Source organism: Plectropomus leopardus, chromosome 17 (genome assembly GCF_026936395.1).
Source record: "Plectropomus leopardus strain MGB_pleo_1.0 chromosome 17, ASM2693639v1, whole genome shotgun sequence".
In the NCBI taxonomy this organism is placed as follows: Eukaryota; Metazoa; Chordata; class Actinopteri; order Perciformes; family Serranidae; genus Plectropomus; species Plectropomus leopardus.
The window spans coordinates 31,640,528-31,915,119 of NC_142192.1; the positions used below are offsets into that span (position 1 = coordinate 31,640,528).

Genomic DNA, 274,592 nt, shown 5'->3' on the forward strand with positions numbered 1-274,592 from the left:
TTTACCGTACCGCAGAACATTGACTGAAAGAAGACGCCAATCTTCGGAAATGAGTCTGACTCAACAATAACTGAACATCATGTACTGTGGGGCCTTTGTAATGTATTCTAAGTGTTTGTTATTTTGTCTGTCAGCTGCATCAATCTTCTGCAGACAGAATGAGGGAGAGCACTGGGAGAGGAGGCCCAGAGGCTGCTGAGCTGCTGGAGGAGAACGAGCCCAGAGGTGTGGAGACAGCAAAAACAGAACGAGGGACTGAAGTACTCACAGAATGAAGATGACGACACCAGGAGCCGATATCAAAAGATTCCCTCTGATGACGGAAGCCAGTTTAATCTCGGCGGGGTCCAGGATAGACGGATCGACGGATAGACGGATCGACGGATAGACGGATCGACGGATAGATGGATGGACGCTGGTGCTGAGTATACGATCCACAAGGAGGAGAGCTGGGAAAAAAAAGCTCTGGGGAGGATTTTAAAAAGAGGAAGTGAAGCTTTGGGGACGGTTGGCGGGAGCCTCAGGGCGTCTGGGACTGAAGAAATAAAGTCTCTGCTCAGTCCTCTCCAGATTCAGTCCCTTGCTGTCTCTCTCCTTTTTAAAAATTTCTAGCGTGTCTTGTCTTTTTTCTCACACTTGATATGGAGATCGTGGAGGCTGCGGGGAAACTTTTAGATGGGACATGTCCACATTGGAAAGACAAATATGGAAAGAGTTTGTTGTCGCTAAATAAGAGTGTGAAAAATGAATATTCGTGGCAGAGAAAAGGGGCTCTTTTTTCCGCACTTTCTTGCTTCAGAAGCTGCTTCGACAGGCCTCTCCGAGAAGACGGATCTGGTTTGTGGACGAGTCGGTGAAAACGCAGGACGGGGGCAGAAACAGACTCAATTACAGCCGGACTGAGATAATGGTGTGTATCGGTGGCACCTGCTCTGCCTCCTCTTTCTCTTCCTGTCTGCTTTTCCACCTGACTGCCAAGATTAAGGCATATAATCAAATCCTCTTAATTGGCCCTGATCGTGGCAACCAGCCAAGAGTCTCTCTCTCTTTCTCGCTGTACTTCCCTTCCTCGCTCGCCCACGCAGCAGCGCGAGGAATGACAATGAGTCCCGGACGGTCAAGACTCGGGGCTCCTACAGTCGACTCTACCTGCTGACTCACAACTAGTCGTTATCTTTGCTGTCGACTGCCGCCCCGATCTCGCCATATCCTCCCTCTGCCCCGCCCTCTGCTCCGCCCTCCAATCGATTTCCAAGAATAACTGACGGGATCTTTTTTTTCCGTCTCTCCTTTTGGCGCCTTTTTTTTCGATCCCTCGCCTCCTTTCTTTTTTTTTCTTTTTCTCTCTTTGTGTTTAATCTCTCCTGCTCTTCCTGCGTCTAATCCCCATCTAGATCTGCTGTTGCTAATTGGTTTCAGGTGTCTCTGGCGGCGGCGGCGGCGGCAGCAAGATGGAGAGCCAGGGAGGCAGGAGGGGGTGGCAAAGGGAAGATTTCACGCCGCCGTCGCCATTAATTAAAAAGATGATTACTCAGAATACAAAGATTAAAGACGAAAATAGGAAGTGCCGGGGCCGATAATAACCTGGTAGCACTTTATAACTCCTCGCTCAGCTTATCGAGTGTGTGTCTTCGGTTGAATGAATGTGTGTGTGCGTTCATGCATCCAGCTTGTTAAAAATGGCCGCGCTCAGAGGAAAAGTTTCTGGGAGGTTTCTGCAGGTCGGCGTGGCTACATGGCAGCCGCATGTCACCTCCTGTGGGCAGACATCTTGCAAAATCTTGTAAAAAAAAGAAAAAAGGTAAAAAGTCGTCTTTTTAGTTCAGTTTTTCCAGATTACATTACATCCACTGTGTCAAGGTTTGTTCCAGTTTTTGTTTTCAGGATCCAGGAAAAGAGAAATCCTTGTTTTTCAAAGTCAGACAGACTCCCACGCTCCTCTGTGACTCGCAAACCAAGTCCATTAAAAACACCCAGAATCCTTTTCTTCTCTTGTGTCTCGCTCCTTGGTGTCCCTCACTGCAGCAGCTGGGGACCGCAGAGGCTGTGAGCAGATGTGGTTGCCATGGCACCTCGAAGGAAGATGATTGGTTGCTTGGGTCAGCAGGCGTCTGATGGGTGGTTAAGGGGGTTGGTCAGCGAAGTCAACCCGAGGGCTCACACCTGTGGCATTATGGGATTGATGCACATCACAATGAGGAGGATCTGACGAGACCTGCAATGACAAGAAAACAGTTTTTGTTTGTTTCGGTGTAAATGTGATTAACACGACACTAATCTTCTGTAAAAACCTTGTAACTCTGACTGGAGAGATGTTTGAACTTTGAAGGAAAAATCTTTTGTTATTCCTTTTGTTACAAAGGCTTAAATAATGATATGTGATATTTGATGTGTTTAATAAGACAGAATGGAAGAAATTCAGAGAAGATGTCATTGCTATGAGTAGTTTTCTTTTCTTTTCTTTTTTGCAAAATCAAAATCAGGGTATTGCCAAATCATTGCATGGATACTGACATTAACTTGAAAAAAATATTCACAATATTGTGAGATAAAAAAAAGTCAAATGTGTCCAAAAGTAAATGCAGCAGTGTGATTGAACTTTTTTTAAATTGAAGATAAAGAAAAGAAATGTGTTTTTTTATTAATTGAAATTAAAAAAATATATATTTTTTTCTGATTTAAAAAAATATATACATATATTCAGTTTTTATCATTGCATGAGTTATGCAAAGAACCAAATAGATGTGAATTCATGATCGGGGGTGCAATGAATGCGATGCAATAGACATGCGTTTTGCCTTGAAATTTTCCAATCCTTTATTTTACAGTTTCATGTTCCTTTCAACTGTTCAGGAGTCCTGTCAACTTACTGCTTATGAAAACTTAACATTATTCTTATTTTACATTGCTGCAAGTTTGTGTTGTGGCTAATTTTATAACACATCTGTCCGGTTCACCGCTGGTTTAGCTTTATTTGTGACCATTAGCAGACGTTTCTCCCTAATCCTTTTATGAATATGTATTTTCAACTTTATCAGTGTCAAAAGTATTGTTGTGATCCATGTTATCGTTGGTCAACTCCTCATGTCACTTTGTCACACATGAATTCATCTAAAGGTTGCTTGAATGTCATTTTTCAGTTTGTGGAAACCAGATATTTAGGAGATACGAGGTTTCCATCTGACCTGATTCGGCTCTTTCTGTATTCATCAGCAGTCACTCTGCATAAAAGCCTGTTTAAAATGTTTGTTTCCACACAAGTGAAGAGATTAAAAAGTGATAAATTAGAGGGCAGAAAAAAAGCAGAGAGAGAGAAGTGATGCAGATAACTCAGTTATTCAGTCGAGATAAAGACGACAACAAAGAGGATTATGGAAATCACAACTTCTTCAAGCCAAAAAAACCCTACACATCAAAAAATGAAATTAAGTCGACAAGTGCCGACATGACTGGGGTTGATAAAAGCATCTAAATGACAAGAGGAAGAACATGGAGAGAGAGAAGGCGTGTAAATCCAAAATGAAGAGGAAGTCTCAGGAGGAGTGGGAGGAGAACAAGGGTTTTGTGGAAAAGAGCAACGTGGGAGAGCAAACACATGTTCGTGGTGTTGAATCGGGAAAATAACTGAAGAAAAGAAAATGAAGAGTGGGAGGAAAGATTCAAAAAACCATTTGTTTGTAACTGTGAGCTGCTTCCTGTAATGCAAACTAATGTGGGCTGCAGATGACGGTAATGTCTACATGAGGAATAACTCTGCTATTTTTTAAAATTTTTTCACCATAAGATTCAACTCATGTCATTCCCAGTGGCACTGATGTCTTTTCCACTGCATGGTACCGGCTCTACTCTCCCCTTCTTTACTCGCCTTTGGTATCGGGCACTTTGCTGGGGGGGGCATTTTCCATTAGAAGATAGCACCGCCTCAGTGTAGCTGGTCGTACAATGACTTGGCTGTTTAAAAATGGCGGGCGTGGGTTTGCGCTGTTCAGGGTATTCTGTTAGTGCCGTGCGTTGATGACGCAGTGCCGATTCTCTCTGACCAGTCCGTGGTCTGCAGTGTTTCCACATCACCTTTTACTACCTCATAGTAGCCGGTCATCTTTTTTGGAACCTCAGGAGAGCAGGTACCAAAAAAGGTGGCACCAGGTAGGTACTTTTTCCTCATGGAAAACCCGAAAAGGCGAGTAGAGTAGAGCTGTTGCCATGTAGAGGAAACGCGCCTTTTGTAGGATTTTTAAAAGGACGGGATATTTTATGATGTAGAAGATAAAATTAGATTTAGTTTCTGCTAAATCCTTGTGTCTTTAGACAAAGTTTGGGTTCAAGATCTGGACTTCCAAGATATTCAAATATAGTAAGTTAATGGCTGAAACAAAGGTTTGTGATGTAGATGTCGAGGTTGAGAAATGAGGTGAGGTCAATCCAGCTGCAATACAGCTGTAAGAGCCACTTAATCACAGATTTTTTACTTAATGTTGGTTTTGATATTAATACGTTTTTAAAACTGTTTCTGTACATTTGAATGTTGTACAGTAGTAGACTAAACTGAAGTTCTGTATAAATTTACATTACTTATTATAGTATTTAAGTGCTACAGCTGTGGCGCCCTTAGGCAGTTTGGTACGCTTTAAAAAAGAGATGAAGTCATGCTAGAATGTGTAAAGTATGTGTGGGTGTGGATCGCTAAAAGTTTGTTGACCATGCTTTATCCTATAGGAACGTGTTGTACTGTTTTTGCGTGATATACATCAAGTCAGTAGTGGACCAGACGAGATGTGATTTTTAAGGACCTTGCTTTATTTTTTTATATTCCAATATAAACCTTGTTTAAGTTTTTTTTTTGTCTTGCCTTACATGAGTACTTGGTTTTTACAAAATGGAGCTGGAACGCAGGTCAAAATCGAGGCACCTTGCAGACAGAGAGGCCTAGGAATGATGGTATGTTGAAACAGCCGATTTAACTGCGATGTGATAGGTAAAACAAACGTAGGCTGGGGGCGTAAAGTGGGTCGATCAGTGGCTCCTTCCCTACTTCCTGTCCCATACTTTCAGCCTACTTGCTCAGAACACACCCATGTTTGAACTCATGCGCACACAGACCCGAAAGGTGAAAGCAAAACCAGCCACCTCAATATTGTTGCAACTATCTAAGGAAAACCACTCAGTCCCTGCAGCCCATTTTTTCCCTGCTACTGACAGGACACCTCAAACTTTGAACATGACCAATAGGCGCCATCTTGACATCCAGTATCTAGGTATTTTCATAAATCTATGGTACATAGACACAAGTCTAAACTACAGATGGTTATTTTCCTTTTGCCTTTCCTCCTTTTAAAACTTTACCCTTAATTTGGTGTTTACTGTCAGCACAGAAGATCATTCCAATGTTACAATGTGAGATTTCCCTTGAATACGTTTTTTTTTCTTTAAATTTAGTGAGTGAATTTTGAAGAACAATGTCAGGGTTTCATTGCTATATAACAAAAGTGTAACATTATTTGTTGACTAATAACAGATTCATGGGTTACCATCCTCTATGAGTTTGACAGCAAGATCCAAATGTTGCTTTCTTAGCGAATAGACTTTGTTCATTTCGACTGCAGAAGTTCTGGTATGATACCTGAATTCCTAAATTCCATACAGTACCTTAAAAAATTACAATATCTGATACCATTTTCTAGAGGAGTGCAACACATAAACAAGCAAGCACAAAGTAAAGGTCCCTCAGGTCAGACATTTACAGTGCCAACTAAGGAGGCATAATTTGCGTGCGATATTTTAAATTATAATATTGAACCTATCAAACTTTTGACTCCCCAATATCAGCTGTCATTTCTCTCTTGGTAGTTTTTTTTTGAAAGTCACATCAATAAAGACTCGGCGCTGAGCTGAAAAGAAAAAGGACAAAATATTTCGGTCAATTTCAGAATCCTTTCAAGCCGCTCTTCAGGTTCACTTAACGGAGGAATTTGTCTTTCAGGGTGAGAATCAGCTCAAATGTTTTGCCCTTCAGTGATACAGCACATAGCAGTGGCAGTAAAATTTCTGTTATGTGTATAAAATCCATAAAGAATGTCTCACAGTCGTGACAGCAGAAGTCAATGACAGTAAAAGTCCACTGAACCAGACAAACACTGGTACATCACTCTGGCCTTGTTTAGTCCACATATCAGCATTTTTAAAAAAAAAAAAACCAAAAAAAAAAAAACAGCAGCTGTACAATATTGGAGTAAACACAGTGGACATACATTGAGACTCTGACTTTTTCTTTTTTTTTTTTTTTGACGCATGCAGGTGTATTTTCCATTTAGGCTGAACCAGTAAGTGATTTAAATGGGGATGCTAATTAATATGCATCTCCTTGTTTTACCAACTCATTCCATGTCCCCCTGGGATCAATATAAGGCTGACTGTGTCCCTGGTGCACCCCAAGACACCGTCAGATCTGGACCAACATGATCTCACAGAAATAAATTAAATAACCACAACTTCTTAAAAATTGCGTTGCTTAGTGGCAGCATGGTTGAATTAAGGCACCAAAACTACTTGGTTTGTTATGTACGGGATGGCACGGTTGGATTATGCATCAAAATTACTTAGGTTTGGGAACAGATCATACTTATAGCTAAAATAACTGCATTCAGCCACAGAAAGAGTAGTACAGTTGGGTTAAGGTACAAAAATTACTTGCTTATGATTAAAATAACTATGTTTGTCACATACAGGGTGGCACGATTGGGTTGAGCTACCAAAATTACATTGATAGGTTTAGAAAAAGATTGTGTACCCAATGAAAATGACTACATTTGTTGCATATAAGGAAAATTGAAGGGTAAAATCAAGGTTTGGGAGGTAATAAACATCAACTCATCAAATATTCATCTAAATATTGTGCTTTAGGTATCCTTATGCATCAGCACATGCTGTCCATGTTCGAGGATGCCGCAACCAATGAGAATGAATGTTAACAAAAGCGAATTGTTAGGATTAAGCAACGAAAGCACGTGGTTATGTTTAAGCAACAAAAGCACATGGCAATCAATGCCAGGACATCAACAAAAGCACACGGTTATAATTAGGCTAACAAGGCACAGGTGGTAAGGTTTAGAGGAAAAAAAATCAAGGTTCGTTTTTATTCATTGGGGGAGCAAACAGCAGACTCCCAGGTAAAAGTCCAAGGTTTGTTGGATGCATCCACCATCCCTCCTAAATGCCCCACAGGGACCTTGCAGCTTCTTATATTGCATAGTTACCGGCAGCGATTCAATCTGGCTTCGTTTAGCGGCGTATCATATGGCCGTAACAGGTTCTTATCTGCAGAGTTATCAACTGAAGCTGCCTGCCCATGTATCACACTGCCATGCCGTTTGTCTGACCTGTGGCATAACACAGTGAAATGCTCCATCCGACGCATTACAAACTGATGGCGCCTGGAGGCTGATCATATTGTCGCAAAAAGTGGCTTTTGCCATCAGATTCTTACAATCCTACAACAAAATCACAAGCAAAGTAGAGGTACTGGATGACTTTGCAATGAAAAAGGGCTTTGATAATGCGTACAGACTAACATGCACTGCATCAGAAAATCCATTCAAATATAAATAGAAACATTTCATCACTTGGTACGAAAGGAAAGCAGGTAGGCATGAAAAGAGGAGACTGAAGGTTGACTTTTGATTGTTACTACTTGAGCTGAAGCGCTCTACATAAAGAGGCACACAACATCTGATGGGCTCCAATCATATCCAGCCAATAGGTGGTGCTCGTATTGAGAGCCGAGCCCTCAAGGACAAAACAGTTTGTGTTTTGTGTACATTGTGCCAGCAGGCTGGTGTGCTGAAGAAGGACTCGCTTTCATGTCTCCATAAATATGATTGTTGCCATGACATTAAAACAACAGTGTCCTTCAACAAGCAAGTGCGCACTGGTGGGGGGTTACAGAGTGGGTGTTTTCTTAAAGAAAGATAGAGAGAGAGTGGATTTCGATGATTTTGTTCGTTCGATGCAACTCTGGAGACAAAAAAAAAGGCATTTGTAGTTCATTAACTGCAGTTTTTGCTCCCTTTGTTTACAGCTCTGTGGCATACTCACATGTCGGTACATTACAATGCATCACCAATTTCCAAAGCTGCTAGCAGTTCTTATTTGCACTGTAACATGTATTACTAATCTACTGTTTTAAGTAATTTCTAAATGTCTTCATAGACATAATTAAGTGACTTAACAGAATGTGAGCAAACCCAATTGTCAGAAAATATGTTGCCTTTTTATGTTTCTGCCTACGTTTCATTTGTATGCTTGTATTTCACGGATACATTGCAATGGTAAATATGCTGTTAGGTATAGGCACAAAAACCAATAAAAAAAACTATGTCTAATTAAAATGATCTTTTTGTGCCTCTTTCCAGGCAGGAAACATGGTGATAAAAAAACCTTTTCATAATAAAAAAAACCAAAACAAAGCAGTTTTGTTGTGTGTTGGTCTCAGCAGTGGTTTGCAGCTTTGCAGGTTTAGCCCAGGTGTCACACCATCCACCAAGTGTTTCCTAAATGTGATGTGATAGTTTAATGCACCATTTGGTTTGTAATACATACCAAACTGCAAGCCTTTCGCTGAACAGTTCAATAGGATACATATCATTTCATCCCTTGTAGGGATCACTGCCCTCCAAATAAAGGCTTGTTGGAGAAAGAGCTAAGATTCAGTGTTTAAAAAAAGGGAAAAGAATCTGCACACTGATTTTTGCAAAAATGTATTTAAACATAAATAGAACTTGTGTTTTCTAAAAGTGCACATAGACCTTTTGCATCATGATCACTGGAAGAAGATCCCTCTTGTGGGTTATATGGTCTAAGACACACATGGAAAACTATCTGCTGCAGCAACATAAAACCAGCTGATGTCTCGTCTTTAGTGGATAGTTTTAAGGGTAGGGTATGTGGCATAAATGACACCGAACAAAATTTTTTCTCTCGGTACAATAAATAACTGCAGAAATCATGAATAAAACTTCAAAATGTTATTGATTGAGGTGAATAGGTGAGTGTGAATTTTGTGTGTTGACATCCACCAGAGAAACTGAAGTATGAATGATAATTAGCGTACAATTTCAGCTTTGAAAACATTTAGTCATTGCACTGTTTGAAATGATTGTGATTACTGCGATGTAATATCAGAGCGCAAACTCTGCTCTGAAGTGCAACCTGCACTGGAATCATCATTAATACTCAAAGAGCAAGGCTGACGAGCTGAGCTGTTTAACAAAAAGGAAGCAAATACTTCTGTCTTAAAATCTGTATTACAGTGACGTGACTCACACAGGCAGCCCCGTGCACAGAAGCAAATGCGCTTTTTTTATTGCTGCAGAGTAACTTATTGCATAATATCACCTGTAGCGTTTGCTGTGCTGTATGACAGCTACAGGAAATAACTGGAAATGTCAAGCGGAGTGCTGCTTTTCAGGACGCAGCCTGCAGACACACTTCCATTTCAAAATGAAAGAACATTCCTCAACCTCGTCTAATATTTTGTGACTCGCATTGAAGGTTGTGGGGCTGAGAGCTCTGCAGATATGTGCAGAAAGTCAGCACTTAAGACTTGTGATGATGACTTCATAGTGAAGTTCACGTTTGCATTGAGAACACAGTTTTTCTGTGGGCTAAGTGTAAGTTAGCGTCGCCCTTGTCCCTTCTCAAAAAGTGTATGAGATTTTTCAGTTGGATTTTGGTAACTGTGGAAAATAAGGTCTATGGCAAACAAAGGTTTATGATAGCAACATAATCCTTACAAATTAATACTGCTTTTATGATTTTTCAAAACCTAAATGCAATTAGCAGAAGTTAAAAGCTAATGTTAGGCATGAATAAACTACACTATGGACTAAGGCTGTAAAGCCATGTTTGGTGTAACGACATTCTGAAGTCTTATTTAGCCACTTGTTATTAGCAACCACCTTTTTTAAGACACATAAAAGCTTCAAAGTTTGCAAGTATTTACGCTTGTATTAACCACAGACCTTTATTCAGATTTCTAACCAAACTGTATTTACCGTTGACATTGAGATGAGGGAACCAGAGGTGCTAAAATGCTAACCATATCCGGGGTTAGGACAAATAAAGTATAAATGGATAAATGGATAAATGGAGCACTCTATAAGCTCCTTTTCAAATTAAGTTATTGGAAGACCAAATCACAAAGGCACTTTAGTCTGGAGCCTTTCAGTTGCAATTCCTTCTTACTGACAATAAAACAAAATGCCGCTGGACTTAATTAAATCGTCCAACAACCAATCAGAGCACTGAAATATGACATAGAGCTTAGCAACAGACAAATTTAATTTATAACAACAGCATGCAGAGACTTCAACAGAAAGTTTCATATCAGCTTGATAGCAATAGCAAAGATTCATTCGTGTAGATTCATCAGCCTAATTGGACATCAGTCTCAGAGTCATCAGCCATCACCACCACCGGAGTCTGGACTCCATCGGGGATTTATCTCACCGCTGCTCAGATGCTGCTCGATTACAAATCTCCCTCGAGAGTCCAAGTGCTAAACACTTTCTGTCAAATCCTATTCATCACATCATATGTTAATCTGTACACCTGCAATACTGAATCTGAACACCCATTTTTATGTCATTCACCTTGATTTAAAATATTTTAGGAACTTTGCAAAAAATCTTACACCCCATGCAGTACTTCAAAGTACCCCTAGGGGTGCTACATCCCCATTTAAGAAACATTGCCAGAAGTACTGGACAAATCCAAAGTGTAACCTGATAAGTGGAGCTATATGCAAAGTTAAGGAATCACCAACGTATTAGGATATTTCATCAGGGAACCATGAATGTCAGTCCATCCAACAAATGTTGACATTTGTCAGTCTGAACTAAAGTGGTAGACAGACAAACAGATGCATGCTGCCTGCTGAAAGCCCCTTCAGCTTTAAATAATAAAAAAAGGTTTATCTTTGTTTCTTATATGAGCCACCAGTTCTCTGCTGCTGCTGCTGTTGCTGCATTATGTTTATGTGATGTAACAAACAGGCTGCCAAACGTATCAAGCAGCTCTCTGCAGTGTCTCAGCCCAAGGTCACCTGTCAACAACGTCCGGGGTACTGTAACACTTTCCACTAACACTGTCCCGGTTACATAATGCCATCAGAACACAAGAAGTGCTGCAGTGCCGCCATGACAGGTGGGGAGGACTTTGTTGGCTCGATGGTCAAGTAGAGCTCCTCTTTGGTTGCATATCATGAGGGCTTCAGGTAACTTTTAACTCTTTTAACACACAACACAGCAGCCTGTTTTCCTGACATTGTGGGGACATGCCCCTTTAGTCAGTGATATTTTGGCCTTGGATGTGAGGACAAAAGTCATGTCCCCACATTGCAATACAACGTCCTCAAGTTTTTCAAGTCTCAAAAACTTGTTTTTTGGATGTTTGTATCGAACATATGGACATGTTCACAGCGTCCTCATCAAAATATATGGTATTTGGTATTGGATGAGCTGGGAGTGAACCCCATTGTTCCTGCTGAATATACTAAGGCTACGTTTAGATAAGAACGGCCCGACTGAAAACAGAACTTTCCTTCGTGTTTTTTATAATAATCTGCCTTTATATAATAACATTGTGAAAACAACCGAAAAGCTATGGCATGCATGCCAGGCCAGAAGTTGGCTGTGCAACTTTCACAGGATTACAAGATTACACAATGAAACCCGATGTCAAAGGTTTGCGTTTTCAGGCCCCTAAAATGCCGTTGTCGTGTGAACTAAAGGCCGAACCACAACAAAAGTGAACATTTCATGCAAAAACGGTTGCTGTGTAGAAGGCCCATATGAATCTGTTTTTATTACAGATTTGACATTGATAATATGTACAATTAAAAAGAAATGATATAAACACTTCAATCAATGTATCAAACCGCTATTGACTTTTATGCCAGAGCAGCTAGAGTCTCTTTGTAGCCTGGCTGAAAGTGGCATGTCTTTAAAGTAAGCATCTTTAAAGCCAGCATTGCTGACCTGTGGTCTGTGCAGATGAATGCATGGAGTGAATATCTAATGCCATTGCAGGACTGTGTGTTCAAACTCCTCAGAGCTACTTGAGCCAGAGGGGCTCAGATAGCTGCTAAGAGTCCACTTTAGTCTCAGAAAGTCGCAGGTTTGCAGGGTGACTGACTCTAAGAGCTCAACCTCTTGGGTCTAAATGTTAGTTTTGCTCAAATACTCGTCTGTAGGAGTGCTGTGACGCATCATTAGAGCAGCAGCAATGAAAGGTGGATTGAACATTTTTCCGACATTCTTGAAATGTCACAGTTCTACAGATCTTTAAAAGCACTCTCGTCTAAATGTTATTATATTTAAAGCTCTGGCATGTGGGAGTGTTTTGACATATACAGCATGCATTAAATTAAATGGAGAGTGAACCGTGTACTTCTTGTTTAGACTCCTTGATATAGTACTTGCAGTCCCTGCAGTTATAAAATGCCACATGCTGTTGTTAAGTATCTTGGAGTACATTGTTTTATGTTCTGACCTGTTGAATTAGAAATGTTTCAGTGAGACTGAATAAGTTTGTTTCCAGTTTGAGCAAATCGACATTAGCAAACATTAAGCTCATGTTGTGCCCTATTTAAACTTTTCTGTTCTGCTCGTCCTGCTCCGTCTGGCTCTGATCATCTGAGACACGAACCATCTGTGACCGAAAACCTTCACTCTGAAATTTAATGTCCTGACCAAATGACGTCCCCTGTGAGTGTGATTTGTCACAGTTAGTGAACCGGAGTAAAATTTGGTTTCGCTCTAATTTTGTTGCGTTTTGCAGCGCTCACACAGACATGCTTCATACTTTAAACTCTTTGAGGTCTTTGGTTTGGCACTTCTTGGTACTGATTAAATTTTTTCTGGGTCACATTAAGGAAAGAAAGGAAATCTACACACATATTTAATCTCTCAGGAACTAGGTTTATATGAACACTAATATTCCACTATTGTGCTGAATATGACAATATTCTGAATTTGATGTCATGTAAACAGTATAATCTGTTTGCATATTCTGAATTTGGCTGAATTTGGCCTTTTCCTGTCTAATAAAGACATAAGATATGCTGATCTTCTGCTTTTCAGAGAATTATTTGGACTTGTTAACAGCTCCCTCAGCATTTCTGTGCTCCTCACCTCTATTTCTAAGGCTACAGAGGAAACCCATTTGGGTTGCTCATATCCGCAATTGTACTTTTTCGGTCCCTGCCCAAAGCTAATGGCCATAGGTGAGGGTTGGGACATAGCTGGATCTGTATATCTAGAGCTTAACCTTCTGGCTCAGCTCCCTCTTTACTACAACAGTCCACACCTGTATCACTTCAGATGCTGCATCGAACCGCCAATCGATCTCATGCTCTATTTTGCCCTCACTTGAACAAGACCCCAACATACTTGAACTCCTTTGCCTGGGGCATTAACCCTCTTCCAACCCAGAGGTGCCACTGTTTTCTGGCAAAGAACCATGGCCTCATACTTGGAGGTCCTGACTTTCATCCCAAACTCTCCACATTCGTCTGAAAACTGCCCCGGTGCATGCTGGAGTCAACAGAATCACATCATCTGCAAAGGGCAGAGATGCAATTCTGCATTCATTCCACCAATACCTATCTCAAAATGACAAACATGTTTGGGCATGTTAATTTGAGTATGCACAGCTGCACATAAACGGGGATATTAATGGAACTTTCATTTTCATTAGCCATGTAAATTTCAAAATTTAGTAAAAATGTTGTCTTTTTTAGAATATGGGCAAAACACTAATTATTTTGTTCAGTCATTGCCACATGAATGCCTTTGAAAGTCATGAAGCTCATCCAAGACTTGACATGTTTTCCACTGAGACACTTAAAGTTTTTTCCTACATCTAAGCATTGAGCATGTTCAGACAAATACTGAATCATTCCCCACGGCTACTAATGAGGATACACTTATTCTAATTTGACTGCAAACTGTGATTGCTGGCTTTACATTGTAGTTGTGAAAGCAAATAGAAACAGAGCCAAACTCCCGCTGCAGACGAAATGTGGTCAGAAAGTTTCTTTCAGTCTGAAGCAATAAATGTGGGCAAGAGTAACAGATAAGAAAAAAAATTCCACAGGCATTTTTCAGGCCACTAGGAATATGCCTATTCTAGTTTCAGATTTCTAAATTGCTGCCCACATTTCAGATCATTTCAGCACTGTCTGGCATCCTCTGCTACAGAGCAGAATGTCTTCTTTAGAGCCAGAAAGCAGCTGTACAAGTATGTTAAAGGTTGAATAATAATGGCATTTTGGAGAGTTAACAGCTGACACATAAATATTCCTGAAACATCTAAAGTAGACGCAGAGGGTCACTGACAGAGCGGCACCATGTGGCGAGTTGGGATGAGAACGTGTTGGTAAGCACTGCAGTATTGGCTCCGAGTGTAGAACTCAGATTTTTCAGTCAATATAGCACACAATTAGGAAATAATTGCCTCAATTGACTGCATTTATCATCAACTCTGACTGGACATCTGTATAAAAGGTGGAACATTTTCCATTCAAATATCACCTTTTTTTCCCCACCTGTTCTCCAGCTTTGTATGACAGCAGGAAGAGTCACCAGTGTTGAAATGATTTTCCTCCATTCAATAAAAAAAAAAACCATTGAACTCCAGACTCTTTGTTCAACTATTGGTCTTTGTGATTTCATTTCATCCATCCAGTTTCACTGAAAGCCTCTGATTAAAAGGGATCATTTTATCTCCCTCTGAGCCGTCAATCATCTCCCCCACATTTGCATCGTAAAAAGGCCGCCCACATGTGCTGTAATTTCTAACATTAAAGTGCATGGCCTGACACGCCTCCCTCCACCTTACATAAACGGCTCATTCTCAGCCGTCAACGGCAGCCATATCTGTTGTGCGAATGGCTTTTCAAACAGCAGTGATCGAGTTTCTAACTGATGTCATCTGGCGTGTGAGACATGATGAATGCCGCTCCCTATACAAGCCGAGCGGAGGATGGACTGAGGGGCGAGAGGTGATATATGGCTGCTGGCATCCTTTTGGTTAATAAACTCAAGTCACATGGAGACAAAAGGGGCGCGGGACAGAGTTCTGAGCTCCTGATATCATCTGACGCCATCTGGGGAGTATTTACAGCTCCATCAGTCAATGGCATTCTTTTTAAATCAGTTTTGTCTGTGTTTTATCACTTTCCTCTTCCGTTAGCTCTCTCTGTGTTGCAGGGATCCTTTCACTCGAGGACACACTCGTTATCATTCTCCATGTCCCTGGCCCTCCCTCCCTCTCAGCGCCTCTCTATTTGTCTCTTTCTCTCTGCCTTTGCGTCTCCTTCGCTCAGGTCATCAGTACATCCTCATACAAGAGAAGACAAAAGAGCTCGCTATGGATACGCTGAGTATGTAAATATGTGTGTTTGTGGGATGCACATTTTACATCTTTACTTTTGATCGATTACTGATTGTTAGGTAGCTTAGGTTTGATGTTACCTAATTGAATAAGTGCTGGCAAAAAAAAAAGATTTTTTGAGTTTGGTACATCCAGTTGCACAAGTACGTACAGCTTCCAGGAAAAAAGGATGACTCACCCTCTGAGCTTAATTTATCCTTGTACTTACATGTTTTTTCAGTTAATTCACACCCTTCGTCTATATGACCACATGCCTCCAAGTCAGTTTTAATTTTGTCGACAAAGACTATGATGAAAATCATTCGTCAACAACCTTTTTTTCCATGACCAAAATGAGACAACGTCAGGCTAAAAATACATCTTACTAATGAAAAATACTATGCAATCAATGTTTTCGTTTACAAGACAGGACAAAGCAAAAATGTTAATGGTGGACTAATTGAGCAACGTTGTTTTTCTGCTTCCTCACAGTGACATCCGTAAGTCAGAGTTTACAATGAACCTGGGTACAATTCTGTGCTTGTCTCAAATTAGTAATTTGTGGTTTTTGAGGCCATAATTAAAGAGATTTTGAGGTTTTTTGTTTTTTGTTTTTTTTTATTTTTTTTATATTAGACCTATTATTTACTATTTAAATAGATTAAAAAAAACATCTTGACTAAAATGTCCTGGATTTTCTTCAAATAAAATGTTTTGAGTTTCTGTCAACTTAAACTAGACTAAAATTAATGCTGCCTCCAGTGGACCACTTCAAATTTTGTTCTTGTCTACGTGACTTAAGCTCAAGTCAGACAGTTATTATGAGCGCACTCTCACTAGCTGCTCATTAGTCATGTTAACTGTTGTCTCAGTACAGTCAGAGATAGAATTTGGGTGGTCAGATAGGGCGACTAAAAAATCTTGGGTTGGTACACCAAAACTAAATTTTAGGGCATTGCTTTCACCATTGAAGGCTACAGGTTAGTTGAACACTGCAGATACAAGAGTTAAGCAACGACATACTGTAGAAGCGCCACTGCGACTCGGTGGTTGTTAACACTTGTATTTGCGTGCAGACTTGTGGTGGTTTCGTGTCTCTCTGTGGTGGTTTTGGTTATTTTGTACCTTTTTTGTGTGTCTTTGCAGTGATATCGTGGCTCCTTGTGCTGGTTCTGCAACTCTTTGAGGTGGTTTTATGTCTTTGGTTGTTTTATGCCTTTTTGTGTTTTGTGATTGTTCTGTGTCCTTTTGTGGTGGTTTTGCAACCCCTTGTGGTGGTTTTTGAGTCTTATTACAATAGTTTTGTGACTGTGCTGTGGTTTTATGTCTATTTTTTGGTTGTTTTTTGTCTTTGCTCTGGTTCTGTGACTCTTTGTTGTGAATTTGCAACTCTTTGTGGTGGTCTTGTGTATTTTTGTATTGGTTTTGCTAACTTTGTATCTTAACGGTGATTTTGCGATGTCTTGTGCTGGTTCTGCAACCTTTTGTGGTGGTTTTGTGACTTTGCACTGTTTTTATCGTTTTATCATTTCATGTCTTTTTCTGGTGGTTTTGCAACTCTGTGGTGGTTTTATGTCTGGTCTTAGTCGTCTCATGTCTGTTGTGGTTTTGGTTCTCTTTGTGGTGAGTTTGTGTCTGTTGTTGGTTGTCTTGTGTCTCTTTGTTGTGATTTTGTCATCCTTAGAGGTGACTTTGAGACTTGTTGTGGTGGGTTTGTGTCAGTTCTCAGTTGTTTTGTTTCTCTTTGTGGTTATTTTGAGTCTATTTGTGGTGGTTTTGTGTTTGTTCATGGTGATTGTATGTCTCTTTTTTTGGTAGTTTTGTGTCTCTCTGTAGGCGTATTGTGTGTCTTTGCATCTAATTGTGCTTTCCTCAAGTCAAATTCAAATGCTTTTGAAAGAGATTGGCATTGGATCAGTGGTGAGCATCATCCAAAGTAATCTGATGTTAAAAAATCTCATGTTGACTGTGAATACAGCTGGAGCTCCGCAGCCTTCGTCTCTTTTATATTCTTATTTTAAGCTATTTAGTTTTGTGCTGCCTGCCTGCTTTGAGACCTTTTTTGCTTGGCATGTACAAATCCCAGAAATTTGCAATCTTTCCCACCATATCACATCCTCATCACTTCCCACATCAATATTCCCCATGGGCTCAGGTAGAAAATCAAAGGCATGATTGTTTTGATGTGTGTCAAACACCATCAGTTAGCGTTTAAAGGAAATTATTGACATCAAAATGTGCACAATCAATCTTAGTGAAATTAACTAAAAAGTCGATGTGAAACATAACAGAGCACACTGCAGTATTTACACTTTGTCTTTGATCTCAGCAGTGGAGAGTTTCAATCATTCTGTTTTCTGTAAGAGTCAAATAAACCATAGGAGAATTGATCATTTTAATCATTAAACTTGATCTACATGAATGTGAGTGACGAATAATCGATCATCTCTTTACTGTGCACATCACTACTTCTCTCTGCTGCTCAGGTGAAACAAACAAACACGCTGCTGTACTTCTGTGTAACAGATTCCTGGTGGTTGAGTCATGGTGCATTTGGGTGTGAAAAGGTGCTGCAGGTGTGTGTGTGTGTGTGTGTGTGTGTGTGTGTGTGTGTGTGTGTAGGTTGCAGCAAACGTTTCTGTTTGAAGCATTACGAAATACACTGAACAGTTTTCTTTGCATTGCATCGCCTGCAGCGTGTCACTGAATACACACACACTCATAAATGCACACATTAAATATTACATACATGCACCTACAGATATGTAGGCAGGCACACACATGCACACAGCCACACACACACACACACAAACACTTATGCAACCAAACAGCCTGAATACACACAAGGATATACACATATGATCACTGCAAAACATACAAATGCAATCACACACACTCTCATGTTAAGGAAAGATTACACACACACCCCCACACCTGCAGCCTCTCTGCTGACGCCCGTGCAGAACAAACATCGACGCCATCAGCCGGCGCTGTCACCCGCAGTGACAACATCAGGCTAACGCTCCGGAGTAAAGCGTGCATACATTAAACCTGAAAAGACTGGCTCCAGCCACAGACTGATTATCTTTCCACCCACCGCTCCCCCATCTGATCGCTCTGATTCTCATAATAACACGCTCTGTCTCATCAATCACACACAGAAAGGATACACCGCTGTGCACCTGACACGCAACCGGAACGCTGTCAGAATTACACTTTCAGCGCTATCAAAGGTCAGAACAATGGTGGGTTTAAGTCTTCGCCGAAGATACATGTGCTCATCATTCAGTGGTGACTAAAAAAAATAACGAGTGTGAGAAGCAAACAAGTTCATTTCCCACCGCTGGCTGTGCTTGAGAAACCATTCAGCTCGGTGGTTTCAGCCCTCGTGGTTTTCCTAAAGTAAGTGCCAGTAAACGGCTGCTGTCTAAAATCTGAATTAGCCCGCCCCACGATGTGGTTTAGTGGCGGCACATCGCTGAGAGGCTATTTGTTAAAGATTGACTTAAGTACACATAATACACATAATCACAGCAAAGAACGTCCTCAAGGGGAGGCCCACTCCAGCTTTTATACACCACTTAAAGACACGTGTGCGGTGGTGGATTCAAACTCGAGGCATCAATGAAGAAGGAAAAGTAGAGAAAAGAAAATCTCTCGCTTTTGTTACTGAAACTCACCAACAAGCCCAGTCACCAGAATAAAATGTTGGCATCATCGGTTTCTGCAAACTTCGGATGAGTGATATTTTTACGTTTTATATGCATGGTATAAGAGGGGATGGTAGATGGTGTGACACCAAGGTGAGATAACTGCCAAACAGCAGACAGCAGCAAACCACTCTTCAAGATCAACAAAAGCAGGTCATTTCAATTGCCCTTTGAGACCTTTCCAGCCATGTTCTTTAGCGACAAAAGCAGCTATTTTTTAGGAAATTTGCATGCCTATTTGTGGCGACAAAAACAGCTTTTTCTTGTTCTTCAGGACATATTCAGGCTTGTATATGGAGACAGAAATGGGTATTTTTTAATGATGGGTCTGGACATTTCTCGCCATGTTTGTGGCAACAAAGGCGTGTATTTTTTAGCAAGAGGTCAGAATATTTCCAGGCATTTATAACAACGAAAGTGGGTATTGTTTAGTAAATTGTTGGGACATTTCCAGTCGAATTTGTAGAGACAAAAGCAAGGATATTTTAATGAGTGGTTGGGACATATTCATGCATTTCTGTAGACAAAAGCAAGTATTTTTTTAGCGAGAGGACGGGACAAGTCCCAGCCACATTTGTAGAAACAAAATAAGGTATTTGTTAGTGAAGGTCTGGGACGTTTCCAGGTGTGTTTGTGACTACAAAAGATGATTACTTTTAGTGAAGGGTAGGGACATTTCTGGCCATCTTTGAGGTGACAAAAGTGGGTATTTTTTAAGCAAGAGGTCAGAACATTTCCAGCCGGGTTTGTAGGACAGAAGCAGGTATTTGTTAATGAGATGTCAGGTCAGGGCTCTTCTTTTAGCTCTGTTTGGGGCGCCACCAGATCCTGAGAGAACACATCTGTCAGTTTAGCTATTGACTTATGTTAGCATGTAGCTACATGTAGCAGTGTATTTAATGTACGTGCCTGGAGCAGATGACCATATTCATCAGGGACAGCTTGTCTTTAAAACAATGTTGAAAGTATTTAAAACCGTCTGAATCTTAAAGCTTTTGCTCACAGGGGTTACTCTCACATACGTTTACATCATTATTTGAGACTTTTGTCATATTTAATATGAACACCAGGAACTGTAATATAACAGATATATGGCAGAAAAATGGGAAATCATACATTGGTAGTATTTGCAGACAGCCTGAAATGTTTCCCAATCATTTGAGCCAAGAAGTGTTATAACTTTACCTCTTAAGAGTGACTACATTCAATCCATTCAACCACACAATTGCCTCAAAAATCTGACATTTTCTATCCTCCTTTGCATGTAGCATTTTAAGTCCTCACATATTCCTTAATATTGAACACCTAAAATGTGAAAAGCTCCAAAGTTTGAGTGATTTTAGGCCACAGGTTGGTACGTGAGACCAGGCCTTCAGTCTTCAGTGGTTTGATTCAGCAACAGTATCCCTGCGACACACACCTCAGTCATTTCAGCAGCAGCTATCCGAGCGGACTCTATGGAGACGAACAGGAGCTGATGAAAGACTCGTTAACAATCCGGCTGCTGTTTCTAACTCAACCAAACAATTAATAAACATTTCAGCTGCAAATTGGACCACATGGGACGTTTTAGGATGTGAGCACTTTTCATCTGATGAATAATTTATCATGTGAATGAATCAACTTCCCGCCTGCTTTCTGCACGCTTGTGTGTGTATGCGTGTGTGTGTGTGTGTGAGTGTGTGTGTGACAGCAGCGATCTGGTTCACAGAGTACGCTGATGCTCGGCTGTTAATGCCAGGCTAACTGTAGCATGACTGGCGTTTATCAGGCTGATGCAAACAGGCTGCTGTGTGTGTGTGTGTGTGTGTGTGTGTGTGTTTGTGTGTTTCCATTTTTCGTTGAAAGAGTTGAAGGGGCGGATGATGGGTATGTTGGAGGTGGAGGTAGATGTGGAGGTGTGCTGAAGGGGAGGTGATGAGGCAGCGGAGTGATGGATGAAGAGAGGGATGGAGGGATTATCAGGGTTCAACCCCAGACTGTTGATTTTGTGTCAAGCCTGACGCCTCTCAGCTTCAGGCGCCGGAGTGTTGATGACTTCCAGGTTACGACGCACAGATGTGTGTGTGCATGTGTGTGTGTGTGTGTGTGTGTGTGTGTGTAGTGTCTTGCTTGGCTGCTTGGCTGATGGTGCAAATGAATGATGGTTGCAGGAAAGAAGGGCGAAGGAGGAACAAGAACATGCGAAATGTGGGGAAATAAGAACAGAAGCGAGGAAGGTGAGTGATGGAGGAAGGTGGCATGGAATAGCTGATGGATGGTCGTCTGAAAGCGATGGTAGAGGAGGTGGGAAGGAGAGAGGGGAGGAGGGTGACTGATGGTAGAAAATGAACAAATGAGCTCAGACACAGAGAGAGAGAAAAAGAACGAAAATGAGGTGAAAGGACAAGAAACGACATAGGAGAAAAAGGGGTAAAAAAGCAGCAGAAGAGAGCAGGAAAAGAGCAACCCCCCCCATACACACTCAAACACACACACACACACACACACACACACACACACACACACACACACACACACACACACACTATCACACTCACTCACCCATCTGCTTCTGCTCTCCGTGGGCGAGCCAGCGAACAGCAGTCGTAGCCCCGGCACAGTTACGGCAGAGCCGGCTGAAGGAGGAGAGGAGCGCGTCAGGAAAAGGAGAGAGAGGAGAGAGAGCGAGCAGAGCAGTAGTCCCTCGACCGAGCGGCGAGTGAGTGAGTGAGAGAGCAAGACGTCTGCACCGGAGGAGGAAAGAGAGGGAGCACAAAAAAAGGAGGTGCAACAGACAAAAAACACCAGCAAGCAACTCCTTGTGATCAAAAGCCAAGCTTTACTCCAAATCCACCTGGGAGACAAATTTTCAGCTGATGATGATTAAACACACACACACAAACACACCACTGCACACACACACTCTGCTGGTGCACGCTCCCTCGCCGAGCCCTGTCGCAATGACACCGTGGGCTGCGATGCTCCCCAGCCCGGTGGTGTTAGAGCAGAAATGAACACACGGACCTCCAACACCTCCTCTTCCTCCTGATTCTTTTTTCCTCCTGTTTTTTTTTTAAATCTCCTGCTGCTGTTTGTCCTCTTTTATCCACGCGGTCAGTGACACAAAGAAAGAGAGAGACAAAAGATCAAGGAAGAAGTGCTCTTCTTTTTATTCCTGATTTATTATCCTCCTCTCTGCTGTGAAGTCTCTCGGTGTCCTTCAGTGTCGGACTGGCTGCTGCTCCACAGCGCAGAGAGCCTGGACTGCATTCAGCTCACTCTCTCTCTCTCTTTCTCTCTCTCCCATCACCAACCCCCCTCCTACCTCTCTCACCCCTCTCTCTCAGCTGCTGGATGCACCTCCATACCTCCTCAGCTCCCTCCTTTCATTAAGTCTCTTTTATCTCTCTCTCTGTCACTCTCTAGAAATGCTTCCATCCACATGTTTTGTGTGCACATTTTATGCTTAAACAAGAGAAAAGTGCAACACACACCAGCTGCATCGTCACTCCACAGCCATCAGTCAAAGCCTGCAGCACACACACACACACACGTCATCCACACAGAAGAAGTCAGAAGCTGATCCAGAGGAGATAAAATTGTGTTTTTCTGATGCTGGGAGGACTCATTTCTGGTGACCGTGCTTCTGGACTAATTATTTAATTGACATTAGAGCTGCAAAAGCAGAGAAAGCAGTTGGTTCAAATTTGTTGATATTTTCAATGTAACTGAACGTAGGAGCACAGGAGTCTCCTGAATAATGTAATGATAATATAGTTATGGCCACCAGTTTGAATGATTTTAACTTGCAGTCTGCAGGCTGAAAATATTTCACAAGCCAGTAGGTGGGTTTCCATTAACTCTCAAACTGTGCAATTTGAAATTGCGAATATAAAATATGCCTAATGGGAACACGTCAGTTTAAAAAAACAACTCCCAAGGCCATCTGCTAGCGTACAGTAACAGCGCCACCAGTTCTGTCCGAGCACATTCTCATGCAACGCCTTAAAGCCGCATTCAGGTTGGACACGGAAGGTGGCTTTTGGCGTCACGCTCTTACGCCAAAACCACTGACAGAACGGACGTATTTGACATAACTGGATTCAGAAATGGAAACGAGAATTGCCCTTTTAAAAGCCTGATTATCCGAATTCAATTTGTATTTACATTACAACGGACCCTTTACTTTTCCTTCCTTTTCGCATACTTGTGCGTCAGTTGGGTCCAATGTGTCTCATAAAAACCTATAAAACAATCTGGATACCAACTGAGGGGTAAGCTACATCTCAGGACCGCTGCACTGAAAAGAGCGCTTGTTTTTTCCATCTTTGCGCCCCTGATAGCCGCTCAACTCAGATATGCACACATCTGTTACTGTAAACCACTAAACAGACAAATGGACAACTTAATGGCACAACCTGGTTCTGCACCGAGACCACACTACATTTTCTCACAGTTTACACTGCATGCACCTTATCATCTACGTCATCATTTATTATATTTTTGATGTTATATTTGAATGAAGATGGGAAAAAGAACCAAATATTGATTCATCATTTACGCCCTAAATTAAGAAAATAACTTAAAAGTTTAAGTTTGGCGAAAGATTGCATTTATCAAAAAACACAATCTTAAGCTTGAAGTGAGACTCTGAGTCAGGTTTGCTGTTTGTTCAGCAAAGATAAAACAAAAAAATCATTTATTATAATTTTCTTGACTGATAAGAAATTGTGCACACTGGTGTCTCTACACTGCGTTAGTGTATATATTTGTGTGCAGACACAGACACTAAGATAAACTCATGTATTATACAGCAAAATCAGCACGCCTGTAACATACACATTACAGAAACACTCACCGCTCAATATATGAGAGAGAAACTGCTTAAAGTATTCCCAAATGACACGAACCATCCAGTTCCAACACAAACACACACACACACACACACAAACACACACTCTCACACACACACACACACACACACACACACACACACACACGTACTTCCTCTAAAGTCCACAGTGTGTTCTGTAAAGGTAAACAGTCCAGTAGTGACAGTGGAAGAGCTTTAGGGAGAATTCACTCACCAGGGAGTCTGTGTGTGTGTGTGGGTGTGTGTGTGTGTGTGTGTGTGTGTGTGTGTGTGTGTGCGCACATGAGTCATCGCATAAAATCTCCATCTTAATTCAATTTCTCTATTTCTGAGAACAAAAATTGTATTTTCTGAGAGCTGCATTTTTATTGTTTTTGCTACCAGAACTCAAGTTTCTTCTCCACTAGTGAGAAAAGTCACTGACATTTGTAGTAACACAAATAAAGAAAAAAATCCAACATAAGCTTGCTCAGTAGCATGTATTTCAGTTGCCCAGACAGGCATTGCAGATTTTAGGCAATGTAAATTAATTGTTAATTTAATCATTCTACAGTTATTGCATTTTTTAAAAAAAACAACGTTAATATGATAACATTGTGAAAACAATCCTAGTGCACACAGATCTGCAAAAACAACTAAAAAACGCTGTAATATGAGCAGTAGTTGGTGGTGTAACCTTATAATGACACCCCACAGAAGAGCACCAAGCGCATCTGCAAAGTGCGGCTGTGATGTCACCGTTCTCACAGTTTACAGTTTACAGTTTACACGGCGACGGGGGAAGGGGTGACGTTTGCAAAAGATTACACTCTGGAACCCAAAAGTTTTCATTTTCCGGCCCCCAAAACAGTGTTAGCCAAACCGCAATAAAAATGTAACGTTTCGTGCAAGAACTGTTGCCATGTAAACGGCCCCTACAACTTCACACAATGTAATGCTCTTTAATACTTGGTAAAGATTTTGTTTAACACTGTTGTGTCCAGTTTTTCTCAACTCAGGGTTTGCCATGCAATTGAAACATCAGCTGCTATCTATCAATTTTCTATATTGTTTTGGAGGGTTCGTTAGGAGCACTATTGAAGAATTTACAGTTCCGTTATTTACTGAACCACACTCTAGCATACTCTGGGCACAGACGGAGCAGCAGAAAGTCACATGAAGTGAAAATGAAACTTCACCGGTTGTGGCTCTGGGTCTAAAAGTTTGTTTTTACTGGCCTCTGCAGCAGCTATTCCTCTCATTCACTGATCTCCTCAGCTCTGAATTAACAACCACAACAAATTAATTGTCCACCTGGGGAAAAATTTAACAGAATGATTACAAGAGAAAGACTAATAAATTCTGTTTCTATGGGGGACATTGCACCCTGTTTGGCTCTTTATTATGACCTTTTTGAAGACATTCTGGCCAATCTGCTAGCAAAATGCGAGCTGTGATGAAGAGAAGAAGAACAGCAGTTGGTCAATAAAGCCAAAAATAATTTAAAATGTGCAGGAGCATTGAACATCAGGGCAGTGAAGCGCCCATGTTTTATTGTTAGAGAGCGAGACATGTAGCAGCCATGTTCCACCTGTATGAAACTGCTCCAGCTGCATCCTGACATGCCGCTGCAGATGAAGATAAACGACTGCGGCTGCACAGTATCGACAAATAAAATCACATTTGGATGTTTTTGCTGAGTGCAGAGAATGTGATATGAATTATGATGCACCTGGACACTGTCATTTCTCTCCTGCTTCTTCTCATCGTCAACAGAATTAGATTCTCCAACGTGAATTGCTGACCACATGTCACACAACACAACAGCATAATTCCTCTCCATTCCTATCCATTTAAAATTTCTCTAATATAATTCCTGATCAGGACAGCAGGAAAGGTGGGTGCAGAGTGTGATGTAGCTCCCCCTATTGACTAGGAATGGACCAACACAGTCTGTAAATATTTTACCATTACTCATGAGCTAACTGAATATGTTTTAAATTTTGAACAGCATATGAAAAGATGCCTAACCATTTTGATTCCAACAAACAACATCAAGTCATCGCTTTGTTTTAGTCATCAAATGGTTGTTTTTTTGGTGGGGATATTGCCAGGAAAAGAGGCCGCTTTTTTAATGGGACATCGCAGCATTTCCAGTCAGGATTGTGTCACCAAAAGTGACTATTTTAAGCCAGATCATGATTCTTTACTAACATTAAAAAAGTGCTTTTTGTGCCTATACTTAACCTACCGTAACCACAGTATTGCTGAAATGTAAAATTGAAGTGTATTTCCTACATGATAATAAAAATGAATCAGTGGTTTGCAAAAACATACAATACCAACCTTTATTTTCTTAGAATTCATTTACAGGGGGCACCATTGTGGCTCAGTGGATCAAGGGCGCCCCCTATACAGAGGTAGTATCCTCTCTGCAGCGGCTGGGGGTTCAATTCCAGCCCTGACCTTTTGCTGCATGTCGCCCCCTCTCTCTAAGCCCAAAAAAATAATCAGAAAAAAAACCCATTTACAGTATATTTTAAGATTCTTTAAACTGTTTTTAAAGCCCTTCATGGTTTGGGACCGGCCTACATTGCAGACTCTCTGTCATTCTACAATCCTTCACGAGCACTCAGATCTTCTGCTGCTGGGTTTTTAATTACGAATAATTATTTGCACAAGAAAAGAAAATAGGCAGCACAGCTTTTATAAACTATGCTCCAAAATTATGGAAAACCCTTCAAAAAGCTATGAGAGAAGCAGGCTCTGTGAACATTTTTAAATGATGACTGAAAACCTGGTTATTTAGTCTGACTTTTAATCAATGCAATTCTTGTCTTGACTATTTTACATAAATTTGTTATTTTTACTGTTCTCACTGGTCCTTTTTACTTTGAATCTTCTGCTTTGTTTATCACCATGCCTTTTGATTGTCTTATCTTGTTTTTTTTGTGTTGCATTTTTTTTGTGACGCACTTTGAGCTGCATTTCTTGCAGCTCAAAGTGCTCGATAAATATGGTTTATTATTATTACTATTTAATCTTTATTTTGGTGATTGGGTTGGGAAGTTTAACAAATAATTTTAAAAAACTGCCATCCATGACAGAGCCAGTTGCTCTACAATGAAGAAGTGTTCATTGATCAACTCACGATAATGATTTTTCCCCTGTGATGGACTTCAGGCACGTTGCAAACAAGCTCACCCATGACTGCTGCTGGCAAATCTGCACTCACACGAGCCAAAAACTGTTTTTTTCCCCTCCAACTGTTTGTATAGCAGTCTGCAAACACGCCTTATCCCAGGATAAGTAGCGAGGGATGACAGCCGGGGGGGAAAGACAGGAGCTGAATCTGATGGGAGGTGACACCCGACTTCGAAAAAGGGAACCACGGGCAGCTAATGAATGGGAACAAATTGAGTGGGGCCATTTTAAAATGGGATCAATAGCAGTCAGGTGGTGAGGATGATGAGGTGTGACGAGGGGACAAAGAGGCCGGCTGATGTAGGACGGATCAGCACTGATTACAATGAAGAGCAGGATCTATTTATCCTGTAGCTAAAGCTCAAAGACTTAACTGCAAAAACCCAAACTCTGTCTTAATCCAGTTGGCTTGATTTCTTGTAAAAACACAGAGAGAATGCAAAAGGCAAAAAGTTACAAGAAAATTATCCCCGAAATTAGCAAAGATTAAAAAAGAAAAACAGGAAATTACCTGAAAAAGGGTAATTAAATAAAACAAAAAATAATAAATACTACTAATAAAAATAGATTTCTATATCCCAACTTTAAAACTTGAATTGTAATAATCATAACATTAGGGTTTTTTTATTTGATTATTCTCTCTCTCTTTTTAAAGATAATTTGTAGGTCAATTTCATTTTCAAAGAGTTAAAATATAATAGAGATCAGTTGCAGCTTGATCAGCATCTATTGTAATAATACCATTTCCTGTTAATACTAATGTTAAATACATATGATAGGAAGGTTCGAGAATATAGTATGAGCAGTGTTAGTATTAAGATTTCTTAAAAAAAAACAAACTATAATGCAGATGATTTCTTTGGTTAATCTTGTGTTTTTATTACATTTTGAGATAAAGTTAAAAAACTGCTTTGACTGTGATTCCCCCGTTTTGCACAAAGTTTATCAAACAAGTTAAAAACTATATTTTTCTGCAGCTGTATCCCACTGTGACGCTTCGGGGGAGTTTATTATTTGGTTTGCTTCCATTTTCCTCCGTCCCACTGAGCTGTCGCTAACACCGCGTGGAATAAATGTCCTTCGAATGACTTCAGTCACACAGACGCATTCAGACTCATTAATTTGACACATTTCAAATCAAACACATTTGTCCAGGACTGCAGATGAATTTGGAGATATAATAAGTCATATTTGTTGTGTTTTATTATTTTTTGTCCACAGTTTGAAAAGTTAAAAATCCTCAGCAGAAAAGCACAACAACAATAATTTATCTCCTTTAATGTTCACTTAACCCAAGAGTTTATGCATGAGTTGTTCTGTATTTGTAATACTTCCTGACTTTTGAATTTATATGAATCTAGTAAATAACACACTATGACAACAGTGGTTGACATGCTTTCCATGAAAATAGGAATCAAAGAGAGGAAACAAAATGATATGCAAATTGCTGTATTATTAACGCACTAACCCCACTGTGATTGTTGTTGAGGCAGGTGTGTAAACTACGAGACATATCAACATCCAAGGAGTTGGTTTGGTTTCCATTTTTCTTTCTAAAACCAAAAACAAAGAGTAAAGTTGTGAGAAATGCATTAAAATGAATATCTGTTTAATGTAAACCTCTAATGATAGCATGGCTTGCTATTCACCCAAACAGCTTTGCCAGGTGGGATATGTTAAATGATAGCACAAAACACGCATCATAAAGTCCCACTGAAGATTTGTGGTCAGACTTAGCTGGAGTTGGAGCTTCAACCAACTTGCACAGCACTGACCGGTCAATTTTTAAAGTAACAAGAAGCAACTCTTGTTTTCTTATTCCGAAAGAAAAAAAAAAAGAACAACCGTCCAAATTTTTAGCACTTCTGTCATCACTGTGAATACTGTACATGCAGTACAGTAGAAATGTTGTATGGATACTGGGAATTTCAATAAAACTTTAGGCTTTTTTGTGTGTCTTTTTTCCCTTTGAAGACTAAGAATTGATGTTTTAAACAGGATATGAAACACCTTTGCCAAATAAGTTGAAATCGACGTGAAATCGCAACGAGTGCACAGTCAGAAATTCGTCAACGGGGGTTTGAAATTTGACTCACACTGACACAGACAGATTCACACTCACTCCTGTGTAGCAAACCTCAGGCGGGGTTTGAACTTGCAGCTGGTTGATCTCTGCATTGGTGGTTGGCGTCCTTCCCCCCCGATCATCTCTGGCACTGATGGACTGAAGGAAGCAGAGAGACAAAGAAGATAAAACTGAAGCTGCAGAAAGTTGATCGTCAGCCTGCAAAGTAATAAAGTTTCCTGCACACTGAAAGCTGCTGTGTCCCAATCAGTCACACTGACAAGCTGAGAACATCTCATTACTCTGCGTGAACATGATCATGGCTCATAGGTTCTGACAAGTTTTGTGGTCAGAAGGTTGAGGGTACAAATCCCTCCTTGTTTTAGATTGTCCTTCTTCCACCCAGACTCTTATTGTGAAAGGACTGCTTGATAGAGACACTCAGAGCTGATCAGAGGTCAGACTGAGTCATGTATGAAATTCATTTTCACTTAAAGTGAAATTTTGTGCTGGTTTTGTCACTATTTAGTACTTTAGTATTTGAAGCTGTTTAAAAAAATCCTTGAAGCACAGAGATTATCCATTAAAAACCTTTAATAATTAAGGTGGGATGATAGTTAGCATAAAAAAAACAAAAAAAATGTTTGGAGGACTTTGAAACCCCTTAAACTGTAGCTATTTAACGTAGAAATCATGTATTATGGGCTGTCCTGGTGGCTCAGTGGTTATGAGGCAGATCTTGTAATTATGGTTTTAGTGGTTCAAGTCCAGCTGGCAACCGCTGTTGGACCCTTTTTAATTTGAGTGCAGAAATATTATCTCATTTTCAGCTTGTAGGACTCATTTCTTTGGAGTCTATTCACATCATGTTCATTGTTTAGTCTAAATTTAGCCCAGATTTGTTTGCTTGTGTGTTTGGAAAGTTGTCTAAAATAAAATAAAATCAATAAAGGGTGAACTTTTTGACACCAGACATGATGGATGAATGCTTCGTGTATGAGACCTTCATACTGAGTTTGAGTTATTTTCAGATTTCCAGAAATCCATAAAAGTAAAACTCAACACAGGATTCAAACCCTAACCTTTGATTTCAAAGGCTTATGAAGTAACTGCTTACCTACCACATAACTGCATGAAAGAAGGACATCAATATTATAATACACAGGTTTAATCGTGTAATATTATTACTTTGTTCCAAATTTAAAAGTTTTATTTCCTATTATAAGCACTTTTTCTCTCATTTATAACTTTATTTTCACTCTTTACATTGTTTTACTGCAAAAAAAAGGACTCAAATTCAGAGAAAACCCCCAAACACTATCAACACTATCAGATCCCAATCTTTACCTAGGTCATCGGGGCTCATACAAGTCAAGGCAGAAAAATGTCCTCAGGAAAATCACAAGACAAACAAAGTCCACAAATCCCAGCAGATTAAAAAAAACAGCAAATCAATGGGGAGAAAAAGCTGCAGAGCATCAACACATTGTAGCAACAAGAACAATCTGAATGGAGGAAACACTGAGCCTGAAATACACAAGGACTGATTACTGACTACACACAGGTGAGTGAAACAGGTGAAACATATGAGCTAATCAACACAGGCAGGAAACTCAGGAAGTAAAAGTAACACTGAACACTATGACAACACATTTCAAAATAAAACAGGAACTGAACACAAACACATGAACATAAACTCGAGAGAATCTCACAAAACATGATTTATCAGCTCTATCAGCTTTTATTGTGAAATGACTGCTGCATGAAAAGTAAGGTGATTAAAATAGCCTAAATAATGTCTTAGAAATGTAGTACCAAACATGAGACAACATGAGAACCCCAAACATCAAGGTTCAATGAATTAACCACTTAACAACCAACCACATCTGTATATGGTGATAAGAGATATGAATATGACTATATATAACTGTTTGACTTTGATCTGTGACTTTTTTTTTTGTGTAAATTTACATTTACATTAATCTAGTGATATTTTGACTTTTTTCTTGAATTTTACAAATTTTTGGTTTTTAACGTGGCTCAAATGCACTTTCAGTCATTAAAGTCTACTGACTTGAAATGTTATTTTTTTAAGTAACATGTAAATATATACATATATATATTTAGAAAATATGTTTCTTTTAATTTATATTTAATTTGTACCTATATTGTTATTTTGGGCATTTTAAGTGTTAATGAAAGACTAAAGGGGACACTAGAAAGCTGTGTCCCCTTCTTCTGCAGTTCAGCTGCGTTTTGGGTGCACTTAATCATTGTTGGAAAATGTACAAATCGTTTGTGAGAAAAGCATGATGAAACATAATTTATACTGCCAATTTTTTACCAAACTACACATCACATAGTTGAGTTTATTTACAAAAAACAACATGCCCCCACTTACCCCCGCTGTGCTTAAGTGAGGCTAAAATATCGAGATACGGGTTCTGCCATCTTGTGCTGATTATGTCATTGCGAGCCAAAGTCTGCGCAGTAGCAAAATCTGCGGTGAGGAAGTTTTCCGCCAAAACACCTAAACACCAATCGTGAACAGCCCCACTGAATGCAAGCGCACAGATTGCCTGTCACAGCTGTCAATCATGGCAGAAACGTCATGTTTTGTATAATTGAATAACTGATTAAAACCAAACTTATCATTAAAACAAACACTTGAACAAACATGAGGGTGATGAGAACTACCTTCAGTGACAGAAACCATGTTTGTGAAAAATTCATTTGGTGTGCACTTTGTGTTTTTAGTTTTGCCTTTGTCCTATTCACTAACATAGAGGGGCGGGCTTTATGGCCTATACTGCAGACAGACACCAGGGGGCGATCCAGATTGAAAAGTTACACTTTGTATATAAAGATGGACAACATGACAGTCCCCCCAGTCTATGCTCGAAACCAGCTGATGGAAATGCCCCTAATTCACATTTCATTCACAATTCACCTGAAATTGAATGGAAACACAACTACTGACATTGTTTGATGAACAACTTATTCATGTCCACAAGAATCAGAGAAAAATGTATGATGGGAGATATTAAAAGGGAGCTCCAGTACAAAACATTTATTTGCTTTTCCTCACTTTCATCTGCACACCCTGACTCTGTATTATCTCTGTCTGTGTGTTCGTTATCTCAGCGGTGGTCTGTTGTTGTTTTCATCATCCCGCTGTCGTCCTTTTACCACACCGTCCTACTGTTCACACAGGGAGGAGAGAGAGAGCGACAGAGACAGAGACAGAGAGAGAGATGGAGGTGAATTGACACTCCACCCTGACTCCTGCTGCTCGCAGGCAGAATAACGATTAGCCGCTCGGCATGCTGGTCACATCGCCTCCACTATCAATGAGTGAGTGAGCGAGCGAGTGAGCAGGGGAGTGACAGAGGAGAGAGAGAGAGAGGCAACAAGGTGAATAACAGACAGAGAGAGAGAGGGTGGAGTGGGAAAGAGGGAGAAAAAGAGGAATATGGAGGGGAGAAGAGGGGATGAGTAAAGAAGAGAATAAAAGAAAGATGAGAGGCTGAGGGATGTGAAGAAGAAAGAGCCAACAAGGTGAATAATGGGAAAGGAGGTGAAGGAAAGAGAGAAGGAGAGGTAACAAATGAATTGTGGAGAGAGGGAGAGGCAGAAAAGATGGGGAGAGGAGATGAAGGGCAGTGATGCTGATGAAGACGGAAGAGGAGGGGCATCTGTGAGGGAGATGAATGAAGATTTATGGCAATACAAACACATACATACAGAACATATAAACACACACCACTTGCAGGTTGTTTCATTGTGAATAAAACACAAAGATTTCTTTTTTGATTCACATAAGTAGATAAATGTGCAACAGGAGATATCAAAATTATTATAGAACCAGTGCCACCAATAATATGTTGTAATATTAATGTTGAAATTCTCAATGAGTTTAAAATCAAATCACAAAAATTGAAATGCATTCTTTTGCTGGCATGCAAGAACAGAATAATATATTTAATTTAAACCAGTATGCATCATTTATTTGGACATGAAGGTGTAATATCAATATATGCTGATTTCTTAGATGCAATAAATATCTTATAAAGTATAACAGAACATTCACATATGAGAAAGGTAGATGGAAACCACATGCATTTTGCACGATCCTGCTACAGTAATGCAGTCTCTTGTCAGGGTTTTTCACACATTCATTTATTTGTGGCAGGCTGCCATGATTAAAACACCTGCTGCCACAGATAGAGCTGGATCATTCATTGAAAGTGCTATTGAATGATAAATATACTCTTTAGTTATTAATTGCAATACACTCTTGGAGCGCAGAGCATAGTCTGGGTACAGATGGAGCAACAGAATGTCAGGTGGAGTGAAAGTAAAACTTAAAAGTTCATTAGGTGGATCTAAGTTTTCATTCATTCACCGCTGCAGTAGCTGCTCCTCTCATCCATCGATGTGATCAGCTCTGACTGAAAAGAGATTTATTAAACTATCAAACTTCACAAACTGCAGATTTTAGAGAGGATGATAGAATGATAAAAAAAGGAACACACACACACACACACACACACACACACACACACACACATAAAATTAAAAATATGAGAATTTTGCTGTTGACATGTGAGATTCTAATTCTGTAGGACACACTGCCCGAAACATGATCTCTTCCTAACCATGACCTCTTTTTCTGTGCCTCAATCTATCCACACAGTAACCACAGCATTGGTGAAACATTAGCTCACAACATGTACGCTTTGTAGTAACATACAAATGTAAAGTGTCTTGTTAGCAGAAATTTGTAATGCCAACATTTACTCTGACGACCGGGTTTCGCAAACCGCCAACTGCACCAACTGGACGTCAGCTGCATGCTAGTTTTGACTGCACCGACTGTGTGTGTAACAGTGTTTGTGTTCAGCCTCCGACTGATATCTGCAGAAACTCCTCCTCCTTCTGCTAATTCCCTCCAGTTTCCTTACTTCCTCTCCTCTCTGAACATTTACATAAATGACAGTAACATGTAACTGTAATTTAGATTCTTTCAAGGGTATCATCAGAAAAGTCAAGGACCTGGAGAGATTATAGATAAGTTACTGCAAAAAAAGAACATGATAGAGATTCACACACAAGCAGGTAAAGACACACACTTCATTGTTAATGTGTGACGTTTCCATTAAGCATTAAACACATCAGACGCTAATCATGTGATGTCAGTTGTTAAATGTCATCACACACAGAGTGTCATCGGTCCAACATAAAGGAGGAGGAAGTGTGTGAATCTAATATGAACTCAATGGGAGACTGACAATTAGCATAAATGAGAGACAAGTTGATTCTCGTTATTGCTTCAATGTGAAATGAGATGTGACGGTGGGAACCTGAACACTGCGGCTCCAGTAAAGTCATCTGCTCCAACATTGGGGAAGAAATGACACTTTTCACGTTTTTTTTATTACTGTAAAATATGGATAAACGCTTTTTATGCAATCGTTTAATTTATCTGATTTTGTCATCAGGAGGTGGAGGGGATGGCATGATACCTGTGAGACACCTGCCAAGCTGCAGACCACTGTTTGATATTAACAAACATCAAAACTGGTGGTGTTTAAGTGAGTCATTGCTGCATTTCTGGCATTTCTTAGTATCCACATATGGGTGGTTTTTTTTACCAAACCGTCACTGCATGTCCTACCAAGATAGGTATCCTTCTGCAACAGCTGTTTTAGCTCTGGGATGCAGTTACCTTGATGTCAACAAATGCACATGGTGGGATGACACTGCATGCTCCTTATGTTTATACAACAGCACATGGCAAAATTTGGCAAAAGAGGCTCATGGTAATGTGTAGAAAAAAAAAAATCATATTCACATCACAAGCAACCTCTGGACTCCTGCACCAAAGTAAGTTTTAGGTGAGAGCGTTTCACCTCCTGCCAGCCTCATAAGCGCTCCTAATATTTTGTTGTTACCAGCAGCGTTATTACCTGACGCTGTCCTTCAGCATTTCATTCGCATGTATAGTGTCGTATGCTGAATGCACTGACAGAGCAGACGTATTTGAGGAGTTTGGAGTGAGAACATAGTGGAAATGCTAAGTCCACTTAAAACACAGTTATTATTATCTGCTCAGATAACTTTTAAAGGCAGATAATAAGCATTAGAGCACATGCACTATCCTTGGAGATTGATTGGCATTCCCACCACAAGCACTGTCCCCAGGTGGAATAGTCATACTGCAGTCTGTTATTGTCTGACAAACACAAAATTTATAAAGACATAAAACAGCCATAGATTTTCTACCTAATCATCTAAGTGGTTAATATCTTCGGCGCTACATGTTTTTTTTTTTCTTTTCCCACATCCTCTGCACAGGTTAAAGACTGGCTGCACCTTAACATGCATATCGCTATATATCACACTCCGTTTAATTAAAACATGAGCATTTCTTTTCCTTTCGGGTGGTTGTCATCGATGTGCTGAAATACAGCAGCTCTCTGCTGTTTAAAAGCTGTGACAAAACATTAAATACGTCTTCAATATGTCCCTGCAGTTTTTATTTGGCCCTTGTAAACGTAAATCACACATTGCTCGGGATTATACAGCAGCATCTGATCAGTTAAACAGCTGCAGCATAATGCAAATGCGATGGCACAAAAGAACGATTACATTTCGCTTGCAAAATTCAATTTAATACAAGATAAAAGAGCCATTAATGCAGGTCATTTGGCAGCACTCGCCATCATAACCGTTACATGGAGGTTTTGGCCAAGAGTGAGCTGATTGTGTCATGTTACTGGTGAGGAGGGAATACAGGGAACAGCGACACTGACTCCAAAGGGATGCAAAAAAGAAGATAAAAAAGATGTTTCAAAAACAAGATGATGCAAAATAGGATTTTTTTTAACCTTGTGGTGTCCTCCATTCTGGGTCCAGTTGATGATGGTTACTTGTTTTATAGCTGTGGGTAATCACTTTGTAATTAAAGAGCTGGTGATTTACCATTTCATTAAGTTGGGGAGCTTGCCAGAGATGAAAAAAAAAGATTAAAAATCGTAGCACCAGGGGTTGAAATATCTTAGTTTTAGTCCTTTGTATGAGCTCCAAACACTGGACCCCACATTTATCATAATGCATCTTAAGCTTTCTTTTAATTCAATTCAATTTTATTTATAAAGCCTAATATCAAAAGTCACAATTTGCCTCAGAGAGCTTTATAACATAAGAAGTCTCTCTGTCCTTGGGCCCTTGCAGCAGATGAGGAAAATTCCCCCCAAAAGACATGCAATAATTCATTTTAGAAGTAAAAAATGCATTGAATCGGTTTTTTGTATTTTTTAAGACAGCGTATGCCTTTTTTAGCAATAGTTCATAGCTGGAAAGAATGAAGTCCTTGCATTTTATTTAAAATGGGATTTCTCATCTCAACTTGTTGCATTTTGCTGCTTTGTCAGTGGACTTCTGCATCTACATTTTACACTACAGATATCCTTCTGCGTCTGCTCTTTACATTTTGGTATGCCACTACCGTGATGTCAACAGTGTCATGGTGGGATGACCCTGCACTGCATGTTTGGGTAAACAACAGTACATGGTAACCAACGCTGGCACACGAATGTTTAGGATTAAGGGAAGCAGGCTAATGGTAAGGTGAAGAAAAAAAAATTGCATTCAGATGGGAAGCTAACTTCAAACTCCAACATAAAAGTCCATTGTCACTGGCAGTGTTTCAACCTGATGCCGTTGTGCCGAGTTTCATGCTCACACAACAGGCTTCGTCCAGCTGCATTCTCAAGTGTTTCTGACTGTGCACATATGTGTATGCAGCAGGTTTTGTTCGGCCCTCCATTGGCGCATAATAACACAGTGACCAGCTCTGTCCTGCTGCCCACATGTGTGTCATGTGCACATGAAAGGTGGCTTTTGGCATTGCGCACTTACGTCAAAAGCACCGTCAAAGCAGCGCTTATTTACAAGTTCTTCTAACTTGATCAATAGATATTATTGTAAATCATCTGCATAACAATGGGCGTCTCCAGAGCGATTTTTAATAGTATTGCCTAAGGTAAGGATACAAATGTGTGGTCTCCTTGTTCATGCTGAGCTAACTCTGATGACAGCACTCCTACATCACAACGACTTCCCCTTTTGAGCCACAGAAGACATTTTACAGCTTTTTTCCCGCCAGACTGAGCAGTCAGACACACTCTTTATGGCAACTGAATTGACCTTGACATGTGAAATTGTTGGGAGTGCCTCTTACGGGACTGACCTGCTGTCACAGGAGGACATTTTAGTTATTCATCTGTGTTTAATTGTGTCTACATCATCTTTTCTTCTTCATCACTCTTTTCCAGACATGAGCTGTCGATCAAACGTGCAGGCTGGACTGACAGTTTTCTCTGTAAGTGGCGCTCTTGTTCTCTCTTTTCTCTCTGCCCGATGCTGGTTAAGGTGCTGGCTGTAAAGATACCCAAGAGGGAAAAAAAATGATTCAGACAGGAGATGGGGGGGAAAGTGGCAGACAGAGTGAGAGATACTGAAAAAAGGAGAAAGAGGCCGACAGATAAACAGTCAGAGCAGATTTCCATGGAGAGAATATACACAGTCTCAGCTTGTATATGTGAGCTGCATTAATATTGGCTGACTTTAGGAGTCAGTCTGGACTACTTAAGCTGTTTTTATATTAGCTTAATACAAGTGGCAACCTCTGGGGCTGAGAAATGACAGCACGTTCTCATTCCAAACTTATCAAATACCTCTGCTTTATAAGTGCTTTCTGCGTAAGTACATAAGCCAAGAGGCACCTTGTGCATCCACCAGTGTCAGCTAAGAAAGGGGCCAGACAGAACCAGTAATGGTGTTAACATATGTGGTCAGACAGCTCCACATGATATGCATATGGGCTGCGTCACTTAAAAACGTGGCCTAATGGAACTAATCGCAGGCACTTGAAACACAGCAGTTGTCAGATTAAAATGCTGCTGGTAACGCAAAATAAGAGTAGCATAAGTGCACCTACAGGGCAAGCAATTGGGTGGTGGATGGGTGCCACTAACACGTGACTTTCATGTGGGAGTCTGGTGTTTGCTTCCTGTCTGGATGTGATGTTTTTTCTACACCTTACCATGTGCCTCTTACTCATAAACCTTACCACCTGTGCACCATGTGCATTTTTTGACATCACGGTAGGGCCATTCTGGAGCATAAACAGCTTACGCAGAAGGATACCTAAAATGTCGTAAGTAGATATTGATGACAGAGCGGCACCATTTGACTTGCCAAAATGACCAGCTCATCCAATGGCCATGGGTCAATACAGGGTCAATCCATATAAACCTTCATGTGAAAAAGCGCAACTTCACAGCAGAAATGTTCACAGCCTGGTACAAAAAAATGTTCCTGACAACTGTACAAGGAGCAAATTTTCATATGACTCACCAATTTCCATTTTATTATTGTAACAGGGTGTGGTAGGACCCAACTGGTAATGACCTTTATTTAATGTTTTGGCAAGTTGAATGGCGCAAAGGTGAGTATAATCAGGTTGCAGGCAAGTTGGGAAGTTATCAGTTCTGGGGTGGAGCAGAGTTTCTAGTTTAGACTTTGAGTGGGGAATTTGTGAATGGGTAGCAGACTAGCAGGTGAATGAATCAGTTAAGTTGAAGAAACACTTACAGCAGGGACCTTGTGGGAAAAGTGGAGACTCCAGAGAGGGGCAGGCAGGGCTCGTGGTCAAGGCAGAGGCAGAGTTGGTGTCAAGCAGGCAGGCAGGCAGCGGAGCAGACAAATCCAGTAGGAACAGACAGTGGGATCAACGAGGACAGGCGGGGAATCGATGTGCCATCAGAGCGATAAACACCAGTGGCACTCACACAGAAGAGAGATGTTTCAAAACCGAAGCAGTAGAACACCCGACAGCCACAGGCACACAAGAACCAGGAAGTGCACAGGCAAAACTCATGGTTGGAGACAGAAGGCTGTTAGGTTTACCAGGGCAGAGACGAAAAGAGGTGGTCAGAGGCGAGCCAAGTCGAAACCTACAAAGCGGTCCAAGAGTGAGTGCTGGAACATTTGGCATGGAAGCGAAGACAATCTGGAAAAGGGTGAGTGGAGTGAGGCTGCTGCCTAAATACTGGCTGGAGTAAGTGGGGAAAAAATCCCCCAGCAGCAGGAGAGAGGCAGAGCAAACTATGACAATTATAGCCCAAATTTATGCATATTTAAGGGCAGGGCTGTTTGAGTGACAGACAGTCTGCAAAGCATCGCTATGAGTAAAATTTAATCCTTGCTCCTCCACAACTCTAGCCTCTTGTTCAAAAATGGTCACATTTGGCCCCCCAAAAAACAAGATGGCCACATCTAAAATGATGAACCTCAAGGCTTGTAAACAGCAGTCCACAAACCAATGCATGATGTTACGGTAGTGATGTCAATTGTTTATACAGTCAAGGGGCACCACTCAGAAGTTAAGGGCTTTTGAATGTCCTTCTGCTCTCTCAAAGAAGAGTCGCAGAGAGTCCTCACAGGTAAAATATTTCTGTCCAGTCTTCCCCTGAAGGTGTATCTGTTAAACTGAAAAGCTGTGTGCGCAGTGGGCACCGAGTTACACAAATTCAAGGTGCACAGCTTATAGTGCTGGGCCAACTCTTGGAGCCTGGATGCAAAAGGAGTGATTACGCCATTTTCTGGCATGGAAAGCTCGTGCGGGAGCCACTTCGGCAAGCATTAATCAAGCTTTAGAGTGTGTGTGATCTCTGCGGGGTGTCTCAAACAGATGGCCCCAGTGTCCTCTTGTTATCAAAGGAAATCGGCCTCAGGGGGCCACTCTTCGGGTCATAAATTCATGAACAGACTTAGGTTTTCAGAGTGGAAGATCCAACTGTGGTGATTTCCCCTCATTTAGTTTTTCCAGGGAGGTTGTAACTCAGGGGCTGCTCACTTATCTTCCATTAGTGACCCAGAGGTCATGAAAGTATTTCTGGGATTAAAAGATTAAAATTCTTCATCGTCGTCTTTAGAAGGCGACGATATACAGTTTTCTATTCTCCAGTCATTTAGCCTCTGGTTATCCTAAAATATGTCTTTAATCCTTGGGTTCAATTTGACCCCAGCAATTTAAACTTCCAGAAAATGGTGGTAATTAAAATTATCATCCAACTTTGTCAGCTACTTTATGTCTCTCTGTTGACCTAATTACCCCTTTAGATAAAAATACAACTCCCAACATCCCTTAATTCATCCAGAATACTTATTGCTAAACTATGGAAAAATATGCAAATGACTATAAAATTGCTGACTGACCTAAAATTGGAAAGAAATGTCTTTTTGATATTTTAATGGCTTTACAGAGAAGCGTCGGATTGTTTTTTCTTCCTGTCCCCAACACATTACCCTTTCTTTGTAATAGTTCCTCACCCAAAGCATACAACTTGAAAAAAAGAAAAAAAAGACTGCATGTAATTTTATGACAGTTCAGTCCATCAGCCTTGTGTGTCTTTATACCCTGATTCTTTTCACAAGCTTCCCCAACAGATTTCTCAGTGTACACAAGCATATTCCAGGCATAGCTGGACTGTGCATCACATGCTGCCCATATTCTGATAATGTGTTTGTCAGCTATGTTTGGTATGCACTTTCTTAAGGGACATTGCCCACAATTGCAATCAGACATTCTTCCACAGTCATGTCAGGGTCACAGCCATGTCAGTTTGTCACAAAGTGTATGTAGCTGAAGAAAACATGGAATTTCTTCAGATTAATGGTGGCTGGAATCGATTCCCTTTCAGAGCTATTATTCCAAAGACTCAGTGTTGCTGCAGAGTACCAAACATGGGTTGCAAGAGATGCACATCTAAGTCTTTCCTCCTGTCGCCATGCAGTCCGGGGCAGAAAGTGACCATGATTGCTTTTTATTTCTGAAAGGGCGACATAGACCTTAAACTTGGGTGTGACTTCAAATTTGATGTATGCAGACGATTACATCATCTACTGAGTAACAGGCTAGGACCTGCATCCATTGATATCAGTATGCAAAAACAAAACGTCCTCGGCATGCATCATCTATCTATGCTGCTGTAGAGGTAAGAGAAAAATGTAAAATAACAAATCGAGCCCTCGCTGTAGTGGCATTAATGTAAAAAAAGGCTGAAGAGGAGAATGTGGACAGTGTCATGGCTGGGGAAAAGAGGCCATCTTCTCACGCCAATTTTGCAATGACAGCTTGGAGTAAGTAATAGTAAAGTAATAGTCTCTGATGGTCAGGAGCAGTCTCACAGCGTGATGGTCATCCCAAATTTCTGTCACTGTCAGATGTTTATCCTAGGCTGTCTTTGACCATGACATCTGTGAACCTCTCTCATCATGCATGTAGGACCATCGTCTTAAAACCACGTCCATTTCTTTCAACTTTCATCTAAGCCCAAAATCTCACATGTGTACCAGGCTTAACATGTCCACTCTTGGTGACTGATGAAGATAAAATAAGAAATGTGTCCGGAGAGGTCAAGAGTTTTGACCTAACGAAGATCCAAGAAGGATCGACACGTTGTCTTGAATAAACTTGTGTGGCATGGAGTCAGTGTGCAGGTAGTACCGTTTTTCCTCCAGGAGAGGTCAAGAAGCCAGAGGCCCATACAACCCCACAAATCCTGGAGAACAGAATCTTCTGATGACTGAAGACAGGAGATATGTTATGAGATAGACCATAACAGGCTCACTTCCAGAAGCGGAGGATATCTCATAATCAGGGTCCTCTTCAACATTTCCCTCAGTCTTAGACACATTCTCCTCTGTGTCAGTTTCACTGTGAGAGAACTGTGACAAAACCTCAGTGGCAGAAAACCTTGTTTAGAGGAATTTTTGAGACAGTTCCCCCCGAGAAGACATCCAAAAAACCAAAAATCCAAAAAACATCTGCTTGGTGTTTGAGGGAAGGGAGGTGGATGAGGCAAACCGGGCTTTTCTCATGCACAATTTGTCCATTTTCCTATGAAAGTAATACATAGGAAATTTGTGTATAACCCACATATTTGTGAAGACCGTGATCACGTGATCAAAGCACTGATGGAATTAAAGAAGACACTAACCCTAAACACTAAACAAATGTGTGTAAAATGTTAACATTTTGCATTTTTTATTGCACTAAGCAGCCTGGTGTAAAATGTCCCCCCAAAGAACACAGCAGCTAATGAAATACAGGACCTTGGAAATAGAAGATCATGATCATTTTATGTCCAGTTGTCCCCATTCTAGTAGAAAAAAGTCATTAAATATGGCAAAAGATGTCAAGCGGTTATTTAGAGATTATTAACACTGAATAAGGTCAAACTGGCCCCAAGGATAAAGCGAGGGTTAATGCACCACACAAGTTGTCAGTTTGTCTCCTAGCAACGGCTGCTCTCAGTTGTCAGTCAACCACTGCCATGGAAACGCCCACTCAGAGGCTTGAGGCTTAGATATTACTGTTTCCACAAAGACGTCCAAAAAGGTTTTATCCTCTTTTTGAAGGATGCACAATGTTTGACGAATGACATGTGAGTTTATATATTCAACTTTAACTTTCTGCAGCATCGTGTCATACTGTCACTGTCAGGTAAAGAAGCATATCTCCAGCTGTAAGGATTTTTCATGCTCTCAGATCAGTTGGAGGATTACAGGCCTCTCTAAAAACCTCTGCCTGAAACCCTTCAGATAAAAAAATGAAGTCAGAAAGTGGTTCAAACTGAAATGTTGACATTTGAGAGATAAACGATCGACAACATTGGCATTTTATTAAGCTCTTCTGACGCTTAATGTAAAATAAGATAAGGAAAAAGGAAATGTTGTTGCCTTCTGAAGTGTAGTGCAGAAAGTCAATAAGTCTAACACATATTAAATGTTTCTGGTTATGAATTTTTACCTTTTTTTATTTGTGCACATAAAAAAGGATCACACGCAGCAGCTGGTGTTTCTCTCCGAGCAGACAGGACCTGAATTGGAAATGTCCAAATTTAGTGTTCTACATATTCATGTCCCGCATGATTGAGAATTATGATCCAGATGGGGGAGAACAAAGTGACAAACTCAGGTGAAAACAAAAGGAACTAAACACCGCTGAGCCGACCGCTGCGCTTATTGTCTCTTATGCAAATCAGGTCTCCACATTCAGCTGAGATTGATGCCTGAACACTAGAGCGCCGTCTGAATGTGCACCAGCTTTTGGATTTAATTTGTCGAGACATGCTAAGCTGTTTGTGCTTTGCATGTGTGCGTGTGTGTAAATATAATTAGCTTTTTTTTATGTTCATACGTTGGCCCCAATAAACGTAATTAACCTTTAATCCGAGCTGAGCTGGACAGCATGTGGCTGTGTGTCATGCTGTAACAGGTTGACATGTGGTTACGTATTCAGCTGCCTGATGGTGTTGTGCAGCGCAGGAGGAGGTCGCAGCTCTCTGGATAAATACATTTAACATCATTTGGCTTCAGTTCAATGCAGCACTAACACCCACAGCAGCAGCATGTATGGATTTCTTTATTTATTTGCTTTTTTTCAAGCATCACCACATTTTTTTAATTAATGCTTAGGTTTATCACTTAAGAAAATGCGTTCACATCAGCCTGAGCTGTACTTTTTGTTTCAGCCAAATTGCCAGTACAAATGTTGGCATTTTACATTTCTGCAGTTATCATGTAACAGACACATTGAAACTTTATGTCTCAACAATGCTGTGGTCAACATGTTACGCTCTGGGTATCATCTGTGTGTGTTGTTTACATCCTGGGATGGCGCTACCGTGACGTCAATAAATGCACATGATGGGATTATGCTACACGTGGTTATGTTAAGGCAAAAAAAGCACATAGCAACCAACAGCAGGATGTCAACAAATCCACATACTTGAACAGAGGTAAAGTGTAGAACAGAGCATCACATCCTGACGGGAAGCAAACATCAGACTCACGCATTTGATCAAACCATCGACCACCCCTCCCACCACGTCCAGCGGCGTATCATGCAGACTTGAAAGGTGGTCTTTGCTGTTGGGATCTTATGCCAAAATCACTGCAAAACCAGCAGTATTTGACGACATTAAAATGAAAACACAGACACAAATGTATTACTTGAAACCTGACAAAATGGATTTTTGCGGGATCTCATAGTTTCATGAGAATCCAGCTGCCGTGCGAGATGGGCCAGCAGCAGGCAGACACCAAAGATTATGAAAAAATTTCTTAAACTTTAAACTTTATTCACATTATTCACTTTATTAAACTTTATTCACATTTATTCATGCATTTAATGATGATTCTATGCCATAGTAGCTGCAGCTGAGCCTCATGGGTATTGTAGTTTTAGAACTGTCCGCCATAATCGATAAAACATGATTTCTCAGAAATTAAAGTTGAAATAACTCAAATTGGTAGTCTTAATAACATAAAAATAACAAAATTGCCGAGAAATTAGCACAAAGTTTAACAAAATTACCTGAAAAGTATGTAAAAAAAAAAAAAATGAATAAAAAACGGAAAAAGAAAAAGTACATAAAAAACAGAAAAAAGACAAACAAAACAAACAAAAAAACAACACAGAAGCTACCTAGGAAAAATGCTCCAAAAATTATTACAGTTCTGTAACATAATTACAAATATATGGTTATACAATTAATGAATATAGTTTAGATTGAATTGAATTGAATTATTTTTTTCCCTAGCTTTTTAAAAAGCATGAACTAAAACTTCTAATATCTTGAAATTTGTGAAGCAGTTATGACCAAAATGCCTCTTTCCCATATTTTGGAAGACATCATACCAGTTATCTAAGGGTTCAGAGGTTTAAATACTTGTAAAAGGCGTCTGCTCGAGGTTTTAGAGAGTTAAGTAACATTGTGGATATTGTATAAAGAAAGTTTTCATCCACATTTGGCAGTAAATAAAAAATGACTGTTGCAGTGATGTCTGGCAAAAGAGAGAAAATGTGTTTCCTGATTCGATGTCACAAGTTTTTAAAATCTCTCCAAAAGCTGAGCATTACTCAGGGACTCTGCCTCACACCAGTGTGCACTTTTTTTCTCGGTGCTACTGTACCATCTGTGACACAGCGTGGACGGGAGCTGACAGGAATCGGCTGGGGGTTAAATAGTTCCTCCCCTCATCTGTCGTCTCCTCTCAGCCTCAGGTCCTCCGGGGACCGCGACCAGCGACGATTAATCGAGTTTGTCTCCCTCTCTGCCTCGGCTGTCACACGAATCACGCTCAGCAGACTGCACAACTGCAGGCCTCATCTCTGCGCTGCATAATTCACACACCCTCATGAACGCTTCTTTTTTGTTTTTCTTTCTTACAACAATGCCATTCTCACTGAGCGCCGGGGATCACCACTGAGACCAAATACAACCAAAACAAAGCACCGTTTTGAGGTGAAGACGCACGCAGACGATCCAAACACGATTACGTCACAGATTTTAACGTCTCAGGGCAAAGTCAGGTTTATGTAACATGATGAAATCAAAGAACAGGTCATTATTGGATAAGACACTCGCTGACTGATTCACTCTTTGATTAATGTAATGATTCATCATCTGACAGGTTGATTAGATCTGCGGCTCCTGAGGTAGGTTCAGGGGGCCTCTGAAGGCCCTCCAGAGGCTTCCTGGAGTTCACACACTAAATGAGGAAAAGTTTAATTTCACTTTAATTAAATCCACTTCAAATTATCCCACAAACAGAATGCATAATGACTTCAATAATCTCAGGCGTCACTCCGAGGGGCTCTGATTGCATCGTTGAGACGGTCTGCAGATACTGAGGTGAGTGATTCTCATTCTCTGCCTTCTCAACATGTTTTGAGCATGAAACACATGGCGGCTCAGACAGTTTTCAGTCTTAAAAGGAACATATTGTTCTCTTATTTTCCATCATACACAAATGCTACAATGATGGATTGTATCAAATGTGGCCCATTTATCCTCAGGAACTGTTTGGCACATTTTACGTGCTTTTAATTCTTCATTTTTTGATAACATTGGCTGTGTTCTTGCATATGGCATTCATTTTGGCAAAGTTGTGTATTTTTGTTTAATCTTGGAATTTGCAGCTGAGCTCCTACAATAATACTGTTAAGTCCAAAAAATGTACCATTAAAACCCATTCAAACTGCAATTTTTGATCCAACAGCAATCAAAGCAAACATGCACTTTATTTATCCGAGCGGCTGGGGCATAAATTACCATATTTCACAGTTTGGGGCTATGATTAAGTAAAGAAGATAAAGAAAACATACCTTTAAACCCCAGTTGTGAGTTTTGAATACAAAATACAACCAGTTAAAGTTCACTGTCCCTCCCTAAAGCCAAATAAAAAAAAACGTTACTCCCTTCCCAGTGTTTAAAAAATTATTTGAAGTCCCTCATCTGTTTTACATCCCCCTCTCATAAATAATGAACAGTCCCTAATGCAGCTCTCTCCCTCTACAAAAGTTTGACACAATTTTGGAGCGTAATTCTGCCAGATGTTGTCGGGGGTATCAGATGTCAAGCTGAAATGTGTTTTAATTTTTTTTATATATATATATTGTATATTGTATATAGTGATATTAATCAGTAAATAAATTGTTGTACTTGAGCCCATTTAATTGTTAACGGCAAACCGTTCATCTGTACCCTATCAGCGTCCCTGTCGGCGGGCCTGGATGGATAAAGGTGCTTTATCTGCAGCAGAGCTCAGAGTAAAAAAGGTAAAAAAAAAAAAAACGTTCCGTTTTTGTAGCAATGCAGCATGAATCACCTCTCTGGTGCTGTTTTTTTTGTACTGCGTGTTGAGGCCGTGTTCAGATGGATGTTAGCATTAGACCTTCAATTAAACGAAAAACAAAAGAGAAGCTGCTCCTTTATAACCGAGCCTCCTCCCCCTGCAGCAGCGACATGGCAGCAGTGCAGAAACCTAGAGTCACTTCTGATTCCAAGTGTTTGTAATGAGCGTCTGGCAGGACGGGATCAGGATGACACCATTTGGCCTTGGCAGGGTGTCTCCCGCTATAAAAAGTAATGCCCACTCCCATTAAAAAAGACACTGAGTCAACACTTTGGATGACAGTGTTTTATTACAAATCCTACAAAGTCTTGGACAAAAATCAAACACAGTGCTGTTTTGAAGAATCTCTGGTTCATATTTCATGAAGAGAGTCGAGCTTTACTCCATGTTGTTATTATTCATTTAAAACCGTAATGCATTAAATCTGCTTTTTGTGGTTTCGTTTCTTGCTTGTAGCTGAAAGGTTTCTCTTCAGGTTTAGTTGCTAATTCTGAGCACGTAGTGGGTCTTGAATAAAGCAGACACAATGACATTTAACGACCTAAAAACAGCATCACTTCTGTCAGTGTTGAAGCCCTCAGACACCTGCCAACCTGCTCGCCTGCCAACACCGGACAACAACCTCAGGTGTTGAAGGCGGTCAGTCCCAGAAGGCTTGTTAACAGTCTGTCTCTTCCTATTTTCTCTCCTCTACCTGATTTTTTGTTTTTTTTATTGCCGCGGTCTTCTTACATTTCTCGCTTCGTTTCTCTGTGAACAAAGTAAGCTGAGAAAGAGACAAAGTTTAATTCTCAGGGTGTAAATTTACTTTCACAGAAAGTTTCCTTGCAGGAGTTTCACTTTCATTTAATTTGTGTTTCACTTTGATACCAGAAGTGGCCACCTTGCAGGCACATGTAAGAGCAAAGAAACACGATCAAATCATTCATGAGTGATTTCACCCACACCTGAGGCCTGTGCTACGTGGCAGGATTTGGGGTAAATGATATAATGTCAGGGGTAACTCTGGGTTTCAGTTCAGTTTTTACCAGGAAAAAATTCTGTGGAAACTTTAGCTGAACTTTTGGTCTGGAAGCAGAAACAGGATGGCAGTGTTTCGTGTGACACAAATCAGAGGAAAATAATTCATAGCTATGCACATTTCTTTACATGCAGACAGTTTTCAGCATTTGGACCTTGAAGTTTAAGGGTCAGTTTCTGATTAGGATTTGGTTAACTTTTAAACCATTAAGCAAATTTGTGTGATTTCTATCAAAAACCGGGAAAAAAAAGGTAATAAGCAAATTTGCCTCACATATTGCAAAAAGCTGTAAAAGATTACCTATTTTATATATACATACATATATTTTTGCACTACCCTCCCCCTCCTATCCCGTTTTCTTATTGCAGTACTTTTTCCAGGTCATCTCCTGTTTTGTTTTCTTTTTACCTTTTCTTTTTAGTTAGCTAAACGGGTAATTTGCTTGTAAATTTTTTTAAATTTCCTGCAAAGAAATTTAGGTTTCAAGGTGTTAAACAGTTACTTTTACCCCCAAAAAACATTGCAGTTTTCTTTTTGGTGAGCAAAGTTACTGTGTGTAATTTGCTGAAGTAGGAAACCCTTTGAATTTTGGAAAATAATCACTTTAGTGTGTGATTTCTGTGAAAGCAGCCACAGTATTCGCCCATTTATCTCTTCTTCCTCCATCCTGAAACTCTCACAAAAAGCCTTCACTCATCAGTCTAGTCTGTAACTCACTCTGAGGAGGAAACAGGGGTCGGGTGGTTCATTGTGGACTTTAAACGTTGTACGTAAAAATGTATGGATTTACAGACAAATTATGTCAAGCTGAACTGCTCTGACAATTGTCCTCAGTTTATTGTGTTGCCAGTAAAATCCAGTGAATTGTTGAAGAGACAGATTACAGCCCGAGGCCTGAATTATTTTCTCTCCTGCAGAATAAAGGAAAGAGCGGCGAGATAAAGCTTTTTATTCCACATAATTACATCTGAATGCTGGACTTAAATTCAAAGGAGAGATTTAGGAAAACTGGCACGTAATAATTCAAAATGGATATTATTAATAATATCACAATAAGAACCTCTAACAGTTGTGTGCTTTTAAAAACAGACTGCTGAGTTTAGCGGGGTAAAATGTTTCTCTAATCTGTTTAAAAACAATTAGTTTTCCATGTCGAAATGGAATTAGAGAATTTACTTTTGCTGGAATAAAATTTGGAAACTTTAATGTGCAGTAACAGAATTAAGTGATTCTCTCTTCATGTCAGATATTTTAAGTTTAAATGCCTCCACACTGGCAACAGCCATGGCTGGATGCATCATATTTTCAGGTTGTCCATCCCTTTATCTAATTCTTAAGAATGCAATATCTCAATAACACCTTGAAGGAATTTCTTCAAAATTGGCACAAACATACACTTGGACTCAATTATGAACTGATGCGATACTAGTGGTCATATGTCAAAGCTCAGGGTCACTGTGACCTTGTCTGCCCCATTCTCCTGGACCTGGTATCTCAAGAGCGCTTTGAGTGATTTTTCTTTTTTTTCCACAAATTTGGCACAAACATTCACTTTGATTTAGTGATAAATCGATAAGATTTTGGTGGTCAAACATCAAGGTCACTATGACCTTGTCTGTCCACTGAATGCAACAGTCCAAGATCACCTTGAGGGATTTTTTATTTCTAAATTTGGCACAAATGTTCACTTGACTCAATGATCTCATTCTCCTGAATTGGATATCTCAAGAATGAGGAATTTTGTTTTTGGAATTTGGCACAAACGTCTACTTTGAGTCAATGATGAATTGACTAGATTTGATGTTCAACGGTCAAGGTTACTGTGACCCTGCATCTGTCTTATTACCTTCTTGTAACCATGTTATCTCAAGAACACCTTCAGGGAATTTCCTCAAATTTGGCAAAAACGTCCACTTAGACTCAAGAATGAAGTGATGGTCAAAGGTCAAGACCACTGTCACCATCTGTTGTACTGTTGTGAATGCAATATCTCAAGAACACCTTTAGGGAATTTCTTCAAATGTGGCACAAACATCTGCTTGGACTCAAGAATGAACTGATTAGAATTAAGTGGTCAAAAGTCGAGGTCACTATGACCTCACAAAATATGTTTTTTGGGCCATGACTCAAAAATGAATATGTTAGTTTTAAAAACGTTTCACTCAAATGTGACATAATGTTCTGTAAAATATATTTTCTGGCCCATATTCAAAGTCATTTCTCAGGAACAGAAGGGCAGACTTTTGGCAGATACTGATTTAATGACACTAATCTTGAAAATGTGTTGATTGTTTAGATATTCTGTGCCGTCGGGGGAAGATATGTGTTAAGCATCTATGTTTTCACAGATGTGAATGTAAACTGTAAGAGCACCTTTACTGGTTCACAGAGGCATACAGCCACGAGGCGGTAATTGTAGTAGTTGATGAAATACCTCATGGACAGTAATATGTGTCATTATAAAGAGGACCGCTCAGCGTTCCCCATTCATCTCTGTGGTGTAAACACAACAGCAGCAGCTCCAGTTTGATAAAATGCAGCCTCTGACAGCACTGTACATTAAGTCGTTTAATACTGAGTTATTTAGATACATGGGCAACGATAATTCAATTTATATAAGCAAATTTGAGTCTCTTAACACACACACACACACACACACACACACACACACACACACTGCCGCCTGTGGGATGAATGGGACGACGGAGTTAATGTCTCAGCTGTATGTGGCCATAAAATTGGATGAATCTTTACGGCTGTGTCATCCCATCACATAATAGTCCTTCAAGCTCCATTTTTCGCCTCTGAGCTGAACCGCAGCTTTTTCAATTTAGCCGATTCGGTCATTTCAATTCCCCCTTTGAGGCGATAGGGTGGTGAGAATGGGCGACCCCGACCCCTCACCTTCCTGTGCCGCTTATATTTGTGTTTATGATCAGCGGGGCTCAATTATCACAGCAGCTGAGACCAAAGAGTGAGTAAAAACAACCTTTCAATTAAAACCATATCAGCATGGAGGCGCTGAACTCCATGATGTGAATCAAAGAGCTCTCTGAGCACCAACAGTTGGAAACTACAGAGTGATCGCCTCTTTCTGGCATCTGTGTTTATAAAGCAAAGTTCAAATCACATTTTGCAGGGGCAGAGGGTGTCTAAAGGTGTTTCAAGCTGAACTGATGCATGTAAATTGATGCCTGTAGCACACACAATAAGAAGCGGTCATGCTACTGTAGCCTGAAGAGGACAAACAGGAGAACAAATGTGTTAAAACTGCTGTTTTTCTGGAGAGCGGATGTGTGTTGATGATCAAAAAAATGACAGCGACTCAGCCTGTTGGCTTCATCGCACACTGATGTGCAAAAAGATGTCATCTGTGTTCTTTACATGAAGTCTTCGGCCAAATATGACATGAGTGGATTATGCAGTAATTGCTTCAGATATCTTGTAACCAGTTTTTAAAATCAAGTTTCCGATTGGTGGAGTGGTATCCAGGAGGGTCGGATCAGAGGTTGCCGGGCAGCAGCTGCCTGGATGCACCTCAGAGGTCGAGTCTGAACTTCACATTTCATTGTGACATTTAAAAGTCGGTCAAACGCTGATTCATTGTGGTTCAAACTTAACGCCGTCCCTGATGTTAAAGTGCCTGTGAAGACATTGCATAAACAAGACATTTGAGAGTTCACATATCAACATGACGTTAGTGGTGGCGGCAGTAACTTGAAGGTCGGATGTTCGTGGTTTATTTCCTTATACGGGCCGAGTACAGAGTGGAGACTGTTGGCACCCAGGCCTTCCGAGTTTCCCTTGGACAAGGCACTAAACAAAAACTGCTAAAACGAACCTTAAGTACTTTGAAACATGAACAAAGTGGTTTGTTTTGTTTCAAACACATGGGAAGAAGGCAATGAGCAACTTAACACAACATGGCCTGAAAAAAAGCAAGAAATCTTTCAGATTTTTCTGTCACTACAGAAAAATTTCAGTCAATGATTAAAAAAAAAAAAAAAATGGATCATGCAACTTTTGTATCCAGCTCCAACAGTCCAGTCCAGCAGAAAGCAATGCAATAAAAAAGGAGCAGTCGATGGCAAAGTTGCTGTTAGAGTTAACTGCAGATGTTGTTCATGCTGTATAACTCTCAAAGACGCAGATGGACTTTAAGCATTATGCAGGGAAGCAGCCCCGGTGACCATCAGTGTCATTAGATTTTGAGTGTCAGATACTGATGCCATATGATGTTGATGTTTAGTTGGTTTTAAGTTGCGTTGTTTAATAAAAATCCAGCGTCTTCCAAACGTCGAATGCCAACATCATCTTGACTAATGACATTAGGTTTTGAGGTTTGCCAAACAAAACCCAAAGTCTGCACAAACGTGAAAATTCTGGAAATTAATTTTAACCAAAATGTAATATCCATCAGACATGAGAGTTACATGTGTAAATTTATGGAAACATTTATTTATTCCTGCATTTGAAAAACAAGACAAATCAACCCTTAGAGGCAGTTTGGTGCATTTGATATGCTTTTCATCTTCATTTTTTTGATGATTTTGGCTGTGTTTGTGCATATTTTTTATTTTCCACTTAATGACGTCATTTTTTTTTAACCATATGGCAAATGGAGAAAATGTATGCTATTGCCATTAGGTGCACTGTCACAATCAAAGTTGCTGCAAATCATATCTTTGATTAAAACTGATTTTGGTTTAAAAAAAAATAACTCAATTAAATGAAAAAAATAATAATATTGTTTTAAAGCTTGAATTTGAAAAGTGCATTTTGTGCGCAGAGTGATACGAGTGTGTGTAGCATTAAAGCGGGCCCTAACGGTTATAAGGTAGTGGTCATGTTAGCTGTTGGAGTGCATTTACTTTTCTGACTCAGCTGCTGAGTGAACGTAATTGTCCTCCAGATGGAGTCAAAGCAAGACAACAACCCTGTAAATGTGTGAGCAGAAGCTCTCAGTGCCTGCAGCTCCACTTCAGCTGCTGCTAACCTCATTCAGACAGGACCACTTCCACCTGAGCAAGTCAGTCAGTCTGGACTCGAGCGGTGATGATCCTCCACTCACACACATAGAGGAGCCAGGAGGATTTCATTTTGTGATATTTTTTACAGCGCAGGCTTTTTGACAAAGGCCCAGCACTTGCAGAGATTAATAGGATGATAATTTGCCATTAACAGCTTGATCCTGTGCACCAGCTGGTCTGGAGAAGCACCAAATAACCGCCGTCTCATCCTAAATATCCGGCTGGGCCGCGCACAACAAACTGTTGAGAGGACAGCGGCCAAGCGGCGCTTGACCAGGCGGCGTGCTGCTCAAATTATTCCACCACAAACACACACACACACACACTAATGATGGTGTGTTGTCATTCAGAGCTGCTTTCAGTTTCAGCATTTTTGTCCCACGTCTGCTGAATAATAAACAGAAACACATCTTATTATATACGTGTGGTCGAATCTGGACGCTAATGTGAAGGAAACTGTCAGTTTGCACTTCTGAACTGCTTTCAAGCTGTTTTTACTTGAAAACATGAAATGTTAAAGTGTTGAGCATTCATTTAAGCGGTCTGATCCTCAGGTCAGTGCTAGATGAATTGGAGAATTAAAACAGCACATTTTTGAATAAAATTCATTTGAATGAAATTGCTGTGAGCAAAAGAATTTTGATCTCAGAGTTCAGCTCTGGTTAATTTTGGCAATTTAAGCCATTGTCCAACACTAAACCTTCTTGACAGTGTTGACTTTGCAGCAAAAAGATTCAACTGCTAGACCGCAGCTAAAGAATGGTCTGATGAACAATGGAAATAAGGAGGACTTATTTAGGCTGGGACGCTCACTGAAACAGCAAAGACAAACGCAGCAGAGAAGGAAGCACAGGGACTAAATACACAGCAGCAGGTGATCCGAAACAGGTGAAACCAATCAGGGCGTGGCAGGCAATCAGCAAGGCGGGAAAACACAGAAAGGGCAGAAAGTAAAACAAGACATGACACGAGTATACAGAAATAAAACAAGAAACATTAACCCTTAGGGCCCTTTGATAAAATGCACACTTAAAAATCAAGTTTAAAAAAAAAAAAAACATTAATATCATGTTCTACTTTTATTGACAACAGCAGTCCTAATCATAAGTATCAAATATTTATTATTTTTCAGAATTTTAACCCTTTGAATGCCAGGTTTTTGATGATGCAACTTGTTTTTATTTTTAAAAAAAGAATAAAAAATGAATAATTTTCAATACAATACATGCTAGGCAAAGTTTTATTATTATTATCACAGCCAAGGATGTGTCAGTGATTGGCAGCAACATTGATTTTTATTATTTTTTATGCAGCGTCAAATACTTACAATCATACCACTCTGCGCACAAAATGTGCTTTTCAGAATCAGGCTATGAAAAAATATTATACCTTAATATGATTTTCTACTTTCATTGAGTTTATTTATTGATCCAACGTCAGTCCTAATCATAGATATAAAATATTGGAGAAGTCAGACATACTTCTGTCAATAAATGGATTCTCCCCTGGCACATGTACGCTGGGTCAAGGACAGTAATCCAATTAAATGTCCTAAGTGAGCTATGGCTCTAAAATAAGCTGTGCATGTAAACATACTCTTTGATAATTGGGGATTGCTACTGAAAGCTACAGAGTTGCATAATTGTAGAATAAGTTCCTTTGCGCTGTCAATCAAGGCTTTATTTTCCTAAAAGTTTGCACTGCATTGTGAAAACAAAGCTCATGGAAACAGATCTAAATGCTGTTGGTGCCATTACTCTATAACCATTACACTGTGCAATCAACATTTACTTCAAAATGATAAGTTAAAGTTTTCTATTCTCACATTAAATTAATGCACAGTTTCATCACAGATACAAACAGCAATGTTACACAATTACAATAACATCAGTGCAGAGAAATGATTAACTCTCCCAGTAAACATTCATTAGTGGGACAAAATGAGAAACGGAACGAAGAGGAAGTCAATGACAAAGGAGGAAGGAAGAAGAAATGAGTGCAATTATCTGAGGTTTTGTGGAAGATGAAAAAAAACTTTTACTCTCTTTTGGAAGTTTTCATGTTTAACAATTCTTAACTTATAGAGGGAAAATAATAATAATAATAATAATAATAACTTTATTTATGTGTACTGTATATTTATATATTTAGAAAATAACATAAAATGAAATAAAATAAAGAGCTGAAAAGGAAACAAAGTGGTGAATGTCGGAGCACGCCGAGCGACTGTCTCAGCTGCTTTTTGTAACAACAAGAGCCCCAACAAGAGCTCTTGTTACTGGTCCTCGTCCGGCTGTGATCAAATAACTGGGAGTTCGTAGATCTCATCAATCCACAGCTAATGGGCCATGGACGGTGCTGCAGAGACTCTGATCACATCAGAAATGGAACTTGAGGATTTCTGGGTTCTTGCCCAGCCAGGGAAGGCTATTTGGCTTCAATTTGCATCACCGTGTGCCCCCATTCCAATGATGGATCATATTTCACCCCAACAGGCTCAGAAATAGCTGGAAAAGTAGCTGAGACCGACAGTGACCGATTCCCCTGTGAGTGATTTACCAGAGAGACGAGAGATTTACCCAAGATCTCTGTCTGTTTCATCAAACTTCTAACTTCGAACTTCCGAAGAGCTGGGCTCCAAGCCCAGGAGTGACTAACATTTACTCTAATGGATTCTAGGCCAGATTTCAGCTACAGATTAGTCACCTCCGTGCTGAGCTATGAATTCAATTTTAGAAAATGAATCCGAAGCCAAATGGCAGAGAGTAACTAAGAGTTAAAATAAGGACACCTGAGAGGGAAGAAAAAATGATACAGAAGTGACAGAAGCTGAGGAGAAATGAAAGAAATGTTAATCTAAATGAAGGGTTGAAAGAACTTTTTCATTATGGGCTCATTCTACAATCAAAAATCAATCAAAAAATTCAATGTGTGGTTTAAGTTTCCTTCAAAATGATGAGTAATAGCTGCTGTCAGTGCCAAAGGACATTAACAGAAAATTTGATCATTTGATTTCCACCAGCAGGTCTTGGCAGCCCAGTTTTCTTTTCTCTGCTTTTGTTAATCAGCACAATTATGCAGAAAAGCTGCATTGTTCCTTTTTTTAGAGGATAAATAAAATGTTATGATTATATCCATTATAGATAAGCACTGGCATGAAATTTTAAAGATATAATTAAGGCATCTGTTGATAAATTTACTGTAACTGTTGCTGTTGTAGAGGCTGCCGTACTTGCTGTGTCACGATCCTCAACACTAGTTGTACTTGTTATTTTGCAGCCTCTTTTCACTCTAGATTCATCAAATACGTCTGCTTTGTGCTTTCGGTGTACGAGCATGATGCCAAAAGCCACATTCTGCAACCAGAACACGGCTAGAAACAGTCATGTGCAATAACGCTACCCATAACAACTTAATACAAGGTGCACGGATGTGGGTTGGAGAAATGTTTCTATTTTATTTGCATCAATATATGTTGTTGTCTTGTTTTTAAGTTATATTTCTATGCCGATGACACGTAGCTATACTTTACCGAAAAACAGCACACTGACTTACCTGTATTTTTCTGAAGACTTCAGCAATGATGAATATAACAAAAAACAAAGGAAAACATGACATACAAATTTCATGCCAGTTTCAAATAAATATCTGCATAATGTAAATGCACAAGATAAATGTGCATTTTTGCATATCTTTAGTGTATTTTGGTTTACCAGATGCAATGACATCAAACTGTCTCCAGCTGCTCAACTGCCAGTGAACAAAAAGTCACTTAATCAACATACACCTTTTGCTTGTGTATTTGCAGCCGATGATTTGGTAATATTGCATAAACAATCGGGGATGGACACTTTTTTGGGTTGTAGTATAATTAGGAAAAATGGCCTGAATTCTGATGGTGTTTCAAGATGTACATGTAAGATGTTCTGTAATCTGTAAACTGAGTAAATTGACCCCAATTTAGACAAAAAAAAACTTCAATGTCAAAGTTAACATTCGCTGCTCTGCTGAAATCCCCCTCAGTGACAGAGGTCAACAGGACCGCCAGCTCGTACATGATGGAACAAGTCCTCCACACTCTCTCACCCACGCCCTATCTGATCTTCTACCTCTTATCTGCTAATGAGGGCTTGTAGAGGACTGTGAAGTGAATAACTCATTAACACAATTATGCCAAAATAACGAACTGGTGACTGTGTGTGTGGGCAGCAGCGGCGCAGAGGGCAGACCGGACGCAGGCTGGCAGGGAACATATGGTTGACAGTGGTCGGGCTTATGGATACATATGCAAGGAAATGGGCAGCCTGCCAACAGCTGCAATAAAGAGACGAGCTGACAGCGGCAGGCTGCAGAGACGATGCTGCAAACAGAATGAGAGGCGCGCTCATAAACACACACAGATGTAATGCAGCGCAACCATACACATCGTGGAGAAAATGCACTTAAAGATAATTACTGGACAGAGATCCATCTGCACACTTTACATATATTAATAATGCAATGAATAAAGTCTGGGTTCTGTTCTATCCTCATAATGCCAGCCGAGGCTTACAGAAATACGTGCAATAACCAACGCTGCTGAAATTACAGGCAATAGAAAGTCTATTGTTTAGTCTATTGCTTTGTTGAGGTGGACACACATTCCCTGGTTAAATCACGTACTGCAATAGATGGCACTAAGTGTTACGACTCCATTGGTAATACTAGTATAAGATTAGATTTTTAAGTCTGATGGAAAAATCAAATGAAAAAAAAATATATATACATGGGTAAGAGATCAAAACAAGATTATCCAGCACATATATTCAGTAAACAACAAACATATTTTAAGTGCGTTCTCTTTCCGAAGTCGTCAAATACCGCCTCTTTTGCACTGCCTTCAACACAAGTCCCACTAATGGATAGTGTCAGCTGACAAAAACAAAACATAAGAAATATATATACATAAAAGAAATATTAAATGACATCTATTGTGTTCCTTCATTCAGGTTTGACTGGTGTTCTTTTAGTTACGTCATCTCCTTGTGGCCTCTTCTAAAGCTGAACCTGGCTGGAGCATATTAGAGCTACTTATCTATTTTTGGTAATGTGGCATAATAATGGAGTTTCCTTGCTCAGCCAGGTTATCTCGACCCAGACAAACAGCTTAATGTGGTATAATTATTGTCTGGGTCGAGATAACCATGTCTGAATAACAGGAAAAACAGTTCAAATAACATAAAGTCGCTTTTGAGTGTGTGTGTGTGTGTGTGTGTGTCTGTGTCTGTGTCTGTGTGTGCGGGAAGACGTTACATACTGTAAATTCAGACCAATCATAAAAATATAGATTTTTTTGCAGATTTTGAATCTGGTGTACCTTCTCTGCCAAACTGCCCGCCAGCAGCACAGTGAATCCCTGACCTCTGACCTCTGTATGAACCTCCAGAGTGAGATCTTAAAAGCAGTGACAAACATGTTGTGGATTCAATAAACAACAAGAACGAGTGACGTTTACAGCGGCGTCGGGTCGGGACCTGCAGTAAAACCTGGAATCGACCTGCAGCCACATAAAACCGCCAGCAAACACACACACACACACACACGTAACACACATGCTAGTAAAGCAGGTTGATGGGCATCAAATACACACACACACATAAAAGGTTCACAGGCTTTGTACATCTGACAAATAAACTAGTTCTGTTAGATTTTGACACGACCTCATAGAAACGATAAAACACGGTTAAACACGTCATTTATGGTCTCTGACAGGATGGAGAATGACTCGAGGCCAGTCAGTATAGATTGAAGCGAGTTTCCATCAGAACAGAAACACATCCATGCACAGAGCCATAGCAACATGTGAGCTTTGAAAGACAGCAAAGTGTTTCCGTTGCAGTTTTGCAAAATATGGCTTTTTTTGAATTGCCTGAAATACCACCTCATGCGAGCAAAAAAACTTTCCATTGCGATAAATGTTAGTTTGGCAATAATGTCCACATCCTGCATGTCTGCATCCTCTTGAGCTTCTGCAAAACAGCTAAAATAAGATCTGAGAGTCGTAATTTCAGCTTCAGTGTTGACATACTGAACATTATATTCACAGTGTCACTGTCACCTCCTCACTTTTCCTCAGAGCTCTAAACTTTGAATCAAACTATACGTCATAAGATGTAGAAAAAAAGCTTTTAAGTTAAAGTTTTCGGGATACATAATATGTGGATATGTCTATTTCAGCCACAGTGAGTTTGTTTCGTTGTGCATGTGTGTGTTTCCTAATTTGCTGAGTGGTGTTGGTGCATGTGTTAATGTGAGTGTGTGTGGAAGGAGGAAGGGACTAATAACAGTGATTCAAGTCATTACCTTTCATTGGGAGACCTCTGATGTTATTACTGTCTGAATGCATCGGCTCATTAATACACACACACACACATACACACTCCGCACACATGCTTTTCATTGTACCCAGGCAGTCTGATGGACAGCCACAGACTTTTTAAGGAGGATCTCATCATCATGCTGAGTGTGAACCAATCACACTAATGCTTGAGCAACAAAGCCTGCACGGGAGGTGGACGAAAAAACACCCCACACAATACAAGACCCCGACTCTAAACACATTGTTATTTGTACCTGATGCATCAAATCAGAAATCTCATCGTAATCAGAGCATCCAATTAAACCTACCAAAATTCACGCAGCATAATTCATCTGTCATATGATGGGAACGGAGGAGGAAATCAGCTGACGGAGTATCGCGGTCAAACAATAGACTGTTTATAAAGACGGACAATATGACAGCTCCCCCGAAGTGTAACTTTTCAATCTGGATCTCCTCCTAGAGTCTGACTGGTGTCATTCTCATGCACCCGATATCTCAAGAACATTTGGGCTTTTTTTTTTTTTTCAAATCAGCCATAAACGTCAACAATCAGCAATGTAATGCTTATTTTGGTAATGGTAATTGAACCACTTATGGAGGTCAGCAGCACCACCCGTGTTCTTTGGTAATTGGTGATTTTGGTAATCAAAGGGCTCTGTGACCCCTTTAATATCTCAAGTACTCCCTGAAGGAATTTCTTCAAATTTAGCACAAACATCCACTTGGACGCAATGATGAACTGATTAGAAGTTGGTGGTCAAAAGTCACTGTAACCTCACAAAGCATGTCTTTGGCCATATCCCAAGAATTAATACACTAAACCACAACTTGGTAACGGTAACGGTAAGACAGTAATTCTACTTTATAATCAAACAACAGCTTTCCTGCACATCACTGAGAGGCTGTATGGATCCTTTTTTATTTTGTGTTGTTTGTTCATCTTTAAGCATGTTGCAGCTGTTCTGTGCTGGTAAAAAAGTATTTTACTTTTTATTCCCCTTGCTGAATTGTATTAAGTTTGTGTTAAAGTTTTGCACACATTTGTTTTTTTTCCCTGTCAAAACATGTCTTTACCTTTTTGGAGTCATGTGCATTTGAAAGTAAAACCCAGATTGGCTGAGTTTCAGCAGGTGTGACTGTTTAAAAATGCAGCTTGTGGGTGATTTCACTTTTCGCTTCCTATCTGCGACACACTTCCTGTCATTGTAAGTCGCTCTGCCTCAGGAGTTTTTCTGCCTTTTTATCATAAAAACATTGGTTCTGTTCGTAAATCTGCAGGCTGGTAGTTTCATGTGGAACGAATGCAACAAGATTAAACTGGTCACACAACTTTTATCAGCGGTGTGTAATGGCCGTCACCTCTGCACCTCCTGGTTCTAATAGAAAGATGATCTTCAAAGGGAGAAATGTCATTACTGGTGCAGGTGCTGGCGAATCTGCAGCTGGATGCAGAGTCGCCACTTTCTACTTCTACAGCTTCAAATAAATATCTGAGGACAAAAAAATAATAATATCACATTTCTTTTTCTCCTTTTTGTCTCTTTTCTTCATTCAAACATCAAAGCTGTGACAGAAAATGAAAGCTCGAGTCGACACGAGTCAGAATGAGCGCCCATGCTTTGTCCCAGGTCAGCCTCATGTGCTAATTAGTTCATTACCTTTTGCTGCAGAGAGCTGACAGTTCAGAGGAGGACAGAGTTTATCTTTCATGTCATTTGGCAGAGATTGAAAATGAAATTGCTCTATTGTTCTCTTTAATGCTTCTTTATACGACTCTTAGAGCCGAGTGAGTTTTACAGGAAAATGACTGCTCTCTGGAAGGAGGGAGAAGTTTAAAATGTTCCATGTACTCTAAATATAACATGACGCACAGATGAGTCTTCAGTGCTCCTTAACTGAGTTATCCAGAAGTTAATGTCAATAATTTGACATAAGTTGTTTTCATTTTTGTTTTTTTTGTTCTTTGAATCTGATTTATTTTGAATCGTTGTCAGAGCAACAAGTCCTTAAGCAAACCTACAAAAGTGCACCTCTGAATGCCCGTTCCACATACAAGCTCATTCCAGCCATCGCCAACCCTTTCTTAGTCACCTCAAAATGTTCTCATCCCAGCTCGTCACATGGTGCCAATCTGTCAATGACCTTCTGTGTCTACGTATGATTTTTTGGGTATCCTTCTGAATCTGTTGTTTACGCTCCAGGATGTCAGGGGATGATACTGCACGGTCCTTATGTTTACACAAAAGCACATGGTAATCAACATGACTGTCATGATGGTTAGGATTAGACAACAAAGTAAGCTGCTTTTTGGGACCCATCCCCCTTTTCTCTCGTCTGCTCTATAAGCGCACTCGCACTCCCTATATTATGTTGTTACTGGCAGCGTCATTGCCTGACGCTGTCCTCCAGTGTTTCATGTGCACGCAACTGGTTGCCTTCTCAAGTGACGCCACCTGTGCGTGTTGCATGTGGACGCACTGCTGTCAGGCTGTCCATCGCCATATAATAACAACGCCAACACTTCTGTCCGGCCACGTCCTCAGCTGACGCTGTCCAGCTGTGTTTTGCTTGGAAGCAGAAGGCAGCTTTTGGCGTTCACCAGTAAGTACACCAAAAATACTGACAGAGCAGACGTATTTGACGAGTTTGGAGACAGAACGGGCTAACTGTTGCTGCATCCTGGTCCAGCTATAAAGAAGGTCCACCTGGTACGCCCTCCAACAGTGGCTGGTTGTAATTCTGCAGAAGTGAAGTCAGGGGCTGCTAGACCCCCACCTGTTTTTTCCCCTGTTCCTTTTGGCCATTTTGCAGAATAAACCAAATAAATAAGTTATCAAGCAAGCAGAACATGTAGCAGTTTATTTTATTAAACTCTGAGACCAAAAAGAGATCAGAACTCTGGTTTTAAGACATGCTGCTAATTGCCAGACTGACCTACACAGTCTATTAGACTTCTACACAGAGCTGAGAACCTCTTAGCTGCAGCTAATAAATAAAATCCAATCAGCCTTTAAAAACTGGGCCTCGGGCTCTGGAGCTGCTTTAAATAATGCTTCAGTGTTTAGGATGATTGATGGCCGTGTTAGGCCGAAGGATTTATTAAATCTATAATGGAGTTGATGTTGCGTCCATAATGAGCTTTCCCTGCTTTTAAAAAAATAACATCATCACAAGGAAGGGGGGGGGGGGCACATCAGCACACTGCCTTCATCTTTGCCATATGACCTTCTCCAGTTCTCTACCCCTCTCTAATATTTTCGTTTAACCTTTATTAGCTGCAGCTCTTGTCATGAAGTGTGTGTGTGTGTGTGTGTGTGTGTGTGTGTGTGTGTGTGTGTGTGTGCGTGCGTGATTGTAGCTGTGTGAGTGTGAGTGTGTGTGCATAAAAGCTTTTTGCCCTGCACATGCTGCTCAGGAGAATTATAATCAGCTGCAATAGACTGAGAGACAACAAACAGAAGTATTTCACTTAGTTTCTCTTCCGTCCAACAAGTCTGAGCTGCTGCTGTTTCCGGCTTTTTTTGCTGCCTTCACGTGTTCCTCTGTAATATATTCGATGATATGAAATTGTGACATTTGCATGACATTTCAGGGCAGCAAAAATTGGCAGAAGGCATGGAACAGTGTCAGCAACTGACTTTGTTATTTTTATCCTAGTATCCTATCATTTACTTTCAGTAGTTGCACATTTTAGGATAAGCACCTACTAACTTTAGCAAGCAAGCATTTTTTTAACCATTAAGCATGCCAGGAGAAGATACGATCACTGATAACATTATTCTAAGACACAAGTTGCCAACTTGCATAAACGTGGTGGTCAAAGTCAATGTTTGGTCAAGGGTAAGAAGACGCTGACAGTGGGAACAGCTGATCAGTCGTGTAAGTGAAACATGAGCTATCTCAAAACCAACTATTATATTAACTTTTTTTTTGGACAAAAACCAAAAATCACCTCAAACGAGCATTAAGACACTTTGACACAATTAAGGAAGTTTTGTCATATTTTGCCATTTCCATCAATCTTTTCTAATGTTATTCATTCAGAATGTGCATAAAAATATGTCCATATGTTGAGGAGCTCAACACAAACACACACACACATGCACACACAGTCAAGTGTCGACAACAGTCTGTGCTGTGCATAAGTGGTCACACAGACACATGCTGCACCACCTGAGTTTGTATGTGTGTATCTGCATTTATCTATATATCTGTGTTTATGTGTGTGTGTGTTTGTGTGTGTGTTGACCTCCATCGGTGGATTTCCTCCTGCAGCATCCAGTAACCTTGATGTGCCCAGACTCGTCCTGCAGCTCCTCTGCATCATCCTGAGCAACTAAACATCTGACAGAATCACACACAGAAAACCAGAACGAGCACAGCAGCACCACCCGGGGTGATGATGCTGGAGGGTGGAGGTGGTCCACCCCTCTGTCTCACCTTCTGACTGTCGAGGAAACGGGAATAAAAATGCAGGCAAAAACTAGAAATACCGCCTCGCAGTTGCATGCCTCCATGAACCTGTCAAGTTGCACTTACAGTTTATATCCATGTCTGTGAAAACATCGATGCTTTGTGCACATCTTTCCCTGGCAGCACAGAAGATCTATATAATCAGCAGTTTCAAGGTGGATGCCCAAGATTAGTGTCACTTAATCGGTATCCTATCAAACGTACCTTCTTTTGCGTCTGAGATATGATGTTGAATATTGGCCAGAAAAGTGTTTCTGCAGAACATTGTGATGTAAGTAAGTGAGCAAGTAAAGTTTTATATTGATATAGCACTTTATAAATCATGCAGTTCACAAGCACACACTTAAAATAAATGAGTAAATGCATTCATTACATGACTTTCAATACATTACAATAGTAACACGGTACAATGAGGGACAGACAAAACAAACAAATAACAACATAACCCATGGAGCTATAAAGGTGGGTTTTCAGGAGAAGCTTAAAATAGTCCAAGGACTCAACAAATCTGATGGACTGAGGAAGATTGTCTCAGAGGATAGAGGCTCAAAAAACAAATGCATGATCAGCTTTTGTTTTGCAGCTGGATGGATAAGAGGCCAACATTTGAGTCGTTGAGAAGTAAAATAAGGGAGAAGTAGATCACAGTGACGTTGAACTTTGAACTTTTAGATATACAATGTCATCACGTCATCATTTTATCCTGTGAGACATTTGTGTGAAATTTTGTCATGATTAGTGGATGAATTCTTGAGTTATGGCCAAAAACATGTTTTGTCAGGTCACAGTGACCTTTTGACCACCCAATTCTGATCACTTCATTCTTGAGTCCAAGTGGATGTTTGTGCCAAATCTGAGGAAATTCCTTCAAGGTGTTCTTGAGATACGGCATATCTGAGAACGTTACAGATGAGGTTACAGTGACCTTGACCTTTGAAAAAAATGTTCTAATCAGTTCATTCTTGAGTCCAGGTGAACTTTTGTGCCAAATTTGAGGAAACTCTCCCTAGGTCTTATTGAGATACTGTGCTCACGAAATGAGATGGACACAATGTCATAGTGGTCTTGAGCTTAAACCACCAAATTATAATAAATTTATCCATGACTCAAAGTGGATGTTTGTGCGAAATTTGAAGAAATTCCCTGAAAGTGTTCTTTAGATATTCACAATGAGACAGGTGTAAGTTCATGGTGACCCTGACCTTTGACCATCAAGTCCAAGTGAATGTTTGAGTTAAGTAAATTTAAAGACCAAAATCTAATCACTCAGTTGGAATGGATGTTTGTGCAATTTTATTTATTTTTTTAAAATATGACTCAAAGCATTCTTGAGATATTGCATTCATGAGAATAAGTCAGAGGTGGTCATAATGACCATGAAATTTGACCACCAATATCTAAACAGTTCATCCAAATAGGCATTTGTGCCAAATTTTAAGAATCAAGGCATTCTTGAAATATCGAGTTCCTGATATACAGATGTATGGATATCCCAAAAACATAATAATGCCTCCAGCCATGGCCATCAGTGATGGACATGGAGGCATAACAATGGAACTGTAACAGAAATACTCCTCGTTTTGAACTTTGCGTTCATTATACTGAAGATGAACCGGCTGTAGACTGAATGTTGTGCCTGCTGACAGTTAACATGTCAAAATGTCACTTTTCATTATGTAAAACTGGTTGTGATCCCCTCAGGTTCTGCAGCTTTCCTCTTACTGAAACTTCAACCTTCAACTCGTCTCAGGAGAACAAAGAAAACAAGAAAAAACATTCTTTGTTCTCTGAAGCTCACAGCGTTTCAACAGCAGATCGGTGTTTCCCAGCCTGCCGTCAACCCTGCGTGTAATTTCCTGTCCAGTCAGAGCGGCTGAGCGGCAGCAGGTGAAGCAGAGAAAACCCTCCGAGGAGATAACGGAGAGAGAGATCAGATCTGAGTCCTCTCCGGTCCACAGTGTGTTTGAACGCTTCACTGCTGCTGGCCTCTGCAGTCAGACATGTTGGTGTGTAGTTTCTGCCACTGTAACTGACAACGCAACTCATTAGAAATAACCTTGGCAAGGTTTGTGAGTGTACAGTATTTCTGCCTTTTTCATACCACAAAATCAAACGTCTTCATTGATTTGAATTAATTATGATCTTAACTGCCTTCCGCCTCCCTGCCAGCTCCAAACTCTCCTCTCTTTGGTGACAGGAAACATCAAAGCAGCCAGGCTTGATGATTTTCGTTTTTCTCTTAACTCGGCAGCGACAGAAGCAAAAAGACCTCAAAAGAAACAGGCCTGAAGCTGTTGGCACGGCAACCAACGGGCAAAGCAAACGTTAGGAGAAGGCGGCGAGATGAAGACCTCTTACTTCCAAGAGAGGAAAAAAAAACCTTTAAAAGCTGCAGGTTGGGTTGATTTTCACACTCAAGCAAGAATAAAAAGGAAGCAGAAAGGAGGAGAGACAGATAAGAAAAAATAAGTCAAGATAAAGAAGGATTTATCAAAGAGCTCAAAAGATGGAAAGATCAAGGTTTCTGAGGGAGGAAGATGATATTTGCTTTCTAGAAATTGAGAAACAGTTGTGATATTAAAGGCGTCAAAGCGCAACATGTAGAGTGGAGGCGGATGTCAGCAGGTTTCGGGTTCAGGTGGAAGGAAGTGCAAAAGGTAACGAGTGTTACGTCGCAGCTGTTTGTGGCTGGTTGTGTGAATAAAGCAGCAGCTGATGGAGGAGGCGGTGCAGCCCTGCAGTCTGACACTAAACAACCCTCTAATGTACAAACGGTGAGAGGATTTTCCATTTTGATCTTAATCCTCTAAAAGCTTCTGGAAGAGCGGCCAAGTTGGCTGCTCTCCCTCTCTCTCTCGCTCTCTCTCTCTCTCTCTCCTCCTCCTCGCCTCCTCTCTCTCTTCAGTTCACTAAAATCTTAAAGGTGTGACTCTTTGATCAAAACACATCTTGCTGTAGCATATTCTGCAGATAAACAGAGCAAATATAGGCTACATGTTATTGGCGAGTTTGGTGAACCTGAGACCCGGATAGGTTCTACATGCATGCAGCATCGCACACAGGAGGTTAAAGACGAGCAGTAAAGTCTGTTGCAGAGTTTCTGTGGTGTTGCGTCTAAATGTTTACATTTTGAGATTAGAAATCAACCGTCCAATCACCTCTGGTTAACATATTATGTGTTTATATATTAGATTAAAAAAAAAAAAGTATTTCACTGCTGGGAAGATTTTTTATATATATATATATATATATATATATATATATATATATATATATATATATATATATATATATATCATCTCCTACATATGAGACATTATCTCCTCAGTATGAGAAATCTCCAGTGAACAATATTTTATCTCCTGTGAACGAGACTTTTTCGCCTATGTACGAAATGTTATCTCTTATGTATGAGAAAATATCTCCTATGCAACATTATTTCCTACACACATGATGTTATTACCTACCTAAGCAATGTTATCTCCTACATACACAACCATCTCTCCTCCTCTCTCTGTTCAGTTCACTAAAATCTTAAAGATGTGACGTTTGGATCAAAGCATATCATGCCAAACTATATTCTGCACGCAAAACAGAGCGGACACGTCAATTATAGGCTATATGTTATAGTTACAAGAAAATTACCCAAAAATAAATTGTTGGGGTTTTTTTAAGTAAAATAAAGAAAGTGCCAAAAATATATATATAAATATTTCTTTTTTTTCTTTTACAAAATTTAAATATATAATCAAGAGAATTATAAATATAGTTATCTGGACATTTTTCCTTCATTTTTTTTTCATATCCAATAATTCCCTAATAATTATATATATATAATTATATATATATATATATATTTTTAAATGTACATAATGCATGTACCTCCTTTTGTACTCACAGGAAATAATACACAAGGCAGGCAATAAAGCACTTAAGTCGACGACCTTTAAAGTACACAGAAAATGTTTGTCCAAAGATTTGATCATCTTTTTAAATTTACTGAAGCTCAACACCGTCCACAATCACATAGCTGCGTAATGGGACAGCAGAAGTCAAGCAGATTTATTTTGCATCCTGACATTTTTGAGTGAATGCTGTTTTGTCACTTTTCCGTCTCCTCTGCTCCTCCTAACCAATCAGCGCTCCTCAATCGCTGACTGACGCCTCACTGGATCACAATTCATCAGACGAAGGGATGAAGACGGTCTCAGAGTGTCGTCTCACTTTGATTTGAAGTGCTCCTCAACAAGCAGCTCGGAAAATCATCCGAAGCCCACTCTGGCAAAAGACACGAGAGTCTCTTACGACACTTTTGTTTTTTCTTTAGTCCTGACAAGTTGACATTTGGGAGATTTCTATTCAGCTGCAGCTATAAATTATTTCTTTGTTCCATCACTTGTTCTTAAAAGAATCATGAAGCATGTGTGAGTAAAACACACAGAGCAGTCTGAGCGAGCTTTTGAAGTAAATGAATGGAGGCGTTGTTGCTCTACATGTGATCATCATAGAGTCAGTCTACACGGCGAGTTCTCAGTTTGACTTATTCTCATTCAATCTGAAGAAACTTTACAAGTAATTTATCAGATAAAAACAAACTTTTAACTTCAGGAATTTTTTTAGGGCTATTTCGATCCAAGCTATGATTTTTCTTTGTTTTTGTGCCTGAATCAAACCAAACTCTAATCATAGAAGCTTCAGATCATCACATGTTGTTCTGGAGGGCGATTATATTTTATGCATTTTATTGTTCGATCCAGTAGACGTGTTGTATGTTGAAATCTTATGAAATATAATCACACAGTGAAACTTTGCTCAGGGCTTGTAACAGGAAGTGTACACAACTTGTATTAAAACTTCTATTTGATTTACTATGGGCAGGATGATCTCACTGTTGGCACTTATTTATTCAGTTTTTCTTTTGCAATTGAAAGAAAATGGTTTCTTACCAACACAGACATGGTGATTACAGACCTTCAAATCCTGTTTACCCTGGATATGTATTCAAGGGTAAATACCACTCTGAAAGGGTGACAAGATGCAATGACTTTTGTGTCACAGCACCAACCTTTGTTTAGTCATTTTTGCCTGTTTTCCTTGTTTTATACAAAAACCCTGAGAGGTAGTTTGCAAAGATTTTTTTTGCAGGCAATATTAGCCACTTTGTCTCCTAGGTAATATCTCCAACATTGGAGATGTTAACCTATGGTCATTTAACAAAAGCTACAGCAGCCTGCCAAATAACAACAAGATTTCCAATAATTAATTTTTAAACAGCTCCACCTCTTCACTTATTCACACAGAGATTTCATTGACAAAAACACGGATAATTTATGCAGAGTGCGAAGCTGCTGCAGCAGAGTTCAGACATGCAGGGAACTCTGGGTAATGCTGCCCTCTGGTGTACTTGACATCAAACTACAGCTGATCAGTCATGTGACTCGTCCTGACTCATCAGGTTGTATTGTGCTGCTCAGACAGATGTGAGACCTGCAGACTGCATGAGGAGAATGTGTGTGATGGAAACTGAGGATCGCCTGCAGACAAACACTTTTTTTTATCAGTCATCACCTGCTGCTGATTTATTCTTCGTTTTATTTCCTTCAGATGAGCCTGTGAGCTGATCATTAATGCTGACAGCTGCTGTTATCGACACTAAACCACAGAGGATGACAGAGACTCCTCAGAGGTTACACTTAATGATCCCTGGTTTGTTTTCGTCTCAACATTTAAATAACGTTTGACAGATTCATGTTCACGGGAGCTGAGAGAGACGTCTGTCGCTGAAATGAAAAGTCTGAAACAGGGCCGTAGAGTCAATAGAGGGAGGCCCCCTTCTCCTCCAAATTTTATACTCATTACTGATTGTGTCATATTTGTCATTAGCAGGTGCAGCTATAAAGTGCTGTACATAAATGTAATAAATGAAAGTTGCTTGTCTATATAAATGACACCTGCAGTGCAACATCAATTATTGATCAATGCAAATAAAACAGATTATAAGCAAACATTGGAAAATCTGTGTGTGACTGAAGTCTGCAGCATTTATCATCCTCTAGACCTCGTTTTTGATTCAAGAGAGGCAGAGATATTATCAGCTCTATGAGTAAGGAACCTAGACCTGTATAATGTATTTCTTGACAACTAAAGTCAAGTCAAGTCAGTTTTATTTATTAAGCCCCTGTGATCTTCACATCAGCTAATGAATATTTTTATCCATCTGTCTCTTTCCCTCAACTAATTCTTTCCCTAAAAACATGTTTTTCTGGGAATAGTTCCTGAAGATACGTCCAGTATTTGTTGAGATATTTCACCAAAACATTGGAATAGCAAACTTTTTTCTTTTTTTTCTGAATGCAGTTAGTCTGTAAGTGCTGCTTTGTGTTGGTGTTTCTGTTATTGTGTCCACCCCTCTGTCAAACCCTGAAGACAAAGCCAGGGGGCAGCAGAGGACTGGGGTCACACATCCATCTACTTCCACATTATATAATTCTGCTTATAATCTGAATGAAATAAATTATATTCTACAAAGTGAACTTGAGTATGTGTTCAGCTGGGAAGAAAATAATGTTTTGGTAAATCTAAAATTCAATGTGTAATATTTGGTTTGCGTGTATTTGTTATTTGTTTCTCTCCTAAATCAACCAATCAGACTTTATTGATAAAGCACTTTTAAAACAAACAAAACTGTAACACAAAGTGCTACAGTTAATTAAAGTTATACAGTAAGAGTTCTCATTAAAACCAGGAACTGAGGAAACGCTACCATAAGTGAGGAAACACCAGCAGCAAGATTAAACCTAAATAAATAAATATTAATCATAACTTAAATAAATAATGGTTCATAAAATGGTAACTAAAAGGATGACATAACAAATAAAAGATGCAAATGTTAAAAAAATTAAAAAGTAGCATCTCGTAAAACAAAGTCAATAAATAAATAAATTCAATTAAAAGCCAAACTAAAAGTCGAGGAGAGACTGTTGTCATATGTGAACGGCGGCCACGCCTAAAAGCTTGTACAGATTTCATACATCAGTGACAGGCACAGTCATACCATCACAAACATAACTCAGTGTCATGCAGTTGTTCCTGTTCCCAGCTGGACAAAGAACTATTTTCTGTAGAGTTACGACACAGTGGAAAATCCCATGCACCCTAAAAAACCTAATAGCAAAACAAGTTTTTAAAATTAACTTAAAGAAAAAAATATAAAGTGAAGTATAGTTTGTACTGGTGGGTACTATTTTATGATAATTCATCAGATTTGTTTACTCTGGGATAGGTGAAGGATCATGTTCTGTGGGCACAATCACGTTCGTTTTCAAATAAAAACATTTTTTACCTCCAGTAGTGTTACTTCACTGTGTATTTGATCACTTTGTTTCTGTCGGTGAAGCCACCACTTGATTTTTTGACCTTTGTTAATAAACCAAAAACCCTGCCTGCTGTGGTGGAGCCCAGCAGTGTGAATGTGAAACTTATAGTGGAAAAACTAACATATCTCCTCCTAACTCCTCCTTTTTTTGTAAAATCAATTCAATTCAAGGAGCATTGTGGCTGCATTTCTACCGGAGATCGTGATTTTTTTTTTCTTTTTTCTTTTTTGAAACATCACTGCATTATCTGCCCGCATTGTGCCATCAAAGCAAGCCAAACATGATATTTTTAACCAAATCCAAGTATTTTTTTCACCTGTACATAAATAGAATTGTCCAAAAAAACCCACAATGCACAGAGGTTTGGTGAGGAGGTCTGTCAACAGCAGACTGGCTGCTCTGTTTTATACGTGCACAGAGAACACAGCAGAACCAGGTGGTTCCCATGATGCTGATTGCACCCAATCAAGGTCTGCAGCTGTGGAGAGAGAGCAGAGACAGAGGGACTAAGAGGAGGGGCTCTCACCCAAAAAGTGCAAAATGCCAACAATTTTTCAGGGAACGGGGCTGAAAAATGTATTTATCTTTTTTTTTTCTAATTTCAGGTTATTTTTCTTTTTTAACTAATTTCTTGGTAATATTTGCATTATTTCTTCATTGCTGTGTTTGCTCAGGTTTCAGGGTTAAATGGTGAAATTAAGTGAATCTAATTTTGAAATATTGCAGGAGTTCATGGAGAAGTAACTCAAAAATGGTGTCAGACATCAGTGCAGTTTCCTCAGTCATTTTGAGTCAATAATCCAGGAAAAAAATCCTGCAGGGACACAAACTGTGTTGGTTTACTTGTGTAGTTTCTTCAGAGTTGGCAGAATTCATTTTTATTTAAGTACGTCTAATTAACTTCCCTCACTCCAGTTTAGCTCAGTGTTCATCTGATCATCAGCCAACCGTGAAATGAAAAATCCAACTTCGTGTTCATGTGAGACTGTAACTTGCTTCAGCCTCATATAAGCTGGTGTTGCTCACAGATATGTTGCACAGCAGCACAAACCTGTTTAACGTCTTTGACGCTTCCACAACACCCTCACCAATGGTCAAAGCTCCCATGTTTTCTCAGTGACAGTCAAAGGTACTTCCTCTTCCCTCCAGCTGTTCCACTGCAGCTGTTCACCTGCCAACAAATAAATACTGTGGTTTCATTATGTTGAATTGTACGCTGATGGGCGGAATCACAAAAGGATTGCACTGCTTTTAAGACACAAAGAAATTCAGATAGCATGTAATTCTCAAAGCACCCGCAAAGGGTGAAATTCACCCTCCGTCTGCACTGCCAAGCTACTCGCATATTAGTGCTCTGGTGCTATTTGCACATATTTAAATTAGGCACAAAATTAGAGCCTTACAATGCAAATGAGCATCAGTGCAAATAAAGGTCCATTTCATAAAGATTAGCAATTGAGAAGCTCAAGTTTTAGCAAAAGCTCCATCAGGAAGCCTGTACTTTTGAATGCTTGAGTATGTAAATTATTTCTCATAACATCTATTAATCTATTCATTCCTCACATGTATGCTCGCTCATAGTTTCTTGATGCCATAACCCTCAAATTGCATGAAAAACAAAATATAAAATACGTCTAATGGAAACACGTCAATTTAAAAAAAACAACAACTATTTATCACAAAAAATTTTTGAGGCTTGCATGGGGTGGTATTTCAGGCGATTTAAAGAAGCCATATTTTGTAATACTGAAATGGAAACACTTTTATCACTTTTCAAAGTCACATGATGCTATGGCTATGTGTTTGTCAGTAGGAACTGGCTCCCTCATGATGCAGCAGGAGCTACAAGAGCTGTTATTGCATCACATAACTCTGAGAAAGTTGAGCGGATCATCCGGAAGTTTTGAATCCACAATTCTTCTGTGAAATAGTTGACTATCATCTCCCAGAAATCCCTAATATGAGGCCACTTCCGTGTATAAGGGGCTTGTCTTTCCATTATTGCTTTCATAACACGGCTACATCATCTTGGATTGGAAATACTGACAGCTAGTGCTGTAGCTGCAATAGAAATAAACCTGCTGATGTTTTAAACATCCAACACCATGCTTCTTGGAAAGTAGTTGCAGAACATCACTCAGTGGAAACACAGTCATCTGGCAAATGTGCTTTATCAATACTTTGAAAATATCGCTTAAGTTTTGTGCAAATCAGTAATGGAAACCTGCCTAGTGACATGCTCTCCCTCATTTCTCCTGCACATCCTGTTGGCTCTGTGTATTAGTAGTAGTATCCACACTTCAATACACCCACATTATTATCTGCAACATCTGTGTATTTACTGAGAACATCCCCCTACTCAGGGGCCCCGAACTATTCGCTATGTGCTCTGCACATGATACCTCAGGCTGCACTGTGACCTTTTATCTTCGTAATCTAGAGCTGGGATCAGTCCTGGAGGGGTTTTTATTTGCTCTTAATGAAGATTTTGCATGAAATGAATGAGTTCTAAAAAAAAAATAAAACTTGTATTTGTGTAGGCAGATTAACTGAGCAGGTATGCTCTCTTATAAAGAGCAGATCAACACACTCACACTTGGCAGGTGCCCAGAATGAAAGAGTGTTTTTGCTGCAGGGCTTCTTATTTTGTGTTCGCCTTCCTGTGAAAAAATAGCAGCGCAGTAAAAAAAAAAAAGATGATGCCAGCGTTTTGGGACGATTCCTTTATTATCGGAGGAATCACTCACAAACAGCAGGAAATAAAGCTTCTAAATGTGCCTATAAATCCAATAATCAGAGACATTTGGATGCCACGGTGACAGATGTTTTGACTAATGATGTCATAAATAAGCAGAGAGCATTGCAGTGATCATTTCTTGGTGGAAAATCAATCAAACCAGACCCAATTTGAACATTATCGTGGTCATAAGTGGTTATCAGCAGCATATAGGATATAGGTAAGAAGGCTTAAAACGACCAGCATGTTTAGATTGCCGTCATTAGTTATTTATCGGCCGTGTTTCTTTCAGTACAGCAACATGTATATGAGCCTACTTTATCAGCAGGTGGTGGAGGGGATGGTGGATGGCGTGACATTTTTACGAGACGACTGCAAAGCTGCAGACCGCTGTTCAAGAACAACAAACGACATTAGGCACATTTACATAAAGCCTTATTATCTGATAAGAATACCTTTAAAGCCCACAGATTAAACATGATCCATGAGTTTGCCTTTTTATTTTTTTTTTCTGAAAGGTGCACATGAAATTCACTGTCAGTCTCTAAACCTCCTGTATATCCTCTTCAAACGCCACTGTTGCTTTGCTTGCTCGCTGGTGATTGTTGGGTCTCTTTGAATTAAACAGTGGTCTTTTCCTGTCCTCTAAACTTATTCTCTAAACTGCAATATATAAAGAAAATTAACTTTTGAAACAAAAAGATGCGATTAAAGACAAAATGTTGATCTTACATTTATTTTAGTTTCAGTTAATATCAGTAAGATTCAGGCCTCTGAATCAAATCATTACAGTCTCCTCCCTTCACAGGTGGTCGGACAAATTACAGCCACCTCCAGGAGGATCCAGTGTGATTGTGACCAACAGCACAAATATACACATCACACAGTACAATAAATACCAGCTTATTCACAGCAAATCGTCATATTCTTCATTTTGCATCACTTCTTTCACAGGATAAGAACTGATCCTAACATCTTCAACAATATGAGCGAAGTGCGTGAGTCATTACAGCCACAGTGACCGACATGAGACTGATTTTGTTGATAATGGAGGAAGAGGCGGTGGTTGCAGCCACGGTTGCTGTGGCGCCTGCAGTTGTTGCTTCGGCCGTGGTTGCTGCAGCCGCGGTTGTTGCTTCGGCCGTGGTTGCTGCAGCCGCGGTTGTTGCTTCGGCCGTGGTTGCTGCAGCCGCGGTTGTTGCTGCAACTGTGGTGGCTTCGGCCGTGGTTGCTGCAGCCGCGGTTGTTGCTGCAACTGTGGTGTCTGCGGCCGTGGTTGCTGCCGCAGTGGTCTGTGCGTTGCCAGCGGCTGTTTTGAGTAGAAAATGTTGGATCAGTTTTAGTCATTTAGTCCCAGATTTAAAACTTTAAAACTTGGGAGTGTAAGTTTCTCTCACCAACAAAAAGAAGGAGTACGACACAAATCTGAGCAATCATGGTGATGCAGCTGTAGTTTCTTTTCTCTGCTCTCTGAAAAATAAAATTAAATGTACATTTCATCATTTAAAAAAACTAGTTACTGTAAAACTTCAAATAAAAACCCAGCCCCAATTAAACCCCCAACCCATTTTACTGTGGCAACACATTCTGATAAATAAAGGCCTGTCTCAGTTAGAGGCTCACTCTGGTTAGCACGCAGGTCATTTTTATTGAAGTTCTTTGAATGTATAAAAACAGGTTGTTGGCGACCTGCTGGAGAAAATGATGTCTAGCTGCTTCGATCACATTATGTTTGTATATTCAAACTTTTGTCAGTATGGACATGCTACACACAGTTAGCTTAGTAAGATTCTCTACAATTCAATAATTCAGTTAACTTTACTAAAACCATGAGCGCCAAAGAAGACAGTATTAGCATAGTACACACAAAAGATGCAAAAAAAAAGAGGTGAGTAGATGTAGATGGCTCTTTTTCAAAAAGCTAAGGAAAAATGTCTGTGAATTATATTTATAATAATATACATAAAATTAATTTTCAGAATTTTTCTGATTTTTTCCAGTCATCTCTCGCTTCTATTTTTTGTTTCATTGTCTCCTTAGAATTTTTTTTAATTTGATTTGGCAAACTTTCAGGTAATTTTCTTTCACCTTACAGATTTTAATTTTTTTTTAATTTTTTGCTAACTTCTGGGTCATCTCTTCTTTTGTTGCTCATAACTTTCCTCCCATGTTTTTGAATAAAATAGAGCCCCGATCGCAAAAGGCTGAATAAACTGTGTGAAAGGAATTAAACCATACAGACACCTGTCCTAGAAATAAGCTTGTTGTGTTCAGTGATTCATGCAAATAACAGACCGGGCTACTAATTTACGGTACTTCCATTTCAAGCAAAAGTCTCAAACTGCTTGCTGTTATTTTCAGTGCATCAGTCTTTTGTTAATCTGACAAAAGAAAATAACTACTCAAAGCAGCTGCCTCCCTTATTAAAACAAACACAATAAATGCTCCGCCTCCGGCTGCTGGTGGGGAGAGATTTCCAGCTGCAACATCAAAAAGACTGACGTCGTTTCTTTGAGTCTTTGTGTGTCATGATGGAAAAATGTCGTCACGGTGGCACCTTTTGTGACAAGAACAACCACAGAAGCTGTTTTCAGGACTTTTGCCAGGTTTTTCGTATGTCTGCTTTTTAACGTTACAACTCTGAAGGTGTGGTTGAGATGAAAAAGAAGCCCGTGTTCAGAGATGGGTGTGGTTAGAGACAGTCTATGGAGCCCCTGCTCGCTTTACGCCCCTGGCTCACATTCATTTTTAGTGGCGGTTGTTGTATCGCTGCCATGTGAGCTTAATACAAGACCACCTAGAGTTCATTATTCATATTCCTTTTTGGCTGAATACCTAGTTAAATTATGACTAAACATTCAAAGTAAACAAGTCGGTAAATTAAACACTTAAATGACAAAGTGTGGTCCTGACTTATGTTTTACAGTATTAAACATGTTGTTTTTATTTTATTTATTTAAATAAAAGTAAAGATTCTCTACCTGCGTGTCTACACTTTACAAATTACCTTTTTTTTTTCTTCTTTCCCCATTCCTTCATTTTATTTTTCAATTTAAGTTTGTTATGTAAAAGTTATATTTTAAAGTAATAATAGTATTAGGATCAACTTTATGTCTTTAGTATAGTGCAGCTTAAAATACTTCACATCAAATTGTATGAATTTGTTTTTTAAAACATTAAGCTAATAAAATAATAAAAGTTTAGCACCAAATAATGTGATAAAAGAAGGTAAAATATTAAAATATTGTGGAGAATGTTGAAAGAAATGAATAGTTTTAACTTTAAAAAGTTAGTGTTCAGGCTGCCTTAAAATTTTAAGAAGACTAGATTATAGAAAATAAGTTGTAAGTTTGTATTGATGCAACTTGTTTTCTCGTATTCAGCCAATATAAAAATTCAAGGCACCTTAGACACTAACTTTTTAAAGTTAACACAAATAGTTGATTTTACAGTATATATATATATATATATATATATATATATATATATATATATATAGTAATAATTCCATTTCCATAAGTACACTGTAAAATATGTGTGTGTGTGTGTGTGTGTGTGTGTGTGTGTGTGTGTGTGTGTAAAGCCTATTTTATCGCCAGTTGAAAATTAACTTAATTGGACACACTTTAAACATATAAAATAAACAAACAAATTGAGAAATCCTGCTGTAAATATTTTCAAAATAGAAAAACAAACTTACATTTTACTAAAATATTCACATAACTAATCACAATTCTAACATTTCAAAATTCTTACCACTGTCTGCAAAAAAAAAACAACTAAAAAACAAGAGAACAGTTGGTTTATATTGAAGTAATATAATAATGATGTAGAAGTACTTACAGGTTTCTGTTCTCAGCTTGAATGTTTTCCACTGCAGAGTGAAGTTCTGATGTTCTCTGAGGTCAGTACTTCTTTTATACAGAACGTGTACAAGATGACATCAGTCTGAGGACAAAGCCAATGAAACATATGCAGGTATGAGTAATTGTACCTCTCGTCATGGTTTGAGGTGTGAGCGGCAACCTTTTTATTACTCGGATACAATCAACGTAACTACTAAATTTATCATTACTGCTCTACATGTCATACATGAACGGTGGCATTTTTCTGACATGACATTTTACATTTTAGCTGAGTGACTGTGACTTAATGTTTCTGGGCTTTAATCATTTTGCATTGTTCCCACTGTGCATTGTCTGGGCCATTGTGATATTTCTGATCTGTTTCCTTCATGTAATCTGCACTTCATGTTCCAGTCAGAGGTAAAGTGGAAAGTATGTGGAAGTAGAAACTGTGTGCCAGTTTCATCTTCCCTTTACCAAAGAAAAAAAGAAGGTCCGATAACTTCTTTAACATCTGTGCTCTTACAATACTGGAATTTAAAATTTTGATATATTCAAAAATACAGATATTCAATACAATTTCTATACCATAAAGAAAAATGTACACTATAAGCATTAATTTAAAAAAAAAATTTAAAAAAAAAACATATATATATATCCAACAAGGCTATGACCACTTTTTGTTTCTAGGTTAGAGGCAGAAAACAGCAGAATGAATGTAAACATTAAGATAACTTGTGCTCTAAATAAAAATACAGAAAGTAAAATAACTAAAACAAAAAAATTGATAAAAGACAAAAGGTTAATCTTGACTTTATTTTAGTTTCAGTTATTATCAGACAGCTTGACTCACCAGCATCTGAATCAGAATATTACTCCTCCCTTCACAGACATTTGGACAAATTACAAACACCTCAAGGAGGATTCAGTGTGATTCTGACCAACAGTACAAAAACACACCATCACACATCAAACAGTACAATAAATTACAATATCAGCTTATTCACAGCAAATTGTCATAAAAATCCTTCATTTTTCTTCACCTCATTGACAGGATAAGAACTGATCTTATGTAACACCTTTAACAATGTGAGTGAAGTGCATGAGTCATAACAGCCACAGCAACCGACATGAGACTGATTTTGTTGATAAGGGAGGAGGAGGCGGCAGTGGTTGCAGCTATGGTATTTGTTGCGTCAGCAGTTGTTCCTGCAGCTGTGGTTGTTGCAACAGCTGTTGGAGCAGCAGTGGTTGGTGCAGCGGTGATTGGTGCAACTGTGGTTGGTGCAGCTGTGGTTGGTGCAATCGTGGTGGTTGCAGCGGTGGTTGGTGCTGCAGTGGTTGGTGCAGCTGTGGTTGGTGCAACTGTGGTGGGTGCAGCGGTGGTTGGTGCAGCTGTGGTTGGTGCAGCCGTGGTTGGTGCAGCTGTGGTTGGTGCAGCTGTGGTTGGTGCAGCTGTGGTTGGTGCAGCTGTGGTTGGTGCAGCTGTGGTTGGTGCAACCGTGGTGGGTGCAGCGGTAGTTGGTGCAGCTGTGGTTGGTGCAACCGTGGTGGGTGCAGCTGTGGTTGGTGCAGCTGTGGTTGGTGCAGCTGTGGTTGGTGCAGCTGTGGTTGGTGCAACTGTGGTTGGTGCAGCTGTGGTTGGTGCAGCTGTGGTTGGTGCAGCCGTGGTTGGTGCAGCGGTGGTTGGTGCAACTGTGGTTGGTGCAGCTGTGGTTGGTGCAGCTGTGGTTGGTGCAACAGTGGTGGGTGCAGCTGTGGTTGGTGCAGCAGTGGTCGGTGCAGCGGTGGTTGGTGCAGCTGTGGTTGGTGCAACAGTGGTGGGTGCAGCGGTGGTTGGTGCAGCTGTGGTTGGTGCAGCAGTGGTCGGTGCAGCGGTGGTTGGTGCAACAGTGGTGGGTGCAGCGGTGGTTGGTGCAACGGTGGTGGGTGCAGCCGTGGTTGGTGCAGCCGTAGTTGGTGCAGCCGTAGTTGGTGCAGTTGTGGTCTGTGCCTTTCCAGATGCTGTTTTGAGTAGACAATGTTGGATCAGTTTCACATTTAGTCCCAAATTTAAAACTCACTTAACAACTCAATTGGGAATGTAAGTTTCTCTTACCGACAAACAGAAGCACGACGACACAAATCTTAGCAATCATGGTGATGCAGCTGTAGTTTCTTTTTTCTGTTCTCTGAAAAATTGCATTTTAATTTTTAAAGTTATATTTCAGAATAAAAGTAGGATTAGGATTAATTTATTTTTAGTATAGTGCAGCTCAAAATACTTCACATCAAATTGTATGAATTTATTTTTTAAAACATTACACAAATGAAATGATTAAAATAAAGGAACAAAACAGTGAATTATGATAAAATAATTATTGGTGCAGGTAAAATATTCAAATATAATGTACAATGTTAAAAGGAACTAATGTCCATACTCAAATAGTTTAGGGTACAGGCTGCCTTGAAAATCTGATTAGAGAAAGTAAGTTGAGGTAATTTTGTCATGATTCAACTCTTTTTCTCTGATTCAGTCAATATAAAAATTTAAGTCAGCATAAAAAACTAACTTTTGAGATCTAAGGAAAGTAGTTTCTTGCTGTAGTGTAATTATATTTTCATAAGTATAAGATATAAAGCCTGCAAATCAATTGGATACACCATAAAAAGTTGATAAATGCTGCTATGAATATTTTCAAAATAGAATTACAAAAATACTGTTTAACAATTTGTCATCAGTTTTAAATTCTTACAAATATATATATATATATTTGTATATTTGTTTTTATTGGACTTTTTAATAACGGCATAGAAGGCGGCCTGCTTACTTACTTTCTGCTGGAACGTCGTCCACCGCAGCGAGTGAAGTTCTGATGTTCAGTTCTTCCTATATGAGGAATGTACACGAGATGACATCAGATTGAAGACAAAGCCAGTGAAACATATGCAGGTATGAGTCGTCATGGTTAAAAATGTGGGCGACAACCTTTTCATTTCACTGATAAAATCAGTGTGGATCATACCAGCTACATCTCATACATGCAGGGTGGCATTTTTCTGCCATGACATTATACATTTGAACTGAGTGACTGTGACTATAGGTTGATGGCTTTAATTAATGCTCATTGTTACCTTTTTTTATTTCTGATCTACTTCCCTCCTGAAATCTGCAGGTAATCACTTCATGTTCCAGTCAGAGGTAAAATGTAAAAATGTGGAAGTAAAAGGTTTCGACTACCCTTTATCAAAAATATTTTTTCAACCATCAGTATAATAACTGTGACACATTTAAAATGATCAGAGCATCAGTTACTCAAATTTGTATCCTCACAATACTGAAATGTCTGATTTCAATACCTGGAAATATAGATATTTGATACCACGTTCAATACCACGAGGAAAAATTAAAACTGAAGGCATGATGTTTTTTATTTATTTATTACTTTTTTTTTTAATTAAGAGATACTGTAAATACAACAAGGCTATAACAAGACAAAAATGACTATTTTTCTTAGAAAGTTAAAATAAGATAAGATAATCATTTATTAGTCTCACAGTGGGGAAACTCACAATATTACAGAGGCTATGAGGTACGAAGAAGTATAAGCAGCGAAGGAAACAATACAATAGTAAAACAAAAATTACAAATATAAAAATATTAAGATATTAAAATGTTAGATACTAAAAAACAAGTTGCCGAGTATGATTAAAATAACAAGGTGGAAGAACTGTAACATAAATAAAATAAAATAAAATTAGAATGTACCAACAAAAACAGTCTATATATATATATATATATATATATATATATATAGACCCCTTTATCAAAAGTAATTTTTTAACCATGAGTATAATGACTTTAACCCATTTATTTTAAAAGTACACTCACACTCTGTGATAAACCTCTTAACCAATAAGAAAAGATGGTTTAAATAGTCAAAAGCCATTTAACATAATTTACATGAATGGGATACAAGAAACATAATCCCAAATTGTCTTTTTCTCAAATTTCTTGAATGTTTTCTTGTTTTCCATGAATACATTTTTACAGTTTTACAGATACTAGTTACCCTGGACAAAATGTAACTATGTTAACTATTAACTATTTTAATTATTCATCAAATAACTTCACAAATAACTCAGAAATATTGGGTAATTACAAAGTAAAATTATAGCCATATAAAGCGTTTGAATGGGTACTTAATGTGGAATGAACTGATCTTTCAGTAGAATTACTGGGAATCACTGTTAAGTATTGAGTATTTACTCAGTAAAATAATACCAGATTTAAGATGTTGGGTCGGTTATTATATGGGAATTAAGCCAGGAACGGTTGCAGCGAAGTTCATTGCAGTTTTTTTCATGATTAAATTTGTGTCTACGAAACATAATGTTAAAGGTATGGTGCGTGCTTTTAACTAGTTAAACATAGTGTGTGTGTGTGTGTGTGTGTGTGTGTGTGTGCATGTGCGTATATGTGTGAGTGGGTGCTTACAAGGCAAATAACCCCATGTTTGACTCTTCTTCAGTCATTGTCAATAAAATCTTTGCTTCATCACTCAGGTCCAACTGTCCCCAACCAGTGTCATGGGTTAAAATAGATATTTTTAAAGCCTTAAAATTACATACACCTCTAAAAACTTAATATAATATAGTTAAGAGACTCTCATACATGGCAGTTCCCCAGTTTTTAAAAGACAGAAAATGTGTGCTGTTGATCACAACCCTAAAAACGCTTAGGGTGTCTTTTTTTCACAGTATATGAGAATTCAAATCAATGGCATGCATGGTGTTTGAAATAAAACCACCAAAGTCATGTCTCCCATGGAGGACAAATATAAATAGCTGTGCCTCAGGAGCATAAATTACAACACAACTTTCAAATAAAACAGAATGTTTTTAACTCCATTGTTTCTGTGCGGCAGCTCAAACAGCACACTTATTTTATGAGTTTTTTAAAGCTTATTAAAATTGCTACCAAATTTGATTTTAAAACTGATGAAATGAATTAAAAATCAGACAGAAAATGACAATGATATTATATAATTGAAACAATATTTACTTACAATGATGCACTTGTTTACTCTGCAGACAAACTTGTTTTAATTCTTGGAGATTTTAATGGATGTAATTTTTCTGAATGCCTGCCTGCCCTCCAACCATATGTGGACTGTCATGAGGAGTATCCCTGATGCTTATAAAGCGGCGTGCAGACCTGCCCTCGGGGGTATCTGATCACAGTGTAATTCAGCTCTTGCCCAAATACAATGCTTTTTTGAAAAGAGTGAAACCAGCCACCAAGTAAATACAGGTGTGGGCTGATATTTGTAATGAGCCTGCAGAGGCAGTTTCCAGGACACTGATGGAGACATCTTCTCTTAATCCCTAAAAGGATGCTGACAAACTCACAGACACTACATCACATCGTATATCAAATTCTATTAAAATACTATCTATCTGAAAATCCCCCAAAATTTCAAAATAATAAGTCCTGGGTATCAAAAGAGTTTCAAAACTAGTCCTTATAGGTAATGTCAAAATTTTGTTAGCCCTCTAACACCTGCATCAAAATTAGTTTTCTGATCTGCTGCATTCAGATGCCTTTCACAAGCATTTTCATCCCCAAAATCTAAAGAAAAATTGATTCTGTCGGCTTGGCAAGAATGGTTCTGCAAACTGCAAGATATTAGTAGATTTTTAAAGGTATTTATGGAAAAACTATATTTTTTTGCTGAATATTATGATTACATGTTTAAAGTTATGTTATAGAATTAATAGACTCTTTGGCGTACTTTTGACAGGTCATTTCTTTGGTTGGTTTCGTTTTGTCAGTAGGAACTGGCTCCATCATGATGCAGCAGGAGCTAAAAGAGCTGTTATTACATCACATAACTCTGAGAAAGTTGAGCGGATCATCTGGAAATTTTGAATCCACATTTCCTTTGAGAAATTGTGCACTATTAGCTCCCAGAAATCCCTCACTGTGGCTGCTCCCACATATAAGGGGCTCGCCTTTCCATTATCGCTCACATAACACGCCTGCGTGGCCTTGGATTAGAAATAATGATGGTTAATGCAGTGGCTGCAATAGAAATAAAGCTGCTAATGTTTTTCACATTCAACACCGTGCTCCTTAGAATATAATCATCGGAGGAGAAGTCGCACAAAATCACTCACAGTCATCTTCTATTTTATCGTCATTTCAAAAATCAAGTTTGTGTGTAAATCTGTAATGGAAACCCACCTATTGTCACTCATGACTTTTAAAACACTAAGCACAGGTAACACTATAACACATATCACTATTGTTTTTAAAGTAACTCTGTTCTTGCAAATAAAGGTCACATCATATAAAAGTTATTGTATTTTAACTGTTTCCTTTATTTCCCCAGAACTCAGTTCCCTAAACGTATTTGAGCTTCACATAATGTTTTTGTCAATATTGGAACAGTCAGTCAGGTTCGTGTTGAGGGACGCTGATGACTTGTTGGTATATATGATTTTAGTATTCGGTCGGGTGATTTGTTATAATAATATACCTGGAGGAACGTTGACTCATCGCTGTCACAGATTATAATAGGAGAATGAATAGGAGATGGTGTTTACAGAACATCCATCCATCCTCCCATTATCTATACCAGTTTGTCCTGTTCAGGGTTTGATGTTGGTCAGACTGGAGCCCATCCCAGCATGGGATGGGCATTGTGCATCCCATGATTTTCGTATAAGGGCGTTTTCATATTTGGCACCGTGCCCGAATACAATTCACCTCCAAACAATTCCATTACCACTCTACTTTCACATCCGAAATATAGCTCGTACTGGAGCAGACTCATTTCATCATCTACGTGACATTTGTTTATGTTGTTGCCACAGTGAAAAAAACCTACTTTGTGTAAGTGTACGTGAATATTAACCCTTTAAAACCTGGAGCAACATCACTTTTCATGTGCTGCCTTCAGACACCTTGCACAAGTAATTAAACCTGAGAACTCTGAGGAAATTGTGTTCATTTCTCTCTCCGAAGACAATAAACAACTTGACAAGAAATGCCCTGCTATTTAAAAAAAACAAACATTTAGGCTGGGGAAAATGTCACATTAAACTCTTTTTTATAATAATTATACATTAAAAATCATTTAGCAGAATATTTATAATTTTTAAGCACTTTTTCAGGTTTTTCTTTTCTTTTTTTTTCAATTTTCCTATTTTTGTTAGCCTGATTGTTACATTGCTTTTTTGCTAATTTTTGTCATTTCTTCTTAAATTGATCATTGCCCTCTTCTTATACTTTTCAAAGAACTCAATTTTTGCCATTTTTCTCAGGCTTCAAAGAGTTAAACTGATAAGCTTGTGGCACCTTGTAGTGCAGCCGTGGCCATTATAGGTGAATGTGGCATGTATGTAAATGCACTTTGAGTGCTGAGAGGGCACTTAACAAATCCAAGACAAGACTATTTACATAAATCATACTCAAGACTTTTCAAATGGACGTGGACGCTGATCGACGACAACATATGTGCCTCACAAGTTGACAAACAATGCCATTTACAAACCCAACACGCATGTATATTATGTTTATTTTGATACATATGACCCACAAATTGTCTATATAACTCCAAACTATAACAAAAAGAAAGTATATTCAGAGGGTATTTGTGTTTTATGCATTAATACATTTAATAGTTTAGTATCAACATGTGCAATAACAGCAGTTGCAATATGGCCTCATAACAGTTAAGTCAACATCTCCCTTATTACATAACTAATTACTTAAACAGCTGCTTACACTGTGGTCACCACAAGGATATTAACTGGTTCAGCAGTGACGAAAACATGGACGGAAGCTGTTCTTAGCATAACAATCATAATATAAGTTGTATTAGATGGAAAAGCATGTTAAAACTAAAATCTTGTTGAAATCCAAAGGTACAGATTTGATAAATAAGTGGAATAAATTACATCTAGTGGTCTTTCAGTCTCTTTGTATAAAATATTTATTATATACAATGTCATAAGTTGGTGGTTTATAGTCCTCTTTCAAGTCTCATGTCTTTCTTTTTACAGATCTTAATTCCAAAAAACAACTGTAGCAACTGCTATGATGAAAAGGATGCTTGTTTTGTTGATGACTGCAGAGCAGGCAACAGCTGCTGGCGCTGCTACAGCTACTGGTGCTGCTGTTTGTGCTGCTATTGTTTCATTCACGACTGGTGTTAATGATGTAGTTACTGCTGGGGCAACTGTGGTTGCTCCTGATGCCACTGTGGTTGCTCCTGGGACAGCTGCGGTTGCACCTGGGGCAACTGCAGTTGCACTGGAGGCCACTGTAGTTGCTCCTGAGGAAGATGTGGTTGCACCTGGGGAAGCTATTGTTGCTCCAGGGGAAACTGTGGTTGCTCCTTGTGTAGCTGTGATTTCTCTTGAGACAGCTGTGGTTGCCTCTGGGGCAACTATGGTTGCACTGGAAGCCACTGTAGTTGCTCCTGGGAGAGCTATGGTTGCACCATGGGCAGCTGTAGTTTCTCCAGTGGCAGCTGTGGTTGATCCTTGTGCCACTGTGGTTGCACCTGGGGCAGCTGTAGTTGCTCCTGGTGCAACTGTGGTTGCTCCTGGGGAAGCTGTGGTTGCACCTGGGCCAGCTGTAGTCACTCCTGGTGCCACTGTGGTTGCTCCTTGGGCAGCTGTGATTGCTGTGACAGCTGTTTGTATAGTGGTGGTTGTTGATGGGGCTGCAGTGCTTGTCTTTGGTTCTGGAGCTCTTTCTGTGGTGGTTGTTGCTGAAACTGTGGATGTTATTTCAGCAGTCGTGGGCTTTATGGTTGCTGTTGGGGTGGTGGTGGCTGTGATTGGTGCAGCAGGGGTAGTTTTAGCCACAGTTGTTGTTGCCACAATGTCGACAGTCAGAGGTGATACAGTTGTAGGGGAAGCAGTTGTTGCCACAGTTGTAAATGTGGTAGTCGCAGATGCTGTAACTGAAGGTGTGGTCATTGTAAGTAAGTTAGTTATGGGTTTAACTGTTGTTGGCGAAGCAGTTGAAGGTTTGGCGGTTGCTGCCAAATATGTATGTCCGGCTGAGATTGTAGCAGCTGTTGTTGTGTCCACAGTTGTAGGTGTATCAGTTGCTGGTGTGGCAGCTGGAGATGCAGAAGATGTGGGTGCAAAATCTGTTGCTGCACCAGTTGAAGGTGCCAAGTGTGTTGTTGGTGCATTAGTTAGAGAAGCGGTGGTAGTAAGTGCAGCATTTGTAGGTGCAGTAGCAGCAGGTATCATAAATGTAGGTGCTGCAGTTGTTGCCATAGGTGTAGGTGCAGCAAGGGTGATTGCCAAAGTTGAAGGCCTGGCAGTGTTTTTAGCAGTTGTTATAGTCACAGTTGTCATTGGAGTGACAGTTGAAGGTGAGACAGTTGCTGGTAGGGCAGTTATGAGTTCGGCAGTTGTAGGTGCAACAGTTATTAGGGAAGTAGATGCAGGTGCAGCACTCATAGGTCCCATAGTTAAAGGGTCTGCAGTTGTAGGTGCAGTAATTGTTGCCATGGTAGTAGGTGCAGCAGATGTTGTTGCCAAAGTTGTAGGTCCTGCAGTGTTTGTAGCAGTTGTTGTAGCCACAATTTTCATTGGTGTGATAGCTGAAGGTGGAACAGTTGTAGGTGCAACAGTTGTCAGGGCAGTAGATGTAGGTGCAGCAGTCATAGGTGCCATAATAGTAGATGTACTTCTTGTTGCCACAATTGTGGGTGTGGCAGTGTTTGCAGCAGCTGTTGTTTTAGCCACTGTTGGGATTGATGTGACAGCTGCAGCAGTGGTTGTGGGTGTGGTAGTGGAGGCAGCTGTTGCCAATGAGGAAAATGTAAGTACAACAGTGGTCTGTTTGGCAGTTGTTGACACAGTTGTTTCTGCAACAGTTGTAGGTGCATTAGTTGTAGATGTAACTGTTGTAGGTGCAGCACTTGTGGGTTTACCAGTATTAGGTATTGTAGTTTGAGGGACAGCAGTTGGTATGGTGGTTGCAGGTGCAGCTGTTGTCATCGTAGAAGAAGCTGATGCTGCATTTATAGGTGCAGCAGTTTTTGTTGAGGTAGTTGACATTCTGGCAGTCACAAGGGCTGCAATTGTTACTGCCATAGTTTTAGGTGCAGCATTTGTGTGTGCAGCATCTGTAGGGGCAGCAGTTTTTGGTGCAGGAGTTGTTGGGGCACTAGCTGTAGGTGCAGTATTTTTATGGGCAGTAGTTTTAGGTGTGGCTGTTATAGGTGCAGCAGTTGTTTGGGTAGCAGTTGAAGGTGCAGTGGTTATAGGGCTAACAGTTGTAGGTGCCATATTTGTTGGGACAATAGTTGTGGGTGTGGTAGTTAAAGTGGCAACAGCAGTAGGTGAAGACGTTGTTGGAGCAGCAGTTGAAGGTCCGGTAGTTGTTGGTGGAGTAGTTGTTTGGGCAGCAATTTTGAGTGAGGTAGTTCTGGGTGTGGTAGGTGAAGGTCCAGCAGTTGTAGGTGTGGTAGTGGTAGGTGCAGTAGTAGTAGAAGCAATAGTTGTAGCTGCTGTGGCAGTTACAACTATTGCAGTTGTGGGTGTGGTAGTTGTATGTGTTGTAGTTGTAGGGGTAGAAGTTCTAAATGCAGTAGTGGTTTGGGCAGCAGTTGTGGGTGTGGTAGTTGTAGGGGCAGCAGTCATAGATGTGGTAGTCATAGGTGCGGTAGTTGTAGGGGCAGCAGTTGTTGGCGCATTAGTTGTTGGGGAAGCAGTTGCGGGGGCAGTGTTTGTGGGTTTGGCAGTTTTAGTTATGGTAGTTGTAGGTGCATTAGTTGTAGGGGTTCTAGTTGTTGGGGCAGTAGTTGTGGGTGTGGTAGTTGTAGGGGTTCTAGTTGTTGGGGCAGTAGTTGTGGGTGTGGTAGTTGTAGGGGTGCTAGTTGCTGGGGCAGTAGTGGGTGTGGCAGTTGTGGGTGCAACAGATGTAGGTGTGGTAGTTGTAGGGGCAGCAGTTGTAGGTGTGGTAGTTGTTTGGGTAACAGTTGTGAATGTGGTACTTTTAGGTGCAGCAGTGGTAGGTGCAGTAGTTGTAGGTGCAGCAGTTGTAGTTGTAGAAGTTGTGGGAGCAGCAGTTGTAGGGGCAGCAGTTCTAGGTGTAGTGGTTGTGGGAGCAGCAGTTGTAGGGGCAGCAGTTGTAGGTGTAGAAGTTATGGGAGCATCAGTTGTAGGGACAGCAGCTGCCGGTTTGGTGGGTGTAGGTATGGAAGTTGTAGGGGTCACAGTCGTAGCTCGAGTAGATGTAGGTGCAGCAGTTGTGGGTGCTGTAGTTGTAGGTGCAGTGGTTTTTGCTGCAGTGCTTGTAGGTACAGCAGATGTAGATTTGGTAGTTGTGGTTGCAGCAGTGGTAGGTATGGTAGATGTAGTGCCAGTTGTAGGTGTGGTAGTGGTAGGTGCAGTAGTAGTAGAAGCAATAGTTGTAGCTGCTGTGGCAGTTACAACTATTGCAGTTGTGGGTGTGGTAGTTGTATGTGTTGTAGTTGTAGGGGTAGAAGTTCTAGATGCAGTAGTGGTTTGGGCAGCAGTTGTGGGTGTGGTAGTTGTAGGGGCAGCAGTCATAGATGTGGTAGTCATAGGTGCGGTAGTTGTAGGGGCAGCAGTTGTTGGCGCATTAGTTGTTGGGGAAGCAGTTGCGGGGGCAGTGTTTGTGGGTTTGGCAGTTTTAGTTATGGTAGTTGTAGGTGCATTAGTTGTAGGGGTTCTAGTTGTTGGGGCAGTAGTTGTGGGTGTGGTAGTTGTAGGGGTTCTAGTTGTTGGGGCAGTAGTTGTGGGTGTGGTAGTTGTAGGGGTGCTAGTTGCTGGGGCAGTAGTGGGTGTGGCAGTTGTGGGTGCAACAGATGTAGGTGTGGTAGTTGTAGGGGCAGCAGTTGTAGGTGTGGTAGTTGTTTGGGTAACAGTTGTGAATGTGGTACTTTTAGGTGCAGCAGTGGTAGGTGCAGTAGTTGTAGGTGCAGCAGTTGTAGTTGTAGAAGTTGTGGGAGCAGCAGTTGTAGGGGCAGCAGTTCTAGGTGTAGTGGTTGTGGGAGCAGCAGTTGTAGGGGCAGCAGTTGTAGGTGTAGAAGTTATGGGAGCATCAGTTGTAGGGACAGCAGCTGCCGGTTTGGTGGGTGTAGGTATGGAAGTTGTAGGGGTCACAGTCGTAGCTCGAGTAGATGTAGGTGCAGCAGTTGTGGGTGCTGTAGTTGTAGGTGCAGTGGTTTTTGCTGCAGTGCTTGTAGGTACAGCAGATGTTGATTTGGTAGTTGTGGTTGCAGCAGTGGTAGGTATGGTAGATGTAGTGCCAGAGAATGTAGGCATGACAGTAGTAGGTTCCATAATTTTTCGGGCAGCAGTTGTAGATGTAACAGTTGTGGGTGTAGCAACTGTAGATGTGATGGTTCTGGTGGCAGCAGTTGTTGGGACTGAAGTTGTGGGTGTGGTAGTTTCAGATAAAGCAGCTGTAGGCATGGTAGTTGTTCCAGCAACAGTTGTGGGTGCGGCAGTTGTAGTTGCAGCCATTGTACGTTTGGTAGCTGTAGCAGCAGAGGTTGGAGGTGTGGCAGTTGTTGGTGCCACAGATGTAGGTCCACCACTTGTGAGTGAACTAGTTGTAGTAGCAGGAGCTGTAGGTGTGATGGTTATAGGTGCAACAGTTGTAGGTGTTGTACTCATATATCTGGCTGTTGTGGGTGCAGTAGTTTTAGGTCTTGTAGATGTAGATGTGGTAGTTGTAGGTGCAGCAATTGTAGGTGTGGAAGTTGAAGGTGCAGTAGTTGTAGTTACAGCAGTTGTAGGTGTTGTAGTTTTAAGTGCAGCAGCTGTAGTAGTTGTAGGTATGGTAGTTGTAAGTGCAGTACTTGATGGTGCAGCAGTTGTGGGTAGAGAAGTCGTCCATCTGGTAGTTGTAGGTGTTGTAGTTGTGGGTGCTGCAGTTGTGGGTGCAGTAGTTGTAAGTGCAGCAGTTTTGGCTGTGGCAGTCGTAGGTCTGGTGGATGTGGTTGCAGTAGTTGTAATTACAGCAGTTATAGGTGTGGTAGTTGTAGGTCCAGTACTCATGGGTGCAGTGGTTGTAGTTGCAACAGTTGCAGGTGTTGTAAATGTAGCTGCAGCAGTTGTGGGTGCAACAGTTGTAGGTGAAGTTCTTGTAGGTGTAGCAGTTGTGGGTAAAGTAGTCGTACTTCTGGTAGTTGTAAATGTTGTAGTTGTGGGGGCAGCAGTTGTAGGTGTGGTAGTTGAATGTGCAGTTTTTGTGTGTGAAGTAGTTGTAGTTGCAGTAGTTGTAGGTGCTGCAGTTGTGGGTGCAGTAGTTGTGAGTGCAGCACTTGTGGCTGTGGTGGTCGTAGGTCTGGTAGATCTAGGTGCAGTAGTTTTAGTTGCAGCAGTTGTAGGTGTGGTAGGTCCAGCACTTGTGTATGCAGTAGTTGTAGGTCTGGTAGTTGTAGATATGGTAGTTGAAGGTGTAGCAGTATTAGCAGTTGTGGGTAAGGTAGTCGCACGTCTGGAAGTTGTAGGTGTTGCAGTTGTGGGTGCAGGAGTCGTAGATGCAGCAGTTTTGGGTACAGACGTTGTAGTTGCAGCAGTTGTAGGTGTGGTAGTTGAAGGTGCAGAAGTTGTAGATGCAGCAGTTTTGGGTACAGATGTTGTAGTTGCAGCAGGTGTAGGTGTGGTAGTTGAAGGTGCAGCAGTTGTGGGAGAAGTTGTTGTAGGTGCAGCAGTTGAGGGAGTAGTACTTGTAGGTCTAGCAGTTGTGGGTGCAGTAGTTGTTGGTGTGGAAGTCATAGATCTGGAAGTTGTCGGTGCAGTAGTTGTAGATGCAGCAGTTGTGGGTGTAATAGTTGTAGGTCTGATAGTTGAAGGTGCAGCAGTTGTGGATGCAGTAGTTGTAGTTGCAGCAGTTGTGGCTTTGGCAGTCGTAGGTCTGGTAGATATGGGCATAGCAGTTATAGTTACAGCAGTTGCTGGTGTGGTAGTTGTAGGTCCAGTACTTGTTGGTGCAGCAGTTGTAGTTGCAGCAGTTGCAGGTGATGTAGTTGTAGCTGTAGCAGTTGTGGGTGCAGCAGTTGTAGGTGAAGTACTTGTACGTGCAGCAGTTGTAGGTAAAGTAGTCATATGTCTCGTAGTTGTAGATGTTGCAGTTGTAGGTGCAGCAGTCGTAGATGCAGCAGTTTTGGGTACAGACGTTGTAGTTGCAGCAGTTGTAGGTCTGGTAGTTGAAGGTGCAGAAGTTTTAGATGCAGCAGTTTTGGGTACAGATGTTGTAGTTGCAGCAGTTGTAGGTATGGTAGTTGAAGGTGCAGCAGTTGTGGATGCAGTAGTTGTAGTTGCAGCAGTTGTGGCTTTGGCAGTCGTAGGTCTGGTAGATATGGGCGTAGCAGTTATAGTTACAGCAGTTGCTGGTGTGGTAGTTGTAGGTCCAGTACTTGTGGGTGAAATAGTTGTAGTTGCAACAGTTGCAGGTGATGTAGTTGTAGCTAGAGAAGTTGTGGGTGCTGCAGTTGTAGGTGAAGTACTTGTTGGTGAAGCAATTGTGGGTAAAGTAGTCATATGTCTGGTAGTTGTAGATATGGTAGTTGAAGGTGCAGCGGTTGTAGGTGTAGCAGTCATAGGTGCAACTGTTTTGTGTGCAGTAGTTGTAATTGCAGCTGTTGTGGGAGCAGTAGTTGTAGGTGCATCAGTTGAGGGAGTAGTACTTGTAGGTCTAGCAGTTGTGGGTACAGTAGTTGTTGGTGTGGAAGTCATAGATCTGGAAGTTGTTGGTGCAGTAGTTGTAGATGCAGCAGTTGTGGGTGTAATAGTTGTAGGTCTGATAGTTGAAGATGCAGCAGTTGTGGATGTGGTAGCTCTTGGTGCTGCAGTTGTGGGCACAGTACTTGTAAGTGCAGCAGTTGTGGCTGTGGTAGTTTTAGGTCTGGTAGATGTGGGTACAGTAGTTGCAGTTGCAGCACTTGTGGATCTGGTAGTTGTAAGTCTGATAGTTGAAGATGCAGCAGTTGTGGATGTGGTAGCTGTTGGTGCTCCAGTTGTAGGTGCAATACTTGATGGTGCAGCAGTTGTGGGTAAGGTTGTCATACGTCTGGTAGTTGTAGATGCTGTAGTTGTGGGAGCAGTAGTTGTAGGTGCCTCAGATGTGGGTGCAGCAATTGTAGTAGTCGTAGGTATGGTAGTTGTGGGAGTAGTAGTTGTAGCTGCAGCAATTGTAGGTGCAGTAGTTGATGGTGCACCAGTTGTGAGGAAAGTAGTCATATGTCTGGTAGTTGTAGATGTTGTAGTTTTGGGTGCAGCAGTTGTAGATGCAGCAGTTTGGGGCGCAGAAGTTGTAGTTGCAGCAGCTGTAGGTGTGGTAGTTGAAAGTGCAGTAGTTGTACGTGCTGCAGTTTTGGGTGCATTAGTTGTAAGTGCAGCTATTGTGGCTATGGTAGTTTTAGGTCTGATCATTGAAGATGCAGCAGTTATAGATGTTGTAGCTCTTGGTGCTCCAGTTGTAGGTGCAATACTTGATGGTGCAGCAGTTGTGAGTAAGGTAGTCATACGTCTGGTAGTTGTAGATGTTGTAGTTGTGGGTGCAGCAGTTGTAGATGCAGCAGCTTTGGGTACAGAAGTTGTAATTGCAGCAGTTGTAGGTGTGGTAGTTGAAGGTGCAGCTTTTGTGCGCAAAGTAGTTGTAGGTGCTGCAGTTTTGGGTGCAGTAGTTGTAAATGCAGCAGTTGTGGCTGTGGTAGTAGTAGGTCTGGTTGATGTGGGTAAAATAGTTGTACGTGCAGTAGTTGTAATTGTAGCTGTTGTGGGAGCAGTAGTTTTAGGTGCAGCAGATGTGGGTGCAGCAATTGTAGTAGTCGGAGGTATGGTAGTTGTTGGTGTGGTAGTTGTAGCTGCAGCAGTTGTAGGTGCAGTACTTGATGGTGCAGTAGTTGTGGGGAAGGTAGTTGTACGTCTGGTAGTTGTAGGTGTTGCAGTTGTGGGTGCAGCAGTTGTAGATGCAACAGTTTTGGGTACAGACATTGTAGTTGCAGCAGTTGTGGCTGTGGCAGTCGTAGGTCTAGTAGATGTGGGCGCAGTAGTTGAAGTTACAGCAGTTGTTGGTGCGGTAGTTGTAGGTCCAGTACTTGTGGGTGCAGCAGTTGTGAGTGAAGTAGTCATATGTCTGGTAGTTGTAGATGTTGAAGTTGTGGGTGCAGCAGTTGTAGATGCAGCATTTTTGGGCACAGAAGTTGTAGTTGCAGCAGCTGTAGGTGTGGTAGTTGAAGGTGCAGCTTTTGTGTGTGAAGTAGTTGTAGGTTCTGCAGTTTTGGGTGCAGTGGTTGTAAGTGCAGCAGTTGTAGCTATGGTAGTAGTAGGTCTGGTAGATATGGGTAAAGTAGTTGTACTTGTAATAAGTGCAGGTGATGTAGTTGTAGCTGGAGCAGTTGTGGGTGCAGCAGTTGTAGGTGAAGTAGTCATATGTCTGGTAGTTGTGGAGGTTGTAGTTGTGGGTGCGGCAGTTGTGGATGCAGCAGTTTTGGGCACAGAAGTTGTAGTTGCAGCAGCTGTAGGTGTGGTAGTTGAAGGTGCAGCTTTTGTGTGTGAAGTAGTTGTAGGTTCTGCAGTTTTGGGTGCTGTAGTTGTAAGCGCAGCAGTTGTGGCTGTGGTAGTAGTAGGTCTGGTTGATGTGGGTAAAGCAGTTGTATGTGCAGTAGTTGTAGTTCTGGTAGTTGTAGCTATGGTAGTTGACGGTGCAGCAGTTGTGTGTGCAGTAGTTGTAATTGCAGCTGTTGTGGGAGTAGTAGTTGTAGATGCAGCAGTTGTGGGTGTTACAGTTGTAGGTCTGATAGTTGAAGATGCAGCAGTTGTGGCTGTGGTAGTTTTAGGTCTGGTAGATGTGGGTGCAGTAGTTGTAGTTGCAGCACTTGTGGGTGCGGTAGTTGTAGATGCAGCAGTCATGGGAGCATTAGTTGAAGGTGCAGCAGTTGTGGGAGCAGTAGTTGTTGCTGTGGTAGTTTTAGGTCTGGTAGAAGTGGGTGCAGTAGTTGTATTTGCAGCACTTGTGGGTGCTGTAGTTGTAGGTCTGATAGTTGAAGATGCAGCAGTTGTGGATGTGGTAGCCCTTGGCGCTGCAGTTTTGAGTGCAGTACTTGAAGGTGCAGCAGTTGTGGGTAAGGTTGTCATACGTCTGGTAGTTGTAGATGCTGTAGTTGTGGGAGCAGTAGTTGTAGGTGCCTCAGATGTGGGTGCAGCAATTGTAGTAGTCGTAGGTATGGTAGTTGTGGGCGTAGTAGTTGTAGCTGCAGCAATTGTAGGTGCAGTAGTTGATGGTGCACCAGTTGTGAGGAAAGTAGTCATATGTCTGGTAGTTGTAGATGTTGTAGTTTTGGGTGCAGCAGTTGTAGATGCAGCAGTTTGGGGCGCAGAAGTTGTAGTTGCAGCAGCTGTAGGTGTGGTAGTTGAAAGTGCAGTAGTTGTACGTGCTGCAGTTTTGGGTGCATTAGTTGTAAGTGCAGCTATTGTGGCTATGGTAGTTTTAGGTCTGATCATTGAAGATGCAGCAGTTATAGATGTTGTAGCTCTTGGTGCTCCAGTTGTAGGTGCAATACTTGATGGTGCAGCAGTTGTGAGTAAGGTAGTCATACGTCTGGTAGTTGTAGATGTTGTAGTTGTGGGTGCAGCAGCTTTGGGTACAGAAGTTGTAATTGCAGGAGTTGTAGGTGTGGTAGTTGAAGGTGCAGCTTTTGTGCGCAAAGTAGTTGTAGGTGCTGCAGTTTTGGGTGCAGTAGTTGTAAATGCAGCAGTTGTGGCTGTGGTAGTAGTAGGTCTGGTTGATGTGGGTAAAATAGTTGTACGTGCAGTAGTTGTAGTTCTGGTAGTTGTAGCTATGGTAGTTGGCGGTGCAGCAGTTGTGAGTGAGGTAGTCATATGTCTGGTAGTAGTAGATATTGTAGCTGTGGGTGCGGCAGTTGTAGATGCAGCAGTTTTGGGCACAGAAGTTGTAGTTGCAGCAGCTGTAGGTATGGTAGTTGAAGGTGCAGCTTTTGTGTGTGAAGTAGTTGTAGTTGCAGCAGTTGTAGGTGCTGCAGTTGTGAGTGCAGCACTTGTGGCTGTGGTAGTTTTAGGTCTGGTAGATGTGGGTGCAGAGGTTGTAGATGCAGCAGTCATGGGAGCAGTAGTTGAAGGTGCAGCAGTTGTGGGAGTGGTAGTTGTGGCTGTGGTAGTTTTAGGTCTAGTAGATGTGTGTGCAGTAGTTGTAGTTGCAGAACTTGTGGGTGCGGTAGTTGTAGGTCTGATAGTTGAAGATGCAGCAGTTGTGGATGTGGTAGCTCTTTGTGTTGCAGTTGTGAGTGCAGTACTTGTAAGTGCAGCAGTTGTGGCTGTGGTAGTTGTAGATGCAGCTGCCATGGGAGCAGTAGTTGAAGGTGCAGCAGTTGGTGGAGCAGTAGTTGTAGATGCAGCAGCTGGGGGTGCAGTAGTTATCGATGCAGCAGTTGTGGTTGTGGTAGTCATAGGTCTAGTAATTGTGGGTGTGATGGTCGTAGGTGCAGTACGTTTAGGTGCTGCAGTTGTAGGTGCAGTAGTTTCAGTTGTGGCAGTTGTGGGAGCAGTGGTTGTAGGTGCAGCAGTTATGGGGCCAGTAGTTGTAGGTGCAATACTTGTGGGTGCAGTAGTCCTACGTCTGGTAGTTGTAGTTGCAGGAGTTGTAGGTGTGATGGTTGTAGGTGCAGCAGATGTGTGTGCAGTAGTTGTAATTGCAGCAGTTGTGAGTGCAGTAGTTGTAGGTGCTGCAGTTGCTGGCGTGGTAGTCATAGGTCTGGTAGATGTGGGTGCAGTAGTTGTAGTTGCAGCAGTTGTAAATGTGGTAGGTCCAGCACTTGTGTGTGCAGTAGTTGTAGGTCCGTTAGTTGTAGATATGGTAGATGAAGGTGCAGCAGTATTAGGGGTGGCCGTCGTAGCTGCAGCTGTTGTGGGTGCAGCAGTTGTAATTGTAGCTGTTGTGGGAGCAGTAGTTTTAGGTGCAGCAGATGTGGGTGCAGTTGTTGGTGTGGTAGTTGTAGCTGCAGCAGTTGTAGGTGCAGTATTTGATGGTGCATTAGTTGTGGGGAAGGTAGTTGTACGTCTGGTAGTTGTAGGTGTTGCAGTTGTGGGTGCAGCAGTTGTAGATGCAACAGTTTTGGGTACAGACATTGTAGTTGCAGCAGTTGTGGCTGTGGCAGTCGTAGGTCTAGTAGATGTGGGCGCAGTAGTTGAAGTTACAGCAGTTGTTGGTGCAGTAGTTGTAGGTCCAGTACTTGTGGGTGCAGCAGTTGTGAGTGAAGTAGTCATATGTCTGGTAGTTGTAGATGTTGAAGTTGTGGGTGCAGCAGTTGTAGATGTAGCATTTTTGGGCACAGAAGTTGTAGTTGCAGCAGCTGTAGGTGTGGTAGTTGTAGGTCCAGCACTTGTGGGTGTAGTAGTTGTAGGTGCAGCAGCTGTTGGTGAAGTAGTTGTAGGTCTGGTAATTGTAGACATAGTAGTCGAAGGTGCAACAATTGTGGGTGTGGTCGGCATAGGTCTGGTAGTTTTCAGTGCAGTAGTTGTAGTTGTAGCACTTGTGGGTGCAGTAGTTGTAGTTGCAGCAGTTGTGGGTGCAGTAGTTGTAGATGCAGCAGTTTTGGGCAAAGTAGTTGGAGGTGCAGTAGTTGTTGGTGTGGTAGTCATTGTTGCAGTGGTTGTAGTTTCGGCAGTTGTATGTGTGGTTGTTGCAGGTTCTGTAGTTGTGGGTGCAGTCGTTGTAGGTTTTGTAGTTGTAGATGTAGTAGTTGAAGGTGTAGAAGTTGTAGGTTTGGTAATCATAGGTCTGGTAGTTGTTGGTGCAGTAGTTGTAGTTGCAGCAGTTGTAGGTGCAGAAGTTGTGGGTGCAGTAGTTGTTGGTGAAGGAGTTGGGGGTGCAGCAGTTGTAGGTGCAGCAGTTGTGGGAGCAGTAGTTGTAGGTGCAGCAGTTATGGGGCCAGTAGTTGTAGTTTTAATAGTTGTGGGTGCAGTAGTTGGAGGTGCAGCAGTTGTTGGTGTGGTAGTCATTGGTTCAGTGGTTGTAGTTTCAGTAGTTGTAGGTGTAATAGTTATAGGTGCAGCAGTAGTGGGTGCAGTAGTTGTAAGTGCAGCAGTTGTTGCTGTGGTAGGTGTGGTTGTTGCAGGTGTCTTAGTTGTGGGTGCAATCGTAAGTCTTGTATTTAAAGGTGCAGAAGTTGTAGATTTGGTAATCATAGGTCTGGTAGTTGTTGGTGCAGTAGTTGTAGTTGCAGCAGTTGTAGGTATGGTTGTTGTAGGTGCAGAAGCTGTGGGTGCAGCAGTTGGGGATGCAGCAGTTATGAGTGTGGTCATCGTACGTCTGGTAGTTGTGGGTGCAGTAGTTGTAGGTACCCCAGTTGTAGGTTTTGTAGTTGTAGGTGCAGCAGTTGTGGGTGCAGTACTTGTAACTGCAGTAGTTGTGGATGCAGAAGTTGTGGATACAGTAGCTGTAGGTCTGGTAGTTGTCAGTTCAGCAGTTTTACGTGTGGTCATTGTCGGTGTAGCAGTTGTTGGGGCAGAATTTTTGGGTGTTGTCATTGTAGGTGCAACAGTTGTAGGTTTGGCAGATGTTGGGCCAGCAGTTGTAGGGGCAACAGTGTTGGATGTGGTAGTTGAAGATGCAGCAGTTTTTGCCGTAGTTGTATCATCGGTAGTAGTTGCAGCAACTGTTGTAGTTGATGTTACTGTGTTAAGTATGGCATTTGTCGTTGCAGCAGTTGTTTGGGCAGTTGTGTTTGTGGTAATAGTTTGTGCAGCAGTTCTCGTTCCTTTAGTCTTAGCTGTGGCAGTTGTAGTTGTAGGTGTTTCAACACGTGATATTGGTTCCACAGTTGTGGTTGTGTTAGTTGTAGGTGCAGACGTTGTTGCTGTGGTTGTAGATGCAAAATTTGTAGAAGCAGTGTTTTTAGGTGTTGCAGTTGTAAGTCTGGAAGTTGTAGGTGCTGCAGTCATAGGTTTGGCAGTTGTTGTTGGTGACACAGTTGTAGGTGCCAAAGTCACAGCTGTTTTGCAACAATAATCAGTGATTAGTTTCACATTTATTGTTATTTCATTCCATATTTTATGTATTTTCTTGGGAATTAATTATTTGAACTCACCAACAAACAGAAAAAAAGGAGGACAGATGACGCAGTCCTTTATCATCATTGTGAAAACTTTCTTTGCTGTTTGAAACAAGAAAAAGACAGTTCCAATGGCAAATTTATATCTACCACTTTTTGATGTATTTTAGCTCTTTTTTGCGAAAGTCTGTCTTTATGGTTTTCACAATCATTATTGTATACATTATATCAAACTTTACAAAATAAACATTCCGCTACTGTGTATTTCCTGTTGGAATATTTTGCAACGAAGCTATGAAATTCCAGCAAAGTATCCATATCATTTAACAACAAAAATGCATAACTTTCTTGCAGCGAGATACCTGCTTGGGTAACTATCTAAAATTGATTCAATAGATAGAGGCCCTGCTATATTTTTTACTTTTTGTTGGTTGTTAAATAGAACTAAAATGTCTATTAATTATAATATACTTTTCTTTTTCCCCTTACATTTTTATTTCCTCCACATTCGCATACGAAACAAGTGGTAAAATATTTAAACTAGTATTTAAACTATATTTTTCACTACATAGGGATTCAAGTAGGTATGTTGGTTGGTTGGTTGGTTGGTTGGTTTATTTATTGCCATTTTTAGTGTAATTAACTGCTGAAACCAGCCTACAACCAGTTTTAGCCTATAACAATAAAGGAATTTATATTTTCATTTTTATAATTATTTTTTTTAACCAGTGCATCTGAGCCCCCTTTTGGTCACAATTGGTCAAATTTATTGATTATTGCTTTTTATTGACAAATATTCACAGAAGTTGTTGTATGCTATTTTAGGTTAACAGGCGAGTAATGCTGCTTGGTGCAGAACTAGTGTCTGAGTAATGGACATTGTACACAAAACAAAAGCTGACATTCCTGCACTTTCCCATGAACAGCAGGATTTTTTTTTTTTTTTTTATGATTTGAGAACAAGTGGACAGTTTTTGCAATAAACCTAACTGAGTGCCTATTTTTTTGCCAGCATGTGACTTTTTTGTGCGTTTATACATGTGTAAGTAGCATGAGCTACATTTGCTTTAGTTGCTTTAGTTAACCAAACTTCATATCTCTTTGAAGTAGCTTTACTGGAGTTTGACTTATCCATTGTGAAACAATTAGTGACTCACAAAGCCATTCTTCAAAGTAGCCTCTCCAATAATAGTTTCAAGACAAATAATGATTTATCATTTTATTGCAAAAACAAACAACTAGAATTAATTAAAACAAAAGTAATTAGGAATTTGGGATTACTGTCAGTGCAAAAACATTATGGTCCCTTTATGCGAAATCAAGATTTCAATCAATTCAATCAAAAAAAAAAGAAATCACAGATTTAATCTCAAATGAAATAAAAATAAACATACTTTTAAAATTAATAAGAAAAAGTAATGTCATATATTTAGAATACTTACTGATTTGGTCTCGACTTGAGTTGCGTCAACCGTAGTGATGGAAATAATGACCAGCTCCACCTGTCCACCTGTTTGTTTAATGTCATCCTCCTGTGAGAATACAGCCGCTTTTATCACAGCACAAAGCTGGGAAGATGACAGAAGTGTCTTTTATGAAGACATAAATGAAATATAAGAATATGTTTTTCAATTTCGATTGAAGGAGTGGCCAACCTTTTTTCACCTGCCTTTTATTTGGGCCGTACTTTTCCTTGAAAAATTAAATAAAAGAAACTTGTTAGGTGACATTCTTTTTAGATGTGATAAACATTTTCATTGGTATGGTTTTTAAACTTCTACACCCTTGCAAGTTGTTTGCATTATATGGTAGAAATCTGTATTTTTGCATGACTGTATCAGTGTTGACAAAAAAATGTAAATCTGAGTTATTGTATGCAACATGCTTATAATTATGTGAAGGATGCTGTTTTTTCCACTTTAGCACTTTTCTCCATAATGTTAATGCACAGCAGTGAGAAATTTCACAGCGATTTCTTCAGTAGATAAAGATATATTTCAATAAGAAAACAAAAATATTGACGTGATGATGATACCAGAGGAAATCTCCGGTCACCATCTGTCTCTCTATATTGGGATATGCATATGTATACGGTGTATAGTTTTACATGGATGGATGTGCATATATGTGTATGCATAATGATGTGTATGTATAGATACATAGATGTATGTCTATTATATTTCTTATATTGTATTTTTGTATTGTGGGGCATTTTGTAAATCTGGTTTAGAAAAGTGCTACAGAAATACTGTTTATCATTATTATTATTTTATTATTATTCACACAAGAAAAAACATATAACTTTGATGCATGGTGTCATGTTGACATCATGGCAGCCCTCCTCTACTCTTATGTGGTTACTGTTTGTTTTCCACTGTGTGTGATCCTCCATGTTTCTCCCCCTTCTCTTTGTCTGTGTCTGTGAGCTTGGTGGGCTGCATATTCCTTATTCACATTAAATCACTTGAACTTTGTCTTTTTGTAGAGTGTCTTGCATTTGGGTCCTGTGTGCCTCAGTCGTTCCTTAACACATGGTAGATAAATAGAATAAAATCACAGGCACTCTTTTTCAATCTTAATTCCAGAAAACAGCTGTAACAACTGTGAGGACCAAAAGGAAACCTATTTTGTTGATGACTGCAGAGGAGGCAGCAGTTGTTGGTGCTGCTTCTGCTGGTAGAGCTGCTGTAGCTACCGCGACTGTTTCATCAACAACTTGTGCTGCTGTTGTTGGAGTTACAGCTGCTGTGGTTGCTCCTGGAGCCACTGTGGTTGCTCCTGCCACAGCTGTGGTTGTTGCTGCAGCAGCTGTAGTTGCTGCTGGATCCACCGTGGTTGTTGCTGCAGCAGCTGTAGTTGCTGCTGGATCCACTGTGGTTGTTACTGCAGCAACTGTAATTGTTGCTGCATCAGCCATGGTTGTTTCTGCATCCACTGTTGTTGTTGCTGCATCAGCTGTGGTTGTTCCTGCATCAGCTGTAGTTGTTCCTGCATGTACTGTGGTTGTTCCTGTGGTTTGATGCTTTATAGGCTGCTACTGCTTTAACTTTGACTTAAAACTTTTTTATCTTTGCATCTGTTGTCTGGTATTTTATTTTATTTCTTTTCTTTTCTTTTTTTTATATACTTTATTTGTTTTTTGTATTTGCATTTGCAGTAGCCCAGGGGCCAAAGTTTCAGGCCCCCTGGAAAGTGTAGCTTAAATTAACACATAGCAACCAGAAAGAGACTTTAAATGACCTCAAAGAAACACAAAGTAACTGCAAAGAGATTTATTGCTTTTTTTCTCCTCATGTTTTTCAAATAAATTGAAATAAGTTTGCTCAGGGATCAAAGGTTTAAATACTTGTAAAACGGCATCTGAAAGTAGCACAAGAAGAGTTATACTATTGTTCCTAATGACATACTTGCATTAAAAAAAAAGATTAAATAACATAATCAAGTATCAGAAATTATAAACACATGTTAAGTAGTAATAACTCATAAATCTCATGTACACAGTTTGGTTTATGAATGTGTGGGTTTGACATAAAAATATTTAACTGGGATAATTACTGAACATTTTATTGGCAGCAGTCTGATCATTTCATCATAAAATCTAATACGATCAGGACACGACATGTTGGGACTGTGGCATGGGAGGAGTCACAAGGAGTGACAAAAACATATTTGGGCTAGGTCTTGTTAAGTTGCTCAACACCTTTTCCCTGTTTTTAAGAAATCAAACCAATGTGCTCAGGATTTAAAGGGTTAAGACATTTTAAGTTGCTGTGAGTTGACTAACAATCTCTTCCTGGACAAAAATAAAAACACAATGACGATTATTCATATCATTACGCATCTGTCACTGTTATGAGGTCATCATTTTCATTTCAGCTCACATGCTGACTGACGGTGAACACCACACGTCAATATTCCACCCGCATGACTCATCACATTTTTGAGGACATGCATGACGTGTTTTGACGTAGAAATCAAAATGTTCCATTCAGTTTAGGATGTTATTTTTTAATGGGGTGTGGTAAAATGATGATGACGATGAAATGGTGATAAAGTTTAAATTTAAACCCAAAATTGGGTGCAAAGAAGCAGAAAAAGAGCCCCAAAATGAACATAATCCAACACTACAGTGAAATTTAATAAAAATGGAAATATGTCCAAAGAGGTGAAATAAATGCTTGACTCTCAAAAGTAACTGACTTGCATATTATTAAAGAACTTGATCACCTGTGGACCTGCCTACCCGGCCCTGTCATATTTCGGCTTTTAGTGACACCCAGTGCAGCTGCGTGAAACTACAGCAACATCATTGAACTCACCTCCTTCACAAATGAGTATTTCAGTTTGATATTCTGCATAAATATGCATTTACACAGTGGCAACCACATTAAACAATATTTTTTGTGCAAGTCTGGAAATAAAATGAATAAATGAAAATTTGAGGATTTGAGAAACATTAAAAAGCAAAAGAAATTATGACAGAAAAATTAAAATGAAGAGGGAAAATTTAAGATCCTGCACCATTTCTTGGGCCAGCAATCAAGTACAAATTTCAGGTACTTGTACTTTGCTGGAGTATTTTTGCTCAATGAAACTTTATTCTTCTTCTCCATCACATTTATTTTACATTTTAAGTCACTTGTCAGATTACAAATTTGGCACATAAACTATACAAAAAGTTTATAAGATGTGTATTTTTTTTTTTTTTTTAATAAATCAGTGTATACAAGTACAGCTGAAACTAGAAATCCATCAATCACTTAGTGAATTATCAAATTTTCCATTTTAATAATGTTAATATTTGTAATGTATTTTGAAATATACAAAGATTGTTAAATTATGTTTTTCTATAAAGAAAACTAACCAACATGGTATGCAAGTGTAGAAACTATTTGACAGTCTAGGTTTAAAAATCATATGGTAATTATTCCCTAAACACTTAATAGGCTATACCTCAAAAATGTTATAAAGTGTGCACAAAAAAAATCACAAGTAAACATTGATAACTTAAAATGTATGCAGACTAAAATCATTGTACCATATATTGATGGTGGTTATTATAACGTGTTACAGTGTCCCTGCACATGGTACATGTGGTCACCAGATGGCGCTGTAGGAGTGTAAAAGACATAAAAATGACGACAACGGTGCATCTACAAAGGTGGGCTGGGTATGTGGCCATGCTGTTTTTTTGTCTCTATCTAAGATAGTTTTGTATCTTTTATGGTTATTTTTTGTCTCTTTGTGGTTGTTGTCTGTGTTTTTGTTGGTAATGTGTATACTTTGCATCGATTTGTGACTTTTTTTTGTGTCTTTGTGGTAATTTTGTGTCTTCTCCTGATTGGTAATTTGAGTGACATATTGCAGATGAAGGCCAGGGGGACAGTTTGGGCATCTGAGCCTGGGAGAACCGGCTGGTAATTCATCCATGGGAGCAGGTGAACTCAGGAGACTGCAGTTAAGGTTTTAGAAGAAAAAAACAAAAGTGACAACTGTATAACAAAATCATAGATCCAAAAAAAGACTGAAGTGAAATCTAAGACTTAGATACAAACTAATCTCATGAACAGATGAAATGCGGGTGGTGAAGAGGCAGGAGAACAGACAGGGAGCTGATTGGCTGGAAAAACTCAGGGAAGGGCTGACGAGGCTGATGCAGGGCAGGTGTAGAAAAAGGTAAAAAAGCACAGCACAGAATCACAGGAGGTGAAAATACAGTAAACAGAAACCCCGAAACACAATCCTCTTAATAATAAACAGACAAACGAAGACAGACTAACCAATATAGGCAACTAAAGTGATTTCACAGTCTCTCACAGATATAACTCATCCCAGTCTTTCCAGCATGTCTGAAGGCTTGAGCATTATCTGGGGACCCCATGTGTTGTATCAATTGTTCCAGAGCACATGAAATGACATGATCCAGATATAAACAAAAAATGTGTTTGAAAAAAAAAACAACTAAAAATCAGCAAAACTAAACAGCAAGCAATCAAACAAGTAATTGATTCACTTTTTTTTTTTTTTGCGGGACATCTCTTGCCAAGTTGCCCATGGCCTTTTTGGCCATGTTTTCAAAAGAAATCAAATGCACGTAAAAGGCATCTGAACACAGCACAAGAAAACTGATGTTTTTCAAGGTTTTAAGGGGTTAACTATCCTGAGAGCAAGGCTTGAGCATTATCTGGGGAGCCCATGTAATACTGAAATTACCCGTTTATATTTGTGTTTAATGTATGACATTCGAAAGGGATCAGCAGCGTCTGCATTTTACTCAGATCAACTTTAACCTCTGCAGCTTGTTCAGATCGAGCAGTCAGGTATTCGAAACCATCCATCCTTTCCTGAGGTAAAGCTTTCCATATAGATTATGTTTAATTGTGTTATGGGACCAGTGATGTGAAAGTATATAAAAATCACCACACCCGCTGATCTAAATCACCTTCACCAAGCCCTTTTGCATGTTGCGCTGGTCCTCATACATTCACCAAAATAGAGGGTGTGCCTGAAGACGCCCACACAGTCTGTGCACCTGTTATTAACATTTCAACTTGTGCAAAACAGTAAAACTTAGGGTGCAGTTTAATTGTGTTTCTGTAGAACCGGGCCTGACAGTGCAACAAACTCCCTGTTGACGTCAGAGCAGACACTCACATCTTTGCTCTGAAAATTCATCACATAAATAAATGAATAAAGTAAAAAATATTTTTAAATTCAGCACTTGAAACAATTCTGAGTATTTAATAGAGTTCATTTACTTGCATGATTTTTGCAGATTTGGGGGTTGTATCCACCTGGTTTAATACGCTTTTTGTATGTCGCTTTAGCTAAATAAATGTAATGTCATGATTGACAGTTTTTATTTGCACAGCAGGAGGTGATGTTAAACAAAAAAAGTTTTTGGTGCATTATTGTATGAAATAATATTTAATGATTGTTGAAACTCCAGTGTGAGTGGTGTTTATGACGTGACGCTTGTTGTTGTCGCTTATTGGCTGACTTTAAGAAGTAGGTTACTTTCATGGTTGGCTATTTACCTGCGTATCATTGTGTGCCTGTTTTAGGTCACTTGGATTCCTGCTAAAAATGAAGGTCACGTTTACAAGGGTGCAGTTAGGGAAACATCTCTTAATGACACGTGAGCACTAGCTGAAAGAAATATGCAATAATAATTGCTAATAATAGATTAACACAACTCACGTGAGCCGCTTTCCAAACCACAAAGAAACAACATTCTGAAGATGCCATAAATGACCACTTATCACTGAACAGGAATTCTTTTTTGGTGTAAGTGACAGCAATTATGGACCTACAACAGCATTATATTTAATGAAGTGCAACAAGAAAAAAAACTCAAAAAAGGAATTTAACATATACCACAAGACATATGGGAAGAAGTATGTATTTGAGCTTATCCAGTAACCAAAAAAATGCATGAAGGGACTTCAAATTGAAGGTAATCATAAGATTCTTTCAAATGTCAGATATAGTGGCTAAAATTGGCTCAACACATTCAAAGAATACACTAAAGACCACATATTTTTGGACACGCCCTAAACTGAGAACATTTTGGGAGGAGGCCTTTGAGGCCCTGATAGAAGTTTCTCGTCAAAATTTCATAACAAATCCTACAGTGGTGTTTCCAGGAGTAATACTGGAAAGTGTTAATGAAATAGTATCTTTTCCAAATATTGCTAACAGCAGCAGTTAAATGCATTACAAATCCAGTTTTTCTCAATTTCTTTCGCTAAGATGGGAACAAATATTTTCAAACATACGTGCAAACCTCCAAACCAACAGGCATTTGTTCACAACAGATTTGAATTTCTTATTCTCTCCAAAATATTGTATCGCCTGAGCACATTTTTGCAAATAAGAAAGTAGAAATGTCAACAGCTTGCACTGTATTCAACTGACCACATCTGATCAAAACTTATTCTTCTCAGTCGAGCAGTTGTACCCTCCAAAACATGTAGACATAATTTTACGGCCCATTTGATTGCCAATATCTGTCAGCATATATATTATGAATTCATTCACACTCATGGGTCACTCCTGTCAGCTAATTGACATAATGTGTGATTGGTGATCTGAGATGTGAGAAACTCCCCCTTCATTTGTCAAGTTCAAGTTTCACCCGACAAGCAATTTACCAATTTGGCAGATGTTCCAAGGGATCCATATTACTGTGGTGTTCATGGTATATATGATAGATTTTTACAACTGAATGGACTCTTGCGCATTTGATAACTTACACAATGAAATTATGTCCACATGTTTTCAAGGGTACAACTATTTGACTGAGAAGCAACACAATCACTTTTGATCAGCAAGATAAAGTCAAATGGTAATTGTGCAAACGGTTGACAATTGTACTTACTTATTTGTAAAGATGTGCTGAGGCATTTGCAAGTTGTTGGAAAGAAAAAGAAATTCAAATCTGTTGTGAATAAGTGCCCATTGGTTTGAAGGTTTGCACATGTTGTTTTGAGAATATTAATTCCCATTGAACAAATGAGCCAAAGCTATTGAAGAAAAACTGTAATATTCTCCTATTTTTACTTCTTTCATCTCATAGTTTCATAATTATCATCATTATCATCTATATGTCTGTGCACCACCAGCCATTTATGACACACCCTTGTTTACAATTGCTCTGCACAAAACTGTCAGAAACACAGGGTTGGTTCATTAGCATCGATTTCAAGAATCCTGAATAGAGCCAGATCAAGAACAAGAGCTAATTGGGTGGAAAAGTGGGTACAAGAGTGACATTCAGACTATATGCACAACAACAAAACATGCATCACAGTAACAACAAGGCAAAGCACCTGTCCTCCCCTCTGAAAGTACAGACAGTGGATGAAACTGTTTGCAGTAATGGCTTAGGTTGGGCTGCACATGATAAAAAAAGGGTGCCACAAAGTCTAAAAGTAGTTGTCTTTGTTGTTAATGATGTCTTTATGTTCCTCTCTGTTGTTTTGCAAATCTGACACTGTTGCATCAATTGTTCCAGAGCACATGAAATGAAATGATCCAGAACTAAAAAATGTGTTTTGAAAAAAAAAAACTAAAAATCAGCAAAACAAAACAGCAAGCAATTGAACAAGTAATTGATAAACTTTTTTTTTTTGCGGGATTGTTAAAACTCCAGTGTGAGTGGTGTTTATGACGTGACGCTTGTTGTTGTCGCTTATTGGCTGACTTTAAGAAGTAGGTTACTTTCATGGTTGGCTATTTACCTGCGTATCATTGTGTGCCTGTTTTTAGGTCACTTGGATTCCTGCTAAAAATGAAGGTCACGTTTACAAGGGTGCAGTTAGGGAAACATCTCTTAATGACACGTGAGCACTAGCTGAAAGAAATATGCAATAATAATTGCTGTAATTGCTAATAGATTAACACAACTCACGTGAGCCGCTTTCCAAACCACAAAGAAACAACATTCTGAAGATGCCATAAATGACCACTTATCACTGAACAGGAATTCTTTTTTGGTGTAAGTGACAGCAATTATGGACCTACAACAGCATTATATTTAATGAAGTGCAACAAGGAAAAAAAACTCAAAAAAGGAATTTAACATATACCACAAGACATATGGGAAGAAATGTCAGATATAGTGGCTAAAATTGGCTCAACACATTCAAAGAATACACTAAAGACCACATATTTTTGGACACGCCCTAAACTGAGAACATTTTGGGAGGAGGTCTTTGAGGCCCTGATAGAAGTTTCTCGTCAAAATTTCATAACAAATCCTACAGTGGTGTTTCCAGGAGTAATACTGGAAAGTGTTAATGAAATAGTATCTTTTCCAAATATTGCTAACAGCAGCAGTTAAATGCATTACAAATCCAGTTTTTCTCAATTTTTCTCAATCCTTTTTTTACTTCTTTCATCTCATTAGTTTCATAATTATCATCATTATCATCTATATGTCTGTGCACCACCAGCCATTTATGACACACCCTTGTTTACAATTGCTCTGCACAAAAACTGTCAGAAACACAGGGTTGGTTCGTTAGCATCGATTTCAAGAATCCTGAATAGAGCCAGATCAAGAACAAGAGCTAATTTGGTGGAAAAGTGGGTACAAGAGTGACATTCAGACTATATGCACAACAACAAAACATGCATCACAGTAACAACAAGGCAAAGCACCTGTCCTCCCCTCTGAAAGTACAGACAGTGGATGAAACTGTTTGCAGTAATGGCTTAGGTTGGGCTGCACATGACAAAAAAAGGGTGCCACAAAGTCTAAAAGTAGTTGTCTTTGTTGTTAATGATGTCTTTATGTTCCTCTCTGTTGTTTTGCAAATCTGACACTGTTGCATCAATTGTAATTTAACAAGTACATAATCGAACAAGTAATTGATTCACTTTTTTTTTTTTTTTTTTGCGGGACATCTCTTGCCAAGTTGCCCATGGCCTTTTTGGTCATGTTTTCAAAAGAAATCAAATACAAAAAAAGGGCATCTGAACACAGCACAAGAAAACTGATGTTATTCAAGGTTTTAAGGGGTTACCATAACTATCCTGAGAGCATGTGTTTGCTGCATGAACACAGTGCAATGAAAGATGTATTTCGCTGATGTTGCGTAAGGTTTTGCGGAAAGAGTTTTGAATATTGAAACAGATGAAAACAGGTGAAAAGTGTTTATAAATTTGGGAAACTGGTTTGTCTTTTGATAGATGGCACGAGTGTGTAAGCAAGTGAGAAAATTGTATTTCTGAAATCTTAGAGATCAATTATAACCCACATCATTATTTTTTTGCAGCCACTACAGGAGAATGAGACATGATACAACCTGTTTACATATTGTATATCTCCACTACATTCAGTATGCTTTTATTTTTTAAATGAGAGCTCCAGTCATTTCCTGCACATGTGGCTTCACATCGCTATTACATAACAACAATTGGTTGTTTATTGCAGCTGTTACAGATTTATGAACAACAACATAGTTGACATTTGTCTTAAAGGTCATGCTATCTTTGCTTCTTTGCACACATATTTTGGAAAATATTACATAACATGGGAAGACGCAAGAGATGGGACATGTTTTTTTTCTCATGAAAAACAGTGACATCATGTATTCAAACTGGGTTTTTAAAGAGTTAAAATCCTGAAAATAAACAAATGTTTTGTAGTCCTGTTCAGGATTGAAGTTGATTAAAAGATTTAACCCCAAAAAGTGGGAAAAAAAATAATCTGTAATATTTTTATAGCAGTTTTTGGAAGTGGACATTTTTGTCCTTAATGGACTTAAGTGGTTGTCAATTAAAATGGCCCCAGAGGGTTAAGCCTTTTTGTAGTTGTTTGGGTCACTTTGGGGTAATAATGCGTCTCTTTGTTGTTGTTTTAGGTCTCCTTGTGGTCATTTTGAGTCTCCTTGTAATTGTTCTGTGTCTTTCTGTTGTCATTTGGCATCTTCTTGTGGTTGCTTTGTGTCTTTCTGTAATCGTCTCTATCTTTGAAATGATTTTGTTTGTTATTGAGGTAATTTTGTCTTTTTTTGTTGTTTTGTATGGCTTTGTAGTCATTTGGAGTGTCTTTAGGTTGTTAAGCTTGTTTTCATAGTTACTTTGTTTCTTTCTTTGCATCTCTCTTTGGGTTAATTTTGTGGGTTTTTTGCCATTTTGTATGGCTTACTCGCCTATGCCCAGTCGACCCACTCAGTAACCCATCCGAGTCACTGTGTGTGTCATAAGCAGGGTTAATACGCACAGTGTGAGCATGCTTCTGTTGACATCTTATTATCTCAATAATGCATAATTTAAATAACAGGAAAGAACTCTCTCATTGTGTTTGGACCAGGTTTTCTTTGATAACTGCTTCCTCAAATGGCAAGCTGACATAACAATCAATGCATCCGACAACACCTTAACCTTAACCTACATACCCATGGGAGCATGTATGGGTGCAAGTAATTGCTTCTTACACAACATGGGTGCTGTCTTTAAAAATGACAGCTGAGTCAGACTGAAACTAACAATGACAGCTGCAGTTTTGTTTTGTTTTGTAAAGAAAAAGGTATGGTATAACCCTCGCTTCAGTATCCTTAAACTCCTGGCTATGACTCTCCGGCCATCATAGTTTCAGAGTTGTAAAGTTGTTTTTCCGACTTCATTGTGTTCTTGTGCTTTGAGGTTGTAAAGTAGGAACAATGTGGGAGCTACAAAGAAGATGGGTTGTATTTTAATGCTATGAGTGTTTAAACAAGAGCTTGATAGATGAATTAATACAGTCTTTTACCATTAGGGTTGCTGTCCCGTATAGTACAGAATCGTCCCATAGCCTATTTAAAAGTAAAATGTGTTCAATTTGTCCTGTATTTCTGTACATAACCTACTTGCACTCATAAGCTAAATTTTACCACCATACCATACCAACTTTATTTATAAAGCACTTTAAAACAACCACAGTGGGCCAAAGTGCTGTACAGAAGTAAAATACAAGACAGATTAAATTTTCACATGCTTGGAAAGTAATGAGAATTATAAAACCAAAAAAGTTTCATGCCACATAGCAGAGAAGTATTAACTCAGAAGTTGCAGGAGAGACTGACACAGGAGCACACGTTTTCTGCTGTGTCGGAGAGGCGGACATTCTTCGACACGGCGGCCACTGCCAGCGGAGAATCTCCGACCATACCACTAATTCATCACATGTACCTGTAAACCATCTTCAAGGTGATATTACAATCATCATCATAGAATATCAGACAGATTATTGATGATTAATAAATAGACATATATACAGACTTTTTAAATCGCTGCACAATGCAGGATAAAATAAGAGAGGCCATGAACAGGGAAATAATGGCTTAAATGTAAGATAAATAAAACGATGATGATTACGTTTATCACACATAGGCTCAGTGATTTTTTAGGTTAGCCCAAGTAAGTTTATGATGGCATCTCTAAGTAATATTTTACCCGAGACAGTGAATGTAGGCCATGGAAAGTGTCTTAAAATAGGTCTTAAAAGGTTAAAGGTTATTGCCTAACCTGTCTTGCATCTTTCAAACTTACTCCATGGTATTTTGACAGTCTACAATCTGATATTTTTTATCTGATGCAACTATTTACTGAACTCTTTAATTCCTATACATGTTGAAAGTAGCCAAGGCCTTTACATTTATGCATAGAAAACACAAACTGATACAGAAGAATTCATCAGAATGTAGGAAATGAAGTGTTTGACGCTCAAAATCTCCCAGAGAAGGCCCCCGGACCCCCCTCTTGGTTTGTGTCCCTCTGGCATGGGGCTGTGAGGCAACCCTACTTACCATTGACCAAAGACTGACTTTTGCCCGCCATGTTTATGCATTTCTGACATCAAGTCGGCAATTCGTTGTCTGAGAAGCCGAGTTTTTTTTCCAACATGAAAAGCCGGTCATGGAAATTTTCTCAGTGGGAAATTCGTTATTCCGATTATTCAGACATCAAATGAATGCAGCATTAAAAACTGCGCTTGTTATGTTGGCGTTCCACCCTGCAGTTTTTGGGGGGCCACACTGAAGAACCTACCCTGTTTTGCCCATGGCTAATAAATCGTAATGGAAAGATTCATTATTGACCATATTTGCAGTTGGAGGTGTCCAGTTAACAGTCTATCTATTTTAATTAATGGTGGCATTTAGGGGGAAATGCTCTATGGACCGCAGGGCTGCATTAGCATAAGTGGCCACTGAAAAAACAAGAAAAGAAAAAGCTGCAAGAGGGAGCAGCTTTTTTAGGGGCCTGAGTCAGAGTTTAGGGTTGTGTTGTACTGGACTACAGGTGGTGTGTCCTGTTAAACGTGGGGCTCGGGAACAGTGGTATAGAGTGTTTATGTCTTTAGCCCATCAGGTGAAAGTACATGAGGAGAGACCTGCTGAGTGTTTGTTGACTCAGTGCGTAGCAACACGGTGTCACCTGTAATTAACGGATCCTCCTGCCTGCATGCCACTGGCTCAAATCATCACAGGTTAATTAACGTCTGCGTCACAGCATATCTTGCTGCTCATTAAATCAGCTGATGGACGTCAAAAAGTAGTTGGTAAGTAAGTTTTAATTGGTCTGTTTAATAATGTAGTTCCACTGATAAGAGTTATTTTTGTCCTTTATGTCCACTTTTACAGCGTCACTCATAATTTGTGTTGTAACCTTTGACACAGGCTACAAAAATGTTCAAAAAATAACAACTCATTAACATTTTACTTTAATTTAACTGTTCCACCTTTTTCTGGTAAAAAAAAAAAATGCAAAAAAAAAAAATTAAAAGAGAAAGAAGTTTAAAAAAATGCCTGAAAATAGTAAAAGTTAAAAAAAACTTGTAAATGACCTAAAAATAATAAATAAATGACCTAAAAAGTGCTGATTTAAGTATTTATTTTATGTTTTGTTTTTTTTGTTTTTTTTTACCATGATATAATTGTATATAATATCATTATTATTTAATATAGTTTTCTGGACTTTTTTGGGTAGTTATCTGGTAATCTTTGTAAATCCCTTTGTAAAACGTTTTTTGTCACCTTTTTACTAATTTCTTGCAACACGTGGGACGTGTCTTGTCCAGATGGTTATTGTCTGTTTTCTCATGGTTTTGGTTTAAAAAAAAAAATCAAACCAATTTATTCAGGTTTCATAGGGCGAAATAGCTTGTGAAAGGCGTCTGATAGCAGCACAAGGACACTGATGTTGATCCAGGTTTCAAAGGTTTAAATTCAACCAGAGACGCAGTTTTTGCAGCACAAATTGTTGTAGTGTGTAAAAAGCACACCACATCTGCCAGACCTCATTAAGAAACAGTGAGGTGAAATAGATTTGAGTGAACACCAGCTAAATCAGTTCCTGCTCTTAGAGTTGCTGTTTTTTGGCAGAGCTTTAGTCTCATCATGCTTTGGGAGTGGTTAAACAAGAACTGATATGATTTTCTAAATAATTCATCATACAATAGTATGAGTATGCAGGCAGAGTACTTTGGCCTAATTTGCATTTACAACCACATACAAGTCTGCCAAAGGAGTGTCTGCACGAAGTGTACAGAACAAAAACTACGTGAGTACATAAACAAACTAACAAACAAACTGTACCTGCTGCATGTTGGAGGCGGCTCAAATCTCTAAAAGAGGGTGTAATGCATCTCTTGTCCTGTCCTGATACATTATATCTACTGTATAGAGACAGAAAGGCCTAAGACTGTCAAATCTTGGTGTCCCCCACCATGCATCCTTTGGTATGACTTCAGAGTTTCTTATCATGTGTGGAATGCCACAAGTCATGCCAGAGCAGCTGCCAAAACCTTTTCATAACGCACAAAATTTGCATATACAGAGTCTCTGACATTTTTTTTGGATGCATGTGCTGCATGTGCAGCATTTTCTTCCAGTTGCTCATCTTCTGATCAGCCACATCTTTCAACGAATGTTAAAGAAATATGTGGCAATTGAAAACTGAAATTGGTTAAAACGAATATGGTACCCTAACTAGCAATTTTTTGGTTATAAAAACATCTTGAGAAAGGTACAATGCAACCATTTTTTGGGGGGAGGGGGGATTTTTGGGCCATGTCTTTAAAAAAATAAATAAATAAAAAATAACTAGTTAAAGGTATTATCAGGCTTTGAAAGTGGCAGCAGTTTTTAAACTTGAAGTAAAATTTCTATTGACACACACAAACAAACACATAAAAAGTAATAAAACCTATCCCTCAGAATGAATTTTCCACACATAACAATTGACAAGGCCTATTGTGACGCCTGCAGCAGTGGGAGTAGTCATTTAATTTTTCTCTTTCTTCTGCAGTTAAACATATATCCTAACATTACAATTACTATCGAGAGAAAGTAAACAAAGCATTTCTTAATTACTGGTTGGCAAAAAATGTCACTGAACATGTTACACTCAAAAGCCACCTTAACAAGGGAGGGGAAACTAATTAGCCATGACTAATTCTAAATGCAAGAGCTTCATTATCTCATGTATAAGTAGGAGGTAGAGGATACTGAGAGACAGAGAGCAAAGACTAACTCAAGAAGAACAGAGATACAGCGAGTAAACAGCACCTTTTCACCTGACTTGACTCCACTGCAACATCTCTGTGAGTATGAATTTTACTTACAGTTTAAAATGTATTTAGATCCTTATCTGATTTAATGTTCTTGTGATTTAGAAATTGCATGCAATTTTTATATTTTCACTTTTTAAATGTAACATATATAATCATGTGAGTAGGTTTTGTTGCTAGCGGAAAAAAAAACCTGGGAAATGACAATATGATGATAATATGCTTTTTTCCCATCATTTCTGAATCAATTTGTGAGTTTGCAAAGGCATCCAACTATTATTATTTTTTTAAATTCTGATTTTTTTTTTTAGTTTTTCGTGTGTTACAACTTCAAGCATTTACAAATTTTACAATTTCCGAAAAGCTTAATTAACCCGTTCAATATTAGTGTAGCAAAAGAAAAATAATTGTTCTACCTCCTAAAAAATAACGTTTTCAGTCTTATCTTTGGATAATATAACCTTGACTGTGACTTTGTTTTTGTACGCGGAGATTTTTTCTGAGGTGACTAACTGCCAGTCTTTTTCTTTGTTTGAAGAGAAAAAGGCAGCCACTTGAAAGCATGACTTTGAGCATGTTTGTTATTTTAAACTATTAAATATGTAGATTTAATACATTTTAAAACAAATCATTGTTATTATTCAAATCAAAAATGCAACAAGGGACACACTGTAACAAATTTTACCCTAAAATTAAAGTTAACTCCTGGCAGTTGTACTTACCATTATTTGCAGAGGGCTGTCAAGCATGTATTTTGAGTTTGAGCTACTGTTATAGTACCGACATTGAATTAATTTAGAGCACTGTGGTGTTTTGTGCTGGGTGTAGCAACATTTAAGGTTTAAAATATAACGTCCTCCAACCAGGAGCACAGCTACTCACTTTAACAAGTAGCTAGCTTGTATCTTGTTTTCATCATATAGTACATAATATTTTAGCTGTTCAGATGTTTTTAAACTTTAGAATACTTTTTATGTCCAGCTGCAAAGAAAATGGGCCAATTTAATGCTATAGGGGAAAGGGGCGTAAGACATTTTCTCATGCTCACAGTTACTTATATTTGTATTTATATATTTCAAGTACATCTAATAGGTTAGTTGAACTCAGGAAAATGAGCTAAGGTAGGGAAAACCTTAAATCTTTCTTTACAATGTTGTTTTTGCATTGTATTGCCACATTTAATTGACACGTGCTTAAAAATTATGAAAAATGTAAATATCTACAATATTAAATGTGGCTTTAGAAAAAGGACGTGTGTTTCTATTTTAGTGACAATACAAGTGTTGTTTGAAAATCTCTTTACTATTTTTCATTTTCTAACAGCAGATGATCATAAATAGTTTTGGAGGAAAAAGGGAAGGAGGACAGAAGAACAGTACAATGATAATCAAGACCATTGTCATTGTCCTTGTACTTATTGGTAAGTGATTAAATATATATATATGTATATATATAAACATTGGAAACCATAACTAAATGGGACAACATATAATTGAATTCTGACATTTCTCTTAAATTGAAACAGCATCCAACAGCAAGCCTGCAGAGGGAAGCCTAAAATTGAAATGTCCAAACAGAACAACAATGGCTCCAAACACAACTGTAGTTGCTCCAACAACAATAACAACAGGACCATCACCAGCAGCAAATGCAGGAAGTGCAAAAGCAGCAGCCACAGCAGCATCCTTAGCAGCTGCAGCAGCAGCAACTGCAGCAACCGCAGCAACTGTCACTCCTGGGCCTCATGCTGTAGAAGCAGCACTAGCTGCAAAAGCTGCTGCTGAGGCTGCGCAAGAGGCAGCACTAGCTTCTGCACTGGCAGAGAATGGAACACTGTCACGCAAAGTAGCAGCACAGCTTGCAGAAAAAGCAACAGAAGCAGCCAAAAAAGCATTAACTGCAGCAAAGACAGCAATTGAAACAGCACCGGCATCGACACCAGAACTCATAGCAAAAATCGAAGAAGCAACATTGAATGCATCAAGTGCAGCAGATAAAGCAGCTGAAGCAGCAAACAAGTCTGCATCTGCAAAGACAGCAGATGATGAAGAGCAAGCTATAGAAGCAGCGACAGAAGCAGCAGCAGATGCAACAAGAGCTCTAGCAGCAATACGAGCAGCATTGGCAGCAGCTACGCAAATCACAGAAACACCAGCAAGCCAGTTATCAACTGCAGCAGCAGACAAAGCGGCAGAAGCCACAGCAGCAGCTGGAAACGCAACAACTGAAGAAAATGTTGTTGAAAAGGCAATAGAAGCAGCATTAAAAGCTAAGGAGGCAGCTGCAGCTGCCACAGCAGCAGTCCGTCCTACAACAACAGTGGCCACAACAGCAATGACAACAACAGGACCATCACCAGCAGCAAATGCAGGAAGTGCAAAAGCAGCAGCCACAGCAGCATCCTTAGCAGCTGCAGCAGCAGCAACTGCAGCAACCGCAGCAACTGTCACTCCTGGGCCTCATGCTGTAGAAGCAGCACTAGCTGCAAAAGCTGCTGCTGAGGCTGCGCAAGAGGCAGCACTAGCTTCTGCACTGGCAGAGAATGGAACACTGTCACACAAAGTAGCAGCACAACTTGCAGAAAAAGCAACAGAAGCAGCCAAAAAAGCATTAACTGCAGCAAAGACAGCAATTGAAACAGCACCGGCATCGACACCAGAACTCATAGCAAAAATCGAAGAAGCAACATTGAATGCATCAAGTGCAGCAGATAAAGCAGCTGAAGCAGCAAACAAGTCTGCATCTGCAAAGACAGCAGATGATGAAGAGCAAGCTATAGAAGCAGCGACAGAAGCAGCAGCAGATGCAACAAGAGCTCTAGCAGCAATACGAGCAGCATTGGCAGCAGCTACGCAAATCACAGATACACCAGCAAGCCAGTTATCAACTGCAGCAGCAGACAAAGCGGCAGAAGCCACAGCAGCAGCTGGAAACGCAACCACTGAAGAAAATGTTGTTGAAAAGGCAATAGAAGCAGCATTAAAAGCTAAGGAGGCAGCTGCAGCTGCCACAGCAGCAGTCCGTCCTACAACAACAGTGGCCACAACAGCAATGACAACAACAGGACCATCACCAGCAGCAAATGCAGGAAGTGCAAAAGCAGCAGCCACAGCAGCATCCTTAGCAGCTGCAGCAGCAGCAACTGCAGCAACCGCAGCAACTGTCACTCCTGGGCCTCATGCTGTAGAAGCAGCACTAGCTGCAGAAGCTGCTGCTGAGGCTGCGCAAGAGGCAGCACTAGCTTCTGCACTGGCAGAGAATGGAACACTGTCACACAAGGTAGCAGCACAACTTGCAGAAAAAGCAACAGAAGCAGCCAAAAAAGCATTAACTGCAGCAAAGACAGCAATTGAAACAGCACCGGCATCGACACCAGAACTCATAGCAAAAATCGAAGAAGCAACATTGAATGCATCAAGTGCAGCAGATAAAGCAGCTGAAGCAGCAAACAAGTCTGCATCTGCAAAGACAGCAGATGATGAAGAGCAAGCTATAGAAGCAGCGACAGAAGCAGCAGCAGATGCAACAAGAGCTCTAGCAGCAATACGAGCAGCATTGGCAGCAGCTACGCAAATCACAGATACACCAGCAAGCCAGTTATCAACTGCAGCAGCAGACAAAGCGGCAGAAGCCACAGCAGCAGCTGGAAACGCAACAACTGAAGAAAATGTTGTTGAAAAGGCAATAGAAGCAGCATTAAAAGCTAAGGAGGCAGCTGCAGCTGCCACAGCAGCAGTCCGTCCTACAACAACAGTGGCCACAACAGCAATGACAACAACAGGACCATCACCAGCAGCAAATGCAGGAAGTGCAAAAGCAGCAGCCACAGCAGCATCCTTAGCAGCTGCAGCAGCAGCAACTGCAGCAACCGCAGCAACTGTCACTCCTGGGCCTCATGCTGTAGAAGCAGCACTAGCTGCAGAAGCTGCTGCTGAGGCTGCGCAAGAGGCAGCACTAGCTTCTGCACTGGCAGAGAATGGAACACTGTCACGCAAAGTAGCAGCACAGCTTGCAGAAAAAGCAACAGAAGCAGCCAAAAAAGCATTAACTGCAGCAAAGACAGCAATTGAAACAGCACCGGCATCGACACCAGAACTCATAGCAAAAATCGAAGAAGCAACATTGAATGCATCAAGTGCAGCAGATAAAGCAGCTGAAGCAGCAAACAAGTCTGCATCTGCAAAGACAGCAGATGATGAAGAGCAAGCTATAGAAGCAGCGACAGAAGCAGCAGCAGATGCAACAAGAGCTCTAGCAGCAATACGAGCAGCATTGGCAGCAGCTACGCAAATCACAGATACACCAGCAAGCCAGTTATCAACTGCAGCAGCAGACAAAGCGGCAGAAGCCACAGCAGCAGCTGGAAACGCAACCACTGAAGAAAATGTTGTTGAAAAGGCAATAGAAGCAGCATTAAAAGCTAAGGAGGCAGCTGCAGCTGCCACAGCAGCAGTCCGTCCTACAACAACAGTGGCCACAACAGCAATGACAACAACAGGACCATCACCAGCAGCAAATGCAGGAAGTGCAAAAGCAGCAGCCACAGCAGCATCCTTAGCAGCTGCAGCAGCAGCAACTGCAGCAACCGCAGCAACTGTCACTCCTGGGCCTCATGCTGTAGAAGCAGCACTAGCTGCAAAAGCTGCTGCTGAGGCTGCGCAAGAGGCAGCACTAGCTTCTGCACTGGCAGAGAATGGAACACTGTCACGCAAAGTAGCAGCACAGCTTGCAGAAAAAGCAACAGAAGCAGCCAAAAAAGCATTAACTGCAGCAAAGACAGCAATTGAAACAGCACCGGCATCGACACCAGAACTCATAGCAAAAATTGAAGAAGCAACATTGAATGCATCAAGTGCAGCAGATAAAGCAGCTGAAGCAGCAAACAAGTCTGCATCTGCAAAGACAGCAGATGATGAAGAGCAAGCTATAGAAGCAGCGACAGAAGCAGCAGCAGATGCAACAAGAGCTCTAGCAGCAATACGAGCAGCATTGGCAGCAGCTACGCAAATCACAGATACACCAGCAAGCCAGTTATCAACTGCAGCAGCAGACAAAGCGGCAGAAGCCACAGCAGCAGCTGGAAACGCAACCACTGAAGAAAATGTTGTTGAAAAGGCAATAGAAGCAGCATTAAAAGCTAAGGAGGCAGCTGCAGCTGCCACAGCAGCAGTCCGTCCTACAACAACAGTGGCCACAACAGCAATGACAACAACAGGACCATCACCAGCAGCAAATGCAGGAAGTGCAAAGCAGCAGCCACAGCAGCATCCTTAGCAGCTGCAGCAGCAGCAACTGCAGCAACCGCAGCAACTGTCACTCCTGGGCCTCATGCTGTAGAAGCAGCACTAGCTGCAGAAGCTGCTGCTGAGGCTGCGCAAGAGGCAGCACTAGCTTCTGCACTGGCAGAGAATGGAACACTGTCACACAAGGTAGCAGCACAACTTGCAGAAAAAGCAACAGAAGCAGCCAAAAAAGCATTAACTGCAGCAAAGACAGCAATTGAAACAGCACCGGCATCGACACCAGAACTCATAGCAAAAATCGAAGAAGCAACATTGAATGCATCAAGTGCAGCAGATAAAGCAGCTGAAGCAGCAAACAAGTCTGCATCTGCAAAGACAGCAGATGATGAAGAGCAAGCTATAGAAGCAGCGACAGAAGCAGCAGCAGATGCAACAAGAGCTCTAGCAGCAATACGAGCAGCATTGGCAGCAGCTACGCAAATCACAGAAACACCAGCAAGCCAGTTATCAACTGCAGCAGCAGACAAAGCGGCAGAAGCCACAGCAGCAGCTGGAAACGCAACAACTGAAGAAAATGTTGTTGAAAAGGCAATAGAAGCAGCATTAAAAGCTAAGGAGGCAGCTGCAGCTGCCACAGCAGCAGTCCGTCCTACAACAACAGTGGCCACAACAGCAATGACAACAACAGGACCATCACCAGCAGCAAATGCAGGAAGTGCAAAAGCAGCAGCCACAGCAGCATCCTTAGCAGCTGCAGCAGCAGCAACTGCAGCAACCGCAGCAACTGTCACTCCTGGGCCTCATGCTGTAGAAGCAGCACTAGCTGCAGAAGCTGCTGCTGAGGCTGCGCAAGAGGCAGCACTAGCTTCTGCACTGGCAGAGAATGGAACACTGTCACGCAAAGTAGCAGCACAGCTTGCAGAAAAAGCAACAGAAGCAGCCAAAAAAGCATTAACTGCAGCAAAGACAGCAATTGAAACAGCACCGGCATCGACACCAGAACTCATAGCAAAAATCGAAGAAGCAACATTGAATGCATCAAGTGCAGCAGATAAAGCAGCTGAAGCAGCAAACAAGTCTGCATCTGCAAAGACAGCAGATGATGAAGAGCAAGCTATAGAAGCAGCGACAGAAGCAGCAGCAGATGCAACAAGAGCTCTAGCAGCAATACGAGCAGCATTGGCAGCAGCTACGCAAATCACAGAAACACCAGCAAGCCAGTTATCAACTGCAGCAGCAGACAAAGCGGCAGAAGCCACAGCAGCAGCTGGAAACGCAACCACTGAAGAAAATGTTGTTGAAAAGGCAATAGAAGCAGCATTAAAAGCTAAGGAGGCAGCTGCAGCTGCCACAGCAGCAGTCCTTCGTACAACAACAGTGGCCCCCACAAGTACCCCAACACTGGAACAAAGAACAACTGCCACAGTGACAGCAGCAGCAGTTTCTGCAGCAGCAGCAGCAGCATCGTCAGCAGCAGCAGCGGCGGCAGCCACCTCAACGGCCGTTGGAGCAACAACATCCCCAATTGCAGAAAGAGCAATGATGGCTGCAATGAAGGCAGCCAGAATTGCCACATTTGTGTCAACAGGAGAAGCACAACCGGCACTGGCAGCAGAGGCAGCAACGGAAGCTGTCGAAGCTGCCAAAGCAGCAGCGACAGCAGCAGTAGAAGAAGCAAAAACAGCACCAGTATCAGTAGTAGAGGCAGTTGCACGATTAGCAAATGCATCATCAATAGCAGCAAAGGCTGCTGAAGAAGCAGCAACAGCAGCAACAAATGCAGCAGCAGGTAAACCAACAGCAATCACAGAAGCTGCAGCAGCTGCAGACACAGTGGCTAAAAAATCAGTTGAAGTGGCAGAAATATTAAAAACAGAATTACCATCCTTCAGTGGGCCAGCAGCTATATCAATATCAGCAGCACAAGCAGTGGCAGAAATAGCTAGAGCAACAGCACTGACAGCATCAACAGCAACTGGAACAACAACATCAGAGGAAGTCGCAGCATTAATGGCAGAGGCAGCAAAGGCAACAGCAAGATCTTCATTGGGAGCAGCACTCGCTGCAAAAGCTGCGCTCCCAAATGGAGGTACCAGTCAAGGTGAGAATAGTTTTAAATTATTAACTGGGTTTTTTCATTTTTATTTAATTTTTTTTTAACCAGTTGATATCATTTCAGTTTTATTTTGCCTTTTGTTATTTTCCTTAAAAGACATCTTTTTTTTAGCTTCAGTTCATGGCAATATTTCTCATTGCTTAGTTTAGTTTTATTTTCAGTTTGAGTTTACAATAATAACCCTCAATTAATTCATCCACAGTGCCAGCAACAACACCATCAAGTGAAACAACACCACCAGTCACACAGAGTCCTAAAACAACAGCAGCAGTGTCAACATCCTCAGCAGCAGCAGCAGCAGCAACAGCATTAGCAGCCTCAACAGCAGCAGCCGCTGGAGCGCCGCCATCCAAGGAAGTACAAACTGCAGTACAAGCTGCTAAAGCAGCAGCTAGAGATGCCACAATGGCAGCGGCAGGAGAAATACCAGCAACAGTTGCAGCACTATCAGCTAGAAAAGCAGCAGATGCAGCAGAAGCTGCAGCAGAAGCAGCGGCAAAAGAAGCAAATTCCCCACAGTCCTCAGCAATAGCAGAGGCAGCAAATAAAGCTGCAGTAGCAGCAAGAAAAGCAGCAGATGCAGCAACAATGGCAGCAAAAACACTGACACCAGAGGCAGTAACGGCAACTGCAGAAGCTGCAGACAATTTGTCAGCCGCGGCAAATGGAGCATTAGAGGCATTATCAGCAGTCACAGAGGAGGAAGCAGCCAAACTGACAGAAGCAACACGTTCAGCAATAGACGTAGCGGAAACAGTGGCAGATATGGCAGCAGCAACAGGAATCACAGCAAAAACAGTTGCAGAAGCTGCAGCAGCAAACAACACCGAAATAATGACAGCAACGGCACAAGCGTCAGCAAGAGCCGCAACAGCCGCAGCAAACGCAGCAGCTAGAGTAGTGCCAGAGTCATCTCAAGGGACAGACACAATGCCAACACCAACTACCATAAAAGTCACGGTGACCGGAACACCAAATGGTAATCCATCAGCACTAGTGACACCCGTAACAATGGTAACAACCACAGCTCTAGGAACAGCTGAAGCAAGGCAAGCAGTGGTGGTCGGGTTGACATCGGGGGCAGCGGCAGCAGCGGCCGCAGCCTCAACAGCAGCATTGGCTGCTGGACCAGAAGCAAGAGAAGCGGCAGAAAAAGCATTCAACGCTGCAAAAGTAGCAGCACTGGCAGCCACGGAACTTGCAGCAGGTAAAATAACAGAAGAGGAGGCAGCTGATGCAGCAAGAAAAGCATCTAAAGCAGCAGACGCAGCATCATTAGCAGCAATACAAGCAGCATCGGTAGCATCACCGGGAACATCAGCAACAAATGCAGCAAAAGTGGCAGCTTCGGCAGTAAAATCAGCAGAAGCTGCAAAAAAAGCAGCGAACGCAGCAACAGCGGCAGCAGCAGCACCTTCAAATTCAGTGCCAGAAATACTTTCAGAGGCTGCAGCAGCTGCCAAAATCTTGGAAGAAGATTTAGGAAATGTAGCAGGAGAATTAGAGGAACTGTTGAACACCGCAGACTTAACGGACGATGAGCGTGCATCAGTCGCAGAGGCACAAGCAGTTGCAGAGATTGCACACGCAACAGCAATGGCAACAGAAGCAGCAGTGGATGCCGCATCAGCAGCAGGCGCAGAAAATGCAGCAGACTTAGCCAAACTAATCGCATCAACAGCTGAGGCAGCAGCAGCAGGAGGAACAGCTGCAGCAGCGGCAGCAGGCGCGGCGGTGGCAAAAGTTCCCTCTGGCAACACATCGACAGGAACAGCAACAACAGCAGCAGCCGGAACCACGTCATCAGGAGGCGGCTCCGGATCAGCAACAACAGCAGCTGCTGTCAACAACCATATCAGTCTTATTTCTGTCACAGTGGCCGTCATAGCTGCGGTGCTTCTGTAAAGAAGCAACAAAAAACATCAGCATATCATGATTGATGGACTCGCAGTTTGCCTGATGAATACAAAGATATACTTTGGGTACAGAATTTTAATAATTGCTTTAACTAATCAATAACAGTTGAAAATTGATATTTAATCTTTCAAATAGGTGTAATTATTAAATTATTCTATTTATTATCCTATTTATTGTGTGTGTTCATGCGTGTGTGTGTAACATTTCTGTTCATTTAATTTAATGTTTTAAGTAATGAAGAAACCTATGTGATTGAAACCATGTAAATAGCTTACTCTGCAAAAGGAACTGAATAAATTGTGGATGTTTGTGAATGTAAACAGTTGCACTTAATGTAATTTATTAACAAATATGCAGACTTCTTAATCAATAAATTAATGATAATTAATTTGATTTTTTTTGTCTCTGTCTGTTTCATTCCACACCTTAACAAGCATTTTAAACCAATTTTAGGGAGTCTTAAACAAATATTTGAATATGAAAAGCTAAAACAAAATGATTATATATGTGATCAAATATTCTATGTTCTAAAATCCTAGAAATGTCCTGAAATCCTAAAAATCCTCCTAAAAACATCCCAAGAGATGAGGGCTTGAGATACCCTAAAATCCTAAAAACATCCCATCTCTTTTTTTTCACTGTTAGGGTCCAATAAGGACAGAGGGATGTCATATGTTGTCTGCTCTTTGCTCTTTGGGTTGCCTTTGCGAATGAAATGTGCTATAAAAGTAAATTTGTCATGCCCAGAATCTGGGAAAGAAACATCCTGAAATCCTACAAATGCACTAAAATTCAAGAAACATCCCAAAATCCTGGAAATGTCCTAAAATCAAAGAAACATCTTACAGTCCCAGAAACATCCTAAAATCCTAGCAACAGGGCTGTTGAGACAACTCTTTGACAAGCCACCTGTAAAACAATTCAGCTATTGCAAGGCGAACCAAACTCTTATTACGTCTTTCATCACCTACATTGTGAGGTGAATGAAAATTAGCCACAGCGGCATCCCGATGCTGTTCTGGCTAACACATTCCTCAGTCAGGGAGGCTCCTGTGGGGTGTGCTGCTGGCAACAACAGGGTGGAAAAGTACACACCGACCAATTAGTAAACCTACATTCCAAATTCATTAACCAAAGATACACTCATTACTTTAAGACACCGCCACACTCCCTGAAACCTCAAAAAGAAAATTACACGGTGTCAGTACCACTCATTAGAGTTGAAAGTACTGCTTAAATGTTCCTTTACGTTGGAGAATGGAAGAGGGCGGGTAGTAAGGCAAGCCTTTCTTAGAGACACCTTTCAAACACGAAGGCAATAAAAACACAATGACACGGACAGTTTGAGAAAATCAGATGGATTAAAGCTGCGGTGAGCAGTGCATGCACAAAGTATTCACACCTTTTTTTTGTTTATACATTTTGATACGTTGCAGCTTCATGCTAAAGTTGTTGAATCTTTTGAACGCCTGGATCAATACCAGCTTTCTTGTGCTGCATTCAGACGCCTTTACTGAAGCCTTCCTTAACTGGGAAAAATATATATATAACAAATTGGTTTGATTTCTTTAAAAAACACACAAATAAGCATGATATGCAACTTGATAAATAGTAAAAGAGAGTGGAAAAGGAAATAATCTAAAAGGCAATTTTACAGTTATTCGAGAGCTATTATAATCTGGGTGTATATGTCTTGGTTTGAATCTCCCACATACAATTTATGTTGTATGTATTATTGTTTTTGCTTTATGTTGTGTTTATTTTATGTTCTTTTTTCATTTTATGTATTTGAATCTGTTTCAAATATGATACTACAATGTTCATTTTTCAGTGGTTTAAAATGAATTGATGTCTGTGCATTTATACTTATATTATAATTTGAAAAATGATCAATACATTTTTTCTTTATTTTTTTCATATGCAACCCCTTTATAATTACCGTCATTTTAATTAGTAGCTGTAATTTAATTACATATTTTTTTCTCAGTAACTATACCTTATTACAATTACATTATTTTTATTATCATCATCATTATTATAATCATTATTAATCAGAATCAGCACTGCTTCATTGATTCCTGGGGGGGAAATTGCGGTTCATCACAGTCGCTCTGATGCCCACAGAGAGAATTTCAGCAGTAGAAATAAGCACCAGCACCAGTAAACAAGAACAAAAAATAGAACATAGAAATACAATGAGAGCAAACACTTGGCACAGTATGTAAATATTTAGATCTTTAAAAAGTATGTAAATAAATATGCTCAGGATGTAAGTGTGTAAACATAAATATTAAGAACAATCAGCTTTCAACCTTTGCAAATTTAAATAAGAATAAGGGTTATGTGTGGTGGTGTGTAGGGTGTGCAAATACAATTAGAAAACTGTGCCTATGCTACAATGTACCATCAGGTAAGTAAGTTAAAAAATAAAGAAAATTATTATTATTATTATTATTATTATTATTATTATTATTATTATTATTATTATTATTATTATTATTATTATTATTATTATTATTACGTAACTAGTTACATGTAACTCCCAAACATTGACTACCTTTTTTGTTTTCTGTTGTAATGCACCGGCTGGCCGCTGGGGGTCACTGCAGCAGAGAAGGGGGCGACGCGTCTGCCGAGCAGCCGGGGAGAACGCCACTTGTTCCGGGGAGAAGAAGAAGAAAGATGGCCACAGCTAACGTTAGCTAGCAGCAGCGGCTCGAAAAATGCAGCGCTCTTCGTCTTTTCCGCTTTATTTCCTCTTCACACGAGGCACAGCAGCCACTAAAAATCACTTTACAGGTTGTGTAAGACTATAATCCCCACTGTGTGTTGCCGGAGTGGTTTATTGAGTAGTTTTTCGGGGGGCTGTGTGTGTTTGTGCAGGGGGAGGGGGGCTCCTCAGGTCAGCTGTCCGTCAGTTAAACGTCAGGTGAGTTTACAGTTTGATTTCCTGCTTTTCTTATGGTTTATTTTGGCGTCTCCATCGAAAAATAGAAGGATTTCGTCATTTATTTTTTGATTTTGCACACAAATGCAACTTTGCAAACTTATTTATTGATAGAGACGGAGGTGACGAACCACTGTAGGAAGTTTACTGTTGAGTAAACCGTTAAACTCGTCACGTTATCTCAGCGGTATGTGTTTGTTTTTATCTAAATCAATAGAAATTCTCCTCTTATGGTATCAATATAAGGGACTGTTATTTATTTATGATAGATGAGGGGGCAATTGAGATTTTTTTTAGCACCGGGAATGGAGTTATGTTTTTGATGTAGCTTAGGAGAGGGAAAATCAAAAATAAACAAATTATCCTATTTTTATTTATGTATTTACTTTTTAAAAAATGGTAAGAAAGCAATGGGCAAAGGAGAAACTACCCCAAATTAGCAAGACATTATTGAAAACCTAAACCTTATATCATTTTTAATAAAAGCAAAAATAAAGTTAAATACAGAACAAAACAAAAAAAACAGGGATATGTACCGAAAAAAATGTTTTAAAAATGATTATGAGATTGTAAAATAATTTTAAATATGTAATTATGATCATTTCTCCCTGGCTTTTTTCCCTTAATTTCTTTAAAATATTTTTCAAAATCTGCTAATATTTCACAACGTGTTGAACATTTCTCTCTAAGTCCCTTGTTGCCTTTTTTTCCAGGTTTTTGAAACAAATTGTATCAATGTGCTTAATTTGCAAAAGGCTAAAATCTTGTAAAAGGCATTTGAAAAAAGTGATTTAGCTTTTGGTTTCAGAGGGTTAAATACTCTCAAAATCCCGAAACTCGCAAGTGGGTTTGAAAAGCATTTTTCTTTAAAAACAACCAAAATCACATTTTAAATCTTAATTAGAAATTCTTATTGATGGTGAAGATGTGGGTCATAATAACTAGCGGTTAACACATTATCTGCCTGGCTGATTATTGGGGCCAAATTTGGCATTTTGCTGATTATCTAAAGATTTTCATTTTTATTGTTTCATATGGGTTTCAAATATTGGTAATTGGTCTCATTAACTTCTAACAGTTGGTATCCTTATCAGCCTGGAAAAAACAAAATTGGTGGACCCCTAGTCATAGCATCCCCATCCCTTGGAGAGAAATTTAAGGAAAAATCTTTGTAAAATTAAAATTAGAAAAAAAGCTTACCTGGTAGAGTGATGATAATGTGCAGAGGCTGTGTCCTTCCTGCAGCGGCTGCAGATGCGACTCTTACCTGCGGCTCTTTGCAGCATGTCGTCCCCTTTTCTCTCTTCCTATATAATATATTATATTATCCAGTGTTTTACCCCAAACCCCATTACGGTATTGAGTGCCAGAAAAGTTATTTATATTTTGGTTATTTATTTATCACTGTGTTTGGTTTTTGGACTGAAGGACCTCACAGGCACAGGTGCACAGTTTTCATGTGTTCTCTCTCTCTCCAGTAAGAACTGTGGGAACCAGTCTTCATGGCGGCGCCGGTAAACATCCAGGCTCCCAGTAAGACCTGGGAGCTGAGTCTGTATGAGCTTCACAGGAGCCCTCAGGTAGGTGTGTGTGTGTGTGTGTGTGTGTGTGTGTGTGTGTGTGTGTGTGTGTGTGTACCGATGTTTATTAATCAGCTGTTACAATTTAGAAATTGATAAAAGTTTAACAGAGATGGCAAGCACATGATCGAACAGTGGATACACCATGGAGTTTGAAAGCCGGAGAGACAGATTTTTTTTACTTGAAATATCTCCAAAAATGTTGAAATTAAAAATAAGAAACTCATCAAGATTTTTTTTCCAAGGAAAAGTGAGTTTGGAGGGTATTTTCTCTAAATGTCATGTCCGCGTGCTGGAGCGGGCTGTCAGATATGTGCCCGCTGGAGCGGGCTGTTGGACATGTCCATGCGCTGGAGCGGACTGTCGCACATTTCTGCACAGGAGCGGGCTGTCGGACATGTGCGCGCCCTGGAGCGGGCTGTTGAACATCTGACTGAACGTGAAACTAACACAAAGTAGTCTGTAGAAGTCTAAAGAAGTCACTTTCCACCTCTGCAGATGTGTCTGTTCCAGACACTTTGGTGCTTTTAGGAGAAGCTGCGCTCTGTTTGTCTGTCTCACTGCGCTGCTGTCGGACCATCAGCTGTTTGATCCGCCATGATGAAATGCTGTGGCTGTCAAACACTCAGCTGTTCTACGGTCAAAGTTGTTCACTGCATTTAGTTCGCAGTGGCGCTATTCTTATTATCATTGGCAGTTCATGTTGTCTGTAAAAACATGGTTTGCATGCGTTCTATCAACTACATCTCATAATTCAATCAAGGAAACGTTATTTCTTGGTCTTTAAAATTTGTTTCAAAGACCTGAAAAAGTCATGGAAATTTATTGGTAAAAATGTGTGTGAACCCTGGAAAATGTGTGTGTGTGTGTGTGTGTGTGTGTGTGTGTGTGTGTGTGTGTGTGTGTGTGTGTGTTTTCAGGAGGCGATCATGGATGGGACGGAGGTGGCGGTGTCTCCTCGCGCTCTGCACAGCGAGCTGATGTGTCCCATCTGTCTGGACATGCTGAAGAACACCATGACAACCAAAGAGTGTCTGCACCGCTTCTGCTCCGACTGCATCGTCACGGCGCTGCGATCAGGGTGAGCACGACACAGCAGTAACTCGCCCTCGTATTTTTTGGCATGAATCAGTTTGTTTAAATCACCAGAGTCACAGGTGACATGTCAATGGGCTTGTTTTGTCCTTCTCCCTGTCCAGGAACAAAGAGTGTCCGACTTGTAGGAAGAAGCTGGTCTCCAGGCGTTCGCTGCGCCGAGACTCAAACTTCGACGCCCTGATCTCGAAGATCTACCCGAGTCGGGACGAGTACGAGGCTCATCAGCGCCGCGTCCTGGAGCGACTCAACAGGCTGCACAACAAGGAGGCGTTGAGCTCTAGCATCGAGGAGGGGCTCCGACAGCAGGCCCGCTACAGGTCCGAGAGGTGGGGGAGGAGACGGGGAGGCGGCTGCGGGGTCACCTGCAGATTCACGTACACATACTAACCACGACTTTGTGTTTCCTCCGCCCTGCAGGAACCACCGGGTGAAGAAGCCGACGCAGGAGAGCGACAACACCACCTTCAGCGGAGGTGAAGACAACGGCGACGCCCGCTCACACCTGTCTCATGACTCGGCCCCCTCACACACCCCTCACCCGCCAGGTCAGACCCCCTCAGAGGCCGGGCCGAGCCGCAAGCGACCGCGAGCGTCCGATGACGGCTCTGGGCCAGAGGCGGACAGCGGCAGCCCAACGCCTCCGCTGAGGCGCCACAAAGAGGGGCCGACCTCTGAGATCGAGCTGGTGTTCAGACCACATCCAGAGCTGGTCCAAGCTCAGGACTACAACCAGACCAGGTCAGACTGGATGCTGTCGCTTTCATGTTCCATGTCAGTTAACCCTTTAACACCTGGATCAGTTTTACTGTGCTTCATTCAGATGCCTTTCAAGAGCATTTAAACCACGAAAAACTTGATAAATTAGTTTGATTTCCTTCAAAAATGGTAGAAAAGATAATGAGTGACAAAACAAAAAATGTCCCACAAGTTGCAAAAAAATTGTGAAAGTTGACAAAGGGGATCTGAAATTAACTGGGGAGGATTTTTATAAATAAAAAAATAGGAAAAATGTCCAGAAAACTACACTTAGAATTCTCCTAATTATATATTTGAAATTATTTTGAAGGAAAAAAAAAATAATGAATTTAGATGTTTTTTAACACCTTCTTGAAGACTTTTTTGTTTTTACTTTTTTTTTTTTTACAAGGAAATGAAAATTCTGAAAATTACTAGTCTGAAAATTAGCTGGGATGAATAATTATTATTGTTATGGATATCATCCAAAAATAGTAATAAATGTCCAGAAAATTATATTTATAATTTAAAATATAAAAACAAAGTATTTTTTTCATCTAGAAACATAGTGACATCATGACAATAAATTGGCATATAAAGGGTTAAAAGTCTGAAAATTAATGCATATTTGATATTGATGTTTAGGGCTGATGTTGGTTTAAAAAATAAACGAACGCAATGAAAATAGAAAATTAAATGTTCCCCCAGATATGTGAAGACGACAGCCAACGCCACAGTGGACCATCTGTCTAAGTACCTCGCTCTGCGCATCGCCCTGGAGGACAGACAGGCCAACGGAGAAACAGAGGACAAACGGAGAGAGGAGGGAGGAGGGGGAGGAGGAGGAGGAGAGGAAGTAGGAGCAGGAGAAGGTGGAGGAGCAGCAGGAAGTGGAGAGGGGTCGAGCCTGAGCAACATCAGTGAGAAACAGTACACCATCTACATCATGACCAGAGGAGGACAGTTCTCTGTGAGTAATCAAACACAGACATCTTTGGAAAATACAAAAACATGTAAAAAACATTTAAGCTTCATATTTAACAGACTCCGCATCTGACCCTCAGCAGGAATGTGAATACTTCTATTTCCCAAAATGTCAAACTGTTCCTTTAATGGGCCACTGGCAAACATGCAGGACAATTACAAACATATATTTGTACAGAAATTGATCTGATTCTTAACTATGGTTTTAAAAAAAAGTGGTACATGTCAATGTGTCACAAGACCAGGGGCTGCGAATAATTTTTTTTTTTTATCAATTTATTTAATAAGATTATCTTTAACCCTTTGAAAGCTGAGAAATTTGGCTTAATTTCCTTCAAAAATAATGAGCTAGAAATTACCCAAAACTTTAATTAATGAAATTACACTATGCTTTTATACATATGTATGTATATATATATATATATATAATTTTCATAAATACAAACAAGTTCTATGGGTATTTTTCCTATTTCCTAAGTACTAATTTCTTGCCATTTTTAAGTCATTTCTTGTCAAGTTGCTCATTGCCTTTTTCTCCATGCTTAAAGAAAATAGTGTTAATGTCATCGCAGTCTCCCACATCTTGTTTTGTCAAATCAATATTCCAAATTTATTTACAGTCAAAAACTGAAATCTCTGTTTTACATAAGTATTCAGAGCTTCTGCTGTGGTCAGGTGCGTCCTGTTTGCTTAATTATCCCTGAGATGCGTCTTTATTTCAGTCCACCTGTGGTTAATTGAACTGATTGGACAAAGTGTGTATGTGTATCAGGTCCCACAGTTCTCACTCTCAGGACTAAAAACAAGCCATAACGTCATGGAGAAAATAGCCCCTCCACTCTTTGATCTTTGTATTTTAACCCCTTATGCGGTGGAGCTGATCTGTGTAAAATACTGCAAATATAAGAACACATCAAACAGCACAAAAACATGAGGGATTTCCTCCAGTTTTGAAGAAGAATGACTTTATTTCAAACTGAAACAAAAGAATTAAAGCATGAACAAAAAGCAATAGGTAGAAGTCAAACTTATATATACCTTCTCCTTTCTCACTTTTTCTTTGAACACATATATATTGTGTCAGCAAATTCCCAAATGTGTTTACAACTAGTGTACACGCACACACACACACACACACACAAACATCCCTATTTTACCTACCACCAAACTGAATAAGTCAATAGCTGTCCCCAGTTTATTTACAGTCCAAATATCCCCCAGTGTTACAAAATAAATATAAACACAACCTTTCCTCATCCATAAACCTCCCAAAAATATCCACCCCGCACACTGAAATACACACAGACTCTTTCTGTGTGTACAACAAATTGTTTTTTATAATTAAACTCTCCTCTTAAATTATATTTATATTCAGTTTAATTATGAAAGTGAGAGGCTTCGTACGCGCACTGGTGTGCAAAAATGTCAAATATACTTTATAACATGCAATTTACCATCTCTGTCCTTGACAGAGAAAATGGGAACAAAAATGGGACTTTTTCATATTAGTCATCTCCTTTTTCTCTTCGTTCTCAGACGCTGAACGGCTCTCTGACTCTGGAGTTGGTAAATGAGAAATACTGGAAGGTGAGGAAGCCTCTGGAGCTCTACTACGCTCCCACCAAGGACCAACAACAACAACAACAACAGCAACAACAACAACAACAACAACAACAACAACAACAACAACAGCAACAACAACAAGCACCTCCTCAGCCGCCACAGAAGTCTCCGGCTCCTCAGAGGGAGGGATGAAGCAGAGCTGCGCTTCTCTTCATCCGCACGTCTTCTTCTCCTGAAGGTGGAAGTTCACTCGCTGCAGTTTCACAGCTTCTTATCTCCATATCTTTTTTTTTTTTATTTTTAAGTACTTGCATTAAGAGTCTTATTTGATTTCATTTGGAACGTGTGATTTTTGAAGGATTTATCAAGAAGAAGAAAACAAACAAACCACTAAATAGCAGCTGGTAAATTTTTGCTTTGTGTGCTTTTGCGGAAGCTTTTTTCGGTAAATAACGACACACCTTCATTTGAAGGTAAAGATGAGTTATCAGGGAGATTTGGGATCATAAACCCGCTGTGGCTGATGGACCCGGAGGCGGCAAGCGGGACGTTTTTCCTTCTGCTTTCTCCTGATATAAAAACTTCTGCAACTGCAACTCTTTAACTTCTGTCGTCCATCAGTTTGAAGGTGACTTATTATTAATATTGAACAGTGCACATTTAAAAAGACAGCGCCGCGCAAAGTCAAAGGACAATATTTTTGAAATGATTTAGTACCGACGCCAAAATGAGAAGATTAATATCTGATTCCATATTAGATTGTTTTTTAAAGGTTTACATTTCTCTTTTTATTTATCAAATTAACAAAATTAAACATTAAATGTGGCAAACTTTAATTAAACTCGTGGCAGTCCGTTTCAGCCAGGAAAAGAGATGAAAAGATTAAAATGATTACGACAAATTTCTCATGGTCAATCAAAATAATGACTAATGATCATTTAATTTGAGGTCATATTTTCAACTTATTTTAAACTTTATAAATCAGGATTTTCAAAAAGTACCTAACTTTATTGACATTTTCGTACTGAGACAATATTATGGAATACTAAGTTGTGATTTTGAGATAAACAAAAACTATGAGGAAATGTTTTTTTCAGGGCTGTCAAATAATAATTTTTAAAAATCCAGATTAATCACGGAACTGCAACAGTTGATGGAGATTAATAAAGTTTTAATGGCAAGTTAAAATCGCATTATTTTACATTTCAAACATGCTCTGAACTTTTAGATTTATTTCAAATCAGTGCATTTACTCAGATTTAATTTTGATTACTGACTTACATCAAATGATCCTCAGTTAACCCTTTGAAACCTGAAGCGTCTTCACTTTTCTTGTGCCGCATCCACAAGCATTTGAACTGACGAACGCAGAGCAAATTGCTTTCTTTTGGAAAAAAAAATAGGGAAAAGGGGCAATGAGCAAATGTTCTGCAAATTGCAAGAAATTAGTACATTAGTTAATTAGTACAAAAAGCTAGAGAAAATGTTGAAAAAAGACCCTTTGTAATTGTCATAATTGTGTATTTAAAAGTCTTTAACAGAATTATTTTCTCAACCTATTTTTTCCAGATCATAACTGTGTTTTTTTTTATTACATTTATTTGTTTTTGCTTATTTTTAGGTATATTTCTTGTACTTTTACCCTTTTTTATAACTTTTGGGTCATTTCTTCCTTAGTCACTCACTGCCTTCTTCCTATGTTTTGGAAGAAATCAAGCCAGTTTGCGGAGGTTTTAAAGGGTTAAATGCTCTTTTCATTTTTAAACCCTCATACTTAGAGTACTGCGGTCATATTTAATTTTGTGGGCATTCTGGTGTTTTTTTCTTGCTTATATTTTATTTTGTTCTCATTTTATTTGACACGTTTGGAATAAAGATCCCAGTGAAAAAATAGCAGCATGCGATTTAAAACATTTGACATGTTCGAACCTCAATCGCATCATGATTAACACGTTGACACTGACAGCCTGATTTTTTTCTGAATCAAAATTATCGTGAGAAGGTTAATCCAAAAAGCATCTCATAATTTAGATTCAGTAATTCAGTTCAGTTTTGACTCAACACAAATATTCTTTTTTTTTCATTCCTAATGCATTTTTTTTCTCTTTCCTGGCAGAAACAGGCGTCCGTAAAATATCTTGCCAAAGATGACCAAAAAAAGAGAGTTAATCTGACCAGTTACCATGATCAATAACCTTTACTGACGTTCGACTTTACAAAAAATTTGTTACTTATTTCTTTCAGTAACAAAAGAAATCAGTAATTTCTTTCTGCTCTGAAGACTTTTTTTTCTAGTGATATCAGAAAGAATATAAGAAAAATCAAGCAAAAAAAAAATCTGTCTTAAATTTCTTTCGGTAATTTCATCTGAATTCATCTGTTTATGAAATCTTCGTATGAATTAATTTTTACGAACACGACTGAAGCTCTCTGCTGCTGTCGGTCCGCTCTCAGCTGGACCTGTTGGACGCTGCCTTACAGTCAGAACTTAACCACACACAGCTGTGATGCACACACACATTCAGTCGCTCTCGTTTCTGCAAACGCGTCAGTCGATTTTCTAAAACACTTATCCTGTAAAGGGCTGGAGCCTATCCCAGCATGCACTGGGGTAGTGCAGGGTGACTACACATTTTAGGAGCAAAATTTTGGTTGGTTTAGAGAGATGTCAGGTAGTTTGTTTTCAGACGCCTCGTTATGGAAAGAGGATATTTGCAGGTCTCTTAGTGGTTTTATTCCTTTAATGTGTAACTTACTGTATGGAAGCCCATTTCTGCCGGTGTTACTGAAAAAGAGGTTCTGTTAGGTCATAATAAAAAAAAAAAGATCTTTGTCAAATTAATAAGCTGCTTTCTCAAAATGAAGACTTAGTATTGATTTTCATTATTTTAAAATACTTACTCATCATTTTGACATATCAAGTCATTTTGTTAAATATTGTCATTATTTCTACATTCAAACTTATTTTAAACTTCTCATTATTTTGACAAAGTAATTCATTATTTCTGATAGTAACTCATTGAGTTTCTCATTATTTTAACTTAGTTTTTATACAAATTTATTATTTGACATACTAATTAATTATCTTTGCTAGAAACTTAACATTTCCAGTTTCTATTTGAGTGTCTTATTATTTTAACTCATTTTTTTTTACAAATTTATTTGACATTCTAATTCAGCATTTTGACATAGTAACTCATTATTTTCTCATTTTGTTTCTCAACATTTTTTGACAAACTATTATTTTTGACAGTAACTCATTATTTTTTAGTTTCCCATTAGCTTCTAATTGTAACACTATTTTTGACAAATTATTTTTGATAAACATTACTACTAAACTAAGCATTTTTGACAGTGCATCTCATACTCATAATGGGTTGCTTATTATTTTAACTCACTATTTTTGACATAGTTAATCATATTTTGAGTTTTAGTTTCTCATTATTTTGGCACTCAGTGTTTCTCATTTTTGTCAAAGTGTTTTTCAACATTGTAACTCATTATTTTGAGTATATTTTTGATACTCATTTTGTGTTTGTCAGTTTCATGATTTCAACATAACTTGTTATTCTGAATAACTAAGTCTTTATTTTTGAGATACTGAAATCATTTTAATGACAAACTTTTGTTTTAAAAACTGGCAGAAATGGGCTTCCATACAGAAGATACGACGATGTGTGCAGGTACCTTATCTATATTTTACTATAATGTATAGTTTTCTCCTTTTCTACCCTAAAAGATGTAGCTGTGACACCCACCTTACCTCCTGTTTTTTCTTCTTTAAACATACCGACTGACATACCAAGTGTTTGATTAACAGATTTGCATTAAATTGTCTTTTTGAACTCACTTCACAAGGTGTTCTTGTCTGTTAAAAAGCCATAAGCCTCAGTTGGATTTAACCCAAATTCACCATTTAGACTTGTTTCTGTCCGTATGCACTTTATTTCCTGCAGCCATAAGTTTTCCTCGCTTACCTCAGTTTTTTATAGAATATTTGTATATTAAGAATAATGCAATATTTCCTTTTCTTCTGTCGTATAATTACAACCTATCCTGTCAGTGATGCAGCACAATAATAAAAAAACAATGTGAAATGATTTGTTTTAAATGGATACTTCGATAATGTGATTTTAAAAATGATCTGTCTTCACTTTAGGTCTTTTTTGGAGCCCCAAATGTATGCAGGTGACTTACTAAGTCAGCGTAGCACCTCTTTAAGACCACTATCAGAAAGTTAAATTCCCAAGATGCACAAACGTCAACGTAAAACAGCACACTGAGGCAGACAGATTTTGTCCACTGTGGTGCTTTATTGAAACAAAAGGGAAGCAGGGGAGTTTACTTCTTCTTGGACACACCGACTGTGCGACCGCGACGGCCGGTGGTCTTGGTGTGCTGACCACGCACACGCAGACTGAAAGCAAAAGACAAAATAAGAGTTAAACTGACAATCTTAACCAGAAAAACTTGCTCTTTACAATCTATTAAACTTCCAACAAGTTAGCTAGAAAAATGACACTTTTACTCATGATATGAGTGACTAATTTAACTCTCATTACAACACTTTGACAGGAATTAGTATCCCAGCTCCTGAATTAAGAAAAGCAGCTACTTCAGCTTTGAGGTAGCCCACTCATGTGCTTTTGGATTCAAGTTTTTTCCAGGACAGGCTCTCTCTGCACCGAACTTCTTCCATTTACCTTGAGATGTTAATTCTCTAATTTCATAGACATACTTTTGATGTGTGAGTAGCTGCAGAAACACAAACGCACTTCAGAAGATCTATAATCAGCAACGTTTCTTATGTTGTGGCCAAAAAACGTGTTTTGTGACGTCACCAAACTGTAATCAGTGAATCCTTGAGTCCAAGTGGATGTTTGTGCTAAATTTTAGTTGAAAGAGAAAAGTGTGCAAAACTATCGAAAAACATACATGTGGAAAAAGGAAACACCTGCACACAGACTCCACGCCGCAAGTTTACTTTAGACGACGTCTCAGCGTCACCTGATGATCCAAGCAGGATCGAAACGTCTTAATCTTGTGGCATGGACTAAGTGTGCAGACGGTACCTTTTTACTCATGTGTGCTAGATTTTAGGAAATAGAGAATAAGACGGCTGGATGGAAAACTCCTTCATAGATTATGAGATTTAGCAGCACATTCTCTGGTGAAGAGGAGAAATCGATGCAGAGACTTGAAGTTTCGTTCACTTTGAATAATAACTGTCAGATCTCTTACCCCCAGAAGTGCCTGAGACCACGGTGAGCCCTGATCTTCTTCAGTCTCTCCAGATCTTCTCTCAGCTTGTTGTCCAGACCGTTAGCGAGAACCTGGAACGAGACGCAGCGGCAGCCGGAGGTTTGTCATTTCATAAACTAATTCTGTATGTATGGAAGTATGGAGCCACGTTCCTGCAGCGCCTTTCACATTCCTGCTCTGTATCATCACACGGCGGCGTTCATGTGACACATCGCTCAAACATTCACACCAAAACACGCCACAACAAACAAATTATCTGAATTTAATACAAATACTTTCAGTTCCTGTCTTTGAGACCTCTGACCGAAAAGTTATCTGCCCAAAATCAACAGCAAAAAGGCTCAAAGATCAAAACTGGAACATTTTTGTGACGTGTGAATGATTATTCAGTCACACATGTGACAGACGTGTGAAGGCTGTCACGTCTCCTCATAGAACTCAAGACTTTGTGTTTAACCCTCTGAAAGCTGAGCAAATTGGTTTCAGTTCTCGCAAAAACACGGTGAGAAGGCAACAAGAGAACAAGAAATTGGTGAAAAAAAAAACACAAGAAAATTACCTAAAAATATGAAGAAAGGTCAATTTCTCGTCTCCTTTAATCTCGACTAATTTCATGAAATATGTGGGACATTTCTTGCCAATTGGTCATTGCTTTTTTCCCTACATTTTACCCCCAAAGAAATCAAACCAATCTGCTCAGATTTCCAACGGTTAAATGCTTGTAAAAGGTGTCTCTCTCTCTCTCTCTCTCTCTGGCGGTCACTTACCTGGCTGAATCTGCCGTCCTTGACGTCCTTCTGCCTGTTGAGGAACCAGTCTGGGATTCTGTACTGGCGAGGATTCTGCATGATGGTCACGACACGCTCCACCTGACAAACACATACAGCCGTTTATTCTCAGGAAAATGGATAAAATGCGCCAAAATTAAAACGTGGAAACAACCAGATTATCTTCCACAGACTAACAGTGAACACAACGCAGCATCAGGGAGCGGCGACCTTTGACGGAGCACACGTGTTTTCTCTGACAGTTTGCTCAGTTTTGTTGTAAGAACCCGCGACAGACCGCAGGCTGCCCTCACCTCTTCCTCAGTCAGCTCTCCGGCCCGCTTGTTGAGGTCGATGTCGGCCTTTCTCAGGACGACATGAGCGTAACGTCTGCCAACACCCTGAGACGACACAGACGGGGACGGTGAGTCTCATTGTAAACCAAAACACAAGACGAATGATGTGCAAAATTACATCAGGAAGAGGAATTTACATTGAAAATGTTGTGAAAGAAGCTGTGAGTGTGTGTAACATCGTCACACAAAGCGCTGTATGTTTCAGACAAAACTCACCTTGATGGCAGTGATGGCGAAGGCGATCTTCCTCCTACCATCGATGTTCGTGTTGAGAACACGAAGAATGTGCTGGAACTTCTCAGGGATGACCAGAGACTGAAAACACAGCACATACAAGTAAGAATCAGAAATACTTTACTGATCGCTGACTCAACTCTACTAGTAAATTTGTTTCATGTGTAATTGAGCAAAACCTGATCCAGGAGAGACAATGTTTCTATGTTGTTAGGTTTTCACCACATCTAACGGTGCGTTTACCATCAACTGCTGTGATAAACAATTTCACACTAAACAAAAACTAGATCTTTAACTGAAAAAACACGAACTTCATAGCCACGACATACATTAGTACTGCTGCTAACCTGTAAAATCAAGAATTAGGAAAAATTTAATGTGTTTACGATGAGATCTTTTAAAACTCTATTATATGCTTTTTTTTAAATTAACCTTATAACAAGTTTGGAGTCTAATCAATGGTAGATTTGGGCCAAGTACTTTAAATGTAGCACCAGTACATCTGCAGCTAACACTTTTGGCTCCAGTTAGCGCAGCTGAAAGAGCTGAAGCTGCTTTCCATCAACTTCTGTGCACCAAAAACTCTCAATACGACTACAGGCAATAGATTTCACTAAACTGCGAAATAAAACAGCTGCAAATTTCAAACTAAACCGGATAAAGTGGATTTACACCCGGTGTAACGTGCACTTCACCGCAGTCTGATGTAGCAGCATGCTAACACCTTGCCATTGTAAAGTCTGATGCTAGTTAGCTTCCACAGCTAGCCGCCTTCAGTTTATGAGTATTTCATCATGTTTAAAGACACCGGTAACGTTGCAGACGTTATTTAATTACTTATTTGCTCTGAATCTTAAATAAAAACAACACACGCAGCGTACATGATTAGCTCAGGTAGCTAGAATCGCTCGGGACACCTCAGCTCGGCGTTGACGGTAAACTGCGCTAATATCGAAATTTCTGCCGCTTATACGTCAACAATTCAACATCAACCCGCTCGCACATATTGTGTAAAAAATAATTTTAAGTATGACTGTAAGAAAAGAGCGAGATTATCGCCAGATGATTACGGATTTCCAAACTATTCCCGGTTGACAGAAAATGTTCTCACCATCTTGGAAGTAGGTTCCGTGCGAAGAGGAAGCTACGACGTTCTCGCGAGAGTTTGGCAGAATTTGCGAACGGAAGTCAGTCCATCGTTTATATCCCGTTCGACGAGGAACTTTAACGCCGGTGACACGAAACACACGAATATAAATGACAATTAGCCGGTTTTGTTCGCTTTTATTTATCTCACACAGCAGAAAGTTGAATTTTTATCTTGTTTTGTGTTTGTAAACGCAGCGACGTGTCTTCGTTTTCGGGAGGCGACAGGGCGGAACTTTATATTTGTAGTTTTTTAAACGTTGGCGTAAAGTCGCCGCAATGGCGGAGGTAGCTGCTGCAGCTGTTGGAGCTGGTCCCGATGTAAACACAGCTGGAAACCCGACAGAAATCGCCATGGCGTATTTACAAGACGAGGTGACATTTGTGGGCTTTTATCTGAAGCTTTATTTGTTGTGTAAAAAATAAAATATTTGATTATCTGCGCGCTTTTTCGTTCGTGTAGCCTGTTAGCATTGACAGCAACAGTCAGTCATTATCAATGAACTGTAACGTTACATTTAGCGAACTGACGCGTGTGTTTGCAGACGAACAGCTACATTAATTTAAAAGTTTTCACAGTAAATTGAATATTACTTTATTGTTTATTTTGACAAAATGTATTCATGTAGTTGAAGCTAATGCAACATTAGCTGTTAGCATTCTGTCAAAACACTGAGAAGCTCGAGGATTTCCGGAAGTATCCCGTGGCAACGAACTGTAACGTCACTGGTGTTTTAATCGAACAATCGGTCGACAGAGAAATGGTCGACAGCCATTTTTTAATGATTATTATAGACTAAATGTTAAATTGTTAATAGTAACTAATTAATCAGTGGTGGATGAAGTATAAGATCCTACTAATATTACACTGTGAAAAAAAATCCTTTATTGAAAATATAATATTTGATGTAGAAGTACATAAGTAAAATTATCCAATACATAACATTTTAAAAATAATTAATTAATTAAAAATGAAACAAGAAAGAAATGCAAGTTCTCATATATGAGAAGCTGGAACAGTAAAAAAAAATGTTTTTGAATAGAAAATGGCTTAAAGAAATAGTAATAATTTATGTGTATATATATATATACACACACATAATCAATCCACTTTATATTTATAATCGGGTTTTTAAATATATATTTTGTTTATATTGTGTATATTTCCCCCAAGATAAGTTCACTATAAAAAGGTACAATTTTTGTATCAAAATTGTGAAAAAAATAAAAACAAAAAAGAGAAAGTATTGTTTTCCCAAAATTTCCACCCTTAACTTTCATCTCATGATTCCTAGGACATTTCCAGACCCTTAAAAACCCCTAAAAGCTTAAACATCTTTTGCTACATGTGTTGAAGATAAAAGACAATGAACTTCTGAAATAATTATTTATGTGTAACCGTGTCTTTTTTTTTTTTTTTTTCTAGAAGACTGACGGAGACATCGCTAACCTAAATTTGGGAGAACTGGATCTCACCACAGATGAGTTCATTTTGGATGAAGTGGACAGTAAGGCGACATTTATCATTCATATGTCTCATTTTGTGATCAGGATACAAAAGAGCTGCCTCACTGGCCTGACATTATGAGTATTATAATTTTAATTAATGAGATTTCAGTGTGTGTAAAGGTATTTGTTGATAAAGTTTTAGTTTCCACATGAAGACACTAAAAGATTCTCACATTTTTTGATTTTTTTTCAACCTGCAGCAGCTCCATGCATTTATTGAAGCCACAGACAAATTATATAAAACTTGCATTAAATAATCTACATGTTTAATTTCATAACAAACTCCTCAGTCAGAGTTTTTAAAGTGTTAAAGAGAAGCTGCAGCCTGGTGACGCCCATCTGTTAGTGTTAATGTTAATTTTTGGTGAGCGCCGTTTCTCCCTGTCTCCTGCAGTTCACATCCAGGCCAACCTGGAAGACGACCTGGTGAAGGAGGCCCTCAAAACGGTGAGAATATCACGACGCGTCGAACAGAGTGGTGTGAGAGAATAATGGAAATTGATGTAAACAGATGTGAACTGTGATTGCTGTCTATTGTAAAAAGATACATTTACAGGCTCAGCCTGCTGAATTCCTAATTTATCTGCTATCACTTGGGTTGACTTGGGTTCATGAGACCAAATAAAAATTTGTTCATTCAAGTCTAAACTGCATTGATTGTTAGCCAACAGTGTGTGTATTATGTGTGTATAATAAATGCGATGGCGGTGGTTTCTCCTTGTGTCTGTGTTCAGGGCGTCGACCTCCGGCAGTACTCCAAACAGGTGGAGTCCGAGCTGCAGAGGATCGAGCAGGCCTCCATCAAAGACTGTATCCTCTGACTGTCATGATTTTACTACACACAGGAGAAAATTACAGCATTTATTGAGAGTTGATCGGTAATCTAGTGTTTTTCTATAGTCCCACCACTTTGTTTTTTATTATTTGATCTCTCTTTTCAGTGACCGAAAATGTATTTTGCATTCTACCTTGTTGTTTTTAGAAAACCTTTTTTTTTTACCCTTTAAGGGACATTTGGTGTTTGTGTGGGGTTTTTTAACATTCAATATTGGCATCACTATCTTTTTTGTATGTAAAAAAAAAACCCAATCAATATATATATATAACTTTAATTTGCTAAAGCAACAGCCCGAAATACATGAAGAATTGAACAAAAACTGTTTTTTTTCTTCACTGAACTCAGCATGTGCAGACTTGTATGAATAAACTCAATGAAAATGCTAATATTTATCAGCTGATACACAATATGAAGGTGTAAAAATACTGTATATTGATTTGAGTTTTACAAAAACCATATTGGTTTGTTCTTATTTAAGTCGTTAAACTGGATAATTCTGAGCAAACTTTGCTCATAATTTCTCTTCATTTAGGTTTCTGTTTTTTTTAATTGCTATTGTTATAAAATGTTCTAATCGGAGGAGTTTGGGAGAAAATCGTTTTCTTTCTTTGACCGTTCATCTGTCAGACATCAAAGAGAGTCAGAACATCGCTCTGCTGCACAACCAGATCACCGCCTGTGACTCCATACTGGAGGTAAGACCTTCATCATGATCCCACAATGCACTGCATGACGAGCTCAGCGTGAGTCGGTGGAGGATGTAAAGAGTACAGGACAGTCGATGACGAGGAAATCTGCATTTTATTTGGCTTTGTCACCTCAGTTTTCTTCATACAAGATTTAACTTTCAGAACCTGTTTGACATTATGTGCTTTGATGTCTTTCAAACACTTGGGGAGAAGACAACAAGCAACAAAAGAAGAGGTGACCCAAAAGTAGCACCTGAAATTATTGTTTTTTTTCCCTAGCTTTATTCTTGTTTCCCTAGACATTTTTCTTAATTAAAAAAAACATCTAAATCTACTAATTTCTTGCAAACTGACATGAAAATTAACAAACAGGAAAAAAATAAATAAAAAATAAACAAGGAAATAATTTGGAGAAAAGTGATTAAAAATTCTTTTTTTTCTTTTTCTTTTCTTTAATTATATAATTATGATAATTACAAATATGACTCTGGAAATTTTTCCTGAGCTTTAAAACAAAATTACCTCAAAACTAGCACAGAAAAACCAACCAAAAAACAGTGAAATAACCTTAACAAAAATTTAATTATTCTGCAACTAATTTTAAATATATAATTATGATAATTAAAAATAAAGCTTTTTGGAATCTCTTTTCCCATAGATTAAAATAGATAATAAACATTTCTAAATCTACACATTTCTTGCATTTGTGGAACATTTCTTACCAAGTTGCTCACTGTCTTTTTTCCGATGTTTTTGAAAGAAATCACACACACAATTTTCTCGGGATTCAGAGGTTTAAATACTTGTGAAAGGCGTCTGGAATCAGCACAAGGAGAGTGATGTCGCTCCAGGTTTTAAAAAAATATGATAAGATTGAGCTTAAATCCTCCAGGAGAACATTTTAAAAACTTTTAAAACTCAGCAGCTGTTCTGTGTCTGTCTCTTCCTCGTGTCAGCGTATGGAGGGCATGCTGAGCGGCTTCCAGAGCGACCTGTCCTCCATCAGCAGCGAGATCCAAACTCTGCAGCAGCAGTCGGTCAGCATGAACGTCCGGCTGAAGAACAGGCAGGCGGTGCGCAGCCACCTCAGCCAGCTGGTGGACGAGCTGGTGGTGCCCGGCGCCATGATCTCGTGAGTAGGAAAGACAGAGAGGCGGCTCAAAAGAGCTCTCACAAACATTTTGAAAGCAAACTGTCAAAAAACTCAGGAGGATGACAAGCAGCTAAACAAAATGTGTCGGCAAAATTAGCAAGAAATTTGTCCAAAAAAATTAAAAGAAAATTATCTAAAAATAAGTAAGAAAAAGTTTTTGCTAGTGCTAAGTGCTAAAAATTAAAAGATTTTTTTTTTCTCTGGAACATAATTTTAAATCTATAATTAAGAGACTTATAAATATATTTGTCTGGACATTTTTCCCCTTATTTTTTGATAATATTAATTATCCACTTAATTTTGTTCCCACGTCATGTTATTCTTATTTTTGCGCAACATTTCTTGCAAAGTCGCTCCTTATGCTTTTTGCTGTGTTTTTGCGGGAAATTAAACCAATTTCTCAGGTTTTTGTGTTTAAATCCCAGTGAGAGGCACACGATTGCAGGACCAGAAAACTGATGTCGATCCAGATGTTTAGGGTTAAATGTAGCGCAGAAGTGTGAGAGAGCAGAGTGTTTGTCTGACGTTGTTCCGCGTCGTCGCAGCACCATCCTGGACAGCCCCGTGACGGAGCAGGAGTTTCTGGAGCAGCTCCACGAGCTCAACAACAAGATCAACTTCGCCAAAGAGCTGAGCTTCAGAGAGACGCTGGCCTGCTCCGACATCCAGGACATCGTGGACCGCCTCAAACTCAAGGTGAGACACAGAGAGACGGGAGGGGGGGCAGCTTGATGTTAGCTCTTTATTTTTTCAAATGTATCTCAATAGAATAACTAATGCTGCAAATAATTTCTTAAATGTTACATTTTGGGACATATTTAACCTTTAGGGACTGTTTGGTGATTTTACACACTTTTCATTCTTCATGTTTTTTATATTTTTGGCTTTGTTCATGCATATGGCATATATTTTGGCAAGACTGTGCATGTTTGTTTTATCAGTGAATTTGCAGCTCAGCTCCTACAATAAGTCTAAAATACACTGTGGAAACTAAATAGTTACATTCAGACTGTTCAGCCAAAAAATGTTCCATTGAAACCCATGTATTATTTCTGGGTGTCATTCTGGGATTTTGACTTTTGATTTTCCATCTGATGAAGTTATTTTGACCATATTTGGCATATGGAGGAAATACATGCTATTTCCACCATCAGCGTCGCTGTTAATTATTGACGTAACCCAGACGATGATAATAATAATAAAAATAATTTTAACGTGTAGTATATTGATAATAATTTATATTTTGTGGGGGTTTTTTTTCATCTAAAACATTGTGGCATCATGACAAAACGCTGGCATTTAAAGGGGGAAAATTCTGAAAATGAATATGTGATCTTTATGATTGGGACTGATGTTGGTTTTAACAAAAAATAAACTCAATTAAAGTAAAAAATAATATTTATATATAATATTTTTACAGCCTGATGTTAAAAGTGCATTTTGCGTGCAGAGCGATGTGTATGATTGTGAGTATTTGACACTGCACAAAAAATAATAATGTATATGAACCGCCAATCATTGACATATCCTAGCCTTTGATCATAATAATAAAGAAATAATCTACTTAGCATGATAAAACTGAATTATACAAACATTGTGTGGAGCACTTAAATTCTGTTGATTGTTGTTTTTGTTGATCTGTTTTAAAGACTTTGTGTTTTATAGCAGTTTTGTATTGTGTGCCATGTTACTTTTTATCTTCTATTTACAAGTTGATCTCTTGCTGACATGAAAACTATATTCATTTTCTTCCTGTCTTCAGGCGGTGTCAAAGATCCGAGAGTTCATCCTTCAGAAGATTTACTCCTTCAGGAAGCCGATGACGAACTATCAGATCCCTCAGAACACTCTGCTCAAGTACAGGTGAGGTAAAAATATAAACATGTCAGCCCATTCTCTCGATTTCCTCTCTTTATTGGGAGCTTTTGTTGTGTCGAAAAAGTGACAAAATTACAAAGTCTGGGAAATTATTCAACGTTTTTGTGAAACATTTTATTAATTGATACAGTTTAAATTGTCTTTTAGTCTCATACTTACAATTTATCGACATATTTTTTTAAAGTTCCTGTTTTTACGTTACTTCCGTTTTGATAGGAAATGTAGAGAATACCTTTAAAAGTATTAATTTCTTATCAAAACCTTTCAGAGTATAAAAAAGACCGCGTGGAGGTGAAATCAGGCATTCACACCCTGAACATTTAAACTTCTACTCTCTGACTCTCTGTTTCGTCTCGCCGTAGATTTTTCTATCAGTTCCTTTTGGCCAACGAGAGGACAGTTGCCAAGGAGATCAGGGACGAGTACGTGGACACGATGAGCAAGATTTACTACAGTTACTTCAAGTCGTACAGCGGCAGGCTGCTCAAAGTGCAGGTCAGTGGATTCATTTCTGTTTTAACAGAAAAGACACAGACTCGTACAGTGACACAGTGATCACACGCTCCTGTCATGCAACAAATAAAACAAACTCTGAACACAGATATGTTGAATTTAAACAGGTGAAGCTGATAGAAATTGGAATTAAGAGATTATTTGGTTCATCGGGCAGGATTATTGTGACCTGATGTTTCTCTGTGCAGTACGAGGAGGTGGCAGACAAAGACGACCTGATGGGAGTCGAAGACACAGCAAAGAAAGATATCCTTTAAACATCTTTTAACATTACTCCAAGGATTTACTGGTGATGGTAATCATAATAATAATAAACCATTTTCATTAAATGAAATGAAATAAAATACATTTAAATAAAACAAAACTAAATTAAATTAAATAAAAAACAAAACAAACGAAATAACTGTAGCTCCTCTACATGTGACACTGAAACTGGCAGATTGACAGTTTCAGTGTGTAACGTGAGACGTGAAGACATGCCTCACCTCTTTCTCACAGTCTGGAAGTGTGTGTTTAAGTGTAGCTGATTTATGTGTGTCACCAGTGTGTGTGACACACACCCGCATACCAAACATAAGAACATCCAGATCAGATTTTTTTGCTAATTAATGGCTCCTGAGGGCATCATATGATCCGGCAACGCCCCGCTGTCAAAAGCATCAAACATTTTATACGAAGCGCGGCACTCCTTGACTTTCTGCCGCAGGTTTCTTCTCCAAACCGTCTCTGAAGAGCAGGAACACCATCTTCACTCTGGGCCAGAGGGGGGCCATCCTGAGTCCCGCTGAGCTGGAGGGGCCCATCCTGGTCCCACACACGGCTCAGAGAGGAGACAGCCGGGTGAGACGCCACAGACGCACAACAACACAGCAGTTTATCCGTTCTGCTTTGTGCAAGTTATTAAGTTCAGTTTAAGTCCTGATTATTCACAAATTAACTTCTTATTCTTTGAAAAGGGAAAAAAAACCACTTAGTGCAGGTTTGGTACGGTCATTAAAAAACCTGGAAAGGTCCAGGAATTTTCACTAAGTAAATTTTCACGCCTGGAAAAGTTTTGGAAAACTAAATATACCATGAAAGTGTTGAAAAAGTCGTGGGATTTTGTTTCACAAACCTGTGTAAGAACACATGATCGGACATTTCTGTTTTTCCAGATTTTGGCTGTGATAAATGGAGGGCATGGATTCTTCAAAAATCATCAAAAGAAAAAAATACACTTTTTTATTTAAGAATTGGCAAACATTTTTAAATAAATAGAAAATAGCCAAAATGTTAAAGAAAAAAAGCAAATATTTTTACAGAAAAGTAAGTCCAAATCTTCTCTTTAAAATCACAAAACATTCTTAAAAAAGGCAAATCTGGTGGCTTGGGTTTGGAAGACATGAAAGGCAAATCTGTTTGCACAAGAAGTTCCTGTGTGAGTGTCCACTGCTAAACTGCAAACAAACAAAAAATAATTATGAAATAAGTGATAACAAGAAGAATTAAAATAATAATAATAATAAGATCTGAGGCAGTAGGAAATCCCAAATTAAATCTAAATAAAAAAAGAAGCATTTAATATCTTGTTTAATTTATTTGATTTTTAGGGGAGAATGGTGCCCAGTTTAGAGCCATAAAAAACAGAAAGAAACCAAAACATCAGGAGTTAATGCAGATGTAAGAAGGCAGCAGTGGAGCTCTGTGATCTCTCTTTTTCTCTGAATGAGATGCTAGTATATGGATTTGAAATAAGATGTTTTAGCGCTGCAGTCGGACATTTTTTCTTCAAGCTGCAGCAGAAGAATGTGTTTAGTGAATGACAGAAGGACAAATCAGGATTCAGGGTGAAACCAGGAAACATTTATACAGGAAACACAAACTCGCAGGTGCAGCAGAGCGCGGCTACATGTGGAGCTTCACTCACTGACACACACGGAAACTGTTGATCAACACTGACATCTGCTGGCAGCTTGAGATATCTTCGTATAATTGAGATGTAAACAGATAATTGAACGGTGATATTTGTCCTCCAGTATCCCTACGAGACGTTGTTCCGCAGCCAGCACTACGCTCTGCTGGACAACGGCTGCAGGGAGTACCTCTTCCTCTCCGACTTCTTCATGGTGGCAGGAAACTCCGCCCTCGACCTCTTCAACAGCATCATGGGAAAAACTCTCAGCATGTTCCTGGTACGAAAAACGCAGCTTCTCTTTTAATTGTTGTCGGTCGGAGGTTTGAGCACTCTGCAGACAACATGACGTCTTCTTGTTTCATTCAGTCTGTGTTTACTGTCTGTCTCTGCAGAAGAGCATGTCCACGTATGTGTCCGACTGCTACGACAGCATCGCCGTCTTCCTCTGCATCCACATCATCCTGCGGTTCAGAGCCATCACCGCCAAGAGGACCATCCCCGCTCTCGACAAGTCAGTGTCCCATTAATGATCCAGTTTATCTCAGCAGTGGAAATGTGTTATTTTTACACGCCGCTTTTATTATGCCCTCTATGTTTCTTGGTGCGTGTAATTTCTTTGTTGTAAAGCACATTTGGCTGAATTTCTTGTTTGAAAAGTGCTCAATCAAGTGATCAATATCAGTTGAATGTAACTAATACAGCCTCATACATATGAACCATCTGTTCATGAAAAATGATGGAAAAAAAAGATGAACTTTAGATGACTCTCTCTCTCTCTCTCTCTGTGTGTGTGTGTGTGTGTGTGTGTGTGTGTGTGTGTGTGTGTGTGTGTGTGTGTGTGCGTGCGTGCGTGCGTGCGTGCGTGCGTGCGTGCGTGCGTGCGTGCGTGCGTGCGTGCGTGCGTGCGTGCGTGCGTGCGTGTGTCAGGTACTGGGAGGCCGTGCTGGAGCTGCTGTGGCCGAGGTTTGAACTGATTCTGGAGATGAACATCCACAGCATCAGAAACACAGACCCTCAGAAACTGGGGGTACTGGACACCAGACCACACTACGTATGTATGCGCACACACACACACACACACACACACACATAAACACACACATGTTTGATCTGACATGTATCAGCACATACAGCAGTGTGTTTCACTGATTGTTTGTTGTTGTTGTTATTTCAGATCACTCGTCGGTACGCAGAGTTTTCGTCGGCCATCGTCAGCATCAATCAGACGTTTCCCAATGAGAGAACCCACGCTCTGCTGGGGCAGCTGCAGGTACAACACACACACACACACACACACACACACAGAAAAAAGAAGGGGAAAAAGTCAGACTGAATTAGTCATAAATGATCAGAAATAAACATTTGTTTTCCAGGTGGAGGTGGAAAACTTTGTGCTGAAGATGGCGGCCGAGTTTCCGTCCAGAAGGGACCAGCTCATCTTCCTCATCAACAACTACGACATGATGCTCAGCGTCCTCATGGTGAGCCGCTAAACCTCCACAGGTCTCGTCATGCCTGCTTTTTCTCCTCTTACCTCTGAGGAATGAAAACATTTTACTTGTGGTGAAGTCCTTGTGATGATTGTGTGTCCGTGTGTCCAGGAGAGGGCAGCAGACGACAGTAAGGAGGTGGAAGGTTTCCAACAGCTGCTGCTCGCCAGGACGCAGGTAAACATCACTCAAATCCTGTTATATTCTCTTCTTTTCCTGCTTCGTGTGCTCCGAGATTTTATTTTAACACGCTGCAGGAATTTTAAAATCAGTATTCAACTCCAGAAATAGACCAATACTTTGGATTTCTGGTATATTTAGAATTTTAGCCATGAAACTGAAGTAGAAAAAGTTTAAAACTTCAAACTTTGTTTTAAAAATGGATGTGAGGATCACAATTAAGTAGCATAAAAGTTTTCTTCAGAGTTGTCTTAACGATTTTAAGATGAATAATTGATGTATTCATTCTGCAAGTGAGGTATGGATGGACTTCAGTTTTCTTGTGCTGCATTCAGTTGCATTTCAAGAGCATTTAAACCCCTGAAACCGGAGAAAATTTGATTGATTTCTTTTAAAATCAATGAAAAAAACATAATGAGCAACTTGACAAGAAATGTCCCATAAACTGCAAAAAAACAAAAAAAAATCAAGGTGATAGAAAATATTAATTATATATTTAAAAAGTGTGTTTCAGAAAAAAATTATATATTTAATATTTTTATTTTTTGCACTTTCTTGAGGTCATTTTCCTAGTTTTTGTTTTTTCTCTTTTTGTTGTTTTCTATTTTTTTTTCCTTTCTATTTTTAGGTCCTTTTCTTCCAACTTTATTCTAATTTCTTGCTAATTTTTTTGACCACTTCTTGTTGTTCTTGGCCTTTTTCCTGTTTTTGAAAGAAGTTTAGCCAATTTCAGGGTTCAGAGAGTTAAAATCTTGTCTGTTGTCTGAGTTTTGAACCTCGTCCCCTCTGCAGGAGTTTATTGAGGAGATTCTGTCTCCGCCCTTCGGAGGGATGATCGCCTTCGTGAAGGAGGCCGAGGCTTTGATGGAGAAAGGGCAGCTGGACCGACTAAAGAACGAGGAAGGTGAGAGAAGTCGATTCATTTCGGTTCGATATTTTTGTCTTTCATTTAAAATATTTGTTTGACTGAAAATTTAAAGTTTATATCATCAAAGACTTTGATTTTTTTCCAGATATCCTCTGTGCTTTGATGGAACAAACCAAAGCTCAGACATAACATTAAATTAAACATTACAATAAAAAGCAGCCTCACAGAGCTGCTGCTGCTCACACACATGAATTTGATTTCCAGCTTCCTCACACTGACGCATAGATTTCATTGTGAGCAGGACTGTTTCGGTTCATGCTTTAGTTTCGTTTACTGGACAATGAACAGTTGTTATTCAGCATTGTTCTCAGTTTTGTTTCTCCTCTGTGGTCAGAGGCGGCACCACTTCTTTCTCACTTCTGAACAACTTCAGCTGCCCACATCCTTTTTTTTTTAACATCTCACATTTTTACCCTCACATTCGCCGCATCATGCACAGTGTGTTCATTTTATTTTTTTCTGCCTCAGTCTCGCTCACATGAAAATCAATAAATTGTCAAATAGCCCAACTCTGCTTATAACAGCTAGACACTTTGTTAAAAAATTCAGGTTTCCAGCAGCTCTGTGCTCTGTGCAAACACACATATAACAGGAAAAAAACAATAAAAGAGGTATAAAATATAGGAATATAAAACATATAAAGGACAATATACAATATTTAACAATATAAAGGATATAAAATATATCTAAAAACACCAAGAATAAAAGAGTCATGGAATGGGTATTAAAATGCAGAATAAAAACCATGTGGTGTTTGTGATCAAATGAATTAATGATAATAAATAAAAGAGTGCTTAAAATGCACATTAGGCACAACCTGAATTAACAGAGAAGCAGTACTAGTTGAATAAATAAGTCTGTTTCATGCCTCACGTGCATAACCACGCCTTTAATTGATTAACATCTGTGTCCTTCCTGCAGCTCGTATCACTCAGCTAGTTCGGGGTTTTTCCAGCACGTGGAAACAGTCGGTGGAGTCGATGAGTCAGGACGTGATGAGGTCTTTCACCAACTTCAAAAATGGAACCAGCATCATACAGGTGAGACAGCAGACAGGTGTGTGTCAGAGCAAAACAACACTTCACCTGAGGGCTTTCATTTCATGCTACTTTGTACTCCAGTATATTTATTGGACAGCAAAAGTTACAGTTTAACCTCAAACTTGATAACTGAAACATAGAACTGGTTATAAGTAAGTGTATATAAGTGGTTGCAATTAGCTCCTTTTTAACCAAATGCATCAAAATTCCTCTAATATCTCAGCACCGATCATCAGGGCTGTTACTACATATGACAGCAGGGCTGATATTTGTGCAACAACTGAGGAAAAAATGTTCTCTTTCCTTTTTTAAAGTTTGCACCAAGTAACTATTTTGAGTATTGAGCATTTACTCATCCGGAGATCTGGAACTCATCAGACACTTTTTGCTGACTTTAGTTTCCAGGAAAAGGAAAGTATTCTTTTAAACATGCTGGTCCATCCTGTGTAAAGAATTTACTGCAGATGCTGAAGCTCGGTACTCTGAGCACGGCACCTATTTGGAGAGAGCTCATAAAAGCAGCTGTAATTTCTTTTTCTTGAGATTGTGCTCTTCACAAATATGTTGATGCTTTTGCTTTAATTTGTTAATGTGGCACATATATTTAAAAGGGACCTTTGCATTGTTGCGAATTGCAACTAAAGTTCGATAAATTTCTAAGCTGCAACAAATTTTTTATTATTATTATTGTTGTTATTATTATTATTGTTGTTATTATTATTGTTGTTGTTGTTGTTGTTGTTGTTGTTGATTAATATTTTGATTAATGTTTCAGTTGATATTTTATTTATAAATTGTCAGAAATAATTGTCCAACAACCCGCTCCAGCGCGGACATGTCCGACAGCAAAACTAGTAAATGTTTCGTATTTTTAACGGATGACTTAAATTAAAGTATAAATAAAGGTCGGATACATTTCTTAGCTGCAACAAATAGCTGGAAACAGCGCGCTCCGACCGGAGTAATTTTACAAACTGTCTTGTTTCGCCAGGTTTTTCAACAAAACATCTGTCATCGCGTGCGACCAATACGCACGGAGGTGGCTATTAATAGCCCCCATACCACTGATTCATCACATGTACCTGTAAGCCCAGATCCGGACCAAAACCTCGTCCTATCTGGACCCGAGGCCAAGTTGTGATAAACTGTAATAATGACAACAATATTTTTTAAGGAGTACTGCTGGGCAATTAATCGAAAAATAATTGAAACCGACATTCAGAACCTCTAACAGACATAATCTTGCCCATGTTTGGTATTTCGGTTATTTAAAAATTCTGTTAACCCTTTCCCCACCGGGTCTGCCAACTCACACACATCTGCCGTGCGTCTCAGGCTTTTGGCTCTGTCTCACGCTCTCATGACACCGAGGAAAATGTCACGCCAAAACACAGCGAGGACAGAAGTGTTGAACAATCGTGGGAATGTTGCAGGCTGTTGGCAGCTGTAGAAGAAGCAGGCCTCAAAAGTTTTGATTTCCTGAGTACATGATTAATAGCTCAGACATTTCACTGATGATTCACAGAAGCTGAAGTCAGAGTCCTGCGGTCAGCAGAGGTTGGCCTTTTATCAGCACAATGTGCTTAAATTTGTCTGAAGTTTGTTTAAGATGGAGCTTTTCATTTTTATATAATGCTGGAAAGTTTAATAAATAATAACAAATCATATGTTTATTACACTCAACACACCATGGTCACATGACACTGTGTCAGTGAACTATGAGGGCAAAAAACAAACCACAACAAATTAAAAAACGAGCAAAAAGCAAAGTAATCGTTCATTAATGGTAATTGAAGTAAAATGTACAGTTAATGGTGATATTGATTTTAGGTATGAGGTTCAGACCTTTGCTGGGAGGAAATTTTAATAACTGGACCTCTTTTTGTTCTACAGTATATTTGTCATGTTCAATGTCTGACAGAAAATAAATATTTAAACCAAAATTAACCTTATGATATCTTCACTGAGGAGTCAAAGGGAACCTTTAAGCTCGACAGAAATACTGATTTGATGTATATCACGATACATATCGATATGGACTGATATGAAAAAAATTACCACGATAAGACTTTATTCCATATCGCCCAGCCCTAAGTAAATGACATTAGCTGTATATTTGCACTGATGTGTGTGAAAGAGGAAGTGAGTCATGTTATCATCATGAAGTCACGAAGCATCTCTTCCTGTTTGTGCTGCAGGGCGCCCTGACCCAGCTGATCCAGTACTACCACGGCTTCCACAAGGTCCTGAACCAGCCCACGTTCCGCAGCCTGGCCGTCCGCTCGGAGCTCATCAATCTGCACCACCTCATGGTGGAGGTGAAGAAGCACAAACCCAACTTCTAACGGTTTGTCAGCTGGGAACGCCTTTAAAACATGAGCAAGATGCCTGGAGACACCTGGAGGATCCGGAGGTGTTGATTCCCTCCGGGTTTCTCCTCGTTCGCTCTCATCTGAAAGACATGACTCATACTGTACATTTATTTTGAAAAGCATTAACAAAGTAAGACAAACATTTTTCCCTCCAGCTGAAGAACAAGTTGCATCATAGATCACAGAGTCTGCAGAGCCAAGTCATTGAATGTTTCTGTTTTATTTCATTTTATTCTGCTCATTTCCGCTCAAAACTAACTCAAAAATCAAGCTGCACAGCCATAATTTGCTTTTGAAATGGGTTTAATTAAATAATCAAAATTAGACTTAAAGTTATGACCCTGTGTTGGCATTAGCAGTACTTTGATTCAGCTGTGATGCAGCGAAAGTTGCAGCGGTACAAGATTTTGACAGTACGATAACGGTCTCAAATATATTCATATTTTATAGTGTCGAAGAATACAGAATTGCACAACTACTATCATCAATCTCAGTTACAATGAAAACAGAAACATTTTTGGTTAACTTTTTTTTTTTTAAATGATGGAAATAAGTGGAAAAAATCTAACCAAGAAACCACCGTTTCATATCACGAGTTCAGACGAATCGGACGACTTATATTCAAAGATCTGGGACCAGGCAGTTGTGTTTGTGTGTGTGTGTGTGTGTGTGTGTGTGTGTGTGTGTGTGTGGGTGTGTGTGTGTGTGTGTGTGTGTGTGTGTGTGTGTGTGTGTGTGTGTGTGTGTGTGTGTGTGTGTGTGTGAAGGCAGACTGAATCCAGCATTGGAATGGCGGACGCCGCCACTAACAATGAAAACTACTGTAAAAAGATAATTACATTAAACAGCAGACCATAATTAGCGGTTAAAATCTATAGGATTATAACTTGAGAATGAAAGCTGTACTGGTGTAAAATTTTCTTATTTTAAGATGAAACTTGTGATGTGAATATGGACTTTCATCATGTCTGTATTTCTTTTGTCTTTGTATTTTTTATTTAATCTAAAAGAAATCATATATGTTTAAGATTTGATTTATAACATTTATAACACTGCACTAGTGAGAGAAGCTCTTGCAAACACATTACTTGAAAAACTGTTTGTTTTTTTTTGTTTAAGCGGCTTCAGTGATCTCAGCAGCTGAGACTGACTGCAAAACGATGAATGCTGATATTCTGGGGTTTTTTTGTCTGATACTGTTTGACTTCCTGTTTGTGGCTGTCAGCTCTGATTTCATTGGTTCCTACTGAAGACGCAGATCTTTAAAATCACATGAATACACATTTTTTTGGGCTCATTCATTTCCTCTAACAGCTGGTCACTGTAGTTTTTCACCAAGAAACAGGAGGAAATATTGCATTTGTCAGGGACTATTTTCAGCGGTGGATTAAACCACATTTGGTGCTCTGGTGAGCATTTGTGGCAGCAGCACGGTGTTTGTGTTGGATGAAGTCAAAAATAAACGACACTGTGTTTATGGTAATGAAGGCAGTGACACAGTTTGTCTCACTGATGTGTTTTTAGCAGAAATTGAGCTCTCTGGCAAAGAGGAAGAAAATGTATCAGGCTGTGACAAAAACACAATACATGTTAGTTTAATCGCTCATTTTCAGTCTTTTTGTGGGATTGTTGACAATAATTAAAAGTACAGAATATCAGCAGACTGATCCTTTAAAGATTCGCTTTGTTAAACACTGAGGAAGTGAGTGTTGGAGTTGTTGTGTGCCTTTGCTCGTTTATTACGCTGTGCAGAGTTCATCGTGTTGCAGTTATCCGTGTGCATCTGTATGTAAAGTCATTCGAGTGTGAACCAAAAGTCTGCAGTTTAACAATGAAAACATGACATGATTGTGTTTGATTTGTTTTATTGTTAGTCTCTTTACTCGATTTTAAGGTTAAGTGGAGTGAAATGCAGAAAAATCAAGTAGATTATAATTTAACACTGTAAGCTCATTCTTATAAATAATAACTTCATCACAAAACAAATCACAGTTGAGCATCAACAACAAACAAACAACAAAATACATATTCTACATTACTGCTTCCAATGATTACAGAGACTTTAAATGGAAATAATAATCACAATATAAAGTGTGAATGGCTACATATAAGCAGTTAATTCTACAATCCAGAACAGTTACTATTTTACACAGAACATTGCTCGTTTTAAACTTTAAACTTTCACGCTCGGCATCATTGAAAATGAGGGTCTCCTCAATGATTTCCCAAATCCTAAATAAAGGTTTGAATGAATTATTATACACACACACAACATTAAAACACTGACACTGATCATGCAGTCACTGTGAAATGTTCTGCTGGGAAACCTCGAGTCTTTGGATTCATGTTGATGCCCCTTAACACGCAACACCCACCCAAACACCCTCCAGACAAGTATCGCCCCTCATGGCAACGGCATTTCAGGACGCCCCATCAGCGGTACCTCCGGGTACCGGCCCGTCACACAGATGCTCCATCAGACCGGGATCTGGGGAATTTGGAGGTCAGGCTGATGCCTTGAGCTCTTTGTCACGTTCACGGTGATTCCAGATCAGTTTTTGCCGGGGGGGCACTGCCATCACAGTGTCATTGCCACAAGGGGGGCACTGGGTCTGAGACAGAGTTTGGGAGGACGGTGCAGGTCAAAGGGCATCCACATGAAGGTCTGGACCAAAAGTTTCCCCAGCAAAACATTTTATTGAAACAAGATGATCAGTGTTATTCACGTCACCTGTCAGTGGTTTTAATGTTGTGTGTGTGTGTGTGTGTGTGTTCATACATACATATTTACATGCACATATATATATATATATGTATGTGTGTGTGTGTGTATATATGTATACTTACATATTTACACCTACATACATACAAAGGCACATACACACACATATACCTTTCAAATTGAAATATTAACCACATACCACATATCTGTCCATTCAAAAAAACACATACATACATACATACATACACACATTACACACATACATACACATACATATATATACATATATATATATATATATATATATATATATATATATATGTTTGTGTGTGTGTGTGTGTGTGTGTGTGTGTGTTTGTATATATATATGTGTATATATAGTGATTTTAACAGTGGTATGGATTTAAAAAATTAGTAAAATAATGCTAATGAGAAAAAGAGAAGCGGTCTTTTGTATTTCTGAAGTGCTTTAAGGCACTTCAGGTACGTGAATGGCGTCAACGGTCTCACCTCACTCTACAATAAGTAAATCATATTTCCAAAAATGTGGAATTTTTTCTCTTAAATCATTTTTTGTTTGAAAACTGTAAAATTGGACAGCAATAAAAATATGTTTCAATTGGAGTTCTGTCCAATTTTACAGGTTTTGTTACCCATTTTTGAGGACTCAGCACCCTTTTTCTATCGTTTATATTGGAGTGAGTTGGATTAAATTTTAATTGTTTGGAAAAGGTAAATTGGTCTCTAGTGTTGAAAAATGTAAACTTAGCTTCACTTGAATCACATCTCACACACTCTGAACTCATGTTACACACTTGACACGCGGCTCACCTGGCTCATCAAAAATGTCACGTAAGGATAAAGCTCCGAAAAGTGCAGATGAAATTTTCTCAGAAAAGATGAAGAATTTGGAAACTCGCGAAAAGAACACACGAGACGAAAAGAGCTGAACTGCTGCTTTTGGCAGCGTCACCTGCAAAAACATCAGAAGGCAGAGAGAGAGGGTTTCATCACATCAAACTTCTTTTTTTTAATTCTTAACTAGAATATAAATGTTTGTTTCTCACCTGTCAGCTCTGGATTTTCCAGATGTGTCTGGTAGACTTTTTGAGCTGTGGATTTTTCTGTGAAACAGTAAACAGTTACATGTCATAATGATGTAAAGTGTGTATTAAAATAATTAATTTTTTGTGGGGGTGGGGTTAAATCTAAAAACATAGTGGGATCATGGGAAAAACCTGCCATTGCAAGGGTTAAAATTCTGCAAATATGACTATTTCATATTTATGATTAGGACTGCTGTTGGTTAAAAAAAGCTTAATGAAAGTAGAAAATAATATTAATATATAACATTTTTTTATAGCTTGATTTTGAAAAGTGCATTTTGTGTGCAGAGCAGTATGAGTGTGAGTAATAATGTATAAAAATCAATCCTGCTGCTAATCACCGACATATCCCAGACTGTGAAAAAACATACTACGCATGAAGTATATTTAAAACTATTAAATTTTTTGTGCATTTTTCATCCAAAAATATAGTGGCATCCTGACAAAAACCTGGCACTTAAAGGGTTAAAATTCTGAAAATTAATGAGCATTTGATGTTCTTGAGTAGGACTAATGCTGGTGAAAAAATAACTCAGTAAAGGTAGAAAATAATAGTAATTCAAGATTCCTTTATTGTTATTCAGACTCAATTTCGTTGTATCTGGCCTCAAGATGCTAAAAACATTAAAGTAAAAAATATATAAATATATATATATATTAATCTATGTGAAAGGTGGTTAATACAAAAATTACAAACAGACAAAAATAATAAATTGAGAATGGTCTTGTGTAATATGTTTTAAAGCTTGATTTTGAGCGTTGAAAGTGCATTTTGTGCACAAACTGAGTGTGTGTGTGTGTGATATTAAAGCGCGCTCTGCGACAGCTGAATCCCGTTTAGCTGCTTGATTTGAGGCTGCTGGTGTGATGCATCCTGCAGGCTCACTGCCTCTCTGTGAGCCAGAGCCATCGTTAGTGTTATCATTAACAGCTCTGCTCCTCCTGCTGTGACAAGATTAATGACTGCTGGTCTCCGTGTCGAGCAGAGAGACAACACCCTGAGTGTGCAGCTCAAATTCTGACCCCCAAAGACATTAATTTACAAAGACATAAAGCAAAGGCAAGCAGAAATCCTCATATTTTAAAGAAGGGACAGGAGAATATTTAGATCTTGTTTTTAGATTGATAAAGGCCTTCAGATGGACTGATAGATTTAACATCCTCTTACCCTCCACAGAGAGCCGCACGGTGCTCACAGTGAGGCCTTGTGCATCCAGGACTTTGTACGTTCCCTCATCCGAATACTTTATCTGCTTTATCGTCAGCTGCTCCCTCAGCGGGTGTTTCACTAGACGCTCGCTGTTCTCGTCCTCCCTCATCCACAGGTCAGACCACTGCGAGCTGTTGCTGAGTGGAGCACAAATCATTAAATGTTACAACAAAGCACAAAACATAAAAACAAGAATTGATTTAGCTGATTTAGTTTTTCAAAGTGGATCTCAACATTTAAATTTTGTCACAAAGGATAACCGCTTGTGTGCACGAGCAACAAAAGAAACCACAATAAGCATTGTGACTCAGTAAATGTTTAGGTCGCTCTGCAGTCTGTTTGAACACGCTGGCTCCTTTGTCTGCTGCGGAGCCCCAAAATAAAGCAAACAGCGCATGATAAGCTCAGTGGATGACGTAAACGTCAATAGGCAGAAACGAATTATATGAAATTAGATCCACCGACTTTGGAAAATTCCAAACAACCTCTTTTTGCAGCTAAAACTGGAAATGCAGCATATCTTGGCTTTTTGTGGCGTTTTTCTGGCTGGAAACAGCGATGTCTCACTAAGATACAACCACTTTTTGTTGTGGTGGAAAAACAGCGATGGGTCACGAAAAGACGTCCACATTTAAAGGCCATGAAGCTGCTCGAAATGCAGCGATGACCGGCTGAAACAAAGGCAGATTTGTTGGTTGGTTTTGTTGGTGATCTGCAGCTTAGCTTCTAAATGATGATTTAATATCTATAAAATGTACAAATGTAACGTTTTTGTGGTTTGCCAACATTTTCCTGTGGTGACCTCGCTGTGTGAAATGTAAAAAGTAAAAAGATGGGAGCAGCTACCTGCCCTGGAAGACCACTCTGACAGAGTGATGAGTGTACAGGTCCAGAACCAAGTCCTCACCTGGACCTAGGGACTGAAGGGACTTGTGGTCTGAGAGGGAAAACAAAAACAAAAACAAATTCATCAACATTTAACATAAAAATTTTAATAAAAAACCTAATTTTCTCTCAAAAAAATTTTTTTATCTCTATTTCACACATGAAAAAAAAAGATTTTTGACTTCTGTAGACATCAGTGTTGTTAACGACAAAAAAATTACACACAGTGAAACTAAATGAAAAAGATAAGATAAGATAAATAAGAAATAAAAAAATCATTTACCAAAGTAGAATGAGAGCAAAAGATGGGATAAAAAAAATTAGGTGAAGTGGCAGAAAAGACAAGACACAGTACAAGAGAACAGTAAATAACAACAGATTATTAAATTTTTCAAATTTTTCAAAAACATTTTTGAAACACTTTTTGACAAAGAAATTACAAAAAATTACTGAAATTTTCTAAAATAAAATAAAATAAAATTTTAAAAAAGATGACAGAAAAGAAAATTTAAAAAAAAAAAGTTTTTTTAAATAATTATTAATAATTATAAATATAACAACTATAAAAATAGTTTTCTGGCCATTTTTCTCTTCTTCTGTTATTGTAATGTTCTAATAAGCTCTCTCGCTTTCTTAAAAGTAATTTTTCGGTCAATTTGGTTTCAAAGATTTAAATGCATCAGGATGATGGAACAAAAACCAAAGAGCAGGTTAGAAATGAAAGTGAAAGACGTGAGATGAAGTGAAGGAAAAGAAACCCCGACTGACCGACTACAGACAGCTTGACGCTCTGAATGAAGACCCTGGTTTTCGTGGCCCTCACGCCGTCCACCACCATGAAGCTCTCGTATCTCCCCGTGTCTCCGACCTGAACGTCACTGATGATCAGAGAACAGTCCCCGGACTCCAGCCTCTCCTCGGGAACCTCCGCCCGGCCCTGGAACTCCTCCGCCTGCCACTTCTGCTCCCCCCGCAGCTCGAACACCGTGTCCAGAGGGGTCTGCCACTGGATGTGGCAGGCGGGCGGGGCCACGTCCCCCAGGCGCTGCTTCCAGCTGCAGGGAAGCACCACCTGGTTCCCCACCTTGGAGCTGACGGACAGGAGACGGGTGGAGGGAAGGGAAGAGGAGTCTGGAGGAAGAGAGGGAGGAAGGTCCTTTAGAGGAGTGACCTGATGACCCCAGTTATATTTACTCAAATATTTCAGTCAGATTTTGAGGTACTTGTTCTTTACTCAACTATATTTGACACTCCACAACCTTTCACAGGAAATACTGAACTTCTGACTCCACGGCATTTATTTAAAGCTCAGCCGTGCGGGATTTAGGGGAATATATTGACCGAAACTGAATATAATAACTTTGTTTTCTTTAGTTTGTGAATAAGAATTGCTGTGCTAGTGATACTCAACTTATGGCCCACGGGTCAAAATGGCCCCAATACAGAGCCGGGTGGCCCCTCAGCATATTCTAATTCACAATCACAATAAAGTGATTCACACTGGGATTTGATTTTGTACTTTTTGTATGCATAAAGTGTAAAAGTGCATAAATCAGCATCAAAATAGAGTTTATTAGAAAGGGCCAGTGGAGAATCGTCCACACCTCCCGACAGAGGTCCTGTGCCCCGAATATCCTAAAATCCTAGAAATGTCCTGCAATCGAAGAATCACCCCAAACTCCTCAAAATGTGTTGAAATCCTCATATTGTCTGAAAATCCTAGAAACATCCTAAAATCCAGGAAATGTCCCAAAATTTGAGAAACATCCTAAAATCCTAAAAATGTCCTAAACTCCGAGAAATGCTCTTAAATCCAATAAATGTTCTAAAATCCTTGAAATGTCCTAAACTGTATTTTCTTTATCAATATGATGACAGACACTGGATGCTTCATTCAAAAACCTCAATAAAAGTTTTTAACATACAAAAGTGGCATTTGCTACAGCCCTACAAAATAAACATATTAAAATATCAAACATTGCTAAACATTAAAATAGCAGTTCCCAAACTTTTTGACTTGTACAGTCTCACAAAAACAGCGAGGAGAGTTTGGGGGTCAGAGAATTATGAGCTTCACCGGAGACACATTTCCAGCATCAGACGGTTTAATTCAAATTATGATTTAAGGTCCAAAAGGTCAAATTATTATTGTTTGTTCTTTCCTCTTCCACATTAATCGTGCGGTGACCTTCCAGATTTATCCGGTGACCCTCAGCAGGAAGTCTGAACTCAAGTTCAGCGACTTTGTTGCAAACTGCTGAGGGCAGAGTTTATACAGAGCGTGATTTATCTTTGCAGTTTTCATATCAGTTAGAAATAATATTTTGTCTCTTCAGTAACAAATCCGTCTCCTCACAGTCTTCACCGACCTTCATACGTGGTGTTTAGGGGATTTCTGCAGCTGTGTTGAGACCAAACAACAGATTCAGTTTCTGAGACTCAGACTTTTAGTTTGTAGAGTCTCTCAAACAGAAGACCTTAAAATATACGACACAGGTTTTTTTTTTTTGTTGTTTTTTGGGGTTTTTTTTTAGATTTTTGGACATTTAGAGCTTAGACATTCGTAGGGCGGTCTGTGAGGATTTTTTAAAAATATAAATAAGCTTTATTTTGACACTTTAATGCACTCTGGAGGCTTATTTACCATTAAAAACCTTCTTTAACCCTTTGAAACTGAAACCTGAAGCAACTGTCTCTGTGCTGCATTCAGACGCCGTCACTATGTTTCGAGTTTTTAACCTTGAGCAAATTGGTGCAATTTTTAAAAAAAAAACATTTAAAAAAAAAGGATTAATATTTTAAAAAATTAATAGGAAATGTTCAACAAATTGCAAAAAAGTAGATTTCGAAAATTATTTTGTAAAAGGAAAGGGAACATGCCTAAGGAAAAATAATATTTGTAATTATCATAATTACATATTTAAAATTATGTCACAGAATCATAATAATTTTTAAGAACTTTTTCCAAGTCTTGTTTACCTTTTGTTTTTTATTTTCTTTTTTATTATTATTATTATTAATTTTCTTATAATTTTTCTATATTTTTTCTAATTTCTTGTTCTTATTTTATTTTGTTGCTCATTTCCTGATCATATTAATTATGTATTTAAACATATTTTACAGAATTATTTTCTAAGCACATTTTCTCCAAGTAATTCCCTTCTATTTTTATTATTTATTTATTTTTTTATTACTTTTTTAAGTAAGTCGCCCATTGCCTTCTTCCCTTGTTTTTGAAAGGAATCAAGCTCATTTTTTTCAGGTTTTAAATGGTTAAACCTCTAAATAAGGTAGTAGTTGTACTAAATAGTACCAAATAGAAACAGAATAATTTGCCACTACTACTACTACTACTACTACTACTGCTGCTATTATTTAAAAAAAAAATAGACTAGAGTTGGAAAAATAGTTAAATGTATGTACATTTAGTACATGTATACAAGTACATGTATACAAGTACAAATATGAGCAGAATAACAGATTGTTAGATTCAAGGCTTTTTATTATTATTATTATTATTAGGCGTATTTTAGTATATATATAGACTACATATAATACATACCTTATATTACATATTTAGGGCTTTTTATTAAACATTTGGGGCTGTAACTTCGGACGCCTCGGAGACGAAACAGAACGAGTTTAAACTGGTTTCAAACCTCAAAGCTGAAGTAATGACAGAGAAGCGGCTCGGTGATCTCTGTGGTGGAATAATTTGTGTTTGTGCTCATCAGATACTCACCAGCTAATCTGCCAACCAGGAAACAGCACAGTGTGAAGAACCTGAAAGAATCGAGAGACTCAATTTAAATTAAAAATTAAAATGTTTTGGTGAGTTGTTGTTTTTTTTAAATTTGTTAATTTTTTTTTATTTTTTTATTTTTTAAATTCTTTTTTTCTTCATTTTTTGAATTTTTAAGAAAAAAACAATAAAAAAATCACCAATACTAAAAAAATTATAAACTTTATAAAAGTTTTTGTAGGAAAACATGCTTCTGTCAGAAAAAAAGCATAACCAAATCTGAGCTTAAAACAGTGATATTTCATCAAAAACACTTTATTCTATATTTAATTTTGGTTATTTATTTATTTATTTATGCATTTTTTTTGTTTGTTTGTATATTTCACTCTATACAGTGGCCTTTCGTACCTTGACAGGTGAAATCCAACTCCAAGTTATCATTATCATTATTATTATTATTATTATTATTATTATTATTATTATTATTATTATTATTATTATCAAAACCCACCTGTTCAAAACTGCTTCTACTGTGTAATTCATGTCATGTGAATTTTAATGTTCTGTTTATTTTATTATGTATTTTATTATTTTATTATGTATTTTAATGTATTCCATTTGATTAACTTTTTTGAACTTCTCTGCTCTATAACTACAAGGTATTATTCATATTAATATTAATACATCATCATCATTATTATATGCAGGGTGGGGTCACAGCAGATTTCTGACTGATAGACCTATATAAATATTTTGTGTATATATATAATGTATATGTATAATTTTGTATATATTGTTGGTCAATATATATTTTTTTCATAATAAGTTTGGGTATAACTGGATATATTTTTTAAAAACTGAAAACAAAAGTATATATCGTAGTCTCAGATAACATAATGAGTCACTGGGAATAAAGAAATCCTGTTTCAGATGTTTATTCTTTATATTTACTGACTGAATTAACGTCATATGTTTTCTTAATTATGTTTTTTTTTTTGTCATTATGTCGTAATATGAAAATCAATATGCATCACTGCCCCTACAGAGCACCACTGACTCTCATTTCCCTAAGTTTCGTTTCTAGACGCTGATTAATTTCAGGAAAAATGAAACTCAGTCACCTGCGGTCTGCAGCCGCGCGCACAGATCAGAGGTGAGAATTAATAAAATGATGCAAATGCTTTAATTCTGCAAATATTTTTTAAAATTCTGCAGACACTCATCATATACACTGTAATATTTAATTAAAAAAATTAACAGTTTTATAGTAATTCTGCATGGACATACAGAAAATAAATTGAAATAAAACTAGTAAAAAGAAGCCTGTAATTTCAAAATAAAGCGTAGTATTTCTCACCATTGTCTTCTTCGGACTGTTTGCATGATGTCCGCTGTTTGGAAACTCAGTTGCCTCCTCTTCTCTTTCCTCCGGAGGATGTTTCAGGTCTGTTTACTTTCAGAGGAGCGAGCTCCTCTTAACGCTGCGCGAGGAGTTTCGACTTCCGGTATGCGTTGTGCAGAATAAAAGTACCTCTTTTTTTTTTTTTTTACCAGGGTTCCCAACTGATATTGAAGATTTAAAAAAAAGGTAAGGGTCAAGGGTTTAAGCTTTTTTTTCATACTTTGGTTTTATTTATATATTTTGTAAAGCACCCTGAAAACCTAATTTAGCATGTAAAATGCTTTTTGTTCAATAAATGAATCAACAAGAATATAATAATAATAATAATAATAATAATAATAATAATAATAATAATAATAATAATAACAGTAATTGTGTTCTTGACCATCATTGGAATAAAAATGAAAATCCGGATAGAAAGAAAAATCATTATTTCACTGCATGAATCTTCTCAAAAATATGTGAAATAAATAAATACATCATAACTTTTCCCCGTTAAACGTTGTATTGATTCAACAAGGTCTTTTGATCTCACGACATTAAAAAAAGGGATTTTCTGCCTCCTAAACCGCGAGAGTTGTTGCGCTTTTATTATGAAGGATCTTTCCGGATATTTGACGCACACAGTTACATGAGCGTCTCTGCAGAAACGAAACCTAAAGGCTGCGTCCCCATCAGTGTGTGTGTATTCTTTGTGTGTGTGTGTGTGTGTGTGTGTGTGTGTGTGTGTGTGTGTGTGTGTGTGTGTTCATTCATTGGAAAATCTTGCGTTTCCTCTCCTGTGAAGAGTTGGTGGTCTCTGCAGACCGTCGTGTCTGTGCGTCTGCTGTAATAATAAAGTTCACTCCCTCACGTTAAAATCACTTCACCTGTGGATCAGCGCTCGTGCTCCTGCAGCTCGTGCAAAATACCCGGAGATTGTCGTTTTATACTGAATGATGGCAGGCGTCTCATCGATCCTAACAATTATTTGTGAGTTAATCATTATTTTATGTTTACTTGGCTCTATATGTGATGCACTCACTTTGGATATCAAATTCAAGGCGTGCCCATGACTTTTAAGGTACTGTCTGGAGAATTTCCAGGATTTTAAGGCTTGATTTAGAAGCTGATTTGTTTAAATAATGGGTCTGGATTTGTTTGTGTTGTTTATCTTCATGAAATTGAGTCGTGAGAGTCAAACAGGTGGTTGTGGTGAGGCCACACTGTAAAAAAATCAAAACTAAAGTGAAAGAAAACAAGCCGGCAGGTCTGAGCTGAACATCTGTGACTTTGTGATCTTTTTCTGTCCTCTGGGGTTCAGAGGACACGTTCATGTGTCTCTGTGCTGTTCTTGGCTGAACTCGGACAGACTGAAGGTTTAGGCTCAGGTGGATCTGAGGTGTGTAGAGAGGCAAAATGTTCACAAATCTGATACCAAATTTTTTCAATTTTTTTTTTTAGGTTCATTCTGTTTTGCATGCAACTTGGACTAGGCATCAAATATCAATGCTTTTTGGTCCGAACTTAAATTTGAAAAACATCAGAAAGTAAAATTTTAAAATTTGAAAAACAAATCAGAAAAAAAACATGATTTCATGCTTTAGATTTTTTTTTTCTTTCTTAGTCTTTTAATAAATGTGTAACAACTCAGATTTATCTCTCAACCCCAAGTTAGGACTCACCGCAATTAAATAATAAATAAACAAACTAAAATAAACAAAATAAATAAACTGAATAAAATTCAGTTTACATTAATATTTCCCTTCCAAATGTTTACTTTTTTAATCATCATAAAAAAATTGCCAAATGTTCTCATGAGAAAAAAATCACAAAAGATTTTTAAAGAAAAAAAATCACCAAAAGATTTCAAAGAACAATATAATATGCTTTTCAACCTGTAGGTAAAATAAATATAAAATACTGCCATTTAAAATTGTGTCCCCTAAAGCTAAAAAAACAAACATAGGTCGCTCCCCAGTGCTCAAAAAATGTTGATGAGCCTCCCTCCCTGCTCATAAAAAACAAAAAGTCCAATTCATTTTTAAAAAATATTTTGTAATTAAAAAAGCGGTGAGGATCGCCCAGTAGCTCACCTGGGAAAAGCAGGCACCCGTCGCTGCTGCCTGACCTCTCTCCTCCTCACCTGTCCGCTCTGCTCAGGTGTCGCAGGATGCCACCTGTCCTCAGCGTCACCTGTTCTCCGCTCAGCCCTGGTGGTCCAGGCGGGGCAGAATGTCTCGCTCACCTGTAATCTGACGTCCAGCGGGGAGATCACCTGGTACCTCCTGAGCTCAGACCAGCTGCTGCCTCTGCTGACGGTTACACTGACTAAACTGAAAGACATTGTGGTCGACTTTCACTCCGCAAACAGTCGTTTCAGCAACAATGGCGACTTAGAGCAAGGCCCGGTCAGTCTGGAGATCCTGAAGGTGGAGGAGACGGACGCCGGGCTGTATTTCTGCACCGGCCGCTGTGCTGGAGCGGTCTGTGTTAACAGAGGAATTCACCTGGTTGTTGATGGTAAGACGTCATTTATTTAAATATATCTGCTGTAAAGCTGTTTTCAGATCATCTCTGAGGTTCACTTTAGATAAAAGGTTGTACTTGAAAGCAGCAGAACATTTTTTTATTCTTCAGTTATTAAGACAAATACAAAAAGGATGCGCTGATGTTATGGTTCGTGCCCGCAGGAGCATTTTACGTTCTTGTGTGAAATGTTGAACGTTTGTTTTGGCCTTTAGTTCAATCCTCAGAGCCGGAAAATGCAAACTTTTGAAACCAGGTTCCAAAAAGTATAATCTTTTTGTAAATGCAACCCACTGCAAACTTGCACCGCCAACTACTGGCCTGGCATGCACACTACAGCGTTTTTGAATCATATGAACGCAGATTTTTTTTTTTAAAACGCAAATCTGTTTTTAGTTGGGTCATTCTTGTCTAAATGTGGCCAATAGTCTCGGGTGCCGCTAAGAAAACCACTGTCTGCTCCTGGACATCAAACTGCGGCAACATGTCAGTTTTTTAGGGAACTTTCTCCTACGCTACAAAAACGTGTCACTGAAATTTGCTTTTGAAAAAGTTTGAGGTGAGGAATAAGCCATGCAGTTTCTGAATCTGTATTCGTTTTCGATTGACAAATGTTTTCCAGGAGTTTGCAGAGATGGCGAAATGTGCTCGATGCCTCAGATCTGCACAAAGCAGCCAGCGTAGTTCTGATGCGTCTTTAAAAAGAGGGATGGGACGTGATATGTTGAACGCATTCAATGACCTCTAACAGTCTTCACTGTGTGAGCATACTGAATACAGTGGGAACCACCCTGTGTCAGTGTTTCACACTTTAAAACCTGAGCAAACTGCCTTGCTTTTTTTTGTTTGTTTTGTCTTCTTTAAATGTGGGAAGAAGGCAATGAGCAACCTAACAAGAAATGGCCCAAAAATGAGCAATAAATTATTTTAAAAAGTTACAAGAAAATGTAAAAAATAGCAAAAATAAAGGTAAGAAAGAGAAAAAAGTAGAGTAAAAAAAACGCAAACAAACGTAAAAAGGACATAATTTGAAACATATAGTTATGATTTTTATAATTATAGCTATTTGGATATATTTTTCCTGGCCATTATTTTAAAAAAAAATCTCAATCTACAACTTTGTTGCAATTTGTGGAAGATTTCTTGCATATTTGCTCTTTTCTTTGTTACTTTTGAAGGATTTTGAAGCACAAGAAAGTGATGTTGATTCAGGTTTCAAAGGGTTAAATGTAACACTGAAGCGGTCTCTAATTCTTTTGTATTGTGAATGTCACAGTTCCCCTGAGTCAGCTGCAGGGTTCTTCAGATCACCTGCATTTCAGCTCCGGGCCAATCAGGGAGCGACGACGGCCTCAGAAATGTCCGCTGAGGGCGCTCTGATCTAATGCAAACTTCATGTCAGCCAGAGACTCTGATCTCTGGGCCATTTTTTAAACTTCTCTGCTGTATTTTGATTCTGTGGTTTAGGATTAGCAGAGGGAATATTAAAGAACACTTCGTCACCACTTTAAGAGCATCAAAGCGGTCTTTAGCCCTTTGAAACCTGTATCAGCGCGTTGCGTTCAGACATGTCTTACAAGCATTTTACCGTTTCAAATGTGAGCAAACTGGTTTGATTTCTTGAGAAAACGTGGGGGGGTTGACAGGCATCGTTCCTCACATTGCAATTACAAGTGACAAGAAGTGAGCTGAAAAGTAGCAAACAAAGAGAAATGCTAGTAAGAAAAGAAAAAAAATATCAAGACAATGATATTTATAATTATTAGACTTCTATTTCTCAAAATTATGATACAGATTTTTTACATTTTTTTATTTATTATATATTCTATGCTATTTTTTGTACTGTATGCCTAATTTTTTTATTGCTTTTTTGGCTAATTTTCGGGTCACTTCTTGTGACGTTGCTTGAAATCAAGTCAGATATTTAGGTTTCTAAGGGTTAATGCTACTTCAACTTGTCAAAAAACCGGCCCTTGGTGACCCTCAGCATCAGATACGGACGAGCTGAGGCACTAACTAACAGTTATTTTCATAGCTGATTAATCTGTCCATTATTTTGTTCAGTTTGTCCATATGTGGTCATCAATGTAATCTGTTAGAAGACTGAATAAAGTACTGCTTATCTGAGATGAAGGCCATGGTGACATTTCTGTGGAAAGCGGTAGTTTCGGGTTTGCAGGAAATACGCTTTTTTTTCATGTGCTCAGTGGTTAGTTTGATGTTAAAGCCTGCTGATAAAATGCGCACCCATATTTTCCGCTCTTCTCTGTGTGAGGTAAAGATAGCTGTTTGTTGGTACCATAAAAACCACAAAGTCTCATGTCACAACTTATATTTAAAAAAAAATAAGGGTGAGCATTTTATTTTTCAACCATGCCAACATTTATTCTCACCAGAATAAATGCTGGCATTGCTTGTTTCTGCAAACCACTGAACCACTTTGTTACATTTGTACTTTATGTAACAGACATCTTGAAACTTTATGCTGAAACTTTACATTTCAACAGTCTTGGTAACAAGTTAGGTGTAAGCACAAAAAACACATTATGTTTAAAAAAGATCTTATTTTGGCTAAAATATGTGACTTTGCTCTATCGGGACTAAAAACACACTGATATGCAAAAAATAACTGTTTTTCCTATCCCAGCTCGAAAAAAGCACCCACCTGTGAGTCGCTTTAAAACACCTACATTTGGAGGCTAAAAAACCACCAGAAACACAGCTATGACTCTAAAACGCAGCCATTTGTTGTCGAAATGCAGCAATGCTTTGGTTTTTTAAAAATGCTTTTTCACCATGTACAAAGGCGATGTCCTCGCCGCAGTGGCCTTTTGCTGCAAGTCATCACCTCTCTTCCTCCTTTTACGATTATCTGAACCTATCAAATAAAGGGGAAATCCCCCCAAAAATACTCTTAAAAAAAGCTTTTACTGGCACTATCGACACTGGAAAAATAGGTTGAAACATACAAATTTGTATCCGTGGTTTGCAGAAACACACAATGCCAACACTGTCTGTTAGTGACGGGGCTGTTTTTCATTTGCAGTGTTAAAGGTTGCAGGTGCATGAAAACAGCCTTTGGCTTCATGCAAAAATTTTGTTTTTTTTTTCTCTAAAAGGAAATAATAATTTTTTTCAGTTTCCTTGTTGCTCAAATTAAAAAAAAACAAAAAAAAAACCATGGGAAGCTCTTCACATCACCTTAGTGGTTTTGGGGATTTATTGGAGTAATCAAAAACTGTTTAATTTTGGAGTTTTTTAGGAATAAGTCGATTTACGATGTATTTATGTTTCCAGGAGTTGACGGAGGGTCAGCCAGGCAGCCATGCTGGAGTCTGGGGATCTGTGTTCTTCCAGCTTTACTCCTCCTCTGCCTCATCTTCATCATTGGATTCTCCCTGTGCTCAGGTGTGTGTGTGTGTGTGTGTGTGTGTGTGTGTGTGTGTCTGTGTGTGTCTATCTTTGTGAGGACCAAAGGTTTAGACATTGAGAGTGGGGACAGGTTTGTCTCCACCCAGTGGTGGATGTTACTCATTACATGTACTCAATACTCTACACACAATTTGAGGTACTTGTACTTTAGTTGAGCAATTCCATGTTGTGCTACTTTATATTTCTACTCCACCACACTTGTCTGACAGCCTCTGTTATGAGTAACTTTGCAGATTCAAATTAGAAATAGAAAATAATAAATTATGGTGTATTATCATAGATTAAACTCCCCATCACTGTATAAAGTGAAAAAATCAGCTCCATCTTTACCAGCTACAACATTTACAGTGATGAACACATAAATGCATAAGTAATTATTATCAAATTATATATTAAAAAACAAACAAAGTGCCATCATACTTCTTAACAGCATTTTAATGTCAAGCAAAATAACCCAACCCCAGATCTCCTCCTGTGCAGCTTCACGTGTTCAATTACCTAAAATCTGTAAATCTAGAATAATAAAACCATTTTTAGCTTAAATACGCACAAGTTCACCAGCTATCAATCATCTTAATTCAGTTATGGTTATTTTATGTGATTACAATCAAGGTTAAAATCTTTATAGTAAAAAAAGCTTTGTCTTCTACAGAGAAAAAGAAACAATCATGTAATTCAGATGGCGACATAAATCAACCTTGTTCCCACAGTCTTTCCTGATACTTGAACACATCATGTCCAGAACTGATTTAGAGTCGGTGTTGTAGTTACACCCACTAATTTTTAACACTGCTGTGTCAAACAAACCCGCAAAGTTCAGGTGATTTTACAGAGTTGGTTTAAGACTCAAAATAAGGCAGCTGAATGTTCAGAAGGTGAGCAGGAGGTCCTTAACACAGTGTGTGGAGTAAAATATAGTTTTCATTAGAGAGGGAGAAGCAGTATTATGTTTAAAAATGTAACATAAAAGGCAGTACTGGCTTGTTGGTTATTCCCATACCTCTAAGCAAACGAACAGGAACTCTGTGACTCCTGAGCAACTTCTCAGACCGCTTCAGTTCACTTGATCTCAGTGGGAGAGTATGAATCATTTTTTCAGAGTTTTTATCGTTGATAATAAAGAACGCTCCCAGCTCAATTCATTTCCCGGACAAAGGCCTTTGCACAATGAATTTAATGTGTTTGCATTCTCTTCACCGATTCTTGGTCAAACGAGTCTCTAAAGCAGGGATACTTAACTTCAACCCACAGGCAAAATCTGGCCCCGGATAGGTCCTGAGTGATCCTGCAACCATTGTCAAATGCACAATAAAAATAATGTGGTTAACACTGAGAATTGTTTTTGTACTTGTAGTACACACAAGGTAGAAGAGGAGCTAGGAGGTAGGAGAGGAGAGAAGCTTGTTTACCAAAAATAGTACCTGGGGTGACCCCCCCCCAAGCTCCCTAACATAGTTCCAAGTTAAGACCCTTATATCCTAAAATCCTAGAAACATCCTAAAATCCTTGACATATCTTTAAACCCTGGAAACATCCTAAAATCCTTGATATATCTTTAAACCCTGGAAACATCCTAAAATCCTTGAAACATCGTTAAATAACAAAAAAATTTCATAAAATTCTAGAAACATCCTTAAATACCAGAAATTTCATAAAATTCTAGAAACATCCTGAAATCAGAGAAATGTCCAAAAATCCTATAAAATTTCCAAAAATTCTAGAAACGTCATTAAATCCCAGAAACATCCTAAAATCCCTCAAACATCCTCAAATCCAAGATATGGCCATAAATCCTAGAAAACGTCCAAAAATCTTGAAAACATCTTTAAATCCTAGAAACTCCCTTCAAACCCAGAAACATCCTAAAAACCGAAAAGGGTTCTAAAAATGCTAGAGACGTCCTAAAAATCTAGAAACATGTATGGGGCTGCTGCGATTGGCCCCTGGTCCCCTGTCATTTTGCACAAATGGCCCCCAAGCAAAGAAAGTTGAGTATCCCTGACCCACAGTCTGCATATCAGAGTCCTAGAGTCCTTCCATGGACGGGCCTTTTAATAGCAACACTGATAAATGTCTCCCAAAAGATGGTCCTCTACTCAGACCCAAAATGCGGATAACCTAAAGGTCAGAAAACAGTGATGGGCAAAAATGAACAAACCGATAATTTTCAATTACTCCTTTTAGTGTCTGGTATACTGGCGTCAGCTTAATCGAGCATATGAGCGCTCATGAATCATCCTAAAATCCTCAGGAACATGTATGGGGCTGCTGTGACTGGCCCCTGGCCTCCAGTAACTTTGCACAAGTGGCCCTCAAAAAGAGCAAGCTGAGTATCCCTGATTTAAAGGCTTCTGATTGATGCCGACAATCGCTGAAAATCGAATGTGTTCTGAGAATTTTAACAACAAAGCTTCAAAGTCAGTGTGCAAATCTGACTACGTGAGGTCGTATTTATTGTTAGATGTGCAGCAGTTTCAGACAAAAAACGGACTCAGTGTGCAAAGACCTTAACTCTGAAGCTGCGTCCTCACACCTGCTTCAGCAGCAGTCCGTACGGTCGGATGGACTCCTGCACGGTGGCCCTCGTCTGGACGTCGCTGAATTCTTTGGGGATGTAGATCAACCAGACGTCCTCCCGCTGGCACTTCTGTCTCTTCTCCGGGTTGATGCGGTTCTGAAGAACCACTTTGTACGTCTTCCCGTCCACTTTGGACTTGAACTTCTTGCAGTACTTCTCCGCCATCTTGACGTCTGGCGTGGAGTACACCCCTCTGCCCCTCGTCTCCTCTCTGACCAGAGTGGCGGCGGCGGCATCCAGAAACTTCGGCTCGTCGTCGGGGCTCCCGCTGTGTGTCAGGATGATGCCGAGGGAGCCGTCCATGTTCCGTCCGTGGTAGGAGACGGGCCAAGCGTCCTTCCCCTTCCCGAGCCAGACGTTGCCGCAATCGTACTTTTGCGTCACCCGCAGGGCAATGCGGTTCCACCCACAGGGTCGAACGTACGGCTCGTTGCCACGCAGGAACTCTTTGTTGCCGTCCTGGAGGCGGAGAGAGGGGTCAACAGGGTCGGAGGAACAATGCTGATGTGCTGCTGACAGCCTCCGTCACACCAACCAGCTCTTATTCACCGTCAAAAACTGGCTTTTTAACACGCCAGTCGCCGTCTGATTCGACACACAGGGCACCTTTAACGTCTCTTTGTGACCCACAACCAAAATACAACGTAACGTGTTTAATGCTGTGAAACAGTCATAGTGAGGTTTAAGCAACAAAACGACTTATTTAGCTTGAGAGGAAAGATCGTGTGTTGGCTCAAAATATGTAGAATCAACTTTTTTCTTTTTTTTAAAAAATCTTTTTCACTGTTTTACTCAAAATTGTTTTTACATACATATGTAATATTTTCAGGTAAAAATAAAAAAAGTAGATGTAGAAAAGTATTTCTGAAAAAGCTAAGAAAAAACTGTCCAGCAAACTACACTTAGTTTTTTTTTTTTATTTAGTTTTCTTTATTTTTTATTTTTTACTCATTAGTCTCTTCGCTTTTGAGAATAACTAACTAAATAAATAAAGCCGATCTGCCAAGGTTTTAAATAGTCATATAAATAATTTGATTGTATTTCCATCTTTGCTGAGTTTTGTACAAAAGGAAATAAAAACCTGTCCCAAATATAAGACCCTCCGGGTCAATAATTTAAACAAATATTAGCCAGGGTATCAAGTGAAGTTTTACAGAAAAATAATTTAATGATGTTATTGGTCTCAGTCAGTTATTATTATTATTATTATTATTATTATTATTATTATTATTATTATTATTATTATTATTATTATTATCATTATTATTATTATTATTCTCCCGCTCAGTAGAAACAGTAGTCAGGTGTGTCTCACCTTGATGTGGGTGAAGTCATAGTTGTACTGAGGATGGAAGAAGTCCTGCAGGTTGATCTTCAAGGTGGTCCTGAGGCTCTCCTGGGGCCCCGCGGTGGAGGGCCCCTCTGCCAGAGCTGGAGGGGAGCTGTACAGGTCCAGGTCGTCCACGTCCTGCAGGGACAGAGAGCCTATGCTGGGGTACTCCAGCATCTTAAAGCCCTCCTGCTTGTAAAACTCCTTGAGGGCCACGATGGTGACAAAGTCCTGCGGGGTCAGCTGAGAGGCCCCGCTGGTCTGTTCCACGTTACAGCAGCTGAGAGCCGACAGGGCCTCCAGACAGAGCCGAGGGTCCAACATGATGCTGCTCACAGCACGAGACAGACGGGAAATAACTGCGATCTCTCTTCACTTAGACAAGCAAATAGATCAAAAACAGCCTTTTTTTCCTTTGAGAGTTTGCAAAGTAGTTTTCGTCTTGAAGAAAAAGCCGGGAATGTAGAAGCAGAAGTCAGTTTCTGTCTGCTGCCTCGACAAAAACAAGTCCTCCTTTAGTTTCACTTTTATGCTTTCACTTTCACTTACTGACTGTGGCCGAGAGTCCCAGCCTGCAGCTGTCTGAGGGCTGGACTTCTCTGCAGGCATTCAATTCAAAATAATATTCAACCCTTTGGGCACTGAGTAAATTGACTTTATGTCTTTCAAAAACACGTGAGGAAGGCGCAAAGTATGAGAAAATGTCCTGAATATAAGTAAAAGAAAAAATAATAAATTAAAACAATAACAACGTGATTAAAAAAATAATCAAGATATTTGATTTTGATAATTATAAATATAATTTTAACCCTAGCATTTATTTATTTTCTTTTTTCTCAAGCAATTTTCCTTAACTTAATTTTTTTTCTTTCTAAATCTATTAATTTCTTGGAATTTGTGTAGCATTTCTTGCCAAGTTTCTCATTGCCTTTTTTCCATGTTTTTGAACAAAATAGCACCATTTTTTTTCAGGGTTTGAATTTTTTTTAAATATTTGTGAAAGGCGTCACATCTTGTTATTAACCCTTAGAAACCACTTTTATGTTTATTTTTAAGGGTTAATATCTAGAAGTAGAGTCAATGAAAGGACCCCAGTTCTATTTAAAACAGACTGAAAACAGGAGATCAGCTGTTCGGCAGGTTGATTGTGTAATTTTCGCCCTTCTTTTTGTCTGCAGGTAAATCAGCTGTTTGCTGCTGTAATCCAGAGAGAAGCACCCTCAGTCAGAGCGTCACAGAGGTCAGTAGATGAATACGTCAGTTCCTTCCTCTTCCTCTTTTTCTTCCTCATCTCTTTATTTATACACCAATTTATTAATTTTTACAGTGTTTTTTCTTCATTTCATGCAGTTAAAGAGTAATATGAATATAAATACATTCAAGGTACACTCGAGAATTTTCAGAAATGTTTTCTTCCTTTTGGTTATTTTTTATTCTGTCTTTCTTCCTTCTTTCCATCCTTTCTTTCCTTATTTATTTATTTCCTTCTTCTTTTCTTACTTCCCTCAGCTGCCTGAAAAGCTGAACTCATTTATAAAGCTGATTATGTTTTTAAAGTCCAGTGAACATAAACTTTGACCTCCACAAAACACAAGACTACACTTGAAGAGTCAAAAAAATACACCAATGTCTTTTCTTAAACACTTTTCCCAATGCAATTTGTGCAAAAATAGAAATAAAAATTCTTTTAAAATGCTTTTAAAAAAAATATTATCTTGTTTTCTTTGGTAAAGGATGGTCTGGTGCATCATTTGCAAAAGGAGACAAGAATGTAGCACTGAAGCACTTTTACTTCGAGAATTAGGAACAGGGCTGCGTTCAGCACCGACGAAACGTAAAAAAAAATAATTTATTTAAAAACAAACAGTAGTGCATTGAACAAACTGTTGTGTTATGCAGATGCTGGTCCTTTAAATACAGCAGGGTTTTATTTAGTGTGACTTAAAGGGGTTTTATTGGTGTCAGAAAGCAACATTTACTTTGCCAAAGCAAGTGTGAAATAAAATCCAAAATCGCATGTAGAATAACGAAGATCTGCCAGAAAATATACATGTTGCTGCTGACTGCGAAACACGTGCGACGCAACGACCCAACAGATGAGAGAAAATGTACCTTTAAGGTTGTTACGCAGTTTCTCTCTTTTTCAAAGCTCCTGGTTTATAATCATTATGTTGAAGTGGAGGTTAATTGATATTATGTCTCCGCAGGAAGTGGCTTTGCACTATTCCAGTCTGAAGCATGTAGACAAGCCCCGCCCCTCCGGCAGAGCAGAGACGGGATTGGTCAAAAAGGACGTCACGTACTCTGCAGTTGCCAGTCGCAAGAACCCAAACAGATCACGTGAACACAGATAAAACGGCTCTCTGTTATTTTAGTATTTTAAGTTTTTCACTGCAGAAAAAAATATGAATGTAAACTTGATTATTTCATAATCAGTTCCTTTTTTTTTACTTTTTGCTCTTTAAACAAACTTAAAAATACAAGTTTATTTAACTGATCTCTCTGTTAAGTGAATTTTAGGTACCTTTTATTTGTATAAAGAATGAAATTATAAAGTGTAAGTTTTCCTTCAACTGTGATAATTTTAAGCTATTTTACTGATCTTTTTTTATTTTTTTAAATGCAGAAATGATGTCCTACTTTTCTTTGAGTTTTGGAGTGACTATCTTTTACTTCCGTACATCATTTACATACACAAACACCACAGAGTTATATTAAAATGTTACTGTAACTATTACTGCCGCACAAATGCACATTAAGAAAGTTTGTTTTTCTACAGACTCATTATATAGCGCCTGCTGTGATATGTGTCTCACTGTTAATCATATGTGTCCGTCAATGGTTTTTTTTCTAATTTTAATTTTAAATAAATAAATTCTGATATAAAAAGTTCCTGTCATGTTTTTTAATAACTTGTTATTTATGAAATGCTTGTTGGATACAAACACAACAAAATCAAGAGGAGCAATTTTTTCCTTTATTTAAATTATTTTGAATAGATATTTATTTCATGTAACATGTAAAACAGTGTGTTGAAATAATACCTATGAAGTATTCATGTGTATCTTATTCATTATTTGTATAAATCTGCTAACTTTCAGCAAGAAACTGAGAAAGATTATTTCCCCAAATGTTGAAGACTTCCGTAAAATGTATCTTAAAAAGTTGCTGTAAGATAAATTTTGATTAAAAAGACAATAAATTAGGTGAGACACACAGCATGTTCATCTGTGATTATCATGCGAGAATATGTTTCCTGAAAAATATGAATTTTCAAGCACGTTTAAAAAGAAAAAACGCCTGTGGTGGATCCGTATTTTGCTCTGCTGGCTGTTAGAGCTCAGCATCAGGGAGCAGCGGGGTGCGTTTGTGTTTTTTGGCCGGTCTGGTGATGACAGAGGAGTAGATGACGTCGTGGTGGTCCTGGTCTGGTGGAGTCCTGCAGGGTCTGTCCCTGCAGGCTCTGTCCCTCCAGTTCTGTCGGCCCAGGGAGGCGTAGTGGATCGTCTCCTCCGGCAGAGACGGACTCTCATAATAAACCTCGCGCTCTGCAGAGACACAGGTGAGAGTGTGTGAGGTGAAAACACACCTGAGGGTGAACGAGAGACAGAACGAAGGTCTGATGGTGTTACCGGTCTGTGTGTTGGACGTCTTCCACGGCTGCAGCTCAGTGTCCTCATGCCTCTGAGCTGCAGGACAAACACAAGGAGGACATAAAGACAGAAGCAGGTTATGTTGAGCTTTTTGGGTTTTTTTTTATAAAGATACTTCTCAAAATATCTTATGTTATGTATGTTATGTATCTTATCTTAAGTTTTCATTCCAAATATGAATGTTTATGTTTTCTTAATAAAAGTCAAAAAATGCTCACATAATAGAGATGGCTGTCTTGATTAATGGAAATGGACTTGAACCACAATGTTACCCTAACCCTAACACACTTTTAAGTCTTAATTTTTTAGATAATTGAGAATTTTTTAATGTAATTGAGCTGCAGGTGCCTCCTTTTTCTGCCGATCATCTTTGAGACGTCTCTGCACGTTGATTGGAGTCCACCTGTGGTCAATTCACTTGATTGGACATGTTGTGGAGAGGCACACACACACCTGTCTATATGAGGTCTCACAGAGGACAAAAACTGAGCCATGTGTTGAGAGGAGCTGCCTGCAGAGCTCAGAGATGGCGTTGTGTCAAAGCACAGATTAAAAAAGGCTAGAAAAAAACATTTTTCTGCATTGAAGGTTCCCCAAGAGCTCAGTTGCCTCCTTAAATCTTAGATGGAAGAAGTATGAAACAACCAGGACTCTTCTAAAAGCTCCAGCTTGCAAAAAGCAGCTGTATCTCTCTTATTCATGCATATATAACTTAAATAAAACAACAAAAACATCTGGAGAGAAAACAGTGCAGAGGAAATGCAATTTTCTATTAATATTAAAATGTTTTTTTTGCTAATCAACATGTGGCAAGTTGCAACAATGTGGTTTTCTGAGTGTCACATACCTGCATGTCTGTGTTTCTTCCTCCTCCTGCACTTGATGCTGGTCAGTAAAACACACACGACGACCATGAGGAGCATCATTAACCCCAAACCGACGACAGCCACCAGCAGCAGAGCTGTCAGAGCACAGACAACAACTCATCAACAAACATTCAGATATCAAAATCTGTCAGCGTTGAGCTGATGATGAGACAGCATGAGGACGCAGGTGCAGACTGACCGTTCTCAGGTCTCTTCTTCTCTTTCTTCTTTTTTTCAACCTCATCTGATCAAAAAACATAAAAGCACAAAGTGAGGTCATATACTGTACCATGAATACATTTATTTTGTTTTATTTTATTTTATTTTTACCAGCTGGGATTGTTTTCACCTTGTGCATCTTTTTTTCCATCAATATTTAAATTGCCTTTTCTACACTTCCGGCAGGGCGTCTAACTGTTCAGAATTATAAATACCAGAATTCCCCTTTTGTTTATTCAATGGATGAAAGGCCTGATGAGCTTTTTGCACCTGGAGAAAATTAGAAGCACAAGGAGGAATGACCGAGAAAGGTTTGCCAAAATTTGGGAACCATTATTTCAGTTCTTTGAGACCTGGTGAGTTATCTCTTGTTTTGTTTCTGCGGTTTCTTTAAGCCTTATATGGACTGTTGATGGCATATTTTGTGCACTTTTAGTTCTTCTTTTTTTTGATAATTTTGGCTGTGTTCATGCATATGTTACCAATTTTGGCAAGATTGTGTATTTACGTTAAATCTTGAGATTTCCAGCTCAGCTCCTGCAATAAGTCTAAAATACTGTGTGGAAACAAAACTGTTTCATTCAGACTGTTAAGGTCAAAAAAGAAACTGATTCAAACTGCAAGTTTTGATCCCACAGCCATCAAAGCATAAAAACATGACTTGTATTATTTCTGGGTGTCATTCTGGGCTTTTGACTTGAAATTTGTAATTTTGACTGTTTTCCACCAGATGGAGTCATTTTTACCATATTTTGCATGTGGAGAAAATACATGCTATTTTCACAATCAGTGCACGTTCACAAACAATGTTTCTGCAAATCACTGACATATCCCAGACTGTAATTAAAGATAAAATCTACTTTGCATGTAGTATTTGAAAATATATATATATATATATATATATATATATATATATATTGTGTGTGTGTGTGTGTGTGTGTGTGTGAGTGTGTGTGTGTCTGTGTGTGTGTGTGTTTCATCTAAAAGCATAGTGGCAAAAACCTGGCATTTAAAAGGTTAACATTCTGAAAACTTATTACTAATCTGATATTTATGATTAGAACTTATGTTGGTTAAAACAATTAACTCACTGAAAATAGATAATTATATTAATGCATCATGTTTTTTAAAGCCTCATTTTTGAAAAACGCATTACGAGTGTGTGTAATATTAAACTTATTAGGAATTAAATTTTGCTGCTAAAATAACTTCATACATAGATGAATGAATTGAAACTTATCAGAGGAACTGAATTATGTCTAATAATGATCTGAAAGTACCAGTTTCTGTGGCAGCAGGTGTTCCAGTCGTACTGGAGGTTTGCTGGATGCTGGTCGGCTCCGGCTGCACTGGTTCACCAAAACACATTTTTAGTTACTCTCGACATATTTCTTTATATGTGACGTGTTTTGGTAAAGGTCAAAGTTCAATAATTGTTAAGTGTCATACAAAAACATCCTTTTTTTGTGTTGGAAATGTAAAACAATAATAGATAAAATAAAAACATTTTGCCAATCAACTTTTACAGGAACTTTTGTCTGAAATGAAGTGTTTAAATAAATAAAAAAGCACCTGTGAGGACGGTGAGTCTGGCCTGCAGCTCTCCGTTACACTGATACTCTCCGGCGTCCTCTGGCTGCAGGTCCTGGATCTGCAGAGCGTCGTTACCGTAGCTGAAGCGGCTCCTCTCTGATTTCACAGTTCTGTCTCTGAACCGGATCAGGACGCTCTCCCACCCTCCTCGCTCCCTCCCTCCCTTCCTCCGGTGAGACCAGCGCTTTTTGGGTCTGGAGGAGCCGTTGCAGGGGAGCAGCAGCGTCCAGCCTGCAGACACCCTGAAGTTAAGGCCTGAGGGGGCAGAGACACCGAGGGATTACCGATCATCTGTATATTACTCAACTGTACCTCCAGTATTTATATTCGTAGAAAACACACCCACCAGATGAGCCTAAATTATGTCACTGTAGACCAGCAATACACAACTGACATCCTGCTGGCCAAATCTGGCTCCCAACAGAGTATCGGGCGGCCCCACAACAATTTTCTAATTCACAATCAAAATAAAGTGATTCACACTGTGAATTGTTTTTGTACTTTTAGTATACATAAGGTGCCAGAGTGTGTAAAACAGCATCAAAATAGAGCTGGTTTATCACAAAATGTGCAAATGGAGGATCGTCGCACCCTCTGACAGAAGTCCAGATGAGTGCCTTGTGTTCTAACTTTCTTGAAATGTCCCAAAATTCTAGAAATGTCCTGAAATCCTTTAAATGCCAGAACATTCTAAAAACATCCCAAAATCCAAGAGATGTCCTAAAATCCAGGAAACATCCTAAAATCCCAGAACTGTCCTAGAAACGTCCTAAAATCTTAAAAAATGTCCTAAAGGCCTACAAAAGTCATAAAATCCCAAAAACATCATTAAAACCCAGAAATGTCCTCAAATTCTAGAGATGTCCTTAAATTCAGGAAACGTAGTAAAATCCCAGGAATGTCCTAAAATCCCAGAAACGTCTTTAAATCCTAAAAACATCCAAAATATCAGAAACGTCCTGAGGTTCTAGAAACATCCGAAAATTCTAGAAATGCCCTAAAATCCCAGAAGTTTCTTTTAATCCTAGAAACATCTTAAATTCCAGAAATGTCCTAAAATCGGAGAAACACTCTTAAATCTTGACGTCTTAAAATCCCAGAAACATTCCTATTATCAAATGTCATGGAATCCTAGAAATGTCCTAAAATCTCAAAAACATCTTAAAAACCTTGAAATGTCCTTTAAACCCAGAAACCTCCTAAAATCTTAAAAATGTCCTGAAATCCTGGAAACATGTATGCGGCTCCTGTGACTGGCCTCTGGTCAAAAGCAGCCACCAAGCAAAGCAAGTTGAGTCCAAATAAGACCATTTTAGTACATTTTGTACTCAATCTGACATCTTGGTGGATGATCCAAATCTGGATTATATACGGACACCAAATTTGAAATAAAAATTTGTGCTGATTTGGGCTTAAAATCTCCCACTCATGTCACTCTGGCTGCCCGTTTGATGACTAATTCCTCAACACCGAATCACCTCTCACTTCCCCTCTGAAACTGCTCTGATGTTGTTATAGGGTGGAGTGGTGTAAATTCAGACCGTGGGAACTTTAAAATTTTCAGATCAGGTCCCTCTCTGGATACGTCCTCAACATCCTCTTTAATACAATAAGAAAAACATGTAATGTGCCATCTAAACACTATTTCACAAAGCCTTTCACAACTCATCGGGCAGATTGACTTCCCTCAACCGGTACTTTCTGTTTCTTTTTATTAAAATCAGCTGACAGAAACGTGCTGCAGATTCATGATTGATTCATAAGGCTGAATGTTTTGTATTTGAAAATATCAGATTTTTAAAAAAAATTTATTCAGGCATCAAAATGTGTTGCCCCCCCCGATTTATATATGACCTGAACCACACGCTGCACTCGCATCACAGATGTAAAGAAGAAAGTCATATGAAGAAGAGTGAGAAGTGAGTGAGAGGACACAGGGTGAGATGAGTCAAACAAACACAGGACTTTCCCTCAGGAGACCAGTGTTTGTGTCTCATGTGAAACCAGTTGTTTTAAGGTGCGTCGTCACATGGAGGCCAACTTTTTTTCTTTTCCTAAACTTAGTAAGTTTATTTGCCTAAACATAACTTGCATAACTTACTTAAGTATTTAAGTCACTTTAACCCTTTGAAAAGTGAAAAAACTGGCTTGATTTCAAAATCATAAGAAGACGGCAATAAACAAATGACCCAAAAGTGAGGAAATAAGTAAATTACCTGAAAATAAGCCAAAAAAGGTTGATAATGATGGCATATACACTCAAATTCAAATGGGTCTTAAAATATGTTCCCATAATGCACCTCTCCCGGCTGCACCTCCAGCGTACCTGTTAGCACCTGCAGCTCTGCCACCAGCTGCTGGTTGCAGTGATATTTCCCGCTGTCTGAGTCTTCGAGTCGCAGGACGCAGAGGCTGCCGTTAGACAGCAGGAGGAAGTGTTGGCGGTCCTCATTGGTCTCGTAGCTGCCCTGTCGGGTCACCAGGACCTTCCGGTCCAGATGAGTCCAGACCAAAGTGGACCGGTCAGAGCTGCCACACTGCAGACAGACGTTGTGTTTCTCCGGGACTGAAAACTTGGCGACTGATGGAGGACAGAAAGAGATCTGAAAGTCCCTCAGAACTTCTCTGATTCTGTTTATGTACTTTTATTGACCTGATTTTACTGATCAAGTTGTTGTTTTACAGTAATATGGATTTCCAGAAATGTCCAAAAGTCCAATAAACATCTTAAAATTTGAGAAACGTCTGAAAATCTAGGAACATGCTAAAATCTAGAAACAACCTAAAATCTGAAAAAAGTCTTAAAATCCTAGAAACGTCCTAAAACCCGAGAAACATGTATGGGCCCTGACCTCCCTTCATTTTGCAGAATTGGCCCCCAAGCAAACTAAGTTGAGTGTCCCTGATGTAAAGCAAGAACATTATGACTCTGTTTTGATGGATGAATTTCAGATATTATATTGTTTTTTATAGAATAATTCCTATATATAGCCAGTGTTTATCGATATACATGTCTTTATTTCAGAGTGCTGATAGACTTCTGCAATGCAATATACATAAATTATGTTTGTATATATTTAAATCCATGACTTTATATCTTAATTATGGTATTAAATCTCTAAACGGAAATTTTCGGTCTGATATATTTCCTGGCTGCTGTTTTGGATGCAGAGCTGTGTCACTCACATCCTGCTGATGGTCAGTTTTTAGCCTCGTTTCCTGTTTTATCTCATGGAAACATGTTCGCTGTCTGTCAGCCTCAAATAACAAGCAGGAAACAAACTGCAGTGTGATGGTTTTTCATGAAAAATGGCACATTTAAAAATGTGCTCAAATGTTTTCATACAAGAACCATGACATTACAAATGTAGTCCATTTTTACTTTTTGCAGTTGAAGACAGTTTTTTTTCTAATTTTTTGGTTAAGAAAGGGCTCAAAAAAGTTTTTTTTGTGGCTTGAGGTCCTTTTTCCTGACTGTTTGTGGTTTGTTCTAAACAATAATAACAATAATAATGATAATGATGATGATAATAATAATATTAATAATAATCATACAGTGTGAAGTTGCCATTAACAGCAAAAATATTCTTAATTTCATTTTAATTCATCTGTTTTATTGCAACCAAAGTTTCAAAATACTCATTTATTCTGAATAATTTAGACCTATTCTGTGAAATTTAATTTCCTCTGTGAGCCCACGTTTCCATATGATACACTTTACATACCAGCACTCAAAACAGCTCAATAATACAATCACATAAAAAAATAACTGCTTCTCAAGCTTTGCACAGTAACAAGAATACAAAGCAAATAAAAACTATGGTTGATATTAAAGTTTCAATTTATGAAGATGATGTCCGCCTGTACCTGTGAAGTTTTCACTGCAGCCGATCAGAAATGTTTGCAGGAACCAAACGTGACAGAAAATCACCAAAGTGAACATCTTCAGATGAAAAATATCAAAGTGCGGAGCTGCTGCTGCTCAGCTGACTGAAGTCTGAAGCTTCACACTGAGAGACACTTTTCCACTCGTTCCTCTTCCCTGTGACTCTGAGAAGACGTAAGCGTCATCGTCCTGGAAAATGATGGTTTGTGTTTACGGCATTATCTCCTGCCTTCAGTGATGACTGTAGCATTACTGTACTGACTAGCCTCACAAATGCATCGCTAGTTTACTGTGTTTTTTAGGTGCTTTGTGTTAGTACATAACAATAAAAAGAGGTGCATGTTTAAAAAGACATAAGAAACATCTGAAGAAAACACTGATGTCTTTATTTATAGTAATTTAACTACATTGAACATTGACATTGCATTTTTTTTATTCAATTTTAAGTAAATTGCAAAAAATTGTCTATTTATGGTCAAATTTAAGTTGTAAAAAAGCAAAAAATGTCATTTAAATAACCAACACGAAGTAAAAATTTGGCTTGTGACAAAATATAACATATTGATTAAAGTGAAATTAAAAATATTATATAATAATAATCTATAATATACTATAACTTATACTAAATTATAGTACTTGTATAAAACGTAAACTAAACTGTGAATATGCAGTTTAGAAGAACACAATTTTTTAAACAATTTTAATGATATGCAGAGAGTCAAATTGCACAAAATGCGCCAAAAAAATCATATAATCACATGTTTCTGCTAATCACTGACATATACTAGGCTGTGATAGGAATTTGAAAAAATCTACTCAGCATTAAATATATATTAAAAATTGTTCTTTTTTTTTTGTTTTACATTTTTTTAAATCTAAAACATAGTGGCATCATGACAAAAACCTGGCTTTTAAAGGCTTAAGATTCTGAAAATGGCTGAATATTTAATATTTATGATGAGGACTGATGTTGGTTAAAAAAAAGGAACTTAATGAAAGTTTAAAATCATATTAATGTAGAATATTTTGTGCACAGAGCGATACAAGTGTGTACAATATTAAAACGAACCTGCTCTCAAGCCATCATAAAGAACGATGAAATCACCTTAACGTGGTTTGTTGATCAGAAAATAAAGAGGCTCACTGGGCTGAGAAATCTCTGTAAGGAGGGACAAATATGAATATATACAGTTTAAACAGTTTATCAAGCCAAATATTTATCAGCACAATAATTTCTTGAATCTTTACCAGAATTGTTTCCCAGAGCTGGAGCATCACGGATGATGGAGGATATGAAATCCTGCCGGTTTGATCCAACTAGAAATGAAAACGTGTATCAAATAACCATTATTGAACTGAACCTTTTCAATTCTTGCTTTCATCTGATCACTACATTTGTCATTTGTGCACAAAAGCATCCTTTACATGTTTTTAGCCGTGTATCATTTGGTCAAAATACAGAAAATAAAACTCATATTTCTGACCTTGTGCTGGTTCAAAGTCAGATCCGTCTGTTATCTCAGCGTAGACAGTCTCATCCCTTTGTTCACCACTTCCTACAAAACAAGAATATGTCTAAAGATTATTGATTCAATGATTATCTGCTTTACATGAAATCCACAAAAGGATTTTCACCTCAAAAATGTCACAAGGAATGCACAAAAGTAAAACATGTTCATATAATTTGTTATTTTGCAATCACAAACATGTCTATTTAAAATGCAACATTCGTGTTTTAATGTGTTGCAAGTAAAATATCACTTTATTCATCACCACATCGATTTAAGTTTATATTTTTTTAAATGTGATTTGACTGAAAATGATGTTCACCTCGTCTGCTGATCCTGTATCTCCAAGCAAGGAAGAGGATGATGAAGGTGACGAGGAGGAGAGGGATGAGCACCTCAAGCACCAAAACAGGAAGAGGAGCAGCTGGAGGACGAAGTACAAACTCAAACTCACACAATTACACACTTACACACAGCCAGGGGTTAACCGCATTTCCCATGATGCAAAAAAACGACAAAATAATTTAATTAGTGGGTGTTTTTTGCAGAAAAACAAAATGAAACAGATATGATGAGTATCAAATGTAGATTTAATCTGCATTCAGATGATATCTATCTCTCTCTCTCTCTCTCTCTCTATATATATATATATATATATATATACACATATACACACCCCTCAATATTTAGAACATGAGCATTTGTGAACCCCAATAAAAACATAAAAGTAGCAGAGTACTTTAAAAAATTAAAAGTAAAGACAATTAATGCTAAAGTTAATAATAAAGTTAATGCAAAAAAATGTATTTATGTATCTATTAAGTTTTTATGTATCCATTTTAGTGTGTTTCACAGATTTACTATTTCCTATATAATTTTATATAACTGTAAAATATTTATTTATTATTTTACATATTATTATCCTTTACTTTACCTCTTATTTACACTTTGAGTATTTTACTTATTTTTTTTTAGTTTAATTCTTCCTCCAGTTTTACTTCACTAGTGTTGCAGGAATGCAGGAAATAAAGTGCCTTAAGGACATGAGGACACCCAGTTTCATTTGTTCCCTTCGAATGTGGAAATAAAAGCTGCACCCATGAAATGACATTTCATCTGAATCAGCTGAAATGATGTGAGTGCTCCTCTCTGAAGGGCCGTCCCTCACCTCTCTCAGACTGATCCTCCGTCACGGTCAGATAAGCAGCTGGTTTTCCATCACAGAGGTAAAGTCCAGCATCACCAGGCTGCACGTCTGTTAAATTCAACACGTGTCCCCTCGGATTGTCCTTGAAAGGAATCATTTCACCACCGTGTTTTCTGGTCCATGTTGGACGGTGTGAAACATCAGACGGGCACCTCAGAGTGACGTCGGCTCTTATTACAGCTGTGTGTCTTTTTGTTCCTGTGTGTGACAAACATACTGTCAGACTCCAAAGAGCAAGAGGACATTTTTTTATTCAAATACCTGGAAAAAAAAACATTTTAAAGGGACAGTTCACCACAAAATTAAAAATACTTATTTCTCTTTATATCTGTGGTGTTATTTGTCAGTTCAGATTTTTTTGGTGTGAGCTGCAGAGTGTTGGAGATATCGGCCTCAGAGACGTCTGCCTTTTCTCTAATATAATGAAACTGGATGGCGCTCAGCTTGTGCTGCTCAAAACACCAAAAAGACATCTTTAGAAAAACCCGACAGCAATGCAAAACCACCAACATGTGATGTCTGAAGGTTGCAGTCTTCGAGTTGGGAAGTCTTTCTTCGGACTTTGATGTAAAAGCTACAAAAGAGATGAGTTGCATTTTAACGCTATGAGCGTTTAAACAAGAGCTTGATAGCTGTTTCTAGAACATTTATATTTTTATATGTAATCTTTCAAATGTATTTGTACTTCACTTCACTTTACATGGACAGCAGTTAACATTGATAGCATATTACACCAAAATTGATATTTAGTATGTGAATTAATAATAATAAAAAATGTTTCTTACCATTGACCAAACACTGATTTTTGCCCTCCATGTTTATGCATTTGTATATTTTGTATTCAGAACTCACAATTGGGTTTTTTTAAGCATATTTTCTCCGAAAAACCCCAAAACATCAACCATTTATTATAGCCAGAAACTGTAAAATGCGGTACTTTATGGTGAAGGGAGGGTCATTATTGCCCCTGCCACCCAAACAGTGTATTTAATATTTCCGTGTACTGGAGTATTGTTTGGTTTAACTTATCTTTATTCATTCATTAGAGGGTGAACTGTCCCTTTAAATTAAACTAAATGATTTTACAGTTACAGATGAATTCTTACCACAAATTCTGATGAAATTACATTAAACTAAAAGAAAGAAAGAGCTCTGATAAAGTTTGACGTTACCTTTTGGGATCACCATCAGCTCCACGGCTGCTTCGTTGTTACACAAATATCTTCCAGAGTCGGAGGCGTTAGTTCCTTTAATGTACAACGATCTAAATTTATCTGCTTGTGAACTGTAACGTTTGCCCGGGTCACTGAATCTTTCCTCTCTGTCACCGTCAGCTGTCAGTATGTCAACCTTACTTCCTCTAAACTCCCTGCTCCATGTCACTTTACCCTCCACCGAGCAAGGACACCGAAGACGCACCGGCTGCTTTTCCTCCACTACTTCACGGATTATTTCTACAAAAGAAACACATTCATCCTTAATAAATAAAGCAGTGTTATAGTCAATTAACTCACATTTATTATGACCTCTTCAATCAGTGTTTCTTTACAAAACACACAGTAAGTCCAGAGTGTAACAGGACCTCAGAGTACTTTACTACTACTCTGAAACTTAAGCAAATCGGTTTGATTTCTTTCAAATACATGGGGATAAGGCAACAGGCAACTTAATAAAACTTTCATACCAGAAAATATGAAAAAAAAACACAACTATGTTTATTAAAATGTTCTTTTTACAAATGTTGTTATTTTTTTCTATGACATGATTTTACTTTTTTTTTTTTATACTTTTTCCCTATATTTTTGAAAATTTTCCAACGATCCTCCCCACTTTTTTGTAACAATTTTCTTAGGTAGTTTTCTTGTCACATTTTACTAATTTCTTGGATTTTTTTGGGACACTTCTTGTCGAGTGTCAGGTTTCACAGGGACAAATAGCTTGTGAAAGGCATTTGAACACAGCACAAGAAAACTGATGTCGATCCACTTTCAAAGGTTCAAGTTATTTGAAAAACAAAAGTGCAGACATTGTAAAATAATAAGCCGTCTGAGATAAATCGATGCACATAATGACTCCTTACCTGCAGCAACATTACAGCCCAGAGTGAAGGCCAACAGGCAGCTGAAGATGTTGACCGTCATCTTTACACAGACTGAAATGAGCCAGTAAATGTCTCATCTCGTCTCTAAGTGGGCTCAAAACAGGAAACTCTGACTGTGTTTCTCTGAAAAAACAAATGCATTTCACAAGTTTTCAACGATTGTTCCTTTTTAAATGATTATGTCATCTTATTTTGGTATCAGCAAAAAACATGCAAGTACCTGTGATGGAAAATTACTCATATTGGTTATTTAAAGGAATAAAACACCCACAAAATGACCAGCTGTAAGTCAGTGAGTCATGCTGTGAATGTGTTTTTCTCAAAGAAAACAGTGAACATATTGATTTATTATTTGATTGGGGTCCACTTTAACAACAGAAGAATTACATTAAATCATCTGTTTATTAACAAGTTTTATATGTTTAGTACTTTACAAACATGCATTTTTGCCAAGCAGCATGGTTTTCCATGGCCGCGGGAACCCTTTAAACAAAAGAACCAAATAGTTTCAATATTGACATTTGGTTTCGAAATCAACATACGAATGCTGCATAGCTTTTTTACTAAACTTTTCGTAGAATTGAATTCCTGTGGTGGTGCTGAGCATCGTACAGTCCAAAACATTTATTGTATTGATGCGGTGGTCGAATTTATGGAATATTTTATGTAATCGCTGATTGTGGCCCCCACCATGTGGAGAACCATCTGCAGATTAATGTGAATGTTACATTTATTAAAAAAAAAAAAACAAACATAACAAAAAATCCCCAAGTGAACACATTTATTCCAGTGAATCACTTTTCAAATAGAGTATTTTGTTTGAGTATTTTTAATTAATTTATTTAATTTTTTTGAGTGAGCACCAAGCGGCAAACCTCTGAGGCTGAAAAATGAAGCCAGTGTAGAAATACCAAAAAACTGCAGTTCCTTTAATGGCCACTAGAGGCTGGCTCCAAAAGCAAGTAAATCCTCATAGACCTCCATGTTAAAAAGCCAAAATTAACAGCAGAAATAAACATGTTTACAGCCTGGTACAAAAAATGTTTTGTTCTCTGTAGCTAATTTCAACATTCGTGACAGCTGTAAAGGGGGTGATTTTTTTTATATAACTCACCTGTTTACATTTCATCGAGGCTCAAAATCAAGCATATTTAAAGCTGGGCTGCTTTAAGTGACAATCTGTCGATCGTGTCTTCAGCTTTGTACGGCAGGTTTCCATTAACCCTCAAACTGCACAAATAGAAATAGCGAACATGAAAAACACCAAATGAATATTTCCATAATACTGACATTATCTGCACTATGTGAGAAGTAAAATTACAGGTGTGTCTTGGAGAGGCAGATTCTTTCACTCCTTTATAAAAAAGTCATAAAGATGTCTCCTCTGTGTGGTGATCTATTTGAAGAGACGCTGCAGTTTGTCTCAGCTTCACCTTTTCCTGAGTTGCGAGGCAATTTGACACCGCAGTGACGTGACATGAAACATGTAGGAGGCCATCTCAACCACAGGATTATAATAGAAAGAAACAGACTGCAAAGCACTGATGAAGTCAGTGAGTGTGGGTGTCAGAGAGTAAAGCTCGCGTGTGCTTTGCTACAAAATTATTTTGGTATTGGCGTCTCATTTTATTAGGAAGCTTATTCTTAAACAGTCCACCAAAATAAAAAAAACAACTACATCCTGTTGTTTTGCAAGATAAATCTTAATTGAATAGATGACACGAGAATGCAGGTTTTCTTATTTATTTATCAAAACAGAAAAAAAATAAAAATTTGTAAACAGCTCATAATGTACAAACGTATTCAAGCACATTTGATGTTAATGGGAAATACTGTGATTTAGGGATATTTATGACACAAATGTTTACATAGTATTGATATTGTTAATTAAAATATAATACAGGTAAATTTCAAGGAGCAAATGAAAAGTTTTATATGTGTTTTTATATGTTAGCAGTAATTTGGGACATGTTAATGGAAGCCCTAAACAGCCATACATTCATATATAAATATCTTTTTTAAAATGTAATTTTTTTAATAAAAAAATAAAAATAATAATTTGAGGTATGAGATAAAATTAAATATGATAGGCCTGAGATTGCCGACTGATGGACACTTATGCAGATAAGCTGTTTGTTTTGTTTTGTTTGTTTTTATGCTTTCTATTCCAAAATATTTTTGAAACAAATCTCATGCTTATCACATTTAATTTGTTATCTTGAAATCTTAAATTATTTATATTGTTATCTCACAAAAACACAGTATTCAGAGATCAGGTAAATTGTCCCATTATCTTGGGAAAACTCAGGGGGAAAAAAGTGTTTGAACGTATGGCAGCTTAGGGCTTCCGTACATACTTCACATAGAGAGATGTTCTTAACATTAAGGCCTATCACATTTAATTTGTCATCTCAAATTAGTTATTAATAAAAAAAAAAAATATGAATGTTTGGCTGTTCAGGGCTTCTGTACATATCTGTCCTGGCCATAGATATTGAGAAATATAAATGTCATTATGATTTTTATTCAGAAAAACAGCAGCAGCTTCCTTTTTGCATTTGTTTACAGTCAAGTGTTGCCCTCTCAAATATGGCAGTGAAGTTGACATCTACCTGTCCAGCAGATGTCCTCAGAGCTTCCCACAGGTCACCTGACTCTCATTCACCTGCACACCTGTCTCCACTTCCCCTAAGCAGCCCTGCAGTGCATAAACCAGCTCCCTTCACTCTGTCAGTTGCAAAATTAACAAAGTTAGCAGTTTCCTTTGTAGCTTTGCTTTCAAGCCATCACAGTCTGACCCTGATGTGGATCCAGTGCCTTACCAGTAAGCCTATATACACTTTTAATAAATCACTGAACTGATCCTGCCTCTTTTTCCTCAATCAGGACACATCCTAAAATTCACATTTCATAAGACTTTTAAACTCAACTTCCAGAGCTGAGAACTTGTTTCTCTCTATATTTTTCAATAAACAATTTCAGGGGTTTTTTTTTTTTCGTGACAGTGGCACAACATCTAGGTCACTGGTACATGTTGTTTCCAGGTGCTTTGGGTTTCTCCAACAATACATACGTGTTGTCACTGAGCTGCGAAGAGCCTGTGGATTAAGATTTTTTTTTGTTTTACAAAATTTCATCCAGTTTCATCTGATTTAAAACAATAATAAAAAATAATAAAATAATAAAAATAAAATACATCTGCCTCTCTTTAATTATTTTGATAATGTAGAATTTTGTTTCTGTTATCTCTAATTTTAAATTTAATGTAATTATTCATTTTGTCATCGTACTTATTTATGTGTTTTCATTTATTTGTTTTTTAGTTTGTTTATTTGTTTAATTATTCAAATTACATGACTTAGACATTAACTTTCTCTCTGGAGTATCAGTACCTGTAAAATTTGGAAAACATATCGACACATATAAATGAGATGCAGCTATGTATATATGATTTATTATTATACTCTGCACAAAACTGAATGAAAATTTTATCACAAAAAATCATTTTAAATTTAATCCAACAGCGTTCATGTATTGTGTTACCTTTCTGATTTCCACCAGTGACAGTATCACCAATCAAGGAATAATGGGAGTCATCAGGCAGACATGGGTCTGTAAGAAAGAAATCAAATATAATGAATATCTTATTGATTATAACAACAAATGTTTGGTCAAATGCTGATAAGAGCTCTGTCCTTACCGGTTTTCTTCTCCACTGGAGGAAGATCGGGAATGGTCGAGTACGTAGGATCATTTTTGTTTGATCCAGCTATTGAAACATTTATCAACAAGTTTGTTTTTTTTAGTTTGTTGCATGGAGGCACTTTTCACCAGCATTTAAACCTCAGAAACCTGAGAAAATTGTTTTTGATTTCTTTCAGAAACACAGGAAAAACATAACAACCAACTTGGCAAGAAATCTCCTGCAAACTGGAACACAGAAGCTGAGAAGGAAATGATCTGAAAATTAGCTGGGGTGGATCAATAGATATGATCAAAAAATGGGGGAAAATATCCAGAACATTATATTTATAATTTCTAAAATGAAGTTACAAAAAAATCGTTTTAGCACTATCTTGAGGTCATTTAATTTATTTTATTTTTTTTTTATTATAATGTTCTTGTTATTTTTTACTAATTTTTGGATAATTTTGGGCAATTTTTGTTAAGTTGCTTGTCACTCTATTCCCATGTTTTTGAAAGAAAACAATTTGCTCAAATAAAAACAAATAGAACATTTAATCCTTCCTTTTTCCTCTTAAATGTTGTTGGAGAAAATATGTTTAATTATTTACCTGGGAACTCTGCCATGCAGTATGTGGCCGTGCTTTGTCCTCCTGCCAAAATAAAAGATGTTTTAACAAAAGCCATAAAAGTTATCTTTGTGCTTGTTTTGTAAAATGCAGAAAATATAAATGCATTTTTGCTTATGAAGCTCATGAAAATAGTCTGAAATGTAGCCACACTCACTGCATACAGACACAAGCAGAAAAAGCACAGAATGAATTTGGCATTGGTCTTGACCATAATAGAAAAAAAAGGAAGTTGTCAGTGTGTTTATTCTACTTCTAAAAAAGGAATATTTTGTAATTTCTCACCATTTGTGGGCTGCAACACGAATACATCCTGTATCTCGGCATAGACGGGGCATCTTTCATCGCCTCCTGAGAGAGAGACTGATAATGTCACAATATTAGTAATCCACTGATTTTGATTTTTCTTTTTTTTCCAGGTCGGGTTTTATTCACCTTGTCTTTTAAACCTGCGTCTTCGAGCACAGTAGATGATGATGATGATGATGACGAGGAGGAAGAAGGAGATTATTCCGGACAGCAAAGCAAGAGGTGGTGCATGTTCTCCGTTATTCACTGAAAGACAAAGTAAGCAGTTATCATTTTTTATATTAATGCTCTGAACAAATAGTGTTAGTATTTAAAGTATACTCAGCTGATGTGCAAATGTTATTCTTATGGATGGATTACTGAACGAGCCTACACCTGCAAAATGTCAATGAAACTACAAGGAAAGACTCAAAATTGCCAAAAGGAGACACAAAACAACACATTAGAGATGCAAAGAAGGAAAAACAAAATAACTTTTAAAAAAAGGTTGTAACAACCAGAAAGAGACAAAAACAACAAAAGAAATTCAAAATGACATTAATTAAAACCTTCAAGGTGTTCTTTGGATATTTCATGCACGAGAATGAGACTGATGCAAGGTCACAGTGACCTCTGACATTAGACCACCAAATCTAATCCTTCATCTTTACGTGGCTGTCAAGAGAAAAAAAAAAGGACACACGGTCACAATAACCTTAATCTTTGATGACCTAATACTTGTCGGTTCATCACTGAGTCCAAGAGGACATTTGTGCCAAATATGAAGAAATTCCTGCAAGGCCTTCTGGAGATATTGCATTCAAGAGAATGCATTGGACAGGGTCACCGTGACCTTGACCTTTGACCACCATATTCTAACCAGTTAATTCTTGAGTCCAGCTGGACATTTTTGCCAAATTTGGAAAAAGAAAATCTCTCAAGGTGTTCTTGAGATATTGCACTTTCTTTACTGAAGTCTCACCTGCGTCTGTTGCTGTTGCTATTGTTGTTGCTGCTGTTGTTGTTGTTGTTGTTGTTGTTGTCATCGGTGACTTTTTGTCTCCTGTCAGGGGCAGACAAATACATTTGACCAGCTCTTTAAGATTAATCACATATTCATCAATTTGATTTCATTTTTAAATTATGCTTTGTTTTACTCTTCTTTCCATTTTTCGTTCCTCGTCTCCTGGTGTTCTTTATTGTCGTTGTACCTGTATTTTTCAGAGTTGGTGCTGCAGCAGTTGATGTTGGAGCTGCTGATGTTTGTTTTTTTGTGGGTGTAGGGCTCGCTGTTGAGGATGTTGTAGTTGCAGCCTTTGTTGTTGGTGCTGTTTTGGGTGTCGAGGTACCTTCAGGGTAAGAAAGTGGATAAAACTTAATTCAGGGCACACAAAGCACTTTACTCAGAGAGTCATGAGATCATTCTGAAAAAGGGAAAAAGGCTGTGGCCTTTTTGTGGTCGCTGGCAAAAGTGTTCTCACGCCTTAAACCAGATGAACGCAGAGGATGTTGTGTGCTTGGCTTGTCATGTTTCAAATAGAATTAACTTCCTTTCAGTCCTGCCCTCTTGGGCGTTTTGTTTTTCTGCATTATCATTTTTAAGGGAATCGAGAGGATTGTTGACACCTTTCTCACGTCTGCACAGCAAACATGAAGCAGCAGCCTGTTAGTTTAGCTTAGCATAAAGATTGGAAACAGCTAGAGTGGTTTTGTCCTAAGGTACGAAGTCCACCTACAAGCATCTCTCATGCTCACTGATTAACACGTTATACCTTGTTTGTTTAATATGTACAAAGAACAAATGGGCAAACTGACATTCGGTGTCAGCAGGAATTATTTGCTATTGCTGCATTCATGTGATGAAGGACGGAGTTTCCGAGTTCTTTCTTCTGACTTTGTCACGCTCATGTGCTTTGACGACATAAAGTGGGAAGCTGCATAGAAGATGGGTTAATGCTAAGAGTGTTAGAACAAAAGAGGTAGTTTCCAGTTTATTAATGGCAACACAGAGCAAAGGATATGGATATAAAGTGAGCCGTGATTTTAAAGTATTTTAAACCACGATATAGATTAAAAAAATCTAATCAATGTCACTCTACATGGACGGCAGTTATTAAAAAAAACATATTACACTTGTGAGCAAAAATTGATAATTGACAAAATAGTTTCTTTGCACTGACCAAACTGACTTTTTGCCTGTAATATTTAGGCATTTATAACAACAAGTTGGCAACCTGTGTAGACATTTAGATGATTTTTGAAACTCCGTCATCGATGACAGCCTCAGCTGAGAACACAGCGGACAGAAAATGGTCACAGTGTTATGATACGGTGCGAGATAACACCTGCCACAGTACACCGACAGGCACTGACAGCTAATACGCAGCCGGATAATTCACTGATGGATGATGTCAGGTCCCTATAGGGCGGTTGAATGGATCCAACAAACCCTGGACTTTCATGCAGGAGTCCAGTGTTTGCTTCCAGTCTAATTATGATGTGTTTTCTCTACACCTTACAACATGCCTCCTTTGCCTAAACCCAACCATATGTGCCCTTGTTGCCTTTTCCCAATCATGTTCTTTTGCTGACATCCAAGCATTGGTTGCGATGTGCTTTAGTTGCCGTAACATAACCACATGCAGTGTAATCCCAACCATGTGCTTTTGCTGACATCCCGGCATTGGTAACTGCACCATAAAACATAAATAGCAGACACAAAGGATACCTAGTAGAGTAGTAGTAATATGTAGACCAGGAAGTCCACTGCAAAGCAGCAACATGTGATGACTTATCATGGGACATTTAAGCAGCAAAACTAAAAACTGTAGTCATAAACTTGACAGAGGAAACAGAACTTAACTTTTAGCTTCTGAAATAATAAATAAAATTATGAATAAAGTTACACTGCTCTTTGTGTGTAAATGTGCACAGTGTCTCTGTTAATGTGAATTCAGAAAACTGGCTCTGCCCTGCTCTCTGCTACGTTCACATTTTAGAGAAAGTCATCAATTATTTTTTATTAAAATGTGTATTTTTTTCATTCATTATTGATGTATTATTTAGAGCATATGTGCATTGTCTACCCGCCTGTGAAGGTTCATTTAGACCAGGTTTCTACTGGGCAATGGTGCAAATGCTTTCTGCAGCCTCAAAATAGCAAACTACAACTATGCACCCAACCACATTTTAACACCCATACGCCCATGGGAACAGAGATGTAAAGTATATTTGCTTTGTGCACAACCTGGGGGCTGGCTGTGAAAAGGACATCAGTCTGAAACTAGCAGTGACGGTTGTGCAGGGCTGTGCAGGTGTAAGATAGACCATTTGTCTCTCACCTTTGATCACGTTCAGATACACAGCAGGTTTTCCACCACAGTAGTAAAGTCCAGAGTGTCCAAGCTCCACAGTTGTTATAGTCAGCGTGTTGTCAACAGGTGAAACATAAAATCCTTTTTGTTGTTGTATGTCACCAGAGCCTCTGCTCCATGTTGGACCTGATCCTCCAAAATCATGAGGGCACGTGAGATTGACCCTGGTCCCCTCTGTAGCATCTCTGAATGCTCCTGTAAACAACAAACAAACTCAAGTTAGTAAAAGAGTCACGTTTTATAATGCACAGTCATTATCTTATCAGTCAGAGGTCATGCAAAGAGTTTTAGGGGTCTTTTTATTTGATCCATGTTGGTGTTTAAGAGGACAGGATTTCATTTAGTAAGATCTTTCTCGTGTGACTGCATGAACAAGAGCACTCTTTAACATTATTGCTAAAGAAAGAATACATTTACTGAATAAATTTAAATCTTTCAGTAGATTTTTTTTTTCCTGTGTGAGACCTGTGCAAAATAATAATATATAAATAATATTAAAATAAAAAAGTTAAAAATAATACATGTAAAAATGAAAAATAATAATAATAACAAAAAAATTACTAACAGTTATAATAATCTTCATTTATATAGTGCTTTTCAAGCTCAAGCACAAAGTGCTCCCCAGAATAAAAAGGTTTACAGAATAAAATGTCAGAAACCCATGTAGCCCCTCGCCGCCCTTCATATGACATAACTAAAATTAAGAATATCAAGAACGTCAAAGCACAAAAAATATAGTAGTACTGCATACAAAAACACATTAGGGTGCACTCCAAAAATACAATTTCAGAAATAAGTAAACTGTAGATAAGAGACTTAAGCACATATAAGCAGATAAAAATTAAGAGTAAAGAATAGACACACACAGTATGTAAAAACACACAACTTACACACAATTTTAAACAACATTTAAAATTCTTATTGAGCATAAACATTTGATTTAAAGTTTAAATATCTTGTGAAGTTAACATTTGCAAGGTTTTCAGTTTTAAATACAAATGATGTGTCTGACTTTACGCCCAGTGAAGCACATCTAAATATGTATGAATAAAAATAAAATGACCAACTCAACTAAAGTTTAAAAAAGACTTAGAAATGCAGTGCACCAAAATACTCAACGACAATATAAGGAAGTAAATGTCAAACATGGATTTAATTCTGTTCCTGCCAATCTAGTGTGGCATGAAAACTTGATTTTGAGTAAGTACTCTTAACATAGATAATGATTTTATTGTAAAATATGAAATAGTAGTTGGATTGTTCATTTCATTAATATGCTGATGCATTTCATTAATCAAAGTTTCATGACAAAAGAAACATTTAGCAGAGAAGTGATTTCTGGACAGGAAGAGATAACAGAAAGCAGAACAAATTGAAAGTTACCTGATGGGATCACCGTCAGCTCCACAGCTGCTTCATTGTTACAGAAATATCTTCCAGAGTCTGAGGTGGTAACTCGTGTAATGGCTAGAGACTTATCTACCAACGAACTGTATCGTCTGCCCAGATCAGAAATGTGTTTTATCTCCCCGTCGCCAGCAACTGTCAATATGTCAAACTTGTTTCCATCAGTCTCTCTGCTCCACGTCACGTCTCTGCTCACAGAGTGAGGACAGCGCAGAGAGACTGTGGTCCTTTCTTTGACTATTTCATGGAGTATTTCTGCAAAAGAAACAAAAACATATATATTGCTTTTCAAGTTGAGAGAAGTGGTTTGGGGGTTCAGTTACTCTTTAACTGTCGAGTGCTCACTGATATTAATTCAAACTTCCAACATAACGACCAATCAGCAAACACTGGGCCAAGCAGTGTTGTTACAGGTGAGGCCCTGCAGCACTAAAAACCTTTTTTCCATTGTTTCCCTCTCAGGCTTTGATCCATGTGGTCTGACAACATTTCCAAAGTCTAGAAGAGCTGCACAATTAAGTATCAATTAGCACCGGGGACACATCCCCCTCAATATTAAAAACATGCTTATCTGTATCCTGCAATTAAAGTGGCAGTGGACTTTGATTTGGACAACATTAAAGGCATTTACACCATAAACTGATGTCAAAAAATGTGCAAATTGGTGCATAAAAATAACCAGAATGCAGAAACTGATTTGATGAGCAAGTAAAAAAAAAAAAAAAAAAAAAAACATAGCAAGAAATTATTTTAAAAATAGTAAAAATATTCAAGAAAATAACCTGAAAATTAGCACACAAAAAAGAGAAAAAAGGGAAAGTTAAACATAAAAACAATGAAATGACTGGGAAAACCTACTTCAAGTTAAAACAATTCTGTAATCTTAGTTATAGTTTTCTGGATTTTTTTTCTCTAGTTTATTTTTAATTATTTTCTAAATCTACTAATTCCTTGCAATTTGCAGGACATTTCTTGACAAGTTCCCCCGTTGTCTATCTGTCCAGGTTTTCAAAAGAAATCAGACCAATTTATTAAGGATTTCAAAGTTTAAACTCTGAACAACAGCGTCTGAACGCAGAAAAAAAAAGATGTTGATCCAGGTTTCAAAGAGTTAAGTGCAACCTTTGACTTCGTCTACGCATCTGCATGAATGAAAGTGGAGCAAACTGCCACCAAGTTTTGGACCCAAAGTTCAACCAACTTTAGCTTTGCATGCTAAATATGTGTGCATCTACATGGTGTATCACGGGGCATTTTGACTGACGGGAGGTCAAAATTTTAGACGTCTTGTGTAACCTGCATCTTTATCTTCAGACTGCAATAAGGACACGAAAGGGAAGCGCCAATACCTGATTAAATGAAGTTACGAGTTTAGATTATAATTGTTCCTGTAATCTCTTATAAAGTTTGATTATACGTATTTGACTGATAGAGACTTTTGCGCGCTTCCTGAAGTTAGAACACGTAACTTCACACCAACAACAGGTCGTGAAGTTTTGCAGAAGTCAGACTACAAACATCACACACTCTATAATAATGAAAACACTATTAAAACTATTGAGATAGAATTGATAAATCTGAAAAGCCCTTACCTGCAGTGACATTACAGCCCAGCAGTAAAGCCAGCAGGCAGATCTTCATCCTCATCCTCACGCAAACTGAAATGACTGAACACTGACCGCAGTATCTATCTGTAGTGAGAACAGGAACTCAGCTGTCTGGGTGTAAATGCGCCCTTCCTCTAACTCAAAACCCACAATGTCAACTCATTATTTTCTCTCTATGTTTCTCCTGTATGATGCTTCCTCTTTTTTGAATATAACCTAATTCACAATACATACAATTAGTCAAATTCTTTTTTTTAAATTATTACAAAATAGTTTACAAATCAGAAGTACAAATCTTTCCATGAGTCACAAGTCTCACTTATGCACTTGATGCAGAAGTGTTTACTTTTGCTGTGTTACTGTATAACACTGCTGCAGTAAGTAGCATTATGATGATAGCAGCTGTGTTGTCTGGTCATAGGTGAGGTAATTTTTGTGCTGGAAAAAGACATGACTTAACCTCATTTATTGTTTTTTTAAAACATACACTCGTTCTGAATTTGAAGCCTGCAACAAATTGGGACAAAGTCGTCACCTTCTCTTTTAAAAACAGTCAGTGTTTGAGAACTGAGGACACTCACTGTTTCAGTGAGAGACAGGTCTGCACTGCAGGCAGGTCAGTCTATTTGCACTTTGACTTCAAAGCCACGCTGCTGTAAAATGTGCAGAATGTGTCTGATTGTCTCGCTTTACACAAAAATCACGGCATTATTTGACAACTTTGGAATGAGAACGGCTTGCATCAGAGTAACAATACTGCAGCTATCACCTCCCACCTCCCCTTTAAGTGTATCGGTCCCTAATGTTATGTCCGAGGTTATGTGGGAAATGAATTAGACAGGACAGGAAGAGCGGAGAAGGTGGACCAAAAATACAAATCAAATTAATAAAAGAGCTAAAAAATCCCAAAAGGTGGAGCAGGAGAGGTTAGAGATATATTTCTGATGTTTTCTGTGAAGCACTTTGAATTGCCTTGTTGCTGCAATGTAATATGCAAAAAAGGCTTGCTTGTAATATCATCAGTGTATCAGTAGCAGTGGAAGTAGTAGTACCAGTTAGTGTAGTGGTGTCAGTGTTGAAAGCAGGATGACTGTTTTGTGAAAAACCTGTTTGACTGAATAATGACGTATGCTGATGACAGCTGAGTTTTGACAGCTTTTGTTTCTGCATGATAGAGGAACAGATATCACTTTCTGTTTTTGGCGTCTGTTCCAGCAGTGTTGCAACGTTTGTTTCCTGCGTCCTTGATGCATTTAAGCCTGCAGGCATGCAGTAATGGTTTCAGTTTACCCTCAAATTGCAGAAACTGAAATTGCAAAATACGCCTTTCGTCAATTTCTTAAAAAAAACTCCAAATGACAAAAAAGTTTTTTACGCCCGCATTAGGGTGGTTTTGGGTGATTTGAAAGCACAAAACTGCAATGGAAACCCTTTTTTGGCTTTTTTAGGTCACGTGGCTGCAGATAAAGCAGATGATGATGTGATAATGTTTTACTGTTCAGTGGAGGGAAGATAACGTGTGAAAGGAAAACATAAAAAAACTTAACTCAAAAAGAAAGACAGTTCATTTCTCAAAATGTTGAACTATTCATTTAAAACGATGAAAATAAAAATGATATATTATAATAATAATTGAAAAAGACTCATAGAACTTCATTGATTAATTTGCAAAACATTAAATACTGACTTTTAGTCATATGTACATTTTTAGCAACTGTTCACTCTTCAAATTTTAATCAGTTATGCAATCTTTGTTTTTGTCTTCGTTTTGGCTTCTAACCTCTCTTGCTGAAAGTTTAAGCTTTTAATTTTCTTTTCTGTATTTTCTATACATATGTATGTGAAAATAAAACTAAACTTTTTATAGATTTCACATAAAATCTCATCTCTGATTTAGGCCGACGTGATACTGGGTAGATGACTTCGGTGCACTCGGTATACACTGAAATTGACATTTGTATGTTTTAGAAGGATTCTGTATATAACGATACAAATTTGGTCTGTGGTTTTATAAGCTGTATTCATTTTAGATTTGAGATAACATATTTGATTTTCAAATATATTTTTATCACACATGAAACAACCATAATTATAACAATATAACATCAAACAAGAGTTTAACACTGCATTTTGTCAAAAAACACACATTTTAATGTGGACCTGCTGAATTTCTGTGGGATCCTCATATGAACAGCTGTGGGCCGAGTTGAAAATCTGTCAGCATTATTGGTGCGGCTCCGATTTGTTGTGCTACGAAAGAGAACAGATTTTTAATTAAATCATTTATCTATTATTTATTTTATGTCAACCATTTGATTGATTAGACATGACTGGCAACCTTAGTTGTTAGCAGAACATCTAAAATCCTTTTTTTTTTCATAAATGTTGGACAAAGAAAATGTTATTTGTTTTTGGTGCATTCAGTGCCATCATGTGGTCATTCATAGAATATTTTACATTTTAGAAACAATTCCTAAACTGTGAAGTTTACTTGTAGTTAACATTTTATTGTCATGACAAATAAACTGAATCAAGACAAGCCACATACATGTGCACCAGACAGACTCTCTACCACATTTACCCTTCTCTACTTTAACAGAATAAATATTCACGGAAATTGTTGATGAAAAGTATTTATTTATCAGTGCCACGTTTTAAAACAGCCAATTTATAGTAATTATTAGACCTGACTTTCAGTTATGTGTTTTTGTTTAGCAGAATATCTGAAAAAAATATTCAGTTTCAATAATATCTGTAGAAAGTTGTGACAGAACAAGTAATCAGTTTCTGCTGTAGCAGCAACAGCACCACCACGTGGTCTCTGATAGGAAGTTTTACATTGGAGTTAAAATTAATGAACTGTAGTTAAGACAGTTTTGGTTTTTGTTTTTCATTTTCTCTCTTTAAACACTTATTTATTTAATTATTTATTTCCATTTTTCACTCAAAAATGATACATAGTTTCAATATGCTTATGTGTGTGATGACATTTGACCTGTAGGTGGCGCTACAACAACAGGACATCTCAATGTCCATAACTCACTTTTAGCTTTTTTTCATTAGTCTGAAAAGTTGATATTTTGCTGAGCTATAAACTAGTGAGTAAAAAGTAACTGTAAAAGTGAATAACTTTTGTTTATGAAATTGCATTATCTGATATTATGAGAACAGTTATTACAGTTTATTACAAATTTAGAAATCCTAATTGACTAGTTTTTCAGTTTCTAAAGATTATGATGTAGATAGTTTTAGATGAACAATATTCACCTTTCCTCCAGTAGATGACAGTGATGCTGATCATGACGATTAAAAAGAGAATTCCGATCACGGTAAAAACACATATCTGCCACGGACGAGGAGACGCTGGAAAACAAAAACATTCACAGTCAGACCTTCCTGCTTCATCAGTCACAATGAGTTTAATGTGGCTAAAAATCAATGTGCTACCCTAAAAATCACCATGAAATTTTGTGTTATTGATCTAAATTAAAGTAACTAAAGCAGAAAAAAAATGTAGTGGTGTAAAAAGTACAATATCTCCCTGTTAAATGTAGAGGAGTGTAAGTATAATAAGCAAAAACTATAAGTATAAGTGAAGTATAAACACTTCAAAAATCTCTAAATTTTAATTATAGCAGTATTATTTTTCTACTCAGAACTAATTACTAACAACTACTGCTATTTTTAACATCACAATTTATAATTTATCTTTAAAAAAAATTGTTTTTAATGGTAAATATGATGCCAGAATGTATTTAACCCTCTGAAACCTGGAGCCACATGACTTTTCTTGATATGTTATTTTTCCTGGGGTGTCTCGCCTTAAATCAGTTTAACAATTAAACAATTATACATTTTTTGAACTTACTGGCAGAATTTTAATAATTAATTAGTATTAAGCACATTTTTTAATCACGTTTTTTAATTCCATTATCTTGTATTTCATTTATGAAATGGCAATGCTGTTTTTCCATCACCAAAATTAAACCTAAAATTGGAGCATTATTTAGCCCCACTTAGTACCACTGGACTCAGGTCCTGTAGTTTCATATGATATCAGTTTATCACTGTAGCTTTAAAAGTCAGCCCGGTACACCCTCTAAATACAGGAATGTTAACCGTCAATGCAATGAAAAAAAAATGCATTATTGACATAGGCAGTATAAAAAGATGGACAACATGACAGCTGCCCCAAATTGTAGCTTTTTAGTCTTGATCGCCCCCTGGTGTCTGACTGCAGTATAGTTCATAAAGCCCGCCTCTCCATGTTAGTGAATGGGACATAGGCCAAACTAAAACCTCAAACATGTAATTCTCTTCACCTTGATGTTTGTTCAATTGATGGTTTTCATAAGTTTGGTTTTAATGAGTTATTAACAAAAGGGGGATTTTCAGCCATGATTGATGCGTCGTCCATTTTTTTAATAAAGAGTCTATGATTATGAACGGGCCTTAACCACATCACCATTAACCAGTTAATGCTGACTGCTGTACAATTTCATCTTTAGCTCTGGTTCATCTTACTCTTCTTGTCCTTTTTCTTTCTGGGGTTTTCGTTGTTCTTTGTTGTAGTCGTGTCTGTATTTGCAGCGGGAGCTGTTGATGATTCAGTTGTTGCTGCTACAGGAGGTTCTGCAGCTGTTGATGTTGCGGCTGTTTGTGTCGTTGTAGGTGTAGTTATTGGTGTAGTTGTAGGTGTAGATATTGCTGTTTGTCTCGTTGTAGGTGCAGTTATTGGTGTAGTTGTAGGTGTTGATGTTGCTGTTGTTTGTCTCATTGTAGGTGCAGTTTTTGGTGTAGTTGTAGGTGTTGATATTGCTGTTTGTCTCGTTGTAGGTGCAGTTTTTGGTGTAGTTGTAGGTGTTGATGTTGCTGTTGTTTGTCTCATTGTAGGTGCAGTTTTTGGTGCAGTTGTAGGTGTTGATATTGCTGTTTGTGTAGTTGTAGGTGCAGTTTTTGGTGCAGTTGTAGGTGTTGATATTGCTGTTTGTGTAGTTGTAGGTGCAGTTTCTGGTGTAGTTGTCGGTGTTGATGTTGCTGTGGGTGGTTCCTCATAACCTACAGAGTGAGACAGAGGAAATAAAACCGGCACAAAAATTCACATAAAACACATGAAGTCATAAGATCGTACACTCATTTTGAGGTTTTGGGAAAAGGCTGTTGCCAGCAGCCTGTCAGATAATCTGTATCGACTGCCTGGATCGTCGATGTGTTTTATGAATTTTTTACCACGATCTGAGAGGATGTCAACTTTGTGTCCATTATTCTCTCGGCTCCACGTGACTTCTTCCAACAGAGAGGAATAACAAGGCAGACGGACTGCTGAATTTTCAGTGACTATAAAAGGGTAGATTCCTGGAAAAATAACCAGAATTTTCAGTGAAAAGCAAATTTCCTTTTTCATCTGTTGAATAGCATATTGAATATGGCCTTGTGAATTGGTATTTCTACGCTCACAGCTGACGCAAGTTTAAAGACCTGACAGCGTGCTTGTACCATATGAATTATTATAAACATTGTTATTAGTGTATTAAACTAAATTCAGTCTTGTTGAGCTTCACAATAAAAACAGCTATAAAGAATGCTAGTTTAGCAGAAGAAACTTAAGGCAATATAAAACACATCTTAACCGGCATTGTGACAACATTGTTGACATTTTCTTTTGCTTTTTTTTGCAATCGAATTGCTGTACTACAAACTCAGCAAAACACATTTTGGGCTGTTGGTCCTTATTTCCCTCACTGATGAAAGTGCGTAAAAAAGATTATATCCACTGGATGACAATGTTGTAAAAATAAATCAGTGTCTGAAAGCTTAGGAAAAAATAACTGCTCTTCTTTTATGGACATTTATTTGACACGCAAACTTTTCCTATTTCATGTTGTAGACCCCCTAACGGTTAAACTTTTGTTAAATGGCACATATGTGTTGACGATGTGTCCTTATTACACTGTGGAAATAGTGTGTGATTGCGGTAAATCGAAGCTTTTTAGCTGCATTAAATCATAATATTACATTAATCTCCAATTTCCTTTAAAGACAGTTGTATGTGTTGTTTTTATATATAAAGCCATTTACTCATTACTCAAAGGGATGGATTGGTTTAATTTAGCACAATAAACTTGTTTTACACTGACTATTTTTACCAGACATTTTATTCAGATATTGTTATTAGTCTCATTTATTTATTGACTTTAAGTGACTTTTTTGTATTCATTTTTATTTCTATTGCATTAAATTACCAATTGCAATATAAAAAAGGCATTTCAGTAAGATTATTTTTTCTAAATAACTTGATGCATTGTGTTAACATTGATCATCATTGAACATTATAAATCCATTGATGCCTAACAAGTGTTAGTTTTTTGTCAATTTCTTTTATGCAAATTAATTTCTGAGCTTACTTGTTAAAGGGTTAAGAGTAAGTGATTAATATGAAAAGTTCTTACCTGCAGTGACATTAAAGCCCAGAGTAAAAGCCAACAGGCAGCTGAAGATATTCACCCTCATCTTCAAACAGACTGAATGATTCAGTGAACAGAACAACGTCTGACATCTGCTTTTATTTCAGACAAGAACAGGTGTGGTTTGACACGTATTAGTGGAATAATGTGTCACTAATGAATAACAGTAACACTAACGGTACAAATTCAAATTATGTCATCCAAATTCAGTTTTTAATTATTCAAGTTAGGCAATTCAAATTCAAAACTGAATTATTCAAATTCAGTTTCTAGTGGGATTTACTTCTGTCTATAGACACGTTTCTCAACACACACCTTTGTGGTTGATAAACACTGAAGTATTTTTGTAGAGTGATCATTTGAGTTCCTAAATCTTTTGCTAACAACAATTAATGTGTTGGTTTGAAAAAGTTTTATGTTTTTTATCCTGCTGAGAGTCAAAGTTTCGTTCGTCTATGAATGAGACTCAAACATAGTGAACAGAGAGCTGCCTGGATAACCCGTGACAGCAACAACAAAAAAAATTAAAAACGGACAGTAATCACATCATAATTAATGTTGTTGTTGTTTGTGCCTTACAGAGTGAAGGACACAAAAATGCACTTAAACACTGAAATCATGTGATTGTACACTAATTCTGAGGTTTTTGGAAATGTCAGCTTATCCTAAAATAAAGACTGAAACAGCTACTCTGACTCTGTTCAAGAGAAAAATAATCCACCCAGTTCACTGAGTAACTGGTTTTGCTCACAGTGACGTAAACAAATTCAAAGAGTGTGAAAACCTAAGAGGGCGACTTCCACTTTTTGTGTTTAGTCAGAGTTTTATGACTGAAAACAGCAGAGCAGGGTGTGCTCTGCTGTGTGGTACTTGACATCGGCCTGGGTCTTGTTTAAAGACCACTTTTCGAGGGTCTCAGTCTCGTCTCAGAATCAGCATCTCAGTCTCGGACATACCGGACTCTGGATTTTTTTGAGGCCAGTCGAAAACACAGTAGATTTATTTGTTAAGATAATTACTGTGATTGGATTTGAAACATCCGTACTACAGATGTCAGTGTTTTGTGTAGGCTAACATTAAGAGTATTAGAAAACAATAATAATAAATAATAGCATAATAATAACAAGTTTTTTATTGCACATTTTATCTCTAATTTGATTACATTCATTTTCAGTAAATGCTACAAGGTGTTTTTCATTTTGGTGTTCTCCAGATGCTGACAGCGAGGCTGAGGATGGCAACTGAGAAGAGCAACGCAACCAGCAGACGAAGAAGCACTGGACACAGGTAAGGAGGAGCTGGAGGAGGAGCTGGAGGAGGTGATGTTGGAGGAGATGGAGTAAGTGATGAAGGAGGTGATGGAGGAATTGATGGAGGCAATGATGGAGGAATTGATGAAAGGGATGATAGAGGAGGTGATGGAGGAATTGATGGAGGCAGTGGAGGAGGAGGTGATGGTGGAGGTGACGGAGGAGGGGATGCAGGAGTAGCTGGAAAACAAGCTCATTATCAAGAGAAAGGAGAATAATGGTTAAAATCATCTCGAGTTAATTCAGTCTGTTCTCATTCTGTAGTCGTCAAAAATTGCCGCTTTTACAGCGATTTCGGTAAAAGATCCCAAAGCCAAAGGCCACCACTCATGGCTGTATGATACGCAGTCAGGCGGCGTCAGCTGAGAACAGAACCGGTCGCGGTTTTATTACACACCTGCAGACGGCTGGACGCCACCTGCCGCAGCAGACAGACTTAGTATTTGTTGGTGTTTTTGTTCTCTAATCCCAGCATGTGCTTTTGTTAACATCCCTGCATTGGTAGCGGCATCCCGACACATCAACAACAGACACTGAAAGATACCTAGAATGTAACATGCAGACATGAAAGTCCACTAACAAAGCGGCAATATGTGACGACTTTGGATTGTAACGTTTTGGTTCAAAATGTGCCAAAACATCCAGCTAAAAAAATCCTAAGTATGAGGCAAAAGGCTAATATGATCACAGAAAACACTGACTGGATAATGTTAATGATGCACTGTGATATAAAGTGCCTCCGGACAAAGACAGCAGTTACCTGATGACATCACGGTCAGTCTTGCAGCTGGTTCATTATTGCAGAAGTATTTTGCAGTGTCTGAGACGTTAGCTCTAACAATGTGCAAGGATTTATCTGCCAACGATCCGAAGCGTTTGTACGGGTCGTGGATGAGTCTTATGTCTCTTTCACCATCAACTGTCAGTATGTCGACTCTGTGTCCGCAACTCTCTCTGCTCCACGTCACTTTACCCGCCACAGACCGAGGACAGGGCAGAGTGATGGAGTCCTTCTCCTTTATTACTTTATGGATTATTTCTGTAAAAGAAGCACAGTTTTTCATTTAAATCACAGAGGAGGACATCTGTAATACTGTGAGGAAGTCTTGTTTACCATGTGATTTACTATATTTAACTGTCAATTTAAAACAACTTATTCTCATTCTGGAGTCATCAAATACCGACATTTGGTCAGTGATTTCCACATCAGACACTGACGATAAAAGCCATCCTTTTGCGGCAGTATAATATGCCACCGGACAACAACATAACATAAGGTGGTGGTCCCCAACTGGTGGGTCATGGTCCAAAAGTGGGTCGAACAGACTGCAAATGACTCGCAACCATGCCAAGTTTGTGAAAAAATACACTTTATTTGGCAATAAAACTACTTATACCCTTTCCCACCATAATAAGCGCATATACATAGTTCTTTGGCACAGGTAAACCAGCTAAAAATAGGCTGCAGACTGCTTTCCCATTGCAAATGGAGCAGAACTGTGTACAGGGTTCTGGTGCAGACAAGTATGCATTTCTGTGTATGTGTTGTTTTTCGGTGTGCCACATTTGAAATTATGGACAGGCTGGAGAATAGGTTCAATGCTATTTAATAATAATAACAACAACAACAATAATAATAATAATAATAATAATAATACTACTAATAATAATAATAATAATAATAAGGATTATAATGATAATAATAATAACTGCAGAACAGAAAAAAGCAGCAGAAATGGAGGCTTGCAAAAACAGAAGGTGTTAACGGTGCTGCTCGGGCAGACTACTGCAGAGGTGTTTAGCAGTTTTTTTGTGCAGTTGCACAAAATCAAGTTTCAAACATCAAGTTTCGGGTAAAGTAAGTATGTCAGTGACATAAATACGCAATGTTGTTAACATAAGTCCATGATGGATCGACATAAGTTATGTAACACTTTCAAATTAAGTTTCGGTTTTATACAGGACACAGTGGTCTTCTGAGTGAAAATCCATCTCCTCTATGCAGTCCTCTGCACTCTTTATACTACTTCACTTGGTTTGAGCATCAAATGATAATAATAATAATAAATAATAATAATTGATCATTTTTAAATAAATAAATAATGAATAAAATATTACATTACCTGCATTGTAGCCAAGAGCAAAGGCCAACAAGCAGCAAAAGATGTTCATGTTCATCCTTTTACACACTGATATGAATCAATACTGTGACCACAGCATCTGTCCCAGCTCTGAAACAGAAGTGTGGGTGTATTTATGAATTTCGTGAACATGAAACCACAATGTCAAAATTTCTTTTTATGGTCATCAAAAACTGCTCTCTCTACTGCGAGTGAACAGAGAGGAAGCCAAAATACACCCACTACCCTCTTGTGCTGGTGACGTCATATAGAGCCAGACTCCATCAAATTGCATAGCTGTCAATCATGAAGTCAAACCCTGTTTTTTTATGGCATCAAATAACTCATTTAAACCAAAATTACCAGAAAAACACTCGATGCCCAACATTTAGGCACTGGATAATAAACTGATTGACTGTTGTGCCTTCATCAGTTTTCAACAGGATTTCAGGAACTGTGACTCAATCACTTATATATATATATACACATACATACATACATACACACACACATATATATATATATAATACCAATAATAATAATAATAATAATATACATTTTATTTATATAGCACCTTGAAAGCACATTTTTAAAAGTGCTTTGACAAGCAAAGCAAAGCAGAGGCAATTAACCCTGGAGGTGACAGAACAGGCCAGACAAGAGTTAAGGTAAAATAAAACATAATATTAGCGGCAGAAACATGTTAGAATAATATAATAACAAAATAAAGGCAAAATACACCGAACATTAATAATAATGATAATAATAAGCAGGTTTAAGACACAGTAAAACAAAATAGGTTATGAGATAAATGAAAAGATAAATTAAAAGAAAATGTATATTAAAAATTCAAAATGGTATAGTATGATATGATATATAATGCTGAACAAAGGCCAGACAAGAGTTAAGCTAGAATTAATTACGACAATCACAGCAGAAATGTTGAAAAAAAAATGTTAGAATAGTATGACGACAAAATAAAGCCAGTAAACACATAACTTTAATAATGATATAATAATAATAATAATAATAATAATAATGATGATGATGATGATGATGATGATTAATAATAATAATAATAATGATAATGATAATAATAATAATAATAATAATAATAATAATAATAATAATAATAATAATAATAATAATAATAATAAATAATGATAATAATAATAATAATAATAATAATAATAATAATAATAATAATAATAATAAATAATGATAATTATTAGCAGGATTAAGACAATGAGACATAAAAGTGTCGCAGACTCTAACATCATCAAATTTGTGACTAATCATCTCTTTAAAGAAACCAACAGAGATATTTTTAAGAACTGGGCACAGGTGTTGTTAACATGTAAGTCATGTTTGTGAGTCACGTCTGCCAACAAATAATAACTCAGTCGTCCACTTCTCCGGTTGCATCAGTGGTAGAAGTAGTAACAGCAGTTTCCTGGACTGGATGAGGCTGTACGCTGATGACAGCTGAGTTTTCGTTGCTCTTGTTTTGGTGTGATGGAGTATCTGAGTTCATTTTCTGTTTCTGATGTGAGTCGTTGCTATTTGCTGAGCTGCAAAACAGAGAAGATAACATAAATGAATGATTTTAACACAACTTTTCAATTTTAACATTCCAGTCAGCACGTTTTGGTTATTACGTGGAACACGGGGATAGTTTTATCTGACTTCCAACATAATCTGTTTGTCAGCAGAATATTTCTCATTTTTTTAATTTCGGGGAAATCTGGTAGAAAGTTGACAATAAGAACAGATCAGTTTTTGCTGCAGAGCCAAAAATAGCAATAGTGTCACCATGTGGTTGTTAGTGAAACATTTTACAGTGGGGTTGTACTCCTTGAACTGTAGAGTTTAGTAGCGATACATTTAATAGACACAGGTAAATAAGCCAAAGTCTATTTAACCACATACAAGTGCACCACTTTTTCAACTTCAACTTTTTCCTTCTTTTAACCCTTTTTTTTCAAATAAATCTAGTTTGTACATAACCTTATATTATTGATGATCTAATGGTCAACATAATAAATAACACCCAAAAACGTTTTATTATGACCATACACTTTTTATTAAATTTATGCAACTAAATTTCGATGACATATGCACACTTCAACTTTGATTTGTGCTAATTAATTTGATTATATTTGGTGAGAAGACATCTAAAATTTCCATAACTAACTTCACATTAGTCAGATTCCATTGGAATTTTTAGGTATAAACACTGCAAGTGCTTCCTTGTTTACATTATCTGAATTTATGATTTTCATTTTTAATGATTTTGCAAATGACATTTTTTTCCCTTGTTTCTAAACATGACTTCTTGAGAGTGTATTGTGATGCAGGACAGCTAAACATTTTCAGATTGTTTTAGGTCAGATTATATTAACCTTTCCTCCAGTAGGTGAAGGTGATGCTGGTCATGGTGATTAAATAGATTATTCCGATCACCGTACGAACACACATCTGCCACAGATAAAGAGACGCTGCAAGACAGAAATGAATGAATGAATCTGATGAACCTGCAGGTGAAAATTCTGCAAACATTAAACATTTAGATCAGTTTTATCAAGTCTTTTTTTACTTCTCTTCATAGTAGTCTGTAGTGTCTGTACCTGTTTCTGTCACAGCTGTTGATGGTTCAGTTGTTGCTGCTGCTGTTGTTTGCGTTTTGTTGCTTCCTGTGTGGAAGAGTTGAAATATATATTACAAGGTATAAATTCACACTTAAATTAGTTTAACAATTTTAACATTTACATCACTTTTATAGGGCAAAACATAAAATGTCATTATACAGACAAATAAATAAAATGCAACTATTGAAAATACAGTGTCATCTGCATATGATGTGACAGTATTAAACTTGCTTCTGCTTTGCCTTGTTTGTCAAAGCACATTGTAAACTTTGTGTTTAAAAGTACTATATGAATAAAGTTAATATTATTATTATTTACTGAGCATAATTCTAAGTTGTTTTTCAGGCTGTTGGTGTACTCTTTTCATCCTTTGTGTGCATTTCTACTTCTTTTTTTTTTTTTTTTTGCTGTTGTTAAATGCAGATTTCAGTTATCCAAAAATTTTCTCCACTTTTGGATTCTTTGTTCATCATGGAGACAAATTTTCCTCAAAAATTAAATATAACACGCATTGATTAATTGATTTACCAGTTATCATTTTGGGGGTAATTGAAGTTTAATTTTACCTGATGATGGGATCACTATCAGCTCCACGGCTGGTTCATTATTACAGAAGTATAATCCAGCGTCTGAGATAGTAACTTTTGTAATGCCAAAAAACTTTTTTCCAAACGATTTGTATCGTTTTTCGGGGTCTGGAATGTGTTTTATATTCCCGTGACCATCAGCTGTAATAATGTCAACTTTGTTTCCATGACTCTCTCGGCTCCACGTCACTTTACCCTCCACAGAATCAGGACAATATAGGAAGGTGAAGTCATCCTCATTAGCTGTTCTATAGATAATTGCTGCAAAAAACAGAATTTTCAATAAATATTAAGCATTAACATTTAATTGCAAATTGAATTTGATTTTGTTAATTGGTGTTTCAACTGACACAAGCTTCAAGACCTCACAATACAGAGCAGATTAAATGTACTTTATGACTGATTTTTATTAACATCATTGATGCATCAAATACAGTTTGGTGTCAGGACGTAAGTCAGATATATTGATAACTTATGCAAGATAAAATCTCTGTATTTTAACTTTCAACAAACAGTTTAACAAAAAATGGCCCAAAAATTAGTCCAGACATTTTTTTACAAGTTTTCCATTTTTTTCCATGTTTTTTGTAAGAAATCACACCAGTGTGCTCAGGGATCAAAGGGTTAACTGTGCACAACAAACTTAGACACATAGAAAACCAAAACTTAAAAGTTACAAGAAAATTATCTGAAAATAAGAACAAAAAAACAAAAAAAAATGTTTAAAATATAAAGACATATATAGGTATCTTTTATATAGTTTATAATATGTTTTCTGTAACATAATTTTATATATAAAATTGTAATATAGAATATAATAATAAATATAGTTTTCCAGACATTTTCTGGGGTAATTTTCCAATAATTCTCCCATCTTTTAAAAAAAAATCCCTTGAAGGTAATTTTCTTGTTACCTTTTACTTATTTCTTGGCGTTTATGTGACATTTTTTTTATGTGCCTTTTTTCCTGTTTTTTTTTTAAGAAATCAAACTGATTAGCTCAGCTGTCAAAGGTTGAAATAGCTTGTGAAAGGCATCTAAACACAGTAGAAGAAAACTGATGTCGATCCGGGTTTCAAAGGGTTAACAGGTGAAGAGTAAGTGATTAATATGTAAAGTTCTTACCTGCAGTGACATTACAGCCCAGAATAAAGGCCAACAGACGGCTGAAGATATTCACCTTCATCTTCAAACCAAAAGACTCAGGACACAGAATAATGAGCGACCTCGTCTCGTATCTGGGTTGACAACAGGAACTGTGTGGGTACAGACGTCTTTGTCTCAAAAACAAAATGCACACATCAGCGTCTTTTTGTGTCTTCAAAGACCACAAAAGTTCTTTTCAGCCTTTTAGGTCGAGTATGTGAGTTCTTAAGAGATCTGTGTTGCTACTGAGAAGTAACAAGTAACAAACAAGTATTGTGTTTTTTCTGCTAACACTTAAACTGGTCAGTCCTCGGCGTAAAATGCAGTGTTATTGTCCATAGATGCAAATATTTTCTTTTCTGCTGTCTGGATTAGGTTTAAATATGGGACGATTTCTTTAAAAAAACAAAAAGAAAAAGGAAAAAACAGCAATAACCAACCTGGTAGGAGATGTACCAGAAACTGCAAGAAATTGGTAAATTCAAAAAATGATTTTAGAAAAGCGAAGGAAACATTTCTAGGGAAAAAAGAAAAGATCTAGGGGAAAACTATATTTATAATTATCATAATTATATATCCTAAAATAATGTTACATAATTTTTCATTTTCTAATTTATCCATTTTTTAAACTTTTTTTAAAACCTTATTTTCAGGCATTTTTTGTACATTTAACTAATTTCCTTTAAATATTTGGTGAATTTCATGTTTAATTGCTCACTGCCTTATTCTCATGCTTTGTTTTTTAAGGATCCAATTTGCTCAGGTTTCAAAGGGTTAAAGTTACACAAAATTAAAGGAATGGCAGCTTTGAGTGACAGGTGGCTGCTGTCTGTTGATAATAAACAGAAAACAAAGCAGAGATAAACTCAGTTTATTTTTATACACAAGTTCACAAGAAAAGAAATAGAGAAGGATGCAGAAATCATTTGGTTTAAGAGGTGAGAAACCACGGAGAGAGAAACATAATTACTGAAAGTACTCAAACCAGCTGAATAAAAGCATCTTAGCATCTCTGTTTAGGAGTTCCCCCTCTCCCAAATGTCTGCTTGGAGGTTTTGATAAATACTGGCATTTCGTTGCAGCTTAAAATCTAACATCGCCATAATTTCTCTGTCTCGTATAAAACTTAAGAAGATCTCGGTCACTTCTTCCATCCACACAGACTGCACCATGTTTCTGAGAGTGTCATATGACTCTTTGTTGTACATTACGTCACCTATAAAAGCCAGCTATCCTGCCTGCCTGCCTGTATAAAGCTATAAAAGTGTTTCCATTGCAGTTTTGTAAAATATGGCCTTTGTAAATTGCCTGAAATACCTCATGTTTGCATGAGGTGGTATTGGTGATGTTTTCTTTTTTTGCAAAAAAATGGGACTTTTTTCTAAATTGGTATGTGTCCATTAGGCATATTTTATATTTACGGTTTCAATTTGTGCAATTTAAAGGGTTAATTGAGTCAAAAAAAGACTGCGCAGGATGTCCACCTCTGTGACTCAGACACCTGAGAGGAAACACAAGAGAGAGGAAATGTTTCAAAGGAAAATGCCTGATTCAGAATATCCTAAAGAAATATGCTGTTGACAGCTGAGGTTTTACCGCTTTTGTTTCTGTGAGACGAGGATCAGAGATCATCTTCTGTTTCTGCTGTGTGTCGCTGATATTTGTCGAGCTACAGAAGAGAAAAATAAACATGAAGAAAAAAGATTTTAAAAAATATTTATATATTTATCAATGTCATCATTTAAAACAGCATGTTTATGGTTAGACATGACTTCTGTTTTTGTCTGTTTGTTAGCCAAAACTCCCCAAAACTGCTTTTTCAGAAATGTTGGACAAAGAGAAAGTGATTTGTTTTTGGTGCAGATTCAAATAGCAACAGCGCCACAGTGTGGCCATTCAGTCACGTTACATTTGATTCCCACAAATAAAACTAACTTTGTACAAGCGATGTAAATGTGCACAGGACACTTTAACCCTACTTTATTTGTTTAGTTTTTTCTAAATAAATATTCACCAAAAATCTTGATGAAAAATGTTTGTATTTATCAGTGTCAGTGTTAGTGTTTATGTTTATAGTTATTATTATACCTGTTTTCCAACTTTGTCTTTTTATTTAGCAGAATATTTTTAAATCTACTATTTTTATTTCAACCATACATACTTTTAAATTATTTGTCATCACATGTAAAACATATTTGGTGACTCTTATTTATTGTTTTTGACCAGTTTCTATATATATTTTTTAAGTGTGGCCTACTTGATATAACACAATGCATGAATGTATTGTGCAATTACAACTGAATATAGATGACGTGCATATTTAATTTGATCAGTCTTCATAGAGTTGATGACATTTGACCTCTAGGTGGTGCTGCAGAAACATGATTAATTTAAATGTTCATAACCCACTTTTCATTGGTCAGATTCAGTTGAAATTTTGCAGAGGTACAAACACTTTGTAGATGTTTACATTTTCCCACAAATTTGAAATCAGTTTTTGAATCTGACTTCATAAGTGTATTATAATGCAGCCCAGCTGAACACCTTCAGATAGTTTTAGGTTGAACGATATTCACCTTTCCTCCAGTAGGTGACAGTGATGCTGATCATGGTGATTAAATAGAGAATTATGATCGCCGTACGAACCCACATCTGCCACAGATAAGGAGACGCTGCAAGACAGAAAACATTCAGAATCAGCCCTTCAGTCAGTTTTATGTTAACGTGCATTTATACTTTCAGATATATTTACATAATGGAGGTGATTTGTTGTCAAATCTGATAAACCTGCAGGTGGAAATTCTGCAAACATTCAACATTCATGTCAGTTTAATCTTTTTCATTAGTTTAATATTTCTAAGTCGTTTTTGTCTGTACCTGTTTCTGTCACAGCTCTTGGTGGTTCGGTTGTTGCTGCTGCTGTTGTTTGCATCTTGTTGACTTCTGTGTTGAATAGTTGGAATAAATATTACAATGTAGACGATGCAGTTTACAATCAGGAGGTTAAAAAATACATTTCATTTATGCGCATGCTGTTTACTCAGTTTTACTCGACTTGAACATGTGTACTCTCAAGACAACTTTAAATGTATTCTCCAGGTATGGATAGAGAACTGAACAGGGGGGACGGTTACTTACACACACACACACACACACACACACACACACACACACACACACACAGCGATACACTGACCAACACACTGGTGGAAATGGGACCTTTGACATTTCTGCAGCCGGGAGCCTGTTGTCCTCTCTGAGATGTTCATATCTCCACGTTGCATTTTAGGCTTTTAATGTACTGTTGTTTTCCCTTCGTGTGCCTTTGTATTTCTCTTTCTTTCTTTAGCATTCTTAAGTTGGGATACCTTTAATCTTGTGTTTGCATTTAAAATGTCATTTTAACAAGTCAACATTTACATCTGCTTTATCTCACTCTTCTTTTCCTTTTTCTTTCATCCTCTCTTACCGTTCTTTGTCGGTGTCATAGCTGTAGTTTTCGGGGGTACTGATGGTGCAGTTGTTGCTCCTGCAGGTTGTCTTGTTGTAGGTTTAGCTGCAGATGTTATTGCTGTGGGTGATGCACTGACATCTTTAAAGTGAGAAAAAGGACATAATACAAGGCACAAAAGTGTACTTTACCACAGAAAGTCATGTTCACTCATTTAAAAGTATTTCGAAAATGCTGTGGCCACCAGCCTGTTAGCTTAGCTTAGCATAAAGACTGGAAACAGGTGGAAAGAGTTAGCCTGGCTCTGTCTGAGAGTTACAAAATGCACCTGCAGCACCTCTAAAGCTCACTGACCAACACATTATTTTGGTCGCTTTCTATGCACAAAAACAGAAATGTAAAAATCACTGGTCACATTTCTATTTGTCACAAATGCTATTGAATTTATAGCCTTGGTGGTGTCTGTTCAGTGTGGAACAGATAAAATATTTATCACAGAAAAAAAACTGACAGTTGCGAAAAAATTCAGCATGTCTGAAAATAGAAGAATGTTACGTTGGGTTTTTGTGGTGAGTCGATCAACATAGTTCTCACGAAGTAAACCACTTGATCACAGACCAGGGTGTGTACCTCACTTCCTTTTCTGAAGATTCAGTCTCTTAAGATTAATTTTAGGTCAGTATTAAACCTGCTCACTGCTCTGTACATGTATGTATTTATACGTTTATCGTCTTTTTTGAAAAAATGCTGTTTTCTTATTTCACCAATGAAAATGTCTGCTGTCTCTCACCTTTGATCACGTTCAGATACACGGCAGGTTTTCCACCACAGTAGTAAAGTCCAGAGTGTCCAAGCTCCACAGCTGTTATAATCAGAGTGTTGTCAACAGGTGAAACATAAAAACTTTTTTGTTGTTGTATGTCACCAGAGCCTCTGCTCCATGTTGGACCTGATCCTCCAAAATCATGAGGGCATGTTAAAGTGACCCTGGTCCCCTCTGTAGCATCACGTCTGATTGTCCCTGTACAGAAGAAAGATATACTTGATGAATTTGTTATTTATATCCTCAGTGGTGTCCCACATGTTCTACATTTTCTCTCAAGTGATTATTGAAATATTCAAACTTAACTTTAAACTGTGCTGAATATCAGGGGTGAGCTGAGAGAAATGTCCAAATACAGAAGCAGGATTTAATGTTACTTCATAAATATATGCTATTTCATCGGCATGATATTTACTCTTACAGCACAAGCTTACAATTGAGATTTGGTTTTTAAAAAAAAAAGAAAGAAAGAAAACAAAAGAGAAACTCTATCAGAACAAAAACTCTGAGTGTGATGTTACCTGATGGGATCACCGTCAGCTCCACAGCTGCTTCATTGTTACAGAAATATCTTCCAGAGTCTGAGGTGGTAACTCCTCTAATGGCTAGAGACTTATCTGCCACCGAACTGTATCGTTTGCCCGGATCAGAAATGTGTTTTATCTCCCTGTCGCCAACAACTGTCAATATGTCAAACTTGTTTCCATCAGTCTCTCTGCTCCACGTCACGTCTCCGCTCACAGAGTGAGGACACGGTAGAGAGACTGTGGTCCTTTCTTTGACTATTTCATGGAGTATTTCTGCAAAAGAAACATAATTTTCAGTAAATAGGAAAGATTACATTTAAGTGTCACATGATCCAGTTGGTGTTTAAGTCAACTCTATCAGACACCACTGACACAAGCTCTGATACCTCACAGAGCACGCTGCCTGTACTTTATGAATTCTTATTATTAACATTGTTAATAGTGTAATAAATAACCAATAATAGGTGAGATGTTATGGATGAATACAAAAAGCTCTCACCTGCAGTGACATTGCAGCCCAGAATAAAGGCCACCAGGCAGCTAAAGATATTTACCCTCATCCTCAAACACACTGAAATGATTAAATGAACAGAATAACGTCTGACCGCTGCATTTATTTCTGATGAGAACAGGAACTGTGTGGTTAGACATGTTGTGCCTCAAGTGAAAACACATCTGCAACACCCATCAGTGTCTTTGTTTGGTCGATGAGCACTGAAGGTTTTTTTATGTGAACATTTAAGTTCAGTGCATGCATTTTTTTTTTCATTGTTTTTTACCAACAACACCTTTTGTGATCAGATTAATTTTTGGAGGAGTAGTGTAGGCATTTTTGTATGTAATGGTTATTTTTTGCACCATCCTGAACATGCAGATCCTGGTGACATCAACAATATTTCAGCGCTCTTTTAAATAGTTTTATCACATTAAGCCACTTGTCAGCAACCCCGTTTATAAAGATGCATAAAAGCTTCAAAAATCACACTGGGGTATTTACTGACGTGTTTTAATTGGAAGACGACAAGCTGCTCACAACCCAGAAGCAACGCAACAAATGCTGGTGACAGGCAGTACGTCAGGAGAGAAACACACCGAGGAAACTAGTTTCTATGACACACACCAGGAAGCTGAAAACAAGCATTTCAGTATAAAACAAACAATCAAAAAAACAAATATATAAATATAAATTCACTATCTTGTTCTAAGAGTGTGCTGATTGGTTTGATATTTTGTTGAAATTTGATAGTTTGCTGAAATAAACTCTGATACACAGAAGTAGTAACAGTAGTAGGCGTCTCAGCAGGCAGAATGACTGTTTCCTTTTGGATCGAATGATGACGTATGCTGATGACAGTTGAGTTTTTATCGCTCTTGTTCCTGCATGACGAAGGATCACAGATCATTTTCTGTTTCTGCTGTGTGTCGCTGCTATTCGTCGAGCTGCAGACCAGAGAAGATAAACATGGATAGGAACATTATTATTATCAGGAACATGCTAATGGTTAGACATGACCTCCAACTATTTCTTATTGTTTGTTATTTCGGTTTGAATGACATCTGCTGAAAGTTTTGACAACAAGTGATCAGTTTTAGCTGCAGATCCAACAGTGCCGCCATGTGGCCGTCAGAGAGCATTTAAAGTGGAAGTGTAGAGTTAGAGTTTTTGTTATATTTTTTTGACATTTTTTGTCTTTTAATCCAATATTTTCAAATAAATCTTCACTAAAGTCATTATATGGTTACAAGTTATTTATTGTCAAATTAAGAACATATTCAGTGACCCTTAAAAAAGTTTCTATATGACTGTTTCTGCTTTACACTTTTGTAAGTGTGGTCTATTTAATATAAACTGCCATAATCCTTGAATGCATTGCAGAAGTGACGTTAAATTTAGAAGACAAATGCACATATTGACTTTGATCCCTGCTGATAAATTTGGCATTTGACCTCTCTGTGGCGCTACAACAACATGAAATTTAAATGTCTACAACTGACTTTTGATATTCCGAGGCATTTCTGATATTACATTGAGTTTTGTTTATAGTGACTCGTGTTACTCAAATTTTAAATTGAGTAAGTTTTTAAATGTTAATTGAATCCTTTTTCAGTTTCCAGACCTTAATTTACTAGAGTATTTTACGATGCAGACCAACTGAATATTTTCAGGTCAGACAATATTCACCTTTCCTCCAGAAGTTGACAGTGATGCTGATCATGGTGATTAAATAAAGAATTACGATCACCGTACGAACCCACATCTGCCACAGATAAAGAGACGCTGAAAGAAACATTCAGGATCAGACCTTCAGTCAGTGCTATGTTAATGTGCATTTATACTTTCAGTTATATTTACATCATTGAAGTGATTTGTTGTCAAATCTGGAAATTCTGCAAACATTCAACATTTAGATCAGTTTAATCTTTTTCATTAGATTTATATTTTTAAGTCTGTTTTTGTCTGTACCTGTTTCTGTCACAGCTGTTGATGGTTCAGTTGCTGCTGCTGCTGTTGTTTGTATCTTGTTGCTTCCTGTGTGGAACAGTTGAAATATATATTACAAGGTAGAAAATGCAGTTAATAATTGCTAATTTAAAAACAGCAACAACAATTAGAAATACAGTCTCATCTGCATATAATGTAGAGACAATATTTAACACGTACCCTTGGTTTGTATGGATTACTGAACATCACTCAAAGTTGCATTTCAGGCTTTCAGTGTTCTTTTCTTCGTCTTTTGTGTGCATTTATATTTCTCTTTGTAATTAATTTTAAGTTCTTTGAGTTTGTTCTTACCTTTTAGAGTTTCCGGTTTTCTTGTTTGTCTTAAACCCTTTTAAAACCTGGATTGACGTCACTATTCTTGTGCTTCATTTAGATGCCTTTCATAGGTATATAAACCTTTGAACTTGAGAAAATCAGTTTGAATTCTTAAAAAAAAACATAGGGGGAAAAGGTGATGAGCGATTTGCCAGGAAATGTCCCACAAACTGCAAAAAAAGGTGTCCATTTAGAATAATATTTTTCAGAAAGCCAGGGGAAAGTTTCTGGGGGATTTGTCCAGAGGAAAAAGAAAAAAAGCTTGAAAAAAAATAATAATTCAATGTTACTGTTGATCCGATGTTGTTGACACAAAGACTCTTGTACACCTTCATTTGGTTCAACGTGTTGCAGAATCATTTATGATATAGATCACCTCCACACCAGGCAAATCTACCAACCCAAAGGAAAAATCGCTTTTTTTTAAGGGTAGGGATCGCATCCAATGTGTTTAGAAATGTTCTAATGATATCTGCTGTGTTCAGGTCCACGTGAAGCTTTAGCATATTCACTTTCCTCGATTTCCAACCGGTGCTCGTAAATTCCAGCCCCCCATATGACTTTTGTGCATCTTAGGGATGTGACTGCAAACAAGATTTTGGTTCATTTTAAACCAAAACCTGGAACATAACCTGCTTCGGTCCAAGTTAAGTTTGCAACAAAAGTTACCATCTAGGTGATCTACCAAGTTAAAAGAGAGCCACCCTAGTAGCAGCTCAGCAAGTGTTCAGCCAGGTAAAATTACTTTTTTGTCAGTGGAGTCTTTGGTCTTGGTGGCTTTGAAGTTCCCTATCAGAAAGGGCTGTGTGTTTATGAAGCACTGAGCGTACAACTGGATGAGTGATATCTGTATTGTTTGTTTTGCTGTTTTTGAACGTGGACCCCTACGAGCTTCACTGACCTGCGAGTTCATCAAGAATTTCTCTTTCTTTCGATTCTTGTTTCATTGGGGAGGTATGCAAGAAAAATTAGGTTTTCTTAATAAATTTCACATAAGATAGGTGAGGTTTGTGATATAAAAAATATCGTTTGGGAGGGTTGAGTATTCCTTTGAAGTTTTATTTTACCTGAAGGGATCACCGTCAGCTCCATGGCTGGTTCACTGTTACAGAAGTATAATCCAGCATCTGAGATGGTAGCTCTCAAAATGCCGAGTATCTTTTTTCCAAACGATCTGAATCTTTTGTTTGGGTCGTGAATGTGTTTTATGTCTTCGTGACCATCAGTTGTCATAACGTCAATTCTGTTTCCACGACTCTCTCTGCTCCACGTCACTTTACCCGTCACAGAATCAGGACAATTCAGAAAAACATGGCCATCTTCCGTAGTTATTCTGTTTATTATTGCTGCAAAAGACACAGAATTTCCATAAATATGTACCTTCGCATTTAACTGTCGAATGCACATTGAATTTGATTTTGTTAATTGGTGTTTTAACTGACAAGCTTCAAGACCTCACAGTGCAGAGTAGAATAAATATGGATAATATTAAATAAATACTTAATGAGTTATTATTAACATTATTGGTGCATCAAATACAGTTGAGTTTCAGGATTCAGAAGTCAGATATACTGATGACTAGGTTTTGCAAAACAAAATGTTACCAATAATAAATGTATTTTAACAGGTGAAGAGTCAGTGATTAATATAGAAAGTTCTTACCTGCAGTGAAATTACAGCCCAGAATAAAGGCCAGCAGGCAGCTGAAGATTTTCACCCTCATCTTCCCACAGACTGAAAGAGTCAGGACACAGAACGATGTGTGCCCTCGTCTTGTATCTGGGTCGACAACAGGAACTGTGTGGGTACATATTTCTCGAAAACAAATGCTTACGCAGTCTTTTTGTGGTCAAAGACCACCTAAGTTTCCTTTAGTGTGAGTACATGAGTCCTTAAATCTTTCACCAACAACACAATGTGTTGCTACTGAGAAGTATTGATTTTTCCACTGACACTTTCACTGCTCAGTCCCCAGCGTGTTTTCTTTCATATGTGTTTATTATTTATTTTCTGTCCGCGAGGTTGGTTTTGTGGAAAATGTAACGCCCTTTGGATTAGGTTTCAACCTGTCAGATAATTAATATTACAAAAAAACTGCAAAAGCTCATCCTTCAATAATATTCTCGTATTTGTTTGTCTGGCCTGTCCCTCCTCCTCTCCTCTCACTCCAGGACCTGCCATCCCCAAACTATCCACTAGATGTCCTCAGACTTTCCATCCAGTCCCTGTCAGCTAACGCCCCCTCTCAGGTACACACCAAGCCCCCAGGCAGCGTGCCAGGCTCTGAAGACAGTTTTACCTATAGTGGCCAAAAGAGTAAATACACCCTAATTACACTCAGATAAACTCATATTTTTATGGAAATGTTCACAAGAAAAGACACAGAGAAGGATTTGGAAATGTTTTGTTTAAGGGGAATTTTAGAGGTGTGAAACAATACAGACAGAAATATAATTGCAAAAAAGCACTCAAGACAATGTAGAAAAAAAAATCAAGCTGTGCAGGATGTCATCCAGACACCTGAGGGGAGACACAAGAGAGAGAAAATGTCTCAAAGACTTCACAAGAGAAGATTAATTGGAAAATGCTCAATTTGGGAAAATGCATCATTCAGAATATCCAAAAGGAATATGCTTTTGCCCAAATTCAGAGTACTGAGTACATATTCAAAATAATAGTGTAATATTCATAAACATCGTCACAGTCGTGTTGGACTGAATGATGACGTATGCTGATGACAGTCGGGTTTTTACCGTTCGTGTTTCTGCGTGACGGAAGATCAGAGATTATTTTTTGTTTCTGCTGTGTGACGCTGATATTCGTTCGAGCTACAAGAGAGAGAAAGTAACCATGGAAAAGATAAATAAATATATTATATATATATATATATATATATATATCAATGTTAACATTCAAAACAGCATGTTTATGGTCAGACATGACTTTTCGTCTGTTTGTGAACAGATCTTAAAACTGCTTTTTCAGAAATGCTGGACAAAAAAAAGATTTCTTTTTGCTGCAAAAACAAACAGAGAAGTAGAGTCACCGTGTGGTCAATAAAACATTTTATATTCCAGTTACAATTCCTAAACTGTGAAGTTTCATCACAATAAACATTTTCTTGTTACAACAAATAAACCAAAAAGAGCCACGTACATGTAAGCCTGAAAGATTCTCTGCTACTTTCTCATTTTTATTTTTATTTTGATAAAAACTCACCAAAACTGAAAAATGCTTGTATTTATCAGTGTCAGCATTTAAAATAGCATATTTATAGTAATTATTATTATATTATTATTGTTATAATACTTGACTTTAAACTTTTTTTTTGTTTGTTTGTCAACAGAATATCACAAACTTTTTTTTTCCATTTCAATGATATCTGGTAGGAAGTTGGAACAAAGAAGTGAGCAGTTTTTGCTGCAGATGCAAAAGCACCAATCATGCCACCATGTGGTCAGTAATGGACCATTTTACATTAGAGTTATACTTCTGAACTGTGAATTTTAGCAGCAATTAGTTTAATCGTAACAGACAAATGAACTAAAACCCAAATGAACCCCTTATATGTGCTCTCAATTGTTTTTCTACCATTTTCCCTCTTTTAACCGTGATTTATTTTTATTTTTTTAGTAAATCTTCACTTAAGTTGACACATAGTTTCAAGTTATTTATTATCAAATTTTAAGCATATTAGGTCACCCAGATTTTTTATTATGAATATTTTGTATATTTTTTCAAAGTGTGACCCACCTTACATAAACTGCCATAATTCTTGAATGCATTGTGCAATTGCAATTAAATTTAGATGACGTGCACTGATTCCTGCTGAATAATTTGATGACATTTGACCTCTAGTTGATGCTGCAACAACATGATGAATTTAAAACACGTTCTCCGATTCGGCTGCAATTTTACTGAAGTACAAATACTGTGAGCGCTTGATAGCTGTTATTTGTAGTTTTATTTCCCCAAATTTGAAAATCTTTTATGATGCAGACCAGCTGAACATTTTCAGGTAGTTTGAGGCCAAACTGTATTCACCTTTCCTCCAGTAGATGACGGTGATGCTGCTCATGATGATGAAATAGAGACTTGTAATGACCATACGAACACACATCTGCCACAGAGACGCTGGGAAACAGAAACATTCAGAATCAGACCGTCATCTATCTACCAGTTATAATCTGCGTTATGTTGATGTGCATTTATCATTTCAGTCAAATTTGCATAACCACATTGATTTGTTGAAAAATCTGATGAACGTGCAGCTGAAAATTCAGCAGATATTCAGCATTTGGATGGTTTATCTTTTTCATCAAATTGTAATTTTTGTGACATTTTTCTCACCATTTTTCTCGCCTGCAGTGTCTGTACCTGTTTCTGTTATAGCTGTTGATGGTGCAGTTGTTGGTGCTGCAGCTGTAAGTGTCGTTGCAGTTGAGCTCGCTGTTGGTGTCTTGTTACATTCTGTGTGGATTACTTGAAAAATATATTACAAGTTAGAAGACGCAGTATAAAATTAGGCAAACATTCAACATTTGATCTGTTTCACTGATGTATTGGGTTTTTTGGGGGGGGGGGTTATTTTGTTTCTTCAGTGATGTCTGTAGTGTCTGTACCTGTTTCTGTCAGAGCTGTAGCTGCTGCTGTTGTCTGTGTCTTGTTGTCTCCTGTGTGGAATAGTTAAAATTTAAAAATTATACCTCGTGCAAGACAACATTGAATTTATACTTCTGATAAGGATGAATATATCTATCTATCTGTCTAGATAATAACAGTTTAGAATAACTTTAATCTTGCATTTGCATTTAAAATGCCATTTTAACAATTTAGATCTGTTTCATCTCACTCTTCTTCTCCCTTTTCTTTTGTCTTCTCTTATTGTTCTTTGTTGGTGTCACATCTGTCGTTTTTGGAGGTGGTACAGTTTTGTTGCTACATTTTGTCTTGTTGCAGGTGTAGCTGTTCCTGTTGTTCTGGTAGGTACCTTGTCATGTTTAGAGTGAGAAAAAGGACAAAATTTAAAGCACAAAAAATTTACTTTTGTGTCAAAATGTATGTTCAGTCATTTTGAGATTTTTGGAAAATGCTATGACCGGCTGTCTTTCAGCTTAGTTTAGCTGTCCTGTCTCTGTCCAGCAGTAACAAAATGCACCTACCAGCACCTCTAAAGCTCACTATCACATTATTTTGTTTGCTTCATATGCACAAAAACTGTACATATGAAGTGACTGTGTAAATGACAGCCTGGGTGGTGTCTGTTTATTATAGAACAGAGCTTCTGCTTTTTTGTGGTAAGTCGATCACCAGAATATTTTTGGACTGAAACTACTTGATCACAGAGCAGGATGTGTGCTTCACTTCCTGTTTTATCTGAGGTCGGTATTAAATCCGGCTCCTTGGTCTTTAGTTATAATACTGTTTTGCATTTGTTTGCATTTTTACCTCTGCATTTAGTCTTTGAAGAGCTGCTTTTTTCTTATTTCGCCAATCAAAAAATGTCTGCTGTCTCTCACCTTTGATCACATTCAGATACACGGCTGGTTTTCCATCACAATAGTAAAATCCAGAGTCTCCAGGCTGCACTTCTGTTATGGTCAAACTGTTGTCAGCAGGTGAGACGTAAAACCATCTTTGTTGCTGTTTCTCTCGAGCGTCTCTGCTCCATGTTGCAATATGTGATCCTTCATCTTCATGACGGCATTTCAGAGTGACGTTCGTCCTCTCTGCAGCGTCAAGTCGGACTGTTTCTGTGCACAGCAAACACCACAAACTTTTACTCTAAAGACATACTTTATATACCCACCGGTGTCCCAAAAGAACTTACTATCAAGTGACTTTGAATCTTTAAATGCAATTTTAAACTGTACTGAGTTTCAGCATGAGGTTGGAGTAATGTAAAATATAATATGAAGTTCCTACAGTGACAATTAACCCTTCAAAATCGTCATCACTTTTCTCAAGCTGCATTCACATGGTTTTTCACAAATTCTTAAAACTGTGAAAACTGAGAAAATAGGTTTGATTTCTTTCAACAACATGGGGAGAAAAGACAGTGAGCAACATGGCAAGAAATGTCCCGCAAATTGCATTTTTTAGAATAGATTTAGAAAGTTACCATGATTTAAATGTAGGGAAAATGTCAAGAGAACTATATTTAGAATTATCACAACAAAAAATGTAAAGTATTTTACAGAATTGTTATGATTATAAGCACTTTTTTTCAGGTAATTTACTTGCTTTTTTGTTGTGGTTGTTGTTTTTTACTTGTTTGTTTAGGATTTTTCAGGTATTTTTTTTGTATCTTTTGCTAATTTCATGAAGATTTCTGTCTCATTTCCTCTAAATTTGCTCATTGCCTTCAGGCCATGTTTTTTTAAGGACAATTTTTTATTATTTGCAACACAAACTTTTACAATATTTTAAAATGTGAAGTGGAAAAGAGGAAAAAGAAAAGAGAAACTCTGTTACAGAACCAAAACTTTGAGTTTGATGTTACCTGATGGGATCACCGTCAGCTCCACAGCTGCTTCATCGTTACAGAAATATCTTCCAGCATCTGAACTGGTGACTCTGCGTATGTGCAGTGATGGAAATTCATCTGTCACTACCCTGTATCGCCTGCGTCTGTCATAACTGATGTGTTTTATGACTTCTTCACCGTGAGTTGTAAGTATGTCAACTTTGTTTCCATCACTCTCTCTGCTCCACGTCACTATGTCTTCCACAGAGCGAGGACAACGCAGGACAACGTGGCTCTTTTCCTTAATGATTACATGATTTATTTCTGGAAAATAAAAATAAAAGAGGCACTGAATAATTTGCAAGTCTCGGAATATAAGCCACTTGTGTTGTTTAGCAGAAAAGTTTATAACTTATAATAAATGTATTTTAACAGGTGAAGGGTGAGTGATTCATATGAAAAGTTCTTACCTGCTGTGATATTATAGCCCAGAAAGGCCAACAGGCAGCTGAAGATATTCACCCTCATTTTCAGACTGAAATGACTGACGACACAAAATGACATCTGACTTTATTTTCTATTTTAGGTGAGAACAGGAACTGCGTAGTCACATACCGGTGTTTTTTGAGAAAAAAAAAACATCCTCAACACGCATAAGTGTCTTTTTTTGGTAGATGAGCAGTTTCCTTAAAACTTCCCACCAACCATTTAAGATGTCCCACTGTTAAGGCCACTGATGCACCATAAGCATTTAGTGTACACAGGAGGAAAAAAAAAAGCCCAATGTCCATTCATAGTAATTGTGTTTCTTCTTGATTTATTTATCCAAAAAAAGCAAGCAAGCAAACAGGGGAACAAAGAATCATCGCTCCCACTGCCTCTCTTACTTGGTAAAAAAAAAAATGTTGCCCACCCAGGTGCATGCTGGCCCTACCTGCCTACCTATCTTTATAACCACAGGTGCCCCATATTTCCCAAAATTCACCAAAAACATATAAATATAAATATACATATGAGCATTTGACACTGTGCAAAAATGGCAATGTTGCTGCTAATAACTGACATATTGCAGGCTGTGACAATAATATAAAAACAACTACTTTGCATGTAGTATTTTTTTCTTCATCTAAAAACTTTGTGACAAAAACCTGGGATTTCTAGGGTTAAACTAAAGGTTAAAATTCTAAAATCAATGGTTGTTAAATAATTTCGAAACTTTTTCTTTGTCAGTGGTTGTATATTTTGGAAGGTATAATCTGCTTGTCTCTAGCTTTGCATAAAGACTTAGCGAAGGGGAAACAGACAGCCTGGCTCTGTTCTTTGTATATAATTTACTGTTTGTGGTACAAATGCAATGCATGACCTGTGAGTTCTGTCTACTTTACCACAGGTTCTTTTTTTAACTTCAAATTACACAAGACGACCAAAGCCCTGCAGGTGCAATTAAGTATTCACTTTGCAGTTCAACACCAGCTCCAGCCTCAGTTTGACTTGTACTGATTTAAAACAAACTAAAAAAGCTGCGATAGGAGGTTCAAGCTGCTGGCAATGTTTCATCATGTCCTCATGCGCCCCTCGGAGTTATGTAATATCACTCCCACTCGCCACACGCATATATTAAAATTGAAAATAACAGCTCCGGCAGCATGCTTTTTCATTTTCAGCATTCGTAGCATCGACTGGTTTAATTGTTTTCACCAGATTCTTTTATTTCGTGCATAAGCTAACTTAATTATTTCGCACAATGCCTGACTCAACGTGATTTTCACTGAAACCGTTTTGCTTTTGGCTCTGGCAAACTGATTGGCTAGCACGCATGTCAATTAAACAGGCCCAGAATTACCTCACGTATATTGGTCAAATTGCACTGTCTATCAAAATACGCTCTTTCAATTGGGCCAAATCATCTTTAAAATCACGCCTCTTTGCGTCACTTTCAACAAGCCAACTAACGCCCAATCGCACTCTCTGAATCATCTCATTGGTTCTTCGCCAAGTCAATCACACTGTTGTCCGCTGTCATTGGCTAATTTGTTACAGATGGGCGGGGACGTTCTAGAATATGCGTTTCCTTCTCTGTCATATGCGAAGCAAAAGGAAAGAGCCGATAGATCGCCCGGAGACACAAACTGAATAAATATCACTTTTACAACGAAAAAAAAATACTAATTTAATTTGATTTATACATGATACCCACGCTCATTATCACCCGGGTACCTTAATGGTAGATTTAGCGTGCGTTTTGTGTGTGTTTGTTTTGTTTAGCTAGCTGTTATCGCGTCGCTATCTGACTGCTCTCCAAACACACCGCCTTTGTGGCGATGAGTACGGATTTATTGTCTGATTTGGACACTCGTTTCTTCGCTGATAACCTCCTGACAAGCGAAGACTGGGGTGAGTGGACATTTAAAGCCTCATAACTCTGATTAAACATGTTATGACCGATGCTAAAGCTAGCAGGGTGCGGTAACGGGTGTGTGGATGCACCTCAGCGGAGCGGGGGCGTTAAAACAGCAACATTTCCACCTTCAAAATCTCTATTGTGGACATTTAAGGTTTTATTTGGCTATAAAATGTGTTAAATTGTGTGTAAAGTGCTCGTTGCATGCGGTTGCAGTGTGCATGTGAGTGTGCTTCCTCAGTCAGCAGACCCGGATATGTCAGTTTATCTTTAACACAGCGGGTGGAAGCGTGACCGCACACTGATAAAGGCACATGTCTAAAATTTATTATTTTTTTGCTGTCACTTTTAATAGCGGTTTTTAATTTTTTTTTTTTTAAAGAAGAACATATCTGCGATTTTTCTTTTCTATTTTTTATTTATTTATATATTTCAAGAAAACGTTTTTTTTCTTCAAATATTACCAGAAATTTCACACAGGTTTGTGACTTTTCCAAAACTGATGTTTTGGTGATTTAAAAAAACAAAAACAAATCTGAAAGCATTTTTGTTGTTGTTGTTGTTGTTGTTGTTGTTTTTTAAAAATATGCCCCCATAGCCACCAGTCCCACAAAAATAAAAATATTTTATCATAAAACCATTTATCATAACTAGAAGCTGTAAAAACAGATATTATCATTGGATTTTTAATATTTCCAACAGCCCTTGAACACATTATGAGGGACAAACACTTCAGACAAACACGTCAGATAAAAATCATTACAAAATCTGAGCTGAAAGTGGTGATTTACATTAAAATCACTTTATTCTATGTCTCAGTTAAAGTGTTGCCAAAAATAAACCAGCATGCACCAGGACTTAAATAAACAGACTTTAGCTTCAGGATTTTGTCTTCAACTTTTAACTTAGAAACATTGAAGAGTCAGTTTTTAAATCTAAGTATTATGGGCATGCATTTTCCCCAGGTCACTCAGGGAGGCTTAAGGAGAAGTATTTGTAGCTTCGGGGAGTATCACACACAAACAAACAAACAAAAGAAGTCCCACCCCAGCAACTCCCCTCTCCTAATGAGTAAAGAGCAGTCCTTTACTGAATGCAGTTTTGCCACTTTACTGCTTACTTTAATAGGAACCTGTTAGGTTTAAGTGTAAGTGTGTACTGTGTAGTATCCCAGAGACCAAGGAGATGTCTAAAAATTATGTTTTGTTTTACCAGCAGTCCAAAAATCCAAAGTGATTCAGTGTATTATCAGGTATGACAAAGAAAAGCATCAAATTCTCACATTTCTCATGCATGAATCCAGCAATTGTTTTTTTGTATAAAATAGTTATCTTATTATCAGAGTAGTTTCAAACTAAGTTCTTGTCCATCGATTAATCAGCAAATTGTTGCAGCTCTAATATATATTAGATTACACTGGATTCAACTTACTCATCATTTGCACAGAGTACAAGTTCTGAGACAACAAAATGCAGTTTAGCATCAAACAAAAGTGCAAAAGGCAGTAAAGCAATGTACAGAATTAAAAAAAAGAATAATCAGACTGAAAAATAAACAGTAAGGGTTGAGAATACACTTGATATATGCACTGTAAATGGTATTAATAGTATGTATGAATATTCTAAGTAGTCTAGACAGTATAAAACATAGTAGAAAGTGCAGGTATAAGTAAATGTAAAGATATAAGTATGAAATAAAAGCTCAGTATATACAGTATTGGCTGTAGTATAATTGTATGCGTTGTGTGTATACAATGCAAAGAAGTAAGTGTATATGTAGTGTATAGTTTGTAGTTCATGCGCAAACTCAAAATCTCAGAAATACACACAGAAGTGTTTCTGCGGGGCTTGTCGAAGGACAGGAAATGTTTGCATTAACAGGATGTTTGTGTTTGTGTGGTCAGTCAATACGATGTGGTTGTGAATTAGCGCTGCAACTAACGACCTGCTTATAATTTTATAGATTTATTGATTCAAGGTTCGGTCTGTAAAATGTCAGAAAATAATGAAAAATGTTCATCCCAGTTACATGAAGTCCAAGGTGATGTCTTTAATGATTTGTTTTGTCAGCCCAGATCCCCCAAATATTGAATTTAATGTAATATAAAAAGAGAGAAAAACAGGAAATATTTGAGTGCAATATTTGAGAGGCTGACAACATAATTTTTTTGGCATTTTTGCATGAAAAATTATTATTTTTCTGACAAATCGATTAGCTGACCAATGCAGCTGTCCTCAATGAGTGAATGAGCATGTGTGTGTTTTTCTGTTGGGTTGAGCTCCAGTAAATCCCGAAAAATAACAAGATACTGGAATCGTTTTGTCACAAAATGATAATAAATTGTAAAAAATGACTGATAATGTTAAATTATCTACTTATATTGGAGCAACTTTTTCCCAAAAAAAAGTGGGTTGTTCATGGGAGCTTTATGTTATCTATTAGTCATCAATATATTTATCTAATAATTAAAACAAATGTAATTATTGTCACATGAGAACCAACCAGAGACCGACAAAGTGAGAAATATCCGCCAGCTGCTGCTGAATCTTGTCTGTTCCTGTTTTGTTACTAAATTTGTTGGATAAACAGGGAGATTTGTGAGATTTACTCCACCTCCTGTGGCTGGTGCACAAAAGTATTTTACTCTCCTGTTGTTGGTTTCCTGCAATCAGGCAATAAAACCAATTAGAATAGATTAGATGAAACTCTAATGATCCCCTGAGAGAAGTGGGTCAGTGCAGCAGCAGGTGATAATACAGATAAGAGGCGAACAACACAACGAACAACAGCAGTGTGGATAATTTATAAAAAAGAGAAAAATTAACAAGTTAAAATGTAAAATGTTAAACATGTAAGTGTCTGATATCTGCAGACATCCTGAATGTCTTCATCACTTTAATGTTGCAGCTTGTAAAGATGGAGCTAATTTCAATGACTTTTTATTCTGCTGGTAGTTTAACTCCTAATGTCTTTTTTTTTTAGTTAATTACATTATTTATCAATAATCTGAAACCCATGTTATCAAATAAATGTTATGCAGTAAAAAGTACAGTATTTGCTTCCAAATACAGTCGACAAAATCAAGTGAAGTACCTCAAAATTGTACTTAAATACAGTACTTGAATAAATGTATGTAGGTACATTCTGACCCTGCAAACTGTTTTTAATTTTTAATGGGTTAAAAAATGAGAATTATGGCTACTTGTTTTGAGGAAACTAAAAATTGTTTTAATTTTTATAAATCAATTTCTTGTAAATAATTAAAGTTTTAGTAATATAGTGCGGTAGACTGTGTACAGTACATTAAACCCTTCAGTGTTATAAAATGTTGCACAGAGCTAATATTAGCTGATATGTGCCGGGATTCACACCTGCACTCTTTGACAGGATGTGGGTTCAATAAACAGCCTCAGTGTTTGTTTCAGTTTCAAAGTCCACAGTCGTATTTTCACCTCAAATGAGGCGAGGCATGATGGGAAAAATGATGGCAGACAGAGTCATAGAAATAACATACAAACAGACAAAGAAACAAAAAAGGTCCGTTAGTTTCCTGAGAATGACGTTAAACCTGAGTGTTAATACACATTTCAAATCAATCTGTTTATTGATGTTATAAAGCAACATAATACAATTTTTAAGTACTTAAATGAATTTACCTTTGTTGAACTTTTGTCTTGCAATTTCATTCCAAAACAAGGCAGTAACATGGATATTTATTTGTTTCTGATTTGGTTTTGTTCAGAGAAAACACACACGTCTGATCTGTAAGCCTTGGTGTGATGAGTGATGTTAAAGATATGTTGTGTGGGAAGTGACAGAGGAAAAAAAGGATGCTGCCTTCACATGCTCCTCAGAAATATCGGATTTACGAGTTATGAGCACATGAAGGGCCCTCCAGAGTAGAGATTACTAGAAAACTGGGAAATTTTGATGATAAGCATGGAAATAGTGACATAAATTGATGGCAAAAAATATATATATATTTCATTATTTTGTTTGATTTTGCTCAAAGTCACTATTATTTACTTTGCACATTTTATTAGCTGTAGCAAGCAAGCATAATGTAACTATAAAGCATGCCGGGCGAGTCCACTAACATTGATCAATGTTATTTTATAACACGGGTTGTCATAAATGCATAAACATGGCTGGCAAAAGTCAGTGTTTGAACTTTTTTATTAATTTACGCATTAAATATGTGGTTTTGATCACATGTAAAATGTAAGATGATATCAATGATAACTACTGTCAATGTAGAGTGACCTAAATTTAATATAAAATATAATATAAACTCCGTGTCTCTCTTTCCAGATGCCTGCCTGTACCAGTGTGAGAGCATGGAGGAGGGGGAGGACGCTGACTTCAGCCGGGGGTTGAAATACGAACCGTCGGTAAGGAGACAAAAAGAAATCCACAGCTCACAGCTCTGGTTTCTGTGCGAGACTGAGAGTGAAACTGATGCTATTATCTAGACTTCTGTGACTGTTATATATTAAACAATCAGTCCCGTCAGTAGAATCCTATATGTAAGCAAACCGGCATTGAATTAATTAATCTAAAATCAGGTCTTAACAGGTATTAAAATCTCTTAAATAAATTTTTCAAAAGTCTTATAAATGCTCACACGGGAAAAGGAATTTTTCAGATTGTTTTTCTGACATTGCATCGAAAAAATGAAAAAAATAACCAGTAACATCTTTTATTGTTATTATTATTGTTTTAAATAATATAATATACAAATTTAAAATAAGTGAATTTCAGTTACATGAATATCATAAAGGCATGTTTCATGTTACAATATATAAAGTGGGGGAAAATTTCCCTAAGCAATAAAAAAAATGTATTTTTTTTTCTGACGGACTGCATCGTAAAAATTAAAAAAAAATAACTGGTAACATCTTCTATTATTATTATTATTATTATTATTATTATTATTATTATTATTATTATTATTATTATCATAAATATATAAAATCTTTTAAAATCCTTTTGCATGAATATAGCAAAAAAGTCATGTTTTATGTTACAATAAATGTCCCTATGCAATTAAAAATATTTTTTATTGTAAAATTGCTCTTAAATTTAATTAGATTTAATTTAATTGGCTGTAAAAACGTCTTAAAAAGTCTCGAATCTAACGTGTTTTTAGCAGCAGGAAACGTTTCACGAATGAGACTCATTGACGTCTACTATTCACACTGCGCAGGCAGCAGCATAAATCAGGTCTTTTAAGTACATGATGGGTCAAAAGATAATCGGGCTAACTGTTTATTATTGCACACACGCACTCATACACACACACACACACACACACACACACACACACACACACACACACACACACACACACACACACACACACACACACACACACACAGACTAATCCAGCAGTTGTTTGGCCTGATTTTCCACCTGACTTCCTCTCTGTTTTCCACTCTCCTGCTCTCTCTCTCCCTCCTCTTCTTCTCCGTCTGCCAACCTCTCGCAGTTTGACAATGACCTCGTGCTCACCCTCGATCCTGACAACCCCACATCGCCATGGCGACACCTTGACGACAACCTTCTCACAGGTACAGACCAGCCAACCGTGGACGCTCACGGGAAACCTTAAACCATCTTCGGTCAGCGTTTTTCATTCACGTCTCAAAGCGTCTCGGACACATGAGACGGTTCATCCTCACACACACAGAATACTTTTACATGAGAATAAAAGCAGCAGCAATAATGAATTTTATAAATGTATTCTTGTTTGTAGATAGTTTAGGTGTCATATGGAAAAAAGAGGATTGTTGGTATTATACAGTGTTTTTATTATTGTGTAAAAAAATGCCACAAAAAGAGTCAGCGTTAGTCCGTCTCTCAGTACTGTCTGGCGTACTGTCTCTCAGTTTCCAACTGAAGATGTAAAACTTTAAATCCACAATTAAATACCTCATATTTCTATTATCATTTAAAACAAAGAAAGCTCATAAATTTGCGTAAACAGCTGCTCACTGTAGACTTAAAAATAATAATAATAAAGTAATAAAATAATCAGAAGGAAATGGAGATTTTGTTTGAGACTATTTTCAGTGGGGGATTAATCCACATTTGTTGCTCTAGTGAGTATCTGTGTCAGCAGGACGGTGTGTGTGAGGGATTGAGCCAAAATACATGAAAGTGTGTGTGTTCATGGTAATAAAGGATCATGGCTCGCAGTGCAACAGTGACAACGTTTACATGCAAACTAATATTAATATTGTGAGTATGACCATATAGTGCATTTGGTACAGGTCATGTAAACAGCATATTCCATTTAGATCTTCTTAATGTTGCATTTTCATATTAAGACATGTGGGAAATGCAGGTATTATTTGGATTTTAAGAGTTTGATTTGGGCATGTATACAGCGCATTCAGAATATGCATCTCAATTGGGTTTTTTGCTGCAGTTTGCATCTCGCCTCTTGTCTGTTGTCATGGATACGTTGTACATAACCAGTTCAACATATTGCTTGGCCAATGTTTACTTTGCTATTTTGTCTAAAAATACCTTTTTAAACTGTCGCACAAATCTTCAACTTTACCTTTATTTTTCTTGTGAATTTTGCAGTTAACTCTCATTATTGTATGTGAAAATATTTAAATTCATAGCACTCACAGACTACAAGTTCACAAAAATATACATCATGTTGCACTAAAAGATTAAGTGTAGCTCTCTTATGTTTTGTCAAGATCATTAATTTCCCTTTTTTTCTTTTTTTATATCAAGACTTTAAGTAACAGCACAATGAGAGTATGTTTGTCCCGGCAGCCTTTTTCAAGCATATTACAGCCAGAAATTGATCTCATAATGTTTAATTTATTGTGTTGGTAGGAGCCAAAATAGTGGTTCTTCTTTATATTTACAGAATAGTAATTATTATTAGTATTATTTATTTTTATTTTTTTAGATGCTGTTGGAAGACAGTTGGTAATATCTGCTGTTATTTATTTTATATTTTCAAGTACAAGAGATTTTTGGGGGGAAGCTGAAAACCTTAATCAACATGAAATTTAAATAACATTATGTGTTAATTAATACTATACTATTACTGCTATACTGTTACTGGTACTTTTCTTATTAGTACTGTTAGTGACAAAAAACTGTTAGTGTCCCTGAAAGCACTTTGCAAATGTTTTTTTTAATATTAAGTCTTAAAATCGCACATTGAAGCATGGGTTTGACATCTCTGTGTTTGTTTTTTCCTCTGAAGGAGAAGCTCCTGTGATTAAAAATGAAATGACCATCACTCAGCCGCTACCAGTGGAAATGCGTAAGTTCCCCAGTTTCTTCTCAAATCTCATAATAATAACTTTATTTATACGGCACCTTTAAAATCAGAGTTTACAAGTGCAATCAACAATCAAAGTAAAAGCAAAAATGAGAAATATAGAAGGCAATACAATGATAGAAAGCCAAAAAGTCCTAGTGAGACAAAACTAGGATAGAGTTAGCCTAAAATTAAAACAAAAGGACAAATAATGCAAGATGCAGGACGCATAATGTCAATATAAAAACTAAATTAAACATGAATATGATAGGTAAGATAAATAAAAACAAACAAAAGAAAATAAAAGTTATTTAAAAAATGTAACAAAAACAAACATGCTGACATGTATTTTTCAGTTTATGTGTGTGTTTGTGTGTTCAGTGTTCCAGGTGAAAGCAGAGCCTCCGTCTCCTGCGTCCTCACTCGGGTCAGACTGCTCTGCATCATCACCAGACCCACAGGTGTGTGTTTAATGATGACTTTTAATTTGTAAAATCACGGGACATCTACAGCAGAAGTCATGAAATAACCCACACAAAAAAAGCCTGAAATATAATAATCTGACTGTGTCGTCTCTCCAGATCACAGTTAAAGGTGAAAACCCTCCGACTCCCCCGTACATGTACGGAGACGTGCTCTCTCCTCCGCTGGGGACCATGGAAGTCACCGTGGCAACGACAGCCATACCCCCCCCACAGACACCGCAACAGGCGCCGTTAACAACCCAACTCCCAGCAGTCATCAGTGGAATACAGACGCAGGCTGCAGGTCGGTTCACACTAACTAACACTGACGATTTATTGTCTCAGAAATAATTGAGATGATGGATATTATTGTCATTTTGACACCGTTTTATGCCACTAATAAAATGATCAATTAATAGTACAATAAAAGTTTGCCCAGAAATTTGAAGAATTTCAGAAAAGATAACAAAAATTGACCTGAAAAGGATTTTCTTTTTTAAAGAAAAAATAAATTAGCAGTCAATTATTAATAGTAGTAAAAGCAAACTATAATAAAACTAAAATATTATAATTGACAGTAATAATAGCAACATTAATTGCAGTCTCAATAAAATGTATATATATATATATATATATATATATATATATATATATATACATTTTATCATTATTATTATAATTATTAGTATTATTATTATATTTTACTTATTAATTTTTTTCTTTTTCCTAAATTACAGGTAATTTTCTTGTAACTTGGTATTGTGATTTTATATATACTTTGATCCTTTGAAACCTGAGCATGTGGCTGGATTTATTTTTAATAAAATAGGAAGAACTTTTCTGCATGTTTGTTTATGGCAGTGAGAGAGAAAAAGGAGAACACTTTGATATTAAAATGAGGCTTGAAGCTTTGTCACACCTGAAATGTTTTTTTATTAATTTATTTATTTTCGGGGACAATGCATATTCAGCATCACTGCACAAGGCTAATTTAACAGTTGATCCTTTGCCAGATGATAAATAATACATTAAAACACGCAGGATGTAAAATTAGAAACAGGAGAAAACAAAACATGAAAGCTGCTGAACAGGATACAAAAGCGCTCAGAGCATCATGTAAAGTAGAACACGATCGGTGCACAATGAATACACAATAATGTGAAACAGAAAACAATCTGACGATTATCTTAATTTTCTATTATTGTATTTCTGTTACTTATGTTTTACAAATGTCCGTCTGGATGATTGTATCGATAGAGTGAGAAAATAGTTGTTTAAATCTAATTTATTTACTTAGCTTTTAGCTTTTGTGAGATTTTGTAGTTTGAGTGCAAGATTTTGTTCATATATTCAAAAACAGACCACCACCACATCAGCGTGATGCCTAAATTGCAGTTACAAACCACAGAAATCCACCAAGTGCAACAGGTGTTAGAAAAAAGTGTTTTCTATGAAGACACGTGTATCTAAGCTCCCAAGATTTGTGGAGAGTTGAAGGCAGAACAAAATTTCGATGGCTGCCTCATGACTCTCTTTGCAGGAAAAACTCTTCAACTTTTCATTGTGTTCACATGAGAGCAAACGGTTCATTTGTTTAAAGTCAAATGACTCGTGTGCATGTGACGGATCATCCGGGAACTTATATTTGCAAACCAAATCATTGCATTAGTTCTGTAAGATTTTACGGAGAAAAAATGTAATTTACTTCTAATAACTCCTAATTCTATGAGAAATAAAATCACAGATTAAGACCAGAGAGTTGGGTAATATGGTATAAAAAGCAAAAATATATGAACAAATAAACAAAATTATAAACCAGGGATTTTATCATATTACTGGACTCTCAAATCTTAATCTGTGACTGCTCCTCATAAAATTCCAAGATTAATCTCATATTTTTTTCTCCTTATTCTACCACTTAAATATCTTTATATTATGGCTATTTTCAAATAAATGAACAAGTTTAATCCCATAATATTATGACTTTATTCTCGTAAATTTAAAAGTTTTTACCATATAATATTTTGACTTTTTTTCTCAAAATTACGACTTCATTCTCGTAATATTTGGACTTTATTCTTGAATTTGAATTTCGTTTTTTCTCTAATGTCTGAAGTGATATTTGTTTTCTGTCTCCTGAAGTTCTGCCGGGTTCGGCCACTTTAAAGGCCAGCACCATCCTGAGCACCAAACCTCCCATCCAGCCCAGACCAGTGTGTGTCACCACCCTCCCCGTCCCCCAGACCCCCACACCAGCCAAGACCCTCATCCTGCAGGGCCTCCCCTCCATGGACCAGAACAGACCCGGTAACACGCGTTTGGGTTTGATTTAAAACACCGAATGACTCTGACTGGCCGAGTTGTGACGACCCGTCTCTCTCTCTCTCTCGCTGTCTTTCCTCCTCCAGTCGTCCTGTCTCAGTCTGTCTGCCTCGGTTCGGCTCCGGCCATCGTCAAAATGGAGCCAGTTTCTCCCAGCATCCCCCAGCACGGATCCAGCCCCACAGCTCCGCCCACCAGCAAACCCATCGTCCCAGCAACGACGACGTTACCTGGCAACAACTCCAACGACATCGATGTGAGTAGGCTGACCAGAGGATCACGCCTGAGTTTAAACACTGAAATAAAATTTAGGTTCAGACATTAGAAAGAAGCTCCTTCAAAAACCGAATACTTTATCTTAAAATAGACAAAAAAAGAAAATAACTTAACCCTTAAAAGCGAGGTAGCTGTGGGAGGTCTTTGTTTGCATGATTTTTGTTTGCTGTTTAAACCCTTTGAAACCCTCCCATGTTTCTCATAAAGATGGGAAAAAGGCAATGACCAACTTGGCAAGAAATGTCCCACAAATTTAAATAAACTAGTAAATGGAAATACATTTAACTAAAAATCAGTTTTGAAAAAGGGGGGCGGATTATTAGAAAATTATTCTCCCAAAAAGGCCAAATGTCAAGAAAATGTTTTAATTATAATTGATAATTTAGTGCTTATTTTCAGAAAATTTTCGTGTGTTTTTTTTACATTATTTTTGCTCATTTTTGGGCGATGTCTTGTTAAGTTGCTCGTTGCCTTCTCCCCAAACTTTTGTGTTTTTATTTTGCAAAATCTTATGAAAAAAAAACATGTTCAGTGTTTGTATCATTTAAATTTGTGGCACAAATTCAATACTTTTATCAGTTATCATAGTTTATTGATTTAGATAACATTTTAGCTTAGATTGTACAGATTTCGGCTATATGAAGCATTTGAAGATACTCCGTGAAATAACATCACAATATCTCCAAACCCACAAGCATTAGAAAGTTTTTCAGTGTTAAACACCAGGCTAAAGTTTTGGCTAAAATCTGCTCACTGCTAACTAACGGACCTTTATGTTTGTGTTGTTATATGTAGTAAAATGTTTAAATTTCTGGACTGTGCGTTTCTGGCATTGCCCTGTTTTAGGTAGTGTGAGCTTCTTGCTGTTCTGTGTATTTGTTTTTGGGACAGCAGATGCAAATTAGCATCTAGCTAACTCTGGTGCAGTTATTTTCAAATGTGTGATGTCCCTAATAAACACTAATATAAATAAATTTCAAAATACAAATGTGGCACCGACAGACCATTCCTGTTGCAGAGTTTAAAGGGTTAAAGCTCCTTTAGCTCCAGTGTAGTGTTTAAAACTCAGGCGTGAGGACTGCAGTCAGTACAGCTGCACCAAACCTATAAACTGTGATCATTTGTTTGATGTCGATGTGAGAAAAGCAGTCGAGTTGTCTGGCAGCACGTTCGGTTTGGGAGGTTACGTCAGACTGCAGCTCTCTTATATAAGCAGCCATATATGAACTCTCAGTTTCCCTCAGGCTGTCAGGTTACATCATCCACCTGCCGAACTTTTTGTTTTCTCTGTTTTTGTTCCCCTCGCTCCTTTCTCTCTCCTCTTCCTGTCCTCCTCCTACTTCTGTTTCGACATCCTCCTCCTCCTGTCCTCTTCATCTTTGCTTTTTCAATCCACCCAAACTCCTCTTCCTCATCCACTGTGTCCTTTTGTCTTCAAACTCTTCCTCCCCTGTGCTTTTTCTTTCCCTTCTTCTTCCTTTTTCTTCCTTCCATTTCTCCTCCTCCTCCTCCTCCTCCTCCTCCTCCTCCTCGTGGTGCAGATGAAGGTGTTGAAGCGGCAGCAGAGGATGATAAAGAACCGGGAGTCTGCGTGCCAGTCGAGGAAGAAGAAGAAGGAGTACCTGCAGAACCTGGAGGCTCAGCTCAGGGAGGCGCAGCAGGAGAACGAGCGCCTCCGCAGGGAGAACCAGGCGCTGAGGGAGAGACTGGCCGGGAAAGAGGTGAGGAAGAGGAGGGAGGACGTGACTCTTCATCTTCTTCATCAGTGTTTCTCAATGTGTCTCTCCGATGTGTGATTAGACAAAAGCAGAAAGTCCACCACGTCACTCCTGCAGCTTGTCAAAAAATGACATTTGTCTTGTTATCGAGAAAGTTACAGAGTACTGAAAAAAGTACCGATGGGAGCAGAATTTCAGGTACCAGGACTTCAAATTTGAACGGTACCCAACCTCAAACCCTCATAACCACCAATCCACGCTTCAGGACTGATAAACACACTGCAGGCGTTCATCAGTGACCCGAAACAGACCCGTAAACCGGCGAGCTTAAAAGCGAGCTGAAAGTTTCCCCTAATGGCCATCGCTAATAACAACCAACGTGCTGTTGGCCGTGTTCAAGGACTTTTGAAATTCAAAAATCCAATGTTTTAACAGTTAATAGTTTCATTTCTGGTGATTTTTAAAGAAAACGTTTTTTGTGGTTTTGGAAGGCATTTTTTTCCTAATCTTTAGTCTTTAAAAATCACAAATCACAATCCCCAATATTTTTTTTTAAGAGAAATGTTTTCTATAAAATCACTTAAATTTTAATAGAAAAAAATCTTTAAAAATCACATTTTTTTAAAGAACAAAAAAACTGTCAAAATGTTTTCCATAAAATTCACTTAAAATTTTTTAGGAAAATAAAATCGCCAAAAATTTTCCAGAAAATCTGCAGTAAAAAAATTTTTTTTTAAAATAAATACAGTCATTTAAAGCTGTATGTCGCTCTCTTAAAACCAAAATTAAAAGAAGCTGCTGCGTCAACAGGTTGAAGAGGAGGAAATAACTAATAAAAGAGAGAAACCTGTTCAACCTGACGATGAGAATCAGTGAGGAAACAAAGATCCATACGCAGCACGCTCACCTACCAGTAATGTTACACAGCGGTTGAGGTTAAAGGTCCAGTGTTATTGGCAGAAATGGAATATGATAAAATAAGTGTGTTTTCTTTAGTGTATAATCACCTGAAAAAATAATTTTGTTTTGGTTACAATTTATATCTGCATGTTTCTCTATAAATAGGTGGTTAAGGTTTTTTTTGTTTTAGTTTGTGTTTTTAGTGGTTTAAATCAGCTGCACTGTTTGTTTTGAAGAGGAGGAAACCTCTGTGGAGAGCTTGGCTGCGGGTAAAAACCTAAAAAATGAACACTAATGAAGTTTCAGCTGTTTTCAGTCTACAATCCTCACCACTAGATGCCACTAAATCTTCCTAAATCTTAAAATAATCTCCATTAGATCCAGAACAAGATATGTGTAAGCGTATTTTTGTAATTAAATAACTCTTAACAAAACTAAAAATAGCTTGTAAAGGAAGAGGAAGTGAGGAATTCTAACTTTATTTCCACATGCTTCTATCTGCATATGTCTTTATTCTGCATGTGAGTGTACTACTACAGTATTTGTATACACGCAATTTTCACTTTTGTGTTTTACAGGGCAGCGACTCGGCGAACAACAAGAGAGCCGTGTGTGTCATGGCCGTCCTGCTGTTCATGACATTCAGCTTCGGACCCGTCAGGTATCTTAAAATTTAGTTTTTTTGCACATTTTCTTCGTGTGTTTTTCTACATTATCCTATTTGTTTCTTTTTGTTTTCCTTTTTACTAAATTTTCTTCTGACCATTGCTTTTGAAAAAGTGCCATAAATGAAGTTTAGATCCTCACATCTATAGTCTGGAAGCTGCCATGAAAATGTAGTTATCAGTGCCCCGATTTGACTTTGATCAAATCTACAGAAAAAAAAAAGATTGATCACCCTCTGACTTCTTTTTCCTGCAGCATCACAGACAGGAAGCTGTCGGGCCTGCAGGACAGCGTGGTGTCGTATACGGGACGGCGGCTGCTGGAGATCGAACAACAACATCAGCAGCAGCGGGCGGCGGCGGCTCCACCTCCGAGCAGAGTGGAGGACAAAACGGAGACGGAGGAGGACGCAGGAGACGAGGCTGCAGAGTCCTTTCAGTTCAGGTGAGAAGAATTTATTTATTTAAAAGAGGGACAGAAAGAAGACAGACGGAAAATAGGAAGAAAAGAAAGAGCTCTGGGAGGTGTTACAGAGTATAGCACTTCTTAAAGACTAAAAATGTATTTAAGAACTCCTTCATCCCAAGTTCCCTCAATATTCTCGACCAATATTGGTTTTTCGGGGCCAAAACTGATACCGATTATTGTACTTAATGAGACCAAAAACAAAAATTTAGAACTGATATGCAGTAACAATAAAAATGATAATATCTCTGTCAAAATTTAGAATTTGAACCATAACAAAGTACAATAAAAATACTTTGTTTAAATGCTTTTAGCAAATGTTTAATCAAAACTTAAACTTTCAACTTCATATACAACAAATTCCCTGCAACTTCTTACAAAGTAAAAGTATTTGCATGTATTGCAAACTTCCTTCCCTGGCGTTGCATGAGCATATTGACGATTATGAAATTAAAACACTCATACAGATAATCTGCAGAATGCCAAACAATCTGCCCCAATTATCGATAATCTGTCGACCCACAACTCAACAAAGTGACTGATGAGTTTTAAACCACAGACGGCGATATGAACTGATTTAATGTGTTTCTGATGATCTTGTCTGTACGTTACATCCTTTTTATTGTGATGTCTTCTGTGTCTGGTGGGCTGAAGACAGATGTCCGCCCTGGTTTACAGCAAAGATTCTCGTATCTGTCCTTTCGTCCTTCTTTCTTCAAGTCCTTCTCATCCATCCTTCCTTCTGTTACTCTTTCCTTTTATCTTCTGTCTCTCTCCTCCTTCATGGTATCAGCTGATGTACAGGAAGTGTGTTGAACATTTAATAGAGCTGCGTCTCAACATCTTTTACTGCATTACGTGTTTTTCTGTTGCAGATTGTGAACACTTGACTCTGTGTTTTTTTGCAGGAACCTGAGCGATGTGTTCAGTGACATGAAGGATCTGGTGCTGCAGGACATCGATCGTTACTTCAGCTCGTCAGACTGCAGACAGTTCAACCGCTCCGAGTCTCTCAGGTCCGTAATATATATCGTGTTAACTTTGTCACACAGGACACAATAATGCATCTTATTGCCTCAGTTTGAAGTTTGTTGCTTTCTCCGTCTGTGTTTCAGGCTGGCAGACGAGCTGAGAGGTTGGGTCCATCGACACCAAATCGACAGGAAGAAGTCTGGAGGAAAATCAAAACCTGCCAAAAAGGCCAAAATAGCTCAGGTTCAGTTCACTTCCTCTTGTTGTTTTTCTTCTTGTTAATACTTTTCATTTTGTCTTTCTAAAGTCCAAATTGCCTTTTTCTTTTTTTTTTCTTTTTTAACACAAATGAAAAAAGAAAGTTATTGATACCTGTTTAACTCTTTGAAACCAGAGCCAATATGCACAGTTTAAAAAAAAAAAAAAACCTGAAATGAAAAAAGCAATGAGAAAACCTAACATTTGTTTTAAAATATTTAAAAAAAAATACCTGAATATTAGAAAAAATAAATAAATAAAAACAAAAAGAAACAAGGAAATTACTTTCGAAAATTGTTTAAAAATAACAACAATTCTGCAACTAAATTTTTAATAAATGTGCATTGGACTTTCTAATCTACTAATTTTGTGTAATGTGCAGAACATTTCAAGTTGCTCACTGCCTTTTTCAAACATGGTTTTGAAAGAAATCAGACCAATTTACCCAGATTTTAAACGTTAAAGTACCTGTGAAAGGCATCTCAATGCAGCACAAATAAGTGTCAATGTCAATCCAGGTTTCAAAGGGTTAACAGTAAAGCATTAATTTGCATTTACATCTATTTAAGAAATCTTAGGAGTTTTTTTTATCGTATTTATAAACAGTATTTTGTGTCCCTCAGAAATCAGAAAGAGATCATTAATCGGTTTCACTGTTGTTGCAGAAAGCTCAGCTGAGGAAGACAAACTTCTCCAGATATCTGCCGATTCAGGCTCACCGCTCTATAGAAAGGTACACACACACACAGGTCATCACACACACACGCACAGGTCATCACACGCACACAGGTCACCACACACATACAGGACACCACACACACACACAGGTCATCACACACACACGCACACAGGTCACCACACACACACAGGTCATCACACACACACGCACACAGGTCACCACACACACACAGGACACCACACATAAACAGGACACCACACACACACACAGGACACCACACACACACAGGACACCACACACACACACAGGTCACCACACACATACAGGACACCACACACACATACACAGGACACTACACACACACATACAGGACACCACACACAGGACACCACACACATACACAGGACACCACACACACACAGGACACTACACACACACATACAGGACACCACACACACACAGGTCACTACGCACACACAGGTCACCACACACATACAGGACACCACACACACACACAGGTCATCACACACATACAGGACACCACACACACACACAGGTCACCACACACATACAGGACACCACACACACACACAGGACACCACACACACACAGGTCACCACACACACACACAGGTAACCACACACACACACAGGTCACCACACACACACATACAGGACACCACACACACACAGGACACCACATACACACAGGTCACTACACACTCAAAACAGATTAATTTAGTGAAATTAACTTTCAGCTGCTTATTTTACAGACTGTGTTTTAGGATCGGGAGTAGCTTTAGATTTAAGCATTTTTCTTGCCGTTGTTGTCGCTGATTGTCGCAGGAGCGACCCTAAAGCCTCAAGTTAAAAAAAAAAGATCAATACAGAGAAGCACCCAAGATATTTTACATTTTTTACCCATTTAAATTTTTAAAAAAGGAAAAAAATGCCTCAAGTTTCCCTTTTTTGAAACTTTTTTGAAGCGTTTTGCGACCTGTAAAACCGCGCTTTGTCTGATTTGACATTTCTGATACAAATTTTCTGTCATTCCTCCTTTAATAACCTCATGCGCTCGTTGGACTCGTGTCAAGAGAAATGCAAAGTTTTGTGAAACTGAAAACATATTTACATCTATATACTGAAAGTAAACTGACGGTTTCTGTCAGCTGGTGAAGAGAGAAAAAAAAATTTCTAATGTCTTAACAAAACTAAACAAAGCGGAAAAAAGAGGAATTGTTTATTGAAAAACTGATAATTACGTCAGTGTTTCATTAAACAGTGAAAATAAGAACCACAGCTGGTGGTTGAATAAATTATTGAAATATCTTGAGCCATCATTAAGTCTGAAATCCTGTCAGACTAAACTGTTTGTGAGCTAATGAACACAAATGAAATGATTTTCATTTTTTCATAATTAATTGATGGAAGAAAGATTTATATTAATGTATTAATCACGTAAATATTTCAGTGACACTCACTGAATAATTTGTAACAAATTTAGAAATTTCAGACAACAACATAAGTCATATTTGAGTCACTGGACAGATTTATTTGAGTGTTTTATCGTAAATATTTAATATTTAAATATTGTTTCATGCTTGTCTGTTTTGCTTTTACTGATCTTGTTTTTAATTGACTTTAATTGTCTTTGTTTTTGTCTCTGTTAAGTGTCTTTGAGTATTCCGAAAAGCGCTCTATGAATAAAATGTATTTTTTATTATAATGATTAAATATGTTGTTTGTGTTTGCAGTCAGCTGCAGGTGCTTCCTGGTCCTGAGGTCACCTACAGCGACTTCCTGGACGCCATCGACCGCAGAGAGGACACTTTCTACGTCGTCTCTTTCAGACGGGTACGACACACACGAGGAGTCACTCCACTGACCGAACCGAAACATTTATGGTTCACAGGGGGTTAAATCATATCTGTTAGAATACGTCAACTGTGGCTACAATGTGTTTGTTTTAAGATTTTTTTTTTTATTAAACCAGAAAAAACAAGACAGTCAGCAACAAAAAATACAGACAGACTTGGGACAAAACTACAAAATCAAACACTATAAAACACAAAAAGAGCACAAAATAAAGTTACAGCAAAGAAGGACTAAAAAGTTTATTCATGTATGCTAAAAATAAACCATAAAAACAAAGACACTGAAAAGAGCAGCTTTAAGTCTTGCAGCAGAGCTTTGAAATGTCTTGAAAGTGCTGCTTTAAGTCTTTCTGCAGGAGGTTTCACATATATGGAGCCGCACACATAAATTCGCTTTTTCCAAACTCCACCCAGACCTGCAGGGAAATAAGTCCAAATTCAGTGAGGTACGGGGACCCTTTTTTAACTTTACTTTCAAAATTTGAAGGACATAACACACACAGAATAAAGATAAATACATTTTAAAAAAGGAAAAAAAAATACAGAGCACAACTCTGCAGTAGTTTTCTTTGGGATTGTCCCTGTCATTGTAAATTGTTGTAAATAAGGTGTACTATGTAATGTTTGTCCGTTTGTTGTCCAAATGAAAAGCTCCATATGAGCTTTAGGCTCAGACAATAAGATCAAGTTCAACAGTATGTGTTGTTTAAAAATCATTAAAAAAAGGTTAAGGTTACCGCTATAATAAGATCCTTTTTTAAAACATTCAGAACAGTCAGTGGGACATAAATAGTTCACTTTTCTGTTTTTAATGTGATATTTTTTAACTTAATCACAGTTAAGATGTTTTTTCTGAAAAGTAGTGCACCGCTCTGTAGTTAAAAGTGAACGTTTTGATGTAAGAACATCAGTGTGACCCATAAACCGTCTCTGTCTGTCTCCAGGATCACCTGTTGTTACCGGCCATCAGCCACAACAAAACCAGCAGACCTAAGATGTCTCTGGTGATGCCGGCCATGTCTGTGAACGGTGAGTCCTTAATGCAGTTAAGAGATGTTACATTTTTGCAGAGCTTCAGGCTGCAGGTAGGTAACCCTCAGGGACAGTTCATTCTTCATTTTTCCATAATTTTGGCTGTGTTCATGCACGTGCCATACATTTTTTAGCCAGATTGTGTATTTTTGTTTAATGTTGACATTTCCAGCTCGGCTCCGACAATAAGTCTAAACTACACTGTGTCCCCCGCTCCAAGGCGCGGACATGTCCGACAGTCCGCTCCAGCACACAGACTTGTCCAGCAGGCCTCGGCACGGACATGTCCAACATCTCGCTTCACCATGCCTACATGTCCGACATCCCGCTCCAGTGCGCGCACGTGTCCAACAGTCCCCAGTGCGTAAATGTCCCCAGCGGACACGGACATGTCTGACAGTCCGCTCCAGTGTGCTGACATGTCCGACGGTCCCCAGCATGGACATGTCCAAAATCTCGCTCCAGCACCCATACATGTCCAACATCCTGCTCCAGCATGGAGACGTCCGGCTGTCTCCAGCGCAGACATGCCCGGCATCCCACTCCAGCATCCCGCTCTAGCGCTCAGACATTTCCCACAGTCCCCAGCGCGCGGACATGTCCGACAGTCCGCTCCAGCGCACACACTTGTCCAACAGTCCTTGGCAAGGACATGTCCAACATCTCGCTCCCCCACACGTACATGTCCGACATCCCGCTCCAGTGTCCAGACATGTCCGACAGTCCCCAGCACTGACATGTAATATATTGAACATAAGTCATTTCTTTTGTTTTTTTTTTCATGTTTCATAGTGGCATCAACAAAAAATCTGGCATTTAAAGGGTTAAAATTCAGAAAATTAATAGATTTAATATTTATAATTAGTACTGATGTTGGTTAAAGAATGAACTCAATGAAAGCAGAAAATCATATTTATGTATCATATTTTTCTAAAGCTTGATTTTTGAAAAGTGCCTGCGCAGTATGAGAGTGTATGTAGTGTATTTAAATAATTCATTTTATGTGTTTGTTTGTTTTTTCTTCTTAAAACATACTGACATCATAACAAAAACACTGACATTTAAAGGTTTGAAATTTTCAAAATTAATAAATATTTTATATTTCTGGTTAGGACTGATGTTTGTTCAAAAATAAACTCAATGAAAGTGAAAAATTATAGTAATTTATAATATTTATAATAATAATAATGTTTTAATTTTGAAAAGCACATTTTGTGTGCAGAGCGATATGTATGTGATATTAAAGCGGGCCCTAAAGGGTTAAAATGACGATTTGTGTATGTTAACTTTGTCTTCTTTTCTTTCTCCATCTCTCAAACACATCCCTCCGTCTCCTCCCTGTCCTCCGTCTCCTCCCTGTCCTCCGTCTCCTCCCTGTCCTCCGTCTCCTCCCTGTCCTCCGTCTCTTCCCTGTCCTCCCTCTCAGAGAGTCTCTATAACTCCTCTCAGGGTTACGAGATGATGATGCAGGTGGACTGTGAGGTCATGGACACCCGCATCGTCCCCATCAAGTCCTCCGCCGTCCCGCCTTCTCTCCGCGACCCGCCTCCGCCTCCCCCCTCCTCCTCCCACCACAACCACCATCACCACGGCAACCACACCTCGCTACGAGGGCGCCACCACCATCACCCCTCTTCCTCCTCGTCCTCTTCGTCGTCTTCGTCAGCATCGCCATCACCTAGGCAACCTTTACCCGCCCAGCGACAGGGAGCCAAATATCTGATCAGCCAGTCGGAAGGTGTCTGATGAGGCGTCGATGGGAAAACGGAGATTATTTTGATGTTTGGGAAAAAATATCCTCATCATCCCTCCGACAGGTAACAAACACACGTCTCCTCTTCTGGAAATGTTTTCTGGAAATTTGAGAAAAGCTTCACAAAACGCCTAAAAAAAAGGATTTTAATCAGTAATTTGAGCTGTTATTTTTTGAAAACAGAGCTGTTACTGTCACTAAAATCCATTTTCTGCTTCAGATTTTGGGTGTAAAAGCCTCTTTAGAAGATGTTGTCCCAATATTTAAGAATGCATTTCTGAAAACGAGAAGCCGGATGCAGACCGGCAGCACACCGCACTTAGAAATGATTTTAATATTTAATTGTGAGAGTCTGAGTGAAGCGTGGAGGACAGGAGGCGGTTCGATCTGGCTGCTGAAGTGATTTTACGTCATTTGGAGGACGTTTTGTTTCGCTCTCTGGTCGTCCCAGCGTGTTGTATCCGGTTTGGGCGACAGGTGGCGCTGCAGGGCTGCACAGTTACACCCAACAAGGAGCATTTCAACAATTGCAAATCGAATTCATTGAGAGTGAAATCTTTTGATCAGCAATAAATCAGCTTTTTTAAACTGTGCAGCTCCAGCGGGATGAACTCAAATTTCCTTGACGCCGCAGACGGTCCGGCTCTCGGCAGCGTTTTCTTTTTGTGGAGTTTGTATATTTGTGTTGTTGAGACTCTGAATATCAGAGTCACTGACGGCTGCTGCATGAAGCTGGATCTTAACGGGTTAATTAATCAGAGCAGCAGTTTCTTTTGGAATACTTTCCATCACTTACTACACACTTATTGGTTTATGTGAACATACAAAAACAAAAAAGAAAACTCAGCTTAATGGACATGAAGACCTTTCAATCGTGTAAAAATAAAAAAAAATTTAAAAAAACGTAAATTTAGAAATAATAATTAAAATAGTTAAAATAATAAAATAGAGTTTACAAAACAATGGGTGGAGGAAAAAAGAAAAAGGGGGTAATTAAATTAAAATAAAATAAAATAAAAATTATAAAATATAATAAGGGTAGAAAACAAATGTCTAAACAATTTAAGCCTCATTAAATACAAAAAGCGACCGCAGATTCAAACATTTTTAGTGCTAAAAAAAACACCACGCTCATATATCCTATATAAGCAGCATAATAAAAAACCCAAGTTCTCCTTTAAAAAGAGAAGTTATACTTTCAATTCTGTTATGAAACACATTTTATCTTCATTTAGTGTGACTTATTTTTCCAAGGATCTCATCTTTCTGGTGTCTATCAAGAATAAACCTCCATAAATCTGCTCAAAAATCAGAGAAAATGACAATCAGAACCTGCTTGAGAATATTCACATTTTTAGGTTTCGCTCATATCAAAATAATCCAGTAATAATAGTCCGTGCATTAGTGGTTTCACTGCAAAAAGGAGCTGCTAAGAGATCATTCGGCATACTTTTAATGTTGCAGGCCAGCAGAAATGTAAACTTATTAAGGCCAAAATTGTGGAAAAACCCAAAACGAAGAAGCTTTCTGAATAAAGAGGTTAAAACAAAAAAGACTTGTCCCCACAGATCCTGCTTCATGTTGCATCCGTCAGATTTATTATTCATGTTTATTTTTTTATATAGAAAAAAATCATGTTTTTGTTTTGAATGGGGATTATTTAATAGTTGTAAATATCAGTGTTCCTTCTGTAGATATTTTTCTTTGTTTTGTCACCTTTTTTATATTTTTTAAATTTATTTGTGTTTTGATCTTTTCACAACAAAAATTAATAGAAAAAAAGAAAAATAGAATAAAGTGGAATAATGAGGCTCGGGGGGGAAATGTTGAATTTTATACTTTTTATTCTTGTGTTCAGTTCTGTGGACCAACCAGCGTCGCTCGCTCTGCTCATCGCGTGACCTCAGGATATTCTCTCCTGACAATACAAAGTATTTATGGAAATATATACAGATTTTTTATTGTACAGAACAGACGTGTAGAAAGTTTCAGCTCCTCGTGTTTTTACGTTAAAGGATCTGTTTTGATTAAAGAAACCATCTCGGAAAAGTCATTACTGCCAAAACAAGACACTTTTTTTTTTTACTTGTGAAATTGAGTTTGTAAAATTAAAAAAAAACTGATATTTTTTTCTTCTACCAAGAAATATTTCAGATTTTCTTTGTTTAAAACCAAAACTTTTTTTGTCTTGTGTTTTTGCGTCTCGTGTTTCGAATCTTCCCATCAAAAGAAAAAACTTAGAAACGTTGACAATTTAACAGTTTACTAAGTATCATGGGAAATGTAGTATCTCTTGTGGCTTCGGGAGAGGATTACAAAGAAAGAGGATTTTTTTAAAAAGAGGCTGTTGCATTATGGGAAACGTAGGATCCAGCATTTTAGGTGCTTCAGTTGTCCTTTACACTAAAACTCAGAATGTCTCTGTGGCACATATTTCCTCTACACCTTTTTTGGTTTTGCTTTTTTCGTTTGTTTTTTCTCGTCTAATTAAAGCTGATGCGGTCGGCAGAAATTAGGAAAACCTACAGGAACACCCTCTCTCTGACCTGACCTGTCATTGGCCGAAATCTCCCGCTAGATTTTCTAAAACCTGACATCAGAGCCGAGAGGAGGTTCAGGAGTTTAGTTTTCTCAGAATTGGCCAGTTTTAACCCTTTAAAACCTGGCTCGACATCACTGTTCTTGTGCTGCATTCGGACACCGTCCACAAGTATTTAATACGTTTAACCCCGAGTGAACTTTTTTTTTCATGTTAATTTTTTTCACGTAGGGGGTAAAAAGGCAATGAGCAGCTTTGCAAGAAATGTCCCAAAAATTGAAAGAAATAAATAGATTTTAAATATTATATTTAAAAATATGTTAAATTTTTTTTAAAAAAATATATATATCCAGAGCTACATTTATAGTTATCATAATAATATATTTAAAATAATTTTTCAATTTTTTTTCCAGTTTTTAGGCTTTTTTTTTTTGTTTTTCTTGTTTTGACTTTTTTTTTTTGATTTTCAGGTAATAATCTGCTTCATTTTAGGTAATTTCTTCTTAAGTTGCTCATTGCCGCTTTCTCGTGTTTTTGAAAGAAATAACGCCAACTCTCCCAGGTTTAAAGCGTTAAGTTTCTGAGCTGAATTGAAGTGCAGCACTGAATTGTTAGCGTGGCTCTTTAGGAATCATAAAACTATGAAACACAAAGATCGACAATCATAGAAATAAAATCTTAAGGGTTTACTATTCACATTTTTGCCATTTAGCAAAACAACTACCTGAATTTTTCGTGTATGCTGATAAAATGTGCAAAAATCAAGATTTCTATGATCCAACACGTGAGCTTAAACTGTGTTTGTTGGATTTGTGTCCGGGTCAGACGTGTTAATCAGAGGAGCGCTGAGGTGGGTTTTTGTCACGTTGTTTGGACTGAACCAGACTAGCTGTTTCCCTCTGTTTACAGTCTTTCTGCTCACAGGTTTGGGTTAACTTTCTCAAACACCAGCCCGTTTTTTGCTGCTGTGGGTGCATAAATAGGAGATACCCGTAACTGCTAAAAGTTTTATATTAAAAAGAATAAAAATTGCTGTAAAAAAAAAAAAGTTTTTTACAGCACATTCAGCGTCCGCGCAAGTTTGACGTCAGCAAAACGTGAAACTCTCAAAGAAAGCAAACGGCACATTTCCCAAAATGTTGAATTATTCCTTTAACTACTAACTTTGTCAGTCTTTATCTTTGATTTCCTTCACTTTTGTTTGTCTCCGTGTCGTCTCCGGCCTGCTGCTCTGCACGCTGCTCCTCCGTGTCTGGGTCAAGCAAAAAATTTTAAAAACGGTTAAAATATGTTTTATTTTTGGCATTTTTTATACTGATTGAATTTGTTACTTTTTGTGCTGAGTCGTGTTCACATGAAACAACACTGTTTATTCCTCTTTTTGTTTTAAAGAAAGAATTGTATGCAAAATGTTTCGGGCAATAATGTCAATATTTCGCAGTTCTCATGTGGTTGGTGGTTCTTCACTGACGGGAAAATTTTTTATTTCCTGCCTGAAAAAGTGAACGTTTTTTGTTGTTATTGTTTTTGTTGTTTTTTGTGAGTTGTGAGTCACTGTTAGCAGAGCTGAATTGTTCAGTACGGAGCCATTTAACTCCCAAAAGGTTTAGATTATTGATCTTTTTGGACAAGACGAGTGAATAAAGAAAAGAAAAAAACATTTTTTATGACTATTATTATTATTATTATTTCTAATAATCCTCCCCTCTTTGTGAAAACACATTTTCGGGTCATTTTCTTGTCACCTTTTACCAATTTATCACAATTTGTTTGACATTTTGCCAAGTTGGTCGTTGTTTGTCCCATGATTTTTTTTTTTCAAATCCAGTTAAGAACCACCGACCTCCGAGTCAGCAGATATTCACCTTTTACGTTTGTTTTTGACCGTCAGACCTTTAAAAATGACTTTCCAGCGCGCGCACACACACGCACACACACACACACACACACACACACACACACACACACACACACGCAGTCTGTGGTGTCTCAAGGTAACGATGTAAATATAAACAGTACGCCTTTGTTGTTTTTTTTATTTAAATATGTAAATAGCTCTTTCTAATTCCATCCTCTGATGAAATGACACATTTGCCTTTTCTGTTTGTAGGAAACAAAGTGTTGAATTTGATAAAGACATAATAAACTACAGCTCAGTTCTCCTGTCTTTTTTTGTACATTTAATCTTTTTTTTCATGAATTAAAAGTGTTTTTTTGTCAGGTGACAAAAAGCTTGTTGTGATCAGTTTGATGTGAATCAGCTGCTCAGTCAGAGCGGAAACAGGTTTGCGTCATCAGCAGGAAGCAGCCGGGCCTGGTGACATGCAGCAGGACAGCCGGGATAAATCTGAATTAAACGATTTTTATTAAATATAAAGCACTCACCTTTATGTATGTGAGCCCAAAGCTACACAGCAATATGAGCAGTAACCAGAAACCTTTCATAAATGCTTCATCAGTTATTAAGTGTGATTTAATGCTTGATTTCTCTTTAACTCGCCCCGTTTTTACCTGTGCAGGTGGTACGTTCCAGTTAGGTTGAGAAGGTAAAATGCCTCTCAGAGGAGAGGAGGAGGCGCTTTTTGTTTATGCTTCTGCTGAATTTACCACAGTCTTTTTTTGTTTACACAACAATTTTACATAATTTACACGTGCAAAACCTCACGTGAAAATGTTATAATGTTATCGAGCTTTAGGTAGCAATTTTTTCTTTTTTATTCATTTCTTGGCAAACTATCCAATAATTTTCAGGATATTCGAGTTGAGAATCAGAAACGTCCTGACACATTTGACCTGCAGCAGAAACCGCGTGACGCAGCTGCTGCAGACCCCTCCAGGTCTCTCCTTTAAACGTCTTAATTGCGGAGCTGTAAAAAGTTTTAAAGCTCAGCGAGCTGTGGGGGAATAAAGTTCAGAGCCATAAAAACAGTCGTTGTCACGTGTTGCTGCAGGTTAGAGATGACGGTCCCCGAGGAGACATGAGGGTGGAGGACACACAGGTGTCCTCACCTCCACCTGAGGGGACGCACCTCTGGGACTTTTTGTTTCACCTGCATCACTTTTGTATTTACATGATGTTTAAAGCTCATAATTTTGCTGCCAGTCAACATTATAACACATTTTTAACCCTTTGAAAACAGAGCACAAAGGCAAACTTTACAAGAAATGGCCTAAGTTACAAGAAAATGACCGGGAAAATATGCACACACAAAAAAATAGTGGGAGAGAAAGCAAAAGAGAAAGAAAATGAGCTCGAGAAAGTGCAAAAAAAAAAGAAAAAAAAAAAGAATTACAGTTGTTTCCTTTTTCTGTAACAATTTTAAATTTATATTTATATTTTCTTTATATTGCCCTGTTTTTGATCATAGCCACAAACTTTCCCTTGGTAATTTTCTTATGTTCTATTTTTTTATTTTAAATGTATTTATTTATTTTGCAATTTGCAGGATGTTTCTTGCCGAGTTGCCATGAGGTGAAATGAACTGCCTGCAGAAAACTAGAAAAAAAACATTTTTGTTGCATTGAAGGTTCCCAGAGTTCAGTGAACTTTGAAACGACCAGGACTCTGTAAGTTTTATGGGAATTTCACAGGAAAAAATGTGCGTTCAGCGTGCAGACAGACACAAAGTGCTTTTATTTTGATTAAATTAATGCACTTCCACCCAGAATTAATGCAGAAGAGACACAAATTATAACAGAACATGAGAACACGGGGATGCAGTCGGCGTTGGGTTGAAATTTAGAAAGATACCGGGTGAGATTTATGTTTCAGCTAATATTTAAAACACTTTTAACCTGTTAAGAACCAGATTATGTTCCAAACTCACTCAAAATCATATAATAATGATGGATTTCTACCCTAAATGCACTCACAAAAAATCATTAGCAATAGATGAATAAATACATAAAATTAGAATTATTATAATACTTTATTATGGATGAAGAATCTTAATGCAGAAATCACATAAAAATAAAAAAAAAAATAGACAATAAATGTTCGACATTTGTTTGGAGTCTTAAAGGGACGAGTGTCTCTGTTGGAGCTAGAGGGCGACGCAGAGCTGCAGACACGCGTCTCTCTGCTGGAGACGGACGGAAAAGACTCTATTGATGTCAAATGAGAGAATAGAAAAAAACATTGATTTATTTAGCACATATTAAAAAACACATCAGTCTTATACATTTTAATAAAAGGAGACATGAAGGGCTCGATAAGTGAGGTTCCCTACGAAACTCAGTCAGTGCAAACAGTCTCTTAACACTGATGAGAAAAAACTATTATAAAATTGCTTAAAAATATTTATATTCATATAGACCATAATAAAAAAACATTAATAAGAAAGGACAGACAGTTATGTAAAGAAAAATAAGAGAAGAAAAAAATGTTGTTGTAGGATATTTTTCATAGATAGATATATGTTTTATAAACTCTATAATACAAATGAAAAGACACAATAATGTACTCCAGAATATATGAATAAACTGCAGATGGAAGAAACACACACACACACACACACACACACACACACACACACACACACACACACAGACTGACTCATATCATCACATCGTAAGTCTGTGAAATGACGTGAAGGACATTTATGTGAAAACACAAAGAGAAAAATCCTGCTTCACATTTTCCCAGACAGATAAAAGCAGACTGAATCACTTTCTGTCACATTAAATCAAGAAAAAACATTTGAAAAGTTGATGATTTCTGGTTAAGTGAGCAGCATTGTTCAGCTTGGGTTAAATGCCAAGAAATACTCAACCGTAAGGAGATTGTGATGGCCAAAAAAATAAAATAAAATGAAATAAAAAAAGATTATTCAGTATCACCATTTATACACATAAATCAATCACATAAATAAGAATATAAAGTCACATTTTTTTAAGATGGCAAAAACAACAACTTTATCTTCAGATTAATTATGGTTTTTTTTGGTCTATCACATCACACATTTATCAGATGCTCTTTATATCTGTCTCAATTTCTATTCTTCATACGTATATAAATAGATGAATTAAAGTCTTGATTAGGATTGGCGGCAATTTAGCAGAAACAAACAAAAAAGTTATAACAAACACAGAAAAGAAAATTCTCCATGCACAATGAGTGCACCTTTATTCAAATGTGATTATTATGATAGCCAAAAAAGAAAACCCTTTATTTTCAGATTAATAATGTATATTTTGGTTTAATGCTCAGAATATCTGTCTAAATTTCTGTATTGCTCCCTTTAAGTAAATCCAAATGTATTTATATAGTATTTATGTATTTATTAGTTATAAAAATAATAAATATAAAACAGTATAAATGACGTGAAAGAGGACAAGAGAGGAAGAAAACACACACATTTAAAAAATAAAAAAAAAATGCAATAAAACCACAAGGGAAAAACTACAGAAATAAATAAATATATCAATTAATTATTTAAATAACTTGAGTGTGATTGGGGGAAATTTAGTGGAAACCAAAAAAAACGAAAAACATTGATGTAAAGCATGCACAAACACACACACACACACACACACACACACACACACACACACACACACACACACACACACACACACAGAGTCAGAGCCAGGGAAACTCATCAATGGGTTGATTACTAATCCTCAGCATGATATCATCTCCTCACTGTGTGTGTGTGTGTGTGTGTGTGTGTGTGTGATGAGGTCATGGTGTGTACTTCACTGTCTGCTTTTATAACTGTGTATTAATGATTGTTTTCCTGCTCAGCAGCCTGTAAATCTGCAGCTGATGACAGTCGCTGGTGAGAGAGAGAACACACTCTCTCAGTCTCTCGCCCGGCGTCTCTTCCTCTGTCGCTCCTCGTTTTTGTTTTTTTAAAGACAAAACTGTCTCGTTTTATTTGTTTTTTCTGTTTTTTTTTCATTTCTTCTGAAGCTGTGAGAGCTGATTTCAGATTAAATGTGTGGGAACTTTCACTGTGAGGAAGAAACATGATAGAAGACAAAAGACAGAAATCCAGCAGAAAGTTACCCATAAATCCAGTTTTCAGGCACTTTAGGGGACAAATATGAGGACTCAACAACACCAGATGAAACCGTCTACTCTCAAATTACACAAATTGAAACTGGAAACTGATTAATGGAAACGCGTCAATTTAAAAAAAAACTTATTTATGGCAAAAAAGTTTTTACGCTAGTTTGAAGAGGGATTTCAGGTGATTATAAAAAGCCATATTTTGATCCAAATAGAAATGATCCATTTTCACTCCAGCTCAAAAATTCACTGTATCGGTCACTATATTGGTATTCGGTGAAATTTCCACTCTAAAATCGGTATCGGTCGGGCTCTAGTCTTCATCCCTCAGGAGCTCCAGATTTACTTCAGCGTCTCAGCTGCAGCGGCAGATTTACAGTTTTTGTTCGACGGCCAAACATGAGAGAAAAACACAGATGGGACGGCGAGACTCTGAGTTTGAGATTTAAAGCTGCACTTGTTAACAGAACGTTAAACCCGAACGTTTTTTTTACTGAGACGAACTTTACGTTCTCTCTGCTGCAGCGTCAGCAAACATGTTAAAGAGGCCGCAAACCTCCTTCAGTGGCTCTAATTACTGCTGATTATTTTAACGCGCTGTCATTAGGAGAATTATCTGTTTACGAACAGTCGTTAAGGAGACGTCTTTAAAAATCACTGAGAGGTTTTCACAGATGACCTCATGAGAAGAGAGTGTATGAGTGTGAGATTTAGTGTATAGTATCTGTATGTGAAGACATTTTCCGTCATAAAAATCCTGCAGTTTCACTTAAAGAGCAAATAAACATCCAGACTCTAAAAAACGTGCCTCTGGCTGAGCGTCATGGAAGCTGCGGCTGTTGGATACAAACAAAATATTCAACTTTTTAATTAATTAATTACTTTATGAAAAAGATGCTCAGGGAGAAATACACTGATATACAGATGCTAATACTTCATAATGTACTTCAGTCATTAATAAAGATAAAGGTACACAAATGTACACATCATCTTGGGTTTCCAAGTGCTGTGAAGTTCTACCACATACGTTTAACCCTTTAGGGCCCTGTTTTAATATTATGCACACTGTTATCGCTCTGCGCACAACATGCACTTTATAAAACCAAGTTTTAAAAAATATAAAAAATTAATATTATATTATATTAATATTTGTTTAACCAACCTTTGTCCTAATCATAAATATAAAATATTCATTCATTTTCATCATTTTAACTCTTCAAATGCCAAGTTTTTGACAGATGCCATTGTGTTTTTAGATAAAAAAAATATAAAAACGCAAAAAATGCAAATATATATAATATAATTTTATTTTTATATAATATATATATATAATTTTTGTTATCACAGGCTGGGGTATTTCATTGATTAGCAGCTACATTGATTGTGACAGGTCACCTTGTGGAAATAGCATGTATTTTCTCCAAATGCCAAATATGGTTAAAAAAAAAAAAAAATGACGTCATCAGGTGGAAAATAGCAAAAATGACAAATTTCAAGGCAAAAGCCAGAATGACACTGAGAAATAATACAAGTCATGTTTTTATTCTTTGATGGCTGTGGGATCCAAAAGGTCTGAATGTGAGCTGGAAAATCCAAGATTAAATAAAAACACACAATCTTGCCAAAATGTATGATCTAATTTTTCTCACAACACCTGAAACTCAGTGTGATCACTGTTCTGCTGCAGCTCGCGTTAAAGCTGCAGGTCTGAAATGGAAAATGATGGAGCAGTTTTACAGACGTTATAAACCAGAGAGAGCAGTTTGTCCTTTCCTGAATAAAAACTCTTTTATAGACACTCGGAGGCCCGAGTGCTGAGACGCAGTGTCTCAGCATGTTTGTGCTTTTGTGTTTGACGTCCCTCAGCTCTCACATGAAAAACTCATCAATGCACTTGAACGACAATTCAGTGTCCTGAGTTTCCGAGTCGCTCCTCAGTGTTTCCAACAAGTCATTATGTGAAGACCGGAAAAAGACGAAAGCCAGAGAGGAGGATGAGACCATGAAGGAATAAACAGAGGTGGATACGCATGTAAACAACAAAATATGTAAGAAAACAGCTGAACACTGTATCTCCTGCTTTAACAGACAATACTGGGTTAAATCTGTCCTCTCTGGATGACACATGAAGAGATCAGGGTTTTCATTATTTATTTTATTTGATTTTATTTGATTTAATTTAATTTAATTTAATTTAATTTAATTTAATTTAATTTAATTTAATTTAATTTAATTTTATTTTATTTTATTTTATTTTATTTATTCATTTACTTATTGATGTTTCATTTTTTTATTTTTTATTTTCAGTGCTTCTATCTATTTTATTTTTTTTTTTTTTTTGGCACAAATTGTAAACATGAATTAAAACCAGGTGGAAAATGCATTTAGTGATCTATAGGAGGCCTTTCCGGCTTCAGTACAAAATCTCATTCAATACTGCTGCTACTACAACCCTTAAAGTGAAATCTTATCTCATCTGTATCATTTTATCTCGACAAGTTAACCCTTTGAAACCTGGATCAACAACGCTTCTCTTGTGCTGCTTTCAGACACTTCTCACGAGTATTTCAACCTTTGAACCCTGAGCAAAATGGTGCTTTTTTTAAATAAGCATGGGAGAAAGGAAAAAAGCAACAAAATAATTCTAAAAAGATCTAGGAAATGTTTATAATTATGTTAAAAAATTAACAAAATTTTGAGGACTTTTTTTTTACATTATTTCCATGTGTGTTATTTTGTTAATTTTCTTTTTTAAAACTAATTTTCAGGTAATTTCCTGATACCTTTTACTAATTTCTTACTTATTTTGGGATTAATTCTTCTTGTATTTTTTAAAGAAATAATTTTGCTTAGGTTGCAAAGTAAACCCAAGACTAGAAATAAATATAGAAAACCTACAAAAAAATGATAATATTAATAATTAAAACGAAATCTTTATCATGCTTGTCAGTAGCTAAAAACTGGAGTTTGCTCTGTCATGTGGTCTATAAAAAGGGTTATTTCATTTAAACATGTTCTGTAAATCTCATGCCAATCTGTCCAATATATTTTTTGTTTACAGTTGGACATTTTGACGTCATGGATACGCTCGATAACAAACACCAAAAACGTTAACATGCCTCCTCTTTAGAGACACTGAAGTGTTAAACGGACACACCGACTGACGTCAGCGTCCCGTGGGCTTCATCACTTGTGGGGTAAAAGTTTGGATAATATACCATCCAGCAGACGAGATAAATTCCAACCCTCCTGCGATGACAGCCGGCGGCCTTTCCCTCTGCCAGCAGCAACACTGAGATCAGTCGAAACCAATGAGAACTTCCATATGTTGGTCGTATAGTTTGTTCTCTCTCTTTACGGCTCTTCACAGTTCACATGCGAAGACGCAGGAAAAACGATCCGTCTCCTGCGAGTGAAGGAAACATCAGGAATCACCTCCAAATGTAGAGATACACCTCAGTTCAAACGTTAGGAATCAGCTGCTGGATGGATGTTTTTCTTGTGTGAGAGGATTTTACTGCACATGTTTCAATGTATTTTAAGCTTTTAGGTTGTAGAAAGTCTGATTTACAAATAGATATTATTTTGGCCACGTTTAGACGAGAACAACCTTACTAAAAACGGATCCACAAAAACAACCAAAAACGCTGTAGTTTGCATGCCAGGCCAGTAGTTGGCGGTGTGACGTTGTAATGACGCACCATTGAAGAACTCCACACCTGCACATGAAGGGTTCTTCAACAGAACAGTGAGTATAAACAAACAGGAACACGCTGGCGAATGCACGCGCGAGAACGAGCGCTAATAAACGAATCAAAGCACGGTCAAAGAACGGCCCCACCTGAGGATCTAAGGCTGCGGCCTGGCTCATATGGGGTTAACATTTCTATGGCTTGGGGCCAGACCCAGACGAGCTTTAACTCATTGAGTGCCGACCCTATTATATAATAGAAAGTGGCTTGTGCCAGCTTTTCTGGCCGTTTTGAGTCATCTTTCAAGACCCACAGAATATTTCGTACAAAGACTCTGAAAACACCAAATAGCTCAAATGACAGAAGAAACTCTCCTTTTCGTCATGGAAAAAACGTTTGTTTGCACCTCGTTCCATTCTTGATTTATCTGAAGTTGAATAGAGGCTGTTTTCATCAAAAAGACCACTTTTTTTCTAGAAAGCTGAGAAAAATGCATTTTTGTGAAAGGGAGTCTGTCAAGCAAAACCTTGATTTGAATGTTATAATTTTGCCTTCAATGACATAAAAGACATCTGAAAATTGTATTACAAATGTGTGTAAATGTGTAACTATGCAAAGTCCAGCACAATGCAAGAAATCATGGACCCAGTTCAGAGAGAAAATGCACAAAATAGAACCGGAGTCCTATTCCATTATTCCTACCTGCACTATTCGGCACTCAAGCGTTGGCTTTTGAATGACGTATATATACACGTCAGTGGCACTCAATGAGTTAAAAGTGATCAGTAAAATCTTAATTAATTCTGAAACGAATGGGGAGCCAATGGAGGGAAGCTAGAATTGGGGTGATGTGACGTCGTCTATTAAAACCGAGTATGATAACAACGCCACTGATCCTGACTGACCGCGTTCTCATCTGACGCCGTCCATGCACGCTGCATGTGGATGTGGACGGTGGCTTATGGCGTCACACTCGTACACCTAAAGCACTGACAGAGCGGCGCTATTTGACGAGTTCTTCTCTATACTCACGTGCACTAACATGCACACGTGGCTGGACCAGCTTCCCACAACAAAACACAGAGAAGCTCAGTTTACATCACAAACAGAAGAAGCTTGACTTCATTCTCAGGACGCCGTTTCTTCTCTACGTCTTTACAGCAGTCAGTGTTTTTCTTCTGTATTAATGCTCTGAATGTTGCATGATGCACCGCGAAATCAAACGGCAGAACCTGGCCAGCTTTCTCCGCAGTGTGACACCGACAGGGACAGTCTGATCCTGGAACCTGATCCTCAAACCTGCTGACAATCTGACATTTCCTCCGACTTGGAAACAAAGACATGAATCCAGCTCTGGCAGCAGTGAAAGATCAGAGCGATCAGCAGGGTGGAAACCTTGATGTCTTTATGGACAACATGCAGGTGTCTTATCTGCCACCGAAAGAAAAAGACAAAGAAGATGTTCTTCGTTTGGACTGAGGTGGAATATTTTTGTCACAGTCATAAAAAAAAGGATTTACTCAGAGACAAAGAGAAAGAGGGGGAGAAAATACAAAGTCAGTGGAAAAGACGGCAGTGAAAGTCTGGCAGCGTGAGCGTGTAAATCGGTGCTAATCTGCTCCCGGGGCTTTTAAAAAGGAAATTCAGTCAGGTTTTTCCTGCCCTGTAGAACAAAACCATCACAGTTCATCTGCAGGAGACTGAAAATCTCAGAATTACTGTGTAGTCTGAAGCAGGAACACAGGTTCAGTCTTCGGTTCAAAAATGTCAGTATGCACATTAAAACAAACCCAGCTGAAGAAATGATGCATTTCTGCAAACCATGGACACCTTAGGCTACTTGTATGTTATTATGTAGCGGATACATTGAAACTCTCAAACTCTTTGAAAAGTTTCAGAAACACTGCTTGATGCGTGGTTGGGTTCATTCACAAAATCACTTGTCTATGGTGAGAGAAATATCAAGTTTTGACTTAAAATACCTGGTTTGGTGGAACAATCCTGGCTAGAGAAGCCGTGGATCTCTTGGTAAAAAACCATTGCTTTATGTGACGCTTTCCCGCAATGTCTCAGTTAAAAAATAAAAAATAAAAATGAAAATGAAAACATTATCTGGCTGGAAATAAAATCATTTCTCAGTTAAAAAACATATATTTATTTGGCATGACATGGCACTTTCTTGACAGGAGTTGCATCAATGTCATAGTTAAAACAAAACAAAGTAAAACAAAATCAAATTTAAAAATTAAATTAAATTAAACAAAGCACGTACATATATTCATGGCTTTTTCTGGGCAAGAAATGTAGCAGCGTCTCTGTTAAAATAATACCGCTTCATGACTGTGCCACCAAATCTGAGTATTTAAAGCAAAATCACGATCTTTTCCTGACCATAAGCAGGAAAAGATGGTTTGTGTACCTAAACACATTAACCATTGTGTTTTTGAAATACAAAGATACACAAAGTTTCAGTGTATCTGCTACATTTTTCTGGTAATTGTAGGAAAAACAGTAAAACACACTAAAACTGCTTGACGTTTTTGTTACTGTTTTGTTTTGAATCTGTTTTAGGAGAAAACAGAAAACCCCAAACAATCTCCTCATGTTGCGTAATTTTGGTGAAATTTATTGACAATATCTAAACAAATCTTTTCACATTTCTGTGTGAAACCTTTCAGAACAAACAGGAAGTGACATAATACGCAATCAGGAGGAAAACAGTTGCACCTGTTGGCGCTTGAGGAGATCTGCACAGCTGCAACAAGCTGAAATAAACTGCAAGTATTTGGGAGAAAAGAGACGCTTTTGCTTTGTCTCTCTGAGACTCAGTTGGCGGTCGCTTTGAGAAAGTCATAATTTGTTTGACATCAATTTTGCCTTGTTTCTGGCCTACAGGCTACAACAAGGCGAAAAACATGACGCCGGTGACATTTTTCAAAACAACTTGGCACGCTGGGGCTTCAGGACACTTGGATTAGTTTGGACAAGCAGTACGGAGACATTATGTGGTTTTATTATGATTTTTTCTAACCATTTGCTTCAAATTGTTTGGGAAATGAGTGAAACGCCTTTTCCCTGTGAACATCTTGAGAATTACAAAACTGCACCTGACTTCCCATCGGCATGACGGTGAGAAGATAACGACTGAATTTTTATTTCTGGGTGAATTATCCATTTAAGTGACTTTTATATATTTTTTGTATTTGACAGTTTTGGTTTAGATTACATGACTAAAGTAAAACTTGAAGTAACCCTTTGAAATCTGGATGGACATCAGTTGTCTTGTGCTGCGTTCAGACGCCTTTCACAAGCTATTTGACCCTTTGAAATCTAACCAAATTAGTTTGATTTTTTTTTCAAATAATTACCAACAAGCAAGGAACTTGGGAAATTGCAAGAACTTTGTTAAAGGTGGTAAGATATGGGGTTACACAAAAATTACACAAAAATGGGGAAAAAAAGTTATATTTGAAATAATGTTATATTTAAAAGAATAAATATAAAATATATACGTTTTTTAATTTTCAGAACTTTTAAGGTCATTTTTTTAAATTTGTTTTTATAGTTTCCTTTTTTTGCTATTTTTCAGGTAATTTTCTTGATATTTTTTCAAAATTAATTTGAATTTGGGCCATGTTTTGTGGATTTGCTTATTGCCTTCTCCCTATGTTTGTGAAAGAAATTAAACCAATTTGCTTTTCAGCATTTTTTACATTGTTTTCTTGTTTCTTTTTATGTTTTGCTCTTTCTTTTTTTTTAATTTTCACTTTTTTTTTTTAGCTTATTTTCAGGGTTAGGGTTAGGGTAAATCTTTTGAATTTGGGCTATGTTTTGTTATGTTTCTCAAAGAAATTAAAACCACTTTGCTCAAGTTTTAAAGGGTTAACTTCATCAGACCAATAGCTAATGGGTTTCAGGATTGGTCCCCACTTTAAAGATACTGCATGGAGCTCATTATTCAGAATAACTTCACTCTTTTAAACCACAGCTGCTATAATAAAAATCATTTTTAACGTCGGCCTTTCAAATATCCTCGATTAGTTTTGACTGTGTTAGCAGCCATTGTGTCCACGTCATTTATTTTATCCCTCGGCGATGGAACAATCTTCTTCATTTCGTGGCACCGCTTCCTGACTTCACTAAATTGGATCCATCCCATTACGAACCCACCCGAAGCTCGTTCCCTTCCTTTTATTATCCACTCTAATCACCAGCAGTGCTTCTCCTCGTCTCATGCGTCATTACCACAACGAGGAGGACGTTTCCAAACGATGAACGTACGCTTCTGCCCATTACTGTCCATCACATCAAACTCACCGCGCCGCAGCCACCTCACTCGTGTCCGCGTCCTTTTATTTTCCACTGCAGCTCCAACCACCGTGACCGCTCCAATGTTTCCCCCCGAAAAACCATTTCATCTCGTCACAGAGCCGCTCCATCATCCTTCATTATTCATTATTATCTGGAAACCACATCTGCTTTTTATTCATTTATGTGAAAATTACCTCAAGTTACCTCAACTTTGATTAAACCGAATGGCCCTCCAAAGTGTTTCATTTATTCAAGTGCTTTCTGCGCCATAAAAACATATCAGAGGTGGTTTGATTCTCTATTAGAAAATCAAAAGAGAGGGACTGTATTTATGGAGTTTGCATGTAGGAGACGATGGATTGTGATCAGATTTTTTTGTCTTTATGGCTTTTATTTGACACTAAAAATGACAAACGTAAATCTGACTAAGTGTTGGGAATTGCAATTAACTGTGCATTTACATTTTTTCCCCACTTCCGTGCAGTCCAGCCCATTTTTACTCCCATCTCGTCAAATAGTGCCGCTTTGATAGTGCTTTCGGTGTACTTTTTGTGCACAGGTGGCTGATGGGATGGTCCCACAAACAACCGACTTCAGTGCGGGACTTCATGTTTACTTTGGGCTTTGTCAATACAGATGCACATATTCATGAAAACACATGTATTTTCTGCCGCTCGTCCTTTAGGTCACTTAAACAAAGATTTTCTTCCAAAGAGCATTTTAAAAATGTTTTTATAAAAGTCTGTGTAACGTTGTAGACTCATTAAATTGAGGGAGCGTAAAAAAATTGTATCTGATTTGGGGGAAAATTAAAAACCAATTTCATATAGAAGCAGACAGAGGGGTCTGCAATGCCTGTTTGAAGGATTCAGGACGTCAGACTCTCTGCAGCAAAAACCGATTAAAAAGATCAAGTTCGAAGCTGAAGCCGAACGTACAGATCACAGTGTGAACGTCAATGAGTGAGACGGAAGAAAATGAAAATAAAGGGAAACTTTGCAGATACTAAACCGGCTGTGAGTCATCATAGTGTGTGTAAATGAACAGTGTTTGGCGACGCCAAAGCCTGGTCGTCCCCCGGCCAACACGACGAGTAACAAATACATTAATTACAAAATTAATAATGTAATTATTCTCAGTTTTACATAATAGCATCCATTTGTTGCATTCATATGTCGTCTGTGTTTTTACTCGTCATAATCCTCACAGCTGAGCCCCCTGGTTGTCAATAAGTTGATCTCAGTTTGAATAAAAATAGTTATTTTTATTTTATACGTCTTTTTTAAAAGTAAAATGGATAGAGCTCCATCGATAAGCAGACAGAGGGAACCTTTCTTCACCTGGGAACCATTAACCTGACAGCTGTGTTTCCAGAGGGGGTGAGGGCCGGGGGGGGCTTTAGGGGGGGGTGCAATGCAGTCATGTGTCCCCAATAAATGTGTTCCCCCCCTCAGCCAGATGTTGAGGTTTGCACTGATGCTTTAAACAGCTGTGAGTGAAATATGCATCTCTAATGTAACACAGGAACCTGTGTGTGTGTGTGTGCGTGCGTGTGTTTGTGCGTGTGTGTGTGTGTGTGTGTGTGTGTGTGTGAGAGAGAGAGACTGACACTAACATCAGAAGAAGACACACACACAGACACACACATGCTGAGAACTGTTGAAAAGGAGTTTTGGGATTAAATATTTAATTTGCTTTCTGTTGCACTGTTTCCTCCACACAGGTTTAAGGTGTGTGTATGTGTGTGTTTTTACCTCAGTGCGTTCTACACACTCCTCCTTTTTCTCCAATATTTTTTGGGGCATTTTTAGGACAACACAGGACGACATGCAGCAAAGGGCCAAGGCAGGAATCGAGCTCAAGGCCGCTGTGGTGAGGACACAGCCTCTCTACATGGGATGCCCACTCTATCCACTGAGCCACCAAGCACCCCAATATACACTCTTCTTCTGATGTTACTGTCAATCACACACACACACTCACTCACACACACACACACACACACACACTGAGACCTGACTTAAGAGTTTTTGGAGCAAATATTTAGTTTGCTTTCTGTTGCGCTGTTTCCTCCACACAGGTAGTTGTAAAGTGATCGTGTGTGTGTGTGTGTGTGTGTGTGTGTGTGTGTGTGTGTGTGTGTGTGTGTGTGTGTGTGTGTGCAGAGATTTTGCTCTTCGTCCAGCTGTCCAGCAGACAAAGTAAATATTGGTCATAAACCCATTTCCTTGTTTCCTTTTTCCTCTTCCAGGTGAAACACACAGCTTAAAATGTGCTCCTGTCGCCTGTGAATCGGCTGCAGCGATCTGAACACTGAGCCACTTGTGCTGCTCGACACTCTGCTTCATGCATGAGTGACTGCTTTAAAGAAAAGCACGAAAAACAGTCAAATGTAAATGTTTTTGGTGATTCGAAGTTGTTTTGAGGGAAGGAATATCTTGCTGATGGAGTGTAAAGACTGAGGGTGGTGGTGAAAAAGTGAAGTTTGTTTTTTTCACAAAATTGAATGGAAATAAATAAATGAAGGAAGGAATGAATAAATAAATACAGTAAAAAAAATAAAAGTAGAGATTTCATCTAAAGATCACTTCTGAAACTAAATCTACACTTGAACTTTGAATATAAGCGTCTGCGAGAGTGTAAATATGAAATATTTATCTGGGTTTGAACAGTAGACACTTTGGCAGATTTGAATATAATAGTCGCAGTGAGTTCTTTTCAGTGACCCGATAAGCTCATAAATTTTTATTCAAAGTTTGTTGCAGATGTGAACTCTCGTTAAAGCCAAAGAGAGCACAAGAGCAGCTGTTAAGTTGTTGTTGATAATGCAAGATGACAGTTTATTGTACACTGTAAGAAAAAAATCTGCTGTTTTTATAGAAAAAAAACTGGCCGCTGTGCTTGCTGGAATAATTCTGTAAAAAAAAATACAGTGAAAATGTAAACGACTTTATAGAAAAACCCATAATATTTACAGTATAAAACTGTTGTAATTAAAACATTTTTAATCTGTAAAAATTACACTGTCCATTTTGAAGACAGAAATAAAATTTCTGAAATCCCATCACCATTCATATTATGAGTAAAAATCCTCAAATTTAATTAATTATTAGATTAGAAAGTCATCATTATTTTTTCTGTCACTTTCAAATAGCTGTTATTGGCAGATAAAGTGAGCATCAGCCGGAAAGTTCAAGTTTTAAAGGAACATTTAAATGTGACACTCACTCTTGTATGCCACATATTTATCTGTAAAGCATGATATATACATTTGAAATGCATTACACTTTCTTTCTTTAAAAAACTACAGTAATCGGTAAATTCTGCAAAGAAATGACATTATTGCAACATGTTCTTGTTGTGTCATGATTTTAAAGTACTTTGCTGTTAATTTTTCTAAATAAAATCAAGTCACTGTGAGTGATTGTTATAAACAAAGTGACAGTTAATGTTGGCATTACAGCAGTGTTTACTCTATCAGGCGTGTCCGCTGTGCTTCATTTCACTTCTTCACGCAGGAAATTCTTTGCTGCTGGTCGGAGGAGTGTGTCTAAATGAACGACAAATATTTAAAATGTAAATCAGCTTTTTTATAAAAGAAGTTCTGTGAGCTGAGAGACTTTGAACAAACACAGCTTCACTGTCGGGGGAAAGAAAAAAAAGTTATTTACACTTGTGCTTTTGATATAACATGCCAAAATGAAAAAGTAAAGATCATTTAAATTAAAGTATAAAGTGACGGGAATAATAAAAAGTATGCATTTAAAGCGTGGGATAAAAAGTGTAAAAGAGAGAGCTGCTGTGGAGGAAAACCCCTCAGATAATATCTGATGATTTTTCAGCTCCATGATGAAGTCAAAGCTCATGGATGTAACTGTGGAGAGCTGAGAGGGCGCTGAGAGGGCAGAGAGGGAAACCACGGAAAGAGAGAAGAACTGTGAGCTTTCTGTGTCGGGGTTAATTATGTTTTCTAACTTTGTGGCTGCAGTTTTTTTGGCGCTCTGTGCTGCGTCAGTGTGAAGAAAGGAGACGTTTGAAAATGTTCATTCATGCTTTTCTTAAAGGTTCTGTATGTAACTTAAAAAAAAATTTAAATGAAGTTGTTAGCTGTTAAGAACATCAGCACCTGAGCATCTGCCAAACCAGTGAAGTGAAAAAAACAGACCCTTAAAAAAATGCCAGAATTTTTAAAGGGAAAAAGGCATGTTTACTTTAACATTTTTTTTTTCCTTTAAAATGTTTGGCTTTTGCATTTTTAT

General features: G+C 38.3%; 16 protein-coding genes and 2 long non-coding RNA genes across 27 annotated transcripts in view; 5 read left to right on the forward strand and 13 right to left on the reverse strand.

Moving 5' to 3' along the window:
• The window catches only part of LOC121958114 (glutamate receptor ionotropic, kainate 5-like), a 231,366-nt gene extending 208,999 nt beyond the window's left edge, over nucleotides 1–22,367 (reverse strand). For both annotated transcript variants that reach the window (XM_088090289.1, XM_088090287.1), the window contains exons 1-2: nucleotides 21,684–22,367; nucleotides 269–2,215 (exon numbers count right to left, since the gene is read on the reverse strand). The gene's annotated coding sequence lies outside the window, so the exon portion shown is untranslated. The remainder of the gene's footprint in view (nucleotides 1–268; nucleotides 2,216–21,683) is intronic.
• Nucleotides 22,368–28,107: 5,740 nt separating this feature from the next.
• On the reverse strand, nucleotides 28,108–30,756 carry LOC148186722 (uncharacterized). The gene is made up of 3 exons (XR_015779487.1): nucleotides 30,590–30,756; nucleotides 29,300–29,401; nucleotides 28,108–28,730 (listed from the first exon to the last, which is right to left on the reverse strand). It is a non-coding gene; the product is annotated as an uncharacterized LOC148186722 (long non-coding RNA).
• Nucleotides 30,757–74,737: 43,981 nt separating this feature from the next.
• On the reverse strand, nucleotides 74,738–77,967 carry LOC121958036 (uncharacterized). Its single transcript, XR_006106805.2, has 3 exons — nucleotides 77,859–77,967; nucleotides 75,413–75,485; nucleotides 74,738–75,324 (listed from the first exon to the last, which is right to left on the reverse strand). It is a non-coding gene; the product is annotated as an uncharacterized LOC121958036 (long non-coding RNA).
• Nucleotides 77,968–78,359: 392 nt separating this feature from the next.
• LOC121963437 (uncharacterized) lies at nucleotides 78,360–83,006 on the reverse strand. The gene is made up of 4 exons (XM_088090330.1): nucleotides 82,909–83,006; nucleotides 80,675–80,729; nucleotides 79,959–80,031; nucleotides 78,360–79,864 (listed from the first exon to the last, which is right to left on the reverse strand). The coding sequence occupies exons 3-4, from the start codon at nucleotides 79,996–79,998 to the stop codon at nucleotides 78,942–78,944; spliced, it is 963 nt and encodes a 320-aa protein (XP_087946456.1). The 5' UTR covers nucleotides 79,999–80,031; nucleotides 80,675–80,729; nucleotides 82,909–83,006; the 3' UTR covers nucleotides 78,360–78,941.
• A 31,929-nt stretch (nucleotides 83,007–114,935) lies between these two features.
• LOC121963797 (uncharacterized) lies at nucleotides 114,936–124,648 on the forward strand. The gene is given in 6 exon segments (XM_088090772.1): nucleotides 114,936–115,012; nucleotides 116,303–116,399; nucleotides 116,505–119,504; nucleotides 120,150–120,224; nucleotides 120,227–122,323; nucleotides 122,541–124,648. Coding segments are annotated over 5 exon segments (6,969 nt in total). The 5' UTR covers nucleotides 114,936–115,012; nucleotides 116,303–116,305; the 3' UTR covers nucleotides 124,244–124,648.
• A 2,259-nt stretch (nucleotides 124,649–126,907) lies between these two features.
• Nucleotides 126,908–137,262, forward strand: LOC121957744 (E3 ubiquitin-protein ligase RING2-A-like). Of its 2 annotated transcripts, none has more exons than XM_042506497.2 (7): nucleotides 126,908–127,184; nucleotides 128,681–128,782; nucleotides 129,703–129,863; nucleotides 129,982–130,206; nucleotides 130,298–130,618; nucleotides 131,324–131,585; nucleotides 133,136–137,262. In XM_042506497.2, the coding sequence occupies exons 2-7, from the start codon at nucleotides 128,705–128,707 to the stop codon at nucleotides 133,352–133,354; spliced, it is 1,266 nt and encodes a 421-aa protein (XP_042362431.2). In that variant the 5' UTR covers nucleotides 126,908–127,184; nucleotides 128,681–128,704; the 3' UTR covers nucleotides 133,355–137,262. The 2 variants fall into 2 exon arrangements, with proteins under 2 accessions (XP_042362431.2, XP_042362432.2); XM_042506498.2 differs by having other exon boundaries at nucleotides 129,982–130,197.
• A 193-nt stretch (nucleotides 137,263–137,455) lies between these two features.
• Nucleotides 137,456–141,026, reverse strand: rps18 (ribosomal protein S18). Its single transcript, XM_042506723.2, has 6 exons — nucleotides 140,893–141,026; nucleotides 139,764–139,862; nucleotides 139,506–139,592; nucleotides 139,192–139,293; nucleotides 138,404–138,495; nucleotides 137,456–137,579 (listed from the first exon to the last, which is right to left on the reverse strand). The coding sequence occupies exons 1-6, from the start codon at nucleotides 140,893–140,895 to the stop codon at nucleotides 137,504–137,506; spliced, it is 459 nt and encodes a 152-aa protein (XP_042362657.1). The 5' UTR covers nucleotides 140,896–141,026; the 3' UTR covers nucleotides 137,456–137,503.
• vps52 (VPS52 subunit of GARP complex) lies at nucleotides 141,003–157,259 on the forward strand. Its single transcript, XM_088090799.1, has 20 exons — nucleotides 141,003–141,302; nucleotides 142,354–142,435; nucleotides 142,831–142,883; nucleotides 143,171–143,246; nucleotides 143,902–143,969; nucleotides 144,920–145,095; nucleotides 145,662–145,812; nucleotides 146,879–146,979; nucleotides 147,357–147,489; nucleotides 147,696–147,751; nucleotides 148,212–148,347; nucleotides 149,523–149,678; nucleotides 149,794–149,912; nucleotides 150,329–150,452; nucleotides 150,576–150,671; nucleotides 150,775–150,882; nucleotides 151,003–151,068; nucleotides 151,864–151,975; nucleotides 152,921–153,039; nucleotides 155,238–157,259. Exons 1-20 carry the CDS (start codon nucleotides 141,207–141,209, stop codon nucleotides 155,382–155,384), a joined length of 2,175 nt encoding a protein of 724 aa, XP_087946925.1. The 5' UTR covers nucleotides 141,003–141,206; the 3' UTR covers nucleotides 155,385–157,259.
• A 1,254-nt stretch (nucleotides 157,260–158,513) lies between these two features.
• LOC121957671 (uncharacterized) lies at nucleotides 158,514–166,551 on the reverse strand. Its single transcript, XM_088090800.1, has 7 exons — nucleotides 166,434–166,551; nucleotides 165,077–165,117; nucleotides 162,103–162,465; nucleotides 161,296–161,386; nucleotides 160,408–160,586; nucleotides 159,201–159,257; nucleotides 158,514–159,106 (listed from the first exon to the last, which is right to left on the reverse strand). The coding sequence occupies exons 1-7, from the start codon at nucleotides 166,457–166,459 to the stop codon at nucleotides 159,024–159,026; spliced, it is 840 nt and encodes a 279-aa protein (XP_087946926.1). The 5' UTR covers nucleotides 166,460–166,551; the 3' UTR covers nucleotides 158,514–159,023.
• Nucleotides 166,552–167,180: 629 nt separating this feature from the next.
• LOC121957379 (uncharacterized) lies at nucleotides 167,181–179,215 on the forward strand. The gene is made up of 5 exons (XM_042505920.2): nucleotides 167,181–167,450; nucleotides 168,621–168,980; nucleotides 172,284–172,394; nucleotides 177,505–177,566; nucleotides 178,534–179,215. Exons 1-5 carry the CDS (start codon nucleotides 167,414–167,416, stop codon nucleotides 178,678–178,680), a joined length of 717 nt encoding a protein of 238 aa, XP_042361854.2. The 5' UTR covers nucleotides 167,181–167,413; the 3' UTR covers nucleotides 178,681–179,215.
• LOC121957378 (uncharacterized) lies at nucleotides 172,836–177,460 on the reverse strand. Its single transcript, XM_042505919.2, has 2 exons — nucleotides 176,312–177,460; nucleotides 172,836–175,455 (listed from the first exon to the last, which is right to left on the reverse strand). The coding sequence occupies exons 1-2, from the start codon at nucleotides 176,648–176,650 to the stop codon at nucleotides 174,946–174,948; spliced, it is 849 nt and encodes a 282-aa protein (XP_042361853.2). The 5' UTR covers nucleotides 176,651–177,460; the 3' UTR covers nucleotides 172,836–174,945.
• Nucleotides 179,216–179,281: 66 nt separating the features above from the next.
• On the reverse strand, nucleotides 179,282–186,666 carry LOC121958018 (uncharacterized). Its single transcript, XM_042506862.2, has 8 exons — nucleotides 186,525–186,666; nucleotides 184,984–185,238; nucleotides 182,637–182,912; nucleotides 182,345–182,413; nucleotides 181,045–181,089; nucleotides 180,827–180,940; nucleotides 179,959–180,015; nucleotides 179,282–179,874 (listed from the first exon to the last, which is right to left on the reverse strand). Exons 1-8 carry the CDS (start codon nucleotides 186,598–186,600, stop codon nucleotides 179,660–179,662), a joined length of 1,107 nt encoding a protein of 368 aa, XP_042362796.2. The 5' UTR covers nucleotides 186,601–186,666; the 3' UTR covers nucleotides 179,282–179,659.
• Nucleotides 186,598–192,984, reverse strand: LOC121958104 (uncharacterized). Of its 2 annotated transcripts, XM_088090798.1 has the most exons (9): nucleotides 192,474–192,984; nucleotides 191,339–191,482; nucleotides 190,431–190,712; nucleotides 189,220–189,456; nucleotides 188,374–188,475; nucleotides 188,028–188,099; nucleotides 187,792–187,860; nucleotides 187,613–187,702; nucleotides 186,598–186,732 (listed from the first exon to the last, which is right to left on the reverse strand). In XM_088090798.1, exons 2-8 carry the CDS (start codon nucleotides 191,397–191,399, stop codon nucleotides 187,650–187,652), a joined length of 876 nt encoding a protein of 291 aa, XP_087946924.1. In that variant the 5' UTR covers nucleotides 191,400–191,482; nucleotides 192,474–192,984; the 3' UTR covers nucleotides 186,598–186,732; nucleotides 187,613–187,649. The 2 variants fall into 2 exon arrangements, with proteins under 2 accessions (XP_087946924.1, XP_087946923.1); XM_088090797.1 differs by lacking the exon at nucleotides 186,598–186,732 and having other exon boundaries at nucleotides 187,537–187,702.
• Nucleotides 192,985–193,086: 102 nt separating this feature from the next.
• LOC121958109 (uncharacterized) lies at nucleotides 193,087–202,426 on the reverse strand. 5 transcript variants are annotated; one of them, XM_088090792.1, is made up of 11 exons: nucleotides 202,334–202,426; nucleotides 200,718–200,996; nucleotides 199,302–199,529; nucleotides 197,172–197,309; nucleotides 196,943–197,023; nucleotides 196,108–196,227; nucleotides 195,958–196,035; nucleotides 195,655–195,696; nucleotides 195,060–195,131; nucleotides 194,903–194,971; nucleotides 193,087–194,457 (listed from the first exon to the last, which is right to left on the reverse strand). In XM_088090792.1, the coding sequence occupies exons 1-11, from the start codon at nucleotides 202,386–202,388 to the stop codon at nucleotides 194,381–194,383; spliced, it is 1,239 nt and encodes a 412-aa protein (XP_087946918.1). In that variant the 5' UTR covers nucleotides 202,389–202,426; the 3' UTR covers nucleotides 193,087–194,380. The 5 variants fall into 5 exon arrangements, with proteins under 5 accessions (XP_087946918.1, XP_087946917.1, XP_087946916.1 ...); XM_088090791.1 differs by having other exon boundaries at nucleotides 195,060–195,128; nucleotides 195,958–196,023; nucleotides 197,118–197,309; XM_088090790.1 differs by having other exon boundaries at nucleotides 195,958–196,023; nucleotides 197,118–197,309.
• Nucleotides 202,427–204,123: 1,697 nt separating this feature from the next.
• On the reverse strand, nucleotides 204,124–208,869 carry LOC148186723 (uncharacterized). Its single transcript, XM_088090796.1, has 5 exons — nucleotides 208,798–208,869; nucleotides 207,578–207,703; nucleotides 206,873–207,406; nucleotides 205,616–205,711; nucleotides 204,124–204,598 (listed from the first exon to the last, which is right to left on the reverse strand). Exons 1-5 carry the CDS (start codon nucleotides 208,856–208,858, stop codon nucleotides 204,531–204,533), a joined length of 885 nt encoding a protein of 294 aa, XP_087946922.1. The 5' UTR covers nucleotides 208,859–208,869; the 3' UTR covers nucleotides 204,124–204,530.
• A 3,912-nt stretch (nucleotides 208,870–212,781) lies between these two features.
• LOC121958105 (uncharacterized) lies at nucleotides 212,782–225,445 on the reverse strand. Its single transcript, XM_088090761.1, has 13 exons — nucleotides 223,889–225,445; nucleotides 221,924–222,864; nucleotides 221,419–221,697; nucleotides 220,865–221,095; nucleotides 220,093–220,215; nucleotides 219,501–219,566; nucleotides 219,200–219,295; nucleotides 218,258–218,292; nucleotides 216,603–216,819; nucleotides 215,457–215,738; nucleotides 214,870–214,935; nucleotides 214,645–214,740; nucleotides 212,782–213,813 (listed from the first exon to the last, which is right to left on the reverse strand). Exons 2-13 carry the CDS (start codon nucleotides 221,982–221,984, stop codon nucleotides 213,773–213,775), a joined length of 1,593 nt encoding a protein of 530 aa, XP_087946887.1. The 5' UTR covers nucleotides 221,985–222,864; nucleotides 223,889–225,445; the 3' UTR covers nucleotides 212,782–213,772.
• A 1,187-nt stretch (nucleotides 225,446–226,632) lies between these two features.
• Nucleotides 226,633–231,303, reverse strand: LOC121957907 (uncharacterized). Of its 3 annotated transcripts, XM_042506708.2 has the most exons (9): nucleotides 231,179–231,303; nucleotides 230,745–231,032; nucleotides 229,762–229,995; nucleotides 229,095–229,232; nucleotides 228,865–228,915; nucleotides 228,593–228,724; nucleotides 228,287–228,376; nucleotides 226,996–227,070; nucleotides 226,633–226,762 (listed from the first exon to the last, which is right to left on the reverse strand). In XM_042506708.2, the coding sequence occupies exons 1-9, from the start codon at nucleotides 231,270–231,272 to the stop codon at nucleotides 226,734–226,736; spliced, it is 1,131 nt and encodes a 376-aa protein (XP_042362642.2). In that variant the 5' UTR covers nucleotides 231,273–231,303; the 3' UTR covers nucleotides 226,633–226,733. The 3 variants fall into 3 exon arrangements, with proteins under 3 accessions (XP_042362642.2, XP_087946919.1, XP_087946921.1); XM_088090793.1 differs by having other exon boundaries at nucleotides 226,633–227,070; nucleotides 228,620–228,724; XM_088090795.1 differs by lacking the exon at nucleotides 229,095–229,232 and having other exon boundaries at nucleotides 226,633–227,070.
• A 1,463-nt stretch (nucleotides 231,304–232,766) lies between these two features.
• atf6b (activating transcription factor 6 beta) lies at nucleotides 232,767–258,468 on the forward strand. Its single transcript, XM_088090246.1, has 17 exons — nucleotides 232,767–233,102; nucleotides 237,421–237,500; nucleotides 238,598–238,679; nucleotides 240,344–240,403; nucleotides 240,782–240,861; nucleotides 240,982–241,168; nucleotides 243,007–243,171; nucleotides 243,273–243,442; nucleotides 245,004–245,183; nucleotides 246,659–246,741; nucleotides 247,002–247,190; nucleotides 248,120–248,227; nucleotides 248,327–248,426; nucleotides 249,107–249,174; nucleotides 250,874–250,973; nucleotides 251,938–252,022; nucleotides 253,452–258,468. Exons 1-17 carry the CDS (start codon nucleotides 233,030–233,032, stop codon nucleotides 253,769–253,771), a joined length of 2,130 nt encoding a protein of 709 aa, XP_087946372.1. The 5' UTR covers nucleotides 232,767–233,029; the 3' UTR covers nucleotides 253,772–258,468.
• The last annotated feature ends 16,124 nt before the right edge of the window (nucleotides 258,469–274,592 follow it).

Excerpts from the sequence above, each read along its gene's own strand:
- LOC121963437 (XM_088090330.1), bottom strand. The coding sequence starts at position 79,998 with ATGATTGCTAAGATTTGTGTCGTCGTGCTTCTGTTTGTCG. Across the intron at positions 79,865-79,958 it reads CGTCGTGCTTCTGTTTGTCG|CATCTGGAAAGGCACAGACC; the intron begins GTAAGAGAAACT and ends TACTCAAAACAG.
- LOC121957744 (XM_042506497.2), top strand. The coding sequence starts at position 128,705 with ATGGCGGCGCCGGTAAACATCCAGGCTCCCAGTAAGACCTGGGAGCTG. Across the intron at positions 129,864-129,981 it reads GTCACGGCGCTGCGATCAGG|GAACAAAGAGTGTCCGACTT; the intron begins GTGAGCACGACA and ends CTCCCTGTCCAG. Across the intron at positions 130,619-131,323 it reads CAGGACTACAACCAGACCAG|ATATGTGAAGACGACAGCCA; the intron begins GTCAGACTGGAT and ends ATGTTCCCCCAG.
- rps18 (XM_042506723.2), bottom strand. Across the intron at positions 139,593-139,763 it reads TCGCCATCACTGCCATCAAG|GGTGTTGGCAGACGTTACGC; the intron begins GTGAGTTTTGTC and ends GTGTCGTCTCAG. Across the intron at positions 138,496-139,191 it reads AGGACGGCAGATTCAGCCAG|GTTCTCGCTAACGGTCTGGA; the intron begins GTAAGTGACCGC and ends GTCTCGTTCCAG.
- vps52 (XM_088090799.1), top strand. The coding sequence starts at position 141,207 with ATGGCGGAGGTAGCTGCTGCAGCTGTTGGAGCTGGTCCCGATGTAAAC. Across the intron at positions 151,976-152,920 it reads CCGACTAAAGAACGAGGAAG|CTCGTATCACTCAGCTAGTT; the intron begins GTGAGAGAAGTC and ends TCCTTCCTGCAG. Across the intron at positions 153,040-155,237 it reads ATGGAACCAGCATCATACAG|GGCGCCCTGACCCAGCTGAT; the intron begins GTGAGACAGCAG and ends TTTGTGCTGCAG.
- LOC121957671 (XM_088090800.1), bottom strand. The coding sequence starts at position 166,459 with ATGCAAACAGTCCGAAGAAGACAATG. Across the intron at positions 165,118-166,433 it reads ACAGTCCGAAGAAGACAATG|GTTCTTCACACTGTGCTGTT; the intron begins GTGAGAAATACT and ends CGATTCTTTCAG. Across the intron at positions 159,258-160,407 it reads CGTGCGGCTCTCTGTGGAGG|AAAAATCCACAGCTCAAAAA; the intron begins GTAAGAGGATGT and ends ACTGTTTCACAG.
- LOC121957379 (XM_042505920.2), top strand. The coding sequence starts at position 167,414 with ATGATGGCAGGCGTCTCATCGATCCTAACAATTATTT. Across the intron at positions 168,981-172,283 it reads AATTCACCTGGTTGTTGATG|GAGTTGACGGAGGGTCAGCC; the intron begins GTAAGACGTCAT and ends TTATGTTTCCAG. Across the intron at positions 177,567-178,533 it reads TCAGTCAGAGCGTCACAGAG|GAAGTGGCTTTGCACTATTC; the intron begins GTCAGTAGATGA and ends ATGTCTCCGCAG.
- LOC121957378 (XM_042505919.2), bottom strand. The coding sequence starts at position 176,650 with ATGTTGGACCCTCGGCTCTGTCTGGAGGCCCTGTCGGCTCTCAGCTGC. Across the intron at positions 175,456-176,311 it reads ATGACTTCACCCACATCAAG|GACGGCAACAAAGAGTTCCT; the intron begins GTGAGACACACC and ends CTCCGCCTCCAG.
- LOC121958018 (XM_042506862.2), bottom strand. The coding sequence starts at position 186,600 with ATGTTCACTTTGGTGATTTTCTGTCACGTTTGGTTCCTGCAAACATTT. Across the intron at positions 180,941-181,044 it reads GAAGAAGAGACCTGAGAACG|CTCTGCTGCTGGTGGCTGTC; the intron begins GTCAGTCTGCAC and ends GTGCTCTGACAG. Across the intron at positions 180,016-180,826 it reads GAAGAAACACAGACATGCAG|CTCAGAGGCATGAGGACACT; the intron begins GTATGTGACACT and ends TTTGTCCTGCAG.
- LOC121958104 (XM_088090798.1), bottom strand. The coding sequence starts at position 191,399 with ATGACGGTCAACATCTTCAGCTGCCTGTTGGCCTTCACTCTGGGCTGT. Across the intron at positions 190,713-191,338 it reads GGGCTGTAATGTTGCTGCAG|AAATAATCCGTGAAGTAGTG; the intron begins GTAAGGAGTCAT and ends TTTCTTTTGTAG. Across the intron at positions 189,457-190,430 it reads GCTGATGGTGATCCCAAAAG|GAACAAAAAGACACACAGCT; the intron begins GTAACGTCAAAC and ends TGTCACACACAG.
- LOC121958109 (XM_088090788.1), bottom strand. The coding sequence starts at position 202,388 with ATGAGGATGAAGATCTGCCTGCTGGCTTTACTGCTGGGCTGTAATGTC. Across the intron at positions 197,310-199,301 it reads GTATCTGAACGTGATCAAAG|GTACCTCGACACCCAAAACA; the intron begins GTGAGAGACAAA and ends CTTACCCTGAAG. Across the intron at positions 194,972-195,059 it reads TCCAGTGGAGAAGAAAACCG|ACCCATGTCTGCCTGATGAC; the intron begins GTAAGGACAGAG and ends TCTTTCTTACAG.
- LOC148186723 (XM_088090796.1), bottom strand. The coding sequence starts at position 208,858 with ATGAGGGTGAATATCTTCAGCTGCCTGTTGGCTTTTACTCTGGGCTTT. Across the intron at positions 207,704-208,797 it reads GGGCTTTAATGTCACTGCAG|GAATCTACCCTTTTATAGTC; the intron begins GTAAGAACTTTT and ends TTATTTTTCCAG. Across the intron at positions 205,712-206,872 it reads AAAGAAAAAGGACAAGAAGA|CGTCTCCTCGTCCGTGGCAG; the intron begins GTAAGATGAACC and ends TTTGTTTTCCAG.
- LOC121958105 (XM_088090761.1), bottom strand. The coding sequence starts at position 221,984 with ATGAGGGTAAATATCTTTAGCTGCCTGGTGGCCTTTATTCTGGGCTGC. Across the intron at positions 218,293-219,199 it reads TGTCACCTACTGGAGGAAAG|CTCGACAAATATCAGCGACA; the intron begins GTGAATATCGTT and ends TCTCTTCTGTAG. Across the intron at positions 214,741-214,869 it reads AACAGCTGTGACAGAAACAG|CGTCTCTTTATCTGTGGCAG; the intron begins GTACAGACACTA and ends TCTGTCTTGCAG.
- LOC121957907 (XM_088090793.1), bottom strand. The coding sequence starts at position 231,272 with ATGTCATTTTGTGTCGTCAGTCATTTCAGTCTGAAAATGAGGGTGAAT. Across the intron at positions 231,033-231,178 it reads GGGCTATAATATCACAGCAG|AAATAAATCATGTAATCATT; the intron begins GTAAGAACTTTT and ends TTTATTTTCCAG. Across the intron at positions 228,725-228,864 it reads TACAGCTCTGACAGAAACAG|TAATCCACACAGAATGTAAC; the intron begins GTACAGACACTA and ends ATATTTTTCAAG.
- atf6b (XM_088090246.1), top strand. The coding sequence starts at position 233,030 with ATGAGTACGGATTTATTGTCTGATTTGGACACTCGTTTCTTCGCTGAT. Across the intron at positions 241,169-243,006 it reads AATACAGACGCAGGCTGCAG|TTCTGCCGGGTTCGGCCACT; the intron begins GTCGGTTCACAC and ends TGTCTCCTGAAG. Across the intron at positions 245,184-246,658 it reads AGAGACTGGCCGGGAAAGAG|GGCAGCGACTCGGCGAACAA; the intron begins GTGAGGAAGAGG and ends TGTGTTTTACAG.